The following is a 263994-nucleotide window of genomic DNA, read 5'->3' as shown; positions in this document are numbered from 1 at the left end:
GTGGGTCAAGAAGTTTACATACACTCAATTCGTATTTGGTAGCAATGTTGTTAAATTGTTTAACTAGGGTCAAACGTTGTGGGTAGTCTTCCACAAGCTTCCCACAATAAGTTGGGTGAATTTTGGCCCATTCCTCCTGACAGAGCTAGTGTAACTGAGTCAGGTTCGTAGGCCTCCTCGCTTGAATGCGCTTTTTCAGTTCTGCCCACAAATGTTCTATAGGATTGAGGTCAGGGCTTTGTGATGGCCACTCCAATACCTTGACTTTGTTGTCCTTAAGCCATTTTGCCACAACTTTGGAAGTATGCTTGGGTCCATTTGGAAGACCCATTTTCAACCAAGCTTTAACTGACTGATGTCTTGAGATGTTGCTTCAATATATCCACGTACTTTTCTTTCTCATGAGGCCATCTATTTTGTGAAGTGCACCAGACACTCCTGGAGCAAAGCACCCCCACAACATGATGCTGGCACCCCTGTGCTTCATGGGTGGGATGGTGTTCTTCAGCTTGCAAGCCTCCCCCTTTTCCTGCAAACATAACGATGGTCATTATGGCTAAACAGTTCTATTTTTGTTTCATCAGACCAGAGGACATTTCTCCAAAAAGTATGATCTTTGTCCCCATGTGAAGTTGCACAAGATTAGTCTGGCTATTTTATGGCGGTTTTGGAGCAGTGGCTTCTTCCTTGCTGAGTGGCCTTTCAGGTTATGTCGATATAGGACTCGTTTTACTGTGGATATAGATACTTTGTACCTGTTTCCTCCAGCATCTTCACAATGTCCTTTGCTGCTGTTATGGGATTGATTTGCACTTTTCACACCAAAGTACGTTCATCTCTAGGAGACAGAACGTGTCTCCTTCCTGAGCGGTATGACGGCTACGTGGTCTCATGGTGTTTATACTTGCATACTATTGTTTGTACAGATGAACGTGGTACCTTCAGGCGTTTGGAAATTGCTCTTTATTTTCTGAGGTCTTGGCTGATTTCTTTTGATTTTCCAATGATGTTAAGCAAAGAGGCACTGAGTTTGAAGGTAGGCCTTGAAATACATCCACAGGTACACCTCCAATTGACTCAAAAGATGTCAGTTTGCCTATCAGAAGCTTCTAAAGCCATGACATCATTTTCCAGAATTTTCCAAGCTGTTTAAAAAGGCACAGTCAATTTAGTGTATGTAAACTTCTGACACACTGAAATTGTGATACATTGAATTATATGTAAAATAATCTGTCTGTAAACAATTGTTGGAAAAATGACTTGTGTCATGCACAAAGTAGATGTCCCAACTTGCCAAAACTATAGTTTGTTAACATGAAATTTGTGGAGTGGTTAAAAAATGAGTTTTAATGACTCCAACCTAAGTGTATGTAAACTTCCGACTTCAACTGTACATACACCCTGTTTTTTGGAAAATCTGATTATATATACACTCAAACATCACATAGTTTATCCATCAAAAGATTACCCTACCTCAAAGTAACGAATACGAGAGATGCACAAAAAGATCTCGGATTTGAAAAAGTCGTACAAAACATTTTTTTTTTAAGTACAAAAAACTGAACTGAAATGTAAAGTTGTTGTCATTTACGCACCTCTTTTTTTCCCTTTATTTTCTACTCTCCCCGTTTGCCGCTGTCTGTTTGGAACTAGTCTTTGAGCCGCTCTGTCCTGAATCTCTCTATGGGCACATCTTGGAGCACTTGGTGACCTTCCATGTTAATGTTGTGGGGATGCCACCCAGGGCCCATGGTCTCTGGTGCTGTGGAGAAGGAGGGAGTGGACAGGCTCCTTCTTGCCCCCAGGCTGGCCCTCCGGTGGTGGGTGCAGCAGTGCCCCACGGAGGCTCAGGGCTCCTGTTTGATGTAGTAACTGCAGCCGGAGCCGTTGTTCTCTAGGTCAGAGGCTGTGCCCTGCGGGAAGTTGAACTCGTCCGTCTCCTGAACCTCCTCCTTCAGCGTTACCCCTTAAAAAAAAGAAGGGGAAAAAAAGAGGGCAAGTAGAGAAGTAGGAAAGATGGTGAATTTAAAGTCAGGAAGGAGAGGAAGAATAATAAAACTCAGGAGATAAAGGAGAAAATAAGTTGCCTTATCAAGATGGTTGATGTTGAGATGGGGTAGAGTCCTTGGACAACTACACTTTTCTGTTCCAGCAGCGGACATCCCTACCCAACTACCAGGCTTAACATGGGTTTCTAATTTGAGTTCAGTTGGTAGGGTGGCTTAGGTTACCTGGCTTTCCGTTGGGGCCGAGTTCCTGGGCTGCCGAGGGAGGCTGTGCGTTCCCCGGGGCAGATGCTGGCATGGGAGGAGATGGGTAGTCTGGCGGGGTCATGTTCTCGTCTCCAGATAGGTTCCTCTGGGGCACTCCACTCAATACCACCCCTGACAAACTCACTGGCCGCTTGCCAATGGGGATCTTCCTCTCTAAAAATCAAGACAAAGGTAAAATGGTTTATCAGCTCTGCTGTTACCTTCATGTCTCTTATACCTTTGCTGTTTTTGACGTGTGACTACTTATTAATGATTAATAACATAAGGTAAAATTGAAATATTCAAATCTAGGTAAAAAATGTCTTAGAAATGTAAGTTATTCAGGAAAGCTTGATGTTTATTTATTTTTTTATTTTTTTATTTCACCTTTATTTAACCAGGTAGGCTAGTTGAGAACAAGTTCTCATTTGCAACTGCGACCTGGCCAAGATAAAGCGTAGCAATTTGACACATACAACAACACAGAGTTACACATGGAATAAACAAAACATACAGTCAATAATACGGTAGAACAAAAGAAAACAAAAAGTCTATATACAGTGAGTGCAAATGAGGTAAGTTAAGGAAATAAATAGGCCATGGTGGCGATGTAATTACAATATAGCAATTAAACACTGGAATGGTAGATTGGCAGAAGATGAATGTGCAGGTAGAGATACCGGGGTGCAAAAGAGCAAAATAAATAAATACCAGTATGGGGATGAGGTAGGTAGATAGATGGGCTGTTTACAGATGGGCTATGTACAGGTGCAGTGATCTGTAAGCTGCTCTGACAGCTGGTGCTTAAAGCTAGTGAGGGAGATGTGAGTCTCCAGCTTCAGAGATTTTTGCAATTTGTTCCAGTCATGGGCAGCAGAGAACTGGAAGGAAAGACGACCAAAGGAGGAATTGGCTTTGGGGGTGACCAGTGAGATATATCTGCTGGAGCGCGTGCTACGAGTGGGTGCTGCTATGGTGACCAGTGAGCTGAGATAAGGCGGGGCTTTACCTAGCAGAGACTTGTAGATAACCTGTAGCCAGTGGATTTGGCGACGAGTATGAAGCGAGGGCCAACCAACGAGAGCGTACAGGTCGCAACGGTGGGTAGTGTATGGGGCTTTGGTGACAAAACGGATGGCACTGTGATAGACTGCATGCAGTTTGTTGAGTAGAGTGTTGGAGACTATTTTATAGATGACATCACCGAAGTCGAGGATCGGTAGGATGGTCAGTTTTACGAGGGTATGTTTGGCAGCATGAGTGAAGGATGCTTTGTTGCGATATAGGAAGCCGATTCTAGATTTAATTTTGGATTGGAGATGCTTAATGTGAGTCTGGAAGGAGAATTTACAGTCTAATGTAATGTCTGGCATGACTAACAAAGACTGAAGGAACATAAAAACCAAGCATACTATAAAAAGATCTACACTATGGGCCTATATAATCAAATTATTTGTATTTTATTGCAGTCATTGAAGATTTTTCTTCAGCCTGAGGTAACAGCTTCACACTGGTACGAAAAGTCAATCTGGTGTAGGAGGGTTTTGACTTGGTTTCAATGCTGTTTTGGTGTGAATAGAGATGCAGAGCAACAACCGTGAAGAGCCACGGTGAGTGCAGCTTTGCCCATAAATAGAGAAAGCAAGAGGGAAAGGGGAGGGTGCAGGGGAGGAGGCAGAGGCACGGGGCAAAACAAGGGGACGGATGACCCACTTTTCTTTTGGCCTTTGTACTGCTGGGATTTCTTCTTCTGCTTTGTCACACTCGGAGGGAGCTCTCTAGAGGCTGAAAAAAAAGCACAAACCAGAGAACAACTCATTCATTCATACATTTGTTCAGCACAGCTCATCTCAACTCATTAAAAAAAATGCAATGCTTTAGCTCAATTTTCCTACATTACTAGAATTAGTTTCAGATTAAAGGTTTGCGTAAAAGTCACAGTGTTTTGGTTATCTGAAGGTTTCTGTGTTTTGCTTAAATGAAGTTTGATGTTTTGACTGTCTTGGTGGGTGTTTTTTGTATTTAGCAGTTCTACCTGTATTGGTAGTTCTGGTTATTTGGGAGATTACAGTCAAGGTCATTTGGGGAATGATGCTAATTAAAAATCTGACTTGGTTTTCCAAAAGGTTGTTTTGGGCTAGACTAGAGCTAGTTCAGACCTTGCACTAAGAAAATGTATATCTTTGTCCATCTTTGACTTTGTGTAAAAATGCTGAAAAATCCCAATAAACAGAATATTTAAAAAACTCACCTAGCACAGCTGGTGGCTGTAGTTGGTAGCCAGTCAGCTGACACCAACCCACAGGGTAGAGGTCAGGTGATTCACAATCCACCCACTGATCATACTCGTCCTCCCAGCCGTCAAAATGGATGCGCAGCAGTCTATATACAATACGTGTCACTGTGGCAACACACACCAGCCGGGGTTCCATCAGGTCCACAGCCTCCAGCTTCATGCCAGGGCGGAACCCATGGTTTGGAACCTCCTTTAAAGTCAACAAAGAGAAGGGGACATTCAGCTGGTGGACTCAGGGAATTTGTCATAACACTACAACTACAAGCAAGCAAAGTTGTACATTGGTGGGCTACTAGTCTTAACTTCACTGCACTCAGATGCCATTGGTCTTTCTTATTCAGACTAATATCCTGTAACGACTACACTACTGACAGAAATCAAGCAACTTGAAAAAGCCAAAGTGCATAAACAATCAAACTTCAAATAGATGAAAAATGTAAAGGGTTACTCAGATAGCAAGTAGTTGGTTTTGACAACAAATTCAGTCTAACTAACAGACTGAGAACAAAAGTAAAGAGTCAAAATGACTTAACAGGCAAAATAGCTAGCAGACAAAGCTGAACAAGGTTACCTTGTTAAAGAGCTTCACCGGAGCTGCCACTGAACCCGTTTCCCTGAGGTAGTCAAACCATCTGAATGGGAGTTTTGTGTACCCTGCAGAAAAGACTTACTTATTGAGGCTACAAGTAACAGCAACTGGCTGGCCAATTGAAATAGCCACTGTGAGGTAAGAATCAGTGGTGCGCACTCTCTTGGTACTACAAATAAACTCAAACAGACAATTGTGATTATGCTTTTACCACACAATGTAATGTAATTCAGTATGTACCACGTGGAGGGGTGAGTTCAATTGTGTTGATTTCACAGAATCCAGCAGGAAAGATAGAGGGAGAAGTGGAGTGATAGCAGAACCAGTCAGAGCCATCAGCTGCCTCGGAACCATCAATTCCGATCATGAGGTATCCATCCGCCAAGACCTGGAAGAAGAGAAGGCAGGGAGGGTGAATGTGTACAACTCTGTTACATGTGCAATGTCATTTGTCTTTATTTCCCTCATTTCTCTGTCAGTCATATTTCTCATCACGATTATAGGGCTTACCTTTCTAACAGTAGCAATACAAATAGCTGATAGATTCAGAGGGTCAATAGCCTCCAGCTTCATGCCATCTTTAAACCACTCCCCGCTCTGGTCAACATCCTTCACCTGAGAGAGATTGTGCCACGTATCAAACAAATGTCAGAGACCAGAAAAATATTTGAATCAACTAAGTCAAGTGGCAGATTGAAACATTTATTTGAACTCACCTTCACAAAAAGCTGTCCTGGGGCATCTACTTGGCCATCAAGTTTCTTTGAAACATCTGAAACAAGGAAGAGTATCGGTCATTAATGGACAACAATCAAACCCTAAAAGTCCATATAAATTATACAGAAACAACTAGATTCTTAAAGTGCCTAAGTGTTTCACCCATGTTGAGATTTTCAGGATTCTTAAAACACTAAGCAAATCTTTACCCTTATGTGTAAGACCCTCACGTGTAAGACCCTCACGTGTAAGACCCTCACGTGTAAGACCCTCACGTGTAAGACCCGCGTGCCTAGTCTCGCATGCCCTCCCCACTATGGTCACTGACCCGATCTCTTGAAGCGGTGTCCGATGCCGCGGGACCAGCCGATGCTGTGTATCAGTGGGCTGTACATGTGGCACCAGAAGTCATCCGAGCCGTCCGAGCACTCCTCGTAGACGAGCCGAAGTCGACCGCCGATCACCTGCTCTACCAGGGCCACCCGCGTCCGGCACAGGTGAGTCTTATCCACCACCTCCACACGCATCAGCTTCTTAAAGGGGAACTGCATGCTCTGCTGCACCTGGGGAAGGGCGAGGAGGTGAAGATTCTACAAGGTTACTTGACAATCCAGTTAGGCATTATAGCATATGTCACTATATAATAATACATGCAATGCATGATTCTACTGGTAGTGGCATAAGGTTATTAGCATTGCATCTGTGGAAATAATGCAAGCATATTCATCTTCTCATATTGATATTTGATGCATGTTTGTACTATGAGTGAGGTGTTGGAGTGTCTTGTGATGAAGAGTTGTAGCTCACCTTGGTGGAGAAATCAATAGGTAGAGTCTTTGCTCCTGTTAGGCATTTCACAAGAAACGCTTTCCAGTTGGTGCACTTGTGCTGAATGGCTAAGGTGAAACAGTCAGACAATGTTTGGGAAAGATTAGAAATGATTCTCTCAAACAGGTCAGAAATGATAAATGACTTAACACTTGCCCCACCACTTGTAACAGAGCATATATCCTTATCTTGGCAAAACAAAGTACAGTACTATAATTTGTTCTTATTACCTTTCAGAGAACAGACTACGCATGCCGTGTACATAACAAAATACAGTACCTTGTTTAAAAAGAGTACTGAGCACTGATTTGGTGACCTTGAGCATAATTCAGGAAAGGTGCTTTGCAAAATAAAGGCATTATCATTATTATCCTTATGGCCACAAATATCCTGGCTGTGTTTTCTAAGTGACTCCCTCTGTTACTCTTACACTTGGGAGGAACCAGGGGCTTTCCTCCTGCTGCACACCAGCCCACCGGGTGGATGTCAGGGACACAGATGTTACACCAGAAATCCCTGCCAGAGTCACCATCAAACCCCTCGTACCGTAGCAGTGCCTTAAAGCCTGCGGAGAGAAACACAATGATGTTTTAAGATTAGGAAAACCACTGATTTTCTACAAATGTTGTTCCTGAAATACCCTTAAAAATGAATCATAGGAGTATTGTTGGATGAGAGAAGTATCTATGTTTCCAAGCATTGTGTGTAGGTTACATCTAAGCGCAACATGTCTATGTGTAAACAGAGTTTGATGAAAACAATGCAGAGAAAGTACCCCATCATCTATGAATCCAACCAGGTACATTTCAGAGTGAAGAGGATTCTCTGGGGCTTCTTTGTTACCTGCTAATTTGATAACTCCTGCTATCCAGTACACTTTCATTGGCAGGCCGCTGTCTGTATTGGGCACCTCTACCCTCACCCCTTCTGCAAGGTCACCCCAAGAAGTTCCCATGGGAACCTAAGGCAGAGAAGACAACACACGCTGAACATAGAGAACGACATCACAATACAAATATGTCCGCTCAAAAAGGACTGCTATTAATTTAAAAAAACAAACGCATCATGGCAAGCTAATACTCTTCATTGTCACCTATCCTCACAATTAGTGCAGCTTCAACAATGTAAAAAAAATTATACACACACAGTTGAAGTCAGAAGTTTACATACACCTTAGCCAAATACATTTGAACTCAATTTCACAAATCCTGACATTTAATCCTAGTAAAAATTCCATCTTAGGTTAGTTAGGATCACCACTTTTTTTAAGAATGTGAAATGTCAGAATAATAGTAGAGAGAATAAATGTATTTCTTTCATCACATTCCCAGTGGGTCAGAAGTTTACATACACTCAATTAGTATTTGGTAGCATTGCCTTTCAATTGTTTAACTTGGGTCACACGTTTCAGGTAGACTTCCACAAGCTTCCCACAATGAGTTGGGTGAATTTTGGCCCATTACTCCTGACAGAGCTGGTGTAACTGAGTCAGGTTTGTAGGCCTCCTTGCTGGCACACGCTTTTTCAGTTCTGCCCATAATTTTCTTTATAGGATTGAGGTCAGGGCTTGTGATGGCCACTCCAATACCTTTACTTTGTTGTCCTTAAGCCATTTTGCAACAACTTTGGAAGTTTGCTTGGGGTCATTGTCCATTTGGAAGACCCATTTGCAACCAAGCTTTAACTGACTGATGTCTTGAGATGTTGCTTCAATATATCCACATACTTTTCCTACCTCATGATGCCATCTATTTTGTGAAGTGCACCAATCACTCCTGAAGCAAAGCACCCCCACAAGATGATGCTGCCACCCCTGTGCTTCACGGTTGAGATGGTGTTCTTTGGCTTGCAAGACTCCCCCGTTTCCCTCCAAACATAACAATGGTCATTATGGCCAAACAGTTCTATTTTTGTTTCATCAGACCAGAGGACATTTTTCCAAAAAGTACGATCTTTGTTCCCATGTGCAGTTGCAAACCGTAGTCTGGCCCTTTTATGGTGGTTTTGGAGCGGTGGCTTCTTCCTTTGCTGAGCGGCCTTTCAGGTTGTGTCGATATAGGACTGATTTTACTGTGGATATAGATACTTTTTTTTTTAGCTGTTTCCTCCAGCATCTTCACAAGGTATTTTGCTGTTGTTATGGGATTGATGTGCACTTTTTGTACCACAGTACGTTCATCTCTAGGAGACAGAAGACGTCTCCTTCCTGAGCGGTATGACGGCTGCGTGGTCCCATGGTGTTTATACTTGCATGCTATTGTTTGTACAGATGAATGTGGTACCTTCAGGCGTTTGGAAGGTGCTCCAAAGGATGAACCAGGCTTGTGGAGGTCTACAAAACATTTTATGAGGTCTTGGCTGATTTGTTTTGATTTTCCCGTTTTGTCAAGCAAAGAGGCACTGAGTTTGAAGGTAGGCCATGAAATACATCCACAGGTACACCTCCAATTGACTCAAATGATGTCAATTAGCCTATCAGAAGATTCTAAAACCAGGACATTTTCCGGAATTTTCCAAGCTGTTTCAAGGCACAGTCAACTTTGTGTATGTAAACTTCTGACCCACTGGAATTGTGATACAGTGAATTATAAGTGAAATAATCTGTCTGTAAACAATTGTTGGAAAAATGACTTGTGTCATGCACAAAGTCGATGTCCTAGGCGACTTGCCAAAACTATAGTTTGTTAACAAGACATTTGTGGAGTGGTTGAAAAACAACTTTTAATGGCTCCAACCTAAGTGTATGTAAACTTCCGACTTCAACTGTGTGTGTGTGTGTATTATATATATATACATACATATATATATATACACATACATACATACATACGCACACACACACACACACACACACACACACACACACATACACACACACACAGTCCGGTGTATGTGACAATAAAATATATATATATATATTTATTTATGTTTTATTGTCATATACACCGGAGAGGTGCAGTAAAATGTGTTGTTTCACAGGGTCAGCCATAGTAGTATTGCGCGCCTTGAGCAAATCAGGATTAAGTGCCTTGCTCAAGAACACAGACAGGTTTTTCACCTTGTCGGCTTGGGTATTCGAACCAGTGACCTTTCGGTTACTGGCCCAACGCTCTAACCGCCAGGCTACCTGCCATCCCAGAGTCCCCCCCCAGAGGCAGAATGACACTGTATTTCCAAAACATCCAGATGAGCTATTCATCACACTGTTTGATGGGTCAGTAGGGATGAGGTATATTCTAACATACTTTCTCTGTTGAGTTTTGTTGTAATGGAGCATAAAACATCTTACCAGGTTACAAATCAACACATTCTAATATCTAGAAGAATCTACTTCTTTATAACAACCAAGAAAGGCCCAAGCTGAAATTCAATTACTTCGTATTTATTGTAATATTAGTCCCTTAATAAGTAGTCGTCATGAGAGGCAACCATAGACGCTTGCATCTTTTATCCACTGAGTGTGATCTCTACTTTAAAAGTATAATGTTACTTAAGATATCCCATATTGGCTGTGTCTACATGTTCTGACTTCCACACACTGTCACTTTTCACCAGCAACCATTTGGAGTGTTTGAGCTGAGCATTGCTTACATGTTTGAAACAGCCGACAGGTGCCCCGTTAATGTCGCCGGTGCCTATGTAGCGTCCCCAATCAAAGCCTTTCACAGGAATCACTGCAACCACCACAAGTATCGTCATGAGAGAACACAACTCAATCAACGACCACCTTATTATCATCACCTTCTTTAGTTACAGTGAGAAAGATATCATCTCAATCTAGTCCCTAGTAGAATCATCTTTGAAGACTGTTGCACCTATACTGTAGTCATTTGTAATTGGTAATAAATACATTTCACGTGTCATGGACTTTTACATGGAACTTACCCGTTTTTGATTTGACTTGATTCTGTTGGTTGGCTTGGTACTGTTGGTTGGCTTGGTACTGGGCATAGGCAGCCAACTTCGCCATGAGAGGCTGTTTCTGTAATACTTTAGCCTTTTTCGTTGGTGGTTTACCCTTTGAAAATAATAATAAAGGAACAAATATTGGAGAGAGATAGAAGAAGAATCATACAAGCCAGGCAGGTTTCCTTTGTCCCAGGTTTATTCGACAAAAATAAATCATTGCGACGTGTGTAACGGAAACTGCAGATTATAGGATACATTTTCTGAAGATCAACAACACTTGTATCAGTTCGACTGAGATGGATATATTTTGTCTAACTTTCTTTACTGCGACAAATTATGATGGAAACTGTGTTTTTCGAAAACAGGATCGCAAAATCATTTAGAACGTACGCGGGGCACATGATGTCATCACGTAGCCCTAACAAAAAAATATCTACTCAACATTTAACACTAAATACCTATTGCTGCCTAAATCTATTTTTTCAACTATTAAAATTGTGTTTTGTTTTTTTTGCAGGACAACGATTGTCCTGAATTTCAAGAATGCCTGAACTGCTTCACCTTACGTTTCTGGTTGGCTGGATGCAAGTTTCACCATGACTATGCTAGGTAAAGTCCCGCCTTATCTCTGCTCGCTGGTCACCATAGCTCCACCAACCTGTAGCACGCGTTCCAGCAGGTATATCTCACTTGTCACCCCCAGAGCCAATTCCTCCTTTGGCTGCCTTTCCTTCCAGTTCTCTGCTGCCAATGACTGGAGCGAACTACAAAAATCTCTGAAACTGGAAACACTTATCTCCCTCACTAGCTTTAAGCACCAGCTGTCAGAGCAGCTCACAGATCACTGCACCTGTACATAGCCCATCTGTAAATAGCCCAAACAACTACCACTTCCCCTACTGTATTTATTTATTTTGCTCCTTTGCACCCCAGTATTTCTACTTTGCACACTCATCTACTGTCAAATCTACCATTCCAGTGTTTTAATTGCTATTGCATTTACTTTGCCACCATGGCCTATTTATTGCCTTTACCTCCCTTATCTCACCTCATTTGCTCACATTGTATATAGACTTATTTTTCTACTGTATTATTGACTGTATGTTTGTTTTACTCCATGTGTAACTCTCTGTTTTGTTATATGTGTCAAACTGCTTTGCCTGCCTGGTTCTCAACTTGCCTGCCTGGTTCTCAACTTGCCTGCCTGGTTAAATAAAGGTGAAATAAATAAATAGAACTGACACGGACAGTTGCAATACGTGGGAACATGATTGTTATTAGAATATGACAAATATTAGTAAATTATTGCAGTATATCCATCCTGGCTTTTGCGGGCTACCTGAGACATGAAACACATAGTTGGGAGGGCATCCAGGCTGTCAACAATTTATTAATGCTCAATTTGCCTTAAAGGTTCATGGAAACACTAACTACTTCATTTGTATATATTCTTTGGTGTGACGTCATTACGTCCAGCTGTTTTTATCGACAATATAGTTAAATGGAAACACAATGTAGCAGGCAAATGTTGCATCTATTTTCTATACAAACTTTCCAAATGTCAAAAAAATACAAATAAAAATCATTACTGGACCAGTTAATGGAAACATAGCTACTTATAGATACACAGAGGATGATGCACAGAGGAAGGAATTAAAATGAAATAAATGCAACCTGTTTACACAACTTTTCAATGTCAATTCAACTTAAAAATGGTGGTTATAGAGGAACATACAAGGACAATAGAAGTAGACTTAGTGCAGTTTGCTGTTACCTGCAGTCTGGCCAGTATGCTGGCTTTTTTAGAGTTGGATGAGTAGCTCCTTGAACAGGATACACTGCAGAAGCGCTTGGTTTTGGAGTAGAAAGCATCTCTCACTCCCACCATCCCACACATCTCACAGGTGGCTGTGGAGAGTGAAACACACACACATACGAGGGATAACGAGGTGTGAGTACTGTTCAGTCGAAGAGATGGCCATATAATAGAATGCTAAAATCTCAGTTCAACCCTGTAATAAGTGGTTATTTATTGCCTTTACCTCCCTGTAATAAGTGGTCATCAGTGGTTATGTTCAATATGCAGAGGCAGTCACAGTACTACTAACCCATTCCTGCCTTCCCATCGGGGTAGGTGTAGACCTGGCCGTTGGTCTTGATGATGGGCAGGCTGGCAGGGAGGGAGGGCACCTCTTCATCACTGTCCTCAGAGCTCGAGCTACTGCTAGAATCCTCACTGCAGCTGTCATAGCCATCGAACATCCCAAACGAGTCCCGCCTCTTCCTTTCTGAACGAACAGTCCGTTCAGCCTGTAGGAGAGAGAGGATCGTGTCAGATAGAGATAGCACAGTGCAGTCAATGTAGTCTCACTTACCCGCATGCCACTGCAGGTGGTTGCTTTGCATGATAACCTACTGCTGATTTTTTTTAAATCTGAAAACGGCAAAGCAATAACTGCATCCATAAACCTTTTTAGATAAGCGTTCATATAGAGGTCCAAGAGGATATGTAGCCTATGTGCAATGTTTCCATGCAACACGGACAGAATTCAGATGAAGAGTGAAGGGGATTTTGAAAGTATAACATGTCAATTCAATAGCTACATACCAATTAATTAATCTATGAATAACACTGCATTGAACCAACATGGACATTGCTGAGAGCTCAACATGTTAACCAATTATAACCGTAACACCCACCACCACATATCTGGTGGTAGCTCACCTACCATTTTTACACTAAAACAAGTCTGTTCTCAGTGATCAAAATAGCGACATATTGTGACAACATACAGCAAGTAAGCTACATGCCAAACGTTTTGCACTGCAGTAACCGATAGCTAATGTCATCGGTGGTGCACCGCCCCCTTTCTATTCAGAACCTCTGTTGCCAAAGCACAATATTGAAATGACAGCTGCACGCGCTGGCTCATGACCTGATATCCCAGGAATTAGTCTGCAAGACACCACAATACAGCGTCAAAAATCACTGCAGTGCGGTCTATTTAACATGACGGGCCTGCCTTCTTGCAATGATTTGCTAGCCAGCTAACGTAACGTTAATGGTAGCTGCTGAATCTTGCGCCGTTATACAAGCGGACAAGCTGCCCTAGAAGGTTGGAAGATTGTTGAAGATGCAGCACCACAGCTTGCCATCAACAGCGGCTAGCTTTATTAAACAATTGAAAGGCAGGCAATGCTGGAATAAAGCTGTCCGTTTTATTTTCTGCGGCTACAGTAAGTAGCTGGCACTACTGTTGCCTCGCCTACCTAGCTAAACTAGCTGCTGCAGTCTGACAACCACAACAAAGAAAGGGGAAATAGGATTACACCAGAGATGTAAACAGAACACAATAATAGCGCTCACCAAATCTCTTGCGTTTTCCATCAGCCCTTCATGCAGAGCGTTTTCTGTTTTCTCTTGATACAGTGGCGAGACAGTGAAGAGAGGAAAGTTAATGGTAACCAAACATGCAAAAATAACTCCGCTAGCTAGCTAGCATAGCATATCAACAAAATTATCATATTTCAAACGCGCAGGCGCGGAATACAGCCGCTATTTCCTGATTGGGCAAGAAACTCTTCTTCATCTATATAGCATGCAGGTTAGCCAAGTAAAAGTACTTTACCGCCATCTACTGTACTGTATGCACATACGTACAGTATAATGCATTACAGTAAATACACTACATGACCAAAAGTATATGACACCTGCTCGTCGAACATCTCATTCCAAAATGATGGACATTAATATGGAGTTGGTCCCCCATTTTCTGCTACAGCAGCCTCCACTCTTCTGGGATGGCTTTCCAATAGATGAGGGAACACTGCTGTAGGGACTTGCTTCCAATCAGCCACAAGACCGCTAGTGAGGTTGTGCACTGATTTTGAGCGATTAGGCCTGGCTTGCAGTCGGCATACCAATTCATCCCAAAGGTTTTCTATGGGGTTGAGGTCAGGGCTCTGTACAGGCCAGTCAAGTCCTTCCAAACCTATCTTGACAAACCATTTCTGTATGGACCTTACTTTGTGCATGGGGGCATTGTCATGCTGAAACAGGAATGGGCCTTCCCCAAACTTTTGCCACAAAGTTGGAAGCACAGAACCTTGAAAAACAGCCCCAGACCATTATTCCTCCTCCACCAAACTTTATAGTTGGCACTATGCATTCGGGCGTTCTCCTAGCATCCGCCAAACACATATTCATTAGTCGGACTGACAGATGTTGAAGTGTGATTCATCACCCCAGAAAACATGTTTTCATTGCTCCAGAGTCCAATAGCGGCGAGCTTTACACCAACCACTCCAGCAGAGGCTTGGCATTGCGCATGGTGATCTTAGGCTTGTGTGCGGCTGCTCAGCCATGGAAACCCATTTCATGAAGCTCCCGATGAACAGTTCTTGTGCTGACGTTGCTTTCAGCGGCAGTTTGGAGCTCGGTAGTGAGTGTTGCAACCAAGGACAGACAATTTTTACGTGCTACGCACTTCAGCGGTCCCGTTCTGTGCGCTTGTGTTGCCTTCCACTTAACGGCTGAGCCATTGTTTCTCCTAGACGTTTCCACTTCACAATAACAGCACTTACAGTTGACCGGGGCATGGCCGAAATTTGACAAACTGACTTGTTTTATGACAGTGCCACATTGAAAGTCACTGAACTCTTCAGTATGGGCCATTCTACAGCCAGTGCTTGTCTATGGAGATTGTATGGCTGTGTGCTCGATTTTATACCCGTCAGGAACAGGTGTGGCAGAAATAGCCGAATCAACTAATTTGAAGGGGTGTTCACATACTTTTGTATATATAGTGTATGTCTGTACCAGTATGGAAATGTTGGTCATTATATGAAATGCAATATATTTCTGAATGATTACCCAGTGTACTCTATAAATCAATTAATAAAGAAATAAGGCAGAGATTGGGAGAGGGGTATGAAAAATACTCAAAATATCCCTTTGAGCATGGTCAAGAATTAAGCAGTGGATGGTCTATCATCCTAGACACAGTAGATCAGGCCAGCATCACTGAGGTGCATGGCTCAACACCCAGTGGCCAAAACCTTCCATTGAGTTTGCAACAGAGTAGTGAAGTAATAAAGAAGTGCTTGATGGAGCAAAGAACTGTCAAACCTTTAGGCCTATCTAACCAGCATCAATCAGACAGAAGAAAACCTTACCACTGTAGAGAAGATTACCTTTGACCTTGCTGGATGAATACATCAGCAAATGCCCGAAGCTATACTAAAGATAGAATTTCCCCCCCCAAAATCAAAAAGTATATATTACAGTATTTATCTTGGGAATCTTGGGAATAGACTGTTCGCTCTGCTAGTGCACAGCAAGCGGTACCTATGCACCAAGTCTGGAACCAACAGGACCCTGAACAGCTTCTACCCCCAAGCAATAAAACTACTAAATAGTTAAACAATAGCTATCCGGACTATCTGCATTTACTCTTTTTGCAACTCTCATCACATACGCTGCTGTTACTTTTTATTATCCATCCTGTTGCCTAGTCACGTTATCCCTACCTAAATGTACATATCTACCCCAATTGCCTTGTACCCCTGCACATCTACTCGGTACTGATATCCTGTGTATTAGCAGTCATGGAAAAAGTACCCAATTGTCATACTTGAGTAGGAGTATAGATATCTTAATAGAAAATGACTCAAGTAAAAGTGAAACATACCCAGCAAAATCCTACTTGAGTAAAAGTTCAAAAGTATTTGGTTTTGAATATACTTAAGTATATATCAAAAGGAAATGTAATTGCTAAAAGTATAAATCATTTCAAATTCCTTATATTAAGCAAACCAGATGGCACGATTTTCTTGTTTTTTAAAAATTTACGGATAGCCAGTGCCACACGCCAACACTCAGACATAGATAGCCAGGGCCACACTCCAACATTCAGACGTAATAATTATGTCTGAGTGTTGGAGTGTGGACCTGGCTATCCGTAAATGTAAAAAACAAGAAAATCGTGCCATCTGGTTTACAAACAACAAAGCATGTGTGTTTAGTGTGTCCACCAGATCAGACGCAGTAGGGATGACTAGGGATTTTCTCTTTAAGTGTGTTAATTCAACCATTTTCCTGTCCTGCTAAGCATTCAAAATGTAACGAGTACTTTTGGGTGTCAGGGAAAATGTATGGAGTAAAATATCCCTTTGCATGTTATACCAGTTGCCCAAATTTGCCCATACCATATAGGTCATCATATGAGGTTGCAAATCAAAATAAAACATTCCCAATTATTCAAATGTAAAGCTATACATTTTAGGTAATTGACCCATTATTGTCTGTCCAATAGCCTCTACATTTACAATGAAACTCATGGGTGTGTTTAATGGGATGTGGAGCTTTGTGGTGGGTGCAGGGCATTGGCGTCTTTAGCCCTGGGCTTCCGGGGCCGAAACCTTTTGATGGTCTAAAAACTGCACAATTGCAGGTTGTATGTCTAAAATTAGTTCCATAACGGTGCATCACTTACACACTAAGTAGTATGCCATAGAGAACAGCTTTGTGACTGTCATGGTTTCACCATTACTTTACTGAAAACCGTGTATCCCTAGCCCAAACCGTTCAAAGATATGATACATTTTACTGAAGCTATATTGGATGGGTTTTTTCTGTCGCGAATTTGCGAGATAAACAATGTCCCAGGCCATAATAAAACTAGGCTACTCGCAAACCGCTAATTAGTTTAGGGTGCACTCGGAAAGTATTCAGAACCCTTGACTTTTTCCACAATATGTTACGTTACAGCCTTATTCTAAAAATGGATGCAATACATTTTTCCCTCATCAACCTACACACAATACCCGATAATGACAAAGTGAAAACAGATTTTTAGAATTTTTTGCAAATGTATTAAAAACAAAAAAAACAGAAATACCATATTTATATAAGTTTTTAAACCCTTTGCTATGAGACTCAAAATTGAGCCCAGGTGCATCCTGTTTCCATTGATCATCCTTGAGATGTTTCTATAACTTGATTGGAGTCCACCTGTGTTAAATTCGAGGGATTGGACATTATTTGTAAAGACACACACCTGTCTATATAAGGTCCCACAGTTGACAGTGCATGTCAGAGCAAAAACCAAGCCATGAGGTCGAATGAATTGTCCGTAGAGCTCCGAGACAGGATTGTGTCGAGGCACAGATCTGGGGAAGGGTACCAAAAAATGTCTGCAGCATTGAAGGTCCCCAAGAACACAGTGGCCTCCATCATTCCTAAATGGAATAAGTTTGAACTACCAAGACTCTTCCTAGAGCTGGCTTCCGGCCAAACTGAGCAATCAGGGGAGAAAGGCCTTGGTCAAGGAGGTGACCAAGAACCTGATGGTCACTCTGACAGAGCTCCAGAGTTCCTCTGTGGAGATGGCAGAACCTTCCAAAAGGACAACCATCTCTGCAGCACTCCACCAATCAGGCCTTTGTTGTAGAGTGGCCAGGCAGAAGTAAAAGGCACATGACAGCACGCTTAGAATTAGCCAAAAGGCACCTAAAGACTTTCAGACCGTGAGAAAACAGATTCTCTGGTCTGATGAAACCAAGATTGAACACTTTGACCTGAATGCCAAGTGTCATGTCTTGAGGAAACCTGGCACCATCTCTACGGTGAAGCATGGTGGTGGCAGCATCATGCTGTGGGGATGTTTTTCAGCAGCAGGGACTGGGCGACTAGTCAGGATCGATGCAAAGATGAACAGCGCAAAGTAAAGAGATCCTTGATGAAAACCTGCTCCAGAGTGCTGAAGACCTCAGACTGGGGTGAAGGTTCACTTTCCAACAGGTTAACTACCCTAGGCACACAGCCAAGACACCGCAGGAGTGGCTTGGGGACAAGTCTCTGAATTTCCTTGAGTTGCCGAGCCAGAGCCCGGATGCTCCCCATCCAACCTGACAGAACTTGAGAGGATCTGCTGAGAAGAATGGGATAAACTCCTCAAATACAGGCGTGCCAAGCTTGTAGTGTACACAAGAAGACTCAAGGCTGTAGTCGCTTCAATAGGTTCTTCTGTGTTTTTGGGGACCTTCAATGATGCAGACATATTTTGGTAGCCTTCCCCAGATCTGTGCGTCGACACAATCCTGTCTTGGAGTTCTACGGATAATTCCGCATGGCTTGGTTTTCATTCTGACATTTCAAAACGTGTTTTTGCCTTGTCATTATCGGGTGTGCAGATTTATTTTATTTTACCTTTATTTAACTAGGCATGTCAGTTAAGAACAAATTCTTATTTACAATGACGGCCTACCGGGGAACAGTCGGTTAACTGCCTAGTTCAGGGGCAGAACGACAGATTTTTACCTTGTCAGCTCAGGGATTTGATTAAGCAACCTTTCGGTTACTGGCCCAATGCTCTAACTACTAGGCTACCTTCCACCCCTGATGAGGGATTACATTTTTAAAATTTTTATAACAAAATTTGGAAAAGTCAAGGGGTTTGAATGCTTTCCTCATGCACTGTGTGTGTGTGTATTAATTGCTAGTGAATTTTTACTCATTACAATTATATATACATTTATTTTTTATATATTATTTATTTTATGTAGTGCTCTATCATTCTCCTTCTTGGTTAAATAGCCCTTACACAGCCTGGAGGTGTGTTGAGTCATTGTTCTGTTGAAAAACAAATTATAGTCCCACTAACCATGAATGCCTGATTCACTCTCCTCTGAACAGTTGATGTTGAGATGTGTATGTTACTTGAACTCTGTGTAGCATTTATTTGGGCTGCCATTTCTGAAGCTGGTAACTCTAATGAACTTATCCTCCGCAGCAGAGGTAACTCTGGGTCTTCCTTTCCTATGGCGGTTCTCATGAGAGCCAGTTTCATCATAGTGCTTGATGGTTTATTTGAGCTGTTCTTGCTATAATATGGACTTGGTCTTTTACCAAATAGGGCTATCTTCTGTATACCACCACTACGTTGTCACAACACAACTGATTGGGTCAAAAGCATTCACTTTTAACAAGGCACCTGTTAATTGAAATGCATTCCAGGTGACCCCATGAAGCTGGTTGAGAGAATGCCAAGAGTGTGCAAAGCTGTCATCAAGGCAAATGGTTGCTACTTTGAAGAATCTAACATCTATGTTAGGTACTACTAAGTGTTAGGTACTACATGATTCCATGTGTTATTTCATAGTTTTAGTCTTCACTATTATTCAACAATGTAGAAAATAGTAAAAAATAAAGAAAAACCTTTGAATGAGTAGGGGTGTCCAAACTTTTGGCTGGTACTGTATATAACATAACTGGTTTAGATTATTAAATATCCCTACAATATTCATAATTATAATGATATACAATTATAATAATAATAAAAACAAATTATGATAAATATTTTACTCAAATGCAGTATCCTATAACCAGGCTTATGTGGCTACCTCCAGGCTCCTAGGTAACTATACATTTTCAAAGCAAAAATAGAAATCTCATGGATCAAAGATGAATGTCACTGATTGAACCATCATAAATGACTGCAATTGCTTTGAATGACGGTTAGGAAGGCTACATCTGTGGGCCAACAAATATATATGCCTTAGAAATACTAATAGACTCACTAACACAATGGCATAAAATGTATTCGATGGCTGTGAATTGTAAACTGATACACGTGATTCTATTTTACATGCAATAATGTTGCATGTGAATCACTTCAAACTATATTTGGAACAGGCTAATAAAAAACAGATTAGATCACAGATCACAATGTGAAGCACATTGGACAGCCTGAGAAAATCAACTATAGGTTACCAAGTGTTGCAATCTAATAAACTAAATCATTTTGGAGTATTATACTATCACTCACAAACCATGAAAGAAACGAGTATAGTAATTTACAATATCATATAGACATAGTGACCTCAGATTGTCATTTCCTTCATGATCCACGAAGCAAAGGCTGTTTTCACAGAAATCTATTCTGAGCAGCTCCTGCACCAACTGTGGACGTTTGTCTGATTTTGATTAACAACACGATTGAGGGCGCCGGAGCAAAATGGACAAGTTATAGTTTCTGGAGAGCAAAATACAGTACAGCATGCAACAAAGTAATCTGTTAAAAAAAGATAGGTGTTTGATGCAGACTAAAATGTTATTCTGCGCATGATGACGCGCAAAAGTACGTATGTCTCCGCTTCACACCGCTAGCTAGCAGGAAGTATGTTGAATCCGAGGAGAAAAAAATGACCGAAGAACCAAAGTCGGTTGTTGATCTGAAAAAAATAACAAGTCTCCTAAATGAGAACGCAAATGCTGCGGTTTTTGGATTCGGCATCATTCTCTCTGGTGCAAAGAACGTCATTAAACGGGTAAGTCGAGTGCGTAAAACGTATTTAAAAAAAAAAAAAAAAAATGTTTTCCATCAATGGGCCAGAGTGTATTTGTCGAGATCTTTGTTGGTTCTAGGCTAGCGCACGTTAGCCAGCAAGCTAACCTTTGCGTGCCACGGTTATTTGGCTTGCTTAGGCATTAATTACCCCTGAAATAATATGGTCTGTGTATGTAACAAGGGAATATACATACATTTATGCAGTGTGCGCATCAATTTCTTTGAGCTTGCAAAATGTAGAGTTAACGACTTCCGTTTTCCTTGTATTTTTTTTTTAGCATCGTGGGGGGGTGTAACGTTACTTAGCTAGGCGGCCGCGCTAGCTATTTTGTTAGGTCGGTGCAGATTATTACATTAGTTTGATAGTTGGCCAGTTTAAATGCCCCTTAAGGCGAAGTAATGTCTCACATTTAGCTACACTTGTATAAAAATAATACTATGCATTTATATGATCCGAAGTAATGTATTTTCACGACTTGACCCAGCTAACAGGCTAATGTTTGCACAGCTAACTAAAATGCGGCTAGTGTACTAGCTAGTTGCAAATAGCTTCTAAGAAAGCAATTTATGGAAATTGAGTCGTTTTTGTTATTTTGGGGCAACGCGTATAAACGTTATATTTTAACATTGAATAACTCGATGTTTCAGTTAACTATGCATTTATGATTAAAATGTCTTATAGTTTATGCTTTCTCGGTCCTCCGGCCTTGACGTTGCCTAATTTGGGGAGTCGTTCGATGGAAAAGAGCACGGAATGTCTCGCGGATCGGCGGTAAAGATGCCCTGCTTTTGTCCTGAAAAATTTACACTGTGTGAACTCAGTGGAAAGACAAGCCAAGGTCAGGGAGCACGTTAGAATCGCCTCCCACCACGAAGTCAGATTATACTTTATTTAAAAAAAATCAAATTACAGGCTCTTGGGCCTCCCTATTATGAAAGAAAAACGTTATTTGTTGAAATGTGCTCCAGACCCCGAGCTTTCAATCAAAACAATGCAGGTGTAAACATCGAGTCACACAGAAAGTAATTGTAAAGATATTAACCTAGCTGAACGGTGTATGTACAGCTATCTGAAATATGTTTATTCATATTCTTTCTTTTTTTTCTTTGTGGTTCCTTGCCCTCAGGCTGTTTACAGTATCCTGCAAACGGTTTTTGCACGGTAAAGGTGTTTGTGATTTCACTGTTTAAAATAGTTTGATTTCCTAATGCTATCAAATTAGTTCAGCTTGTTTGCTAGGCTAACTACTTTTGTGCACACTAGTTAGTTAATTATATTTTACAGTTAGACAGTGTAAATATATATTTTTCTGTTTGCATTTAGTTGCAAATGGGAATTAGCCAGTGAAGGTAAAATTCTTCCAAACTTGTTTATGCTTCACCTCCCCATTTCTGTCTCTTATGTATTAATAATTATTCTACTTGCATCATTTACACCACATTTGATAATGGCCAATCGAGCTTAAGTGTGAACATTCACATTACATTTTCCTCCCCAGAGAGAACCAGAAACCCTGGCTTCTACAGGCCAGAGATGTATGAATTCACTTTTTACACCATGGGCCCATTGTTGATGTTTGTTGTTGTTGCATCCCATAAGTTAAGCAATCAAGGTTTTAATTTTCATGCCTTGCTCGCTGGATGTTTCTATATAAATCTAGATCCCACCCTGCTATCATTTGAATAGACATATGCATTTATTCCAACCTGGGCCCAGCTCAGCAATGAATATATAAACTCAGCAAAAAAAGAAACGTCCCTTTTTCAGGACCCTGTCTTTCAAAGATAATTCATAAATTCACGGTCATTTAGACACTAACAGCTTACAGACGATAGGCAATTAAGATTACATTTCTGAAAACTTAGGACACAGAAGAGGCCTTTCTACTGACTCTGAATAACACCAAAAGAAAGATGCCCAATGTCCCCGCTCATCTGTGTGAATGTGCCTTAGGCATGCTGCAAGGAGGCATGAGGACTACAGATGTAGCCACGGCAATATTGCAATGTCTGTACTGTGAGACGCCTAAGATGGCACTCCAGGGAGACAGGACGAACAGCTGATCATCCTCGCAGTGGCAGACAACGTGTAACGACGCCTGCACAGGATCGGTACATCCGAACATCACACCTGCGGGACAGGTACAGGATGGCAATAACAACTGCCCGAGTTACACCAGGAATACACAATCCCGTCATCAGTGCTCAGACTGTCCGCAATAGGCTGAAAGAGGTTGGACTGGGGGCTTGTAGGCCTGTTGTAAGGCAAGTCTTCACCAGACATCACTGGCAACAACGTCGCCTATGGGCACAAAACCACCGTCGCTGGACCACACAGGACTGGCAAAAAGTTCTCTTCACTGACGAGTTGCGGTTTTGTCTCACCAGGGGTGATGGTCGGAATCGCGTTTCTTGTTGACGGAATGAGCGTTACACCGAGGCCTGTACTCTGGACCGGGATCGATTTGGAGGTGGCGGGGCCGTCATGGTCTGGGGCGGTGTGTCACAGCATCATCGGGCTGAACTTGTTGTCATTGCAGGCAATCTCAATGCTGTGCGTTACAGGGAAGACATCCTCCTCCCTCATGTGGTACCCTTCCTGCAGGTTCATCCTGACATGACCTTCCAGCATGCCACCAGCCATACTGCTTGTTCTTTGCATGATTTCCTGCAAGACAGGAATGTCAGTGTTCTGCCATGGCCAGCGACGAGCCCGGATCTCAATCCTATTGAGCACGTCTGGGACTTGTTGGATCGGGGGGTGAGGGCCAGGGAACTTGCAGGAGCCTTGGTGGAAGAGTGGGGTAACATCTCACAGCAAGTACTGGCAAATCTGGTGCAGTCCATGAGAAGGATATGCACTGCAGTACTTAGTATCTGGTGTGGCCACCAGCTGCATTGACTGTTACTTTTGATTTTGACGCCCCCCTTTGTTCATGGACACATTATTCCATTTCTGTTAGTCACATCTGTGGAACTTGTTCAGTTTGTCTTGTTGAATCTTGTTTTGTTCGTACAAATATTTACACATGCTAGGTTTGCCGAAAATGAACACAGTTGACAGTGAGAGGACATTTTATTCTTTTGCTGAGTCTATATGCTTCAAAGTGTAAACAACAGATGACCGACAACCCAAACTGTAGAGGAAGTGCTTTTTGTGACGTTAGACCCACCTGGTATTTCGCTATACAGATCTTGGTGAACCTAGCACACCCAGATGGCCTGGCATCAGAGCCCCTTGGTCAGGGTACCTTCCCAGAGGTTATGAGGCTTTCACTTTAACATTAGAGCTGTAAGACTAACCCATGCAGGTATAAAGTATATTCTGTTGAGGTCACTTGACTACAGGAACAAATACTGGTAGGCCTATGTCAATAAGCCATTCTGGAATAGGATGCCTTATTCAAATATAGGTTGGGGGGGAATGGTGGAAGGCTCTAGAATAGTGGATTGAGCCTATATTAGACTACCAGGCATATGTTACTGAAAATGACCAAGGTGACATTTGACCCATTTAAAAAATATATATATATATATTTGAATGTTGTGTGCAACTGCAATATCAATCTTGCATTAGCTTATTTTAGGGCCAACTTCTCAAATTTGGATGATATCACAGAGCTTTCATTGATTTTTCGCAATGTGAAATTATGAAATGGAAGTATTCCACAAACCTTTATATTGTCTTTTGTGCTGTAAATGTAAAAACTATAGGTGTGTGGTTCTCAAGATTCTGCAGGAAGAACTTGACACATTGGACAGCCTGGAAGCGAACACAAGCTGCCAACGTGCCACATCTAATAAAACTAAAGCCATGTCTAAAAGTTGTCACAACACACGCCTTTTTTTAGCACATATGCCTAAATACTAAGACTTTGAATCCGCACTGACAATTGGCAGTAGATGATAAATCATATGTATGCATAAAATATAGGTTAATTTTAACAAATGTATTATTCATCAAACATTGGCAAAACATAAAGCAATACATTCTATAAATGTAAGACAACATATTTTTAGGTTTTGAACTGATCATGTATTTTACCCCACAAAGCGTAAGTGTTGAATGTTAAAAGGGTAGTGCAGTTGAAGATGAGATTTTCCTTCTTTTTTTTCATTTATATTTCCACGCAGGTCAAAATAACACAGAAATTGTGATAATGCCCCTTTTGTTTAAGAGCTGTTTATAAAAAAGCCTGGAATTTCAGCCTGTTCAGGTGGGATGGAACTTTTGGCCCACAACATGATGTCACAATGTGATTTGAGTATAATAGACCAATGACTGTTCATCTGATGTGGGTGGGTGGGCTCTAGACCATCCTATCAGCCTTTCAGGGCTGTGTATGTAAAAGTCGTCCAATTTGTTTCCCAACGCCTACATGATCAGACTGATGATTTCGAGACATACAGTGGTGGATTTAAAAATACAATTCCAAAGACTACATTAGGGCTTTAAGAATAATGATTGACTTCCTGGTAGAATTTAAATCTCTAAAGCCCTGTAAGAGATACTCTATACAATGATGAGTCTTGTTTCCGCCCTAACAATGGCAGTTGTTGTCAGAAAGGTGGGTGAAGGGGGAGATCAGGTGGGACCGTTCTAGCCAATGAGAGGGCAAATATGTGTGATCAAAACAAACAACTAGATACAATTTCATTCAGTTATCACTACATTCGTAACAACCTAAACATTCTGAAACTTCTTTTCAATCAAATAAGCCTCACTTAGCAAATTAGCAATCACATTTTTTTTGTTGACCAAATCCACACACTCTCATAGGTCTTGATACAAAAACTCCCCACTTTGTCTGCTTATCACTGTAGTGATGGGAGTGGAGCCTCTCACTTTGCCTGTTCTTCCTATCAGGGGTAGGCAACTAGATTCAGCTGGAGTGTTTTTGGAAGAGCAGATTGTCGGGGTGACGGATCATAATGATTTTCAATGCAAATTGAACACAACTTAGCCCCCCCATTGGCCCGCGGGCCACCTGTTTTCGACCCCTATCCTGGACACGTGATCTGAGAGGATTGAACAGGTGGAGGAAATAAGGCAATCTCTTGGTAGATATTGTCTCTTAGATCTGTGTCTAGGGCAGTGATATAAAAAAAAGTAACTTTGAGGTCAGGACTACTGCTGGTTTTCTGTTCGACCTGATAATTCATTGCATACACATGGTGTACCAAGTCTAAATCAGTCCCTGATTAGAAGGGAATAATTTACAAAAGCAGCAGTACTGGGTCTAGGGACCTCAAACTAGGCTCTGGACCTCCTGTTTCCCTCTAATAAGGGACTGATTTTGACCTGGGACACTGTGTGTAATTATCAGGTAGGAAATAACCAGCAGCCTCTGGACCCTGTAGGCGTGTGGCCCTGGTCTAGGGGAAATGGGGCTAGGGGTTGGCCCAATCCCAATGCACTTGTGGAGATCTGAGAAGATTTGTTTGGCATAAGAAATATGGGGAAACTTCCCCCTGGTCTATCAGGCCAAAGTGGAGCTATTGCCATGTTACTTACAGTACACCTATCAAATCAGATCTCCACAAGTGTATAGGGGCCAATTTGGGATTGGGCCATTGTTTCTGGACAAAACCTAAATTTCAGGACCATTAAGCATGAAAGAAAAGAAAAAGAAGAAAAGAAGAATCAAACTGCCGATAGGTAGGTACCACAGTGAGAGGCGGTTCCTTCTCTTGCTAGAACAAAAGCGGTACCTGCTGCATGCTGACCCGGTAGCGACGGACCTGCCGTTTCTACTTGTAGAATCTCAATGCTCGTCAGTGGCCAACAACTTTAAAACCTACCCCAACCAGGAACCGTGGCTAGATGGCAGCATTTGCACAACACTGAAAGCACGAACCACCGCATTTAACTATGGCAAGGTGATTGGGAATATGGCAGAACACAAACAGTAGTCATTCCCACTGTAAGGGAATCAAACAGACAACACTTCAGTATAGAAACAAAGTGGAGTCACAATTCAACGGCTCAGACAGGAGATGCATGTGGCAGGGTCTACAGACAATCAAGGACGACAAAAGGAAAACAAGCCACGTCGCGGATACTGACGTCTTGCTTCCGGACAAGCTAAACACGTTCTTTGCCCACTTTGAGGATAACACAGCGCCACTGACGCAGCCCGCTACTGGGGGCTCTCCTCCGTGGCTGACGTGAGTAAGACATTAACCCTCGCAAGGCTGCCAGCCCAGATGTCATCCCAAGCTGCATCCTCAGAGCATGCGCAGACCAGCTAGCTGGTGTGTTTATGGACATATTCAATCTCCCTATCCCAGTCTGCTGTCCCCACATGCTTCAAGATGGTCACCATTGTTCCTGTACCCAAGAATGCAAAGGTAACTGAACTAAATGACTCGCCCCATTGCACTCACTTCTGTCGTCATGAACTGCTTTGAGAGACTAGTCAAGGATCATATCACCTCCACCTTACCTATCACCCTAGACCCACTTCAATTTGCCTACCGCCCCCATAGGTCCATAGACGATGCAATCGCCATCACACTGCCCTATCCCATCCGGACAAGAGGAATAGCTATATAAGAATGCTGTTCATTTACTACAGCTCAGCATTCAACACCATAACACCCAAGCTCGAGGCCCTGGGTCTGAACCCCACCTTGTGCATTTGGGTCCTGGACTTCCTGACGGGCTGCCCCCCAGGTGGTGAAGGTAGGAAACAACACTTCCACTTTGCTGGTTCGCAACACTGGGGCCCCGCAAGGGTACATACTCATCCCCCTCCTGTACTCTGTTCACCCATGACTGCGTGGCCAAGCACACCTCCAATTCAATCATCAAGTTTGCAGACGACACAACAGTAGTATGCTTGATTACCAACAACGACGAGACAACCTACAGGGGGGAGGTGAGGGCACTCGGAGTGTGGTGCCAGGAAAAGAACCTCTCACTCAACGTAAACAAAACAAAGGATATGATTGTGGACTTCAGGAAACAGATGATCGAGCACCCCCTAGTGGAGAAAGTGGAACGTTTTTAAGTTCCTCGGCATACACCTCACGGACACTGAAATGGCAGAAGAGGCATTGAAGTGCCTCTTCAACCACAGGAGGTCAGTACAGGTGAATCGAAGCTGGGACCGAGCGACTGGGAAAAACAGCTTCTATCTTTATTTTTATTTTTTTTCACCTTTATTTAACCAGGTAGGCAAGTTGAGAACAAGTTCTCATTTACAATTGCGACCTCGCCAAGATAAAGCAAAGCAGTTCGACACATACAACGACACAGAGTTACACATGGAGTAAAACAAACATACAGTAGAAACAAGTCTATATACGATGTGAGCAAATGAGGTGAGATAAGGGATGTAAAGGCAAAAAAAGGCCATGGTGGCAAAGTAAATGCAATATAGCAAGTATAACACTGGAATGGTTGATTTGCAGTGGAAGAATGTGCAAAGTAGAAATAAAAAATAATGGGGTGCAAAGGAGCAAAATAAATAAAAAGCTAAATAAATACAGTAGGGAAAGAGGTAGTTGTTTGGGCTAAATTATAGATGGGCTATGTACAGGTGCAGTAATCTGTGAGATGCTCTGACAGCTGGTGCTTAAAGCTAGTGAGGGAGATAAGTGTTTCCAGTTTCAGAGATTTTTGTAGTTCGTTCCAGTCATTGCCAGCAGAGAACTGGAAGGAGAGGCGGCCAAATGAAGAATTGGTTTTGGGGCTGACCAGAGAGATATACCTGCTGGAGCGCGTTCTACGGGTGGGTGATCCTATGGTGACCAGCAAGCTGAGATAAAGGGAGACTTTACCTGGCAGGGTCTTGTAGATGACATGGAGCCAGTGGGTTTGGCGACGAGTATGAAGCGAGGGCCAGCCAACGAGAGAGTACAGGTCGCAATGGTGGGTAGTATATGGGGCTTTGGTGACAAAACAGATGGCACTGTGATAGACTGCATCCAATCTGTTGAGTAGGGTATTGGAGGCTATTTTGTAAATAACATCGCCGAAGTCGAGGATTGGTACGATGGTCAGTTTTACAAGGGTATGTTTGGCAGCATGAGTGAAGGATGCTTTGTTGCGAAATAGGAAGCCATTTCGAGATTTAACTTTGGATTGGAGATGTTTGATGTGGGTCTGGAAGGAGAGTTTACAGTCTAACCAGACACCTAGGTATTTGTAGTTGTCCACATATTCTAAGTCAGAGCCGTCCAGAGTAGTGATGCCATCAGACTGTTAAATAGCCATCACTAACACACAAAGGCTGCTGCCTATATACAGACTTGAAGTCATTGGTCACTTTAATAATTGGAACCCTAGTCACTTTAATGTCACTTTAATCATTTTTACACATCTTGCATTACTCATCTCATGTATATACTGTATTCTATTATACTGTATCTTAGTCTATGCTGCTCTGACTGCTCGTCCATATATTCATATTGTCTTAATTCCATTCCTTTACTTTTTTATTTATTTCACCTTTATTTAACCAGGTAGGCAAGTTGAGAACAAGTTCTCATTTACAATTGCGACCTGGCCAAGATAAAGCAAAGCAGTTCGACACATACGACACAGAGTTACACATGGAGTAAAACAAACATACAGTCAATAATACAGTATAAACAAGTCTATATACGATGTGAGCAAATGAGGTGAGATAAGGGAGGTAAAGGCAAAAAAAGGCCATGGTGGCAAAGTAAATACAATATAGCAAGTAAAACACTGGAATGGTAGATTTGTAATGGAAGAATGTGCAAAGTAGAAATAAAAAAATAATGGGGTGCAAAGGAGCAAAATAAATAAATTAAATACAGTAGGGAAAGAGGTAGTTGTTTGGGCTAAATTATAGGTGGGCTATGTGCAGTAATCTGTGAGCTGCTCTGACAGTTGGTGCTTAAAGCTAGTGAGGGAGATAAGTGTTTCCAGTTTCAGATATTTTTGTAGTTTGTTCCAGTCATTGTCAGCAGAGAACTGGAAGGAGAGGCGGCCAAAGAAAGCATTGGTTTTGGGGGTGACTAGAGAGATATACCTGCTGGAGCATGTGCTACAGGTGGGAGATGCTGTGGTGACCAGCGAGCTGAGATAAGGGGAGACTTTACCTAGCAGGGTCTTGTAGATGACATGGAGCCAGTGGGTTTGTCGACGAGTATGAAGCGAGGGCCAGCCAACGAGAGCGTACAGGTCGCAATGGTGGGTAGTATATGGGGCTTTGGTGACAAAACGGATTGCACTGTGATAGACTGCATCCAATTTGTTGAGTAGGGTATTGGGGGCTATTTTGTAAATGACATCGCCAAAGTCGAGGATTGGTAGGATGTTCAGTTTTACAAGGGTATGTTTGGCAGCATGAGTGAAGGATGCTTTGTTGCGAAATAGGAAGCCGATTCTAGATTTAACTTTGGATTGGAGATGTTTGATATGGGTCTGGAAGGAGAGTTTACAGTCTAACCAGACACCTAGGTATTTGTAGTTGTCCACATATTCTAAGTCAGAGCTGTCCAGAGTAGTGATGTTGGACAGGCGGGCAGGTGCAGGTAGCGATCGGTTGAAGAGCATGCATTTAGTTGTACTTGTATTTAAGAGCAATTGGAGGCCACGGAAGGAGAGTTGTATGGCATTGAAGCTTGCCTGGAGGGTTGTTAACACAGTGTCCAAAGAAGGGCCAGAAGTATACAGAATGGTGTCGTCTGCGTAGAGGTGGATCAGAGACTCACCAGCAGCAAGAGCGACCTCATTGATGTATACAGAGAAGAGAGTCGGTCCAAGAATTGAACCCTGTGGCACCCCCATAGAGACTGCCAGAGGTCCGGACAGCAGACCCTCCGATTTGACACACTGAACTCTATCAGAGAAGTAGTTGGTGAACCAGGCGAGGCAATCATTTGAGAAACCAAGGCTGTCGAGTCTGCCGATGAGGATGTGGTGATTGACAGAGTCGAAAGCCTTGGCCAGATCAATGAATACGGCTGCACAGTAATGTTTTATCGATGGCGGTTAAGATATCGTTTAGGACCTTGAGCGTGGCTGAGGTGCACCCATGACCAGCTCTGAAACCAGATTGCATAGCAGAGAAGGTATGGTGAGATTCGAAATGGTCGGTAATCTGTTTGTTGACTTGGCTTTCGAAGACCTTAGAAAGGCACGGTAGGATAGATATAGGTCTTTGAAGAGGGGGATGACCGCAGCTGCTTTCCAATCTTTGGGAATCTCAGACGACACGAAAGAGAGGTTGAACAGGCTAGTAATAGGGGTGGCAACAATTTCGGCAGATAATTTTAGAAAGGGTCCAGATTGTCTAGCCCGGCTGATTTGTAGGGGTCCAGATTTTGCAGCTCTTTCAGAACATCAGCTGAATGGATTTGGGAGAAGGAGAAATGGGGAAGGCTTGGGCGAGTTGCTGTTGGGGGTGCAGTGCTGTTGACCGGGGTAGGAGTAGCCAGGTGGAAAGCATGGCCAGCCGTAGAAAAATGCTTATTGAAATGCTCAATTATGGTGGATTTATCAGTGGTGACAGTGTTTCCTATCTTCAGTGCAGTGGGCAGCTGGGAGGAGGTGTTCTTATTCTCCATGGACTTTACAGTGTCCCAGAACTTTTTTGAGTTAGTGTTGCAGGAAGCAAATTTCTGCTTGAAAAAGCTAGCCTTGGCTTTTCTAACTGCCTGTGTATAATGGTTTCTAGCTTCCCTGGACAGCTGCATATCACGGGGGCTGTTCGATGCTAATGCAGAACGCCATAGGATGTTTTTGTGTTGGTTAAGGGCAGTCAGGTCTGGGGAGAACCAAGGGCTATATCTGTTCCTGGTTCTAAATTTCTTGAATGGAGCATGTTTATTTAAGATAGTTAGGAAGGCATTTAAAAATATATTTAGACATCCTCTACTGACGGGATGAGATCAATATCCTTCCAGGATACCACGGCCAGGTCGATTAAAAAGGCCTGCTTGCTGAAGTGTTTCAGGGAGCGTTTTACAGTGATGAGTGGAGGTCGTTTGACCGCTGACCCATTACGGATAGATTTGTGTGTATTGGGTATATGTTGTGAATTACTTGTTAGATATTGCTGCGCTGTCGGAACTAGAAGCACAAGCATTTCGCTAGACCCGCAATAACATCTGCTAATCACTTGTATGTGACCAATAAAATTTGACTTGATTTTGAGCCAATCAGAGAGCACGTACCCCCACATGTGGGAGTCAACAGGAGTGATAACAAAAAGGGCAAAAAATTGCAATTTCTCTGTACATCCATGGATGAGCCAGTCACACTTCATTTGCAATGTAGGCTATGGGATGGTAGCTAGTTAAGTACACAGATGCAATGCACACAACACTAAATACTTCCCCCAAGCTAGCTAACCAGTATAGCTAGTATTGATATTCTAATTTAATCACAATGGATTCTTTTCCATGAAACAGCTTCCTGTGTTAGCTGCCGGGTTAATACCGTGTCCTGAGCTAGCTAGCTATGTTGCGCTGGTTAGCTAAACATTTGGCTATGGGCTGGCACTGGCCGTATGGGATTATGGAGAGTTAATTTAATTGTTTCATATTGTTAGGTAGTTATCTAGCTGTGGCCATCTGGCTAATATCAACAAGGGCATTCTACAAAATAGCAACATCAGCGCAGCTAGCTAGCTAACATTGGAATCTAGTCCATAAACTAAACTAAGCAACACACAGACATGCATTGCCAAACAACGCTACTGCCTTCTTCTGGTTTGTAGTATTTTAAGGCTTTGTGGCTGATGACTTCGAGGTTTTTGCTCTGTGTACACAGAGATTGTCTGCCGACACTGATAAGAAGTGCAAATTACTCTCGGCTGGCGAACGGTAAAAAATCCTGTGTGTGCTCCTGCTCTTACATGTAGGTGTGCGAGATTTACCCTGCCCAGCACCCTTGAAAGGTAGAGTTTCAATGTTGGGAACAATTCATTGGTCTGAATGTCTGATGTGGGGGATTTGTAGCCTGTGTTTGCTTTTGCCAGACCATTATTATTCCAATGAAGGTGTTCTTTGTCATATTACTTGCAGTATAGAATTGATAACCTTTCCACATTGACTGTGCAAATGGCTAGATGTACAGTATGTCTAGTTGTTTCTGGTTTGAGTCTCTTCTAAATGATTAAATGCCCTCTTTTTTTAATGTTTTTCCTATTTCAACAGTGCTCTTCCATTGCCTGCTCCGTGTTCAGATCCTTCCGGTGCTGCCCTGACAAGGTGGCAATGAATGGCTGAAAGAAGACTTTCTTCAGCTCCGGGAAGAAAATGGCTGACACCACAGAATCCAAGAGCTAAGACTCTCTCTTTTCCCCTTGTCTGCTTTGTTGATTATCTTGAGACTTGATTTCCCCTTCCTTAAATGTATACGCCTACTATGGCAATGCATGATATGAGCCGTGTCAAGGGTTTCCCCTGTAAAGAGTGTGATATGGTTTGCCCCAGTACCCCTAGTCTGTTAGAACACATGAAGGCTCACTACCAGCAAGAAGAGAATGGCAGGTTTGAGTGTGAGCAATGTGGCCGCATCTATAAGCATGCTGGCAGCCTGGCCAACCATAAGAAATCCCATGAAGTGGGTTCCTTTCAGTGCCCAGTCTGCACCAGAACCCTGCCCAATGCTGTGGCTCTGAAGAATCACCTCCGTATCCACACACTATCCCCAAGCAGTGCCCAGGCAGAGGAAGACGGCGGTGACGAAGGCGCTGAAGACGGACATGATGAGAGGAACTATGGTCTTGCACAGGACCTGTCTGATGGCTTTGCCCGCAGTCACCTGAACAACAGTGGAATGGGTCATGGTGTGATGTCACATGACCCAGATGATCACAAGAAGTCACCTGTAACTGATGATGCCTGGGATCGCCCATTCAAATGCGATCAGTGTGATAGGACCTACCGCCACCATGGCAGCCTGGTTAATCACAAGAAATGTCACCAGGAGGGGGCGTTCAAGTGCACCGTCTGTTACAAGCAGTTCAACAACCTGGCTGCTCTCAACGGCCATGAGCGAACCCACTCAAAGTTTAAGACTCCTGGAGCATCGATGGTTAACAACAACATACATGATTCTGTGACTGATCAGCGTCCGTCTGCTCCCCAAACCGATGATGCGTCTAACTGCTTCTGCCACCTGTGCCAGGTAGCTTTGCCCAACAAGAGTGACTTCCAGGAACACATCCTATTGCATAATGCAGCCTCCTCTTCACTGGGTCTTGCCCGTAGTTTCCCTGGGATAATGCCGCACAATCTCAGCGCTGTCCGCTCCCCAGCATACACACCTGCCCTGGGTGACCCTCTGCCGCTTCCTCATTTGCCAAATGATAAACGTGGACCCTTTGACCCAATGCTTGGCCCTCCTGTCAATAACCCCATTTACACTTGTGCATACTGTGGGGCTGGGCATCCTGATCTGGAGAGTCTCAAAGTTCATTACCTCACCCATGACCCCCACCCAGGCTCCCATGGTCAGGATGGTATCCTGAACACTGATGGGATTGGCTCTAACTCTAACCCATCTCCATCTGGAGAGAGAGCGCAATCTTCTTCTGATGATGGTGAACGTCGTTTCAAGTGTCAGGATTGTGGGAAAAGCTACCGCCATGCTGGAAGCCTGGTCAACCACAAGCGCTCCCACCAGACTGGCCTCTACCAGTGCACCATCTGCTGCAAGCAGTATCCGCATTTGGCTGCCTTGCATAGCCACCTCCGCAGCCATAAGGGAAGAACATCCAACCAATCATCCCTCAACACTGAAGGCGACTGGCTTTCCTCGGAACCCCTGACACTTGACTCTCAGAATAGTTATGTACAGGAGGGGAGCGGCGCAACCACACCTATCTCCCTCCCTGGAAATCTTGGTGACGCTGCTCACTTTGTACCTGATGGTGGCCACAGCAGTGGTTTGGATTCACTGGAGTTCCATGATCGATTTGATGGCTCCCTTGCCCAGAGCAACTCTGGGCACTCCCCTCTTCCCCAGAACCATCGCCAGGCTGATAGACATATGTGCACTGACTGTGGAGAAATGTATGGGGACATCTCTGGCATCAAGTCTCACATGTGCCCCCAACGGCGACAGAACCAGGGGATGTCCAATGGATTCATGGGAAACATGAATAGCTACAACAGTCCTGGAGGCGCTGCTCTCCCTTCAGGTGGAGGAAATGTGAAAGAGAGCAATGGACAGCGCTCTCAGTATGGTTCTCAGTCCCATGCCCAAGGAGTGGGGAAAAGGATGAATAAAGAAGATGAAGATGATGGTGAAGTGTACCAGTGCTCGGTGTGTGGGAACCATTATGCCAGCCTCAGGGCCCTGAGGAGCCATCTGCGCAGCCATGCTAACAATCCCACAGGGCCTGGGACTTCAGCGCTTTCTCCTAACGGGGAGGCAGATTGGAGGATTATCTGCAGCACCTGTGGCCAGAGCTTCTCCAGAAAGCAAGACCTGTTAAACCACCAACTGATTCATGGGCCACAAAGGTCCGATGCAGCAGCGCAGAGCATGGGAGCCGATCCTACAAATACTAATGGCAAAATGGATGGTGATGGGAGGAATCACATTTGCGTTGACTGTGGCATGTTCTTTGCTGATCGCCATCACCTGATCACTCACCTGTGTCCTGGAAAGGGAAGAGGAGGAGTGCTGAGCAAAGAAGGTTTGAATGGAGCTAAAGGGATGACTGGCGGAGATGGAGTTAGTGGCGGCGGAGTTGGAGGACCTGGGGGCAGTCGTGATATGGGAGGACAGGACCGTAGACAACAGATGCCAGATTCGGAGGATCGACCCCACAAATGTGACCAGTGTGGAAGGGGCTACAGGCACCCTTGCTCCCTGCTCAACCACAAGAAATCTCACAAGACCGGAGTCTTCAGATGCCTTGTCTGCCAGAAGCGCTACTACAACCTGCTGGCCCTTAAGAACCACCAGAGGACCCACTTTGATTTAAAAAGGTAAGCTTTTGTTTGATGCTTTTCCCCATTGAGACTTGTTTGTCTTTGTGGGCCTATTATTAATAACATAAGATCTGTTTGCATTGCTTGAATTTGGTCCAAGTTTCAAATTGACATCAATAGGACATTTTACACTAAAATCAGGATTGTACAGTACCTTCATGGATTGGTCTTTATTTTCTCTGAAATAATGAGATGCATTATTTTTTATTGTAATAATACTAGATATGAGTAAGAATAATCAATTTTCCTATCGGGGCCTCCGCATCGATGTAAAAAAATAGGCATTCGATTTTGTTGAAGAAAACACACCGCTTTTCCCTCACTGTACAGCGGCACAGCTGGAAAACGAACAACATTGTCATTGAATGTAAGAGTCTACTCTGTGCTACAGTCCAATCTGTAAAGCTAATTAAAAACAAAACACCCCTTAAGCAACCCTGAGGAACCCAAGAAATGGCCAGGCCATGACATCTTTGAATCCATTCTAAACGTAAAATGTATTTCTGACTGGTGATTTCCCTTTATTGGCTTGCTACAGCAAGGCTGCCGCTGGCACAGGGAGAAGCGGTCCCCAAGTGGCACCCGATTCCGAAACGATGGCTTTACTTGAATGGTAAATAACCTTACCCAAATGTGCTTTTATCATCATTACTAAACGTAGCTAGTGCCCGTTCAGCCAGTAGGCTGTCCATTCATGATGTCAGGAGCGAGTTGAATGGCTGGCAGATCGTGGAATAGGCGTAAGGAGTGTTTACCAGTTCCTAACCCATCTTTTAATTTGGTCCTCACTTTCTTTTACAGGCACAAGTGTGAGGAGTGTGGGAAGGCCTTCAAGATCCAGAAGCAGCTGGAAAACCACCTTCGGCTCCATGAAGAACACAGAGCAAAGGCTCACGCCCAGCTCGCAAAACTAGGCAATGGGAGGTATCAAGGAGGACCCTCTGGCATGCAGGCCATGAGAGGAGAATCGTCCAAATCCCAGAACCCTGGCATGGGGGAAGTCAAGTATGGACAACAACAACAAGGCTTCAAGCAACCCTACTCAGAGGCTGGTACTTCAAGGGCTCAGAATTTTGATCTACAAGAAGGGGGACGAAGACCCTTCGCCTGTGATGAGTGCGGACGGAGCTATCGTCATGCAGGCAGCTTGGCCAATCACAAGAATCTTCACAAAATTGGCGAGTATCACTGCAATGTCTGCAACTCCACTTACCCCAACCGCCTGGCCATGAAAAACCATCTGCGTCTTCATTTTGCCCTCAAGAAGCACACTTGCCAGGAATGTGGCAAAGGATTCCGTACCCAAAAACAGCTGACCACCCACCACTCTGCACAGCTCTGCAAGGGGGCTGCAGGAGCTGTTGCTCAAATGGATTACGAGTGTGATGGGTGCTGCGAGGGTTTCGCTACTGCAGACGAGCTGGCTGCACATGACTGCCCTGCTCAGCAGCTCCCTTCGTCCTCGGCCTCCCTCAACAGCTCAAGCCTCAGCATCGATGGGGCTGACCTTGTGCCAGATGAACGCCCTTACAGCTGTGACATCTGCAACTGCTCTTACAAACATGCCAGCAGCCTGCTGAACCACAAGCACACACACAAGACGGGCACTTTTACATGCACCTACTGCGACAAGCCGTACTCTAACTACATGGCGCTGCGCAACCACATGCGCATCCACACGCAGAAGAAGAGGCACATCTGCCACCACTGCGGGAAAGCGTTCCGGCTAGCCAGATTCCTCCGCAATCACCAGAAGGTCCATGAGGAGGGCCACACACGCTTTGGCTGCACCAGCTGCGGGAAGAGCTTCCAGGGGAGGTCAGGCCTGGCGAGGCACCGCTGCGGGGAGAACCAGGTAGGCAAGGAGGGCAGGAGGATGGCCACTGCAAGCACGACAGGGGGAGAAGAGTGCCGGTACACGTGAGTTTTCGTCTGTTTGTGATTCTTGAAGTGAAAATAGTGAAGATCATAGGTTTCTACATGTCTATTACAGGTATATGATCTCCAATCCGGCTTCCTTGGGACCATACGTGCACCGGAATTCGGCTATTTCTGAAGTTTGGACAGATTGATTAGTGGAGACCAGATAAGTCCCCCCTTTTGCTTTCAGTTAGATATACATTCGTTTTGTAGACTACTATACATCAGAATTGATTTGATTGTTCAGTTGGATGTTTTATTTTCTGCTTTTACAAAGAATACTGACATTAATTGATACCAATTCAAAGTAGCTGACGTAGTATACTAAGTAAGATTTATGATTTGTGTGTTCCTTGTACTTGTTTGAATTGTAGTGCTCCTTTGTTTGTGCTTCCCTGTCTCTTTTTATAGGTACATTGTACATTTTTAGGTTGTTGATAGTGTAAACCTAGTTTAGTGGGCTTCTTTGTTTGACAAAGTCATGGCACAAAAGCTGGTTAAAATGGTAAAAGACCATAGAAGTTGAAAGGTTCTTGTTAGTTTTTTTGCTGATATTACAGTGAAGACTACATTGATACAGGGCATGGGCCTATCCTTAGACTTAGATCCACAGTAAGTATTTGGAGCTTGCTACACTGCACATGCTTTGTTGTAAATGAGTTATTTTGGGCGGGGGGTAATCTGCACCAAGCCAACATATTTCACCACAGTTGGTGAAAGCCAGAATAAGTTCAATAACTATGAAAAGTGTGATGGAATTGTTGTATCCAAATGTGCAGGGAGCCACACATACCTTCCAAGACTCTAATTAGTTTTCAATTATTTGATTAAGGACAGTCCATATTTTTTCCCCTTGTTTCCACCAAAATGTGTTCCCCTTATATTATGTGTATAAATTGACTATTTCTTCTTGCAGGACATGGTAAACCACTTTTAGTCATCTCCAAAGCTTTAAGCCGGATTCCAGATCATATACCTGTACAAATTATTTTTAGATGGATATATAAATATATTAAAGTTGTATCTAATGGAAAAGTGGTAACCAGCCAATTAGATTAGTGAAAAAGGACCGCAAGCAGTTACTAATTTCTTCTTCTCTTCTGTCTCTCCACAGATGTGACCAGTGTGGCCGCTCCTACGCCCATGCCAGCTCCCTTCTCAACCACAAAAACACCCACACCGTCGGCATTTACCACTGTGCCGTGTGCCTCAAGACCTATTCCAACCTCCTGGCCCTCAAGAACCACCGGCGCATTCATTCAGAGATACGGCGTCACCGCTGCCCAGAATGCGGCAAGGCTTTCCGTGTCTCCTCCCAGCTCAACAGCCACCGTCGCGTCCACCTAAAGGAGAGGGAGCTCACTTGTGGCCCCTGCCAGCGCAGCTTCCCCAGCCAGGCCAGCTTCCGGCTCCACCAGGAGATCTCCCACGGCCAAGCCCCCAGGCCCCCCCAGCAGACACAGGCCAGGGCTGGGGGAGCCTCTGGGGGCACATCCGGGGGCGGGAGCTCAGGCCTTAGCTGGGGCTCCGGCCTGGATCTCACGTTGTTGCAGGCCCAAGGACTGGACCCCAATGGACTACCCAAAATGAACTCCCTGTCCTTCCAAGGCCCCAGTGGCAGCAGGAGCCGTGGTGCGACGGGGACCAAGTCGCACATCTGCAACCAGTGCGGCCGCACCTACCTCCACGCCAGCTCCCTCCTTAACCACAAAAACAGTCACAAAACAGGCGCCTACTTCTGTAACTCCTGTCAGAAAGAGTTTCCCAACCTGATGTCCCTCAAGAACCACCGGCGCATTCACACTGAGCCCAAACGTTTCCAGTGCCCTGACTGTGGAAAGTCCTTCCGTGTGTCCACCCAGCTCATCTGCCACAGGCGCATCCACACCAAGGAAAAGCCCTTTTCCTGCCAGCAGTGCGACAAGCGCTTCTCCAGCAAGTCCAACCTGCGCCACCACCAGAAGGTGCACTGGAGCAGCTCAGCGCCCCCTACCATGGCCATGGGCGCTGCCAGCTTCTTGGGTATGCCCTCGGGCCCATTTCTATAAGTATGGGGGGAGGGGGAAGGGGGGGTGCTCGTGTGAGATGCATTGAAATGCCAAGGTTTTAGAGGTGCCAAAACTTAGTCCCCATCTCATTCACCACCATCTCCCTCTTGTTGTAGAGTGTGAGGTTTATGTCTTTAGATTTCCACAGAGCAGGTTATGTGTTTTAGACACACAGGCCCTGCATGCAACCATAGACAGGGGAGGGGGAGAGGACTGACTTGGCATGGACGATCTCTACACTGGTTAAGACAGTCTGGTTGCAAAAGCGTCCCCAATCCGCTTCATCCCAACCAGCATGGCTACTCTTGCTTGCATTCACTCGATGGCCTTTGATAGGGGACAAGAACCCATTCACCTGTAATGGTACACATGGATTACTGCTCACTCGGTGTAGGATGTGTGCTAGACTTCTCTGTTCGGGCCTTTAGAAACCTTAATGATATACTGTTGTCATAGCTCCCCTTTGCATGTTACACAGTAGACGATTCTAGATTTCTCCGTGTTTTATTGACCGTTAAGCCCAGTGTCAATGAAGTCATAACAAACGGGTCACAATAGGAACAACATCCTGATGCCATGCCAAGAGTGTGGCGTGACGCTCACCAAGTCAACCACATTGATGAATTTGACCAATGTTAAGGTTTTTTTGTGTGGCATCTTTGCAGTTTGAATGCATTGCACATCATGACATCCCATTCCGTATCTGTTGATTTTTGGATAAAGCCTTTGCATGCGGCCTTTGTCATGTTATACAAAACATCTTAACCAGTAAGAACATGTATTTCAAACAGTATCTCTGAAGTGAGCAATATGTTGGAACAAATAGTTGAGATGTACTTTAACATTGTAAAAATGTAGTTTTAATGGTGAATGTAGTGGTTGGAGATGTCACATTTCTGTAATATAGAACTGACCTGAGGGTGTATTGCTCTCTTGTGAGGTTCTAATCGTTTTCTAACTTGTGTGTTTCTTGCAGCACGAAGATGAGCTTCAAACCTTATTTTTCTGCAGATGACAGCAATGCTCTTTATCGGTTGCTTCTTTCTGGCATCACATTTGTGTTTTCCTCTTTTTAAAAAAAATATAATGTTTCTGGGCACCCATATTTTCAACACTGCGCCTAACGAGTTAACATGTATAGACAATAAGTTGTGTGTTTTTTTTTTTTAAAGAAGAAGAAAAATGAATATTGTTAGGCCCATGCCGGCATTTAGATTTTATCCTGTATCGTAATCGTACTTTGACTGTATTATTTACAGTTCAACTTTTATAAAACAGATCATTGTAGAATGCATTTATTTATATTAACACTTTAGGAGCTTTGTTGTTACCACCCCTTGTCCTTACACTTACCCCTGACTACTCATCCTGTATGTATAATTGGCATGGAGTCGAGTATGAAGGACTCCCAAAGAACACTTGTGACAAGTACTCCTCCATGTTGTCTCAATTTGTTATGGTTTAAAAAAAAAAAATAATAATAATAATCAGTCCCTTGTACAATAAACAGGGAACTTGTATAATGTGTGTTTTGATTGCAGTATGAAGACGAAGGAAATATTTCTGAAATGTTTGCCTTTTACAAGTGATGTTGTGACCGTCTCCCCTCAAGTCAGACTGGACTTCCTTCTGTTTCACAAAAAACTCACACTCAAAGGGGACAACTTTGAATTGTTTGTGCATTCAGACCTCATTCTCAAGATTTTGTTATACCTTATCGTAACCCTTGTATTTATTAGTATTTCTTTTTATTTAATTGCGTTTGGACTATTCAAAGCTCTGTGTGAACACCTTTTACTGGGAGAGCTGGTGCTAGTAAGTGAAATATAAAGTGACAGTGAAGTGATTTTTAAGAGCAATGTGATAACTAGAACACGGGACAACTAACTATATTTTAATGGAACTCTTCCGTTTTCTCCAGAATTGGTTAAAAGTGGACACTTCCAACCATCATTACGGATAGATTAGAAAGGATTGGTTTGAACAACTATAATGAATAATTTTCAGTTCTAACTTTTTGTTTCATACATATGTAATGCTTACTATACAGTTTTATAAGCTGTTTTGATAATTAATTTCTTAACAAAACCTGTCCATATTATAACCCCTAATGCTGAGTATTTGAAAATAAATAGCTGGAAAACTAGTGAAGAACATTGTTGTGAATCCATTGTCCTTTCACTCCTCACTTTTAATGTACTTTTGAAAGTGTTAAGTGTTTTAATAATCAACACGTTTTCACACAGGCAATTTTTAATCTGTGATGAAGGCGAAATCAACTTCGTTAACTCAACCTTGTTAAAGACTTGGCTTGAACATTTTCACTTCAGTGAATTGGTCAAATTAATGTGTCTAGTTGAGGGGCCAAATAATTGACCTGTTGGAATTTAAGGAAGGGGGGTATACAATTGCAGATCTTTAAGCAAATGATGCAGACTGAGGATGAAGTTTGATAATGTGATTTACCTTGTTGCCTCTAGAAAGGCGGGTGCCCTCATATCATACACCTAAACTGTGTACACACAGGCAGCCCAATGCTGATATTTTTTTTGACTAATTGTTCTTTTGACCAATCACATCAGATCTTATTCAGAGCTGATCTAATTAGTGAACAAAAAGATCACAATAATGCTGCCTGTATAAACACAGCCCTAGAGGATTAGACCTCTGAAAATGTAATTTGCTCATGTTAGTCCAAACAATACATTTAAAAAATGGACACTAATGCATCTATATGTCATCTTTAAGGTGCAATGTTTGAATGAATTCCATTATCTTGATGCTAGAATATTGAGTTTTATGCAACACATACAAATCACTAAATGATATCAAGTTTACAATGTGGTTGTTGAAAATGTACCTTTTATTTTATAACCAGCCAAATAGGTTTGGAGTTCTTTCATCCTTGGAGGAAGAAGAATATTCCTCCCAAAACTGATTTCTTTAGTTTTTCCAGTGATATTTAGACCAACTTCATTGTTCCACGTAGCTTTTTTGGTTGTTTTTTTTTGTCAACCCAGACACGTTTGAGAGTGCTTATTTGCTGCTAGTTAGCTTAGCACGCTAACGCCAGTGTCCATATGGAATCTGAGCTGATGCCAACGTCTAGCAACCACAGAAGCATTTCTGTTTATAATACATTGTTCAAGAGTGATATGGTCACTATACACGTTGGAATGGAGTTTCTGCATGGTGGTTAAGTGTGTTTTTGGACGTTCAATTGATTCCTGTGGACTCTTGGATTAGCATGCTAAACTAACAAGTGGCTGCTCCAAATAACTAAATAAATCAAATATTTTTGTTTGGGAACACTCAAGTACTGGGAGAAACCAAAGAAAATTAGTTTTTTGAGTAAATTGTCCTAAGGGCTGTAGAATCATCAACATTGCAATATGACTCTCCCAATTTGTGTGTATTTGTCACCATGAAGATGAAACTAACCCAGATATTGAAGATACAAATCTCTCACCCTTAATCCTACACATGTAACTCTGACTTATGCCATATTTGTTTTGTTTTCATGTACATTTCGTCTTTTATATATGCATGATAGTTTGTGCTTAATAAAGGTCCATCCGTGTTGAATATAATTAACTGTAGCTATACATTTGTTACCAAATTGAGGCATCAGTTTCTTCTACCAAATTCAAGGTACAGTTAAACTATGTAAACGACCATATTAAATACTGGTAGCTAGTGGAAATGCATAATAAACCCATATATACCTACAGTGGGAAAGTGACATTCACAACACATGTAGCCTCATCATTTGACTCAAGGCTCAGTACACCATCAGCGTAGGGAAGGCCCATTTGATTTGCCCAATGGTTTGATTGACATATTGAAAAGGCTCCGGTGAATTGCCCGAAATAAACAATTTGTTAAATGTGCCGTTTTTAACATTTCAGTAATATTTTGACTCCCTCTCTGATTTTGAAGAATATTATTAAGTCCAAAATATTATTTTGTAGAGACAATATTTCAACTTCAGAAAACTACATCCAATATTGAATCAAGAAGACGCATTTTGTATACACTGAGGGTGGCCAGGACGTGCCACTCTGTGACAGTTATTTTTATTTTTGTCTTGATTAATAGTATTAATTTATTACTACCATGACATATCAAGATCTATGTCCATGTGGAAATGTTACGGAATGCACTTTCAATTGTTGAAGAATGACTTTTTCCCCCCCATATGGCTGAAGCTGTTTCTAATGCAACGTTTACATGCTGTCACAGTTATCAGAAGCTTTTAGTTTCACTTGAAGGACTGTCAATGTCGGAATTACAAGAAGGAAACTCAGAGACATTTTTGCTCCCAAGTTGTGACGTTTCACCACTGACCCTTTACCTTTGACAGCAAATCTGTTTTTGACAATTACAATTTTATCAGTATGTATAATGTAGCTAGTCCGACCATATTGTTGATGTTAAGTAAGCTAGTTTACTTCATTAAGAATTGTTCCAATTTCAATAGCACTTGAACACAACCATGTCGAGCATATGACTTCCCAGTTTCCCCATTTCCTACGAGCATGTGAAGCCAGCATTAATGTGTATACAAACGAAATATCAGAATTATGGCATGACACAATTCCTACATTTTACATTTTCAGGTCATCCACCAATTGGCGCAGGGAGACCACCCAAGTCGCATGTCTGCGACCAGTGCGGCCGTGGTTACCGCCATGCCGGATCCCTCCAGAACCACAAGAACATCCACAAGACAGGCGCCTATTTCTGCAGCTCTTGTCAGAAGGAGTTCTCCAACCTGATGGCTCTCAAGACCCATCGGCGCATCCACACTGAGGTCAAACGCCACCGGTGCTCAGATTGTGGAAAGGCCTTCCGTGCGCCTAGCCAACTCATCGTCCACCGGCGCATTCACACCCAGGAGAAGCCCTTCTCCTGCCAGCAATGCACCAAACGCTTCTCTAGCAAGTCCAACCTACGTCACCACATGAAGTTGCATTGGAGCGGCTCAGCGCCTTCCAGTTTCCTGGGTATGCGCTCAGGCCCATTTCTATAGGTGGGGGAAGGGAAAGTGCTGCTGTGATTTACATTGAAAAGCCAAAAGGTTTCTGGAGGTTTGGTTTAATACAAGTTCAACGTTTACATTTTCAGGTAAACCGGTAATTGGTGGGGGGGCCAAATCGCACGTCTGTGACCAGTGTGGCCGTGCCTACCGCCACGCCAGCTCCCTCCTCAACCACAAGACCATCCACAAGACTGGCGCTTATTTCTGCACCTCCTGTCAAAAGGAGTTTCACAATCTGAACGCCCTCAAGAACCACCAGCGCATCCATACGGAGACCAAGCGCTACGAGTGCCCGGAGTGCGGAAAGTCCTTCCGTGTGTCCACCCAGCTCATAATCCACCGGCGCATCCACACCAAGGAGAAACCCTTCTCCTGCCAGCAGTGTGACAAGCGCTTCTCCAGCAAGTCCAACCTGCGCCACCACATGAAGTTGCATTGGGGCAGCTCAGCGCGCCCTGTGCGCACCAATGTGTCTGTGGCTGCTACCAGTGCCACCCTCTTGGCTCTGCCTCAGACCCATATCTCTACAAAGTATGGGTGGGGTTGGGGAAAGGGGAAGCATTGAAATGCCAAGGTTCTGGAGGTGCCAAAACTTCTCTTCACCCTCATCTCCCTCTTGTTATAGACTGTGATTTTCATAGAGCAGGTTACGTGGTCTAGACACTCAAGGCCCTGCATGCAACCCCAGACAAGGGGAAAAAGTGGACTTGACATGGACGATATTTACACTGGTTAGGACACGGGTTGCAAAATCCTCACCCATCTGCCTTCATCCCACCCAATTAGTTAGCTGTGCTTGCTGCATTCACTCGGTAGCCTTTGCTAGGGGACAACAACCCTTCCGCCTGCAATGGTACACCAGGATTACTGGTTTTAAAAAAACGTCAATATTAAGGTTTTGGGATTGTTCCTTTTTGACTGCTGCACATCATAACATCCCATCTGTTAATCTTCAATGAAGCCTTTGCTTGCATATAAGAATTTGTGCTTAACTGACTTGCCTAGATACATTTAAAAAAAAACATGTGCGGCTTTTGTTGTGTCATACAGTATTGAAGAGTAAATAATGGATTTTAAATGTATCCGCAATATGTTGGATTAAAGAGTAGATGTACTTTGACATTTGACATTGTAAAAATTGTAGTTTTAATGGTGAATGTAGTGGTTGGAGATGTCACATTTCTGTAATATAGAACTGACCTGAGGGTGTATTGCTCTCTTGTGAGGTTCTAATTGTTTTCTAACTTGTGTGTTTCTTGCAGCACAAAGATGAGCTCCAAACCTTTATTGTTCTGCAGATGACGACAATGCTCTTAATGGGTTGCTACTTTCTGGCATTTCTGTATTCATCCCATTATTTCAAAATGGCTCTTGGCACCAATATTTTAAACACTACGCCTAAACCAACAAGCGCGTATAGATGTTTTTTTTTTACGGATAAAAGTAAAGAAATGTATATTGTTAGGCCGCTGTCGGCATTTGGTTTTTATCATGTATCGTAATTATGACTGTATTATTAACATTGCAGCTTTTATAAATCATTATAGTATGCTTATTTGTAGCAGCATTTGTAACAGAAATGCTAGTTTTAGGATCTCTCAGTTTAGGAGAAGTGTTGTAACCACCCCTTGTTCTTACACATACCCCTGACTCTTCATCATGTATGTATAATTGACATGGAGTCAAGGATAAAGGACTCTGACACATTAAATTGACGGTACTTCCTTAAGTTTCCTTTGTACAACAAAAAGGGAGCTGCTATGTGTGTTTTGATTGCCGTATGACGTTTAAGGAAGATTAAGGATTATTGTTGACATGTTTGCCTTTTGAGTGATGCCACTGTCTTCCATCAACTCAGACTGGACACTTCTGTTTCACACACACACACACACACACACAAAGAAAAGAAACCACACTTACAAACATAACTCATAAAAGTTTAGAGCATTTATTATGTTCAGTTTGTTACTCTTGTATTGTAACCTTTGTATTCATTCATTAGTGAGTATTTCCTTATACACTTGTGTTATATTCAACTATTCAAAGCTCTGTGTACATATTTTACTGGGAGAACTGCTAGTAAGTGAAATAAAGTCACAGTGAATTGATTTAGTAGTGATAAAACTAGACATTTATATTTGAGTTAAACCTATAAAAAAAATATATATACAAAATGGACACTTTTGAACCTAGTTTAGAAAGAATTGCTTTGAACAAGTATTCATTTCAAGTTCTTACTTTTTGTTTCAAGTATATATGTAATGGTTACTATACACTTTTATAAACTATGTTTTGATAATTAATTTCTTAACAAAACCTGTCCATATTATTATCCCTAAATGCTGAGTACTGAAAATAAATAGCTGGAAAAATGTGTTGTGAATCACAATTGTCCTTCAGCTCCTCACACTTTTTATGTATTTAAGTTTTTAATAACAGTCACAATTTCTTTGAAGGTTGCTTCAATATTTCCAAAAGTCCTATAGTATTTAATTTCTATTAAAAAGCAGGTTTAAAGTAAGCCTGTTTTGGGGGCTCTTTTCTATGACAGTGCATTCCCTTCAGTCAGGAAGGTCTGTCATAGAAAATAGAACACATATATTCACCTTCATGATCCCTAAGGCTTTGTTCGTTTGTGCTCTATCAGTCAGTTTACCTGAGCAGTCTGCAGTGAATCCCACATCCGTTTCCCAATGTACATGGCCTTTCGGAATGATGGATGTGACCCAAGTCCCATGTACCATGTGAGAGCAGAGGAGTCTAGCATCAAGGCAAGTCCTCCTGGGGAACAAGGACTGTGACTGTCCTGAGAGTCCAGTCAGAGGAAGCCATTCATCACTGTCTAGGGCCTTGTGTCCCTGGTGTTTTGTTGATGCCATGAGGGGGGCACTACAGATTCCCAAATGGCACCCTACTCCCTACAGTGCACAACTTTCGACGAGGGTCCATCCCACTGGGCACAGACATCAGTTCAACATCCAGTTTTAATTTACATTTGGTTTAGTTGTCAACTAACGTGAATTCAATGATGTGGAAACAACATTGATTCAACCAGATTTTGCCCAGTGTGTAGGGAATAGGGTGCCATTTGGGATATAGACAGAGTCTGGGTGTACAGCCATGAGGGAGTAGTGGGGGAGTACAGCATGTGGATGTGGAGGTTAACAGACTATTGAATCCCTGCACAAAATGGAGTACTGTATTTATTTAGGTGTTTTTTCAGTAATGTTCAAATTGGTTGTTGCCATTTTCCTTTGTTGATTGGTGGAGCTAGATTAGTGTGGCTGACACAGATGGCAATGGTTTAGTTAATCAAAAACAGGCCTTTTTGTTTGCATTTCCTTTTATCCCCATCTTGAATTTCCTACTTCTCCAGATTCCCCATTCAGCTCATTTCATTGTGGTTTTGTGTCAGTCTTTCACCAAAACCTTGTGTAAAGTATTGTACATTCAAATGTTAAAGTATGTGCTGTGTCATTTAACAGATGCCCATACTAACTCATTAGAATCAGCACATAGCAGAGGACAGATGAACAGCAGCGTACTGTACATTACATTCATCCCACCTCAATGGTAAGTAGCCATAATGAGGTGATGGGGATAGAATTTGCACCAGGGTGAGTGATCAAAGTGGGGATGTCTTGCATGCCTTAATGATGAGGTCATAATGTGTAGACTGGACCGTGAGTCATGGATTTCCTAATGGTCCTTTTGGGAGGCTGGGAACCAGATGGGCAGAGTGCTGGAGGAGCTAACCCACACACCATGGCTGAGCAGCTGTTCAAAGTCCTTTGTTCAAAGGGTCTGAGCAGGAGTGCTGATATCGGATCAGTTTTGTCTATTGTATATTAATGAATAATATATGGACAGGGACGGATCATAGATCCGCACTGCTGCTCTGAGATGCTTCTTCAATATGGCCTAGTCTACCTTTAAAAACACTGGATGGCAGTGGGGCCTTTCAAGGAAAAACACTGACATAATGCAATAATGATGGATGACATTTATATTGTGCATTTCACTAGGTGTCAAAATATGTTAAATTGTAAGGAGTGAACTCAGTCACCTCACCCACTACCAATTTGCAACACTTGACTTACCGGAGTGACGCACAGCAGCCATTTTTGTGTCCGAATGCTTGCCAAGTCTTGCATATCACAGTGACGAGTTGTCTGAGATGTTGCTAACCCAGTGGAGGGCGATCAGGGTCTACAGAGATACTCACTGTGACTTCATCCAAAAACCCAGTGAATAGGCCCCAAGGACTTCAGACCCACTTAATGCTTCATGACAAGGTGTTGATAGGATAACATGAGGATGCTTAACACAAACGAATATCCCATATTCCTAAATCAAAATAACATTACATTGCCAAATGTTTGGTAGATTATGATCTAAGAACATAATTAGCAAATAATACAATTGAATTTGAGCCATTGTGTACTATAGCGATGGAGACTGACAACAGTAATGAAGACCAACCACTGCGAGGGTACACTGAACAATCCTTTTCTTTATTCATTTTTTTATTATCATTTCAATATGTCTGTCGGGTTAGTTTTTTTTAAATCGTTTTTATTTTAAATTAAAATTTGACACACTTATAAAAGACAGCATCTGCATAGAGTTGTCATCTTAAAGATCCATGGAGAAAGGGGAGCGAGAGGAGGGGAGATAGCGAAGGGTGGGGAGGGGAAATACTGGCACGTCACACTAACTAAACAGAACAGCAAACAGCAGTACAAGAGAGGGAGATAGAGGGACAGATAGTTTTTTACATTACGGTAGGCACACATACACACACACACACACAAAAAAAAAACGGGACACAAGTTGCATTTCCAGTCAAAGTTGCAGCAAACGATCCAACTGTCCTCTTTTTTTCAGCCTCTCTCAGTATCATTCTTGTTTCACTCTGTTCTCGCACACCCTGACAACCCCCTCTAACTGACTTTCACTGAACAAGATGGAGTTGTTCTCTTCTGTCTGTGTTGTTACAGATTTCAAATCACTTCCACCAACTGTGGCTTTCGATCTGCAACCAAAACTGTGTTGTGGTCGATCGAGGTTTGAAATAATTTATTCTCACTTCTTTAGAGAAAGCCCTTTTTCTTTTGTATTGCACATAAAAGTGGGTTTCTATATTGTCACAGGCCTTTCAGTACGATCCACAACTTTCCCTTTGAGGATCAGACCTCCTTGGGTTGCCTCACAATTGGGACAAATCCTCTCAAACTCCTAAGAAAGGTGATTCAGTTGTTCGCATCTGATGCGCTAAGATTTCAATACAAAAGAGGACAAAACTCAACGCAGAGCCTAACTAATTTCAAAAATTGAAATTCTTCTTACAATTTTGACAATGGAAATCATTTTCTCTCCTATGCACATGAACATGGGAGAGTTGCAACACTTGCCAGACACTAAATATCACACAAATGAGTACTTAATGACTCTAAATGTCATGACCACTACGTAATGGCGGGTTCAATTAAGAGAAGGACTTATTTTTTCACCACAGTATACTTTCCACAGCGATGAGAGACCCTGGGCCCATGAGAAGAAGCCCAAAGCCAAGTGACAAGGTTGACATTGTCATTATACAAGACAATACCAATCATAATGACAGGGCTGTTTTTGGCTGACTACCGGCTAATAATTGGAGACAAAGAGAGTGTTTGAATTCATATTTGGCCTGGAAGCAGGAAACCGAGACAAAATGGCAATATGTACATTGCCACTCCCTTCTTACTACGGATGGAGGGAAGCACTATTCATCAGAGACGGATGCCTCTGAACGAAATCAAACTGGTTGGTTTTTGACTGATATGGTTGGTCACACAAATGATTCTATCGTTTGTCCAAACACTCTCCAAACACGCATTAAAACTGAAAGAACATATATGTACAGACAGTCAGTCCAAAAGAGGGGGGGACAGTGGGGATAGGGCAGAGATCGAACCACTTCACAACTTTGACAGGAACACGTTTCTCAGTAGTTTTATACATGGACATGCAAGTCATTTTTTTTCTCTCTTTGAAGTATTTACAATAATTACAAGACACAAAGATCCAGTTCAGTTTGACAAAATTGCGAGCATTTCAATATAACTATTATTATTTTTGTTAACATATCTCCTTTATTTCTTTAAATCATTGCTATAATAGAATCACTCACTTTTTTTAGTTTAGCATTTGATCCTTTTTGCCATTCTATCTCCCTCAGTTTGCAAATGTTACCGCATTTGCATCTCATTATAATCATCATTTTAACATCTATTCAGTTTTCTGTTAACCTACTGTTTTGACCATTCAAGATAATAATCAACTTTCCGAAGTCACAGTTTCGGGGGAACCATTCCTACACCGCCAACCCCCCTCCCAATTAGAACACTGATACAAAGGAATACTGTTGTGAGATATGGTGAGTATGTTCCAGAATAGGACCATAGAGCAAAGAAAACAACAAACGGTTTCATTGTGGCAAATAACAGTAGCACATTAGTAAGCCACAATCGAAAGTAGCATCTCTGAAGAGGGTTTCGTTGGTTGTTGAAATGATTTCATTCCAAGAACAACCTCTTCTGTGAAAGCAGTTTGAATATTGACATAACGGTGAGGATAAAGCCAGTGGCCATTGCATAGGGCCTTGAATTTCTTGTGGCTACAACAAGCAAATAGGTAAGGGTGCCCATATATAGGAAGGGAAACCCCAAATATGAACCATGATATTATAAAACAGATATTTCCTTTTGAAAGATCTAACTGGTTATATTTGCAGTTCAAGACCATATTCAAACCCTTTCCAGAAGAGGTTTTCCTTTCCATTGGTTGCACTGATAAGGCTTTGCACTGACAGAAGCTGGACAGCCAGGCCATTACCGTCATTCATTCTCCACTCATTTACAGAATGCTTCCTCTATGCTCACTACGTCTTTTCATTTCAAAACAATACAGGAATAAAAACAGAATACTTTCAGTGCCCTTATATTCACCAAAGTGGATCTGGTGAACGCTCAGTTCAGGCGTGTTGCCAGCACAGAGAAAGCAAAGCAAGTGAGTGTTGAAATGGGTGTTAAAAGAGGCCATAACAAAAAAAACATGTAGATATTGTGTGCATAAAGACAGGTGTATAGACTACACAGACATTTGGATAGGGATATGTATCTCACCAAATAATAATCGCCACTGTTGTCTCCTTTGGACTCGCGTGTAAGAGGACTCCGTGTACATCACATGACTATGCATCTCTTCTCACTATTACAACCACAAAGACTACAAACTACAGATGATTAAAGGACAACTTGTGAAGTCTTTTCAACAAGTCAACTCAGAAGTTTGAATCAAGTAGCTGACAGAACAACATACAATGATTTGAAGGGGGGATAATCTGGATGATAACTATAGATTACTATTATTATATTATAAGCATTTTTTTTTGTAAACTTGACTTTCTTTGTGCTCTTTGATCAGGTGACTGAGAACACGTGGGGCAAAATGCTTTGGTTTGAATTTGGTAACATATATAAATAGTGTATTTTTGTTGTTGTTGTTGTTTTCAACATAAAACTGGAACTCAACAGCTACAACCCATGGACCTGCTAAACCCGAACAGCCCTTACACCTAGACGCGTGCTCAGAGTGGTCTGCGTCGATCGCAGACGTGCACACACATACTGTACACAAACAAACGTTCATGCTCACACACAAACACACACACGCACCATCTTTTTTTGTTGTTGCCAGGGATGAAGGGCATGCACATAAGGCCTAGGAGCTCACAAGTTGCAGTCGCAGTTTAAAGACTCACGATTAACATTTCCTCACAAAGGACGCATACGCCACCATAGAAGCACATGAAGCACAGTGGGATTGATGCTATGGGAGAGAAAGAGGGGTACAGGATGGAATGTATCAGAATTACTACTAGGGGTTCTGCCATGGTGGGGGAAAACCGCACACTACAGTACTCTGGAGGAAGGGAGGGACGACATTTTGCACCAAACAGTACCCGGACGTTTACACACACTCGTACATACGTAGATTACCCCTCTGGACGTACCACTGTCAATATGGTGTCTCTGTAGACTTGCGATAAAACAGACACCAGCAGCGATATAACTACAACCCCTCACCCCGTCCCCAGTGAGTAAATATAAATAAACCGTGAACGTGATAGACAGTGTTTTCTTAAGAGTGTAAAGTGCGCACATGATCGAGAGCAGAAATCACCATGCAAACTCACAAAGCCGATAGTTGCATGCCTTAATAAGAATAAGGGTTCCCTAGCCATATTCCTTTTAAAAAAACAACAACGACATTAATATAACCCCATTTTAACTGTACATGTAAGTTTTTGGACACAATTAAATACACAGAAGCTTTAAAAATAACATGCTGGCCAGTCCTGGAATGACTTGAGGACTTTAGTCAGATTCCCTCCTGGATCTGTGGGTGGAGATGTTAGTCGAACGAACCTAGATTTCCCGTTCGCCATTCCTATGCCCTCAATATCTCTTGCTGCAGTGAGACATTCTTGCCATGGAAAGATACACATTGGACTTGAGGCTCACCAAAGTAATATAAGAGAGCCTTTAAGTCATGGTGGGACTGAAATATCACGTCTCGTGGTGATCGAGATTGTACAGAACTCAAAAGTGGTTACCGGTATGCACGTAGAAAACAGTGACATGGGTTAGTCCTGAAGTTAAATCATGTTTAAATAGAGGCAATTTTTTGTTGTTTCTTGCTCACTGTGTTCCAAGGTGTAAGTCAGTGCCAATCTCCCAAAGTTATGTGGTTGTTCATGAAAAAAGTCAGCAACGCAAACTCCCATTCTGTAAGGACAGCCCACTATCAAAGGCCACTGTTTCACACTCAGAACCAAAGAGCCGTTTGCATGGATATGTGAAATGACTGAACATTTCATTTAAGGTTTCAGCTTCCTATTTATTGCGAGTATTGTCCGTATGATGATATGGCAGGCTTTAGCACAAAGCATCAGCTAACTACTACCTAGCACTTGAAAGGGCCATGATTTGGTTGGCCACCGAGCTGAAAGTGGACCATAACTTTAATGTAGTTACTATAGTGTAAAGTTTGGACAACAACAGAGGCAGTTCAATGACAGTCAGTCAGGGATGACCACCACTTGACTTAGAAATTCACCAAGAAACCAGTGACTTAGAAAATGATGTTCCTTGCTGATGACAATGACAGGGGAATGACCATGTGACTGTAAAAGGGTGGGTAGGTGTGTATTGATTTTGCAGCAGCCAATAGGTAAGATGAATTAGGTATGCTAACTCTGAAATATCCTATCCAATGTCCTGTGAGATTTGCATTAATAGACAATTCTGTGTCAGAAGGTTAATCTAACGTGATTCTCTGTGTTGGGGCACTCATGAAGTAAAATCATGCGCCTTTGGTTTATACACTGAACAGAGTCACTTTTGGCATTTGGAAATGTTGAATTTAGCTACATTTCCATCTTAAAATCCAAGTTCAGGAAACTGAGAGCTGGCTCCTCCCTTTGAATATACAATATTAAGGACATTTTCAACACAAAATTAGGATTTTCCCGAAAACATTTGACAACATTGTTTTTTCCTTACAATTATTACATATACAGTCAAAGTATCAATTACAAGAAAAAACAGGTTCATGTTGCGGTAACTAGCATAGTCTGTCTGGGCACACATTTAACAGACACTCTTATCCAGATCGTAGTACAGGTGCGTTAGGGTTAAGTGCCATGCTCAAGGGCACATAAACAGATTGTTCGCCTCGTCAGCTCAGGTATTCGAACCAGCAACCCTTTCAGTCACTGGCCCAACGCTCTTAACCGCTGGGCCACAACTTATATCCTATGACGTTCCTACATATAGGAAGCTAACGTCAAAGGATAATTGGGTTCATCTTTAAATGGATTATGTTCAAATCAAATCAATACCCCAGCAACAAAGTTGTTGCTTTTCAAACATCTATTGATCGTAGAAGAGTATATTCTCCATTCGGATTAGGTCCATGTCCAATCTAGATCACAGGGGGTAAGGCCTTGTCATATGAATTACACCGGGACACTCTTCCATGAAGGTGACCCCAAACAGTCGGAACGATTTAGTTCATCCAGTCGGGGGCCAACACCGTCAACGCAAGCCAGGGAATTGGGACTTTGAGGGCAAGGCTCACGAGTCATGATTTTGATTCAGTTACTCCCGCGATTGGATCTTAATCTGCGACATTACAGTGCTGGCTTCAACAGAGTCACTGTGACATCCGTGTCACGTTGCCATGCATATTTCCTTGGCAAGGTGGAGCTGTCTCTTTCAGATAAATGTAGCAGCATTCATATCTGTTCTTAGCCTGAATTCAAATGGCATTCATTTGTAGAATGTGCAATCATAGAGCACAGTATTCTCTCCTAACCTTGCTATTCTGAACTGGTAATAGTTCAGCACCATCAATGGGCTATTAAGAGGGAAACGCCCATCTTCATGAAATAGCACCCAAACAACTCAAGCAGAGGGTGGAATAGGTTCCCTAAAAACTCAACATGACCGACCGATTGCTAAGTTATTAATACCTAACATGTTTTATGAATAGATTCTATAGTTGCGTGTTTTTTAAGATTATATCTTTGCTTAGTAAAAAATACAATTTCACAAGAGGGGCACACAAACGTGTTCCATTCACAGTACCCATTTGCTTATATGTTTTTGTATCTTTGAAAATAAAGTAAAGCAAACGGCAAAATGCTAAATATAGCTGAAGGTCCATAAAGGAAATATGAGGCCAGACTATTTGTCACAGGACACGTCACACACTACACGACCACAGTAGAACTAACCACTTCCAAAGCAAGACATGAGACTCGACACCAGGGCTCGCCAGCATTTCAAGTTTTGAGATTCCGTTGTTCAATTTTTATATTAACTTTTTTATAATGCGTTCCTAATCTGTAGAACAGGCATGACGGCTACAGGTCTCTCTTTCTTTCACCTCCCTCTCTGGTGTATCTTGCAACCTTTTCTAATATCAATACCCCCCCCTTAACATATTAACATCCTTGGGAAAACTCGAACTGGTCGTCTTTCTTTGTCAAAACTGCATAGTTCGGCCGTCGGGTTTACCCCCCCCCCGTCTTACCTCTCTAATCTCTCTCTGAATTTGGTTTCTGCCGCAGGCATATGGAATTAGCTGAGGGCCCGGAGACGTTCCTCTCTCCAAGCTCCTACTGTATGGATAAGAGCAGAGAAGGGCCTAGATGGAGCACCTTCAAACTGACAGTTGTTTTTCAAACCTGCTACTACAGTGCCACGCCCTAAAGGACACGCCTCCATCTGTCTGTCAGCCAGGGCCTTTCATCTGCTGTTGTAACAGCTCCATGGGTTTAAGCTCTTGTCCCTATTGGTCGAAGTAACGACATTGTTGCCTATCTAGGAGATCTGGTTAGCCTATCGCCGGGTTACTCAAGTTGACTACACTAATTTGTCTGGCTGATTGACGTGATTGACAGGAATAATCAACCCATGAGAAGTCTCTTAAAAGTCACGGTTCAAGCAAAACCAAAGTCAGTCTCTCCCAACGAAACGTGATTATTGTATCTATGAAATAAGGAACACCGATCATCCTAATCCGTCTCCAGTTTTGTGCATTATGTTCTAAAATCGCATCCAAGTAAACTACCTTTGCTGGAACAACACACAATTTAGCAGTCATTGGCACTGTCCTGGAGACCCCCCCCCCAAAAAGGAAAGAAATGTAAAAAAAGAAAATGTTTTACGTCATATTTCTTTCCAGGTAGCTAACCCATGTGCTGTTTCTTATGTTCAATACATTTACATGTACATTGCAAATTGTTTGTTTATTTGTACCCTCTTTTTTTGTATATGTTATGTTTTTAGTCAGCTATAATGTCGGTTTAGTTTTTTTGTCTTTGTTTTTTCAACCCCACCCCTTTTAGAACATTTTCCTTATCTGATATTGTATATGATATTTTTCTCTCTGTGTGTTTTTTTTTCCTCTTGTGGCCGCCTTTCGTCGTTGTCGTCATTAAAAGCCCAGGTATCCGCCGATAGTGGATGCCAAGACGACTCCCAAAATAGTACAGCAGACGATGATCATGAGCTTCTTCTGCATGGGGGGACGACAAGGCGGTGATGGTGTTAGCAAGACACAGGGAGACTTGTGATTGTATACATGCTACGGGACAGTTTTATGGTAAGGGACAATATCATTTATCTATACAACACATTAGTATGTACATTGTTCCCCAACCTATCATGTGTCTGTGGAGGTTGGTCGCTTGGTAATCACTGAGGTACTGTGTGAGTGAGGGTGGAATGTGCTGTACATGAAGAGGTGGTTTATATTATTATTATTTGAGTGTGTGTGTGTGAGAGTGTGTGTGTGTATACTCTTTAATAATATAGTTATGAGGGGGTGGTGGGCATGAACCTTTTATGATATGACTGACTGTAGGAGGATGCTGTGCCTATTTTAGTATGCGTGTCTGTGTTTATATGATGACATAGGTATAGTATGTATATTAGAATGTACAGTATGTATACATCCTCATGTAGGTGGGGGATGTGGGTTACAGCAACGTAACAGTGATAAAACATGTGGAAGACTATATGCGTATACACAATATATGCGTTAGCCCGGTTATATGGAGAGCCTGTGACTTACCTTGCGAGCCTGGCTCTGGTATTTGACAGCCTTCTTGGTGTCAGATACCGCCCGCTCCACAAAGTCCACGGAGTGTTCCACGTTGTACTCAATTCTGTCAATCATCTCTCCCTGTAAACAGCAAAAAGCACCATCATCAAAATGCAAGCAGAGGGGAATACCTTGTCTATTACCACTTTAAGTTAGCCTCAACCACCACATTGTATGCATATGTTTCCGCCCCATATTCTTTTTTAAGGCTCAAGTGTGGTATCGTATTTCTGTTCTTTCGAATCCAAACAAAGTTTCTAGCACAAATATCAGCTGTTTTCTATTCATTTTTATTCTAGTTACAAAGTACTGTAAGTGATATTGAGGAAGCCACTTATCATCTACATGTTGTCTTCCATCTAAAGGATGGATTTTTAACATTGTGTGCTGCATAATGTTGCCAGAGGAAACAACAGTATTGATATATAAATGAGATGAGCGTAGCTAAGTACCTATGTTTATTCATCATACACAATTGCATATTGTCCATGAGGAAAATCCCCCAGAGAAAGAGAAGAATTGTCACTCAAAAACGTTTTTCCTCCCTATTGTAGTTTGGATGAAATAATCCAACTCACAAACGGTTTACAGTGCGTGAGCTAAACTTAGAAACCATATTTCCCTGTTACCCAGAAGCAATTTTCTAATTTAGGTCGTCCTGATGAGATTCATAGGCTCTTAGTGGAAGTCAACGGTCATTTCTTCACAGTGAGAATCAAAATTGGCAACATAATATTCTCATATTGTATCTCACATATCGAGATTCTATGTAATATTAACAAATGTTCTGTAAATGTGAAAATATTTGAAAATGTAACTTAATTAAGTTGTCATCATTTTGGGAATAAACTGTAGCATGTTACCAACACATTTAAGACAAAACAAGAATTCATGTGAGGTATTTTGTAATGCATTTTTAAAGTGCAAGTCTTTGCTGTACCATTTCAACTTAAGTGCAACCGCTGCGTACAGCCACAACCCTGAACATACTGTAAGAACCCATTAATTAAGATAACTGAACACTAGCAGCAGAGAGCTGGCTACACTGATGAAACCAGTATGTAAAAAGGCTACAGTTGTAGCCTGAGCTTATCTGAATGGCTACACAGCATTGCTCATTGGTGTGGAACTAGTCTAGGCAACAGTGTGTTTACTCCCAGTCTCAATCTAAACATATAATAATAACGGCACTGCATGCAACACTTCTCGAGTCTCAAAGCACAATTACTCAAATATGCCTGTGAACCCACACGCCTGAGGCTAAATGTCATATGTTCAACTCTCAGCTCCAAATATCTGCCCCGTTCTCAGTCAATCGTGGCAAAAACCAAATCACAGTTGGACGGATTTCATTATGAAAGATGTAAGACTCAGTTTGAAGATACACAGATTGCTTCAATGTTTTCATTTTAACATCACAAAAATGACTCCGATTCAAGGCCGATTCAAATCTATTCTGTGCTCAACGTAAGGCTAATGGCATAAAACTGGGCTTTTATTGATTCATTCGTCTTTTAAAAACATTTCAAATAAAAACAAAACTTTACCTGGCTCTCGACCAGCATGGCCATGTCCACAAACATGTCGTGCAGCTCACGGATGCTGTTCTCCAGCTTGATGATCTCAGTGTGTCGGGTCTCAATCTCATTCAGAGCCTGCTTGTCTATCTGAGAGTCCATCTTGATCTAAGGACCCAAAACAGAGGGTTGAGAAGGAGACCGAGGATGAGGAGAGAAGAGGATTCGATGTGTTCTTTTACCACCTGTAATAATCAACATTCTTCTTCTGTTAAAAATCATATCAGGACTAATAATAGTCAACATAGCAGTAGTTTATTGAATGCAAACGTGACAGATGTAGCGAGTTAGCTATGACTAGCCACACAGCTTATTAGTATCTGTGGTCCCCATGCCTTCACTGTGGATATATGTCTGCCATGGGGAATGGCCTGGCTCAGGTGTTGTACTCACATCATCGGTGAAAATGGCAAGCTTGCCACTCTCCAGCATATCCTCCAGCTCCTCGTTGGTGGTTGTTCTCCCAGCTGCCGAGCACACACACACACACACACACACACACACACACACACACACACACACACACACACAATGAAATATATTGCCAACAAATTATCATAATGCTTTGCCTGATGCACTTACAGTTTAGTTATTTAAATCAACACATTTCCACTGTTTTAGTGCCAATTTGAAGCACAGCACAGATTCTGGGCAGTAATTAAAAAAGAGCATGTATCTCTAACCAGATGTCTAGAATAATCTAGATCAATTTAAAGCTCTAAGGTATCCTAAAAATATTATTCAAAATGAAATAATATGAAAGGAAATACAGCTTTTAAATCAAATGTGCGAGCTGAATTACAATGAAGGGAAGTCTTCTGTTTTTTTCTTCTGACTATACAAATTATCATTGGCTAATATGTGGCCAATCAAATCCCTTGTCTACCAAGTATCGTCTCAATAAACTTCAAATGGATATATTCTGTTAAGTCTGTCCCAGTCTTTTGAAAAATACTGTGTCTGTGCATAATATTGGTTGATGTCTGGATCTCAGATGTCACTATGGCTGTGAGTTGTGTATGAAACACTTGCCAGTGTTTGTATCTGTGTACTTCAGTATTAAAAGGATACTCACTGTCTGTGAATTCCAGTCTGTCTCATATGAAGGTCAGTGGGGCTGCCTTGAAAATATCCTTACGTCTGCAAAGCCCATTTTTGTGTCTGCGCTGTTGGGTACCAGTGTATATTTAGTAAGAACTCTGGCTATTTCTTGTGTAAGATACTAACGTACCTCCTTGTCAGTCGGTGTTACCCTGTCTGCTGTCAGCATGTGTGTGTATGGCATTAGTCTTGTTGATTTATTACCAATCACTAAATCAATCAACCAATCAATTGTGTTGTATTTGTGCAGCCATTTTAACAAAGTAATTGACAAAGAATGCTAAACTAAATCTAGGCCTAACCCACCCTAAAAGAGAGAATCTATGTTGATAATGTCAATATACTGTAATGTCTGTGTATGGTTCTATTCACTATGAACTGTACTTGTATAGTATCTCCATACATAGATACTATAAAGAGCAGGGTTCCCCAACTGGCGGCCCACGGACCGAATTTGGCCCGCGGGTGGAATCATTTGGCCCCCCAATTTTTCTGCCCTCCTCCCCACCCCCCCAAAAAGTTGACATAAAAATAAAAAAAATTGTTGGATATAAAAGACTGTAAAAACACCAGGAAATCAGCTCCAATTCATTTTAATTGAAGAAATCTCTTCCCAAATATAATAGCATAATAGAGAGACACGTGATTGTATATTGATTGCATAATAGAGAGACACGTGATTGTATACAAGTGTAAGCAAGGCTTGAAATGATCTGTTTGGGCTTCAGGAGATCAATCTGCAGTCCCACAAATGATTTGTAATTATGCTCCGGCCCCCCGACCATCCGCTCAACAGAAAATCATCCCGTGGCTGAATCTCGTTGATGATCCCTGATATAGAGTATAGTATCTAATGTCAGTGGTGTATTAACTGTGCCCTATGATGGTGGTGGGCTACAGATACTCACTGATCTCCAGCTGTCTCTGGATACGGTCCTTGCAGCGGTCCCTGTATTTGGACTGCGTGGTGTTGTACTCGGTCATCACCTCTACAAACTTGCGTGACAGCGTCGAGTGCTAATGGACAGACACGGGGAGAACAGATGGGAGGGGGGGTTAGGGAGTGGCCACTGGAGAAAATAAAACCCCAAATAAGGTCGATCAACACCATCTGATACTGTGATGATGCCTAATTGGCCATTTGCAGTGCACATCAATCTTAGCCTTGATGAAAATGGCAGAAACGCCTTCATATGTATGCACACATGCACCTCCATTCAAATAATGGCTGCTGCGTTAGAGATTTTGCTGATGCTGCAAAGTCAATGACAGTGGCAGTTGAACGTTCCGACCACCAGAGGGGATCCTTGAGTATCACTGAGCCTTGTGCGTTGAATTACTGCTGAAAATAATACAGGCAGGGGTCAAAGCAAGGATGGCTCAATTCTGTGTGCTGGAGGGAAGGCCTGAGATTCAGCCCAGCAGTGTCTCCTTCTCCGCGTGCCTGAATAACCCACTAACAATGCAAGGCAGAGAATAAGGGCAAGGTACACTCTTAGAAAAAAGGTGCTATCTAGAACCTAGACGGGTTATTTCGGCTGCCCCCATAGTAGAACTCTCTGAAGAACCCTTTTTGGTTTCAGGTAGAACCCTTTACACAGATGGTTCTACAAGGAACCCAAAATAGTTCTACCTGGAACAAAAAAGGGTTCTACCTCAAACCAAAAAGGGCTATCCTAATGGGACAGCCGAAGAACCCTTTTGGAACCCGTTTTTTCTAAGTGTAGCTATGGTGAGGATGAAAGAGGGGCTGGATTAGTGGCAGTGAGTCAGAGGATCAGGTGGTTGAGAGAGTCAAGAGCCTACAATGACAGATGTCCTTTCTGGCCACCTCTGAAGAACATTGGTTCACAGTGAGATGATCTGAATTTCAAATGAATAAACATTTGGGTGGTTTAAAAGAAAGTGGTGTTGTTTTGAAAAAGGCACAATTCAGTGCACAGCTTGATTGAACGTTTAGGTTGGCTATACTGAGTATCTAGAGTTGTTCTTGTGATCTGATATGGGAAATGTCACCTTTGCCATTGTACTTGTATTGGCATACTGGGGGGTCTGAAATGATTGACACTCCTTGATAATAATTCAAATACTGAACTATGTTATATGCTCAAAAATAGGGGGGATTATATTATTTTATACTAATCCAATTGCTCAGAGAAAGAGATGACTTTGTTTAACAAGTAACATTATTTTTTTCTCAAAAAGATAGGGGTCCAAACTATTGACACGCCTAAAGATTCTTATAAATACTGCAGTCAAAATGTATTATATGGTCCCATATTCCTAGCACACAACGACTACATTATGGATAATCCTGAATGAATCGTGAATTAATGATGTCACAGAGGGTCAAGAATCTTATACTCCTCTGCTATTGGTATGATTTTTGACCTTCTGTGACTTTCTCGCTCATCAATTATTCCCAATTCATCCAGGATTATCCATAATCATGGTAGCATACACATTAATGAAGAAGTGTTTAGAAACATATTCTATTCTTATTTATAATAAAAGTGAGTCCAAAATGACACAATACATTATTTCCATTCATTTCTATCGGGCACAAAATGATCTGAAACACAACCAAATGGAACTACAAATGCATCCAACAAGTTTGATGTAGAAATTGCGTGCTAAAGAATATTGGACCAAATACTAAACTTTTGATGACTTTATTTATAAGAATCTTTAGGGGGTGTCAATAATTTTAACCCTTACCTTTTAGAGCAATTGTATTAGTATAAAATAACATATTCTCCAAATGTTTTGACCACACAGTACAGCTTAGTATTTGAATGATTTATTTCATACAGTCATTATTGCTCATCTTTATCAAGGGTGTCAATCATTTCAGACCCCACTGTATGTGAATAATGTTGGGTAGTGTTGCTGTGTCGCTCCTTGTTATACCACCTCCTTTTCACACTGCAGGGCAGTGGTGTGGCTTATTCAAAGGTCCCACAGCCCTTTCCAGCAGTCAAATGACTAGTGGCCTCGTGGGTGAAATGTTAACACTATTTTTCATTCATTCATCATTCCTAAACATTTTTGTTTTGTTTTACCTGCTGAAAATCTGGTGTTTCTATGTCAAACAGTTTTGTTATAGTTCAGTCTTCTGTGATGTTCACGGAGCAAAAATATAAACGCAACATGCAAAGTGTTGGTCCCATGTTTCATGAGCTGAAATAAAAGATCCTCGAAATGTTCAATACGCAACAACAAGTTTATTTCTCTAAAATGTTTGTTTACACCCCTGTTAGTGAGCATTGTAGCATTTAATCTATCCACCTGACAGGTGTGACATATCAAGAAGCTGATTCAACAGCATTGTCGTTACACAGGTGCACATTGTGCTGGAGAATAATAATAAAAGGCCACTCTAAAATGTGCAGTTTTGTCACACAACACAATGCCACAGATATCTCAAGTTTTGAGGGAGCGTGCAATTGTCATGATGACTGCAGGAATGTCCACCAGAGCTGTTGCTAGAGAATTCAATGTTCATTGCTCTACCACGTCCTTTTAGAGAATTGGGCAGTATGTCTAACAGGTCTCAACTGCAGACCACATGTAATCATGTCAGCCCAGGACCTCCACATTTGGGTCCTACACAAGCGGGATCATCTGAGGGGAGGGGCATGGGAACTGAGGAGTATTCCTGTCTGTGATAAAGCCCTTTTATGGGGAAAAATTAATTCTGATTGGCTGGGTCTGGCTCCCCATTGGGTGGGCCTGGCTCCCAAGCGGGTGGAATTGGCTCCCCATTGGGTGGGCCTGGCTCCCAAGCGGGTGGAATTGGCTCCCCATTGGGTGGGCCTGGCTCCCAAGCGGGTGGCCCCTGCCCAGTCATGTGAAATCCATAGATTAGGGCATATTGAATTTATTTCAATTGACCGATGTCCTTATATGAACTGTAACTCAGCAAAATCTTTGAAATTGTTCCATGTTGCCTTTATATTTTTTGTTCAGTATATAAAATGTGTCATTTTAGGGTGCAAACTCAAAATTGAATACATTTCAACTCTATATCTGACAGGGTACAGGTGTCTTCTTTTTTAAAGCCCATAACATGTGTGTGTGAGGTGTATAATTTGGTTTCAAGGTAGATTTGTTTAAACTACCAAGAAACACTCTGTGTGACCCTGATTTAGCCCACCACAGTAAAAGGTAAAAAAGGACTCTCCCTCCTGCCACAACTGATAAGTGTTTGTCATTGAGCAGTCTGACAATCTTTCACATTTCCATTCAGAGAATGTGGGGCCATCATAATTTCACTTCATATTCAAAGAATATACCTTTGGTTTTTGTGTCACTCTAAACAAAGGCTTTTAAATGTGTTTCTATGTGAAAGATAATTAGTCCTCATACAGACGTCAAAACCTAATGAATCTTTATCTGAGAATGAAGCTTCATTCACCATCACCGGTTAATTCGAGAACAGGTTACAACCTAAGCGGGAGGACCTACCCCAAGCCAGCAGAACATTTATCCTAATCTTTAATCATTACATTCTGTAATCAATCACATTTCGACTCTAAAACACTTGATATATGCCAAGTTGTTTAATCTTAAAAGTGCATTTGAATATATCTTTCATAGGGCCTTTCTTATGTGCTACATAATCACTTAGTTCATCAGTCATTGAAATGACATGATCAATTTAACATCTTTTCTATCATGTCAAAAGATAAAGGGATGTCAATGAGCGTTTACATTCAGTGGTGCATGACAGTCCATGGTCATGAAGGCCTTAGGAACTCCCGCTTCATAGAGGTATCCCTTAAGTCTCCTACTATATGAAGATTTATACTCTAGGCCTAAGTAGTGGTGTTATGGGTAGGCATCAGGCCACATGGTACAATAACAATATGGCTTTAAATCCAGACTTGTATTCAAACAGTATTTGTTTTCGTTTCTTTTTCAAAGCCAGGTCTGCAAAGTGTAGTTGGCAGAAGGCTAAAGTTGTGGTGAAGCCATGTATTCTCTGTCTTTATGATACACCAGCAGCTTTATGTTTGATCAACACATTTTTGGTACTTGGCATCTCCTCAGTGGATGTGTAGAAGATACGAGCGAGTGACTCACCTGTGTCTTACGAATTCGCAGGTCTGCAGATGATCTGTTCAGCCCCTCCTCCTGCTCAATGCTCTGCTCGATTGCTGGGAAAGAGGCAAGAAATTGTGAGGAATAAACAATGGAACTGCCAAACGGAAAGGAGATTGCCCATCTTCCACTGAACTTCAGTCAATTACTTCCCCATCACAGTCAGGTAATATAGCTAGCGTGCTAATATGCTAACATTTCGCCATCTTGGGTGGAGCAATTAGTATGTCATGGGCAATGTGCTAAAGCTACAATTACAAATAGACCCAGGCCTAATGATAAAAGTATGCTGTTTTACAGAGAGGTATTTTACTTAATGTGTCATTATACAGTACCAAACCTGATAGAGGGAATTCAGACCCGAGTTATGGCGTAAATGGAACTTAATTCCCTTTTTATGTACTTTTCCCTCTAAGCGTATATTCTGACCTTGAACTTAAACCAGCTGTTCGTTTGGGGGGAGATCATAGAACTGGAGGTGTGGCAGAGGTGTGTTTACCGATACGCTGTATTCTGACCTTGACTTAATTCCCTTATAATTCTGCCACCTTTATGTGCAAGGAAATCATTAATAAGGTCGAGCAACCTGTCGGTTCCAACTGGAAAAATATGTACTTTACGATAGAAATAACACCAATCTCCATGCACTGTAATTCATAAATTGATAAGGGCTATTGATAAGACCTAGGTAAATGAATAATCAGTTTGGATAAAGGGATTATAAATATACAGTACCTTCAGAAAGTATTCACACCCCTTGAGTTATTCCACATTTTGTTGTGTTACAGCCTGAATTCACTATGGATTGTGGGTTTATTTTACACCCAATACCCATAATGACAAAGTAAAAACATGTTTTTAGACATTTTTGCTAATTTATTGAAAATTAAATAATGTAATATCTCATTTACATAAGTATTCCCACTGCTGAGTCAATACTTTGTAGAACCACCTTTGGCAGCGATTACAGCTGTGAGTCTTTCTGGGTAAGTCTCTAAGAGCTTTGCACAGCTGGATTGTGCAACATTTGCACATTATTATTTTCAAAATTCTTCAAGCTCTGTCAAATTGGTTGTTGATCATTGCTAGAAAACCATTTTCAAGTCTAGCCATAGATATTCAAGCCGATTTAAGGCAAAACTGTAACTGTGCAACTGAGGAACATTCAATGCCGTCCTTACAGAAAAAAACACATGATTTCACATGTGGAAAATCACATGATTTCATATAAAATGTCAAAAATAAAACCTGTGTTCATGGAACACTTCACCTGTGATCACGTTTTCACGTGTAGTTTCATGTTATCACAGGTTGCTTTACGTGTCGTCACGTTATCATATTAACTTCACATATGATCACATGAAAACCTTTTTTTGTAGCACTTCACTTTATGTGGTTAGGGCCTCTTGGTAAGCAACTCCAGTGTGTATTTGGCCTTATGTTTTAGGTTATTATCCCGCTGAAAGGTGCATTTATCTCCCAGTGTCTGTTGGAAAGCAGACTGAACTAGGTTTCCTCAATGATTTTGCATGTGCTTAGCTCTATTCTGTTTCTTTTTATCCCCCAAAAAATCCTTAGTCCTTGCAGATGGCAAGCATACCCATAACGTGAAGCAGCCACCACCATTCTTGTAAATAAGTAGAGTGGTACTCAGATTTGCCCTAAACATAACACTTTGTATTGAGGACAAAAAGTTCATTTCTTTGCCACATTTTTTGCAGTATTACTTTAGTGCCTTTTTGCCTTTTTGTTTTGGAACATGTTTTCCTTCTTTTCACTGAGCGCTTTCCTCCACCTCCGGAAAATGATTTAGGAAGGGCGCCTGTATCTTTGTAGTGAGTGGGTATATTGAAATCCCATCCAAAGTGTAATTAATAACTGCACCATGCTCAAAGGGATATTCAATGTCTTCTTTTTTTTTACCCATCTACCAATAGCTGCCCTTCTTTGAGAACCATAGGAAAATCTCCCTGGTCTTTGTGGTTGAATCTGTGCTTGGAATTCACTACTCGACTTAGGGCCCTCACAAATAATTGTATATATGGGGTACAGAGATGGGGTAGTCATTTAAAAATCATGTTATATGCCTTGTTAAGCACATTTTTAGTCCTGAACTTATTTAGGCTTGCCATAACAAAAGGATTGAATGCTTATTGACTCAAGACATTTCAACTTAAAATGTTATTCATTTGTAAACATTTCTAAAAACATTATTCCACTTTGACATTATGGGTATTGTGTGTAGATCAGTGACACAAAATCTGAATGTAGTCCATTTCAAATTCAGATTGTAACACAACAAAATGTGGAACAATTCAAGGGGTGTGAATACTTTCTGAAGACACTGTAGGCCATTTTCAACACGAGAAGTTGCTTTTTAGGGGCAGTTGCACTTTAAATCAAAATGCGTCAAAAAGGAATAGATTTCCTAAGTGTGAATCGGGCCCATAGTGTTGCTGACCACAAACCAAACATTATTTTCCAGTTTTGTTCTAAATGTGATGTAACTGTGTAAAATGCCCTTGATGCATTCAATTTGGATCAGCAAAACAGAGAAATAGCAGGATTTTGGGATGTCAAACTGTCAGTTTATGACATATCATCTCCTTTTGAACAAATACAATGTTCCCAAAACTATAAAATATTGATCCCAAATAACACATTCGGGGGATTCTGACAAGACCATTTTAAATAGAGGCAGTGTCCTTAAAAAGCTTTTGAAAAAAAAGGTAATTCCTGTTACATATTTATGGACAAATGTTGGGTTTCTCACAACTACGAGATAATGTGATTCCCAATATAATCTATTGTGTACTGTATGTGATTATTCAAACATCTTTTGTGCACCATCGTTTAACATGGGGTTTCTCTCTCTCTCTGTGTGACCTTCCCCAAGAGCATTTTCAAAAACAATAAAGAGAAAATGGAGAAATAAAAGAATGTCAAACGAAAGCACCAGATTATGGGACCTATTATATCACCCATAGTATAACATTTGCATTTGTGAATCATCTATGTAGGATTTGTAAAGGCTTCATTAAGCTTCATAAGATTGTCAATATAACTGTACAACCCACCTCACAATATCTCCACCTCTTAACCTCTTTTAGGCTCCCGAGTTGCGCAGCGGTCTAAGGCAAAGCAACTCAGTGCTAGAGGTGTCACTACAGACCCTAGTTCGATCCCGGTATCAGCCATGATCAGGAGTCCCATAGGGTGGCACACATTTGTCCCAGCATCATCCGGGTTAGGGGAGGGTTAGAGGTAGGCCATCATGGTAAAATAAGAATTTGTTCTTAACTGACTTGCCTGGTTAAATAAATAAAATTAAAATAAATAACATAGAGTTATATTCCAGATTAATTGCCTCACCATATGGCGCATACTCTTCCTATAAGCTAGGCCAACTTTGAACCCACCTTAGATCAATAACAAATGAGATTTCCATATTGCTGATTGGATGCTTTGTTGCTACTGCATGGTGCCCAGATGCCAACGTCCCATCACCGTTCATTACATTTGATAGAGGAAGCTCTCTCTCAGCATCAAAGTATTTTGTGATGCAATTTAGAAGAAACAACCCAGATGAGTGGGAGTCTTCTAGATTATTGGACCAAAATAAAGAACGAAGCTAGAGGAATGCGACTCAGCACCTTTGATTGATCGGTTTCCTATCTGTCTTCAGAGGGAGCTTATACGTCAAATGAGATTAGTCTAAAACTCCTACCGGTATTTGAAGTCAAGTCCCAAAATCAGACCTCTTGTGCACGTTTGTATAGTATCTTAGTAGTGGTCTATCAGCAGCGAGTGGGTTGTACACTGAGACGTTTGAGATGTGCCTCGTGGTGCTTCAGGTATATTGGTATCAACTACATATAATAAGTATGATTTGTTTTAGTTTGTGTCTCTGAAATGATCCATTTTATGTTACGTATTCTTGACCTATCTTTAGTCGTGTATCTTGTGTAGTGCACGTGTGGTAATGTGGATAACGCAGGGCATCTATAGAGTACTTACCCACAGCATCTATGAGGTCATACAGTATCTCTCTACGATGGTTTCCCTATCATTGCATAACATCCTGACCAATCCAGAGAAGCTACAGTATAGTTGAGCATCTATCTTTAGTGGTGGATCTACGGTTGGTCAGCTACCTAGCTACAGTACAGCAGCGCTCCCCGGTGAGGCACTTCCTCTGGCTTGCTGCCTTTTCATTTTCCACTGTGTCATGACTCAGCTGATTTGCATAATAATGCCAAGGGGGGGAGGGGGGTCTCCTTAATGTGGTCTTTAAACAAGGGGTTTACTTGTCTTTCAGTAAATATCAACACTCTACTTGGCTGGTTGAAAGGTCATTTGATCATTGTTGTTCTGCTGGTTAAACACTTTGTCTGGCTGGATGACACAGGAGCTGCTTCTCTCTCCTGGACTGCAAAGCTACCGCATTACATACTCTACAAGGAAGCAGAGTAGTAGCATAGTGTAGAGGTCGCCTGTCAACCTAAGTTGATCTTTCACACGAGGTCTGATGGAAAATGGTGCATTTTTGGAGCGCAGTGTATAATGCAGCTTGGCATTCAATTCATCTGAATGTTATTACTTTTGCTGTACTGATGGTGGTTGAATGCACCATTCAGTGTATTGGGAGTCTAAAGAGGTTGCTTCTTCATTTACAAACTAGACTGGTGAGCAACTATAAATGGTAGTTCTTACATTTGTAAAAAAGCATTTTCAATACAATTTTATGAGGCACAGGACAGCATTCCTAAGAAGGCGAAAATATAAATTGCTACACCATCAAGACCTATTACAGTTTTTAAAGGACATTGGTCAATTCTCACTTTATTAGTTATTAAGAAATGTTGAGCAAAGCAACATATCGCTCCTAGAACCCGGTGTCAACTGATATGCGACCTGACATGCTGGCAGTCTGAGGGCAGAGGCTGGAGGCAGAAGGCGTTCGGATGACAAGAGTGATGTCTGCTCCATTGCGACTTTGCTTTTTACAATATCCCCCTTGGGGGAAGAGAGATCACCAGACAACCTATTTTCTACAGCAAAACCCCTGAAGTATATTCTCTGTTCTCTACTGTATGTATAACTAGGCAGCTGACGAGCTGATTTAATTGCCAAATGATTTGCATATATTCACGTGTTCACAGTGGGTAGGGTTGAAAAGTACAGTAATGATACTTAAAAAAATAGATCATTTGACAAATTCTGCATTTTTATTCTGTATAGCGTCAAATCAAAGAGTGTCCAAGATTTTTGTATGCTCTCTGTTGTGACCTTTACTTCCTACTCACTTATATTATAAATCTACCACATGAGAGAGGCTATTGTACTTACAAACGATGTCGCGGCTAAGGTTCAAACAAACACACACTTGCAAGACGGCAGAATGTTCTGTACACTCAACATATTGCAAATATTTGTCTGTGCGTTCGAGATACATATGGAAAACTAAAACATGAAAAGCAGATCCATGTTTGTTGAAGGACAAAAACAGAAAGACATTGTGGGGATTGCAATTATAGACCGATATGCACCATGAAAGCAGTTTTCAGTGTGCATGTGCGAGCGTGAATGGGATGTGTGTTGGGGCGAATGGTTGGTTGGAACTCCCAGATAGATGAATTCACTGCTCGACCGCCACACATTAATGCAGGAATGTCCTTGAACTGTTAACTCTCAATGCAGTTAACATTTAGCCGTCTCAGCTTTGCTCTTAGCTATAATTCTCCCCTCATTAAAAATACAATTGTTGGAAATGATACACTGACCCCAGTTGACTCTTGTCCTTAACAAAAGTCCCCGAGACGCTCATTTGACGTTATTGCAGGGGGCCACTAGATGTAACAAATATCTTTCTTTTTGTCCATTGTAACCATTTTGTTTTAGTATGTTGGGCCTGAAATCATGGGGACTCCCTTGAGGCCAAACACACTCTGATTTAAGGGGCTGATAAAGACTAAACATTGTCTTGTGTTTTTATTTGCGCTATAGAAATCGGCTGTTGCCATTACATAAATGGCTTTATCTGTCCATCAGTGTTCTAGTCAGGTAATCTAGTGAAGCAAGTGTTCTGGCTCTGAGCAAGTGTTTTAGTACCGAGTTCAGATTGAAAATGGAAAAAATATATAGGGTCGGGTTGACATCATTTCCTTCATAGCCAAGAGGTTCTAATCTTGTGTTCAACATCTAGCTGAGGCGTGGACAACTTAACACCGTGTGGTATTGGTTGACATGGTGTTTTTCAGATGCAATGTTTTCCAGTGTTTCACACAACATTTTCCATTTTCATTATATACTTACCTTTTAATTTTGAGCGAACTTTATTGGCTGTCTTCTTGATGTCAGCTGTGAGGTCCTCCAACTCCTGCTTGGTCTCTGAGATACAGAAAGAGAGACAGAATTATGCAACGCTCAACATTGTGTTCCATGTCGTAACATTATGGCAACGATATTCAGATATCGCAATTCACAACCTGTGTCAATTACAGTACCACTTGTAAAACAACTTAGATTGTCAGTAAATGAATGTACCATATGTGAGTGATATTGCAAATACTCTCATGTATGTAACAGTATGCAAACATACAAGTGGGCGAATTGAGAAGAGATATTGTATGTGTATAATCGGTTTATTCATCAGTTTTATTATCTTGACTAAGAATATGGGATTGTGTAGGTTGGAGTGGATGAGTGTGTGTGACAGTGTTTTAAAGTCAGTGTGTTAATAAGCCTGTGTGTGGGACTCAGCTGCAGTGTTTGGGCTGATTTATTACCGCTGCAGTGCCATTCATTCAGTCACTGGAAACCAGCTCAGCCCTTTCTGTCTCTCCTCTCTTCCTCTCCTCCTCCCTCCCTCCCTCCCTCCCTCCCTCCCTCCCTCCCTCCCTCCCTCCCTCCCTCCCTCCCTCCCTCCCTCCCTCCCTCCCTCCCTCCCTCCCTCCCTCCTCTCCCTCCCTCCCTCCCTCCCTCCCTCCCTCCCTCCCTCCCTCCCTCCTCCCTCCCCCTCCCTCCCTCCCTCCCTCCCTCCCTCCCTCCCTCCCTCCCTCCCTCCCTCCCTCCCTCCCTCCCTCCCCTCCCTCCCTCCCTCCCTCCCCCTCCCCCCCACCCACCCACTTCACTTCCTACAGTACCTCATCCTCTCCTTCCTTCGCACCCGTAATTCCCTCAATCACTCCCTTCTCTATCGCCCCACCTCCGCAAACACCCCAACACTCTCGTCTAGTCTAGTGCAAAAGTCTGTTTTCCAGAACACTCCACCAACAAGAAGACTATCTCCTAACACATCATTAACTGGTAATAGAAACTCATATGCATAATTTGTTGATCTACAATAAATGTATAACGTCTACCCATGATTATACATAACTAATGAGTTAATTGCCGGCATGTTTCTCTCGTGTTGTAATTTGGCTGTTGGCTCAATAAGATAGTTTGCGCTTTACCTCAGATAAGAGTTTTCACAAGAGTGCAGCACCTAAATCCTCTGGTTAATCTTAAAACATGGGCCTTGTAGCCTCGTACCTCATGAACCATGAATAAACAACATATCTAATTATGTGAAGCCAGGAAGTACACTCTTAGAAAAAAAGGTGCTATCTTAGAATCTAAAAGGGTTCTTCGGCTGTCCCCATAGGAGAACCCTTTGAGGAACCCTTTTTGGTTCCATGTAGAGGGCTCTTCATGGAACCCAAAAGTGTAACCAAAAAGTCAGAAATTAGTCGGAAATTGGAAATGTTTACAATGAATCATTCAACACGCGAAAATAATATAATTTAAAATCACATTTTTGTGGTAGAAAAGGATATTCATCATATAGACAACAGTAGGCTGCTACAGTCATACAGTATTCTAACACTGCTCTCTAGCATTATTATGTGCATTGAAATGTAGGGACTGTTCTGTCCATCACAAGTAAATCAATGAGATATTTACAGTAAAATTAAGATAACCAGTCATTTGTATACAGAAAACACAGATAAGAGAATTACCTTTCAATGTACTGTATCAGCAAGGAAAGCCATTGTAGTTTTGTGATATTTGATTGGGGTATATTTAGAGTTAGTTAGTGCCAATTAGCCTGTAATTACTGGGCAATGTTTAGGTGCTATCAACAAACCAATCAGATGCTAACAAGCGCCTGTCTGGTACTTCATGCAGTAGGTAAACACTGGAAGCATTGCTTGCTGGGTTGTGTTTTGTTTTGAATCCTGTGCTGTTTTTGAACTAAATGTTTGTGTATTACATGTCCTGTAGCTACTCTATGCCTCTGCACTTTACCTGTCTATCGATTGTCCCAAAAGCAAAAAGTGTCCTATGTTACTGAACTGGCAACTCATATTTGCACACAACGACACCTCCTTGTGGGTCAATACTGTTGTCTGGGACTAGCATCCGTGATTTATATTTCAAAACACATGAGCTAGCTACAACACAAAGCCATTTCAGTTGAAAGATTTAGCTTTTGCCCTCTAAGAAAAAACCCTGAACCCTAACCTATAAGGCATTTTATGTGTGTACGTGTAACTGGATGTAGACTACAACTAAAAAGCTTACTAAATATTTTGGCTGCTGTGTATTGCCTTCCGTTGACAGGTCCGCCCTGTCCTTGTGTACACCCTGTGTGTAACGTGATAAGTGAATTCAGTGCTCAACTCAAATGGAGGGATTCCTCGGGAGTTCACTATACATTATGGAGATGCCCTTCGGCCATGATTGGAGAGAGGCATGAGATTTAAACATGTCCCCGTTGCCAAGTCCACAGTGCATTCTGAATAACTACAGGCTACAGCGTTGGGTTTCCAACTAATGATAAATGAAGATGGTTTCTCTCCACGGATTTCTTCAGTAAGCAACTACACTTCCCAGCATGCATTATTCAAGGGAGTACATTGGAATGCATTTTGTATCGTCCACTGACTGCCAAACATTATTTGGAATGGCTTGGCATAGGGATTGGCCAAATTTAAGCTTTTGGTTCATTTTGAGGACATCCATGTAATATTAAGCTAGAACACATGAATATTATAAAAAAAACATAACAGAAACAGAAATATGCCAGCAATTCTGTAGAGACAACATACTTACTGTCTGAGTTGGAATATTTAATATAATCAATAATTACAGCGAATCTAAAGATATTATGTTTCTGTGAATACACTATAGTTTTGGCAAGTCGGTTAGGACAACTTCTTTGTGCATGACACAATGAATTTTTCCAACAATTGTTAACAGGCAGATTATTTCACTTATAATTCACTGTATCACAATTCCAGTGGGTTAGAAGTTGACATACAAGAAGTTGACTGTGCAGCTTGGGAAACTCCACAAATCAAGCTTCTAATAGGCTAATTGACATAATTTGAGTCTATTGGAGGTGTACCTGTGGATGTATTTCAAGGCCTACCTTCAAACTCAGTGCCTCTTTGCTTGACATCATGCGAAAATCAAAAGAAATCAGCCAAGACCTCAGAAAAACTTTGTAGACCTCCACAAGTCAGATTCATCCTTGGGAGCAATTTCCAAACGCCTGAAGGTACCACGTTCATCTTTACAAACAATAGTATGCAAGTATAAACACCATGGGACCACGCAGCCGTCATACCGCTCAGGAAGGAGATGCGTTCTGCCTCCTAGAGATGAAAGTACTTTGGTGTGAAAAGTACAAATCAATCCCAGAACAACAGCAAAGGACTTTGTGAAGATGCTGGAGGAAATGGGTAAAAAAAAGTATCTATATCCACAGTAAAACGAGTCCTATATCGACATAACCTGAAAGGCCACTCAGCAAGAAAGAAGCCACTGCTCTAAAACCGCGATTAAAAAGCCAGACTACGGTTTGCACATGGGGACAAAGATCGTACTTTTTGGAGAAATGTCCTCTGGTCTGATGAAACAAAAATAGAACTGTTTGGCGATAATGACCATCGTTATGTTTGGAGGAAAAAGGGGTATGCTTGCAAGCCCGAAGAACACCATCCCAACTGTGAAGCACGGGGGTGGCAGCATCATGTTGTGGGGGTGCTTTGCTGCAGGAGGGACTGGTGCACTTCACAAAATAGATAGAATCATGAGGCAGGAAAATTATGTGGATATATTGAAGCAACATCTCAAGTCATCAGGAAGTTAAAGCTTGGTTGCAAATGGGTCTTCCAAATGGACAATGACCCCAAGCATACTTTCAAAGTTGTTGCAAAATGGCTTAAGGACAACAAAGTCAAGGTATTGAAGTGGCCATCACAAAGCCCTTACCTTAATCCTATAGAAAATTTGTGGGCAGAACTGAAAAAGTGTGTGCGAGCTAGGAGGCCTACAAACCTGATTCAGTTACACCAACTATGTCAGGAGGACTGGGCCAAAATTCACCCAACTTATTGTGGGAAGCTTGTGGAAGTCTACCTGAAACGTTTGACCCAAGTAAAAAATTTTTTTAAAGGCAATGCTACCAAATACTAATTGAGTGTACGTAAACTTCTTGACCCACAGGGAATGTGATCAAAGAAATAAAAGCTGAAATAAAATCATTCTCTTTAAAGTTATTCTGACATTTCACATTCATAAAATAAAGTGACGATCCTAACTGACCTAAAACAGGGAATTGTTACTAGGATTTAATGTCAGAAATGGTGAAAAACTGAGTTTAAATGTATTTGCTGTACGTAAACATCTGACTTCAACTGTATATGTAAGCAAATATCTTCCTACTCAGACACTTTAGTTACAAAGAAATGTTCCAAATGGCCAGATTCACCACGTTTATCAAATAAAGAAATCCGACAACACACACACACATAGCACAGCAACCACGTACTTACTAGTTAAACCACCTGGGTAGATAACTAGTAACCAGCTAGCTCACTCACAAAAACTGAACTCCGACAACTAGTCCCCTGGAGCAAGTCCTTCATGAAGCATGCATGACAAGAAAAAAAAGGAAGGGAAAGGGGGAGGGGGGGGAGGAACAAAAGACAGACAGAAAAAGACAGAAACAGTCCAACAACATTACATAAGATAAAACATGCATGTGTAGAAATTCAAATCAAATATTGAAATCATAAGGCAGAAGAAAAAAAAATGGTGCACAAAAACACATTGAAGAGCCACAATAAAAGTGATTGGGCAATAAAAGGGACGTGAACGTGTGAGAAAAGGAAGTGAGATCTGAAGGATTCCGTGATGAGGCTACAGGAGGTATTGTGCCACTGCCTGCCCTGAGACTCTGGGTTAACACAGACTAGAGGTTGTCTGACAAGGCCTAATATTAGCAATGAAACATTCATTCACTCCAGTTGAGTCACTAGCAGCCTGGGTCACTGTGAACTCGGAAGAACATACTACACTCATCTCCTAACAACCGCACGGCCCTACAGCAGCACGGCAACAATGAAGGGGCCATTTTCTGAAGCATCTTCCACTGTACGTTTTTTGACTGATTGATTGTGGCATATTTTGGGCCCTATTGAGGTTTTGACAAAATGCCAGACAGTCATCAGGGCCTAAAAGCAGTGGTTGAAGGTTAACAAGATTGGATATCAATCAAATTATTGGAGAAAATACAATATTATTTAAATATTTATACACATCTTCATGTCTGTTTTATTGTACACGTATAAGTGCTATGCAAGGTAATACCTTAGTGCTCTTCTTTTTTTGAAAGCCTGCCTAAAAACAACTTCATTTCATATTAGGGCAAATTTAAGTGCTGTCTTCATTGACCGTAAGTTTAAAATATGTTATAATAGTGATAATATTGTCACAATAAACACAAAATACAAAAAAACTTTTCCTTGCGTATTCAATGAGTGTGGTGGTGAACCCTCGTCAACCAGTGGGTGGAGTCCCACCCTTGCAAATGAATTTGTTGAGTCGTGTGTGTTGGCCGGGTGTGTGTGCGTGGGCCGGGTGTGACTCAGTAAGAGATGCGTGGGTGGGGTCACATTCACTGGGTGCGTGGGTGGAGTGCCTCCCACAGGTATATCGCCAGGGTCACACACACACTTAAACCAATCTGTCTCCGCTATCCTCAGGCCCTTCCTGACTCCCCCTCACACAGACCTGAAAGGATTTGATACAGATAGTAAACAGGAAAGCAATATTGAATTTTCTGGCATATCACTTCTACCTATCCAGTCCTGTCAGTGCTGCAAGGTGGAGTCCATAAGGACTGAGGGAAAGTAGTATGGAACTGGTATGGAATTGGCCCCCATCTTAAAAGTATCCATTCGGGCTCATGGATGTGGCGAGACTTACTTTCGTCAGGGTTGGGCGCTGCCAGGATGGCGCTATGCTGCTTCTTGACCTGCTCCACATCTTCTGACAGCTTATCTATACAGACTCGGATCTCTTCCACCTGCACAGGGAGTGAGAAGGAGGGGGCAGAGGCAACATACACGAGGGCTTAATTCCTGTACCCTTTAAATGAGTGTACTGTCAAATGGCCGTGGTCGAAGGAGCTTTTCCGTTCTAGTTAATTATATTTCTATGGAATCGACCAACCGCAGCCACCCACGGAGAGCATGTGTGTACAGATTGGGAGAGCTGAGAGCCTCTGAACCTCATCATGGACAGGACTACCTCACATACTCAATCATCGACTGACATGACGACCCAATGGAAGCACTTTCTGATGGGTGGGAGAGCAGGGGAATCTCCATAAGAAAACATAAGTCAATTACTGACTGATAATTATCATCTCTGCTGCCTTAGGGTTTGGAGGCTTGATTCTTAGCCATCGTTGGGAGAACTGCATGTTATAAATGGTTTTCACACTGAGACATCACAGCGAGACCTGTTTACATACATACACCCGCAATAACATCTGCTAAACACGTGCATGTGACAAGTAACATTTGATTTGATTGTTAATACCTTATTACAGTATTAGCTATATATCGTCACTCGTTGTGGACCAATATCTCTATCTAACATTTGTATGATACAAGATGGCCGCTGTTTTAAAGGTGGGTGTTCAAACTCCTCCAACCCCACAGAATGTGCAGAGGCGCCTGCAGATAATACATTTACAAGAACTTCTGACTATCCCCTGAAAGCCTGTGCAAAGTCAGACTCAGCAGCCTAACCACACATTCTGCATTCATTCCACTTCTCCATCTGAATGTGTTATGTAATCCAATTCCCAATACAGACGTGTTTTGGCACTGTTTGTGGATATGCGGATACTTTTGCATTGACTGTATGGATATGAGCATGTATGTGCTCTGCATTCCTATTCCTTCTCTACTCAATTATTACAAGCTCTTCCTATTTTTCTTTCTAGGGGACAGAGAGTTCAATGTCAATGGCTTGTGAGCTACTTCCTCAACGAAGCTAAGGCATACCGAATCAACTCATTCTTTATAGTGAATCATTGTTTAGCCCAGATTGAGCCAATTCCCCTTCCCCTATAGTGTTCACTTAATAGTTTTAGAGGAGAGCGTTGTAAAGCAGACAGATTCGTCTCCGCTAGGACGGAGGAGTTGAGCCGCGGCTCATAAGATAGTGAGGAGCACAGCTAAGCCAGGCTCAATAACTGCACCCTGCCTGCAGCAGCAGCAGAGCTCTTCAAAGGCAGGTGTCCTCAATCCCAGCTAGCCCCTCAGGGCCCCACTAACAGTGTCTACTGCTTCTTGATGGGCCAGAGAGTCTGCTTACCTGGTCTTCCAGGCTTGATAAGATGCTGATCAAAAGACAAGGACCAGAGTTGTGGATTTGGTTTGCGATTCCTGGTGCTGTATTGCAGATAACTGTGTATCTGTTCCAAGGTTTTTGCTTTAACAGACTTTTCAAAGAGAGAAAACAATTCCTCTGTGTAAAGAAATGGAGGCCGCGTTCTGAGCGTCTTGCACAAAACAAAATCAACTACTGGACATTTTAGCCACAGATTGTCTGTACTCCCATAAATGCTGGGGCACTCTGTAGCCATATTGTCAGACGTCCAGGGTGTTAATGTCTTCGTTAAGACTTAACACTCAGCGATAAAGAGTTCTGGCAGCATCTCCAACATATAAAATATACCACTGATAGAGTTGATTGATTCACTGCAGTCTTATTATGGTAGGAAGAAGAGTAAGGTCACCCAATTTTGGCATGTTAGCCTAAATAAATCACAGGAAACCCAGGGGGAGGGAAATAAAAGCTGTTACATCCTCCACACCTTGGTCTTTAATTAGCTTTCCCCCGCCATTGGATCATCAATTAGTATGCAAGTCATTCTCATTTCTTGTGTTTGAACACACCAAGCATAATGTTGCTCTACTTGCATATCCTGCCCCTCCTCCTTTTCCTCTCAAAGCATGTTCCTGGTTGCATAGGATGAATGTTGAAAGAAATGATTCTTAATCACTTTCAATTTTGAAAGATAAAGCTGAAGGGAACATGACCTGGGGATAATGTAGCCAGTAGGCCTATTTTCTTTTCTTGTTGTTACATTATGTGGCCTGATTTCACCCTTAATGATATGGCATTAATATGTACTGCACTTGGAAACACTATTAAATGGGGAACACATTAAACTGTAACACCTTAACTTGAGATACATGGCACTTATAAGGCATTTACTACCAGTTAATCAGCAATTATGACACTATGCATAGACCTTAATTAGCCCTTTGCCCCCTTTTACTAAACATGACCCGTAGATGTGTGGATACAGGAACTACCAGGTTAAGTTTGTAATAATGGTAATTAGGATATTTCTTATACCATTCAATGGCATGTATTACAGTTGTTTTGTTGCACTGACCTGTTCGAAGAACTCATCCATGAAGTGATCCCGGTCAACCTGGACAACTTCTTCATCATCATCGCTGTCCTTAGCCTGAAACAGAAGAGGTGAAACACAAAATCAGTCCCCCATGCACTGCACTGGCATATTGCTATTTATTGCTGATTGCGTATTTGTGACCTGTGCAAACCGCAGATAACACAGTACCACACTTGGCTATAGATCTCTCCTAACTGTTGGAAGGGTAATGAGTAAGGATGGAAGGGTAAGGAGTAAGAATGGAAGGGTAAGGAGTAAGGATGGAAGGGGGTAAGGGGTAGAGAATAAAAAGGAAAACCCTTGTATCCATACTGCTTGGTGACATGCATGGCAACCATTTTAGATAAAGCCACAAAAAAAGGCTTTGAAATATGTATTATATTAGCGCTGTTACTTCAAACAGTTCATGATATGAAGGGAGTGACTCTCAGGGGCTCCAGAGTTGTGCAGCGGTCTAAGTACCTGGTTCGAATCCAAGCTGTATCACATGCCGTGATTGGGAGTCCCATAGGGCGGCGCACAATTGGCCCAGCGTCATCAGGGTTTGGCCGGGGTAGGCCGTCATTGTAAATAAGAATTTGTTCTTAACTGACTTTCTTAGTTAAATAAAGGTTAAATTATAAATTATATATATTTAAATAACACAAACCCTTACAAAAATCCTCTTCGACTTAGAGTGATGCGAGCTGTGTGAACCGACCTCAAAGGGGTCAAGGACTAAGAGACAGTGAGAAAGAGAAGAAGCTGTATACGAAGCTGTTGAAAATGGCAGGAGAATTGATGGAACACCTTACATTTGCGCTAAAATAATAAAGATGTGTCCTCGGCTTCTTGTCGCGCTAAGCGTTGATGAATTGCCAGAGGCCCATGGAGAGGGCCTGAGGTGTGCAGTGTTGGCAAAGTGGAGCGTGGGCCGTCTGCCATAGGGCAGCACACAGCTCATTCTGTTGCTGATACAGTATTATGGGCACTACAAATTATACACCCAACGAAAAAGGTGACACCAGGCAATAGATAGGGATAGATCACCCCATGTGTATGCTGTATGGTCAAATTGATGAACTGTTTAGGCAATAGCTTGATGGGTATTTTTCCTATTTGCGTCAGAGAAGGGCATAGTATTCATGTTCAATTAACAGACAACCAACAGTTAGATCTAGGGCTCTATTTAATCCGTAGCGCTGAAGAGCTGCACTATAGCGCGATAGACATTTAAAGGCAATGTTCCCGCGTTAGCTAGGACTGCATTCACAGAAAACGCTACATATGTCGGCTCAATCTGAAATTACCTTTACATTTCAATCGCGCTATAACGCTAAACCTCAACGATACGGATTAAATCGAGCCCCTAGAGTGTTTTGTGACCTAATGGCAGTCATGTTGAATCACATTGTGAGGGGGAGAGAGGTTGACAAATCCATTTCACCTGGAGAAAAACAACAAATCGACAAGACCTCTACAATGTTGTCTACTAAGTCCACACTACAAGAACAGTCATTGCTGAACAGCTTAGTCATAAACACAGCTAGTGGACACCTATCTATAACTGTTGGCAAACAGAGAAATGTACAAAATGGCAGCCATCTACTTGGGCACACTCTAGTCAACATATTCCCTTCACTCTTCATTGCTTCCTGTTTGCCTTTTGGCCAGAAGAATACAGGAGAGTTAAGTCATCTAAATCGCATCTCATGCCAAAAGATACAGCAGCAGACAAGTGTGTCAGGGAGACAATGTTTTTTCATAAGGGCATAACGGGAGGGGAAAATAGCTCCAAGGAAGAGGCTGGATGCGTTGGGAGGCCTAGTCAAGTTGCTAGGTTTTTAACTAACGGACAGTTAACTATGTCTCCAGCGGTTGGGGCTGGCTTTGCCTTGGTTAGGGTTTAAAACATTTCCCTCCAGTGCCCACTTCTAACTAGCTAGCTCCGCATCGAGGATGTGCAGTTCATGTTCCTGCCCTCTGTGCCCTCGGATGAGAGTCCCCCACTCTGCCTTGTATGGTATGATGAGAGACGGTTCCTGGTTGGATCCCTCACTGTCCAATGTAATGTGATGCTAGTGTATATGGAGTGTGTGACAAAGGATTAATATAACTTCAGTGCACGGAGCTTTGATATTGATACACGCTGCAGTTATTGGAGGACACAGCGCCATTTAGCCACTTTTTGTTTTGTTTTTTCTCTCACCCCATTGTATAGATTTTTTGTCATTTAAATACTTTTCTGAAAAACATTCAATGACAAATGGACCTTTTGTAAATTTTTTGCTCCATTTAAGCACATATTAGAGACTGTAATGTGTTGAGTTTCACAGTAGCTTTCAGGCTAATGAGCGGTGACTCACATTTGTGCTAACATTCACACAGGCAATATCAATGACCTACCATATTCGTATCAATTTCTCGCAATTATTTTCTGAAGCTTTTAGTACCAGCTCAATTTAAATGGCCATTGCGATGCAGAAAAAAATTGCTGCAGTTATTTGATTGAATGAGATGTTGCTCAAATTTGGGTTAATGAGTCATTGGTTTCACATCTCCATATGATCATCGAAGAGAAAGACATATAGAATGTTCAATCAGAATAAACAACCGTCAGGCTTCCACAGAGAACCACGATTCTGACAGACTCGCCTGAATCAGTTTAGATTCCCCTTGGTTTTTATCAAAGGCTACAGATCTGGAACTGTGGTTCATCTGTCTGGTCCGTTTCATTCAGAAGGCCTTGGACTGGAGCATGTTGGAGTTAGATATGAACACGACTGATTGTGTGCAGTCGTGGCTGTGGCTGTGGTCATACGTGCATTGTGTCGTCCTCCAAGCTTTTTCATTGTGAAAGGGTATGGTTTCAACATACAGTCAATCAAAGTATTGATTATAATAGGACTAGAGATACCACCAATCTGGATAATGCGGTAGATGTTTTTATACGTGTAAAGTAGCAAGTAAAAACCATATAGCAGACATAGTAATATACTATGCTTGCGATATAACTGCAGTGTTGCAATTAAATAATTCATTTGATAAGAGATAGTGGCCTATTCCTAGATCATTTCCAATTAAGATAGCTGATGCAGATTTAACATTATAATCCATGTTGAAACTACCAAAAACTCGACCATTTCTTTCAGGGATCCCCCAATGGTTTGTTCACGATCAACTGCTCAGATTTCCTCCTTCCCAGAGCTGAAATATTCTGTCCATTTTCTATGTATTATTCATGGAATGATGGAGCAGCTTCTGCTGCATATTGCCCAGCCCACCATCTTCATGGCTGCCTGACTGTTACACTGCACAGATGCACACAATCTTAGCTGGGCTTATTTTATATAGATCATGATGTTGTAAGAGGTATCAATGTGTGTTAAATCCTAAGCATATAGCCTACACCTACGTATTGCACAAAAAGTGAATGTTTTTAAACTCATCAATCTACACACAATACCCCATAATGTCAAAGAAAAAAAAACAGTTTTCTTGAAATGTTGCACATTTTTGCAAAAAAACTGAAATATCACATTTACATAAGTATTCAGACGCTTTACTCACTACTTTATTGAAGCACCTTTGGCAGCGATTACAGCTTTGAGTCTTCTTGGGTATGACACTACAAGGTTGGTACACCTGTATTTGGGGAGTTTCTCCCATTCTTCTCTGCAGATCCTCTCATGCTCTGACAGGTTGGATGGGCTTCAAAGGCATTTTCAGGTCTCTTTAGAGCTGGGTTCAAATCCGGGCTCTGGCTGGGCCCCTCAAGGACATTCGGAGACTCGTCCCGAAGCCACTCCTGCATTGTCTTGGCTGTGTGCTTAGGATCATTGTCCTGTTGGAAGGTGAACCTTTGCCCCAGTCTGAGGTCCTGTGTGCTCTGGAGCAGGTTATCATCAAGGATCTCTCTGTACTTTGCTCCATTCATCTTTCCCTCAATCCTGACTAGTCTCCCAGTCCTTGCCGCCGAAAAACATCCCCACAGCATGATGCTGCCACCACCAGGCTTCACCGTATGGATAGTGCCAGGTTTCCTCCATACGTAACGCTTGGCATTCAGGTCAAAGAGTTCAATCATCTTGGTTTCATCAGACTAAATAATCTTGTTTCTCATGGTCTGAGAGTCCTTTAGGTGCCTTTTGGCAAACACCAAGTGGGCTAACATGTGCCTTTTACTTAGGAGTGGCTTCCTTCTGGCCACTCTACTAGAAAAACTTGATTGGTGGAGTGCTGCAGAGATGGTTGTCCTTCTGGAAGGTTCTCCCATCTCTAGAGCTCTGTCAGAGTGACCATCGGGTACTTGGTCACCTCCCTGACCAAGGCTCTTCTCCACCGATTTCTCCGTTTGGTCAGCTCTAGAAAGAGCCTTGGTGGTTCCGAACTCTTCAATTTTAGAATGAGACCACTGTGTTCTTGGGGTCCTTCAATGCTGCATAAATGTTTTGGTACCCTTCCCCAGATCTGTGCCTCGACACAATCCTGTCTCAGACCTGTACGGACAATTCCTTCAACCTCATGGCTTGGTTTTTTCTCTGACATGTACTGTCAACTGTAAGACCTTATATAGACAGGTGTGTGCCTTACCAAATCATGTCCACTCAATTGAATTTACCACAGGTGGACTCTAATCAAGTTGTAGAACATCTCAAGCATGATCAATGGAAGCAGGATGCAAAAGAGCTCAATTCCGAGTCTCATAGCAAAGGGTCTGAATACTTAAATAAGGTATTTCTGATTTTTATTTTAGCAACCACAATTTCTAAAAACCTGTTTTTACTTTGTCACTATGGGTTATTGTGTGTAGATTGACGAGGAAAATGTTTATTTAGTCAAATTTAGAATAAGGCTGTAACAAAACAAAATGTGGAAAAAAGGAAGGGGTCTGAATACTTTCCGAATGCACTATATGGTAAGCCACACAAATATGTACAGTGCCTTGCGAAAGTATTTGGCCCCCTTGAACTTTGTGACCTTTTGCCACATTTCAGGCTTCAAACATAAAGATATAAAACTGTATTTTTTGTGAAGAATCAACAACAAGTGGGACACAATCATGAAGTGGAACGACATTTATTGGATATTTCAAACTTTTTTAACAAATCAAAAACTGAAAAATTGGGCGTGCAAAATTATTCAGCCCCCTTAAGTTAATACTTTGTAGTGCCACCTTTTGCTGCGATTACAGCTGTAAGTCGCTTGGGGTATGTCTCTATCAGTTTTGCACATCGAGAGACTGAAATTTTTCCCATTCCTCCTTGCAAAACAGCTCGAGCTCAGTGAGGTTGGATGGAGAGCATTTGTGAACAGCAGTTTTCAGTTCTTTCCGCAGATTCTCGATTGGATTCAGGTCTGGACTTTGACTTGGCCATTCTAACACCTGGATATGTTTATTTTTGAACCATTCCATTGTAGATTTTGCTTTATGTTTTGGATCATTGTCTTGTTGGAAGACAAATCTCCGTCCCAGTCTCAGGTCTTTTGCAGACTCCATCAGGTTTTCTTCCAGAATGGTCATGTATTTGGCTCCATCCATCTTCCCATCAATTTTATGTTTGACAGTGGGGATGGTGTGTTCAGGGTGATGACCTGTGTTGCTTTTACGCCAAACATAACGTTTTGCATTGTTGTCAAAAAGTTCAATTTTGGTTTCATCTGACCAGAGCACCTTCTTCCACATGTTTGGTGTGTCTCCCAGGTGGCTTGTGGCAAACTTTAAACAACAATTTTTATGGATATCTTTAAGAAATGGCTTTCTTCTTGCCACTCTTCCATAAAGGCCAGATTTGTACAATATACGACTGATTGTTGTCCTATGGACAGAGTCTCCCACCTCAGCTGTAGATCTCTGCAGTTCATCCAGAGTGATCATGGGCCTCTTGGCTGCATCTCTGATCAGTCTTCTCCTTGTATGAGCTGAAAGTTTAGAGGGACGGCCAGGTCTTGGTAGATTTGCAGTGGTCTGATACTCCTTCCATTTCAATATTATCGCTTGCACAGTGCTCCTTGGGATGTTTAAAGCTTGGGAAATCTTTTTGTATCCAAATCCGGCTTTAAACTTCTTCACAACAGTATCTCGGACCTGCCTGGTGTGTTCCTTGTTCTTCATGTTGCTCTCTGCGCTTTTAACGGACCTCCGAGACTATCACAGTGCAGGTTCATTTATACGGAGACTTGATTACACACAGGTGGATTGTATTTATCATCATTAGTCATTTAGGTCAACATTGGATCATTCAGAGATCCTCACTGAACTTCTGGAGAGAGTTTGCTGCACTGAAAGTAAAGGGGCTGAATAATTTTGCACGCCCAATTTTTCAGTTTTTGATTTGTTAAAAAAGTTTGAAATATCCAATAAATGTCATTCCACTTCATGATTGTGTCCCACTTGTTGTTGATTCTTCACAAAAAAATACAGTTTTATATCTTTATGTTTGAAGCCTGAAATGTGGCAAAAGGTCGCAAAGTTCAAGGGGGCCGAATACCTTCGCAAGGCACTGTATATGGTAAGCCACACAAATATGTATATGGTAAGCCACACAAATATGTATATGGTAAGCCACACAAATATGTATATGGTAAGCCACACAAATATGTATATGGTAAGCCACACAAATATGTATATGGTAAGCCACACAAATATGCAAACGCTAACACACTTGCAGCATCACACAAAAGCATGATGGCTTTATTTGAAAAGGCAAACATAAATGGATAAAGGCACCTTAATCCTGATATGTGCCAGAGATTAAGTGAGAAATATATATTTCCGGACTTGTTTATATGTTTATATGACAAGTAGCTTTGATTGTAAAGGAGTCAGGTAACAACAAAGATATTCAGAATGTCCAAGATAGCTGACCTCTTCAGAGAGGCAATATCTTCTCATATTCCACAATGTCAGTGTTGTATTACAACTTGGAGTCTTTTCACCATCTCTTATCACATTAGCATCTTACCTACACACTAACACAGACCCCTGCTAAATCAATACAGCCATAAATAGCTGCACTTGAATAGCTGCATTTGTTTGCTAGCGATCACCCTACAACACTGTGCATTGTTTACGTATGTGTGTGCATACATGCTGGCTTTGAACTATGTGTTTAGCCAAGAAAAGAGAAGGATACCAATCATGCTTTTCACCCAGGGGTGTAGAACAGTCCTCTAGGACAGCAGTGCTGCAGGTTTTCCATTTCGCCCTTGCCCCTAATTGATCAGTTAATGTCACTGATTTCCCGGAGAGTCCACACACCTAGTAACACAGGCCTAAATCTGCCACTGATTTAAAAAAGCAAGAAGGAAAACCAGCAGCCCTTCATGACTCGAGGTCAGGCAGCACCTCTGTTTGACCCCGTAACAATTATTAATTAAATATGGCAAATGTTATGCAGAAGTATTATGTTACGATGTGAGTAGCATATGTACCTCATTCACCCACTGGTGTCACTACAAGGTAGATATAATCTGCAATCAATACTCCTGGCGTCGACCTAAAGTAAGACAGGAAGCACCCAACTTGTGTATTAAAATGTGTATTAAAATGTGTAGTGAAATGTGTATTCAAATGTGTAGTGAAATGCGTATTAAAATGTGTAGTGAAACGAGCAGCAGGGCTAATGCTAACTCGTCGCTAGCTCTGTTGCCAGATGCTTCTGAGGGGATCCTCATCACAAGCTGCAGCTATGTCGGCTAGGCTACAGCTATCTCATCTCGAACTGGTCAGCATTTTTACATTTCCACGTTTGTGTGTGTGTTGTCTACTCAATGTAGCTATATTTGGCTGTTTTCTTCCTTTACTCCTCCCAGGCTCTCCCAGCACTCCACCTGCATCCGGTTTCACCCGACGGGGGGGGGGGTGGCAGCCTCTCTAGCCCTTGCTTGCCAATGGGCAGATAAGCTAGTTCACAGCTCATATCTTCCATATGAGAGGTATGCGCATACCAATGATAAGTGGCCAAGGGGCAAAACATTCCACGACAACAGATATTCGTGAGGAGAGAGAGCACGTAGGTAGGTATGGTATGAATAGTTGCATATATGAGCAGGTAAATCTGCTCGGACTATGTTTAATGGAATGGAGTTAAGATGGAATTCAACTGACGATAGGAATGTGACTACAATAGTGCATAACATGTCTGGGCTGCAGAGATAAGGTTTGAGAGAGGTTTTGCTGCAGTAACATCAGCAACAGGATCTATATAAAGAATGAATATATTTAGATTGTGTTACAGCTGGTACTAGATTGATCAATCTAGTATTAAAATTCACATGGACAACAATGGTACAACATAGACACTGGTTTGTTTGAAGGGTTTTTGAGGAAATTAAATGCTAATTATTTAGCAGAGAATAGACATCAAAAGATGCTGTGAGGTAAGATATGGTTGAATACGGTTAGACATGGTTGGTGGAATCAGATGGGGTTCCAGAACGATCCACAGAAGTGTACCGCTCACTTGCTTGTGGCAATGGATTGTTGTAACAGCTGGACTAAACAAACCATCACGCTAGGATTCAGGTTACACTGGACAGGCTAAATGCCTAGACTGGCTAATCAAGGGCTTGAACCAAATCATATTTAATCTAATGTTAAGTAGGGCCTATAACTAATGTAGACCCTTTAGCTGAAGCTAACCCCAGACAACCTCATCTTCACTGTACACATTATTCTGAGTTACAACAGGCAGCAGAAAGGATTTGATAGCAATGTAATGGATGCACAGTACTTCCACCACTGTCCTCCCTTCAGATTTACCAGAACATTCAAAAACACATTCATTGCTAGGTGTGAATGCAACCTCATAGTGTTCAGAGCAGTACATAAAGCATTGCACATCTGGGAGATAGGCCTCTTGAGGGCACCACATAGAAATGCTGTCGCTCTGAGCAATGTAGGGCATGCCTAATACACCTGCCATGTGAGTCTCAGTTAGTCTGGCTATAGAATATAGAACTGTACACGGTTCTAAACTGTTTATGGATCTATAAAGTTGCCCTAGTTAAAACTGTGTGTACTCTGCGTGTGATCCAACAACGTACACAATCGCATTTCAACTGGGTAACCCACACAAGGAAATAGCCAGCCGCGTCCAGATGCATGCCAGCGACTCGTGACACAATGAAACTTTTAGCGACCCCAAAGCTAGCCGTGGGGGTTATCTGTATCGCAGACTGTAACACGCCTTTTCAAGTAGTTCATTCATTATATTCATGGAGATACAATGCGAGGCAGGAAGCATGAATTTGAATGTTGTATCACTGGATGTCATGTATAAAAGAAAAAGCTAGCCTTCAATGGAGATGTAGTAATCCTTCAATAGGCCTATCCCTCACACCAGAGAAATGACTATGCACTGTACAGTATGTTGTACTACAGGCAATGTTACCCTTATGGAGTGATACATAAAGGCAAATCATCTAAAATGTATACTAAAACATTTTAAACAGTACAATTAATTACCTCCAATACGTCTTGTGTAATAAATGATCCCCGCCTCATTAGAACACCACTACACATTTTGGTCGAATGTAAACGCTGAAAAATGTACACCATATCACTCGCCATTACATAGGCAAATATTGAATTTATCGCTTATTCATCAAGCCGTTGACAGCCTAACCAGCTGTTTTGGATCTAGTGGCAGGGGAGCTTCCCTCTACGGATATTGTTTTATTGGTGGAGGAGAAGAGAAGTTACAATGCCGTTGTCCATGGGATCACACGAAGCTATGACATTTTGGCCCTGCAGTAAAAATGTCTACATATAATATAACATGCAATATCACTCTCTGCTTTGCTTTTGTGAGTGGATGGATGAGTGGATGGATGAGTGGATGGATGGAAAAGTGGATGGATGAGTGGATGGATATGTGGATGGATGAGTGGGTGGATGAGTGGGTGGATGAGTGGATGGATTGGGGAAGAGAGTATGGATGCATAGAATGTGAGTATTATGTATGTGTGTATATGTGTACCTTTGATGTGTATGTACGTGTGTATGTGTAGCATTGTACGTGTGTATTTATGTGGATGTGTATTTGTCTGAAGTGTTATTCACAAAACTCCGGTCTGGATCTCTGAGAATGCATAAACACACAAGTATTGATTATCTCCTAAAAACACACCCTAGAAAACAGCCCAAGCACATTTGAAATGCAGAATTATATTCTTGCAACGTTCTTGAAAACCATTTAAAACTGAAGGCTCGCAAAACGATCATATTGAGTAAATCATATTTAGCAGCTCAAAAAACAACAACTGAGACTTTTATGGGAGATATTGCAGCAACCATCATCCGTGATCGCCTGATAGCCTGCGGACAGCATAGGATCCACCAGGAATAATGTGAGTAGCATCCGGACAGCTACCAAACAGAGGCAGTGAGTGTATCAGTTCAACCACAGAGGAAGGATGCATACTGCTGCGATCCCTGCTGCTGATGCTATAACAAACGGGCTGCTGGGAGGATGGATGGATTGATAGGGCCCATGTATGTGCAAATGTTTGGTCATACAGCTTATAAACCTATTTGTGCAAATATGTACACATATGTGTATATGAGTGTGTTTATGTGCATATTAATTGGATTAATTTGACTGACTGCACTTTGACAGCTAAAGCCCTGCGGCAAAGATGGAGCTATGGTGAGTGTGGATGAGGAGGATGAGGAGCAGAGGGGATGGGATGAGAAAGATAGAGTGAGGCAGAATGTGAGAGAGAGATCGAGAGAAAGGGTCAAGAGAAAAGAGAGAGCGGCTGTGGGGGAGGGGACAGAGGAGAGAGAGAGAGAGAGAGAGAGAGAGAGTGGGGGATGGGAGGAAGAGGGAGGGAGAGATCCAGGGAGAGAGAAGGAGAGGGAGATGGAAAGAGGGAGGGAGAGAAATTGGAAAAGGGGGGAGGGGAAGAGAGGAGAGAGTCTGTAGCTAGCTAACACACATGATGCAGGTTAAACAGCATCTGTTACCTACAAAAAAATCTCATTGCTCCCAGCACAGGGGATCAAACATCCGTTGTGACCCTACCAGGGGTCGCCCATTTCATACGTCCTCCCACCCCCAACGCCATCCTTCTGCATCCACGACACACAACTCCCTGTCAGGGAGAATTACATAAGCCTGGGTGACCTCAGGTGTCGGGGTGAATACAAATGCCATGAGCACCTTGCCCAACCCTTAGTCCATCTGTACTGGGAGAGGAAGAAGCCATTGTAGAGAGAGAGAGAGACGCCCCCTGTCCGCCGTTACTGCCCATGTCTTTTGGGCCTGGTAACAACATTAACTAATGTCCCAATGCAGTACACAGGGGTTAGGGTTAGACTTGGGGGGTTGAGTGGTGGCAGGAGAGGTAGAGGGCATGGAGAGGAGAGAGATGAAATAAAGAGCCCTGATGTATATACACGTCAACCCTCATCCACTTCATGTCCATCTTTTGTCAATCCATGTTTGCTTTTCCACTTCCAGGGCTATAAAAAGCATAGATTGTCCATGTTCCTTTATCAACCGTCATTCTGATGCTTTGAGGGGGCCAAGGGAGAAAATGGAAGCGAGCTGTCTTTTTTTATGGCTCATAATGGAGGGGGGAAGGATGGAGGATGGAGGAGGGGATGTTTAGATAGAAATAGATGCTGTGGCTTCCAGACTGACTCAGCGAAAACTCAGGGGAGTGTCTTAAGTGAAGTAACAAACAAGGTCAGGATGTGATGAGCGAGCTGCACTGGCTGCCAAACCTGGGCTACAGGCAGCACCCACAGGCTCACAGAGAGAGAGGGAGGCTCCAGTAGAGGGACACAGGTTCTGTCCCCATTCTCCACCCTTCTCCCAAAGTGTGCACTTCACACACACCACGGTAGAAACTCCCGCCAGTCTACGTTTACACCACTCCAATGCTTTTAAGTCCATGACAGGAAGTGCACACTTTGGGAGGAGTGTGGAGAATCGGGACGCACATCACTAAATCCATCAATACTAATGCACAGTCATATCAACCGCTCTTCCCAGAGTATTTTGCACTGTAAGATCCACTGTACTGCGCATCCCCCCAGAACCCTGAAATATAACTAGTGACAAATGGTAAAGTATTCATCTTATATTTAAGCAATAAGGCTCGAGGGGGTGTGGTATATGGCCAATATATCATGGCTAAGGGCTGTTCTTATGCACGACGCAATATGGAGTGCCTGGGTATACCCCTTAGCCATGGTATATTGGCAATACACACTATAAAAACAAAAGTATGTGGACAACCCATCAAATTAGGGGATTGGGCTATTTCAGCCACACCAGTGTATAAAATCTTGCACACAGACATGCATTCTCCATATACAAACATTGACAGTAGAATGGCCTTACTGAAGAGCTCAGTGACTTTCAACAAGTCAGTTCATCAAATTTCTGTGGCCGAGCAGCCGCACACAAGCCTAAGAATCACCATGCACAATGCAAAGCGCTGGCTGGAGTGGTATATCAAGCTTCACCATCTGGCTGTCTGACCGACAAATCTGGGTTTGGCGGATTCCAGGAGAACGCTACCTGCCCCTAGACATAGTGGTTCTGGTCAGGCCCCTTAGTTCCAGTGAAGGGAAATCTTTACGCTGTGGAAACAGTTTGAGAAGCCGCTTTCCTGTTACACCATGAAAATGCCACAGTGCACAAAGCAAGGTCCATACAGAAATGTTTTTTGTTGAGATCGGTGTGGAATAACTTGACTGGCCTGCACAGAGTCCTGACCTCAACCCCATCAAACACCTTTGGGATGAATTGGAATGCCGACTGCAAGCCAGGCCTAATCGCCCAACATCAGTAACCAACCTCACTAATGCTCTTGTGACTGAATGGAATCAAGTCCCTGCTGCAATGTTCAAACATCTAGTGGAAAGCCTTCCCAGAAGAGTGGAGGCTAGTGTAGCAGCAATGTGGGGACCAACTCTATTTAATGCCCATTATTTTGGAATGAAATGTTCGACGAGCATGTGTCCACATACCTTTGGTCATGTAGTGTACCACAAACCCCAAAGGTGCCTTATTGCCAGTATAAACTGGTTACCAACGTAATTAGAGCAGTAAAAATAAATGTTTTGTCATAGCCGTGGTAAACGGTCTGATATACCACGGCTGTCAGCCAATCAGCATTCAGGGCTCGAACCACCCAGTTTATTATTTACTTTGTGGAACGGGTTAGGGGTTAAAGTAACTAATGAAAAAGGGCTAATCGAAAGGTTGAGTGTCGGCTGAGCCATATCTCTACAACCCTAACACAAAATGACAATCTTCTAATTCCCCTTTAAATTAATTTATAAAACCTTAATGACTATCACTATCAGTTTTTATCTGACGTTTGTGTGTTATCAACAAGTATGATAAGAGGAGTAGAAATATTGCCAGAGGTGTTTTTGGAAACATGTGGCACGGTGCTAAGTTCAAACTCAATTTAGACCTTCTCTGAACTGCACGCAAAGCCCCCAAAATACATTTAGACTTACTTGAATTCACTTCATCACCATTTAACCAAGTCTGTGGTCTCCCTCAGGGAATCACAGCTGAGAAATGGAAACAGGTTCGTGAGGCTGCCAGGATGTTTTTGGGGCATTGTACATGACCAATTCCCAGAATTCAATGAGCCATGTAATCAATATATAAAACGGTGAATGATGGGAGGATTTAACAAATCTGTGATTGCGTGTTTTAAATGATCTTGCATCACGTAGCCTAGGAACTAGTGTCTACCGAGATTATACTTCATCCTGTTGTCATATGCTCTAATGTCAACTGTTAATAACAACTGCTTGACCACCTCTGTCATATGTCATTACATACTTCATAAGAGTCTACATACCAGATGATATTACAGGGTGTTATGTCATTTACTAACCTCTGTGTCACATTGTTACATTGAATGGAATGATGGGCATCATAACCGTGTCGTATGCCGTTATAGAGTGTTCACAGACACCTTAAGTAAAGTGAGCTTCATTCGAGGTGTTATAAAACAGTTTTGCATGTGGCTGCTCCACAGGATAAATTGAGAATCACCAAGCGTTACCATTCAAAGGACCTCCAAGAAACTATGGCAAATGGGAGCACAGATGTATTTAGGATTATACATTTTTGTTATATATAGAAATTTTAAAAAGAAACATAATACTAACAACTTGCCAAAACACAAGAATGTTCTAATAAAACGGAAGCACATAGAATTTTACAACATCAAGGTTGCTGGAGCACACCAGGATTTGTGACAGCTGTGATAAAAAGGAAGATGTGCAGGCTACAGTAACAATGGCTAGTTAGGCAGGTATCTAGCTAGCTAATTAGTTGATGTTGCAACTGCAACATTTCGTTGACCCTCCCATGGCTTAGATAGCTTACTATCTAGCAATCTGTCCGCACTAGCAAGTTAACTTCACTAGCTACTGGTGGAAATAAAAAAACATACTCTGTAGCACATTGCACGTTAACATCCTCTTTCACAATTTAAACGCAATAACGTTTTCATCTTAATACACATTATTTTACACAATCTAATTCATGTCATTAGCTATTAACCATGTTATGTGCTGTGGCTAGATTAGGGTTAGTGATATCAAGTATCCTTGGGACATCCCTACCCTAAACCCTAACCTTAACCCCTACCCTTACCTGTAACCTAACCTTAACCCCTACCCTTACCTCTAACCTAACCTTAACCTTAACCCCTACCCTTACCTCTAACCTAACCTTAACCCCTACCCTTACCTCTAACCTAACCTTAACCTTAACCCCTACCCTTACCTCTAACCTAACCTTAACCCCTACCCTTACCTCTAACCTAACCTTAACCTTAACCCCTACCCTTACCTCTAACCTAACCTTAACCTTAACCCTTACCGTAACCGTTTAAAATGTATATTTCAATGGGGTGACATCAGATTTAGGACATCCCAAGGATTCCATTTAGACTTTCCTGATAGATTTGCGCGTTCTTCACCACAATGTCTGATGTCTGGTTGGACCATTTCAGTTTGTCCGTGATGTGTACGCCGAGGAACTTAACTTTCCACCTTCTCCACTACTGTCCCGTCGATGTGGATAGGGGGCTGCTCCCTATCCTAGCATTATAATGGAGATGGTCCCCACTCTTATAGGACGGCTTTCCACTAGATGTTGGAACATTGCTGCAGGGACTTGCTTCCATTCAGCCACAAGAGCATTAGTGAGGTTGGGCACTGATGTTGAGTGACTAAGCCTGGCTCGCAGTCAGTGTTCCAACTCATCCCAAAGGTGTTAGATGGGGTTGAGGTCAGGGCTCTGTGCAAGCCAGTCAAGTTCTTCCACACTGATCTCAACAAACCATTTCTGTATGGACCTCGCTTTGTGCATGAGGGCATTGTCATGCTGAAACAGGAAAGGGCCTTCCCCTAACTGTTACCACAGAATCATCTAGAATGTCGTTGTACGGTGTAGTGTTAAGATTTCCCTTCACTGGAACTAAGGGGCCTAGCCCAAACCATGAATAACAGCCATAGACCATTATTCCACCTCCACCAAACTTTACAGTTGGCACTATGCGTTGGGGCAGGTAGAGTTCACCTGGCATCCGCCAAACCCAGATTCGTCCGTCAGATAGCCAGATGGTGAAGCGTGATTCATTACTCCAGAGAACACGTTTCCACTGCCCCAGAGTCAAATGGCGGCAAACATTACTCCACTCCAGCTGACGCTTGGCATTGCGCATGGTGATCTTAGGCTTGTGTGCGGCTGCTCGGCCATGGAAACCCATTTCATGAAGCTCCTGACGAGCAGTTTGGAATTCGGTAGTGTTGCAACGAAGGACAGATGATGTTTATGCGTTACGCGCTTCAGTACTCGGCGGTCCCGTTCTGTGAGCTTGTGTGGTCTACCACTTGTTGCTCCTAAATGTTTCCACTTCACAATAACAGCACTTACAGTTGCTGTTATTGTATTTTTATTGCTATAGCCCCACGACAACTACCTTGGAACCTGAGACCATCCTTCAGGCTTTCCTACCGCAAGGGCTCCCGTTGGACCCTGGCTTTTCCGTGACAACGTTTTTGGTGGCCTACCATGGTTACTGATGTCTCCACATTTGTCGCCGTTTGCCCGGTCTGTGCACAGAACAAGACTACTCTGCAAGTTCCGGCTGGTCTCCGTCTACCTCTGCCGGTCCCTCACTGTCCCTGGTCTCACATCTCCCTGGACTTTGTCACAGGTCTCCCCCCGTCGGATGGCAAAACCGCCATCCTGACCGTTGTGGACTGGTTTTCCAAAGCCGCTCACTTCATTCCTCTCCCCAAGCTACCCTCTGCCAAAGAGATGGCCCAGCTCATGGTGCAGCACGTCTTCCGGATCCATGGACTGCCAGTTGACATGGTCTCCGACCGGTGTCCTCAGTTCTCATCCTGGTTTTGGAAGGCATTCTGCACCCTCATTGGGTTGTCGGCCAGCCTGTCCTCCCGGGTTCCACCCCCAGTCCAGCGGCCAGCCCGTTTCCCATCTCCTAAGTCATTAGCCCCTCTGCTGTTCGTCTTCTGTTGCCCCGTACCCTTCGTATACATCCCACCATTCATATGTTCAGAGATAATCCATGTCTCACAGCCCTTTGTCTCCTGTTGCCAGTTCGTTTTGTTTGTGAAATCTACCGGCATTTGTTCCCCTGCTCCTGCCTGTTTCTTGCTCTTGTTTTCTAGTCCTTCCCTGTTTTGACCGTTCTGCCTGCCCTGACCCTGAGCCGGCCTGCCGGTCACTACCTTGCCCCACCTAACTGGATTATTGACCCCTGCCTGCCCTGACCCCGAGACTACCTGTCATTCTGGACCCTTTGCACCCTCTATGGATTATTGACCCCTGCCTGCCTTGACCTGTCATTTGCCTGCCCCTGTATTAGAAATAAACTTTTGTTTCTACGACACTGTCTGCATTTAGGTCAAACCTGAAATGTGACAGTATCAGGTTGGGTGAAGAAGGAGTTGGGTTCTGTAAATTCGGTCAAAGTATCCAGAAGTGGACATGTGTTGATTGTTTGTGTGTTTTCTTCCTAAAGGAGTGATCTCCCTGAGTGTTCAAGTAGATCCACTGAAGTTGAGGATCCCCCGTGTCTGCGATGCACGCCGTTTGGCACAACACAGACTCAGTGGCGAGCACGAGACTGAGGAGACTGTCTGTTTAGATGCAGAGTGTTTTCCAGATAAAGTCATGCTAGGGTATATAAGTTATCCCATGAGAGCTTTTGTTCTGAACACACCACAGTGTTTCGGTGCCAAGTTTATGGTCATGATGCAGCAGTATGTAGGAGGGAGATTCCGAGGTGTGAGAAGTGTGCAGGTGGACATGAGACAAAGTGGAGTGCTTCAATTGTGGGGGGTGGCCATGTAGCTGGGGATTAGAAATGTCCTGTGCGAGTGAGACCTTTTTTAGTTTCCAGGGTGAGGGTAGTGCAGAAAGTGTTATATGCTGAGGCAGTGAGGAAAGTAGAGGATTGTGGGTAAAGGGTGAGGGAGCCTGAGAGTATTAGGTAGTAGGCCAGTACAGAGTGACCCAAACAGTTTGCGCTTTATTAAAGTTGGCTTCTTGGCATTTATTGCAATGGTCATTAATTGTACCGCACAGATGGAAAAGGAATCCCAGAAGATTGAATTGGTAGTAGCAGCAGCAGAGTTTTTGGGTGTCATAGATTTAATGCAGAAGAACCACAGGGGGTTTTGAGAGAAGGGGTTTCAGCCTCCCAGGCCGACGGCCTGGTGTATGATCTGTTAGGGCAATTGTAGTGGAAAGGTGTGGTGGGAATAGTGGTATGTATGTAGGGTTAGATGGTGGTGCAATTTCCTTTTTTCCCCATTTCCTTTTAATTTTTTTTGTGAACAAATGGTCAATGCACTTTCTGAACTGTGAAAAGCAGCAATTGACAACAAAGCGTCTAGTCTACCGGAAAACCACACGAAGACTGAAATCGGAAGACTTAAAAACAGAACAACAACACATGAGAAACGATGAAATTAAAAAGTAATTGTTTAAAGTGTACTGAAAGAGAATGTCGTGTGATGTGCTGCAAAATTTGCTTCATAATTTGAAATTCCTCCGGTAGCTAGCAAGCTAGCTAGCTAACTATCTAGCTATGCATAGATAGGGCACAGTGGGGCTGCTTGTTCTCATGTCGTGGCCCTACGTCTGCGGCTAGCTAGCTACAGAAAATATTTGGATTGTGAGAAGCATGGCTCTCCAACTCTGTTCCTGGAGAGAGCTTGTTGCATGTTGCAATTGCACCATCAACTACTTAGTTAGCTAGCTGGCAACCTGACTAATTACCAATCTCCTTTATAATATAGCTGTCATTTGTATTATAGCCTGCTCATCTTCCTTTTTTCACAGCTGTCACAAATCCTGTTGTGCCCCAGAAACCTTGATTTTGTTGTAACATTTTTTAGCTTCTGTTTCATTTTTTTTTTTTTTTTTGGGGGGGCAAGTTGTTGGTATTATAATGTGTCCTTTTTTATATGTGGACTTGGTCCAACTTGTACAACTTAGCAGTTTATTGTTTCATCCAAATAAAAAAATCCTAAGTACATCTGTGCTCCCAATTTGCCCATGTTTTTTAAAATCATTTGAATGGAACAATGTTGTGATACTCTCAACTCATCCTGTGGTATAATCACATTCATAACTGTTTTATAAGACCTCAAATGAATGTCACGTTACTTAAGGTGTCTGTGCCCACTCTATAACGGCAAATGACATGGTTATGACGCCCATCATTCCATTCAATGTAATAATGTGGCACAGAGGTTGGTAAATGAAATAACACCCTGTAATATCATCTGGTATGTCGACTCTTGTGTAGCATGTAATAACATATGACATAAGTTGTCATGCAGACTGTATAATAGCAGTTATTAACATTGACATGAGCGCATATGACAACAGGATGAACAGTCAACCATATAACGCCCATTATACCTAGTTTTATCTTATTCGTTGCTCATAACTATTTAAAACTACTTGTAACAGCTTATGACAAATGCTATAATGTGTTATATAGTTGTTATAAAGGCTTTATGAATGTATACATAAGGACACCTACAGTAAAGTGTCACCAATTTTTCCCTTGTGTTAAAAGCAAATACCCAATTAGGAAGATTAAGCTGTATTGACTAATTGATTGATTGGTTTTCTGTTGCCTTGCCAAATCCCCTTGCAGAAGACGTTATAGGGAGGAGTGAGCTGCATATTTCCTCACCTCCCCTTCCTCCTTCCATCCCTCGCCTCATGAATGAAACAGGAAGTGGGTGATCAATTACATATTCGACTTACACATAAAAGAACAGTCTGAACTATATGTAAATGAGCTTACCCACTTAAGTATAGCATCTGAAGGCTGTTTCATTGTAATTTACGTAGTTATGTCCAGACTAAAATTCAATGGCTACAACTTATTATGTAATGTGGGAGATTCAAAGCGTACTGCTACTACCACCATACCAATGTGAGATCAGCAATACTTGTAAACTAGGTCATTTAAGGATGCGAGGGGCATTGTGCTGATAGAACCAGTGATGCCACCTTTTAGAAAAATAAACACACAAATGAGGATGGATATTTGGAATGAAAGTGACAGTATGGGACAAATACATTCAAAGCTGTTTCTCATATCAGTATTTGATTGTACAGTTATAATCGTACTATCAACCCTGGATTTCCTCCCTAAATGCAGGATTCAATTGTTGTTTGTTAATTTTATTGTCAGCAATTACAATGTTGTTATAGTATGGTTTCTAAGTAAAAGGGTAGTATGAGGGCTTTACATCAGCCATAAGTAGTTTTTCACCCATCAAAATGCTTTAAGTGCTTAACTTATTCATGTACTGTAGTCTGTAGCTTTATCGATAGTTAGGCTACCTGCAGGCATGGGTTCTTGAGGATGTCAAATACACAGTACATCAATCTAAATCGATCATATAAACGTTTTGTCCTTCTGTTGTAAAACTATTTTACTCACTTTAGTGGGTGGATTGATATATCTGGGGGCACCTTTTAAATGTGTTTGTTATCAGGGTGTATGATTGCTCCACAGTGTAGTAAATAGATCTGACATTTACCCTTCACAATCCAAACCGACGTTGTATCTCCTCGCCCCCAAAAATGGCAAAACTCTGACCTCTAAAAGATCATACAACACAATCAGACCATCTGACATTCCTAGATTGTTTCCAAGACAAATTCCCCCGAGCAATAATATTCTGCACTGATAACATGGTGATCATGCAAACTGAGAGAGCAGGTGATAATCAAACTTCAATAACATCTCCCCAACATAGTGGTCCTTAAGGGGCATATTGCTGCTGAACTCTTGTCCTTCCTTTGTCCTACCATTGTGCTGAGTCATTTAAAGATGTTAGATTAAAACCATATCACGTGATGTAGTCCTTTACAATCACACTCAGGATTGAAAATGGCAGATTTGGGCACTAATAAGCTCCTAAATTGAAACAAAGTAGCTGTACAGTAACATGCTATAAATTACATCGGAGCTCTCGCTCTAAGCTTCACAGCGCTGTATGGGTTTTGACTGACAGCCGTTCTGAACTTCCCCCATCTCTCCCGCTAGTGGAAACTTTTGCAGATGTTTTGTTGTCTGAGTAAGGGAAATGCTTTAAATTAAGAGGACTCTGTGTATTTTGAAAGATGAGACATTGAGGATTATAATGAATACTGTTTTGATGTCATACAAGCAAGCCAAACACCTGTGAGTCCAAATGTGCACTTCACATTTCCATAATCACAAAACTCATGTCACATACAGTGTCAACGTTTTTGATCACTATGTTTGATGTACAGTTACAAGATGACATGATGTTATACCCCGTGTTGTTCTGAACAGAATGAGCCTATGTTTGTCTATTTTGAAGAAAATTTAAGGCGGAACACACACCTGAATGCACTCACGACTCCTTTCTACACTCAAAGAAAAAAAGGTTCCAAAAGTTTTTTTGGGCTGTCCCCATAGGAGAACCCTTTTTGGTTCCAGGTAGAACCCTTTTTGGTTCTATGCAGAACTATTTTGTGTTCCATGTAGAACCCTCTGGGGAAAGGATTATACATGGAACCCAATAGGGTTCTACCTGGAACCAAAAGGGTTCTTCAAAGGGTCTCCTATTGGGACAACCGATGAACCCTTTTTATTCAAGAGCATATGCGCACCAAAGTTACAGTCTGTTTCGCTGAATTTCCTTATGAAAGCCCTACACGGTAAGATAGTATTTTATAACGTATCTAGTCTAGCTTGGCAATAGAACAAGCTTTCAAATGATGTCCACCTGACCCAGATTGTGATTTACAATGGGATGTTTTTGGATTGTGTAAACAACAGTAATTGTTTGATGGCGAGGATGCAGGGTTGTTTTCCAATCAGAACAACTACAATTGTACTTGCTCTAGTTCCTCAACGGCACAGCTAGGAGAGCTCAAAAAAGCACTTTATAGTTGACAACTCTTCTTTGAGTCATTGAAGTGCATTGAATTGACTTAGTAACTGTGCACACTTTGGAGAGGAGTGTGGCCACTTGAATACACAAGTTAGTCCGCTCACTCGAACCCTTGTAATCTTATGTTGCACCTACCCCACATTCTCCAGGAACATTCTTATCATGATACTGAATGTATTCAGAGTATTTTCTGATGTTGTTATCAACAAACGCGGCAAAAATGACAGTAAATGTAAAATGTACATAAAATCAATAGTGTAATGTTTGGATTCAGTCTTATGTAAGGTGAACTGTTGTGTCCTAAGCTTTGGTCTAATAATTTCCCCATAATTACATTTTGCAAACCCTTTCAATGGCGGCCATGCTTATACATATGCTTTTCATATTTCTTCCGTAAGAAACATTTCAATACATCCCTATCCATATAGGTCCATTTTCACAAGTGTAAAATGTTCAATTAAAGTCTGCATTTGTGGCAAAGAGTTGGCATACACAACACTTTGGATTCCGTGTTTCAAAACGTACAAAAAACGGACTTGAATGATCATGGGCATTCAATATACAAAGAGATCTACATTCTACAGAGCTTGAACGATAGAATGATAGTCCTTGGAACGTCTTATTACTTAAAGGAGTGTGAGTCACAATACATTCCAACTGTACGGCATTGTACGCTTCCGGAGACGGCTTCATGTGGTTGGTGGTGATCTCACTTCCACCTGTGTTTAGCTTTAGATTGTGAGGTAGGCTATGAACAGAATTCCGCTAGACAGCCACATGAGCTCATCTGACTGATCAACCCGCTACTCTCTGACTTGTATGGGCACAGTCGGACACAGAATTCTCACAAAAGTAGGACGGATGCCAGAGCGAAAGTAATTATTCAGCGTGTTAATTTAGTGGCTAAAATTGTTGACGGGAGTAAGTGGTCTGGCCTGGAATGGCCAGTCAGCATGTCTTTCTTTAACCTACGTTGACATTTTAAAAATGCAAGCTATTCTTTATATAGCACATAGTAAAAACAATTGAGTAAAAGTGGAGTAGGAATTATCAGACGGTTTTTGGACTTTCTGGAACTCATTTGAAGTTATAACACCTGGGAGAAATGACTAGCTGTACTGAGGTAAACTTAACTATATCACAAAAAGGCGGGGCAGACATCCAGGTAGTTTCTATATAATAGATAAACAACATGTGACAGATTCACCAGTGTGAGATGAGTAAGACTCAAAGACAGAGACCGAGGCTGTTCCTGAGTACCCTAAGCCTACTAGACTAGGGTTAGCCTTTAACCATACCCCCAAACCCAATCCACACAAAATACATACTACACTCGGAGCAAAGGCTATTTGTTGTCCACCTCAAGTGATTTCTCCCTCCATTGTCCAGTTCATTGCCATTGAGAGGAATTTAGATGCTAAAACATGCCTCGGAGGGGTATTTGTACTGTCTAATGTGTCCACCACGTCAAGGGCACATGTACCAGTCTGTAAGTACCAGTTGGCAAACCGATCCCTCAGTCAGATGAAAGACGTCTAGCTGGAAGAAATCCGTCACATTCCCTCCTGCTATTTAATCCTGATTAGCATTTTTTTTACTACATTGTTGAACTTTTGTGTCTCTATGACTACAATTTCAGGCTTAATTACTTTTTGGGTTGACAGAGTGCAAATAAGATCCCTCTGCTTAAATGACTTTTGGAGGACTCAAAACACACATAACTCATTCAGCTTGGGTCTGCGCAACCTTGTTTATTAGGGAATAAATACAATTTAGGACCTATCTACCGGTAGTTCTAGGTTTGTGTTTGTATTGTGTGTACCACTGAAAAGCACTGTGGTTTTAAATATAGTGGCTGTCTCTGCCCTTGGTTGCATATGACCTCTCAGAACACTGCGCCCGTCCCACATCATCCCCCACTCTACCACAGACGAGCTAGACTTTAGGCTAAACCAGGAAACTCTGGCTTTTCCTGGGTCATTAATTTCCAACATGGCTGCCGTTATGACTCACCGTTTGATACAAACACATCTTTAGAATAGATAATGCACATCCTTGACCTCTCCTGGAATCTACTCTCCATCCACAAAGCATCATGCCTTAAGGAAAATACTCAACACGGAGCGACCAGTATTCTCTGGTGCAATCCGCTATTACATTGATGTGGCATGTAGTCAGGGGTGGTGCTCATACATAATGTATTACTAGCTGCGGTAATCACTCATGGGGAGTGACTATTGGATGGCCATCAAATGGAGATGCTCTGCGAAACATTTTGTGACCACATTCCTTTTGAAAACAATCCACTTAAGGATAAGAATCATTTCAAACAATGTGTTGGGGGGGTAATGATAGCCTATACATCTACTAACTGCATCAAATGCAAATTGCCACTGAGGTCTCTGATATCATTTGTTTAGCAGTGAGCATGTTGACATTTTAGGGTCAGTTAGGATTACTGTCTCCTAGAAACTTTATAGAAATGTCCTAATATGGAATTGTGTAACATAAAAGATGCATACTTCAAATAAAAGACAACATTAAAAGTAGAGGAACATTTTAACTTCAAATGTGCCAATAAAATCCTTTACAAAAGCCGCTACAAATAGATGCAAATATGTAAAATGCATTCAGTACAGCAGAACTGCTAGGCCATGGCTTTGAGACAGAACTTCCCTCACATAGATTTTAACATGCCGTTATTTACCTAAATATGATCATTTCTGAAGTACATCCAACAGAATTCAGTCATACACTTTGACCAAACCTCATTCAGCGTGTATAATACGCTAGTGTCTCTGTCCACTCCCCTGTACACAGTTCTGCTCTGCGTTTTTAAGTGGTGGTTTGTGCCATGCCCTTGTGCCATGCCCTTGACTCAATGACAGCTTAAGGCACAATAGAGGCAAGATATATCGCAAATTTCATGTGGCATAATCTTTATTACAGCTGGCAAATTGTGCTTTGCTATCATTTGTATTCTACTATCATTACACCACGTTAGCCCTATTAGCTTTAGTATAATTTTGTGCTGAGGGAGCCTTAATTAACCCTTGTTGTCAAAGGTCAAAAGGTTATAGAAGGTTCACTCGTTCATCAGCTGCTATCTGTGTTTGCTTGTATCCATTTCGATGATTGATTGTCAATAAACATAGGCTTTTGATTCAGAATAGATGGCTATAAATGTCTCCTCTTCCAGCCTAATTCTCAACAGCCTTGTACAAACACAAATACAAACAATGTCATCTTAAAGTTGTTTCATTGTTATATCACTGCAATAACAATGTTTTGCAACATTTAAGTATGGTACTGTATAATCTGAGCTAAACGTGTTGCTAACGTAGACGTGTGGGACATGTTTGTACAGGTGAATGTTTCAATATACAGTTCCTTCAAAAAGTATTCACACCCACTTTGACTTTTTCCATAGTTTGTTGTGTTAGAAAGTGGAATTAAAATGTTTGGTCGGCGATCTACACAAAATACTCTGTAATGTCAAAGTGGAAGAAAGATTCTAGCATTTATGAAAAATGTATGAAAAATAAAACACTAATATATCTGAATTAGATAAGTATTCATCCCCCTGAGACAATACATGTTAGAACCCCCTTTGACAGTGTGAGTCCTTCTGGGTAAGTCTCTAAGAGCTTTGCACACCTGGGTTGTACAATATTTGCACATTATAATTTTTTTAATTCTTCAAGCTCTGTCAAGTTGGTTGTTGATCATTGCTAGAAAGCCATTTTCAAGTCTTGCCATAGATTTTCAAGCCCGATTTAAGTCAACATTGTAAATAGGCCACTAAGGAACATTCGATGTCATCTTGGTAAGCAACTCCAGCGTAGATTTGGCCTTGTGTTTTAGGTAATTGTCCTACTGAAAGGTGGATTCGTCTCCCATTGTCTGTTGGAAAGAAGACTGAACCAGATTTTCCTCTAAGATTTTGCCTGTGCTTAGCGATATTCAATTTATTTTTATTCTAAAAAACTCTGTAGTGCTTGCCGATGACAAGCATACCCATAACATGATGCTGCCACCACCATGCTTGAAAATATGAAGAATGGTACTCAGTGATGTGTTGTGTTGAATTTGCACCAGACATTGAATTCAGGACAAAAACCTAATTTCTTTGCCACATTTTTTGCAGTATTACTTAAGTACCTTGTTGTAAACGATGCATGTTTTGAAATATTTGTATTCTATACAGGCTTCCTTCTTTTCACTCTGTCATTTAAGTTAGTATTGTGGAGTACAGTAACAACAATGTTGTTGATCCATCCTCATTTTTCTCATATCATAACCATTAAACACTGTAGCTGTTTTAAAATCCCCATTGGCCTCATGGTGAAATCCCTGAGCAGTTTCATTCCTCTCCGGCAACTGAGTTAGGAAGGACGCCTGTATCTTTGTAGTGACTGGGTGTATTGATACACCATCCAAAGCCTAATAAATGACTTCACCTCAAGGGGATATTCAGCTCAGATGTTTTTTTTTTTACACTACCATTCGGTGCCCTTCTTTGCGAGGCATTGGAAATCTGTGCTTGAAATTCACTCCTCGATTGAAGGACCTTACAGATGTGTGAATACTTATTGACTCCAGACATTTTTTTTTTTTTTACACATTTCTAAAATGTTCTACAAACAAAATTCCACTTTGACATTATGGGGTATTGTGTGTAGATCAGTGACACAAAATCTAAATGTAATCCATTTTAAATGTAGGCTGTAAAACAACTAAATGTGGAAAAAGTAAAGGGATGTGAATGCTTTCTGATGGCACTTTATATACATTACCACAGAACTCTACAGGAAAAAGCCTGTCAATGCAAATAAAGGTGTGCTGTCTAGGCCGGAGATGGAAGTCAAACAGTCCTTTCCTCTGGCGCAATCAGGGAGTTCCAGCTTGTGTCTTACTAGAATCCCTGTTTATCTGGGGTACATTGCATGGTAGGGAGGTGAATGCTGTTTTTCTCACTCTTAAACTTCCGTCATGGCATACATGTGGTGAATATGAACGCTAAATACATGTGGTGAATATGAACGCTAAATACATGTGGTGAATATGAACGCTAAATACATGTGGTGAATATGAACGCTAAATACATGTGGTGAATATGAACGCTAAATACATGTGGTGAATATGAACGCTAAATACATGTGGTGAATATGAACGCTAAATACCTGTGGTGAATATGAACGCTAAATACCTGTGGTGAATATGAACGCTAAATACCTGTGGTGAATATGAACGCTAAATACATGTGAGGCTAAATAAAGCAACACAGGGAATCGAGGCACACAAAGCTTTAAGCAAAACGACACAAAATATACAGTAACTGGAATAACAGAATGTTTTGCTAATTCTGCATTGGACACCATTATGTCACTGATATGTTATAAGCCTGTTATAAATAAGCTTACCCAGTAGGTACAAATTGGATGCATGTATTGAATGTATGGCTCTGCCAGTCAAGGCCATAAGTAAATGTTACTGATATTCAAGACAGTATAAATGACATAATGCTCTATAGACTACCAATATGAGAGCGGTTGGCAATGCTATAGGCCTATACATAAAACAGTCCAGAAGAGTATCCACTTTGCAACTAAAATGACACTTTGGCTGCATTAAGAAAGGCAGCCCAATTATGATATTTCACTAATTAGTCGTTTGACTAATCAGATCAGCTCTGAGAAAGATCTGACATGAAAAGATATGATGTAATTGGTCAGAAGACCAATAAGTGGTAAAAAAAAACAACAATATATCAGAATTGGGGTGCCTGTCGAAATGCAGCCATATAACCAATAAAAATAAAAATGCACACACACAATTTTGCACTGAATAAATGTATTGTGTCATCATGCAGAAATATTAAGGACATTGGGTGAGTGATATATTTTGGTATTGGGAGAACAAATCAATAAGGTGTGTGTGTGTCAATGACAGAAAGCAATATTAATTTTATGACATCTGTAGCCTATAATGCGTAGAAATATGTTTTAGAATAAGAAAACTATGCCTGTGCCTTTTCAACCCCCAGAATTTGGCTCAAGGTTTCAGTTTCATTTTAGGTATATGATACATAGTGCGATTGAGCTTCGATTATGTCCCTTCTTAGCAACCCCTACCCGTAATACCCAGTTTATAATCAATACAATTGGTACAGATATTGTGCAGCAACGCACGAGCGCACCCTCAAACGAAGGTCTATCAGCCGTCTCTTTGGATTACACCGGAATAGTCGGTATAGACATGGTAAATATAGCCGGCCAATCTTTTGCTCACTCACACATGTAGCACATTCGGTAAAACCCGTGCAGACACGGCTTGCTCAGAGTAGGACGATGTAGCGCGCAACGTATACGTCACTGTGATGTTGACGATTACATAAAATGTAATTATTACCCAATCATATAACATCTGTTGCCAGAATTACGTGATATTCGATCATTACAATATAACATCAACAATATTATTTTCATAGAACTTAGACTGACGGTGGTGATTATTTATCCATTTCACTTCAGATGGCATCCATTATTTCGGGTACGTGGGGTGGGGTGGGGGTGGGGGGGGGTACAAAACCATAAATTACAGGTAAAGAAATAACGAAAATCCGTCTCAGAGAGAAAGGTAATCTACAAAATGAACACGTCTAATAAACGCTCTTATGGTTCGTTTGGACATGTAAGCATCATAGCCGAGAGATTTCTGTAGCCTAGTCTCGTTGAATCTACAGTGGGCAGTGAGGCAAGTGCCTAGTGTCTGACTGAGTATGGGTCTAGCTGTGTTCAGCGTTTCAGTGGGAAGGCACAGGAGGGGGCACAGAATTCATGCAAGGTGAATCCGCTGACCATGGGCTATCTCAGGAACAGTGGCACAATCACAATCATGTGCTATAATGTTCACATCAGTATAGCCTGTATTGGCTCTACATTTGGGTATAACAATCACACACAGGCACACACACACACACGCACACGCACACACACGCTTTAGATATACGTGCAGAGCGGCAGTGAGTCCAGGCGTTTCCTCTGATATTTTATTGATCTCCAGCGGTTGTAGGTTGGGCTACGCCAAAAATGCCATGCATGCTTCGGGGCCTCATATCGATTTTATTGCCTTGTTTTTCAATTAAACCTAGACAGACAAATTGCACAAACATATGACAGTGGCTATCCTCATGGCATATATCTAGTCACCGAATGTGTTGTAAACCGGTATGAATGTGGTTTTCCAATGCAGGAAAAAAATGAAACCCTGGTGCAGATCCTGCCATAGCATGGTGTCGCCAAAGCAAACCCAATTGAACCTTACAGACGCATAGTTGGGAGAGAGCTACAATTCTGTCCTCCTTGGTTGAATTTGAGTCTAATACAAGGAATAGTGTAAACTATACCCCATTGTAGAGGCCAGTTATAACAAAATGTACAATCTCATATGACCCCCCACCCCCACTTTATTCGACCCCGTCCTACTCCTATAAAACGCTCTCTCCATCAACTATCTAGAAAAAGGTAAATCCGATCGGCTGAGGTAATTCTGAACAAATATTTCGTTCTACCAAGGGTTGAAGAACAATCGTTAACGGTGTTTGCAGGGATTGCTTGGCTAGGAGGACTATGGGCTATGATAGCTTTCATCCACTGTATTTTACCACTGTTAAGGGTAGCTGTCCATCCATATTAGCCAGCAATAAGAATTCATAAGCTTATATTGATTTGGGTGATTTCTAGCAGGAGACTATCTATGGTAGATGTGTTTGCTTTATATTATTGCCTGTCTGCCTGCCTGTAATGCTAATAGCCCTATACTATTTTCTCAAATCACTGCATTTTAACGGACCATTAATAGAGAAGTCATATTTTATCCTGCTCATATTACGTGTATGATCATCAGTGCACGCATGCGGGCACCACTAGGCTATTGACACTGATGGGAAGACACATTCGAATGCGTAAAATATAAATGAATAGCCTAAAGATATCCGCCTCTGTATTTTTGGTAAGAACCGAAACCTCACATATTTGTTATGTTTGCGGTGAAGTAGCGCTCAGCAAGGAGATGTCAGACGCTGACGCCCGATTGCGCTGAGGATTCGGAAGGGAGGAGAGTGTGGAACCAAGGGAAGAGGGCAGGAATAGTATAAATATATAAGCTTACACTTCGTAGTTCTTGTGTACGATCCTTCATTGTTTCCCCGCCGTGCTGGCTAAAATATAATCGCCTGGTTTTTTCCGCCTCGTCTTCTTATGTCCAAAGGTCCGACAATTTTATATTTTCTTCTAGTATTCAAATGAGGGGATAGCTTATGAGTCTCCCCTGTTAGCTACCTTCTCTGCCTTTTTTCCTTTTCTCTAGTCCCCCCTCTACCGTGCTTGTGCGTCCTCCTTGGCGGTGCAGTGTCGCCCCGCAGCGCGCTCCGACTCCAGCAAACGAATGCGATACGAGCGCGGTACTGATGCTGCAAAAAAAAAAAGGATGAAAAAAGAAGCGATGCGGAGGGATGGAACTCTGTGCGCACGCGCGGTCTCCCTCTCTCCATCTCTAACACTTTACCTGCTATCCCTCCCCCTCCGCCCTTTTCCCTTCGGTGTCTATCCGCAGCGCGTAATCGGTCGGCGCTCCAAGCCAACCAGTGAACTGTAGTTTGTTTTAGGTGAATTAAAATCATTTGGTGGAATTCAACCCACGCGCATGGAGACTGGGTAGGGCAACGGAAACCCCAGCCCCCCTTCCCAAAGGAGCGGTTTCCTCAAGGGGCTCAGGGTGGTCTATAGTGGCAGGCAGAAGGAAGTGAGATAATCAGAGGATGAGGTGATGTTACCCCCATTAAACACGTTTTTTCTATTTATCGGAAGCCACACACTTCAATGCACAAGAGCTCTATTTATGAGCTGTCCACCACAAACCGGCAAACGCCATCATAATGACTGGAATAGAAGTCAGCTGTAGACTAAAAGACAATGTAGCCTAATGATTTAGAGAATTCAATATCAGACTTTACTTTCTGTTTTAATATTAGGCTAATGCAGACTATTTTACTGATAGGCCTAGATTTTGAAAACCTTAACAAAATTGTATAAGGTAAAAAAAAATGTAAAAGTTATTCGATTGTTATACATCTAGACCTGCGTTCTAATAGCCTATAACCTGAGGCAAATGACATCAAAGTTGTTTCAACATTTCTTTGTTTAATTCAATTAGAATAGGCTACCATGTTAGATTTCTTTATGAGTCTACATCTTGTGTCAAAGTTATCTTATTGTATACCGTATTCAGTGGCCTTTCCCCCCAAACCAACAGAAGGAGTCATATTACTAAACATAACATGAATATTGTCTTCAACCTCGTGTTACAATTCCATTTCCTCACATGTTGACTCAATTGATCAGAGTTGTGCACTCACATTCCACATTGACAGTATCCCTGAATGGCCCCTGACTGTTTGAGCATAGCCCACAGCCAAGAAGAATCAATAAGAGCTCCTAACATTATTCAATGCCTGTATTCAAGGCAATGTATGGACTTCATGTCCTAATAATGCAATGTCCTCATTCAGTGGAATCCTTCGTCTAGCCCAGATAACCCAACCTGTGGCTTGGCATGGTCCAGTACTATCTGAAATACTTCTCAGTTTTAATTACAGTAACAGGTACTGAGGTTAGACCGAAGTTGTTAGGCTACCAATATTTACACGTGAGAAATTCAAAGGATAAACATATACTATCTACCAATGAATCAGTACCTATGTTATGCAGTGACGTCTTATATCCAGTAAGATAGTTAATAAATTGGGCCAAGGTGCAGATTCATTTCAAATAAGAATTTTATGATTGTGATGAACTCACGCTCTACTCTCATTTCCTTGGAAGTGGCAGCATGCCCAGTGACGAATTGTCTTGTACTGTATAACCCACCTTGATGTCTTCCATTTAGCTGGCATAGAGTAGAAAGAAGAAAGCAGAGATGAGGCAGGTTTAAAACATAGCTGATAGAGTGGGGGTCCATCTCACTAAAAAGGGGTTATATCCTGAAGGAGACCCCGATAGTCATTACATGTCACATATGCCTGATACACACTATAGGGGCGACCTGAACTATACCCCGCTGGCTCGGATCATTTCTTTTCACATTGTCCTGCAGAGTTAAAGTAACTATGGTGGATGTGTAACCAGTTCAGCCCAGTACAGTTTGGCTTGGCTCGGCACAGTTTGACTCAGCTCAGTTTGTCTGAGTAGGCTGAAATAGATACAGTAATGAAATCCACAGTGCACATTGCTCTGTTTTAACTGGGTAACTGGGTAACCTGTTCTTTTCCTTTCTAACAAGTTCCCAGCTGTCCTCACAAAACCAGGCCTGCTGAAAAGGACTTGGAGTTAAGGCCTACAACTGAAATAAAAAAAACATGATCTGGAGGAAGTTAAGTCAGAGATTATACCTGTCGTATACACCTCAAATATCTCTGGCAGTTTAAGTGCTCCCTTCAAGAAGTCGTAAAAACATTTCACTCCAGGAATTCATCTTTAGGATTGATTATCCTTTTCCAAATAATCATCCGTTATAATTAGAATTCTAAACTGTCATCACCAAACCCTTATGGAAAAACAACATGAATTTCATGTGAACACATGATCTTATGTGAAGTTGATGTGATAACATGTGACAATATGTAAAGCAACGTGATATCATGAAACTACACATGTGAAAACCTGATCACATGTGAAGTGTTCCAAAAACATGTTTTCGCATGATTTCACGTGAAATTTCAGGCAAAATCATGTGATTTTCCACGTGAAATATTTGAGATTTTCTGTAAAGGAATACAGGGCCAAATCCTACTGTGACTTGGTATCCATGAATAACTTGAATTCTCATGGCTACCGAAAGGAACGTTTTATATACAGTGCCTTGCGAAAGTATTCGGCCCCCTTGAACTTTGCAACCTTTTGCCACATTTCAGGCTTCAAACATAAAGATATAAAACTGTATTTTTTTGTGAAGAATCAACAACAAGTGGGACACAATCATGAAGTGGAACGACATTTATTGGATATTTCAAACTTTTTTAACAAATCAAAAACTGAAAAATTGGGCGTGCAAAATTATTCAGCCCCCTTAAGTTAATACTTTGTAGTGCCACATTTCGCTGCGATTACAGCTGTAAGTCGCTTGGGGTATGTCTCTATCAGTTTTGCACATCGAGAGACTGAAATTTTTTCCCATTCCTCCTTGCAAAACAGCTCGAGCTCAGTGAGGTTGGATGGAGAGCATTTGTGAACAGCAGTTTTCAGTTCTTTCCACAGATTCTCGATTGGATTCAGGTCTGGACTTTGACTTGGCCATTCTAACATCTGGATATGTTTATTTTTGAACCATTCCATTGTAGATTTTGCTTTATGTTTTGGATCATTGTCTTGTTGGAAGACAAATCTCCGTCCCAGTCTCAGGTCTTTTGCAGACTCCATCAGGTTTTCTTCCAGAATGGTCCTGTATTTGGCTCCATCCATCTTCCCATCAATTTTAACCATCTTCCCTGTCCCTGCTGAAGAAAAGCAGGCCCAAACCATTATGCTGCCACCACCATGTTTGACAGTGGGGATGGTGTGTTCAGGGTGATGACCTGTGTTGCTTTTACACCAAACATAACGTTTTGCATTGTTGCCAAAAAGTTCAATTTTGGTTTCATCTGACCAGAGCACCTTCTTCCACATGTTTGGTGTGTCTCCCAGGTGGCTTGTGGCAAACTTTAAACGACACTTTTTATGGATATCTTTAAGAAATGGCTTTCTTCTTGCCACTCTTCCATAAAGGCCAGATTTGTGCAATATACGACTGATTGTTGTCCTATGGACAGAGTCTCCCACCTCAGCTGTAGATCTCTGCAGTTCATCCATAGTGATCATGGGCCTCTTGGCTGCATCTCTGATCAGTCTTCTCCTTGTATGAGCTGAAAGTTTAGAGGGACGGCCAGGTCTTGGTAGATTTGCAGTGGTCTGATACTCCTTCCATTTCAATATTATCGCTTGCACAGTGCTCCTTGGGATGTTTAAAGCTTGGGAAATCTTTTTGTATCCAAATCCGGCTTTAAACTTCTTCACAACAGTATCTCGGACCTGCCTGGTGTGTTCCTTGTTCTTCATGATGCTCTCTGCGCTTTTAACGGACCTCTGAGACTATCACAGTGCAGGTGCATTTATACGGAGACTTGATTACACACAGGTGGATTGTATTTATCATCATTAGTCATTTAGATCAACATTGGATCATTCAGAGATCCTCACTGAACTTCTGGAGAGAGTTTGCTGCACTGAAAGTAAAGGGGCTGAATAATTTTGCACGCCCAATTTTTCAGTTATTGATTTGTTAAAAAAGTTTGAAATATCCAATAAATGTTGTTCCACTTCATGATTGTGTCCCACTTGTTGTTGATTCTTCACAAAAAAATACAGTTTTATATCTTTATGTTTGAAGCCTGAAATGTGGCAAAAGGTCGCAAAGTTCAAGGGGGCCGAATACTTTCGCAAGGCACTGTATATATAATTAAATGATAATTCTTCTTCTGGGGTTCTCTGCACTCACTGTGCATTGCATAAAGAGTGAAAAAAAGAAAGAAAGAAAGAAAATCAATACATATTAGTAAATAAGGTTATCCAAACAATAACTACTTCCCTAGAGCAGTAAAATAATATACAAACATATATACAGTGGGAAGAAAAAGTATGTGAATCCTTTAGAATTGCCTGGATTTCTGCATGAATTGGTCATAAAATGTTATCTGATCTTCATCTAAGTCACAACAATAGACACACACAGTCTGCTTGAACTAATAACACACAAACAATTATAATGTTTCATGTCTTTATTGAACACACTGTGTAAACATTCACAGTGCAGGTCGGGAAAAGTATGTGAACCCTTGGATTTAATAACAGGTTGACCCTCCTTTGGGAGCAATAACTTCAACCAAACGTTTTCAGTAGATACGAATCAGACCCACACAACTATCAGGAGGAATTTTGGACCATTCCTCTTTACAAAACTTTTTCAGTTCCACAATATTCTTGGGATATCTGGTGTGATATCTCTCTTGATAGTTGTCTTAAGGTCATGCCACAACATCTCAAATAAGGTTGAGGTCATGACTGACTGGGCCACTCCAGAAGGTCAGGACTGACTGGGCCACTCCAGAAGGTCAGGACTCTGACTGGGCCACTCCAGAAGGTCAGGACTGACTGGGCCACTCCAGAAGGTCAGGACTGACTGGGCCACTCCAGAAGGTCAGGACTGACTGGGCCACTCCAGAAGGTCAGGACTGACTGGGCCACTCCAGAAGGTCAGGACTGACTGGGCCACTCCAGAAGGTCAGGACTGACTGGGCCACTCCAGAAGGTCAGGACTGACTGGGCCACTCCAGAAGGTCAGGACTGACTGGGCCACTCCAGAAGGTCAGGACTGACTGGGCCACTCCAGAAGGTCATGACTGACTGGGCCACTCCAGAAGGTCAGGACTGACTGGGCCACTCCAGAAGGTCAGGACTGACTGGGCCACTCCAGAAGGTCAGGACTGACTGGGCCACTCCAGAAGGTCAGGACTGACTGGGCCACTCCAGAAGGTCATGACTGACTGGGCCACTCCAGAAGGTCAGGACTGACTGGGCCACTCCAGAAGGTCAGGACTGACTGGGCCACCCCAGAAGGTCAGGACTGACTGGGCCACTCCAGAAGGAGTATTTTCTTCTGTTCAAGCCATTCTGTTGTTGATTTACTTCTGTCTTTTGGGTTGTTGTCCTGTTGTATCACTTAACTTCTATTGAGCTTCAATTGGTGGACAGATAGCCTTACATTCTCCTGCAAAATGTCTTGATAAACTTGGGAATACATTTTTCTGTCGATGATAGTAAGCTGTCCAAGCCCTGAGACAGCAAAGCAGCCCCAAACCATGATGCTCCCTCGACCATAGTTTACAGTTCGGATGAAGTTGGTGTGCTGATGTTTTGATGTTGGTGTGCTGTGCCTTCTTTTCTCCACACATAGTGTTGTGTGTTCCTTCCAAACAACACAACTTTAATTTCATCTGTCCACAGAATATTTTGCCAGTAGCGCTGTGGAACATCCAGGTGCTCTTTTGCAAACTTCAGACGTGCAGCAATGCTTTTTTTGGACAGCAGTGGCTTCTTCCATGGTGTCCTCCCATGAACACCATTATTGTTTAGTGTTTTACGTATTGTAGACTCGTCAACAGAGATGTTAGCATCTTCCAGAGATTTCTGTAAGTCTTTAGCTGACACTCTAGGATTCTTCTTAACCTCAATGAGCATTCTGCGCTGAGCTCCAGCAGTCATCTTTGAAGGACGGCCACTCCTAAGGAGAATAGCAACAGGGCTGCACTTTCTCCATTTATAGACAGTTTGTCTTACCGTGGACTGACTTTCAGAGATACTTTTGTTACCCTTTCCAGCTTTATGCAAGGCAACAATTCTTAATCTTAGGTCTTCTGACATCTCTTTTGTTCAAGCCATGGCTCACATCAGGCAATGCTTCTTGTGAATAGAAAACTCGATCTTTGTGAGTGTTTTTTAATGGGGCAGGGTGGCTCTAACCAAAATCTCCAATTTCGTCTCATTGATTCTTCTCCAGGTTAGTTGACTCCTGACTCCAATTAGATTTTGGAGTCATAACCTAGGGGTTTGCATACTTTTCCCAGCCTACACAATGAACGTTTAAATTATGTATTCAATATAGACAAGACAAGAAAAATACAATAATTTGTGTGTTATTAGTTTAAGCACACTGTGTTTGTCTATTGTTGTGACTATTGTTGTGAATTTTATGTAAAATTTATGCAAAAATCCAGGTAATTCCAAAGGGTTCACATACTTTATACAGTATACATACACACACACACACACACACACACACACACACACACACACACACACACATACATACATACATACATACATACATACATACATACATACATACATACATACATACATACATACACACACACACACACACATACATACACACACACACATACACACACACACACACACACACACACACACACACACACACACACACACACACACACACACACACACACACACACACACACACACACACACACACACACACACACACACACACACACACACACACACACACACACACACACACACACACACACACACACACACACACACACACACACACACACACACACACACACACATACATACATACATACATACATACATACATACATACATACATACATACATACATACATACATACACATCTACCATTGACCCCAATACATGGTTTACATGAAAGTATGGGTTAACACGTGTAAATTGAGCCCACAGGTATCAAATTATTGAGTAGTTAAATAATCACTGGCACCACGATAGGTCTACTCAGTTTATTGAATGACAGTACAAGCAGAAAATAGAAAATGCAAACAAATGTGAAAGGAAAGGAACATAAACAATCAAAAAATATATAAACCCTATTCCCTATATAGTGCATTACATTTGACCAGAGCCCTATGGGCCCTGGTCAAAGGAATGCACTAGAAGTGGAATAGGATGCCATTTGCGACACATCCAGAGTCAGTGGTCTCACCCACTTCACCTGGGTGGTAATGAATCAGCAAAAGCACTTGGGTAATGTTCCTCTTCAAGCAGGCCTCAAGTAGACCTAAAATCCCTCCTTTCACATTACTTTCAATAAGTTTTTTTGTGTCACAGTTATACGAGTAATACTGAAACCCCAACTATTTGGATGTATCAGACATTACATAGAATTGTGCAACAAAAAATACACAAAAAAAGGTCAATATTGAGAAATAATTTAGTTTTGTGACAGAAAGAAAAAATATATGAATGTAGAGGCAACCCTGAAGCAATTCATCATTTTATCGCCTTGGAAAGGAAAGACCGAGCTTGTCAACGCAAGCTAATTGGTTGACCTATCGATTTAATGCATTTAAAAAAAACTGATTTACCATTAGCCTCATGCCACAAAGGGGAAGCAGAGAGAAAACGGCAAAGGACCGTCTGGCATGGCATGTGTTGTTGCGGCCTTATGCTCCACAGAGAGTGAAGAGGAGAAAATAGTCCTATGAGGCTCAGCTGGTAAGAGCATTGGTTAGAGGTTGTCGTTTTGATTCCCGCTTGGGGTCACATATTAGAAAAATATATGCACCGTACTGTAAGTCCTTTTGGATAAAAGCATCTACCAAATGGCATATGTTATTATATTATTATAATTAAGTAAGTCAATTAACATGAGGGGCACCGTTCACAGGAAGGTCCTGTGAGAACCCTGGAAGAGGGTGGGTAACGTCTCTGTCGCTCTGTCCCAGTCATGGACGTAACTCAGCCTACCCTGGGACCCAGGTGAGGGGGCGTACTGATCACAGAAAGCTCCTTTAAGGCTGGGGCCGCAAACCACAGACAGGGAGACATAAAACGTGCCGTGTTTCAACTTGAAACTTTGGTTGACGTTCATGCCCCTTTGAGGGGTTATGGAGCCCTTTCCTAGCAGGTCATCGTTCCATCTGTTGTCGCGGTCCCACACCTCAAAGCGCAAGGTTCTGTTAGGGAACACAGAGAGTGGGTGAATGAGATAGAGCACTCTAAGTAAGAGCAGTGGTAATACACAAAATATTCACAATGCTGGCTAAATGTAATTGTTTTTCAAAAAAACATTTTTTTTACTCTTACAAGGTTTTATAGAATAGGGAGCATAATTAGCAAACTGGAAACTACCCTGGAGATCCCACCGACAAAGACACAGAGAGGCCAAAACACCCTTATCATATGTCTTGTTGCTCCACTTATTCCTTTGCACAGGATGCCTATACATAGTAACCCTCAAGAGACTATTTAACATAAAATTAAAAATAAAAAAAACTCACTGTTTACTTTTCAAATCCACTGTTCCATACTGAATCCTATAGTTCCAGTAGGGGAAGTCACTGTTCCAGATCACAGGAGTGGAATCGCCTTGCTTTCCGTAGAGGACCTTGACATAGCCATCTGTCTTAGAGAAGTAGTCGCCCCAGAGCCCCGTAGCTCGGACCACCGTCACATTCATCCTGGCCACGCCCGGTTTACTGGGGCAGCAGTTGGAGTCCACATTCCTGTGACCGCTACAGATACAGGCGCAGCCTTTGTTGCGTCTCCCTGTCTTGCAAGCAGAAGGGCAGGAGGTGGACACAGAGTTATTTTGGATGTACTCTCTGATGGCATTGCGCAGGTTGGCCTTAAGGATGTGGTTGTCTCTGGCCAGGAAATGCAGGGAGCTGAGCTGGTAGGAGACCACACCAGGGACCTTTTTCAGGGTCTTCAGCCAGGTTTTATAGCCAGACTTCTTGTCAGGGTTGAAGAGGATGTCCTCAACCTCGACGTTGCCGCCCTGCACTTCGGTGACGCGGTCCGAGAAGGTGGCTCCGAAGCTTACGCCTGTCTTCAGTTTATTGCTCAGGGACTTGCAGTACTTGGTCTCGGCACTGATCGTGACACCTTTGATGGTGCCACTGGCTTCCACCCCCAGACAGTTGCTGACAGAATGGAGGGAGAGGCCGCTCATGGCCATCTTACAGGTGCGTATGGCTGTGGTGGAGTGCACCCGGCCCCCCAGGTGCACGTTGCGGATGTAGTGGGTGCCATAGATGGAGATGAACTGGCTGTAGGCAGGGTTGGTCTTGTGAGTGTACGTGCTGGGCAGGTTTTTTAGGGAGTCATGAAACTCCTGGCTCAGAGGGGGTTGGGTTCGGATGCGAAAGCTAAGGACAGAGAGAGAGGTATGATGAATAAAAACAACTTCAACAACATGGAGAACACTGTTTTTTTCCCAGTACACAATTTATATAAATAGCTCTCAGCTTTTTTTTGTTGCTTTAACCCGCCTTAATTTACATCCTGTAGCACTAAAATCAACATTTCGACTCACGTGTAATATTTGCATTTGAATTCATGGCTGGTAAAAGAGAACTTGTCATTGGTGGAGTGGCCTCTGGCGAACATGGCAGTTTTGGAGTGTGTGCCTCCAACAGCAACCCCAGCAATGCCCTTGATTCCCAGGCCAACCTTCCAGCTGATGCTGGCAGCGTTAGTGGTCTCCTTTAGAACGGAGATGCTCGACTCGTACATCTGGCTGCTGAGGCTCCGACGACACTTCACCTTTGTGCGCCAGTCCAGTACGGAGAGCGGTAACTTCTGGACCTGGCCGGCCATCAGAGTGTTGGTGCACAAGGTGCAGTTACCGTCGTGCCCACCCACCATGAACTTCCGCACATCCACCACAAAGGCGCCGGTGGTCTGCATCTTGACGATGTTGAAACCCTCTCCGGCCAGGTTGTGGCCGGGGACGAACGGAGCCTTCTGGCAGTCGGTGAAGGAGCCAGTGTGGCAGCCGTGACACACAGGGAGGAAGAGGAGGAAGAGTAGAAGGTTGACAGGCATGGCAGGTGCTGGGAAGAGAGACATTTGGCAAAAGTGGTGTGACAAAGGCAGGGGATAGACATAGAAAGAATATCATGAGGGATTTTAGAAATAAAGTTATAAGATTTTGCAATTGCCATCCCACTGGGCAAAGACGTCACATCAACATCACAAAAACGGGTGTATTTACTACATTTGGGTGTATTAATAAAGGACAAAATCTATAAAACGTCTCAGGTCACTGTGAAAACCACACGGAAGTTCAGGCATTCCAAGATTTGTATTTCCCACATTGCCTTTAAAAGGTCACTAAAGTTAATGAATTGGAAAACAATATAACATAAATCATACATTGGATATAAGAGGAGTTACTGATGCAAACATCTTGGATTCAGATCTAAAGCCACGCAAAGGTTGACATTTAATGGGAAGAGTTTGCTGTACATACTGTATGAGAGAATCATTTTGATCAAGTATATCTTCAAATCAGTTTCGAAGTGAATATAAGTTATTTTAGAACTCATATTACTTTGAGGAGCAATTGGATTGTTATTTGATTTACTGATTTGCCATCATATCCTAAACAGGACTTTCTAGTAATAAATAAATACACGATTTAGTACTAACATTGTTTCTCTATCTCTCAATTTCTCCGTACTGTGCAACAATGATTACAGTATTCATACTCTTCACTGACTGAATGGCGCTTTCATTTGAACAGTCTTTGATCATCCAAATACTTAAACCTATATTAGGCAGTATGGTCTTTTGGACAATCAAGCTCTTTTAATTCTTTGGATTGTGATTATTTCTCTTATTAACTGTTGGAAATAGTCAAGTGAGTTAACAATAGTTCAAGGGTTCACAATAGTGACTATATGACCATCATGTAGATGATGAAAATAGAACTGAAATTCAGAATAATGTTACTTAATTTGGAATACTTTATATCAAGTGTGATGATTCATAGTGCATATAGTGCATTTTCTACAAGAGGAATGCAATCAAATTATTTGGACTCACCTTACACAGAGATGTTGGTATTTTGAGGTGAAATATATTGGACAGTAAACCTACTTATATCTTTATATACCAACATTCAGATTGGTGAATGGGGAGTGGCTAACAGAGATATACCCATTTATGGAGTAGCCTGTGACAAACCAAACCACCAACTAAGCACACACACACACACACTTTCTCACAACCTCTAACACCCAAATATACCCATACACACAACGCAAATACAAGGGGACAGGCATACTTAGTTTTTTTTCAATTGTTTTAGCACAATTTTGAAAACAGGGCCTGGCTTGTCAAACCACGACACACAATTAGCACAACCCTACACCAAAGTAGCACAACACTTCAGATCATTTGCAAAATGGAACACTTTTGTCAAAACTATACACGACTTCATAAAAAAAAAATATTTTGTTACCACGAAACACGCACATTTCATATTCAATCTTTTTGAACCAGTTACACACTGCTGTTGCTAACCTAAAACAATTTCAGCAAGTCTAATTGTCAGTGATTAGAGTACTGTAAATGAAGTACACAGAGAAAGTGCAACTATACAAACACTACACAAGACCAATGCTGCAGACTGAGGAAAATGTAATTTATTTCTCTCCATATACCCAAATCAGTCAACATGTCAACGTGGAGAATCACAACAAAACATGTCCCAGTTTTCATGCTACTACAGTAGTGTGCATAACACTAAGCTCAGCAAACAGACAAACGTAAAATACTGTATCCAGTGCAGGTTACAATTACAGTAAATAACAACAACAACAAACAAAAAATAATCTGAAAAAAAACGGACAATTATTGTACAGAAAATACTACAGTAAACATACTATACATTATCTCTTCGCCTAGCTGGATCTGGCCAGAGAATTTCATCAACATCACAAGCAATATCGTCATTAGCAAGACAACGCGGGAAGAACCGTCTTGAATGTCGAATCCATCCTTGCACAGCTGCGGCGTCGACTTGGTCACAGGCGTCCTCCATGGCCTGAATGAGGGGTACCTGAGCCTGGGGCTGGAGATCGTAAACCTTCCACCGCCATGCAGAGAAAAACTCTTAGATAGGGTTTAGAAACGGAGAGTATGGTGGAAGGTATAGTACTGTCATCTGTGGATGGTGTTGAAACCAGTTCTGGACCAAAGCAGAGTGGTGGAATGACACATTGTCCCAGATGACCGTGGATTGCATCTGGTGCATTTCATTACCTGCTGTGACGATGTGGTGCAATCGGTCCAAAAATGTGGGAATGTGAGGTGTGTTGTAAGGGCCCATTTTGGCATGACGGAGGACAACCCCATGCTGTGAAATGGCAGCACAAAGGGCGATGTCACCCCCACGTTGCCCTGGGACATTGATTATATCCCTGTGGCCAATTATATTTCTGCCTCTCCTTCTTGCTTTTGTGAGGTTGAACCCTGCCTCATCAATATATATGAATTCATGCAGGATTTCCTCAGCATCCATCTGCAAAACTCCCTGAAATACAGTGAAATACAAGATTGTGTAGTTCAGGATAGGTCTAGTATACAGTCAATGTAAAAAAAAAGTTATGTGTGCAGTATGCAACATCACAGTGCTAAAGTGAACAATACAAACCTCCACATACTCATGCCGCAGCCGTTTGACCCTCTCTGAATTCCGCTCAAAAGGCACTCGATAAAGTTGTATCATTTGAACCTGATGTCTTTTCAGGATGTGTGCCAGTGTTGACTGAGACCTGATGGACATTATTGAAAATGGCATGGTCACCGATAATGTTGGCTTGTAGTTCTCTGAGCCTGATGGCATTATTGGCCAAAGCCGTGTTTATTATCTCTCTCTCTTGTTCTTCCGTGAATATGGGCCCCCTTCCTCCTTGTTGTTCCCGACCCTCAATCCTATGTAGAGAATAATACATGTAACTTACTGTACAATGTCACAGGAAGGGGTATCACAAGTGCTGATATGGTGCAGACAATAAGCTGCTGATTACTGTAACTGTTGACAGATTTTCTTTTACCTGTTTTCCTGTCGAAACGTCCTTATGACAGATGCCACTGTATATCTGCTAAGATCTGGCTGAACTCTCAGTCCAGCCTCCCTCAGCGTCAATCCGTGGTTCACAACATGGTCCACTAGTGTTGCAGGAATGTCATTTGATAAGTTTGGTCCTCTTCTTCTTTGTGCACGTTCTCCTCCTGCTTCAGGTCTTCTTTGACCTCTGGCTCGGCCTCTGCTTCTGCCTCTTCCTCTAACTCCTTATCCTCCTCTGTGTACTCCTCCTCTCACCCTCACTCTTCTTCTGATTCCTTCCATTTTGGTTGAAGGCAGGTGAACCTACCTGCTGCATTTTTATAGTGCTTAAACCTGATAGGGGTGTCTACAATTTAGCAATCATGTGTTTGTGCGCCTGATGGCTGTGTTTAACAGATTGGCTCATAGGTGTGGTAATTTGATAGTCAGTGCTTTGGAATTGCAAAGAAGTGACATCATGATATAGTTCTGTGTCTGATGTATAGAAGTCTGTTTAGTGTTTTGCAAATCACTGTGTGTAATGTTTTGCAAATAGTGTGAAGCTGACAATGTGCTTACAGTTGTGCATATCTAGCCTTGTGTTTTGCTCCTTGAGTGTAAGGTTTTGCTAATTGGGGGAAAAGTTCAATTTTAGTGTGTAAACAATCGTAAAAAACTGTAATAAAAAAACATATCACTTCACTTTATTTAGCCTTATTTAGTTTGACGATTTCCCATTGACAGACCAGTAAAATTGTTCTGACACACACTCTTTCTTGTTCCCTCCAACTGCATATCTTATGACAGTCCCAGCCCTGAACATTCGATCAGGCCCTCGGTTTTTTTATCTGATGAAAAATTAATGCTCAGGAGTATAAAACCAGATGTGCCAAATTTACATTAATGTTGCATCCTTCAAGATACCCTTTGGAGTGTGCACATCAGTAACTGTTGTTTTCCAATCCATTGCACTTTGTGCTTTCGCTCCACCATTTCCTGGTTGCTAAACCTCTAATAGTTCACCTAATTTCAGTTTATGTGACAAAATAAGCCTGGTATAGGGTAGAGAATCATTGTACCATCTAAAATATATTTTCCGTAACCAAAAATATTGTTATTTCTGCTGTTTGAAGCTGATGTGCAAAACAAGTAACAAAAACCAAACTTAAGAACAGGAAGCATAGAAATAGTGCACATAGAACAGATCCGCTGTTTCTTAGACTTGCTTTCAAGTAGAATGATAGATCTATCATATCATAGCTATCATATCTATGTGAATTTGGTTTGGTCAACCAAAAAGTTGCATGTGGCACTTTAATGTTGTGTCTGCAGTGAACTTGGGTAAATACTGTAGACATTTTAGACAGATTGTCCTGTATGTGTGACAAATGGAATCCAGCACATTGTTTAGTATGCACACACAAACATGTAATACGACTTTGTATTAAAATGTGTTACTATTATAAATGTGTTACATGAATTACGCAACTAATATAGAGAAAATGAATTGAATATGGCTCTCAACAGTGATTTCAGACACAGGGTTTGTTGAGCATCAGATACTGTATGTCCTTGAGCCATTTTCACTCATGGTGCATTTCCCCAGTGTTTTACCCAAAAGGCTCAGACTTCTCTGGTTCCGTCTACGCGTGATGTCACCCGTGTCTCACCGGGTCATGGCTCCAGCGGACCTGCTCTATCTAGGAGCCAAGGCAAGGCCCTGGTTAATTTTCAGCTGGCTCCCGAGTGGCGCAGCTGTCTAAGGCACTGCATCTCAGTGCTATTGGGGTCACTAAAGACCCTGGTTCAATTCCAGGTTGTATCACAACTGGCTGTGATTGGGAGTCCCATAGGGCGGCGCACAATTGGCCCAGTGTCGTTAGGGTTTGGCCGGGGTCGGCCGTCATTGTAAATAAAATAAAATTCTTAACTGACTTGCCTAGTTAAAAAAAGGTTAAATACAAAATAAAAAAATGACATAACAATGGCTAACTGTGAATGTTAACACCTCAGAAAGCAACAGTCTTGCATGATGCAGTTGCTGATTCTGCTCGATCACACTCCCGATGGAACCAAAATAACACTAGAGCTTACATTAACACGAAACACTGGCGGCCCACTGGTGTGGCGGTAAGTTTCAATGGAAAAGCACCATTAGTGATGGGGTACAACTTGTTTCCATTGGCTCATTACAGCAGCTGTGATGCTGGTACAGTAGAGATAGGAGTTTTATTGTTAGGTTCCAAAATGGTTGTTTCATTTATTTAGTAGGCCTAGTAGTGTAGTAGTAGTGGTAGTATTAGTTGTACTAGTAGTGTAGTAGTAGAAGTAGTATTGGTAGTATTAGTTGTACTAGTAGTAGAAATGACTACAGTCGACACATTGCTTGGGTATGCTTTGTGAGAGTGTAAATGTGTGTGAGAATGTGCATGTGTGTGTGTGTACAGAACAGCCTCAGATGTGTTGAAAGGGAAGAAGACAAATACATGACTCAGCAGAAAAGTTGGGAAAAGTCACACCTCTCAAATAACACCTCTCTTATAACAGAAAGAGGAACTTAGTTCCCTTTTTTTTATGGCAAGTCAGTCAAAATTAGCTTCATCTGCTTGTCTTTACTTCTCACTTCACCCCAAGTGGCCTCAGGGTTGTCGGCCAACGGACAAATTGCCTGCCAGCATGGTTTCTGCTGAGCATGCTGTAATACCTGTTGCGTATTGCTGTCTGCATGGCCTGGTTTGAACGAGGGTGTGGGTTTCCATGTTTCCATGTCCGTCTACTGTAGTCTGTCTGTTGCAGTAGTGGTTATTGATATGTAGCCTAGTAAAATGGGTTGTTCAATCCTTTTGTGGGGGGAGAAGCTTGTCACGTTCTATGATGATACAAGACTGATGATTGAAGACCTCAAAGACTTCCGAATGTACAGTATATAAGCTCAATTCAAATTCAGACCACAATGTTGTAAGCAATTTCAAATATGAACTACATATGCACCGCAGCCCTTGTCATGGAACTAATTAACGCAACAGTTTTAGCACAGGAGAATCCTCTAACCATCTGAGCAGCCCAGGAAATCCCAGATGCTTACATGGCCTGAGACATGACCTCAGCAGATTTACAATAAATGTGTCTATTTATAAACGTACATATTTTTGTTAAATGTGCCGCAATTAAAGGTAAACTATGTTTGATGTGAGGAATTGTACTTGGTTACAGATTAAACCGAGATTCGAATCTGACACATAAGCACTCAGGTCCTCTGAGAGATCAAATTATGTTCAGTCTAACCGGCAGGATGCAGAGGCGTAAGGGTACTGATGACGGACATATAAATTTACTGTTTCAGTTTCAGGTGGAAGCCAAAGCCATCAAACAATGTCACAGAATGCCAAAATAAAGGCCAGGGCCTGGTGCCCACTGCAGTACTTTACTGACACCTCAGCACTCTGCGCAAGACGCTGCCAGGACAAGGAAACAAACCAGGAAGTGAATGGAAAAATCCAGAATGAGACTTATATTCTTAATTCTTCAACATGCGTTCAGATAAATCTCTGATACTGCTATGATGATGTACTATTTGACATAGTCATTGGCAGAAATGGGAGGCTATAAAAAAGCCTTAGTCTCATTGGATTTATTCCAAAACGTCTTGAGAAAGGGAGAATTCTAAATGTAATTTGTGACAGTGCAAGATGGAACAGTGCCTTGAAAATAATACTTGTCATGCAAAAGAATGAGCAGAAATTAAGGATATATATATTTTTAAGCCCTCCCAATCTAAATCCGAATAACAATTAGTGATTGTAAACACCAAATTAGGGCTATGTCAACATACTTGTCTAATCCCTTATCACCTCTCCACAGTGTAGTCACAGGCCAGCTGGACCCACAATGCACTGCAACACTTTACGCTTAACTGACCAACAGGCCAATTGTATGTGTGGGTGAAATGGTGTTATATTGTCCCATTACAGCTCCCTGGCATGCCTCCTTGGTCACAGTCATTCTTTCCATCCCTCTGCTCCTCTGGCCCTTCAACTCAAAAGTCCACTGAATCATGCTGCTGCAGGCCCTGCTCCACCTAGAGGCTAAAGACGGCAAAGACACGCTCTGCCATGTGCTAAAAATGTAGATTTTCACCTTGGGTTTGAAGGTTTAAGGTCAGGCGATAGCTTTAGATGGAAATTGTGGTGTCCATCTCATGTTTGATTAGCAAGGGCATTTTATCAGGGTTTTTCTTTTTGGCAACTCACAGAAACAGACATTCTTGCTGCCTTATTAGCTATTAACAACAAGAAGTCATTAGAGGCTGACAATTTGGATCCGTCTTTACTTACGTATGCAGCACCCCCCTATTGCTGGCTCAGTAACACACGTTTTTCATTTAACTTGAGTATCAGGAAATATTCCAAAAGTGTGGAAAGCAGCTTTTGTATTGCAACTCCACTCCATAAGGGCGGGGATAGTAGTGATCTCGATTATTATCGAGCCATTTCCAATCTCCCTTGTCATGCGGAAATCCTAGAATCATTTGTCAACAAACAGCTACATTATTATCCATCTGTAAATGGTGTTCTTAATGTTAATCAATCCGGATTCAGACCTAAACATAGTACCACTACGGCTACCGTGCTTGTTGTCCGGGCTGGGGAGTAACGGATTACATGTAAGGGATACAACAAAAAAACGGCAATTGTAATCTGTTACGTTACCAACAAAAATATTGTAATCAGATACTTTGGAAAAACTAGATGATTACTTCTTGGATTACTTTGAAATTCAGAAAGGATGTTTGTGGGAAGAAAAAAAAATCTTCTCTGTTTTCTCAATGACATTCAAATCAGCATTGAAAAAAGGCGGAACTTGTTAAAAAGGAACTTGTTATCAGTATAAAAGACACCTGTCCACAACCTCAAACAGTCACACTCCAAACTCCAATATGGCCAAGACCAAAGAGCTGTCAAAGGACACCAGAAACAAAATTGTAGACCTGCACCAGGCTGGGAAGACTGAATCTGCAGTAGGTAAGCAGCTTGGTTTGAAGAAATCAACTGTGGGAGCAATTATTAGGAAATGGAAGACATACAAGACCACTGATAATCTCCCTCGATCTGGGGCTCCATGCAAGATCTCACCCCGTGGGGTCAAAATGATCAAAAGAACGGTGAGCAAAATTCCGAGAACCACACGGGGGGACCTAGTGAATGACCTGCAGAGAGCTGGGACCAAAGTAACAAAGCCTACCATTAGTAACACACTACGCCGCCAGGGACTCAAATCCTGCAGTGCCAGACGTGTCCCCCTGCTTAAGCCAGTACATGTCCAGGCGCGTCTGAAGATTGCTAGAGAGCATTTGGATGATCCAGAAGAAGATTGGGAGAATGTCATATGGTCAGATGAAACCAAAATATAACTTTTTGGTAAAAACTCAACTCGTCGTGTTTGGAGGACAAAGAATGCTGAGTTGCATCCAAAGAACACCATACCTACTGTGAAGCATGGGGGTGGAAACATCATGCTTTGGGGCTGTTTTTCTACAAAGGGACCAGGACGACTGATCCGTGTAAAGGAAAGAATGAATGGGGCCATGTATCGTGAGATTTTGAGTGAAAACCTCCTTTCATCAGCAAGGGCATTGAAGATGAAACGTGGCTGGGTCTTTCAGCATGACAATGATCCCAAACACACCACCCGGGCAACGAAGGAGTGGCTTCGTAAGAAGCATGTCAAGGTCCTGGAGTGGCCTAGCCAGTCTCCAGATCTCAACCCCATAGAAAATCTTTGGAGGGAGTTGAAAGTCTGTGTTGCCCAGCAACAACCCCAAAACTTCACTGCTGTAGAGGAGATCTGCATGGAGGAATGGGTCACAATACCAGCAACAGTGTGTAAAAACCTTGTGAAGACTTACAGAAAACGTTTGACCTCTGTCATTGCCAACAAAAGGTATATAACAAAGTATTGAGATAAACTTTTGTTATTGACCAAATACTTATTTTCCACCATAATTTGCAAATAAATTCATTAAAAATCCTACAATGTGATTTTCTGGATTTGTTTTTCTCATTTTGTCTGTCATAGTTGAAGTGTACCTATGATGAAAATTACAGGCCTCTCTCATCTTTTTAAGTGGGAGAACTTGCACAATTGGTGGCTGACTAAATACCTTTTTGCCCCACTGTATATATATATATATATATATATATATATATATATATATATATATAATGAAGCTGGTGAGAGAATGCCGAGAGTGTGCAAAGCTGTCAGCAAGGCAAAGGGTGGCTATTTGAAGAATCTCAAATATAAAATATATTTTGATTTGTTTAACACTTTTTTGGTTACTACATGATTCCATATGTGTTATTTCATAGTTTTGATGTCTTCACTATTATTATACAAAATATAAAATAGTAAAAATAAACAAAAACCCTTGAATGAGTAGGTGTTCTAAAACTTTTGACCGGTAGTGTATATATTCATTGATTATTGAAGAACATATCTTGTAAATGCCTCATGAGCTTAGTTCAATTGTCACACTCCACGAGAACCCAAAATATAAGCTTGTTTTTCTCCAATGTTTGTAAACACTGTTAATGTAAACAAATGCTGTATAGCCTCATATCATGGCTAAAACAATAATTTTGATATCATGGATGGTCAGTCCTGGCATCCATAGCTCTGTCTATTAATCTGAGAGTGGTTTAATTTCTAAGAGTGGTTACATTTCACCAGGCCCTCAGCTTTTTACCAAAACAGAGGAGGGGCGACCATTTTCTCATTGTTTGGAGAAGGGTCTTGGTCAGGGAGGTGACCAAAAACCAGATGGTCACTCTGACAGAGCTCCAGAGTTCCTCTGTGGAGATGGGAGAACCCTCCAGAAGGACTACCATCTCTGCAGCACTCCACCAATCAGGCCTTTATGGTAGAGTGGCCAGACAGAAGCCACTCCTCAGTAAAAGGCAAATGACAATCCGCTTGGAGTTTGCCAAAAGGCAAAAGGACTCTCAGACCATGAGAAAAAAATGATCTGGTCTGAATGCCAAGCATCACGTCTGGAGGAAACCTGGCACCATCCCTACGGTGAAGCATGGTGGTGGCAGCATCATACTGTGGGGATGTTTTTCAGGGGCTAGAACTGGGAGACTAGTCAGGATTGAGAGGAAATATGAACGGAGCGAAGTACGGAGAGATCCTTGATGAAAACATGCTCCAGAGCACTCATGACCTTAACCTGGGACGAAGGTTCACCTTCCAACAGGACAACAACCCTTAGCACACAGCCAAGACAACGCAGGAGTGGCTTTGGGACAAGTTTCTGAATGTCCTTGAGTGGCCCAACCAGAGCCTGGACTTGAACCCGATCAAACATCTCTGGAGAGACCTGAAAATAGCTGTGCAGCAACGCTCCCCATTCAACCTAACAGAGCTTCAGAGAATCTGCAGGGAAGAATGGGAGAAACTCCCCAAATACAGGTGTGCCAAGCTTGTAGCGTCATACCCAAGAAGACAAGGCTGTAATTGCTGCCAAAGGTGTTTCAACAAAGTACTGAGTAAAAGGTCTGAATACTTATGTCAATTTGATATTTTAATTTTAATATATTTGCAAAAATATCTACAAACTTGTTTTTGCTTTGTCATATTGGGGTATTGTGTGTATATTGACGAGGGAAAATAACAATTTAATCAACTTTAGAATAAGTCTGTAACGTAACAAAAGGTGGAAAAAGTCAAGGGGTCTGAATACTCTCCGAATGCACTGTATATACAGTATGTTTGATATATTTATACAGGGTTCATCTGAAAAATAGACCTTAGTCTCAGTATGACTTCTCTGTCAAAATAAAGGTTTAATAATAATAATAATATCTACAAGTGGTATGGTTTTAAAAGGTGAATCTTTCCAAAACCGCGGATATGTGGAGGATCTTAGATTGCCGCGATGACCCTGTCTCTCCCTGTTGAAGATTAACTGATGCCAGCCAGGAGATACCAGTGCTACATTTAGCAGAATGATCCAGCATATTTGAGATAACGAAAAAGAAGAAAGAAAAAAAAACACTCACAGTCTCAGGCTGTGTCCTTTTCTGTATGCTCTAACCAAAACAGAGGCAGAGGCTTGGTAATGTACTGTAGGTAGGCGATGTTCTTTCACTCACACAGAGAGTGGGCCTATTTAGAAAAACACTGATACAGTGATGCTATTGCTTGTGTATCAATCACTGCACTTAATCCCCCTATCATACATTACATACATAACTGTAAGTACACATTGGCTTACGGTGTGTTTGTAGGTAACAGAGATAAATAGTTACATTGGGATGCGAGGGAGGCCATCCTACAGAGTTTTTGTAACTGTGAGGCCTGAAGCTAATCATAGTACAGTATATGACAGGAACAGCTAAATCAATTCCTTGAGGGCTACAGTATGTGTAGGCTGGTTTGGCAGGAGGAAGCCTTTCTCCGCTCTAAACAAGATAGTTAGCTCTATCACTTGGTCAAGATGTTTTTTTTTTGTGAGTTTTACATGTCGGAAATAATTATAAATAATCAAGTTTAGCCTATATTTGGCTTTAAAATAGGGAAATCAACAGAATGGCCTCACAGTCTTGCAAAAACAAATCAGCCTAAAGGTAGAACTTCAAAGAAGGCTCTGTAACACCCTTGACAGGACAACTGTGTAGATAATATTATGTAAATGTTTAAATATGTAAAGTAACCTCTATGCATGACAAAGAGTCAAATGTAATTATTTGACCTTGTGGTCACGCATCCATGTCCATTTTCTAAGGATTCAGGAACATATGTAAAGCAACTTGCCTCTGCCGGTAAGGGGATGATAGCTACCAAAGTAATGTTTTATTTTATTTTCATATATTACAAGTACGCTAAATATACTTCAAATACGAGATATACTTTTGTAGTACATACAATTGACATTAAATGCACTAAGTGTATTTAAATTGTTCCAATTTAGATCATTTTAAATATACTTAAGTATATTTATCACACACCTACTTAAATATATTCAAATATATTAATTAAGTTTGATTTAAGTATACTTAAATAGATTTATTTTTTTGCTTGGGTTAATCAGATGGGAGCTCTTAAAACTGTTCAATTGTCAGTTATTAAAGAGCTCAGGTTTATAAAGTAGGTTTCCAAGGGTAGACGGTATACAATACAATTCCAATAGTGTTGCAATGTGTTGCTTCTTATACAATTGAATCCTTATTCAACTCTATTTGGGGAGGCATTATGTTTGTGTCTGATGAAGGTGACCTGAGGCTCAGACAGACATGTTTGGGAGATCCCTGTCATTAAGTGCGCATGTCCCCTCCGGCTCTCTGCAGGTACAGCAACAGACCCAGTGTACAGTAAGGGAGCTTGCTAAGGCCAATGACGTCATTGTCTGTCCCCCTGGATCAATGAAGATGTTCGATCAGGCTCTTGAGGAAGAGGCCTGGTCTTTACCTTGAAACATCACTCCTGTCTTCCAGCATTTCTGTGACATCTGAAAGACAGGAAGAGAGACGACCGGCTGCCAGACAGCGCCAGACAGTGTGTGATGTGTGTGTGTGTGTGTGTGTGTTTGTGTTTGTGCAAGCGTGTGTGTCAGCTCCTTATTAACTAAGGAATTCCTGTGGCAGCTGTGTGAGAGGACAAACTTTCCCTAAGAAAACTTACCAAACGCCCTGTAACTTTTTAGCTCTAAAACTGAGTACGAAGCTCAATTTCAATGAGCTTTGTATGCAGGATGCATACAATATTAACTTTCCACAATACAATTCCTCCAAACGGCACCACCTTCTGGTCGAATGTGTATCACAGTATCACTTGGCTGAATAGAGGTAATATAGCAACAACAACAAAAAATGACAAGATCATCTTCAAAATAAATATATTATTGTTTATGTCTGACAATAGATTATTATTCTACATTTGATTTTACGTTTTTATTTACTGAATTTACAGATTTTGGGGGGCTTTTCAGTATAATTAAACTGTTATTTCCTATAGATATCAGATTTTTTAATTGTGTCAACATATATTTGATGTTAGTTATTTTTGGGAATGGCGATACAAGGATTAATGATGGAAGCCACATCATATCAATGTGCAGTGCAGTGCTCTCTCCAAACCCCCAGCCCTCAATGCATTCTAAACTGTCAAGATAGCACTGCAATTGGGATGACAAATTGGGTGAGAAATGAGAACATGTTGTATTTTGGGACTTGTAAAGGTGAGTGTGGTAGAAAGAGTAATCCCTGCAGCCTTTCAACATTCCTAATATACTTACACCAAGTTATCTTTGCCCTGTTATCTTCGAGTTTGCAATCGAAAAATAAGTCTTAGTACTTGATTTACCTTTATGACAACATTGCAGCAAAGTATATGCTGTAACATAAAACTAATATCTGTGCAGTGTGTGACTATCACACACTTAGTTCTTCCTTATTTATTGCCTTATTTATTGCCATAACCCTAACAATGGTGTAAAGTAATTAAGTAAAAATACTATAAAGTACTACTTAAGTAGTTTTTTGGGGTACCTGTACTTTACTTGACAATTTATATTTTTTACTACTTTTACTTTTACTCCACTACATTCCTAAAGAAAATATACTTTTTACTATTTACATTTTCCCTGACACCCAAAGTATATTTTGAATGCTTAGCAGGACAGGAAAATTGTCTAATTCACGCACTTATCAAGAGAACATCCCTGGTCATCGCTACTGTCTCTGATCTGGCAGACTCACTAAACACAAAATGCTTTGTTTGTAAATTATGTCTGTGTGTTGAACTGTGCCCTGGCTATCTGTAAATAAAAAATAAAAAAATGGTGTCATCTGGTTTGGTTAGCACATGGAATTTTTTGTGATTTATACTTTTACTTTTGATACTTAAGTAAATTTAATACTTTTAGACTTTTACTCAAGTAGTATTTTACTGGGTGACTTGAACTTTTACTTGAGTCATTTTCTTTGTATGTTACATCTGCTCCTGCCATGCCCTCTACTGCTCATCTTGTGACTCCTTGACCTGCCGCCACTCCCCCAGTGCCCTCTCCCTCTGTGTGTGTGATTGTGTGAGCAGAGACAGGTGTGCTGGAGTCAGAGCAGATCCCCACCAGCTGCAACCTGTTCCATAAGCAAGACCTCTACAAATACTCAGTCCTGCCACTTCCACACTGCCAGATTGTAATCTCTGCTCAGTCAGGTTACAGTTCTAGCCGTTTGTTACTATTTAGAGCCTGTTGTGCCGGTTTTCCTTGCCTGACACAGTTTCCCTCTCCGCTACAGTTCTAGCAGGATAAAAAATACATATATAGTTAACAATTTAGCAGCAGCATAAGTGGTGGGAGGGTGGTGGTGGTGAGTCCCTTTTGAAAGTATTCACACTTTTTACACATTTTGTTGTGTTACAAAGTGGGATTAAAATGCATTTAATTGTCTTTTTTTCTTGGCAACGATCTACACAAAATACTCATGTCAAAGTGGAAGACTAATTCTAAATTTGGTAGTGTGTACAGATGTGAGTCTAAGAGCTTTGCGCACCTGGATTATACAATATTTGCACATTCTTTTAAAAATTCAAGCTTTATAAAATTTGTGATCATTGCTAGACAACCATGTTCAAGTCTTGCTAGCGATTTTAAAGACAATTTATTTTGTCAAAACTGTAACTAGGCCACTCAGGAACATTCAATGTCATCTTGGTAAGCAACTCCAGTGTACAGTTTATTTGACTTTGGGTTATTGTCCTGCAGAAAGGTGAATTTGTCTCCTAGTGTCTGTTGGAAAGCAGACTGAACCAGGTTTTCCTCTAGGATGTTGCCTGTGCTTAGCTTTATCCCATTCATTTTTATCATAAAAAAACTCCCTGGTCCTTGCCAAGCATACCCATAATATGATTTAGCCACCACTATGCTTGAAAGTATGAAGAGTAGTACTCAGTGATGTGTTGGATTTGCCACAAACATAACACTTTGTATTAATTACTTTGTCACACTATTTGCAGTTTTACTTTAGTTCCTTATGGCAAACAGGATGGACATTTTTAGATATTTTTATCCTGTTGATCCATCCTCAGTTTTCCTATTACCGACATTAAACTCTAAAACTTTGTAGTGACTGAGTGTATTGATACACTAACCAAAGTGTAATAAATAACTTCACCATTCTCAAAAGGATGTTCAATGTCTGCTTTAATTTGAAGTTTTACCCATCTACCAACAGTTGCCATTTTCTGCAAGGCATTGGAAAACCTACCTGGTGTTAATAGTTGAATCTGTGTTTGAAATGTGTGGGGTACAGAGATGAAGTTGTCATTCAAAAAAACATGTTTCAACAGTATCATTGCACACAAAAAGTGAGTCGATGCAACTTATTATGTGACTGGTTAAGCATATTATTTACTCCTGAACTTATTTAGCTGGCCCTAACAAACGGGTTGAATACCGACTCAATACATTAAAGCTTTTAATGACTTATTTATTTGTTAAAATTTCAAAAATATAATTCCAAATTGAGATTATGGGGTATTGTGTGTAGGTAATTTACAAAAAGCTAAATGTAATCAATTTTCAATTCAGGCTGTAACACAACAAAATGTGTAAACAGTCAAGGTGTGTGAATACTTTCTGAAGGCACATGAGTGTATGTGAGTGGGTGAGTCTGTGTGTGTGTGCAAGAGTGTCAGTTTAGGTGTGTGTGGGTGGAGACCTGTATATAGTCCTTGGTGGGGGTGGGCATCTATTGTCTGATTAAAATTCTCATTGCTTGGGGGTAGAAGCTGTCTCGGAGCCTGTTGGTCCGAGACCTGATACTTTGGTTCCGCCTACCGGACGAAAGGAGAGAGAACAGTCCATGGCAGGGGTGACTGGAGTTGTTGGACATTTTTCAGGCCTTCATCAGACACTGCTTGGTGTGTATGTCCTGAATGAGTGGGAGCTCGATGTGCTGGGTCATCCGCACCACTCTCTAGGGCCTTGCGGACGAGGGCGGTGCAGTTGCCATACCAGGAAGTGATGCAGCCAGTCAAGATACTCTCAATGGTGTATCTGTTGAAGATCTGAGGGGCCTTGCCAAATCTCTTTAGCCTCCTGAGTGTGAAAAGGCGGTGTCGCGCCTTCTTCCTGACTGTGCCGGTGTGAGAGGACCATGTTAAGTTATCAGTGATGGGGACACAGAGGAACTTATAGCGCTTGACCCTCTCCTTTCCATTCCACCCTGTCAGCGTGGATGGGGGTGCCCCCTTTTCACAATCAGCTCCTTGGTCTTGATTGACATTAAGATGGAGATTTTTTTCCATGGCACCACACTGTCAGGTCTCTGACCACCTCTCTGTAGGCTGACTCATCACTGTCGGTGATCAGGTCCACTACCGCCGTGTCATCAGCAAACTTGATGATGGAGTTGGCCACCCAGTCATGGGTGAACAGGGAGTACAGGAGGGGACTAAGAACACTAAGTACACAACTAAGTGTTGTTGGTCAGCGTGGCGCAGGTGTTGTTACCTACCCTCACCAGCTGGGGGCATCCCATCAGCAAGTCCAGGATCCAGTTGCAGAGGGAGGTGTTCAGTCCCAGGGTCCCAATCTTGGTAATGAGTTTGGAGGGGACTATAGTGTTTAACACTGAGCTGTAGTCAATGAGCAGCATTTTCACATAGGTATTTCCCCTCTTGTCTTGGTGGGTGAGCGCAGTGTGGATTGCAATTTAAACTGAACAAAAATATAAAACGTAAAGTGATGATCCCATGTTTCATGTGCTGAAATAAAAGATCCCAGAAATGTTCCATATGCACAAAATTTTGCGCAAAGGGGTGTTTACATCCATGGTAGTGAGCATTTCTCCCTTGCCAAGATAATCCATCCACCTGACAGGTGTGGAATATCAAGAATCTGATTTAACAACAAGATCATTACACAGGTGCACCTTGTGCTGGGGACAATAAAAGGCCTCTCTAAAATGTTTTTTTCACACAACACAATGCCACAGATGTCTTAAGTTTTGAGGGAGCGTGGAATTGGCATGCTGACCGCAGGAATGTCCACCAGAGCTGTTGTGAGAGAATTGAACGTTAATTTCTCTACCATAACCCGCCTCCGTCATTTTAGAGAATTTGGTAGTACATCCAACCGGCCTCACAACCGCAGACCACGTGTATGGTGTCATGAGGGAGAGCGGTTTGCTGATGTCAATGTTGTGAACAGAGTGCCCCATGGTGGCAGTAGGGTTTTGGTAAGGGCAGGCAGGCATAAGCTAAGGACAACAAACACAATTGCATTTTATTGATGGCAATTTGAATGCACAGAGATACTGTGATACGATCCCGAGGCCCATTGTTGTGCCATTTTGCCGTTGCCATCACCTCGTAGGACTTTACCTTATTCCTTTAGTCTTTTTTCACTTACTTTACATAAGTGTAGCAAAGCACTCTTTACCGGTTCAAACAGCCCCAATCAGCCTTCTTAGTAAACTTTTGAAATTCTCTTTGACCAGATACAATGTTATTTCACTGTATATAGATTAACATACTTTCAGCATGCTTATAGTGATGGGTACTCAATATGTACGGCACTGACAAACATAACTGATGATTGGCTGAAAGAAATTGATAAGAAGATTGTGGGAGCTGTATTGTTAGACTTTTTATATTTTCAATCATAATCTGTTGCTAAATTTTTTTATATGTTATAGATTTACATCCTCTGCCATATTAATAATGATTGAGAGCTACCCATCTAATAGAATACAGAGGGGTTTATTTAATGGAAGCCTCTCTAACGTAAACCAGGTAGAGTGTGGTATACCTCAAGGCAGCTGCCTTGGCCCGCTACTGTTTAGATTTTTTTTTTTTTACTAATGACCTACCACTAGCCTGGAATAAAGCCTGTGTGTCTATGTATGCTGATGCCTCAACATTGTACACAACAACTACCCAGCAAGTGAAATCCCTGCAATCCTTAACAAAGAGCTGCAGTCAGTTTTGGAATAGGTGGCTAGTAATATGCTAGACCTAAATATATCAAAAACATTGTGTTTGGGACAAATCAATCGCTAAACCCTAAACCTCATCTAAATCTAGTCATGAATAATGTGGTGATTGAGAAAGTTGAGACTAAACTGCTTGGTGTAACCCTAGATTGTAAGCTGACATGGTTAAAACATATAGATTCAACGGTTGCTAAAATGGGGAGAGGTCTATCCGTGACAAAGCTCTGTTCTGCTTTCTTGACATTACAATCAGCAAAACAAGTCCTGCGGTTTGTGGTTTTATCAAACCTGGACTACTGCCCAGTATGTATGGTCAAGTGTGGCAAAAAAGGACAGGCAAATTACAGTCAGTCTAGAACAGAGTAGGTCTAGCCCTTAAATGTACTCAGAGGGATAATATCAACAGCATGCATATTAATCTCTTGGCTCAAAGTAGAGGAGATATTGACTGCATCACTACTGGTCTTTGTGAGAGGTATTGACGTGTTTAAGGTACCAAACTGTCATACATACCCCCTAAGACATTCCACCAAAGGTCTCTTTACAGTCCCCAAATCCAGAACAGAGGCTAGGAAACACACAGTACTATAGAGAGCCACGACTACATGGAGCTCTCTTCCACCTCAGGTAACTCAAGCTAGCAGTAAAATCTGATTTAATTGAAAAAACAGATAAAACTGCACAACGCAGACTGTGAAGAGACACTTACACACACACACAATAAAACACACCCAAACATTATTCTTAGTAATGTAGTGTTGTAATATTATAATTGAGCAATGTAAATTTGTATAATGCACATTGCTTTGTTTGATTAAATGTTTTTATCTCCGTTTGGACCCCAGGAAGAGTAGCTGGTGCCATGGCAACAGCTAATGTGTATCCTCATAAAATAATAAAAACTAAGTGGGTAAAGTCTTCTGGTGGGGGAAAAAAACATAACAATCACATTAAAAGACATGATGAAAAAAAGTAACTGTTTGAATTGGGTTTTTTCAAGGAAACTTTATGATAACCACATATTTACATTTGATTGGAAGAAACCTGACTCTATTAATAGGTCTTCCTCATCTGACCTCCACTGAATCACAGATTGTTCTTTAGCAGTCACTCCACTGCTCTCACTGAGCTTACTGAGAGACTATTTAAATGCCAAATGCCATCTGTCCACCAGAGACAAAAGATAACAGATTGGGAATGGGTATATTGCATGACGGGCTGTAATACCCTATTAATCAAAAGAGGAAACACTCCTCAAGCCTAATTGAAAAGAAATATGCTATTAAATCAAAATCTAGTTGACCATTTGAATATTTATAGGATCTACATTAGATGTGACTCCTAATTTCCTAAATGACAGATTTGATCAAATTAAATGACAAATGTATAAAGTTGTAGGCTACTCTATTGAGACAAATGTGAGCTAAACACTACTGCAGGTCGTAGTATTCAGACCTCTTGACTTTTTCCACATTTTGTTGCGTTACAACCTTATTCTAAAATGGATAAAATATTACTTTTTTCTCAGCAATCTACACAAAATACCCCACAATGACAAAGTGAACAGGTTTTTAGAAATGTTTGCAAATCTATATAAAAACTTAAAGAAATAACTTATTTACTTAAGTATACAGATCCTTTGCTATGAGACTTGAAATTGAGCTCAGGTGCATCCTGTTTCCATTGATCATCCTTGAGATGTTTCTACAACTTGATTGGAGTCCACCTGTGGTATATTCAATTGATTGGACATGATTTGGAAAGGAACACACCTGTCTATATAAGGTCCCACAGTTGACAGTGCATGTCAGAGCAAAAATCAAGCCATGAGGTTGGTGAGATGGGAGATCCTTCCAGAAGGACAACCATCTACGCAGCACTCCACCAATCAGGCCTTTATGGTAGTGGCCAGATGGAAGCCACTATTCAGTAAAAGGAACATGACAGCCGGCTTGGAGTTTGACAAAAGGCACCTAAAGACTCTCAGACCATGGCCTGAATGCCAAGCATCATGTCTGGAGGAAACCTGGCACCATCCCTACAGTGAAGCATGGGGGTGGCAGCATCATGCTGTGGGGATGTTTTTCAGTGGCAGTGACTGGTAGACTAGCCAGGATCTAGGCAAAGATGAACGGGGCAAAGTACAGAGAAATTATTGATGACAACCTGCTCCAGAGGAGCATTCAGGACCTCCGTTTGGGATGAAGGTACACCTTCCAACTGGACAACGACCCTAAACAGACAACCCAGACAACACAGGAGTGGCTTCGGGACAAGTCTCTGAATGTCCTTCAGGGCCCCAGCCAGAGCCTGGACTTGAACCCATTTCTGGAGAGACCTGAAAATACCTGTGCAGCAACACACCCCATCCAACCTAACAGAGCTTGAGAGGGTCTGCAGAGAATGGGCGACTCGATGCAGTAATCACTGTCAAAGGTGCTTCAACAAAGTACTGAGTAAAGAGTCTGCATACTTATGAAAATGTGATATTTCTGTTATTCTTATTTTATAAAATAGAAACATTTCTAAACATTGTTTTTGCATTGCCATTCCAGGGTATTGTGTGTAGAGGAAGGGAGGGGGGGAGGAACATTTTAGAATATGGCTGTAACAAAATGTGGAGAAAGTCAAGGGGTCTGAATACTTTCATTCTAGTTAATGGTACACACAGTAAAGGGGGGCAGGAAAAGGGGCTGAGCTGGACCCAAGGAAAGAAACAAATATAAAAAACTAAGCTAGACTAGCCTACGTCAATACAGCTAACTAACCAAAAATACAGTGGTGGTCCGCCCAGTTCTAACTAGTGTTCTTAGACAAAAAAATTAACTCCTACGGGTAGTGTATGCCCATGGGCGACTGGTCTTGGTACCCCCTTTTCCCACCGTCAAACACCATAACAAAAACAATACTCACAGGGTAATGGACAAAGTGCCATGTAGTTGCTAAACCAAACAAGAGCTCTACAGAGATTGCATGACAGGGAGATTAAGCTCCAGAGAAAACAACTATGGGTTTTTAAACCAAGGGAAATGGGATGTGATTGGGTAATGGAAACAGGACAGTGCTCTGTGATCTCACGCTGTATTGTATATATCTGACTGCCGGCATTTTTAACATGATTCTACATGTAAAATCGGTGCACACTCGGTTTGCAAATTACATTCAGAGGTGCCAAGTACTCGAGGCCATCAAATCCTATTGGCGTGTCTGAGCCCTTATAGCGGTCACTCGATTATAATAGATCACAATAGATAATAGATCATCTTTGTTTACTCTCCTCTGCCACGTATCCATTTCCAGGGGCCTGTTGCACAAAAGTAGAATTAAGACATCCGGGATAAATGACTCAGCTGAGCTCAATGAAGCCAAAACATGTGCGTCCAGGCTTAATTGGTTGCACAAAGACCAAGCCAGGATGAGCAGACATTCATTCATTAAGCCAGGTGAAACCAATCCTGGATAGGTGCGCGCTCACGGCTCACTCAAATAGACCCCGCCACAGATCACAGATTAACTGATTTACCATGGCAACTAGAGCCGCGTACTTTTCCCCGTCGGAAGCACAAATCCTCATGGAGGCATACGAGGAGGTAAAAGATATAATTAAGAAGAAAGGCAACACCGCCACAGTGATAAAGCAAAGAGAAAAAGCGTGGCAAAGTATTGCAGACCGCCTGAATGCGTAAGTAGTGCACAATTACACACTCACCGCTCCGCTGAAACATCACAATTACAATTCAAATATTTAATTCACATCTCCAAAAATGCAGTTGTACTGTAATTATGAAACGGTTAAATTTTTTATTGAAATGCACTGCAGATATGAGTGAAATTGTGTAAAGTAACTCCATCACACTGTATAAAGCTATGATAAATTTTTTGATATTTTTACTGAAAACAAGACAAAAATACCAAGTAATTTTTTGCAGTGTGACTCCATTAAATGTGTGTGTGTGTGTGTGTGTGTAGATTAAACATGAACGGGCCAAAACGGACATGGCAGCAGGTCAAAATCAAATACAAGAACATTCTGCAGAATGGTATGGTCCCTGACTAATATTTAACAAAGCACAAGCATATATTGTACCCAGAAGGTGCCTGCTCACACATTGTCTGTACTGTTTTAGCAGTGAAAAAGAATACCCACAGACAAGGCACGGGTGGTGGGTCACCAAAGGCTGACCTTACCCCAGCAGCAGAGGACATGGCCTTGGAGCTAAATAAAGGCAGGCCCGTCTTAGAGGGGATCCCTGGGGGAAAGAGACGAGCATAGGTTCCTCCCAAGATGCCACCCGCTTCATTCAAGGTATGTCCTTCCATCTCTACATGGGATACAACCACATTCATATTGAATCAATTTGGACTGTCTGACTTTGGTTTACCTATTGCCTTGCAGTGTCTGGCAGCACTGTGTTCCTGTTAGAGCCACCAGCACAAGCACCAGACGATGCTGATCCAGTGAGTACTCCATCAAAGGCATACTGTAGGCCTGGCATGTCTTGTCTACTAGCTTCAATATGAATCCGATTAAATGTGATAGGGTGAAGGCCCCAGTGCAGCAGCAACAGCACATGATGGAGACGATGATGAGGAGGAGACCATCTCTCTGGATTCCAGAAGGCATGAGGTATCATGTTAAGACTGTGAAAGTACTATTTACTCTACAGTGGTGAGGAGTCTTCATCAAAATCAAAAAATCTAATTTCTTTTACAGGACCCAGATGCTATACAGTGGGAAAACCAGCCTGGCAACATAGTGCGTATTAATAAAAGGACACCACATCCTGCCAAATTCCAGCTGCGCTAATTGTATTGTGTTCACAGAGCTCACAAGCTATCAGAAAGTTGTATGGCAACCACCTCCGGCGCCAAATAGAACTGGCAGACATAGACATTCAGTACAAGAAGAAAAAGATGGAAAATCTTGCACTGGAGTTCGAAATAAAAAAGAGGACAATTAGGAAACTGGACCTTGAAATAAAAAAACTTGAGAGGGAGGTGAGATATGCCTTCAATGTACACTGTATGCTAACTGTAACACAAATGTATTAATCATTATTTTTCTTTCCTCCCCCAGCTCCAAGAAGATGACACAGCTCAAAATAAAAATTAGGTATATTCTCATAAAGTCAAGTGAGCCATGACATATGAGCTCTTATTGTGAGCACACAGGACGGTGGCATCTTTCTAAGGTTTTTTATTTTCCCAGCAATCAGTACAACCAAGTCATCGTTATAAGGCATCGCCCTCTTTTGCCCACCCCCCAGCACCAGGTGTGGCCACTAGCCTATATGAAGGCCCAAAATTGTGTGTTCCTTTCTGCTCTGACAATGGCATGCCCATTCGTGCGAGATGTGGTGGATGAAGAAGCACTTGTGCTGAGGAGAGCCTTCAGGCGAGAAAGGGTCTTCAGGGACCGGTTGGACCCACTGGCCTTCCCTGATGACCATCTATATGAAAGATACAGGTTTTCTGCAGATGGCATCAGGTATCTATGCAGACTACTGGGTCCCAGGATTAAGCACCGCACTGCACGGAGCCATGCACTGAGTGTGGAGCAAATGGTTTGTGTGGCCTTGCGCTTTTTTGCTAGTGGAGCCTTCCTGTACTCAGTGGGGGATGCAGAACAGCTGAACAAGGCCACAATTTGCCGCACAATAAGGAGTGTGTGTCTGGCTATCAAAGCATTAGCAGATGTCTTCATCTCCTTCCCTGGCCACAGAAGACTCTGTGACATCAAAGAGGAGTTCTATAGGATTGCAGGTAAGAGGATCTACAAATTACAGGACAACTGTTAACACATAGTAGGATACTCATTACTTTGTGTGACAGGTTTCCCCAATGTCATTGGTGCAGTGGACTGCACACACATAAGGATAAAAGCCCCTCAGGTGCCCATGAGGCCGATTTTGTGAATAGGAAATCCTTTCACAGCATTAATGTTCAGGTGAACATAACTTTTTGATATTGTCCATTGACGAACACTCTGCATTGCCAGTGATGTGCATTGATTGGTGTAATATTCCTCATCTTATGATTTCAGATGGTCTGCAATGCTGACTGTGTGATCAGCAATGTTGTGGCAAAATGGCCTGGCTCAGTCCATGACTCCAGAATCTTTCGGGCCTCTGAAATCTATCAGTGCCTATCACAAGGTAAGCCACACAACCCCTATTTATAACCATCATGGCTGTGTCAAGAATATCACTGTGTTTATGAGGTAGTAATGATGAGATTTTGTGTTGACAGGTGAATTCTCTGGTGTGTTGCTGGGAGACAGGGGGTATGGCTGCCAGCCTTTTCTCCTGACACCTTTCAGACCCCCAGGAAGCACAGCAGGCCTACAACCATGCCCATGCCAGGACCAGGGCCAGAGTTGAAATGACCTTTGGCCTCCTGAAGGCACGCTTTCACTACCTTCACAAATTAAGGGTCAGCCCTGTTAGGGCATGTGATATTACTGTGGCTTGTGCTGTCCTCCACAATGTGGCCTGCCTGAGGAAGGAGAGGGCCCCCAGAGTGCCACCAGCCATGGACTGGGACAATCCGGCAATCTTCCCTGATGACGACAGTGGTCGGCTGCTGAGGGACCAATATGTGTTGAATTATTTTAGTTAGTATGTGTGCTTTCAATTTTGGTTAAATATGTCCTGCGGTGGCAGAGGAATTTGGGTTTTTTTGGGTTCGTTTTTTGACGAATTTGGCCTCTTATGATGTTTGTGCGGTATACTGTGTGTAATACAAGGCTGCAGGGAGGCTACTGCATCCATTCATTTGTCTGTTCAGTTGATGTGTATGGATTTGTCCTGCATTTATTTTAGTGTGCAGACATGCAGGGTGTGTTATATACAGACCTTTGAATGTGTATGTATCATTTTGTATAATATGCTTGGATTCTGTGCTTTCCATCTTGTAGAGTCACTGTGACTTCAGTTTCGAAAGGAGCTGATGGTTTACCTGCTTTGTTTTGTCCTTATTCAATAAAGGAACATAATGTTACACATTGTGTTTTTAGATTCATATGGAATGTGTATTTGTTAATATGACAGAGTACTAGGGCCACACTGAAGAAAAAGGATAAAGTCATAAATTTATGAGGCTGGTTCTTTCTGCAGAAAAGCTACATATTGTTTTTACAGTTTTGATACTTATGACAATGTGATACTTAATATTCTGGCACATCAGCATGTCTTTGTTTATGAAAGCATACTGAAGTACAATTTCACGAAATGCCCCACATCTGTCATTTTAACAACTGTCCTCCTTTAAAACAACTGGTTACAATATTATGACTTGTGTTTTTTCCCCCTCTGTGGCCCTAATATTCTATCATTTTATATATAGCCTTATAGTCTATGGGAAACTGTAAATTATCTAATGATAGCAACATCATCTAAAAATCATTTTTTATCCAAAATCATTGAAATTAATGATCACAAACGTTTAAATAACAGTGGGTCTAGTTATATGTGATAACAATGTATAGTGAGCAGTGAAATAACTATTGGTTTCCATTTGTGGTGACTGCTGACTGACATTAGGGATGAGATTAAATAGATCCTGGAATTTAGCCTGGTCTGGAGCAGGCTAGCTCCACAGAATAAATCTCCATGGTAATTTATACCATAACATATCCTCCTGCCCCCTATCCATCTTTAGTGCAACCGGATTACGGATCAATTGAGCCAGGATCACCAAAATATCCTGGCTTAATCCCTTATCCTAGTTTTGTGCAACAGGCCCCAGGTCATGGACGAGAGCATACAGTTACTACTACACACATTTACAAGCATTTCGCTACACCTGCAATAACATCTGCTAAACACGTATGTGACCAACACAATTTGAAATGGAAAAAATTGTGAACACACCCTTTTAAAACTCAAATAAAATCATTCAACATCAAGTGAGATGCCTACTTTTTGCAAGAACCAAGATTTTGTTAAGACTAGCATGAACATTCTCCTCTACTGGCCCCTCCTTCTTCGGACGGATTTGATTCAGGAAGGGTGATTTGTTATTTTGTCATACTACCACACACAAATTGAGCTCCGTACTGCATCGCCATGCGCCTCCCAAATTGTATAACAATGCGGAGTGCTCCATATAGCTCGTATAGCTTCGCATTGACATGATTGGTTGACGGCAGGAGGTCCTGTATAAACACACACACTTCCTTGACAACAGCTCTGCGCTGCTCAAGAAAGTACAAGAAGTATGAATGCCCTGACTTCTGCAGCGGCCATATCACCATAAATGCTGGTCGGATTGACCATGCAGCGGCTTTAAAGTGGAAGCATCCAGCTGCAGTATGCGCTGAGGCTGTGTGGTCTACAATACGCATGCGTCTCAAACGGTATGTGCGCACGCAACATGTAAATCTTTTGGTTTCCTGTATCGAGTGAGTCTAGCTTTGTTCCAAGGCGTTAGTGTGCTATGCACATAACGGTCGACGCATTTGCTCTGGTCCAAAGCGTTATGTTATCCACTGTTAATTGTGCAGCGCTATTACTCTAGTTTCTAATTATGAATGTAATTTCACCACAGAAGATATCTGCTGGAGCCAGATCCTATTGAAACCAAGACGAGGGAGTGTAATGATCTACCAAGATCCTAGCCCTGTTTTCCGGTTGTGTTGTGAATGGTCGTTTATTTTTTTGTACGGTAGCGTAGAGAGAAGAGCGCGATAAATTCTAGTTGCAAGTAGCGCGCACTTATGTAACGCAGTCACGTATCGTTTAATTGTTTTAAATGTTTTCATTTAATCTTTATTTAACTAAGCAAGTAAGTTGAGAACAAATTATTATTTACAATGATGGCTTACCCCGGCCAAATCCGGACGACGCTGGGCCAGTTGTGCGCCGCCCTATGGGACTACCAATCACGACCGGATGTGATACAGCCTGGATTTGAACCAGGGACTGTAGTGTAGTAGACTAATTACAAAATTCCCATAGTTTAGCACATTAAATGCCATGTAACTTTTAAGGGCAACGAGGAACCTAGAATTCAAATAAGAAAAAGGGAATCATTTAAGTGCAGACATTAAATAATAATAATATACTGTGATATAATTATGATAGAAACATAGGCTATAGGCCTATATCTTCTTCACTGACTTAAAGCATTATTGAGTTATTGTGTTAGACATAGGAACAGGGAAATAAGTTAAAGGTGATCTATCATAGCATCTATGTAAAAACATATAAATGAAGTTCCTTGAGAGAAAAACATTTTACATTATTTGAAGCTGGAAAGTCGCTTGTTTACTTACAGACTGTCCGGACCAGCTTACTTTGTGACAATAGGCCTATACAAAAACCAGTCTTCTAGATTTGGCTTTTTACCAAATTATCATACAACAGACCACATATTCACCCTGCACAACCTAATTGACAAACAAACAAACCAAAACAAAGGCCTTGGGGTGAAACAGGGATGCAGCTTAAGCCCCAACCTCTTCAACATATATGTCAATGAATTGGCGAGGGCACTAGAACAGTCTGCAGCACCCGGCCTCACCCTACTAGAATTTGAAGTCAAATGTCTACTGTTTGCTGATGATCTGGTGCTTCAGTCCCCAACCAAGGAGGGCTTAGAGCAGTACCTAGATCTTCTGCACAGATTCTGCCAGACCTGGGCCCTGACAGTAAATCTCAGTAAGACCAAAATAATGGTGCTCCAAAAAGGTCCAGTCGCCAGGACCACAAATACAAATTCCATCTAGACACCGTTGCCCTAGAGCACACAAAGAACTATACATACCCTGGCCTGAACATCAGCGCCACAGGTAACTTCCACAAAGCTGTGAACGATCTGGTAGACAAGGCTAGAAGGGCATTCTATGCCATCAAAGGGAACATAACATTTGACATACCAATTAGGATCTGGCTAAAAATACTTGAATCAGTTATGGTTATGCCCTTCATGGTTGTGAGGTCTGGGTTCCGCTCACCAACCAAGAATTCACAAAATGGGATTTTACAAAAATATCCTCTGTGTACAATGTAAAACACCAAATAATGCATGCAGAGCAGAATTAGGCCGAAACCCGCTAATTATACAAATCCAGTAAAGTGCCGTTAAATTCTACAACCACCTAAAAGGAAGCGATTCGCAAACCTTCCTTAACAAAGCCATCACCTTCAGAGAGATGAACCTGGAGAATAGTCCCCTAAGCAAGCTGGTCTTGGGTCTCTGTTCACAAACACAAACAGACCCCACAGAGCCCCAGGACAGCAACACAATTACACCCAATCAAATCATGAGAAAACAAAAAGATAATTACTTGACACATTGGAAAGAATTAACAAAAAAACAGAGCAAACTAGAATGCTATTTGGCCCTAAACAGAGAGTACACAGTGGCAGAATACCTGACCACTGTGACTGACACAAACTTAAGGAAAGCTTTGACTATGTACAGACTCAGTGAGCATAGCTTTGCTGTTGAGAAAGGCAGCCGTAGGCAGATCTGGCTCTCAAGAGAAGGCAGGCTATGTGCAGACTGCCCACAGAAGGAGGTGGAAACTGAGCTGCACTTCCTAACCTCCTGACAAATGTATGACCACATTAGAGAAACATATTTCCCTCAGATTACACAGATTCACAAAGAATTTGAAAACGAACCCAATTTTGATAAACTCCCATATGTACTGGGTGAAATACCACAGTGTGCCATCACAGCAGCAAATTTGTGACCTGTTGCCACAAGAAACGGGCAACCAAGTGAAGAACAAACACCATTGTAAATACAACCCATATTTATGTTTATTTATTTTCCCTTTTGTACTTTAACCATTTGCACATCGTTACAACACTGTATATACATGATGCCATTTGTAATGTCTTTATTATTTTGGAACTTCTGTGAGTGTAATGTTTACTTTTCATTTTATTGTTTATTTCACCTTTGTATATTATCTACTTCACTTGCTTTGGCAATGTTAACCTGTTTCTCATGTCAATAAAGCCCCTTGAATTGAATTGTGAGGTCCAACTCGGCGGAAAATCTGTCTCCCTCCAGCAGGTGGCATTTTTTCGTTGTTTCGCCAATCAAGCAAAGAGTTTTTGTATGGACGTCAATGAGAGTGTGGAATTAGGTCAACATATACATTAATGGCTTATTTGCTACGTGAGGTTTATTTGATCGAATAAAGTTTCGTAATGCTTCAGGTTTCACTAGTGTACTTATATAAGTAGGACACGTGACATCCCGTCAGCTTTGAGAAGAAAATAACACAATATCGGAATTGTCTCGCGATGGCTATGACTATTTGGTTCACGTCAGTCAGTAGTTCTGACGAACCATTCTAGTTTATAAAACATAAGAATAATATTTGTGGCTAGAAACTCTAGAGATAATGTTTAACTTGTCAGCCGAAGTTGGAACTTGGGAGTGTTCCGAATCATTCATTTAATATCAGATGTTTTTTTTTCTAAACAAAAATGTAACATTAGACGTTAATCCCACAGATGTATATTTTTTCGGTGAAAACAACAATAAATGAGGTTCAGCCGTCAACCTGGCCTGATATTGCGTACACTATCTATTTCCTTCTCCTTACTGCGGGAGTGAAGGACACTGTGCCCGGTGTAGTTGTGTTGTCTGTTGGCTTGCAGAGCAAACTCTTCCATTTGAGCAGTGTAGACTGTATGACGGTGGCATCCAAATGGTTACGACCAATATTACAAGTTCTTTGTTGTGGAGGCTGCTATCTTACTACTCGAAATAAAATCATGTGGGATAGACCAAATTGGAGATGGTGACATGTCTATATGCTATTTATCCTTGCCCATCGAAATAAACATCACTTTATTTTAGTTTCTCAACAATACTGAACAAAAATATAAACGCAACATGCAACAATTTGAACGATTTTACTGAGTTACAGCTCATATAAGGAAATCAGTCAATTGAAATAAATTCATTAGACCCTAATGGCACTGGGTTTCACATGACTGAGCAGGGTCACAGCCGTGGGTGGGCATAGGCCCACTCACTTGGGTGCCAGGCCCACCCACTGGGGGAGCCAGGCTCAGCCGATCAGAATACTTTTTCCCCACAAAGGGGCTTTATTACAGATAGAAATACTCCTCAGTTTCATCAGCTGTCCGGTTGGCTGGTCTCAGACGATCTCGCAGGTGAAGAAGCCGGATATGGAGGTCCTGGGCTGGCATGGTTACACGCTGTCTGAGGTTATGAGGCTGGTTGAACGTACTGTCAACTTCTCTAAAATAACATTGGCGGCGGCTTATGGTAGAGAAATTGACATTAAATTATCTGGCAACAGCTCTGGTGGACCTTCCTGCAGTCATCATGCCAATTGCATACTCCCTCAAAACTTGACATCTGTGGCATTGTGTTGTGTGACAAAACTGCACATTTTAGTGGCCTTTTATTGTCCCCAGCACAAGGTGCAGCTGTTTAATGATCATGCTGTTTAATCAGCTTCTTGATATGCCACACCTGTCAGGTGGATGGATTATCTTGGCAAATGAGAAATGCTCACTAACAGGTATGTAAACATTTATGCACAACATTTGAGAGAAATACGTTTTTTGTGCATATGAAACATTTCTGGGATATTTTATTTCAGCTCATGAAATATGAGACTAACACTTGTTGCGTTTATATTTTTGTTCAGTATCGCTGCATGCTGCAGTTGCCAGCTAGCCTGCATAAACTAGTTGGAAAAAGGTTTATCAGGGCGACTGACTGAACCGAATCGTCTCCACACTGCACTCTCACGCACACGACATAGCCTATGTCATAAATGTGGGCACCAGGCGTGTCCCTATACCCTCTCCTGACTGGAAACACAATTGGCGTTAATGAGATGGGGGAACGTCATTGCGTTTGCACTCGTGATACTACGGTAGCATCCAAGGGGCGTACACACGATGTGTCGATAGAGGTATCTACTTCTCGTGTAAATCAGTTGTGTGCTGACTTCTATTTTATATTTTTGGGGCGTTGGGGGAAGAATGAAAAAGGTCTTCCACCAAAACGGACGAAATCATGAACGGCGCCGTATACATTTCGTTTTTTCAAGGTCAGCTGGAATCTGCACTAGAGGAAGTAGTGCAAGTCGCAGTACAGGAAATAACCAAGACTGTTGGGTCAAGCTTGACTTCTATGTTAATGAAAACGGCCGTCAAAGAACAAGAAAACCAACGACTTAAGTTAGAGCTTCAGTCACTGAAGTTTGAATGTAATGGGGTAGAAAATGGAGCCGAATTCAACGGTGGCAGGGAAGACAACGCGGCCACGGATCGAACAAAGCCCGAGACACACACCCCCAGCCACAGCGCAGAGCGCGGCGTGTACGCAAACACTCTAAGACTGGATCAAAAATGTCGAGTAGTGGGTAAGGTTACTAGCTAGGCAAGGTTACTACCATGGCACCTAGAGGTTTCATCTTATACGTTTGAAACACAAGACAATAACACCATTATGTTGCCCTACAGTCTGTTTGATCGTAGACCTTTTGTTTATGTTTCTGTGGCACAACGTATCCACACACTCCGTTTACATAGGGTTGAAGTCAACAACAAAAAGGACAAAGCACCAGTATCTTGGTATGGGTTTCCGCATAGAGCAGAAAGTCTTGATGATGATAATAAGCAGAGTTGATATGTTAAGATGACGTGCAGTAGTAGCCTGTAGCACACTGAGAATCAATGACCTGTGGTCAAATCTTCAAGATATGAAAAACGGTCGTTTTCATTTTGGTTCTATTACCTTGGTGTTCTGTTTGACTCAGGCATGTGTCCTTGTGAACAATGGTCTCTTGTCTCAAGAGGTGTACACTTGACAAAATTGGCCTCCTGACGCTTAATTATTGGCATCTGTGGTGACATTGTTGCCATTGAGATTGTTACAATGTACAGTTGTGGAATGACAACCAGTGACATCACCAACCTTGTCACTGGAGGTGTCGAGCAAACGGTTCACTGAAAGGCAGCACATCCATCCTCAATCATTTTTCCTATCAGTGAAAATGATAGGCCTACTTATTGACTACCCCTTAAAACATTATTCTCTGTAATTGAAGATTGGTTGTGATGAGAGGACTATCAGTGACATTGTTGTTGAGCCTCAGCGCTGGCAGCAAAGGAACGGATGCCCCCCTCCCAATAATTCTCCAATGAAAGTCACAAGTGCAAACCACACCCACTCAGTTCTTAGAGAGGATACATTTAGGGAGAGGAGGGGTGTGAGATATAAAAGGGGGCAGGAGGAGACACTGGGCAAGCTGTGTGTCATTGTGCCCCAAAATGCTGAGGCCATTGGCAGGCCTTCAACTCATTTTGGACAAAGCTGAGGCTGGAGCTGTACCTCGCCACTTAGCATATAGCCATGGCTCTTATTTAGATTGCGATGGCCAGGGAGGCCATTTTGATGTAAGTAAATGAATCCTGGCAGCAACATTCATACTTCAGACACCCACACAGGTAGCTCCTCATACAGTGCATGATGTCACACGTACACAATGCAACACAACAATTAGGCTAGTAGGCTTCTTCTTTGACTCTGATCAATTACTATTTATATCCTGTGGTTTTAACAAAATGGGCACTTAAAGAGACCATGCTGCTCACGGTTTTCACTATTGATTTCCAACTTGATTTGTTTTCTTCCTCAGGGATTTGGACATGTAATCCATTCTCTTTTCTGGGTTATGTAAGTTATATATATATTTTTTTAATTTAAACTTTAACTAGGCAAGTCAGTTAAGAACAAATTCTTATTATTATCAATCCCTGTTTGTTTGTAAAACAGACCAGGTGTGTGTGTGTGTAAAACCCTGTTTGCTTTGTCAAAATGACATTGTAGATCTAAGGTTGCCAGAAACCTACTAGGCCTATGCTGTCATTGTCTGCTGCTCACCACAGCTTTCAAGCAGTTGCCATCCCACTCCTACTTTTTAGTTAAATCGCATCAATGAGTACGTTTTACATGCACACTACTTTTTTATATTAAACTGATTTATAGCAGAAGGCCGAGTGTGGCATCAATCATGTAAACACCTTACTTTGCTTATCTTAATCGGTGTATGGTCATAATCGAAGTAAGCATGCGTTGATTAAAACACCCGGTTTTCTGAGCAATCGGAATATTTAGGACATGTAATCGGTGTTCCAGCAGTGTATTTGGTCTACACATTTGCCAGCACCAGTAGCGCAAGCCTCCTTTTTTATGCGCAAGTGAATTGAGTTTGGAAGGACTGAAAGTATGCATCTTAGAAATTGTTTTCACATACAAACTTCATGTCCAAACATGAAACATGGAAAAGTAACATGGTCACTGTGGCATAACTTTTATTTTGATTGCTGGTTTTTGTTGTTGTTGTATATATCAAAAGTCCCATGTGAAGCCTGATTTCAGATGTCATGTAAATAACATTTATTAGTGAAATTGTTCTTTATGTAAACATTTTATAGCTGCAAAATTTAACTTCTTGTGCATCCTGACCAAATTCACATAGAAAAGTGAGCTACTTATCTGTCATTCATATTGAAAGCCTAAAAAAAGCGGTAGATCTGTTCCGTGTGCATTATTTCTATGCTTCCCATTCTTAATTAAGTTTTGTTTTTGCGTCTTTTGGTTTTGTACACCAGCTTCAAAAAGCTGAAAATACAATATTTTTGGGTTATGGAAAATATCTTTCACAGCGGTTTGGATGATACAATTTATTCTCTACACTACGGTTGCTTGTTTTGTCACAAACTGAAATTAGGCAAACTATTAGATTTTTTTTATTTTTTTTTAGCACCCAGGAAATGGCAGAGGGATTTCTGCATAGTGCATCTTTAAACAATCTATTCTATTAATCTGACTATCCACAATCTTATTATTGTGTGCATGAAACTGTGATCAATGACTAAAGTAGTTTATTCTCAGCTTTATCTGTAAGTAAGGCCTAACACCATCTATGTGCGGCGATAGATATGTCAAATGTTTTCTCACCACGTTTTGCACAACTTGTTTCACATTTAGAACTTGTGGTTAAGAACGGGATGAGAGTCATCGTGTGTGTGTGTGTGTGTGTGTGTGTGTGTGTGTGTATGTGTGTGTAGGCCATTGTGTGACTCAGTATGCTGCCTAGGCTTTCTACTACACAGGTGTTAATTCTTAGAGTAGCCTGGCTCATTTGTCAGATATCATCATGGAGATATTTGTATGATTGGAGGTGTTTGAAAATATCAAGTGTGGTAATTGATTTAGCTTCAAAACCATTATGGGATCGGTGAGAACTTGCTTGACTATTTCGGGGGAAATGTTTACCACTCCCAAATTATACCTATTGCAAAGGGGGATGTGACCTGAGCTATCTGAGCAATAAAGCCTTCTCGTGGTATTATAAATCATTCCTTTCAATATTTTACTGCTCTATGTAAGCAGATTTAATTATAGTAATGCACTCATATTGAATATAACTAATTTATTGTCATTGCCCCCATGGATGAAATGCACAATAAAACCCGCCTCACATTTTAAACAGTTTTGATTGGTTGCTGTTACAAATATACACCAATCCCAAACTGAGAAATTGGCATTTATAAGGAAAGCTCAAATCTGTCCCCTAGACACACACATTTTTTGGGTCTCATATGGTTGTTATCAATCAAGTGATTTTCAGTCTGGCAGTGCTACAACAATTCAATCAAGAGCCATGGCTGAGATCTGTAACTTTAGACTCGTTGTATTGCGTAGGCAAAAATTAATGCCCATTGCTGGTTGCTAAAAAATGGTTCATCTCAAAGGATGCCGAGTAAAATTCATTATGGGATGACAATGTTTTTCTTAGTGTTTTGGGCCCCCCAAAAAAGGGGCACTGTGTGTGTGTGTAACATATGTAGGCTAGAGAAATGCTTATGATAACAATGCTGTACAACCAAGGGCTCTCAGGGATAATTTGTGTAAAGCAGGCATGGACATTCAAAAGGATTCAATGGCTGTTGTTTTTCCAATTCTAATGGCTGAGCCTAAAATAGACCTTAACATTTTAAATGGATGAGGCACCATTTTATCCAAACCAAATTTGGTAATAGTGTGGTTTGTAAATTCATTGCACAATGCACTTTTGTGTTATTTGATTAAAACCGCGACACAAATAATTGCAGCCTTAGTCATTTGCATAGCAAAAAGAGTCGTTTGGAGAGACGTTTCCTTGTAAGGATACGGGGTTGTTTTTGCCTACTGTGTTCAACAAATATCCTAGAATGACAGCATTGAGCGCAACGCATTTATTTTTTTAACCTTGATCAGTGGCAGCTTTCAAATGTGTCACTATTTATCTACAAACATACCAGCCATTGATCGATGCCTCATTATTTCCTCTTTACACACAACAGGTTTTTATTTCTACTTTCCTGTCCATTATTTACATAAGGAAATACTTATCGTTAAAGACAGTAGACTAATTCTGATGACTATTTTGTGTCCATGTCCTTCTCTGCAGGTCAGCTCAAGATGGTCATGGAGCATGTGCTGGAGTTTGCTGTGTGCGAGCTGACCAAAATTGTGGAGGCCAGTTTCGATGACCTGCTCCTGGAGCTGACCAGGAAAGAGCGGGAGCACATCGCTCTAGAGGAGCAGTTGCGCCACTTGACGCACCAGGAGAACAGGAAGGGCGGGGTGTCGAGGAGGAGTGGGTCGGAAAACAACACAGCGTTCCCCAGCGGCTCAGAGGACACCCGGCAGGAATCCAGAAACGTCACAGTCAAAATTGTCCGAGAACAAAGAGAGCAAACTGAGACAACAAATGGTCTGTGTTTGAACCTTAACATGATGTTCTACTCAACATGATAATCAACTCCAGGCTTTATTTACAGTCCCAAATGTAACACACACAGAATCTGGGGATGCTTGCTATGATACCAATCAAATCCCACAGCACTGGAGGTTATGCTTTCTTATGGAAAATATAGGGATGGAAAGTGCCAAGACTCGGCATCTCCTCTGCCTATACATTCAATTACTTGTGAGAGGCCAGTAACTTCCTGTTCATGTTTTCAAGTTGCAACTCAATGCCACAGGGTAAATCCATTTGAATTCTATCACTTTTTGATAGCACCCCTTTTGATTTGAATGAAACCTTCCATACATATTTGCCCATTGTAGATGTGCTAAGAAAATACCATGAGGCATCCATGTCTTCATTACTGGAAAAGATCAACTGCTGAGTTTCATTTAAAAGCTTACAAACAGGGTTGTCAATCAATTTGATAATTCCCTGGGGGAAAAAGTTTTATATATATAATATGTTAACTTTAAAAGGTATTCCTTTTTTCTTCAAATTCTCATGTTGTGTCTTAGACCATATTTTACATAATCTGAAGTTGTTGTAGTGTGCCCGTCATCGGTTGAGACACATGTTCTTGAATACAGCATGGGTGTCATGTTTTAGCTGATAAATGTACAGAAACTGGAATAAAATTGACATTTCTAACGTGCAAATGGTACCACAAAGATGGAGGTCCACACATCAGAGAATGTTGACTTGAATGGCAATATCTGTTTTACATTGTACTGTCAATCCTTCATAGGAAACCTATTGAAATCAGGTAGATAATAGACATAACCATTTAAGTTGACAGTGGATGGACCGACGGCAGTCTTTCTGGTACTAATTAGAAGTAAAACATTCAATGTAAATGTCAATGGTGTAGCAGCTAAATTGCAGTGATCTGAAGGGACATGTCCATTCTGATTTCTACGATCGAAATTACACCCAACCTGTATTTAAGAGCATGTTGTGTCTCAACTGATGGCGGGCACAACATAACCTCAGATAATGTAAAGTCGGCTCTAAGTTACAACATGCTAATATGAAGGAAAAAAATTGCCACGTGCTTTTATATAATTGACGTTAAAGGTACGTTTTAAAAACTTTTTTTTGGTTGACATTTATCGAGAAACTGTAAAATAGTTTGACAACCCTTTTTTGTAAGCTTTTAAATGATATCAAACTCAACCATTTATCTTTTCTAGTGATGAAGAAATGGATGTCTCATGGTTTGCAAAATGGGTCAACTTTGAGCACCTTTATCTCATGAATGTTTTGGCATTCATGTCTGAAAAGTTACTTTCTGACCACTTCATCCTTGGGCAAACATGTATGGAAAGTTTTTATTTAAATTAAAAGGGATGCTGTCAAAAAGTGATTGAATTCAAGTGGATTTACACAACATAGTAAAATGAATACAAGGGTATTGTTAATCTCGGGCACACTTCATTTTAAATATCAGTTTAAACGCATCAAGTGTTACCTTCATTTCTGGTGCTGAAAATAAGCCTCTGTAAGTAGTCAGACTAGGGGAAAAAACAGGAATAAGAGTCAATATGGACTAACCAGAGCACCGAGGCACCATTTTTTTATAAATAAAAATGTTCGTGTTTCATAACCATGTTTTAAGCCATGACTTTCACACACCAGTCCTCTGAATCAGTTGAACTGGTCAATTGACCTATTTAGTAGCTGTCAAAATGGGAGCTGAAGCTCCCCTGTTATAGTTAACTATTAACAGTGTCAGTGCCAAATAGTTGCTCCAGTTAAACCCCTGCAGTCTGTTACATATATTTGGCGCCATGTTAGGTATGCCATGTACAGTAGATATAGGTTTCCCACTACTCTTAGGAGTCCAGTCTTATACTTGTGCTGGTAATACTGCTTAGAAATTATTAAGCCGGTTCACTATAAGCAAACACTTCCTATGTGTATATTGCCTTAGGTCTCTTAATGTAAGCATTTTTGTAAAAATGGATCAATATTAAAATGTACTGCATTAGAAATAACTGCTATAATGATGAAAATAATCACTGAATGTGTTAACTGCTTCTTCAGGTGCAATGATGTATGAACACAAACATGCACGTGTGCTGTTTTTATAAATATTTGTCAGTGTTTGTATCCACATCATGGATAGGTTTTGCACTTTTATTCCAGTTCAGTTGTCTTTGTTCTTTGTCAGTTGTTTTTGTTCCTCTCACTGTGCAGACGGTGACAAGAAATCTGTCTTGACCACAGCCCGTGTGAATTGTACTTGTTTTCCAGTTCAGGTTTGTCTTCTCAGATTTGTTGCTCTCTCTCCCTCTCTCTGTGTGTAGACAGTGACAAGCAGGCTGTCCTGACCGTAGCCCAGGACTGGGTCCCCATCCTGGACAAGGTGTTTGGGCAGAAGTGGTGCAGCGACCTGTGGCAGATCAAAGAGCTGGCTTCAGGGAAGGGGGGTGAGGAGAGGACTGGGGGATCTGGGCTGGGGATTGTGGGCTCCTTCCCCAGTCTGAATGCCCTGATCCGTGAGAACCTGGAGCCCGCCCCCACTAGCCCCCTGCAGGACCCCCAGTGGATGCCTCTGGAGGACATGGAGGTCCTCTCCTCGACCTTGGACACTCCGCAAGACCCTCCTGCTACCATAAGCGCTAAAGGTGCTCATGGGAACTACTGAACTGATGCCCCTACGTGACATCGCCAGTTGCGCGCACGCTTACTCTTAAGTCCTATGACTCTTTATGCTTAATTTTGTGTTATATTTAGATGTGTTTTCCTTAATGTGTATTCTCTTAGTCTAGTACAAAAGCAGACCGCTGTAGCTTTCTTGTCACATCCTCCTGGACCAATTGTCTTTCCTTCCCTATTATTAAAAACTCTGCCAGCCTTTGTTGCCTTTAATCTTCATTTCACTTGCTCTCTTTTATTTCTATCCCTCCGTCTGTGTTTCAGTTGAGGAGTCCCTCAGGTCTCCGTCGATGCTTCACCGGCTCCTCACACTCCCCGCTCAGCTCCTAGACGAGGACGAGAACGCCATGGACACCATTCCGCTGCTCGCCGATGCTTCCCCTGGCAGAGCAGCTGAGCGACGGCAAAACACAGAATCGCCTAACCAGAGCTGCCCATCTCCTCCCAAGAAAAAGGTTGCTGTTTCACTGGAGGAGGAGGAAGAGAAGGAAGACAAAGGGACGACGACGCTGGACTCAAAGGTGAAGACCGTGCCTGTCAAAGGCAGGAAGGCTCACGAGTGTAAAGAATGCGGCAAGAAGTTCAGCCGGGCGCCGCTCCTGAAAGCTCACCAGCAGAATCATATCACCACAGCAATGGCGATGACGCCAGCAATTTGCTGCTCAAAGTGCGGGAAACGCTTCTCCAAGGCATCCCGGCTACAGGCGCACCTACGAACTCACACTGTGAAAAAGTCCTGAGAAGGGAATTGGAAGATTGAAGAAGAAAAAAAAAGTCGCTCTTCAGTCCATATCTCACAAATAGCCATAGTAGCAGGATGGTCACCGGTATTCGAGTTCATACATTTGAGTTCACTTTAAGTACCTTACAAGTCGGGAATCGGAGGCATTTTTTTCATGTTGCTGATTTGAAGGTACAGTTTTTGCTGACTGCTGTATGTTTCTTAATTGTTACCACCATTTTGATTCCTTACATGTGGTGACAAGGTAAATACTTTGTAATCATTTGGGATTGGATCTGGCTGGTAGTTGTGGTTAGTATCACCATTTTACATTATGTATAGCATGGGACAGTGGCGCTCACAACAAGCAATGAAGTGACCTTTTTAAGTGCTCTTTTTAGTTTTCTCAGTATACTTTTCTACATTTTTTCTGGAATATCAAACTGGTCTCTTTGTGCTTTATTATTTCACATCAAGGTTATTTGCTATACCAGAGGCCATGATCTTGGCTTTTGTGGACTGCAATTTCAATAAACAGTACACTGATTTGTGAGAATTGTATCTTTCAGTTGCAGACGCGTTGTCTCAAGTCGAATGTGAAACGCTACTCGTCTTTTTTCCGGTGCTACAAGCAGTGACTCACTTTCAAAGGAGGGGAGAGCGATGGACTGCTGGAGTCAATAGCAGATGTCATACCTTTGTTTTGCTTACCTCTGAATGTGAATCTCTGTACAGATGGAAATAACCTGGTATTTCTCTTAACCTTCTTCATGCAATTCACTATTTACAGTCCTCACTTGACAGTATTTTTTTTTTCACTCAACATAAATACCTCCTTAAAAACACTCAAATGTTTGATAAAGGTATTGTTACGTTGGTAGCCCTTTTTGTTTTTTTTATAAAGAACCACAGATTCAGAGTCTGCAGACCTCTAGTTGATGGCTAGCACGAGCTGTGTGACATATCACAATGGTCCATCTTGGGCTTTTCTATATCCTGTCTGCCCTGGAAGGACCATTCCTGACACAAGTCTAAGACGATAGTGAGGTAAAGAACGGAATCTTGCCCTCGTGCTGATTGCGGAAGGCTGAGTTCTCAAGTGTCATGGGATGTAGAGAAATACCACATTGATGAGAAACACTTTTTGGTTTGCTTTGTCTTGTTTGACCTCCGGATGAGTCAAATGGATGTGGAGCATCTGATTGGACATCGGGAATATTGTTTCTGCTCATATGGCAATGCCTAACAGAATACTTTGTTGGGAACATAAAATATTGAAGGGATGGGTCATTCAAATAAGGGATGTGGGGGGTTGAGGGGCAGGGTTGTATAGACTTTGGAGACTTACAGGTGTTTGCAGGACTGCTCTTGGCCTCCGAAAAGATATCTGTAGAAAGGCAAACACTGTTTAAGCCCCTCTGCCAGATTCCTTAAGTATCGTAGCGTCTTCCCATTTTGATTGTGCTTTGTATCTTGTAGATGCGTCTGCAGTTTGTAGTGCTGAGTGATTTGTGCTTTTTGAGGACGGTTTCGGTTCAATTATGAAAAAATAATCACGGTTTTAAGTTGGAAAAAAATAACATGCATTATGTAGGTTGATTGCTGTAACACAGAATAAAATAATTAAGGTCCCATGATGGTAGCGACTGCCCATTTATCACTTAATTCACATAATTTATTCACATTACTTTAATAAAATATTTCAGTTGTGTATATTACATGTTTTATTTGATGGCTTTATTATTTAATTCCAAGTCATCTCAAATCTCTATGGAGCTGCTGTCTGACAAAATTACTATTTTAGTAGTTCTTCAAAGTAAGGTAGAATTTTATGACTGCTAAATACCAACTATCAATCACTTAAGATCATGTATTTTCAGGTAGAGATACCTCGCGTAGCAACTGCTCTCTCCCTCTTGATTGCGCATTCTCTCTGTCTGCCCCACACTAACCTGACGTAGCAGGCGTAAAATAAACACACAGGTGGGACAAGTAGACACGCAATGTATTTTGGTCATGGTAGTTAATTACCACATTTTCTGCACCTAAACAATGTAGAATATTGGCATGTTTGAAACTGCAACTCCCTACTATATCGCACAGTTTAGGCTTGATCTGATTTATCTGTAGAGAAACGTTGTAATGTGCACATTGAGCTCACAGAAGAAGAAAACATGGAATTCAAATCATTTTGCCATCGGTCAATTTTACCATCGGTCAAAATAACTGAAATGATAGTTAATCGCTCTGCACAAAGCATTAATGTAATAGCAAGCAATACTGTGTACCATTGACAACATGGTAATGTTACCTATTTGTGGCAAAGCCAGTAACCTATTGTTGAAGATGTACCTGTACTTCAAACAACAATCGATGCAAAGAAATCCTCAAATCGGCTCTGTAATCCACAGGATGTTTTTTGTCTTCCTCAGGGAAGGTTGTTTCTGTGGCTCTGTTTCCAAGAGATCAGGTCACACTTCTACACTAGAGGGGGAAACCCATGGCAACATCCCAATCCATTGTAAAAAATAAAATGTATATATTTTTTTTTAAGTGCCCTCTTGCCCACTGACTTTTTCTGTTAAAGTAGTCGTACTTACGCTGTTTTGAAATGTTCCTCCTGTGCTATCTTTTTGTGTTTTGGTTAATTGTAGCCACAGATTACATCTTAGTTTACACTCCCTTGTGCTTTGCCTCATGTAAGTCCTTGACACAAGTGTAGATAGTTTAATTACTATGTATCAGGACCATGTGTTTCTATCAGAATCTGAGAAGACAATGGATTCCAAAAGATTTGGGTCTTTTATTCAGGTCAAACCAGCATTAACGTTTACATGGGTACAATTTAAAAAATGGTTTGGTACACAACCTCTCATCTTCAACTGTAACCAATTTAAAGAAATTGCATGCAATGTCTTCACATTTTTATAGGGCAAAATGTATGAAAATATATGGAGAGAGAGAATTTCCCTCTGTGTCTTCAGGGTTGTAACCAATGTGCAAATTTAGGATTTTTAAGTGTTTTAAGGACTTGTCTCTCAGGCTGCGTTTACACAGGCAGCCCAATTCTGATCTTTTCCCCAATTATTGGCAAAAGAGCTGAACTGATTATTGGACAAATATAATTGGCCTGCCTGTGTAAACACAGCCTAAGACTGAAACATTGTAGAAACCCTCAAAGGCTTTAAGTGGTAGGAAATGTATGTTGCTGATTGTATTGGCAGCCAGTGCTGCACACTTGCAATTAATGTATTGTTATTGATTATTAGCCTATGCTTTGTCCTAGTATCTAGAACTCACATAGTGCACTTCATTCCCACTAAAAGCAGTGTCTTGTAAAGTCACATCACCACTCAAAACATGTTTGTGCTCCGCAGTAAGCTAACCTTGAACAATGCTGAATCTGTTTATTGCTTTTCTATGTTAGCCATAACCCACTCCTGTCTTTTTCCTATCTAGCACTTCCCTCTCGTATTCAGCTGTTTTGTCTCCTAATGCCCGCTAAGTGCAATCCACCTCTTGAAACAGTTGTGATGACTGTGTTCAACAGGTAACTCATTTAGTAGTTTTTGCTTTTGCTAATGAATCACCCAGCCACTTTTTTTTTCAAATGCCTACTGACATGTTATCTTTCCGTTACTTTTTCAAGACCTCTGTACCTCGTGTTGAATATCAGAAAAGAGTAAACACAGCAAATTGGTTATTTGAAACATTACCTCAACATTATCACAAATATTAATAGTTTTCTGCATGACAGAATAGTGTTTGACTGGCGTTAACTGGCACAACCTTAAGGATTCCTACCAAAACAGTTCACTATTTAGCATATTCTCTTGCCTTGTCACATGGACATACAGGTAACTGCCACAATAATGGAAACACTTGAGTAAATGAGGAATACAAAGTATAGTGAAAGCAGGTAATTAACAACCCATCGAGCTTAGGTTAATGCATAAAAATCCTGGGCAGGCCATTATTTTGGCTACCATGGTAATGCCCCAATAGGATGACAATGTCCCCATCCACAGGCAAGAATGGTCACTGAATGGTTTGAAGAGCATGAAAATAAACCATATGCCATGGCTGACTTAGTCACCAGATCACAACCCAATTGGACAATTTATTTCTCATGGAAGAATGGTGTCTCATCCCTCCGATAGAGTTCCCAACACTTGTAGAAACTATGCCAACGTGCATTGAAGCTAGTTCTGGGTTGTGGTGACACAAGACCCTATTGAGACGCTTTATGTTGGTGTTTCCTTTATTTTGGCAGTTACCTCTTTGTAAGGTTGCAAACATTGATGGGACCACAGAATAAATGTTATTTAGTTACCTGACAAGAAATATAGGACATTTAATTCCATACACATTTGTCACAGAGACAACTATTTGTTACAGTTGCACAACTGTACAATTACAATATGATAAGATGTGCAGAAAGATGGTAGCCTTATATGTTTAGTCAGATAGTGTTCTATCCGTATGCATGTAATAGAGGGATATAGTTATAGCCTACTAAGAGCATGCACACAGAGTTTGGTCGTCATTAAGAAGTGCATTCACTCGAGCATTGCATTATGGTAAAGAAATCTTGTGTGTCTTGCTTCTAGACATATTTTTTTCAGGTTATTTCCTGAAAAGTGGTTGAGTGATTACCTTTTTAAAAGTAATATGAACTGAGTAAAAGCCTCCTCATCCTGATTTGAACCAAACGTGAAGGAGGAGGCGCAAAATGATTAAAGAAGGGACTTCAAATGAATTGTGGTGCTACATTTGAAAGAGGTAATTAAAGGGAGTAGACATATTTTATGTGTTTTTCAAATTTGTGGTTTTGGTTGTGTATGTTTTATTTCTTAGAAGTATTAGAATGATGTTTGTAAATCTAGGGAACGTGCAGATTTCAAATTGACATCCAAATTCTAAAATGATTTCAGATAAGGATTTTATTTATTTTATGTTCCATTCGTGACATTGTTAAATTGTTTTAGGTCTTCACTCAATTCTATTCTGATAAGATGTGATCAATTGTAGGACATACAGATGTAGGATATTAATTTGAGCCAGTTTGCTACAGCAGGAAAATAATCCTGCAGCAACAGGAAATTTGAATTATGTGGATTATAATTAATGGACATTTTTGTAGGGGTTGATACATTTTTCATGAGGGAAAATCAGGTCGGAAATTTCAAAGTGGAAATGACAAATTTCAGATGTCTTTTTACACCTCAAATTATCGACACGTTTTAAGTGTCCTGCATTGCAACAAAGTTATCCTGCAACAGGGTGATCAAATGAAGATCCTATATCTGTATTTCTTTTATAATTTGGCATGCTGAAGCTAGATTTTGCCAAATTGTAAAGTAGTTTGGTTTCTGGATTTCTTCAAAACAAGAGAGCACTTCTGAAATGCTATTCATGCCAAGTCAACTCTGCCAAGATAATGTAATTATGTAGGCAATGTGACGTTGTGTTATACCCATTAGAAATTAACTGGGTACTTAGTGTAAGAAAAATAAATGTTAACAATCAACCTTTTTTGTTTCTTATTGTTTATCCTTAATATTTAGGTCAAGGATTAGCAACTTTGATGAGGGTGGAGGCCACAAAACATCTGAACTCATGAGGGACTGCAGTGGCTTGCCAGTCTGTATATCCACGTCCATATCCACATGTACAGTCAGAACTGGCCCTAGCTTTTGAGGGGAATTCTTTTGGGGCCCCCTCAACCTTGCCAGCAAAATATTTAAATGGCCCCTCTGACAGCGGAGAGAAAATGTTGCTTTTTTACAGCAAGTTTGCGGCAATTCCTCACATTTTTGCCATTGCTATTGGGCGGAGAGAAGATTTTGCAATTGTATGACTAATTTCATACAATTCTATTAATTTTGCCATGGGGCACTAAGGTATTCCCAAAAGATAATTGAAACAACAACCACCCGAGCCACTGCCTGTTCACCCGCTACCATCCAGAAGGCAAGGTCATTACAGGTGCATCGAAGCTGGGACCGAGAGACTGAAAAACAGTTTCTATCTCAAGGCCATCAGACTGTTAAACAGCCATCACTAGCCCAGAGAGGCTGCTACCTATATACAATCTTGAAGTCATTTGCCCCTCTAATAAATGGAACACTAGTCACTTTAATAATGTTTACATATCTTGCATTACTCATCTCATAGGTACAGTTGAAGTCAAAGTTTACATACACTTTAGCCACATACATTTAAACTCAGTTTTTCACAATTCCTGACATTTAATCCTAGTAAAAATCCCTGCCTTAGATCAGTTAGGATCACCACTATTTTAAGAATGTGAAATGTCAATAACAGAGAATTATTAATTTCAGATTTGATTTCTTTCATCACATTCCCAGTGGGTCAGAAGTTTACATACACACAATTAAGTATTTGGTAGCATTGCCTTTAAATTGTTTAACTTGAGTCAAACGTTTTGGGTAGCCTTCCACAACTTCCCACAATAAGTTTGGTGAATTTTGGCCCATTCCTCCTGACAGAGCTGGTGTAACAGTCAGGTTTGTAGGCCTCCTTGCTCGCACATGCTTTTTGAATTCTGCCCACATATTTTCTATAGGATTGAGGTCAGGGCTTTGTGATGACCACTCCAATACCTTGACTTTGTTGTCCTTAAGCCATTTTGCCACAACTTTGGAAGTATGCTTGGAGTCGTCATCCATTTGGAAGACCCATTTGCGACCAAGCTTTAACTTCCGGACTGATGTCTTGAGATGTTGCTTCAATATATCCACATAATTTTCCATCCTCATGATGCCAGCTACATTGTGAAGTGCACCAGTCCCTCCTGCAGCAAAGCAGCCCCACAACATGATGCTGCCACCCCGTGCTTCACAGTTGGGTTGGTGTTCTTCGGCTTGCAAGCCTCCCCCTTTTTCCTCCAAACATAAAGATGGTCATTATGGCCAAGTAGTTAAATTTTTGTTTCATCAGACCAGAGGACATTTCTCCAAAAAGTACGATCTTTGTCCCCATGTGCAGTTGCAAACCGTAGTCTGGCTTTTTTATGGCGGTTTTGGAGCAGTAGCTTCTTCCTTGCTGAGCAGCCTTTCAGGTTATGTTGATATAGGACTCGTTTTACTGTGGATATAGATACTTTTGTACCTGTTTCTTTCAGCATCTTCACAAGGTCCTTTGCTGTTGTTCTGGGATTGATTTGTACTTTTCGCACCAAAGTACGTTTCATCTCTCGGAGACCGAACGCGTCTCCTTCCTGAGCGGTATGACGGCTGCGTGGTCCCATGGTATTTATACTTGCGTACTATTGTTTGTACAGATGACCGTAGTACCTTCAGGCATTTGGAAATTGCTCCCAAGGATGAACCAGACTTGTGGAGGTCTCCTTTTTTTTCTGAGGTCTTGGCTGATTTCTTTTGATTTTCCCATGATGTCAAGCAAAGAGGCACTGAGTTTGAAGGTAGGCCTTGAAATACATCCACAGATACACCTCCAATTGACTCAAATGATTACAATTAGCCTATCAGAAGCATCTAAAGCCATGACATCATTTTCTGGATTTTTCCAAGCTGTTTAAAGGCACAGTCAATTTAGCGTATGTAAACTTCTGCCCCACTGGAATTGTGATATAGGGAATTATAAGTGAAATGATCTGTCTGGTAACAATTGTTGGAAAGATTACTTGTGTCATGCACAAAGTAGATGTCCCAACCGACTTGCCAAAACTATAGTTTGTTAACAAGAAATTTGTGGAGTGGTTGAAAAACAAGTGTTAATGTCACCGACCTAAGTGTATGTAAACTTCCAACTTCAACTGTATGTACTGTATTCTATACTATCTATCTATTGAATCTTAGCCTATGCCGCTCTGTCGTTCTTGTATAAAGAACATTCCGTTACTTAGATTTGTGTGTATTAGGTATTTGTTGTGGAATTGTTATATTACTTGTTAGATATTGCTGCACTGTCTGAACTAGAAGCACAAGCATTTTGCTACACTTGCAATAACATCTGCTAACCATGTGTATGTGACCAATAACATTTGATTTAATTTGAAACTTGGATGTAATCCAATGAGATGTATTTAATTTTCTCGTGTTATTCAAAATAATTTCCAAGTCATTTGGTGAGCAATTACTATCTAAATGTGGGATGGGAGGCCATTCTCCTCATACATCTTAAGGTAAACCTGAAAATAAAGTAATATTCTGGTATTGTGTTTAGACAGGGTTTAGCATTCATTTATAATGCCGGTGGGCGGAATTATTTCCATGCGGAGCCGTCGACGGTGCTCGTGCACGTGAAAGCCACTCAGCGGAGGCGGAGAAAATAAGAATCTGCTGTATTTGGGCGAACTCCACTCCGTCCCATCGCTTCCAGTCTGAAAATCCCTTAAGTGTTGTTAATAAAAAACGGCCAATAAATGCTCTGGGACATTACTGATTGGTGGTGTACACACATGGTTATGATGAACCCAGGTATGTGACATGTATGTACAAAAACTGTCTTGGTGAATCAATAATAGCCAAGGCAAGTGGGAAATCATGTTATTGTTGTATTTTGAGTAGACTATCACTTCAAATCAGTGGTTCTCATCCAGCTTGTCTCAATATTCACATTGAGAAAAATAATTGCCAAAATACAATCTGGAAAACTATTTTTGATGCTATATTGATAGTAAATGTAGCAATTATATGACAAGGGAACAACATTCCCACCTCTTTCATTGTCAATAATTAAATCACTGGTTTGAGAGCACAAAATCAACCAAAATAGCGCTGCTAATAGCTCTATATTTAAAATACTGTGATAGAAGAAAACATTTTCAGAGATTAAATAATTTAAAAAAAATGCAAGTTCATTATAATTTCTTCACACTTTCTACCTGGTGTAAGTCGTTTATGTTCAGACTGGTATGTTTTTTATTTATTTTTTAAATACATATGTTTTTGGACTCAGAGACCCAAGACCCATTCGAAACCTCCTGTGACCCAAATTTGGGTCGGGACCCACCAGTTGTGAATCGCTGCTTTAAATCATACCATGAAAAAATAATGATACAATACTTTATTGAACATTTATATTTTGTTAAAGTGATAGTTTCTCCCATACTGCCTTCTCTCATGGCAGCAGGCTATTTTATTGTAGGCTATATCAAGTGTTGCTATATGTCAGGTCAGGATACAGAGAAACATTATTTAAATGGTTTTAAATTACAAGTGCACAACTATAATCATCGAAGGCCACAGTCCTGCTGGTCCTTCTTTTCTCCCTGGCACTTACAATAATTGATCAGATAGTGTAATTGGTTGGTTGTGCACCCTATATTACCAATATAAACCAAGCAGGTAAAACTCGTGAAAAGTGTCTCATGTCTGAGTCTCGTGATTTTAGGTAGCTGGCGTCAGTGGGGGTCTTTGTGCTTGTCTTCTCAGCAGGGATTTGTGCAGACATTTAAGGCTGGTCCAGGTGATCAAAAAAAAAGAAGCTGCATCAGATACTGACTCAAGTCAGGGACCCAGTTATTAGTACCAACTCTAATGTCTATGTAATGTAAACATGTGGTCATGTGTTGCTTTTATTTACCATGGGTATATATACACACCTGGAGAGTGAAAATGTCATTTGAACAATAAATAGTGGAGAGAAGTAGAAATAGAGAGAAGTACTGCAACACAAAGTGCAAGTTAGACACTATTGAACTACTGCTATAATTTGAGTTTATGTCAAGTTACATGAATAGTTCAAATATGTTATACATACGTTATTGGAAAAAAATAAAATCAAAGACGTTCAGTTACTGTCTATATGTCTGTAATTATGTTTTTGCAAGCACTAGCCTGGCCTATGATGTAGCCTGGACGTTTTACAAGAGTGGACTCTGACAGGGCTGGTCTTTGACAATACTCTGATTGATTTACAACTGCGTTTACGAGCCGAATCCATAGATCAGTGGAGAGAATGATACAATGTTGCGAGTCCCACCGATTGATAGCAATATATGAAGCGAGATGAACGCATGCTGCGCGCGCATTTCCATCAGACGACGGAAGTGCACAGCAGAAACATCGGGGAAAGCGTCAAGGGAGTGAAAACGAAGCAGAATTAGTCAATGAGAGAGAGAGGGGAGAGGGAGGAGAGGAGAGAGGGAGTAAGGAAAAGAAAGGAGAAAGCAATACGGAGGCTGCAGAGTTGCTTGGTCGAGGTGGACGTGGCGGGTCCGGTTCAGTTTGAAGCCAAGCAACTGTGGCGACAGCGAGCCGAAGGCTAAAAAAGCCATGAATCGGAGAAACCGCAGGTAGCTATTGCTAGCTTTTTTTTTTAAATACTGATTTCCTTCTTTTTCCACCACTTTCTCATATGCCAGTGTGTGAATGTGCATGGCCCAACACAGGTTTCGTAATTCGACACAATTCATTTAGTTTAGCGACACTTACCTAGTACTACCTGCAAGGGTTCAGGATGCACGCTCAAAGTGAATTAAAAAAGTAGCTAGTAACAGTACAGGATAGCCGTCTCACTTTCCTTCCTAGCTACATGTCATCGAGCTAGTTAGACGCATCTGTAAAGCTAGCTAGCAGCATCGACGTTAGCGATAAACAAGATGGCCACTGGCTAGCTAGTTAGCTAGAAATGGCATCTTGCCCTGTCTTTGTACGATGGTAGTCAGCTGGTAAACTGAAATATGCCTTTTAAAAATTATGCAAAGAGTTGGCTGGTGAAAAAAATCCCCTCTCCGAAAAGTTTGTGCTGGTTGTAAAAGCACTTCATATGTCACCCAATAGCTTGCATATTGCCATCCTCAACCAACTGGGTGAGAGAAAAAAATCACCGCCAGATTCTTGCAGCCAACTAGTGCATGATGTGCGTGGCTGGTTTGTCATTCTACCTAGTTGGTCAGAACATGCAGGTATTGCATGAACACTCATGTTGAAGTTTACATTAAAGTCCTTCATTTTGGTAGCATGTGATATTTAGATTTCAAGGCGAGTTATTGTATAGTCATCGAATTGACGAGCATGAATGTTGTGAAGTTAGAAGTAGCCAAAACTATTTCAGGACGTTTGGCTGCCAACTTCTCACCAGCCGTCATTAAAACTTTTCGAGATACAAAATACAAACCGTTCTCGAAGTTTGCACATCTCTATTGTCATTGCACATCTGTGTGTGTTTTCTCATACATATAGCTTGCTTGTCACTAGTTATTGTGAGTCTGTGTAGTTATCTTTTTAGTATTCTGTGTGCTTGTTTTATTTGTAATAATAAGCCAATGTTATTATGAGTTGACAGACCTGTTATTTTTGTATTACTTTCCCTACTAGGCCTATCAGTTACATTACCCCTGCTATATTCTAATTGAAGTGAGCCCGTAGAAGACAATGGGTTATATTTTTTAACTGAATTATTTCATATCCCTTGTCTTCTTTCATTCCAGGGGCTTCAAAGATAGGTTTTGCTCCTAACCCAAGGAAGAAGGCTTGGCGTCAGAACAAGCTGTACTGTCAGAGGGACACTCAAGTGGACCAAGGCTCTTTAAAGGGCAAAGTAGTACTATTCTCTGATCCATTACTGGACTAACTGGAGACGGGTGCATAAGGACTCTGCAGCCATGGCAGAGTTAGAGACGGAGTGCATTACGCTAGGACTTGACACGCTGCATGCATCAGAGTGTGGCTCGCCACCGCTGGATCCACTTCGGCCTGAGTGCACTTCGCCAACCCTCCACCTGCTCTCGTCCGACTGCAGTACGCCCACACTCGGCACGCTAGCGGCAGAGATCGCAGAGCCCATGATCATGCTGCCCTGCGTGAAGACTGAGCCCGCAGACGACCTGGACCCCATTCACACCGTGGACCTGTCAGAGATCCAGCCACTGAGCACGGCGGAGTTGGGCCACGAACAGATCAAGATGGAGATCAGTGGGTTGGACTACATCAAGTCTGAGCACCACGTCCACGACCTCCACTGCTTCCACAGCTCTGAGTACGAGAGCGACTCATATTCTATGAAGTCTCACTACGAGCCCAGCTTGGTGTTCGACTACATCACCCACGTGTCCGACAGCCTGGACTACATCAGGTCGGAGCAGCACGCTGACCTGCAGTGTTATTACACCACCGAGCTCGGGGCCATCAAGACTGAGTACGAGCCCAATCTGATGTCCAGCCACATCAAGACCGAAATGAGCCTAGAGTCTATCCACATGGCCGAGCTCCGGACCGAGCTAAACAAGCTCAGCCATGACGGGGTCATGGAAGGCCATAGGCTGGACAACGAGTTCCCTGGCGCAGGAGGCCTCTACGAGCTGCAGTCTACCCATGCTGGCAAAGGCCCAGGGCACACAAGCACGAAAGGGCATAGCACAACCCCACGCAAACCTCGTAACCTCAGTGGGGAGAAGCCTTTCTCTTGCACCCAGTGTGGGAAGAATTTCAGCACTCTGGGGAACCTCAAAACACACCAGCGCATTCACACAGGAGAGCGGCCGTATACCTGCTCGCAGTGCGGCAAGAGCTTCGGCCAGGCAGGGAACCTGAAGAGGCACCAGCTCATTCACACGGGTCAGAAACCCTACATCTGTGCCCACTGCCCCAAGGGCTTCACCAAAGCAGATGACCTCCGCTCACACCAGCGGCTACACACCGGCGAGAAGCCCTTCTGTTGCCTTCAGTGTGGGAAGAGCTTTGGGCAGTCCAAGGAGCTCAAAGCCCACCAGCTAAGCCACACCGGAGAGAGGCCTTTCTGCTGCCAACACTGTGGGAAGAGCTTCACCAAGGAAATGAGCTACCACAACCACCTGCAGATTCACACCGGTGAGAAACCGTACTGCTGCTCTCAGTGCGGGAAGACATTCAGCAACTCGGGGGTCCTCAAAACACATGAGAAGATACATTCCGGGGTGAGGCCATTCGGCTGCACACAGTGTGGTAAGAGCTTTGGCCGTTTGGGACATCTTAAAGCACACCAGCAAATCCACACTGGGGAGAGACCTTTCGCCTGCCTCCAGTGTGGGAAGAACTTCAGCCAGTCAGGCCATCTCAAAGCACACGAGCAAATTCACAAAAGAGAGAGATCAGACATGAGCAGCAGCAGCTCCAGCAGCAGCAGCAGCAGCAGTGGTGGCAGCAGCAGCCGCAGTACTGATAGTAGCTAAATACCTTTAACCTCTTAAGTATTATTCCTTTTTTTATATAAATACTATATATATATATGTTTTTCCTTACACTTTTCTTACGTTTTTCATACCTTTTGTGCTTTTTGAGTTATGTTCTTTGGGGGTCAACTTGACTGATTTGCTATTATGCAAATGTCTCTATGTTGGGATCAGTGAAGTTACTGAGGGACTTATAGAAAACTTTGTATCTCGTCTGATCTGTGTTGTAGTGAGTGCCATTCCAGTTTCTTTCCTCCAGAAAAATCACTTATTGATAACATGTAATTCCTAAAACCATGTACTGGAATTCATTATTAAAGAAACTAATGCAACACCAAATCTCTCCTTTCTTTTGTCTCATCCTGTATTATGATCCTGAATTATGATATTGTCTACCGGAGTGGCAAATTAATCTCTTTACTAGAATTTTGGTAACAGGTCAAGACTGAATGTTGCACCCTGAATGTTGTACCGCAATTGCACACTACTGTATCGCCACTATACTCATTAGAAATAAAGTGTACAGAGCTGAGAAGGTAGTATAGATACTGGTAGCACTGTAGTAAAATGGGTGCTGTAGTATTTTGATTGTAGAAAAGATGACTCCCACACACTCCCATATGTTGTTTGTGATCACCATCACCTCCCTGCTAGCAGGGTGGGAAAAAGTACCCAATTTTCATACTTGAGTAAAAGTAAAGATTATCTTGGTAGAAAATGACTCAAGTGAACGTCGCCCAGTAAAATACTACTTGAGTAAAAGTTTTGGGTTTTAAATATACTAAAGTATCGAAAGTATATATTATTTCAAATTGCTCATTTTAAGCAAACCAGATGGCACAATTTTTGTTATCTTTTATATTTATGGATATTTAGAGGCACGCTCCTACACTGACATAATTTACAAACAAACCATGTGTGCTTCATGAGTCCGCAAGATCAGAAGCAGTAGGGATGATCAGGGATGTTCTCTTGATAAGTGTGAATTGGATCATTTTCCAGTCCTGCTAAGCATTCAAAATCAAATGAGTGTTTTTGGGTGTCAGGGAAAATGTATGGAGTAAAAAGTACCTTATTTTCTTTAGGAATGTGAAGTAAAAGCTGTCTAAAATATAAATAGAGAAGTACAGAACACAAAAAATGACTTTGGTACTTTACACAACTGCCTGTTAGGTATGTGATTTCATGGTCGTTTTTACAATTCTTAGTTATAACATACTTTATTGCACACTCTAGTACTATGGCACTATAGACATGTTTGCTCTGAGATAAAGAATGAAGATACCAGTAACCACAGACAAGGTCATTTGATCATTTTAATCCTTCAACCACCAGCAGCACTGTTAGGTTCACAATATCATTGGAAGAATTTGAATGGACTTTTACGCACATACAGTGGGGCAAAAAAGTATGTAGTCAGCCACTAATTGTGCAAGTTCTCCCACGTAAAAAGATGTGAGATGCCTGTAATTTTCATCATAGGTACACTTCAACTATGACAGACAAAATGAGAAACAAAAATCCAGAAAATCACATTGTAGGATTTTTAATGAATTTATTTGCAAAATATGGTGGAAAATAAGTATTTGGTCAATAACAAAAGTTTATCTCAATCATTGTTATATACCCTTTGTTGGCAATGACAGAGGTCAAACGTTTTCTGTAAGTCTTCACAAGGTTTTCACACACTGCCACTCCAGGACCTTGAAATGCTTCTTACGAAGCCACTCCTTTGTTGCCTGGGCGGTGTGTTTCGGATCATTGTCATGCTGAAAGACCCAGCCACGTTTTATCTTCAATGCCCTTGCTGATGGTAGGCTTTGTTACTTTGGTCCCAGCTCTCTGCAGGTCATTCACTAGGTCCCCCCGTGTGGTTCTGGGATTTTTACTCACCGTTCTTCTGATCATTTAGACCCCACGTGGTGAGATCTTGCGTGGAGCCCCAGATCGAGGGAGATTATCAGTGGTCTTGTATGTCTTCCATTTCCTAATAATTGCTCCCACAGTTGATTTCTTCAAACCAAGCGGCTTACCTATTGCAGATTCAGTCTTCCCAGCCTGGTGCAGGTCTACAATTTTGTTTCTGGTGTCCTTTGACAGCTCTTTGGTCTTGGCCATAGTGGAGTTTGGAGTGTGACTGTTTGAGGTTGTGGACAGGTGTCTTTTATACTGATAACAAGTTCAAACAGGTGCCATTAATACAGGTAACGAGTGGAGGACAGAGGAGCCTCTTAAAGAAGAAGTTACAGGTCTGTGAGAGCCAGAAATCTTGCTTGTTTGTAGGTGACCAAATACTTATTTTCCACCATAATTTGCAAATAAATTCATTAAAAATCCTACAATGTGATTTCCTGGATTTTTTTTCTCATTTTGTCTGTCATAGTTGAAGTGTACCTATGATGGCCTCTCTCATCTTTTTAAGTGGGAGAACTTGCACAATTGGTGGCTGACTAAATACTTTTTTGCCCCACTGTATATCACGCTTCCTGAGTATTATACCTTTATAATAGATTCACTAGAACTCACACTTATGTTTAAGATGTAACAGGTTTACCTTGAAAATGAATGGAATTCAGTTTTGTAGAGATAAAGAATAGCTTGATTAGTTAATTTAGTTGGGTTGACCCTTGCCATGACTAGAACCTAATTCGGTGTGTGACTAGGTATGGCGTGAGAACACCTCGCCATATCCTTTATCACAGATACCACTGTGGAGCTGCTACTGCTGCAACATAAACAGGAGAGAAGGTGAGTCACAAACCTATATCTTGTATTTTTCACGTTTAAAAATGGTTTCATTAACTATTTCATTTAAAATATTTTCCCACCACATCGATTCTCCTCTATCTATCATGGTCACTGTCTTGGTTGTTGTGGAGGAACTTCCACCGATGTTACTGCAAGACAAATAAGATTGCACCGCTACAGGACCTACAGCATTTCATCAATTTTAAGTCCACAAACAGTTTTCCCACTTCAGGTCCAGACTAGCCTCTCCATCCTCCATCGTAGTGATCACAGTTGTGGTTCTGGTGGAGGATGACGACATTCTGCTGTTACTGCAAAACATATAAGAGCAAAGTAAGTAAATTAAAGTACCACAGGGCTTCAAAACCTTCATTGCTGTAATGTTGCACCAGGTCAGCCCGGAGATTTCCCAACTGTTCCTCCAAGCTGGTGACCTGCATCTGATAACTAGACATAGTAGAGTAATGTCTCTGTCTCAAAGAGGTTACCTTCCAGGGATGCTTTTTCTGTGACCAAAGGGAAAGGCAATGAGTTTAAAGCATATGGTATGGATACATCATGTGATTTCAGGTGGCAAGATATGTGAATGCAAAAAAAGTGTTATTTCTGTAATTTCTTGAGTGTTGCTGTATCACTCCACTCTAAAGTAATTTGATATATATATATATATATATATATATATATATATATATATATATATATATATATATGATTAAATATTTTGTTAATCAAATTATTTTATAAAAATGAATCATGTTAAAATATATTACATTACACAGAATGCATTTTAAACTTCATGCAATGTATTACTTTTGTATGACTCAATAACAAATATATATTGATAGGAGCGGAAAAAAGTGATGGTAATTGTGTTTTGATAAGCACGCCAAATCAATTCCCATGATTAAAGTGGCTGGAGTAGAGTCAGTGTCACAATGTTAGTGGTGGCAAAGACAGCATTAATGATCTTTATGGCCTTCCTGTAGCATCGGGTGGTGTACACCAAAGACAGCATTAACGATAGAATACATATCTAGTTTTTCAAGCAATGGTCTTTTAATCCTTTTGAGTCATCACAAAAATCAGCCTTCTCACGAAAACATTTGTAGTATCTGACCTATTATGAGCTATTATGACCCCTCTATGGAAAAGGGAGACTCTCGCGAACATAATGTTTTCTCTATTTTGCTCTACGACGGTAACCCATACAAATTAATAGAAGTATGGAGGTAGTTTTGTGCCAACAAAAATGAGGGGTTAAATACGTGTAAAAAAGACACAAATGTTTCCTGAACTTTCTTATATCTCTTAAATATAGGACAGACACTTCAGAACCTTATTCCTTCTGATTTAATTTTTAACATGTATTAATGTGTTATTCAATGTGTTTCTATGGGCTGTAGTGGTAAAGGGCAAATTCTATATTTTTTCAAAGAATTGTTAAATATATTTTTTTAATACCTAAAGCGGGCCTGAAATCCAAAGAGCTAAATGATCCATGGTATGACCATCTTAAAACAATTCCCCCCAATGGCTTAGACGTTTAGTTAAGGGAGTATGCGAGGCACAGATGTTCGCTTCACCTAGCCAAGTTCTGCTACGAGCAAACCAAACGTAGTATGCAGGCGTCTTTAGACACTGGCCGTGTCCAAAGTCTGACTTACCTATTACTTACTTAAACTGCATAATGTGTAGTTATTGTACTGAATACTATTTAGAACATACTGTTTAGTAAAAAACAAATGCAGTTAACAACAAATATCAGCATACTAGGCTCATCCTACTGCAACGCGTCATCTAATGCGCAATTACGTTGATTCTCGCCATTCCTTCATTTTGGTACAGTTGGTCCCCTCAGCTGATTAACAGCTGTTGTCAAACACACCTGGGTTTCAAAAGGCAATTATCTTCCTCTATAGTATGCAGCGAATTCTACTAAATGAAAAGCCGAAATGAGTATGACTTCCTGGAATTTAATTCATACATTTTTGATATTTCACATGCAATAAAATGTCCTTTTTTTGCATACTCCAAATGCCTACTATTTAAATTGCAGGTACGGGTATACAGCCATGGCCACATTGTTGGTGTTACCTTTATTTCGGTAGTTACCTGTATATACAGTGCATTCGGAAAGTACTCAGACACCTTCCATTTTTCTACATTTTGTTACGTTTACAGCCTTATTCTAAAATGGAATAAAAAAAATGTCCTCAACAATCTATACACTATAGCCCATAATGACAAAGTGAAAACAGGTTTTTAGACATTTTTGCAAATTTATTTAAAAAAATAATACTGAAATACCTCATTTACATATGTATTCAGACCCTTTGTATGAAACTCAAAATTAAGCTCAGGTGCATCCTGTTTCCATGGTGTTACGTTCTGGCCATAGTTCTTTTGTGTTTTCTTTGTTTTAGTGTTGGTCAGGACGTGAGCTGAGTGGGCATTCTATGTTGTGTGTCTAGTTTTCCCATTTCTATGTTTGGCCTGATATGGTTCTCAATCAGAGGCAGGTGTTAGTCATTGTCTCTGATTGGGAACCATATTTAGGTAGTCTGTTTTGTGTTGGGTTTTGTGGGTGGTTGTCTCCTGTCTTTGTGTCTATGCACCAGATAGGACTGTTTCGGTTTTTCACATTTGTTGTTTTGTATTTTGTAGTGTTCACGTTTATTGTGTTTATGAAACATGTTGAAGACTAACCACGCTGCGCTTTGGTCCGATCCTTCGTCCACAGAAGAAAGCCGTTACACATGGATCATCCTTGAGATGTTTCGACTACTTGATTGGAGTCCACCTGTGGTAAATTCAATTGATTGGACATGATTTGGAAAGGCACACCCCTGCCTATATAAGGTCCCACAGTTGACAATACATGTCAGAGAAAAAACCAAGCCATGAGGTTGAAGGAATTGTCCATAGAGCTTCAAGACAGGATTGTGTTGAGGCACAGATCTGGGTAAGAGTACCAAAAAATGTCTTCAGCGTAGAAGGTCCCCAAGAACACAGTGGCCTCCATCATTCTTAAATGGAAGAAGCTTGGAACCACGAAGACTCGTCCTAGAGCTGGCTGCCTGGCCGAACTGAGAAATCGGGGGAGAAGGGCCTTGGTCAGGGAGGTGACCAAGTACCCGATGGTCACTCTGACAGAGCGTCAGAATTCCTCTGTGGAGATGGGAGAACCTTCCAGAATGACAACCATCTGTGCAGCACTCCACCAATCAGGCCTTTTTGGTAGAGTGGCCAGACGGAAGCCATTCCTCAGTTAAAGGCACATGACAACCCACTTGGAATTTGCCAAAAGGCACCTAAAAGGCTGTCAGACTATGAGAAACAAGAATCTCTGTTCGGATGAAACCAAGATTGAACTCTTTGTCCTGAATGACAAGTGTCACGTTTGGAGGAAACCTGACACCATCCCTATGGCGAAGCATGATTGTGGCAGTGACAGGCTGTGGGGATGTTTTGCAGCGGGAGACTGGGATTGGGAGACTAGTCCGGATCGAGGGAAAGATGAACGGAGCAAAGTACAGAGAGATCCTTGATGAAACACCTGCTCAGGAACTCAGACTGGGGCGAAGGTTCACCTTCCAACAACACAATGACCCTAAGCGCTCTGCCAAGACAATGCAGGAGTTGCTTCGGGAAAAGTCTCTGACTGTCTTTGAGTGGCCCAGCCAGAGCCCGGACTTGAACCGAAACGAACATTTGAAGAGACCTGAAAATAGCTGTGCTACCATACAACTTGACAGAGCTTGAGAGGATCTGCAAAGAGGAATGGGAGAAACTCCCCAAATACAGGTGTGCCAAGCTTGTAGTGTCATACCCAAGAAGTCTTGAGGCTGTAATCACTGCCAAAGGTGCTCCAACAAGAAAATACTGAGTAAAGGGTCTGAATCAAATCAAATCAAGATCAAATCAAATTTATTTATATAGCCCTTCGTACATCAGCTGATATCTCAAAGTGCTGTACAGAAACCCAGCCTAAAACCCCAAACAGCAAGCAATGCAGGTGTAGAAGCACGGTGGCTAGGAAAAACTCCCTAGAAAGGCCAAAACCTAGGAAGAAACCTAGAATGGAACCAGGCTATGTGGGGTGGCCAGTCCTCTTTTGGCTGTGCCGGGTGGAGATTATAACAGAACATGGCCAAGATGTTCAAATGTTCATAAATTACCAGCATGGTCAAATAATAATAATCACAGGCAGAACAGTTGAAACTGGAGCAGCAGCACGGCCAGGTGGAATGGGGACAGCAAGGAGTCATCATGTCAGGTAGTCCTGAGGCATGATCCGAGGGCTCAGGTCCTCCGAGAGAGAGAAAGAAAGAGAGAAAGAGAACATTAGAGAGAGCATACTCAAATTCACACAGGACACCGGATAGGACAGGAGAAGTACTCCACATATAACAAACTGACCCTAGCCCCCCGACACATAAACTACTGCAGCATAAATACTGGAGGCTGAGACAGGAGGGGTCAGGAGACACTGTGGCCCCATCCGATGACACCCCCGGACAGGGCCAAACAGGAAGGATATAACCCCACTCACTTTGCCAAAGCACAGCCCCCACACCACTAGAGGGATATCCTCAACCACCAACTTACCATCCTGAGACAAGGCCGAATATAGCCCACAAAGATCTCCGCCACGGCACAACCCAAGAGGGGGCGCCAACCCAGACAGGAAGATCACATCAGAATACATCAGAATACTTCTGTAATACATTTTTAAAATAAATTTGCAAAAATGTCTAAACTTGTTATTGCTTTGTCAGTATGGGGTATTGTATGTAGATTGATGAGAGAGAAAAAAATACTTAATCAATATTCGAATAAGGCACTGTATATGACAAGATCTTATACTTGAGAAACTGGGACTGGAGTTGATCTAGTGTCTGAACGTTCCTACTGTGGAGCCTGAGCCAGCAGAGGGAGTGCTACTCCCCCTTACTGCATACAACTCATCAAATCGAATTGAGCTTTATTAGCATGTACATAGCACTTCAATAGATTTTAAGATGTACGATAAAAGTCAACAAAATCATATGAGATCTACTGCATGTCATATTTTTCAGGGTCCTCTTCATCTTTTCAGAAGCCATGGTTGTGATTATTATCAATAACCATAGATATAATATACCATCCAAAACATAACATCATGCACATCATCATATGCATATGATTTTATTAAAAGTGTTCAATGTCATGATAATAGGAGGTTTATTGAGATTTGTCCATAGTTTATATTTTATTAATACCCGCATGCGTTTACATGAATGTCCTGATGACATATGATCACAATGGGCGACATATTGTTTGAAAACCTCCTTCTCCCTGAAGTCATCATGGGACCGTCCTGTGTTGTTGATGCACAGAAGAATAGTTCCTTTTAGATGGATGGCAGCCAGGAAATAAAAAGGTCATCGTCATGACTATACAAGCAATAAGGCCTAAGGGGGCATGGTGGTATTTTGTGAACATTCTTAAGTGGTGTTGCTTGGCATGACCTACGCCTCAGTCTGAACAACAACTTTAATTACCAACACCCATATTCAAGATACATCAATACTTTCAACAGATTTTCTGCTCTTTTGAAATATTCCTCATCATCATCAACTCTGGGTTTGTTGGGCCTGAAGGCATTTTCAGCTGTCTAGTCAAATCTTTGTAACATGGCCCGTCTCTGCCATGACAGACCCAAAAGTTAAATCAGCAACAACTCAGTGCACATAACCCTAACCCAACAACTCAGTGCACATAACCCTAACCCAACAACACAGTGTACATAACCCTAACCCAACAACACAGTGTACATAACCCTAATCCAACAACACAGTGTACATAACCCTAACCCAACAACACAGTGTACATTGAACACAATACTGCTATACCACACAAAAAAAGGTTGAGCTGATATACCTTTGCTTGGAGGTCAAAAATGTTAGCATAGAAAGCAGTCAGAGCCTTACTCTCCAGAAACAGGTAGATTTTCATTTCCAAATCAGTGTTGGCTTTCTCCAGGGTGGCCACCTTGCTCAGGTAGGTGGCTAAACATTTTTTTCTGGTTCTGCATGGCGATCTTCCCGCTGACACTGTTGTCCGCTGCTTTAGACATGGCCATGCCTCCTCCACCAAAGCCTCCTCCTTCAACTCCACCGAAGCCAAATTCACCACCACCACCACCAGCAGAGAAGGACCTGGACGCACCCCAGAGCCACCTGCACCTCCGTACTCACTGCCAGCCCTCATGCCACTGATGCAGCTGCCATCTTCCGTGCTGCCAAATCCAGACATGGAGAGGAGCTGATAGATGCTCTCCTCATGGATCCACCAGAGGACACGAAGCTGCTGCTGGAGGTCATGGTGATGGTGGCTGCAGCTGTCTTACTGTCTGTAAAGAGGAGTGAGTATATTCGAGGGAGGTACCATTGTTCCTTTTATACAGCTTCTTACACATAGGGAGGGATGAGACAGATCTGAGGAAACAGGGGAACACTAAATTCAAAAAAGTTGCCTTTGGCCTTTTGACACTAGCATCAAGGCATTCCTATATTAGTGCTTGCTTTGCACATTTGCCCATGAGTTAATAAAACTTTAAATGTGCTTTGGCAATGTGGAATGTGACTGTTAGTACAAGCTGTGCCAATTATTGCAATATGAATACTTAATCTTTGCTACAGACAAGATGAAACCAAGACATCTCTAAAAAACATGCCCTGGACTGACATATTGACATATTGTATGTCTTAAATCACCTCTTAAATCACATTCTTGAACATCTACAAATTCACAACCATTATGTAATCTTGGCTGACACAGCTATTTCATACTGTAACGTAATAATAGTTAGTTCATTTACATGAACTAAAATGTGAAAGTGAACAAAGTTCCCAGCTTATATGGGCATTTCCTGAAAAATATACAAGTCATTGCTGAAACATACAAGTCATTGCTTCAGTTTGGGCATTTACAGTATACCAAATATGAAACATCAAAGTCATTGCTGGAACTTACAAGTCAGTTTGGTTAAAGATACTTTTTAAAATCCTAAAACCTGTTTGCTTTTTCATGAGGTGAAGTTAGAGTGCGAGAACAGTGTGTGTGTGCATGTACAGTTGGAGTGTGAGAACAGTGTGGGTGTGCATGTACAGTTGGAGTGCGAGAAGAGTGTGTGTGTGTGTGCATGTACAGAGTCCCTGGCGGCGTAGTGTGTTACTGATGGTAGGCTTTGTTACTTTGGTCCCAGCTCTCTGCAGGTCATTCACTAGGTCCCCCCGTGTGGTGCTGGGATTTTTGCTCACCGTTCTTGTGATCATTTTGACCCCACGGGGTAAGATCTTGCGTGGAGCCCCAGATTGAGGGAAATTATCAGTGGTCTTGTATGTCTTCCATTTCCTAATAATTGCTCCCACAGTTGATTTCTTTAAGCCAAGCGGCTTACCTATTGCAGATTCAGTCTTCCCAGCCTAGTGCAGGTCTACAATTTTGTTTCTGGTGTCCTTTGACAGCTCTTTGGTCTTGGCCATAGTGGAGTTTGGAGTGTGACTGTTTGAGGTTGTGGACAGGTGTCTTTTATACTGATAACAAGTTCAAACAGGTGCCATTAATACAGGTAACGAGTGGAGGACAGAGAAGCCTCTTAAAGAAGGATCAGGTCTGTGAGAGCCAGAAATCTTGCTTGTTTGTAGGTGACCAAATACTTATTTTCCACCATAATTTGCAAATAAATTCATAATTTATTTTGAAATAAATTCATTCAAAATCATACAATGTGATTTTCTGAATTTTTTTTCTCATTTTGTCTGTCATAGTTGAAGTGTACCTTTGATGAAAATTACAGGCCTCTCTCATCTTTTTAAGTGGGATAACTTGCACAATTGGTGGCTGACTAAATACTTTTTTGCCCCACTGTGTGTGTAGGTTTGCTTAACATCTACTTGCATCCCTAAACCCAACACTAGGTGGCACCCGTACTTAGTAATCAGGCTAACACCAAGTTCCACCTTACCACTCACAACTGAAACTATTTCATGAAGTTGAATTAAATAGGCACAAATGAAATCATTCATGAAACTAAAGCAGACATTTTGTGAAAAAACAATAGTAACATTTTAGCCTGTTATGAAGACAAAGTAATTGAACAAACAAAGGATTTCAGATGTATTATTTTTTATTGCTGTTGCCTTCCAGATATGCACTGGATGTTTAGTGAGTCAGATAATCAGTTGTTGTATTTCCCTCAGTACACTCATGTACTGCATCAGCGGCGTGCATAGGAAGAAGCTGAGGATTGGGTGGAGGAGACCACTTTCCCATCCACCACCTCTTCTACCACTGTGATGACCTTCCTGGTGCTGGTAGAGGAGGAGGAGACACTGTGGACCAAACAGAAAACACCAATGAGCACATAATCGACTGTACCCAACACAATATGGCAAGGTCTTACCTTGCAAGGTTTTGACATGATTCTACTGGTAGTGTACAAACTGGTGGGGCCACTGTTTTGCTTCTAAGAAAGTAAGTGAGTCTAGCCTGGAACCTGCTCAAAGTTTAGAATCAAAACACCCTTGATAGCCTAAGAATAACATTTGATGGACTAATAGAATAGGCTTGTTTGGCTCACCTTCTGGCCTCTCCGTCCAGCAGTCTCCTGTACTCAGCGATTTCCATCTCCAGCCTGGTCTTGATGTCCAGCAACATCTTGTATTCCTGGCCCTGGCGTTGCAAGTCAGCCCTGAGATTTACCAACTGTTCCTCCAAGCTAGTCACCTGCATCTGATAACCCGACAGCTGCATGGAGAAACGGTTCTTTGTCTCTGCGAGGGTATTTTCCATGGATGATTTCTATTGGAGAGAAATGAAGAGTTAAACACAACATCAGGAAGTAGTTGTGCAAATTCATTGATGGGTGGCAGACATTGAAACATTCTTGAACAGTCTTACCATGCTTATTTGTGATTGCAGTTCGATTTCAAGACTCTGCAGTGTGCGTTTGACTTCTGAGATTTCAGATCTGGACGTTTGGATAACTTCTGTGCTGATTGCAACCTCCTTGTTCAGCGCCTCAGTCTGTGGAAAACACCATCCAAATAATGATTTTACATGAACAATTAAATTGATGGGACATTTGACATCGTGAACCTAAATTATGGATTCATTTTTACAATGACAAAAAGTATTACCTTGGCGTGGAACCAGCCCTCCAGTTCTCTGTTGTTCTTGGCAGCGACAGCCTCGTAGTGTTCGCGAATCTCAGCCATGACTTTGCTGAGGTCTTCCTGTGGTGCAGCGTCAACCTCCACATGGACCTGGCCGCTCATCTGGGCACGCATGGACAACAGCTCCTGCAGAAGTACAATGAAACAGATTTAGGTCTGTAGGTCATCATCATGGTTCAGAAAGTGGTTCTAGATTTATTCAAATGTTTCTGGATTTAAATACATAGATTATGATGTATTACTTGCTCACAAAAATGTTGTACAGTAATGCCTGGCTGGATCTGTTATTTTAAGACCCGACACTATAGATAGGCTAGTATGGGAATCAGAACCCGACCTCCTCGTGGTTTCTCTTGAGGTAGACCAACTCCTCTCTCAGCCCCTCAATCTGCATGCTCAGGTCCTTCTTGGACATATTCAGCTCTTCCAGAACACACCTCAGCCCAGCGATGTCTGCTTCCACTGACTGACGCATGGACAGCTCGGTCTCATACCTACATAATAAAACATACAATGATTTACAGTGTACCAGTGTGTCTCAACTTGCTCTGTAATCATTGAACCTGAGCTATTTCACGGTGTGAGCTTTTTTACATGACAGACGGCATCAATATTTTTATTTGTACACTAGACCGGAATCAGTCGGTCACTTTTCTGGTATTGAGTCAGTACTGGTATTCTGGTATTGAGACAATATTTGTCTGAGTGAGTGGACAAAAGATTTGCCAATTTGGTGAGTGAACTCACTTCATTCTGAAGTCTTCAGTGGCAAGCCTGGCATTGTCAATGCTTAGATGGACAGCACCATTCACACGGATGGCTTCCTGCATCTGAAAATAAAATGGATACTTTTGTTTTAAATTCTAAATAAAATACATAGTGCAAGTTTTTCAATATGTGGCATGAAATAAAAGTGTAACAGTACTGGCATACAAAAGCTTACCTTGGATCGGAGGTCTCTGATGATGACATGGGATGAACCATAGTCGCGAGCACTGGGGGAGGCCTTGGCCTCGAGGAACTGGCGGATCTTCAGCTCCAGCTCAGCGTTGGCCTTCTCCAAGGTGTGAACTTTCGCCAGGTAGGTGGCCAGACGGTCGTTCAGGTTCTGCATGCAGAACTTCTCGTTGCCGATGACATGGCTGTCACTTCCTCCACCAGACATACTGAAGCTGGAGCCTCCACCGAAGCCAGCACCACCACCGAAACTGCCACCACCAGCAGAGAAGGACCTGGAGGCTCTGGCACTGGAGATGCGCACCCCAGAGCCACCTGCACCCCCATACACGCTGCCGGCCCTAATGCCACTGATGTGGCTGCCTCCACCAGACATGGACATGGACATGCCACCACCACCAGACATGGACATACGCGAGGAACCCATAGATGAGCCCTTCATGGAGCTGCTTGAGGAGGATCTGAAGCTGCTGCTGGAGAAGGACATGTTGATGGAGTCTGCTGAGGTCTTACTGCTCTAGCTGGAGAGAAGTGAGTGCAGAGTAGTGGGTCTAAGCTCCTTTTATGCTGTGAGAGGAGAGGAGGACACAGACGACACTTGAACTCAATACAGTAATTACATACTTTAAAAGGGCACGCCAGGCATGCCAAAGTTGTTAGGATTCAAACCTGTTGAGCCTACAAAAGCAAATTGTTGATTTTACACAGTTCTTTCCATTGAATGTCACCAATGCAAAGTCATAGAATTATAATTTTTGACTGTTGAGAGACAGATGACATTTGAAAGTAATCCCTAACTGTAGAACTGGTAGTTAGGATGACCTGACAGCCTTGAGGCCTAACTTGATCTTTAGACTAATACTAGGGTGAGACAAGGATGACACAGTTACTGTATGTGAGAACTCCACCTACATTAACAATCAATCATGTATTATTTCCAAATCATATCTATTGTACTGAACATGACACATTCAAAGTTTCTGTGAAGATTCTAGAGTAGAGTACAGAATGGGATGACTTGTTTAACATTGCTTTACACTGTAAAGGAGTGTAAAGTAGACAGGATTTCAAAACCACTTATACATATATATATATTTTAAATGTGAAAACTGTTTTGTGATATTCAATTGGTAGTTACAGTCTTGTTTCATTGCTGCAACTCCCGTAAGGGAGGAAAAGATCGAGAACCACACGTCCTCCGAAACATGGCCCTGCCAAGAGAGTAGGCGTGACATGCAGTACGATGCAGTACGATGCTTCTTCTTACATGTCACACCTACTCCTGCTCCCTCTTTCTGGCGCTCAACGTCACCGGTCTACTAACCACTGGTCCTGGCAACCCAAATTGTGCTCACCTGGCAACCATCATTGCAGACACCTGCTCCCCATCATTAAGCACACCTGGACTTCATCACCAACCTGATTTCTCTCCCTTCATATAGCCCTCAGTAATCCTGAATCACCAGGTAGTATTTTTTTCTCTCTCATGTTTATTCTTTCATCTTTTCATTATTAAACTCCCCTTCTACACCTGTTTAACTTCGGTCAGATGTTTTGAGTAGCCTTCCACAAGCTTCCCACAATAAGTTGGGTGAATTCTGGCCAATTCCTCCTGACAAAGCTGGTGTAACTGAGTCAGGTTTGTAGGCTTCCTTGCTCGCACACACTTTTCAGTTCTGCATACACATTTTCTATGTGGTTGAGGTCAGGGCTTTGTGATGTCCACTCCAATACCTTGACTTTGTTGTCCTTAAGCCATTTTGCCACAACTTAGCAAGCATGCTTAGGGTCATTGTCCATTTGGAAGACCCATTTGTGACCAAGCTTTAACTTCCTAAATGATGTCTTGAGATATTGCTTCAATATATCCACAATTTTTCTGCCTCATGATGCCATCTATTTTGTGAAGTGCACCAGTCCCTCCTGCAGCAAAGCACCCCCACAACATGATGCTGCCACCTCCGTGCTTCACAGTTGGGATGGTGTTCTTCGGCTTGCAAGTCTCACCCTTTTTCCTCCAAACATAATGGTCATTATGGCCAAACAGTTCTATTTTTGTTACATCAGACCAGAGGACATTTCTCCAAAAAGTACGCTCTTTGTCCCCATGTGCAGTTGCAAACCGTAGTCTGGCTTTTTCATGGCAGTTTTGGAGCAGTGACTTCTTCCTTGCTGAGCAGCCTTTCAGGTTATGTTGATATAGGGCTCATTTTACTGTGGATATAGATACTTTTGTACCTGTTTCCTCTAGCATCTTCACAAGGTCCTTTGCTGTTGTTCTGGGATTAATTGCACTTTTCGCACCAAAGTACGTTCATCTCTAGGAGACATAACGCCTCTCCTTCCTAAGCGGTATGACGGCTGCGTGGTCCCATGGTGTTTATACTTGTGTACTATTGTTTGTACAGATGAATGTGGTACCTTCAGGCATTTGGAAATTGCTCACAAGGATGAACAAGGTCTGCAATTTTTGTTCTGAGGTCTGGGCTGATTTCTTTTGATTTTCCCATGATGTCAAGCAAAGATGCACTGAGTTTGAAGGTAGGCCTTTAAATACATCCATAGGCAAACCTCCAATTGACTTAAATGATGTCAATTAGCCTATCAGAAGCTTCTAAAGCCATGACATAATTTTTGTGAATTTTCCAAGCTGTTTAAAGGCACAGTCAACTTAGTGTATGTAAACTTCTGACCTACTGGAGTTGTGATACAGTGAAATAATCTGTCTGTAAACAATTGTTGGAAAAATTACTTGTCATGCACAAAGTAGATGTCCTAACCGACTTGCCAAAACTATAGTTTGTTAACAAGAAATTTGTGGATTGGTTCAAAAGCGAGTTTTAATGACTCCAACCTAAGTGTATGTAACCTTCTGACTTCAACTGTAAGTAAGATAAGTAGTTTATTGATCTAAGCTGACATATGGAATTGTTAACATGGATCATTTAGCTATTTGTAATTTTATGACCCTTTTATCTATCAAGAAATAATATGTATATTTTTTGATAAAATCTTGAATTTGGCCTTTCCTGCTACAGTATAGCCTATAGAAAAATAGATAGTCCAAAAATGTATTATATGAAATAAGGTTTTGAAGTGTCTGACCTATACCTAGGAGATATAAGAAAGCCCAGGAAATAAATATATATATATTTTTTACACATATTTAAACCTTTATTTTTGTTGGCACAAAACTACCTCCATACTTCCATTAATTTGTATGGGTTACCTTTAGTCGAGACCCGGGACACTTGTGGGGGTCGTAGAGCAAAACGTAGATCACCATTGTTTTTGTGAGAATCTCCCCGTTCTACATTAGTGTCATAACTGAATGGGGAAGGATAGGGGGATCCATCAAGAATATGCTCATAGGACTACTCAGGTACACTTGAGAAAAACAAGTCAGGAGTAAACATTGGCCTGTGATATAGGAAAGATACAATACGCTCCGGTCTATTTCAATCCAACATGTTAACTGAAGGGTATTGAAGTTGAGAACCGTAAAGTGGGGCTTTAGAATCACCTCTGGTCAACATGGCCGACAAGACAGAGGGGCAGAGTTGAGTTGTGTGTGTGTGTGATGAAGTCTCACCCTAGTGTGCGGCTCTCAGAGTACTCCATCCTGCGGGCAGTAATGGAGGCAGCCAGGTTAATAAAGCTGCGGGAGGGTGTGGTCCGGAGGAGGGGCGAGGACAGGGGCAGGGTGGCACGCCCCGTGCTGACAGGACCCCACAGCTGCCCAGGGAGGAGGAGGGAGAGGGAGATCTGTGGTATGCTCAGATAGGTTTAGCCTGCTGTGGCACAAAATGTTTGGTTTGGAAGTTTTCAATCTTTTCAAACACCAGCAGAAAATAACTGTTTTACAGTATAACAAAAACGATCTACATTATTTTGTCCCAGTTTGGTGAAATTCTCTGATAGTGTGTTTAAATGCCAGACTTAAAACAATGAGATCAGACCAAACCCTTTCAAAAGCTCAATAACTTCCACTATGTAGTAGGCCTATCTAAAATGGCTACTAAACTCAAAAGACAAAGCTAAGACACCGGAGGGTTATGATCAGAGCACGTTGACTGCACATGTATGAGCCTAGAAGACCTGCTAGAGGGACCTCCTTCCTCTCTCAGTCCCGTGAATCAACTGACTTAACATTCCAATGCAACATCTTGCCATACAAAATATATAGCTGAGTTGATAGCCTTCCCTACATAGTCAGCTAGGCCAGTGGTCCTGAACCTTTTCACTCATGCCCCCCTTTTATCACATGGGAACATCTCATGCACCTCCATGCTCCACGCCTGCCCCAATTGAATTAACTGCTACTATTGTTAGAAAACAATATAACAAAATTATACAAATTAACTCCTTAAAATTAGCCTTTTAATCAACATGAAACAGAACAAACAAATACCATTACTCATTCCATATTGAAATCAAGAAGAAAAAGAAGAATAAACCTTCTTTCTCCAGTGCAATGTCACATTCCTATAACTAGTGGGCCAATTTTTATTGTGGATTTTTTCAATTTGAAATAAAAATTACATTGTTTCTGGAAGTATTTTAAGGGTGACTAATAGGTTGCATAAACATGATTAGTGCCCCCCCACACACACAATTTAGGCCTACAAATATATTTTCTGATCATAATACAGAGGAGGATAGATTTTTACTGCTAGTCAGAGTCTGGGAGACAGGCAGGCTGCCTCTGACTGGGGGGAGAAACAGGCTTGCTTGTAGTATTCCGTTATATCTATACTATACCGTTTGGATGCTGCAGACGTTTTTGTGAGAAGACCAATTTTCGGGATGTCTCCTGGTCTGACACACAGCGCTGTCGATCCGCCACTTTCCACTGCAGATGCGGAAGGGTGACGGAAGGGCGGATGTGGTGGGTTGAGACGCAGCCCATGCAAGCCCAAGCAACAGATATCTGCAGCTTAAACTGATGGGGTTTGATGGTGATTTTTTATTTTTATAATGTTACTTAGATTGAAACACCGGTGCGTCAATAGGGGGTTAGGTCCTACCCATTCATACTTGATTTTCTATATTCCTGTTCTCTTGGGTGGTTCCACCCTGGAGTAACTTGTTCTTCTGATAATCCTGACACAAAGTGGAGATTAGGAATGGTTGTCAAACTTTTTACTTTTACCTGAATTGTATCATATTACATTTCACAATAAATGAGTGCTGGAAATAACATGTTTCATGCAAATATGTTTCATGTAAATAGGTTAGATCATCGTGCTGGGACATGTCCAGTGGAGCAAAAATGTATTTAGTCAACCACCAATTGTGCAAGTTCTCCCACTTAAAAAGATGAGAGGCCATCATAGGTACACTTCAACTATGACAGACAAAATGAGAAAAAAAAATCCAGAAAATCACATTGTAGGATTTTTTATGAATTTATTTGCAAATTATGGTGGAAAATAAGTATTTGGTCAATAACAAAAGTTTATCTCAATACTTTTTTATATACCCTTTGTTGGGAATGACTGAGGTCAAACGTTTTCTGTAAGTCTTCACAAGGTTTTCACACACTGTTGCTGGTATTTTGGCCCATTCCTCCATGCAGATCTCCTCTAGAGCAGTGATGTTTTGAGGCTGTTGCTGGGCAACACGGACTTTCAACTCCCTCCAAAGATTTTCTATGGGGTTGAGATCTGGAGACTGGGCCACTCCAGGACCTTGAAATGCTTCTTACGAAGCCACTCCTTCGTTGCCCGGGCGGTGTGTTTGGGATCATTGTCATGCTGAAAGACCCAGCCCCGTTTCATCTTCAATGCCCTTGCTGATGGAAGGAGGCTTTCACTCAAAATCTCACGATACATGGCCCCATTCATTCTTTCCTTTACAGGGATCAGTCGTCCTGGTCCCTTTGCAGAAAAACAGCCCCAAAGCATGATGTTTCCACCCCCATGCTTCACAGTAGGTATGGTGTTCTTTGGATGCAACTCAGCATTCTTTGTCCTCCAAACACGACGAGTTGAGTTTTTACCAAAAAGTGTTATTTTGGTTTCATCTGACAATATGACATTCTCCCAATCTTCTTCTGGATCATCCAAATAATCTCTAGCAAACTTCAGACGGGCCTGGACATGTACTGGCTTAAGCAGGGGGACACGTCTGGCACTGCAGGATTTGAGTCCCTGGCGGCGTAGTGTGTTACTGATGGTAGGCTTTGTTACTTTGGTCCCAGCTCTCTGCAGGTCATTCACTAGGTCCCCCCCCATGTGGTTCTGGGATTTTGACCCCACGGGGTGAGATCTTGTGAGGGAGATTATCAGTGGTCTTGTATGTCTTCCATTTCCTAATAATTGCTCCCACAGTTGATTTCTTCAAACCAAGTGGCTTACCTATTGCAGATTCAGTCTTCCCAGCCTGGTGCAGGTCTACAATTTTGTTTCTGGTGTCCTTTGACAGCTCTTTGGTCTTGGCCATAGTGGAGTTTGGAGTGTGACTGTTTGAGGTTGTGGACAGGTATCTTTTATACTGATAAGTTCAAACAGGTGCCATGTAATACAGGTAACGAGTGGAGGACAGAGGAGCCTCTTAAAGAAGAAGTTACAGGTCTGTGAGAGCCAGACATCTTACTTGTTTGTAGGTGACCAAATACTTATTTTCCACCATAATTTGCAAATAAATTCATTAAAAAATCCTACAATGTGATTTTCTGGATTTCTTTTCTCATTTTGTCTGTCATAGTTGAAGTGTACCTTTGATGAAAATTACAGGCCTCTCTCATCTTTTTAAGTGGGAGAACTTGCACAATTGGTGGCTGACTAAATACTTTTTTGCCCCACTGTGTATGTATGTTTGCTTAACATCTACTTGCATCCCTAAACCCAACACTAGGTGACACCCGTACTTAGTAATCAGGCTAACACCAAGTTCCACCTTACCACTCACAACTGAAACTATTTAATGAAGTTGAATTAAATAGGCACAAATGAAATCATTCATGAAACCAAAGCAGACATTTGTGAAAAAACAATAGTATAATTTTAGCCTGTTATGAAGACAAAGTAATTGAACAAACAAAGGATTTCAGATGTATTAGTTTTTATTGGTGTTGCCTTCCAGATATGCACTGGATGTTTAGTGAGTCAGATAATCAGTTGTTATATTTCCTTCAGTACACTCATGTACTGCATCAGCGGCGTGCATAGGAAGAAGCTGAGGATTGGGTGGAGGAGACCACTTTCCCATCCACCACCTCTTCTACCACTGTGATGACCTTCCTGGTGCTGGTAGAGGAGGAGGAGACACTGTGGACCAAACAGAAAACACCAATGAGCACATAATTGACTGTACCCAACACAATATGGCAAGGTCTTACCTTGCAAGGTTTTGACATGATTCTACTGGTAGTGTACAAACTGGTGGGGCCACTGTTTTGCTTCTAAGAAAGTAAGTGAGTCTAGCCTGGAACCTGCTCAAAGTTTAGAATCAAAACACCCTTGATAGCCTAAGAATAACATTTGATGGACTAATAGAATAGGCTTGTTTGGCTCACCTTCTGGCCTCTCCGTCCAGCAGTCTCCTGTACTCAGCGATTTCCATCTCCAGCCTGGTCTTGATGTCCAGCAACATCTTGTATTCCTGGCCCTGGCGTTGCAAGTCAGCCCTGAGATTTACCAACTGTTCCTCCAAGCTAGTCACCTGCATCTGATAACCCGACAGCTGCATGGAGAAACGGTTCTTTGTCTCTGCGAGGGTATTTTCCATGGATGATTTCTATTGGAGAGAAATGAAGAGTTAAACAAAACATCAGGAAGTAGTTGTGCAAATTCATTGATGGGTGGCAGACATTGAAACATTCTTGAACAGTCTTACCATGCTTATTTGTGATTGCAGTTCGATTTCAAGACTCTGCAGTGTGCGTTTGACTTCTGAGATTTCAGATCTGGACGTTTGGATAACTTCTGTGCTGATTGCAACCTCCTTGTTCAGCGCCTCGGTCTGTGGAAAACACCATCCAAATAATGATTTTACATGAACAATTAAATTGATGGGACATTTGACATTGTGAACCTAAATTATGGATTCATTTTTATAATGACAAAAAGTATTACCTTGGCGTGGAACCAGCCCTCCAGTTCTCTGTTGTTCTTGGCAGCGACAGCCTCGTAGTGTTCGCGAATCTCAGCCATGACTTTGCTGAGGTCTTCCTGTGGTGCAGCGTCAACCTCCACATGGACCTGGCCGCTCATCTGGGCACGCATGGACAACAGCTCCTGCAGAAGGACAATGAAACAGATTTAGATCTGTAGGTCATCATCATGGTTCAGAAAGTGGTTCTAGATTTATTCAAATGTTTCTGGATTTAAATACATAGATTATGATGTATTACTTGCTCACAAAAATGTTGTACAGTAATGCCTGGCTGGATCTGTTATTTTAAGACCCGACACTATAGATAGGCTAGTATGGGAATCAGAACCCGACCTCCTCGTGGTTTCTCTTGAGGTAGACCAACTCCTCTCTCAGCCCCTCAATCTGCATGCTCAGGTCCTTCTTGGACATATTCAGCTCTTCCAGAACACACCTCAGCCCAGCGATGTCTGCTTCCACTGACTGACGCATGGACAGCTCGGTCTCATACCTACATAATAAAACATACAATGATTTACAGTGTACCAGTGTGTCTCAACTTGCTCTGTAATCATTGAACCTGAGCTATTTCACGGTGTGAGCTTTTTACATGACAGACGGCATCAATATTTTTATTTGTACACTAGACCGGAATCAGTCGGTCACTTTTCTGGTATTGAGTCAGTACTGGTATTCTGGTATTGAGACAATATTTGTCTGAGTGAGTGGACAAAAGATTTGCCAATTTGGTGAGTGAACTCACTTCATTCTGAAGTCTTCAGTGGCAAGCCTGGCATTGTCAATGCTTAGATGGACAGCACCATTCACACGGATGGCTTCCTGCATCTGAAAATAAAATGGATACTTTTGTTTTAAATTCTAAATAAAATACATAGTGCAAGTTTTTCAATATGTGGCATGAAATAAAAGTGTAACAGTACCAGCATACAAAAGCTTACCTTGGATTGGAGGTCTCTGATGATGACATGGGATGAACCATAGTCGCGAGCACTGGGGAGGCCTTGGCCTCGAGGAACTGGCGGATCTTCAGCTCCAGCTCAGCGTTGGCCTTCTCCAAGGTGTGAACTTTCGCCAGGTAGGTGGCCAGACGGTCGTTCAGGTTCTGCATGCAGAACTTCTCGTTGCCGATGACATGGCTGTCACTTCCTCCACCAGACATACTGAAGCTGGAGCCTCCACCGAAGCCAGCACCACCACCGAAACTGCCACCACCAGCAGAGAAGGACCTGGAGGCTCTGGCACTGGAGATGCGCACCCCAGAGCCACCTGCACCCCCATACACGCTGCCGGCCCTAATGCCACTGATGCGGCTGCCTCCACCAGACATGGACATGGACATGCCACCACCACCAGACATGGACATACGCGAGGAACCCATAGATGAGCCCTTCATGGAGCTGCTTGAGGAGGATCTGAAGCTGCTGCTGGAGAAGGACATGTTGATGGAGTCTGCTGAGGTCTTACTGCTCTAGCTGGAGAGAAGTGAGTGCAGAGCAGTGGGTCTAAGCTCCTTTTATGCTGTGAGAGGAGAGGAGGACACAGACGACACTTGAACTCAATACAGTAATTACATACTTTAAAAGGGCACGCCAGGCATGCCAAAGTTGTTAGGATTCAAATCTGTTGAGCCTACAAAAGCAATTGTTGATTTTAGGCAGTTCTTTCCATTGAATGTCACCAATGCAAAGTCATAGAATTATAATTTTTGACTGTTGAGAAACAGATGACATTTGAAAGTAATCACTAACTGTAGAACTGGTAGTTAGGATGACCTGACAGCCTTGAGGCCTAACTTGATCTTTAGACTACTACTAGGGTGAGACAAGGATGACACAGTTACTGTATGTGAGAACTCCACCTACATTAACAATCAATCATGTATTATTTCCAAATCATATCTATTGTACTGAACATGACACAACTTTTCTGTGAAGATTCAAGAGTAGAGTACAGAATTGGTTGACTTGTTTAACATTGTTTTACACTGTAAAGGAGTGTAAAGTAGACAGGATTTCAAAACCACTTATATATATATATTTTTTTTTTAATGTAAAAACTGTTTTGTGATATTCAATTGGTAGTTACAGTCTTGTTCCATTGCTGCAACTCCCGTACGGGCTCGGGAGAGGAAAAGGTCGAGAACCACACGTCTTCCGAAACACGGCCCTGCCAAGTCGTACTGCTTCTTCTTACATGTCACTCCTGCTCCCTCTTTCCGGCGCGCAACGTCACCGGTCTACTAACCACTGGTCCTGGCAACCATCATTGCAGAAACCTGCTTCCCATCATTAAGCACACCTGGACTTCATCACCACCCTGATTTCTCTCCTTTCATATAGCCCTTAGTACTCATGAATCATCAGGTAGTATTTTATTTCTCTCAAGTTCAGTATGCGGCTCATTTTTATTCTTTCATCATTTCATTATTAAACTCCCCTTCTACACCTGTTCTACTGGGTACGACCATGAAGGAGGTCCTCTGCATTCTCCACCGCCTCGTCACCACTAGCGAGGTTCTCCAAACCTCTGATGGAGGTCCTCCTACTACGGGTCGTCACAGTGACCTAGTCCCACAGCCTACCCAGCAGTCCGGCCAGGTCAGAGATACCTACTGTCCCTTCCGGAGAAGTATGACGGCACTCCATCGAAATGCCGTGGCTTCCTACTCTAATGCTCCCTCTATTTCGCCTATCAGATGGGAGCCCCCACCAGCGAGAGGTCCATAGTTGCCACGGTCATTTCCCTGCAGAACGGAAGGGCGTTGGAGTGGGTTATAGCCATCTGGGAGAGAGGAACTGCGTTCCTATGAGAGATTCATGGCTCTGTTCAGGGCGGTCTTAAACCATCCTCCAAAGGGCAGAGAGGAAGGTGAGGGACTTTTCCAACTCCAGCAGGATGCCCAGACCGCTGTGGAGTACGTCCTAATCCTTTGGACTGTGGCAACCTTGCCTCCTCCCTGAACTTAACTTCTTACCTGCACTCCTCTCCTTTTCCGGTCCAAGCCCTGGATATGCACAATTACGCACATCACAGCACCACTCACCCTCACCGTGGGACCCAAGCACCAGGAAAGCCTTTCCTTCCTCATCATCACTGCACCCGTAGACAAAGTCATCCTTGGCCTCCCGTGGCTCCAACTCCATAACCCCACCATCTTCTCGTCAAAGATGAGAATCACCACCTGGTGACCAGAATGCTGGAGGACCTACTTTCCCCCACCCTGTGATTCCACGTTGATGGAGAACCCTGTGAGTGTCCTCCTGCCCATGAATTGATCCTCCTGTATTGTTGGCCCAGTGTTTTGGGACGTAGATGTGGACATCTGCCAGACTCTAGAGAGGGAACCCGCTCCTGCCCTCCAGAGCACATCTACATCCCAACAGGGGTAAGAGATCAGCTGTTGACCTGGGCACACACATCTCTTGCCGCTGGACACCCAGGTATCACCTGCACCATCTAATCCCTTTCCGATAAATACTGGTGGCCTACTTTGGTGAAGGACGTCGCTCACTATGTCAACTGATGTTCGGTATCTACTCAATCCAAATCTCCCCGGCACGCTCCAGCAGGGACATTACTTCCCATGCCTCAGCAGCTTTGGTCACATCTGTCCATAGACTTTGTACGAATCCCCCCTTTCTGATGGTTTTACTATTATTCTGGTTGTTGACAGATTCTCTAAATCTTGCCGTTTTATCCCTCTCTCTGGTCTACCTTCTGGCACTATGGCCTTTTGGAGGACATCGTTTCCGACAGTGGTCCCCAATTCACGTTGCAGGTCTGGAAAGCCTTTATGGAGAAGCTGCGGGCCACGGTCAGCCTCACATCCGGGTACCGGCCTCAGTCGGTGGAGAGGACCAACCAGGAGCAGGGGAGGTTCTTAAGGAGTCACTGCCAGGACTGGCAGGCAGAGTGGGACTGGTTCCTTTCCTGGGTAGAATATGCCCAGAACTCACCTCGCCACTCCTCCACTGGGCTGACTCCCTTCCAGTGTGTCCTGGGATATCAGCCGGCCCTGGCTCCATGGACTCTGAGCCAGACCAAGGCCCCTGCAGGGGACAAGTGATTCTGGCACACAGAGGAGGTGTGGAACTCCACCCTCGTGAGGCTCCAGCGTGCCGTCTACCGTCAGAAGGATCAGGCGGACCACCACCGCAGCGAGGCTAACGTGTTCCATCCTTGTGATCGCTTCTGGCTCTCCACCAGGAACCTTCCCCGAGATGGTCGACCCTACAACAGTTTTAGTGGCATTGTCCCTTTTTATATATGTTCTTTTTAAAACACAGTAGAGGTCAACACTTTCAGTAGGATTATTAAAACAGAATAAGAGACCTGCCCTGCCGGAAGCTGAGCACCCGGGTTGGGGGGCCCTCAAGGTCCTCCGGAGGGTCAATCATTTTGACTTCTAAAGTCGTGGGGGTCGGCTCCAGTATCTGGTGGACTGTACGGTCCTGAGGAGTGCTCTGAGGAGTACCCAACATCATCCGGGATTTCCATCTCAGCCGTCCGGAACGGCCCACTCCTTGTGGCCAGATTTTTCCTATGGCTGGAGCCGCGCATCAGGGGTGGTACTGTCACGCCTACTCCTGCTCCCTCCCTTGATGTTGCCAGTTCACTAACCAATGGTCCTGGCAACCATTGCACAAAACTGGCAACCATTGCACACATCTGCTCCCCATTAAGCACACCTGGACTTCATCACCACCCTGATTACTCTCCCTTTTTATTTTACCTTTATTTAACTAGGCAAGTCAGTTAAGAACAAATTCTTATTTTCAATGACTGCCTAGTAACATTAACTGGGTTAACTGCCTGTTCAGGGGCAGAACGACAGATTTGTACCTTGTCAGCTCAGGGGTTGTCAGCTCGGGGGTTGTCAGCTCGGGGGTTTGAACTTACAACCTACCAGTTCCTAGTCCAACGTTCTAACCACTAGGCTACCCTACCGCCCCATTAGGCAGTATTGTTTTCTCTCACATTCAGTACACTTCTCATGTTTGTTCTTTTGTATCGTTTCATTATTAAACTCACCTTCTGCTCCTGCTTCCTGACTCCCTACGTATACGTTACATTACAGCAAGTCCTTATTAAAGTTTACTGTGATTTAAAAAAATATATATTATTATGTTTAGAACGGTTTTGTAAGGTTGGCCAAATATAATATTTTTTTAAGCACATTTCCTTACATTTCTGGAGTCGCGTGAGAACTCTGCCTTTTTAATTGAAATGCTCAAGTTAAGTAAGATTGTTTCTACCATATGCAATACCTAAACTACACTAAGAACCATATCTGATAAAATCGTAGTTTTCCACCAACAAGTGAAACTTCATGGGTTTGTTCCAATGAAAAAGAGGGTGACGCTAACTTGAAGCCAAAAACATCACACACCCTTTTTAGAGCTTTTGTATCATTCATCAAAGTTGGATATACTGTACCTGTTGTACAGGCTACACCTGAAGGAAAGCAACACAAGCATGACCTGTCTAATTCAAAGTATGCAAGGCAAGCTGAACTCGTAACAGTGTATAATACTAATGATGCTACAGAGAAAACATCCCTATTCATGAGAAATCATGTTGACAGAGGTGACAAACCAGTTTCTACACCTTCGTAACTAAGTTTTACAACCTCCAACAGAGAAAATGATTGTACACCAGAACACTAACATATGGTATCTCAGTGCCCTGCCGAGTTCAATGACATCAAACTGACAACATTTGGAAACAAAATTTGTCAAAAAAGCAGTAATTTTTGAAACATACGTGTAACGTTTTTTATTATTGCAATCTATATATAATTTTGACTATCTGCAAATCCTTAAATGGTGATTAGCATAATGTTTTATCTCAATGTATTCAATATCCAAATAAAGAGTATGTCAGTAACCTAATACCCATTAACCATTTCTCTGTAGATCCAAAAGTATCTACATTTGACTGTGGAGCTCAAAAAGGTCATTTATAGATGATTTGGTGTGTGAAAAATGCTCATATCAGTACCATAACTTGAATGGGATTATTGACACAAATGCTAAAATGTTAGCATTTGGAAACGGTGCCAGGGAAATTGCAGTGGCTTGTGAAAGTATTCACCCCCTTTGGCATTTTTCCTATTTTGTTGCCTTACAACCCTGGAATTATAATAGATTTTGGGGGGGGTTTGTATCATTTTATTTATACAACATGCCTACCACCTTGAAGATGCAAAATATTTTTTATTGTGAAACAAACAAGAAATTAGACAAAACAAAACAGAAAACTTGAGCGTGCATAATTCACCCCCCAAAGTCAATACTTTGTAGAGCCACCTTTTGCAGCAATTACAGCTACAAGTCTCTTAAGGTATGTCTCTATAACCTTGCCACATCTAGCCACTGTGATTTTTGCACATTCTTCAAGGCAAAACTGCTCCATCTCCTTCAAGTTGGAGGGGTTACGCTGGTGTACAGCAATCTTTAAGTCATACCACAGATTCTCAATTAGATTGAGATCCGGGCTTTGACTAGGCCATTCCAAGACATTTAAATGTTTCCCCTTCAACCACTCGAGCGTTGCTTTAGCAGTATGCTTAGGGTCATTGTCCTGCTGGAAGGTGAACCTCCATCCCAATCTCAAATCTCTGGAAGACTGAAACAGGTTTCCCTCAAGAATTTCCCTGTATTTAGCGCCATCCATCACTCCTTCAATTCTGACCAGTTTCCCAGTCCCTGCCGATGAAAAACATACCCAGAGCATGATGCTGCCACCACCAATGCTTCACTGTGGGGAAGTGTTCTCGGGGTGATGAGAAGCGCTGGGTTTGCACCAGACATAGCATTTTCCTTGATGGCCAAAAAACTAAATTTTAGTCTCACCTGACCAGAGTACCTTCTTCCATATGTTTGGGGAGTCTCTCACATGCTTTTTGGCAAATACCAAACATGTTTGCTTATTTTTTTCTTTGAGCAATTACTTTTTTTCTGGCCACTAATCTGTAAAACCCAGCTCCGTGGAGTGTACAGCTTAAAGTGGTCCATGGGCAGATACTCCAATCTCTGCTGTGGAGCTTTGCAGCTCCTTCAGGGTTATCTTTGGTCTCTTTGTTGCCTCTGTTGCCTCTCTGATTAATGCCCTCCTTGCCTGGTTCTTCATGGTCTTCATGGTGCCGCTTGCTTGGGGGTGCCCTTTGCTTAGCGGTGTTGCAGACTCTGGGGCCTTTCAGAACAGGTGTATATATATACTGAGATCATGTGACAGATATTTTTTTCTTTTCACTTTGTGTATGTCCATTACATGAAATCGAAATAAAAATCCATTTAAATTACAGGTTGTAATGCAACAAAATAGGAAAAATGCCAAGGGTGGTGTACTTTTGCAAGGCACTGTAAACCAAAGCATGTATTGTTGTCATACCTTGTCCATAGACTGCTTACAGAGTAAAGAAACCAATATGCAATTTTGTATTTTGGGTTAACTATCCCTTTATCCCAGGGGCCAGGGCCCAACCTGGAGTTAGCCGACAAGCCAAACTCTAATGTGCTTACTTGAATCTGTGACCACTGCGAGTTCAATTCAAACATCATGACAGTTGAAGGGCACCATGCTAAAAATGGCAGTTTAGTGAAAGCTAAAGTTAGCTAATTTAGGTAGATAGGTAGTTAACTGTAGTCATATTACTTGCTTTGCCATGTTTTATGGTCCTTTCATACAAGCTACCGTCATCTTGTTCTGAAAAACATTTAATAAATTAAGCCATTAAGCTTTGTTGAATCAAGCTGGCTAGCTTTGTAATGTTAGCTTAATAAGCTAAGTTAGACCCATACTCGAGGAGAAAATATATGTGACGTAGAGCAAACCTAAAGAATAAAAACTCAATGTCAATTTTTCTAAAAGTAAAGCCATCAAACTGAGTGAACTCAAATAATTGTTCAATCTCTTTGACTGAGTATTGGAAAGGGGCTAGCTAGCTAGCTAGCTTACTGTAGGCCAACAAACCTACAGCAGGCTTATAGCCCTGCTCATCAATTTCTAGTTGAATGCATGCACCAAATGTGTCTGTGGTAAGCCAACACAAATACAGGCTTCAAGTTTTACTAGATAGCCATTGATATTCTTCTCATTGTTGTAATTAGAGACCTCCTTACTTTGGTAATTTGTTATATACCACAGATGATTGTTTCTGTCAGTGGCCTCCCCTGGAGCCTAGATCGCACATTAAAGTAAATATAAAGAAATCCACCTCAAACAGACATTTAAAAAATGCTTGCTATTTCCTCATAGAGTAGCTGGCCAATCAGCAGTCTACTCGCATGACTATTTTTAATGACCGGTATAAGCCCACACCATTCTCTTGCTGGGTTACGACCACACGCTTCCTACACAGAAAAGATGCTTTTTAATATACTTAATACAAAAAATTGGAAAGAAAACTATTTCACTAATGAATTATATTATATTTCATAGAAATCTGGAAACACTGGACAGTTACTCTAAAGGTGACTGTCACAGTTTCACAGAGTTTCAGAATCTCTTGAAGTTTACCAGACCAGAGCAGTAAAGCTCTTCAACTCAGTAGGCTAGAAAGGCCTAAAATAATACAACACAACTTCATTGTCCGTAGTGACAGCAAACAACAGGAATTTGAATTCTGCTCTCTGCATTTCTCAACCCTCCACACACATCATACAGACACACAGTTGAGAGGAGCACAGGGTCAAGCTGCAGTGCAGCACCCCTGGATGGTGAGCATGTTGTGGGGTGAAGGTACGGTAGAGGATTATTGTTAGGATATGAACCCAGCAGCCCTCCAGTTGCTGGGTTAATTCAGTTTATTCCAGCGCCCGGCCTTGGATTTGAACTGTTGGGCTACTTACAACCCAACAAAATGTTTTGCTCCAAGTTACACTATCCATGCCAGAAAAATAAAACTGAATCACATTCATATCCTACGAGGCAGATGGTTTTCTATTTGAAGCCCTCTGCCATAGAAATGATGGAACTGCATTACTATGTCATGGCAGAAGAGGGCAGCATTGCCTCTGATTAAACAGTATGACACCACATACAATAGGGAGCAAAAAAATTGCAGTTTAAAAAAAAAATGCAATGTTGGGCCAGAGAATGCTGGTGGAAGGAGCATTAGAAGGTCAGGTTCATTGTAATGGCTGGAATGGAATACATGGAATGGAGTCAAACATGTGGTTTCTATGAATTTTATGTGTTTAATACGGTTCTGTTTATTCCATTCCAGCCATTACAATGAACCCATCCTCCTATAGGTCATCCCACCAGCCTCCTCTGGTGTAGACCTTTGCCATTTTTCAGTGAAATCGACTTGATCAATTATGTTCGTGCATATTATGTTAGGATCTAGGCTCATCTGTTTGGCATAGCCTAACTCTAAAGAGTATGCTATACTGTATAAAAAATAACAATTTGTCAATAGAGATCATGATACAGCCTACTCAACTATTCAAAACAGCAATAGAATCAATCTTGGCCTAATTGCCTCAACTATGTTGTCGATAGCTTTAATTTTATAAAATGATTCAGTCAAATCAAAACAAAAATGAAACAAAAGTTTTAGGGCTTAGTTTTAATGACAAATCTCTCTGAAGGTATCAGAGGACATATATAAATCCCAAGATACAAGTTTACACAACCCAATTGAATCACAGCTTCTGAGAAAGGTTGACAGTAGGAATCAGCGGGATCGTGTTCTGTTCTGTGAATTCCCCGTTTTAAGATGTCTCACTTGGTCTTGGTCTCACTGATCACCTTGCCGTCAACACTTTCCAAGATGATAGTCACCACCTTGTGTGTTTTGGTGGCTGTCGAGACACTGCAAGGTCAGAGACAGCATTGTCAGGTACACTTACTTTGGCTCAATTTTTTTTTTGCCATACAATCTTTACTTCAATTGAATGTAATACTTTGGAAGATTTGTGCGGGATGAGGTGTAGAAGCACAGGCTCACCTGCTTGTCATTTCTCCGTCCAGCAGTCTCCTGTACTCAGTGATCTCCATCTCCAGCCTGGTTTTGATGTCCAGCAGAATCTGATATTCCTGTCCCTGGCGCTCCAAGTCACCACGTATCTGACCAAGATGGCCCTCTAAGCTGGTCACCTGCATCTGATAACTCAATAGCATATTGGCATAGCGGTTCTGTGTGTCAGCCAGGGTGCCCTCCAGGGAAGCTTTCTATTTGATAAGAATAGGGAAAAGAGAAATTAATAGGTGCTGCGACATACTGTAGAAGATTGGTGGTTAATAAACCTAAAAAATACAAATTCAACTTGGTGTTTCTTTAGTTCATCTCACCATGCTGAGTTCAGATTGGAATTTGATTTCTAGACTTTGCATTATGCGTTTAACTTCAGTGATTTTAGATTGGGATGATTGGACGGTCTCTGTGCTGCAGGCGACAGTTTTCTGGATTTCTTCTGTCTGTAAAGGACAGAAAGGGCATAGTAAGCTATCAAACTCACTGAAGAAACATTTGAAACAATTAGTTAACAAATGTATCATATCATTGGTCAAAATGAAAAGATCTGGTATTGTACCTTTGCATTGAACCAGCTCTCCAGTTCTTTTTGGTTCTTGGCAGTAACAGCATTGTAGTGCTCACGGATCTCAGCCATGACTTTGGTGAGGTCTTCCTGTGGGGCAGCATCAACCTCCACGTTGACCGTCTGATTAACCACCTGCGCCCGAAGGGCCTTGACCTCCTGAAGAAGAAATAACAGAAGACTAAGTGTCAACCTCCCCTCCCCAGCTTAGAAGCTTTGATGACTTGGTACTTAGTACAATCATTCAGGCACACCTCCTTGTGGTTCTTCTTGAGGTGGACCAACTCCTCCTTCAGCTCCTCAACCGCCATCTCCAGGTTGGATCCTCCAATGGTCAGCTCATCCCTCACCCGCCTCAGCCCAGCAATATCAGCCTCCACACATTGCGTCATAGCCAGCTCATTCTCATACCTGTGCAACATCAAAACACCAACAGGTTGCCTTTTTGTTTGGCAACATCTGTACTATACTTCATGTACCACACCTTTTTCCCCATTTTCATAGAGGTTGCATTAATGGATAGTTGCTGATGTATTTTACAACTATACCACAGTCATTCTCACACTCACTTGACTTGAAAGTCATCTGCTGCCAACTTAGCATTGTTAATAGCCAGGTAGAATCCTCCATTCATATGAGTGGCATCAAAGATCTGAAAGGGGGCACAGAGGAATGTCACTGTCACAATGGTATAGAAAGAAGATGGGTACAATGCCAATCACAAATGTTGGGATAAATGTAAAGAATAATTGGCAAGAAATTTAATCTGGATCACAACTGTACAGAGATTTACAAAAACCTACTGTAAAATAAACAGAAACTATTCTGAAATCTGCTAATATGGGTTGCATGGGATGCAAAAAAGAGAGAACACCTTCAATTTGACATGAAACAGGCTCAGGTAGCCTGTCTTCACGCTTGTTTTACAGTGCCTGGTGTTATTTGGATAATTTTCAAAAGTTTAACAACACAGAATGAGAACCAGTTATATGTTACCCCCTAAGGCATGGCCAATTTTATTTCTTGAGCGGATGGTCAGAGGGCTGGAACCTAATTATAAATCTTTTATACTCTGCAAATTGACGTAAGAAGCCAGAACAGACAAAACATAACCATTTCAAACCTTGATTACATTGGTACATGATCACATACTGTATACCTCTCTGTTTATGAGTGGAAATTCTTGGGAATAGCTTTCCTAAATAAAAAATGTAGGTGAATTCCTAGAGATTTTTAAGTATTTTATGTCCAAAAATGAAGAAAAGAAAGTATCCCTTACCAAATAAACCCTTTTTTAATATGTCTATAGGCCTCAGGGAAACTCAGTTTGGATCACAGGAGGCTGGAGGCTCATAATAATGGCATTGGAAAACCTTGGGTTTGATGTATTCGATACCATTCCACTCCAGTAACATGAGTCTGTTCTTCCCAATTAAGGTGCCACCAACCTCCTGTGGTTTAGATGAGGCGCAGAGTGAGTGGAAACAGAAAAAAAAATGGCTTTAAATTTATCCATTGATGTCAATGAACACTATTCAAATTGATTAAAACAAAATGGATGTATCCAAGCAACAGTCTTTTCTGAATGCTTATTATTTTGTATCTAAAGGGAGCACAGAGGGCATGACGACACTCCCACCATTATACTGACACTAAAGCCCCATTTTCTAAACCTCTTCCACATTCCCTCTACCATTCCCTTCACAACAGTCTGACTCTGTTCAATAGAAGCTACCTGTTTAGCAGAGGATTGTTTGGGGGCCTTACCTGGTTTTGGAGTTTGCTGATGACGACTTTGAAGGCAGTGCAGTCATGAGTCTCAGGTGTGGCTTTTTTCTCCAGGGTCTGGTGGATCTTCACCTCCAGATCAGCGTTGGCCTTCTCTAGGGAGCGGACCTTGTCCAGGTAGGAGGCTAGGCGATCATTCAGATTCTGCATGGTGGCCTTCTTATTTCCGTTCAGGTAGACAGCGTCGGCTAGGTTGGAGCTGCCACCAGACTCACTGTCAGCAGAGAAGGTGCTGGAGGCACTGGAGATGCGCACCCCGGACCCACCTGCACCCCCGTACACGCTGCCGCCCCTCATGGCGCTGATGTGTCTACCTCCACTAGACATGGACATGTGGCGAAAGGAGCCCATAGATGCAGAGGACATGAAGCTGTTGCTGGAGAAGGAGGTCATGGTGGCAGAAGTTGCTGTCTGGTCTGAGTAGAGAAGAGTGAGTGAAGAGTCATTGGACACAGGCCTTTTTATGCTACGAAATGAGGGAGAGGCGAGGGGGCTCTACCCAGATGACATATGGTGAAATCACTCCAACCTTAGCCAAAAGCTAATGAAAACAAATCAAATTAACAGGCTCACTAATCAGGTATGGGCAGGAGAGCCAACACAAAATCTGTGGAATCTAACCTGTTTCATGATAAAATCATGACTTTCTTAGGACTTGCATCTTTGGCCAAACAGGTACTATTGTTTGGTGCAGGTAGTAGGCTACTTATCTTAAGGGCTTGGGGGGATGTCCTGTATCTGGGTGAGTCTGGGCATCTTTTTCTTGATAGACAGGTTAAGCGACAATGTGAGTTGATACCAGTCCACCTTTTGTGCCCTTTAGTGCCTCCAATGTCCCCCAAAGGTCAATTCACAATAATCCTCCAGCTCTGTGCAATACTCCCTTGAGTGATCTAGATCATTTTTGTAAGAAATATTGATGTTACTGAACATTGTTCAAGACAAAATCAGAAAGAAGAATGAAGCTTGAATGTGTTCTTAAAAACAGTATGATTAATGTCTTCTGCTTATTTAACAGACATTCCAGTGCACATCATTGATCAAATATTTTTCAATTGACGGCGCAGCACTTAATCCAAATTATAAAAAATTATATTGTGGACATTTTCTTCGACAAAAGTAACACAGAAGTCGTACTTTGAGGTATACTGTCAACTAACAGTCAACACACACAGGATTCTAAATGAACATTTTTCATTAATGTTTGCTTACTACTGGTAAAGTTGGCAGTTTGTTAGCTAGCTATCTAGCTAATGATATAACATGATGACAACAAGGTTATTTACAAGTAGTTTCAGAACGACTGTGACATGATTTATATACTGGATGTAAAATGCAGTCCGGTCAATCCACGACAGAAAGAAAAAAACATTGTGTCGGTAATACAGTCATAAAGTTTTAACGGTATGGGCTAGAAACAAGGCGTTTTCTTTAAGTAATGGTACAATGGTGGTTACGAATATATCCTCAGTGTTTTGTCTATGGCACTCAGAGGCTACCGTACAGAGAAGCATAATCATTAATCAATCTGCCATCCAGGACTTCTATACCAGGCGCTGTCAGAGGAAGGCCCAAAAAATTGCCAAAGACTCCAGCCACCCTAGTCACAGACTGATCTCTCTGCTACCGCACTGCTCCGTTACCGGAGCGCCAAGTCTAGGTCCAAAAGGCTTCTTAACAGCTTCTAGCCCCAAGAGATAAGACTCCTGAACAGCTAATCAAATGGCTACCCAGTCTATTTGCCTTGTCCCCTCCCCCACCCCATTTTATGCTGCTACTCTCTGTTTATTACCCATGAATAGTCAGCATACCTCCACCTAAATGTAAATATTACCTCAATTACTTCGACCAACCGGTGCCCCCGCACATTGACTCTGTACCGGTACCCCTGTATATAGTCTCGCTACTGTTATTTTATTGTTGCTCCTTAATTATTTGTTATTTTTCACATTTATATTTTATTTTTTATTTTTTTAAACTTTTATTTATTCATTTTTGACTTCAGTTTATTTTATGAAATACTTTCTTAATACCTTTTTTTCTTAAAACTGCAATCCCCCCCCAAATTTCACCCAACCTCAACTCAATTGAGATGGTTTGGGAAGAGTTGGACCACAGACTGAAGGAAAAGCAGCCAACGAGTGCTCAGCATATGTGGGAACTCCTTCAAGACTGTTGGAAAAGCATTCCAGGTGACTACCTCATGAAGCTGGTTGAGAGAATGCCAAGAGTCATCAAGGCAAAGGGTGGCTACTTTGATGAATCTAACATGTAAAATACATTTTGATATTTTTAACCCTTTTTTGTTTTCTACATGATTCCATATGTGATATTTCATAGTTTTGAACTCTTCAGTAGTATTCTACAATGTAGAAAAACCCTTGAATGCGTAGGTGTGTCCAAACTTTGGACTGGTTCTGTAAGAACAGACAGTACGTATTTGCACTCTTTTGCACTTGTTTTACCAGTCTCAACATATCGCCCTAGGCCTAATGTATATATCAAGATGTTCAATCAATGATATTTACAGTGTTGGAAAAAGTACCCAATCGTCATACTTGAGTAAAATTAAAGATACCTTAATAGAAAATGGGTCATCCAGTAAAATCCTACTTGAATAAAAGTGTAAAAGTATTTGGTTTAAAATATACTTAAGTAACAAAAGTAAATTTAATTGCAAAAATATACTTAAGTATCAAAAGTAAAAGTATAAATCATTTCAAATTCCTTCTGTTAAGAGAACCAGATGGCACGATTTTCCTGTTGTGTTTTACAGATAGCCAGAGGCACATCATTTACAAACAAACCATTTGTGTTTAGTGAGTCAGCCAAATTAGAGGCAGTAGGGATGACCAGAGATGTTCTATTGATAAGTGTGTGAATTGGGCAATTTTCCTGTCCTGCTAAGTACTTTTGAGTGTCAGGGAAATATATGGAGTAAAAAGTACATTCTTTTCTTCAGGAATGTGGTAGAGTAAAAGTCAAAGTTGATAGAAATATAAGTTGTAAAGTGAAGTACCGGTACCTCAAAAAAATACTTATGTGGTACTTCAAAGTATTTTTACTTAAGTATTTTTACACAACTGGATATTTACCAAATAACATGTTGAAGAAAGCCTGAAAATTCAAGAATCTAGTAGAGAAACTAGACTATCAATTTAGAATGTTCTTGACCAGTCCACTGTAACACTCTCCAGATTATATTTGCTGTCAGTTGACTGTTACACCTCCCAACAATCAATCATTTCTTTTGGACATTGTAACAGGAGAGGTTTCTATTTATTAAAATCCCTATGCTAGTCTTATGAATATTTTAATGTGGTAATTTCAGTGCTGTTTTTGCTGACAGAAAATGTATCCCTTCATGAAAAGAGATTTCACGGAAATGAATTTATTGGTTTATGGCATAATTTACAAAATATTTTAATTTATGTATATAATTATAACTTTTGTTGGAACTGCATGTTTGTCAAATAAAGCAAAATGTGTAATTGTGAACTGAACTATTGATTTAAAAAAATATATGTTTTAAATTCCAAATCGGTTGTCTGCAGCATGCAGTACAGGAAGTCTGTGGCATGTGCCAAACTCACTTACAGGACCATACATATTTTCTGACTAAACTGAAGACTTACTTGTTACCTTACTTATTCTGGGTGCCTGGCAGCTGAGATTGCATTCAAGGCCCAATGCAGCCGTTTTTATATCACTATCAAATAATTTCTGGTTAACAATTAAGTACCTCACTGTGATTGTTTTCAATTAAAATTGTCCAAAAGAAACAAACATTTTGCTAGACTGTCTGGGAGTGGTCTGACTGGGGAGGGGAAGACTGAAAATGAAATGTTATTGGCAGAGAGATTTGGAACTCTCTTTCTTATGAATCTAATGACTAATTATTAGTGATGTCACCAGGTCGGCCAAAACTCCTTTCCACTAAAAACAGGCTGACATTTCAGGCGGTCTTTTCAAACAGCTCTTACACTAAAAGGCCATTATAATAATTTTCACAATTTTACAGTATTATTCCAAACTCATAGTGTGGAAATATATATAAAACACTGGAACATCGCATTTTGACTGCAATGGGCCTTTAATAACAGTAAATGATCCAAATTTACCAAGGGCAAGAAACGTGGTGTTTGTGACATTTTAGAATTGGTATTGACCATCTCGATGGCAACCACAGCAGTCAAAATTGTCACTACTTTATAGGAAACAGTTTTGATGTAAACATTTTTTTTTAAATAAAAAAGCGCAAGAGACAAAAATGTACTTTCATCACCTCGGATCACTTTTATTTCTTAATCGCTCTGAGCAAGGTTGACAGCAGACATCAGGGGGGTTGTGTTCTGTTCTGTGTGGCTCCCAATTCAAGATTTATCCTCATCCATGATCTCTTGTACAGCGTCTGAGTTGGTGCTGACCACCTCGCCTTCAACAATCTCCTGCACATAGGTTACCACCTTCTGCAAAAAGGTATTAGTGGTGGTGACGGTTGAGGGACTGTGGAGGCAGAGACAATATAGTTAGAAAGGCCTACCTTGGCTCAATTATTTTTGACACACACATTTCAAGACCATTGTTTTTTAATGATTTATGTAAAGATCCAGGCTCACCTGGAAAACTCTCCTTCTAGCAGTCTCCTGTACTCAGCGATCTCCATCTCCAATCTGGTCTTGATGTCCAGTAGCATTCTGTACTGTTGGCCCTGGCGGTCCAGGTCAGCACGAAGATGACCAAGCTGGTCCTCCAGGCTGGTCACCTGCCTCTGATAGCCAGCTAGCATGTTGGCATAGCGACTCTGTGTTTCAGCCAGGGTGCCTTCCAGAGATGCTTTCTGACAGGAATAAGTAAGTAAGAAAGAAAGAGATACCGACAGACAGACAGACAGACAGACAGACAGACAGACAGACAGACAGACAGACAGACAGACAGACAGACAGACAGACAGACAGATTTTTTTTATCTCACCATGCTGAGTTGGGATTGGAGTTCGATTTCTAGACTTTGCAGTGTGCGGTTAACTTCAGTGATTTCAGATCTGGATGATTGGAGGGTCTCTGTGCTGACTGCCACGACATTGTTGATTTCTTCTGACTGTGAATGAAAGACATTATACCGTAGGGGGTCATTACTGATTACATTCACTGAAGACTATAACTGGAAAGCATAAACATGTTATTGGCCAAAAAGAAAGGATGCAGTATAACCTTGGCATTGAACCAGCCCTCCAGATCTTTACAGTTCTTGTTAGCGACGGCCTCGTAGTGGTCGCGGATTTCAGCCATGACTTTGGTGAGGTCTTCCTGTGGTGCAGCGTCCACCTCCACGTTGACCTGGCCGCTCATCTGATTATGCATGGCCAAGAGGTCCTGGGAACAAAGCATTAACATCTGGTCAGTATTCAATCCTGTGCGTCATCATCACATAGTAGCCTAATGTTGATTCATAGCAACGTTCATCCCATAGCCTCTGCTTGAGGTCTTTGTCAAACCCACCTCCTCGTGGTTCATCTTGAGGTGGGTCAACTCCTCTCTAAGCCCCTCAATCTGCATCTCCAGGTCAGATCTGGCCAATGTCAGCTCGGCCAGCACCCTCCTCAGCCCACTGATGTCGGCCTCCACAGCCTGCCTCATACCTTAGTAACATTAATGCATCAACAAGGTTCTTAGTTCTAACTTTTTCTGTTTGTCTAAATTAGTGATTGATTTCAACGTTATTGTATAATACATTTTGAGAATAATCTATCTAGGCACAACATGAAAGTTATTATTATTCTCAGACTCACTTTGCTTGAAAGTCATCTGTGGCCAGCTTAGCGTTGTCAATGGCCAGGTAGATTCCTCCATTCAAATGAGTGGCATCAACGATCTGAAAGAGGGCACAGAGGTATGTCTCCGATTTTTATGGGTGGATTACTGAGATCAGATTTCACATAGACATTTGTCTGTGGACCAGAAGCATTGTTTGGCAGTGTGTAGTGGGTGTAGTGGTGTGTATCCAACGTCAAGAGAACAGAGCTCTGTAAATACACCACAGTGAAAGCTTCACAATGGAATAGAAGACAGCGGAGGGCAAAATGGCACTTCCAAATAGCTGCGATCATCTGATGGAAAGTTGATCACTATAGGTCAAAAAATAGGAAAAATCTATTGTGAAAGAGGCATTTCTATGTAGGCTTTGTGGTTGCACTGGACAAAAATGTATCTGCTTACATGCAACTGATAATGACAAAATACATTATTTTCTTCTTTTTTTTAAGCATGTTAGCAAAACTAGCTATAATGCACATACTGACAGCTGAACTAAAATATGAAAATCGTACATTTATTCCTCAGGTAAATATTGAGGTCTCCCTTTCTAAATACACCCTCATCCTTAGTGAAAACGTCTTGCCTCTGCGGAGCTCTGTTTGGGTGTGGCTCGAGACACAAGACAAAAAAAACTCCATACGGGAAACTTTGTCTGGAATATCTTTCAGCTGATGCAGCTCATATTTACAGACATTGGGCGTTATTGGGACAAGTAGTCAAAATCTGAGCAACTGCCCATTCCTAAAAAAAAATGACTGCACCCCTCTACAACAACACCCGTAAAAATAAATAAACCATTATGTTGTTCTGCCAACAGAATTTTCTTTTTTAGTTTGTCATTGAAAAAACCCAGTGTGCATTTGCTTTAAACTGACCTCTCATTTTCCTATGGACTTTACACTAATCTGTCTTCCTATGTACAATGTTACTTCTTTGCTATATACTACTTTCTGCCAGATGTTCATTTTATATTATCTAAGCCTGGAATTGGTGGCCTTACCCTGTCTTGGAGTTCATGGATGGTAACCTTGAAGGCAGTCCAGTCATGAAATTCTGTCTTGGTCAAGGCCTCCAGGAACATGCAGATCTTATGCTCCAGATCAGCGTTGGCCTTCTCCAGGGAGCGGACCTTGTCCAGGTAGGAGGACAGACGGTCGTTCAGGTTCTGCATGGTGGCCTTCTTGTTCTCGTTCACATCGACAGAGTCAGACACGTTGAAGCCACCAGCCCCACCACCCATGCCAAAACCACCACCAGCAGAGTAAGTGTTAGAGGCATTGGAGATGCGCACCCCGGAGCCACCCGCATCCCTGTACACGCTGCCGGCCCCCATGGCGCTGATCTGTCCACCTCCCATGCTACCACTGGAATAGCGAGGATAGCCCATTCTCATGGATCCACCAGAGGCCACAAAGCTACGGTTTGAGAAGGAGGTCATGGTGACTGAGGCTGCTGTCGTACTGCTCTGGCTGGAGGGGAATGAGTGCAGAGCGGTTGGACACTTCTCCTTTTATGCCAGACAATGAGGGAGGGAGAGGGGGGTTTGAGGTTTATACACAGGTGAATGTGTGGAAAATTCCATCCATACAGCACAAGACCGGTAACTCAGGGAAAAAAATAAGAAACGTGTCAATAAAGCAGGTAGGTAGGGGCATAGAGATAGTAGTATACCCTAGTCTGGGTAGCAGTCTTTTTAACTAACATTCCACTCCTTGCTACTCCTGTCATTTGCGATGTAATTCTTTTATTTCCCAAATACATTTTTGGCACAACCAAAATTCTAGCTAGTGCAGACTGAGGTACTCTGCAGCAGCTCTGTACAATGTCCTATTCTGTGACAGAGCACTAGTAACAGCAATCCCCAAATCACTGCTGTTTATTTTGTTTATTTTTATTTGTACATCGGCTATTGTTGGGTACTAAGCTTACTGTCTCAAACGTACAGATATTATTTTCAAGGAGACCACCATGGTCCATTGCAGTTTCCCCATTGGTAAAAGTAATGCAGAGCATTGCTGAACAACAACCACTGAACATTGTGAACCGTAAAACACTGGTTGTGTGTCCTGCTGCTTTGTCTTGAAAAATCTTTCCTCAAGCGAGCTGTTTGACACCTGATCCAACTGTGCATAGGGTTTGTCCTTGTTTAGGGAACACGAGCCTTGGTTTTTACTATTTGTCCATACACTGCACCAACAGTTTCAGAAGAATCAAGCATTAGGCCACACTTTTAAGTTGCTATTTCCTTTAGGACTTAACTGATTATTCTGATTATAACCTACACTACTGTTCAAAAGTTTGGGGTCACTTAGAAATGTCCTTGCTTTTGAAAGAAAAGCTACTTATTTCTCCACTAAAATGACATAAATCAGAAATACAGTGTAGACATTGTTAATGTTGCAAATGACTATTGTAGCTGGAAATGGCTGATTGTCATAAGTCTAGGTGATGCTGGTAAGGCGGAGTCAGGCGCAGGACACAGAGATGAGTAATAACCGTAACTTTACTCAAAAACAATATTCCATGAAGGAGACAAAATATTCCAGTTCACAAAATGAGACAACTTTACAATAACAAACACGCACAAAATCAAGGGGGAAACCAGAGGGGTTAAATAGTGAACAATGATTATGGAATGGAAACCAGGTGTGTACAATGAAGACAAAACAAATGGAAAATTAAACGTGGATCAGTGGCGACTAGAAAACCGGTGACGTCGACCGCCGAACGCCGCCCGTACAAGGAGAGGGACCAACTTCGGCGGAAGTCGTGACACTGATTTTTAATGGAATATCTACATAGGCGTACAGAGGCCTGGCCTTCTAGGTAGAGGTGCAAAGAAAAAGCCATATCTCAGACTGGCCAATAAAAAGAAAAGATTAAGATGGGCAATAGGACACAGACACTGGACAGAGGAACTCCAGCCAGCATCCCAGAGTCGCCTCTTCACTGTCGATGTTGAGACTGGTGTTTTGCGGGTACTATGTAATGAAGCTGCCAGTTGAGGACTTGTGAGGTGTCTGTTTCTCAAACTAGACTCTCTAATGTACTTGTCCTCTTGCTCAGTTGTGCACCGGGGCCTCCCACTCCTATTTCTATTCAGTTTGCGCTGTTCTGTGAAGGGAGTAGTACACAGCGTTGTACGAGATCTTCAGTTTCTTGGCAATTTCTCGCATGGAATAGTCTTCATTTCTCAGAACAAGAATAGACTGACGAATTTCAGAAGAAGGTTATTTGTTTCTGGCCATTTTGAGTGAGCCTGTAATCGAACCCACAAATGCTGATGCTCCAGATACTCAACTACTTTAAAGAAGGTCAGTTTTATTGCTTCTTTAATCAGAACACCAGTTTTCAGCTGTGCTAACATAATTGCAAAAGGGTTTTCTAATGATCAATTAGCCTTTTATAATGATAAACTTGGATTAGCTAACATAACATGCCATTGGAACACAGGAGTGATGGTTGCTGACAATGGGCCTCTGTACGCCTATGTAGATATTCCATTAAAAATCAGCCGTTTCCAACTACAATAGTCCTTTACAACATTAACAATGTCGACACTGTATTTCTGATCAATTTGATGTTATTTATTGGCAGGCTCAACAGCCTTGGTTTCTCAAATGATTGCCTCGCCTGGTTCACCAAATACTTCTCTGATAGAGTTCAATGTGTCAAATCGGAGGGCCTGTTGTCCGGACCTCTGGCAGTCTCTATGCGGGTGCCACAGGGTTCAATTCTCGGTCTGACTCTCTTCTCTGTATACATCAATGATGTCCCTCTTGCTGCTGGTGATTCTCTGATCCACCTCTACGCAGACGACACCATTCTGTATACTTCTGACCCTTCTTTGGACACTGTGGTAACTAACCTCCAGACGAGCTTTAATGCCATACAACTCTCCTTCCGTGGCCTCCAACTGCTCTTAAATGCAAGTAAAACTAAATGCATGCTCTTCAACCGATCACTGCCCGCACCCGCCCGCTTGTCCAGCATCCCTACTCTGGACGGCTCCAACTTAGAGTATGTGGATAACTACAAATACCTAGGTGTCTGGTTAGACTGTAAACTCTCCTTCCAGACTCACATTAAGCATCTCCAATCCAATATTAAATCTAGAATCGGCTTCCTATTTCGCAACAAAGCATCCTTCACTCATGCTGCCAAACATACCCTCGTAAAACTGACCATCCTACCGATCCTCGACTTCGGCGATGTAATTTATAAAATAGCCTCCAACACTCTACTCAACAAACTGGATGCAGTCTATCACAGTGCCATCCGTTTTGTCACCAAAGCCCCATATACTACCCACCACTGCGAGCGTACTCTTGATGGCTGGCCCTCATTTCTCACTCGTTGTCAAACCCACTGGCTCCAGGTCTTGCACATTCATCTTTTGCACATCTACCATTCCAGTGTTTAATTGCTATTTTGTAATTTATTCGCCATCATAGTCTATTTATTGCCTTAACTCCCTTATCTTACCTCATTTGCACTCACTGTATATAGACCTTTTGTTTTATTTTTTTCTGCTGTATTATTGACTGTATGTTTTGTTTATTCCATGTGTAACTCTGTGTTGTTGTACATGTCAAACTGCTATGCTTTATCTTGGCCAGGTCGCAGTTGCAAATGAGAACTTGTTCTCTGCCAAGGGATTCCTAGATCACTGGGTTGGCTGAAGTTCCAAAACACTGTTTGTGCTATTAATTGTTTAATCCAACAGTGAAAGAGGAAAAACTGATAACTGGTGATCTTATATCAGTAATTGACACTTGTTGTTGAATGCACACACCATTAAATGGCCAACTGGGTTAAATGGACAAAGGTCATCTTCAATAAGACTGCAATTAGACTTAACAACTGATTACTATGTTTACATTATTCGTTTGACTTTCAATTGGCCAGATATAATCTGTTTATTTAGTGTCCCATGGCTTTATAGTATGTCAACAAAAGGTTATTAATGGAGTAAGCAGACATATTACATTGTTAACTGCAGTGTAGACATCATTATTCTACATTTATGGGGTGAGGCCTTTTATAGGGTACAAAGGGCTTTAATAGCCTATGATAAGGGCTTAGCTTATAATAAATGTATTGTGCGTGCAATTAAAGGTAAAGATAGCGAGATGATGTTGCAACAAACAGCACCGTAGATAATGAGATGAGCGTGATGCAATACTTTGCTCTTACACAGTCACACAGAGTATCTGCGCATGTCCACGGGTGAACTTCACGCTGCTACAAAGTGGTAGCTACGGTACCAAAGCAGCTGAGAAGTTTAGCCTTGCGCTTCAACACTCTTAGTTGTTGCGGACGTTGACCCACTATGTATTTACTTTGTACATGCAACATCCTCTTGCTGAGTTTCCCCTATTTGGTCAAACATTTGTCAAGTTTATGTTATTTTGCAAGGGAAAGAGTGTATTTTTTTTCCATACAGCCTAATTAACTGTCAGTGTTAAACATGACATCAAAAGGAAAGGCTACCAGAGTTAGATTAACAGGTAATGCTCAGGAAATGTGTATTGAGTTGATGTGAAGTAGAAAATGCCAAGACACGAAAAGTCAGTTTCAACACTTCAGAGTACGTTTATTTCTTAATCTCTCTGAGAAAGTTTGACAGTAGTCATCAGAGATATGGTGTTCTTTGTTGTGACATTTCTGGTTCAAGATGTTTCTCACGGGGACACAACCAGTGTCCCGGCAGAGGAACTGGTAGAGCTGACCACCTTGCCGTCCACCATTTCCTCCACAATAGTCACCACCTTGCGTGTTGTTGTGGACGAGGATGAGGATGACATGCTGAAAGAGCAAAAAAACTATGTTGTTAGGTTCCATCATTCTGAGGCCAATTTTTGACTGTATGTCTATGCCATCTGAAACACGAGGCATGAGACTCAAAGCTTACCTGCTAGCCTCTCCATCCAGCAGTCTCCTGTACTCGGCGATCTCCATCTCCAGTCTGGTCTTGATGTCCAGCAGCATCCGGTATTCGTGTCCTTGTCGTTCCAGCTCAGCCCTGAGATTCACCAACTGTTCCTCCAAGCTAGTCACCTGCATCTGATAACCCGACAGCTGCATGGAGTAACGGTTCTTTGTCTCTGCGAGGTTATTTTCCATGGATGATTTCTATTGGAGAGAAATGAAGAGCAAAACAAAACATCAGGAAGTAGTTGAGCAAATTCATTGATGGGTGGCAGACATTGAAACATTCTTGAACAGTCTTACCATGCTTATTTGTGATTGCAGTTCGATTTCAAGACTCTGCAGTGTGCGTTTGACTTCTGAGATTTCAGATCTGGACGTTTGGATAACTTCTGTGCTGATTGCAACCTCCTTGTTCAGCGCCTCGGTCTGTGGAAAACACCATCCAAAATAATGTTTTTACATGAACAATTAAATTGATGGGACATTTTGGACATCATGGACCTAAATTATGGATTCATTTTTATAACGAGAAACAGTATTACCTTGGCGTGGAACCAGACCTCCAGTTCTCTGTTGTTCTTGGCAGCGACAGCCTCGTAGTGTTCGCGAATCTCAGCCATGACTCTGCTGAGGTCTTCCTGCGGTGGAGCCTCAACCTCCACATGGACCTGGCCGCTCATCTGGGCACGCATGGACAACAGCTCCTAAAGGAATCATGGATAGTCTGGGTCAACCTCAGTCATGCATTACTCATTATGCATGACATTGATGTCCCCCCCAATCAACTGATGACAAATCTTCATGAAGCTTGGCAATTACTTCTGTATGACTAAATCTAAAGTCACTCAGACTCACCTCCTCATGGTTCTTCTTGAGGAAGATCAACTCCTCTCTCAGCCCCTCAATCTGCATCTCCAGGTCAGATCTGGCCATGGTCAGGTCATCCAGCACCCTCCTCAGGCCACTGATGTCGGCCTCCACAGACTGCCTCATGGACAGCTCGTTCTCATACCTAAGCAAAATCAAAACAGCTTTGTTTACTGGACTAAAGTTATACTCTATCTACTGAAGACAGTATGGATTGATGCATATTTATTGTGATCATTCATGATGTCACCCACTTGACCCTGAAGTCATCTGCTGCCAGCTTGGCGTTGTCAATGCTGAGGTAGATTCCACTGTTGATGCGTGTGGCATCCTGGATCTGAAAGAGAAAATTAAGTTTTGGAATTTAACAGTTTTGTCTGGAGTGATTAAATGAATGGCGCTATAAACTTGATCTGATTTTGAGGCCGTTTTGGGTGTGTTAGTGTGTCTGACATTGGACCAGAGATCAATGACCCTGGGGATACATACACTGCATTCACAGTGCACAATGGTGTTAATGATAAAGCTACATTTAAGAACATCAACACGGTAATGGCCATTAACTAGATTTATGATATTTTCCTTGATATTATCGGGTCACTGGTGAAGGCTTACTAAATAGTGGTGTTTATTTTGTGCCTTGGAGTAACTGGCACTCCCCTTCCTCTTCCACAATAGTAAGGTAACAGCTATCAGTGGCCGTAAAACCCAGCCTTTATTAAACAAGTGGTAAAAGTAGTCATACTGCAGTTGTAAACGAGTTGACTGACATACCTTGCCTTGGAGTTCGGTGATAGAGAGATGGAAGTCACTGTAGTCACGACCAGTGGGGGAGGTCTTGGCCTCCAGGAACATGTGGATCTTGTGCTCCAGATCAGCGTTGGCCGTCTCCAGGGAGCGGACCTTGTCCAGGTAAGTGGCCAGACGGTCGTTCAGGTTCTGCATGGTGGCCTTCTCGTTGGCAGACACGTGCAGGTCCAGGCCATCAGACAGGTTGAAGCCACCTCCACCACCACCCATGCCAAAACCACCACCAGCAGAGAAGGACCTGGATGCACTGGAACTGGAGATCCGGACCCCGGAGCCACCTGCACCCCCGTACACGCTGCCGGCCCTCATGCCGCTGATGCGGCTGCCACCTCCCATGCTGCCACCTCCAGACATGGAGAGGCGAGAGAAGCCCATAGGTGCTCCCCTCATGGATCCACCAGAGGACATGAAGCTGCTGCTGGAGAAGGACATGTTGATTGAGTCTGCGGTCTTACTGCTCTAGCTGGAGCGGACTTAGTGAAGAGTGGAGGAGAAGGGCTAGTTGTTTTATACAACTTCACAGGGGGGGCGGGGGGGTAGAGGTGGGAGGGAAAAGATAATGAAAGGCGTGGGAGAAACACCTCCCCAAAGTCTCCTATTCAAGTCATAAAAAGCAAATGCGCGCACACAGGCATGACAGACTCAATCTGTCAATTGCTTGTGGGTGTGGCACAGGGCAGCGTTTTCTGAGATGTCATTTCTTATCAATCGTCATGTATTTCTGCTCGTCATAGAGTATCAGTCTGCAGAGCACATGTTTAATAATGTACTGTCAGGATTAAAACACACTATACCATTGAAAGTTAATCTTTAATACAATTTGACTTAAAACACAATTTAGAACAAACAAAAGTGTAGTGGAGATTGCGCCTTGGTTAAAGAGTAACTTTCCCCCTGATTACACACGGCACCCTAGCTGTGCCAGTAAGACACTAAGGGTGAGAAGTGTGTGTGGACTGGCTAAAGATAACGCATTGAGTCAAGGCCATCTCCATGCAAACTTTTAACAACTGCTTACAACTCAGTCTTTCATGAAGGAATGTGGTGCCCTGGATTCACTGGCAGCAGCTTTGCATTGTGCACACCGGGATTACGACATAAACCAGTTCTTTGGTCAACAACACACACTATTCATTGCCTGCAGAATCACACTTCAGCGCTGTATAATCTTGAATCAACAATGATAACAGTGCATGGATTTAATTGAATTGGTGATTTTCCCTAATAAACAAATGAATCAAAAGCCGATCCAGTCTAAGATAGCATGAGTTTTTGTTACACTCGCTTAATAATCAATCTATAAGTTATTAAGAATTTGGAATGAAATTAAGCCACACTATTGGGTCTTATTAATGCCATTTATACGTTTGATTTGTTGTTTGTAACCTGTGGCTGTCTGAATAGGAAAACATACCACAGCTCAAGCCTTGAGCTACTAAGCTACCTTTCACCCTCTTTAGAGTTAGAATTCTACCAATGCATGTGTGGTTATAAGCTAACGATATTGCGTTGCTAACAGCCTCAAGTGCACCTGAAATCCTTAGCGAGGGAGGAGCAACGCCACAACTTGATGTGAAGCATTAGATAAAGCCCTTACACCTAAAAAAATGTAAGACACGATGATACTTGCCTGTTTTCATCATCAGCTGCTGAATCTCTGTGTAAGGGGATGACATGGATCTTAAAAAAATGTTAATTCATCGATGATACGGGCATGTAAATATGTTATTTACCGGTACGTGCCATCCTCTACCTGTCTTGCCATCTTGAATGTTTCCATTGTGCCCTGCTTTTGAACAAGCTACAGTAACACTTTAGGAATCCATTAAGTTGCTATCATTGATTTTTTTAAAACATCAAAATATGTTTGTCACCGCAAGATAATTATTCTTTAGTCTCTTTGATTACAGGGTTTGTATATAATTGTCGTAACACTTGTATAATTCTATGTACACTGATTGAACCCATATCTCATCCACGGTTTCATCTGATTAGTTTGTTTGTGGACCGCTGCAGGTTTCTGCTTGTACAAAAACCTGTCTAACCTGTGGCCCCGCAAGATTGGCCCCCAGCCCCATACAGGCCTCTTCATTTATCATCCACAATAGAGGTCATTTAAACAAACCCTCTCTAGATGTTATGTGTAAATAAAGTCTCTTTTGCGATTCGTCCAGCAGGATCCCTCTCAGCCAAAGAATTGCCACTTCGTCCTGCTGAAACAATCTTTTCTCTGTCTTCTCTCTCTAAGCCTCATCTGCAGCTGCATCTTGTGGCTTTACCATGGCTAACATTTAATGAGTCTGATGGTAAAACAGTGCAAACACCAAAATCACATTTCCCCCACTAACTGCAACTGACCTATAAACTCCATACTCTGTCATACCATAAATGTATTCAGTATGTTACATTATTCACAAACATGTTTTTACTTAGTCCTTCATTGTTTTGGTTGTGTATTGTATTGTGTATGTGTATGTGTCACAGCAATGCATCTCTCCTGTCACCGGGCTGGGTCTCTGCATGTTAAAATGCACTTAGTGTTTCAGGCCAAGCGAGAAAACACTTGGGACTGAGAGAAAGGTGAATGAGGGTGAAGGTTATTGTCTTTTAACAACCAGTGGTGTAATAAATGCCTCTTCCAGGCATGAAGGTTGCAAACGCCTGTATTAAGCTGTCTACGGACAGCCAGGGGCACATTCCAACAGTCAGACATAATTTACAAACACAGTGTTTGAGTTTAGTGAGTGTGCCAGATCAGAGGCAGTAGGGATGACAAGACATTATATTGATAGGTGCATGAATTGTACCATATTGCTGTCCTGCCTGAAAATTCAAAATGTAACAAGTACTTTTGGGTGTCAAGGAAAGTGTATGGGAGTAAAAAGTACATATTTTCTTTAGGAATGTAGTGGAGTAAATAGTAAAGTACATATACCCCAAAAAACTACTTAAGTAGTACCGCAAAGCATTTTTACTTAGTTACTTTACACCACTGTCAGCAACACATGAAAACCTCTAAAACATCCCATATTGCAGTCTTTATGGCCAGTAATTGAAAAGGGTGCTGTAATGGCTGTTGGAAGGAGAGGACCAAGGTGCAGCGTGGTATGTGCCCATATTATATTAATGAACACAGCAATAACAAAGAGCACAACCGAAACAGTTCTGGCTGGTGCAGACACACAACAGAAAACAACTACCCACACCCATAGTGGGAAAACAGGCTGCCTAAGTATGGTTCTCAATCAGAGACAACGATAACCAGCTGCCTCTGATTGGGAACCATACCAGGCCTAAACATAGAAACGCAACACCTAGACATACAACATAGAATGCCCACCCACATCACACCCTGACCAAACGAAAAATAGAAACATACAAAGCAATCTACGGTCAGGGCGTGACAGGTGCCTTTTGTTTGATCCTTTCATCTCCTCACATAGAGCCATGACATACAGTGGCTGTACTTATAGGTAAGGTATAGCCTACAACTATTTTAAAGCTCTCATGATCCTTTATATAAGCTATGGGGATGGGAACAATTAAAGCATGTGCTAAGGAATTTATACATTACGAATGCAGTGTGACTGAGTGAAAGGCAACATACAGTGAGAGAAAAAGTATTTGATCCCCTGCTGATTTTGTATGTATGTCCACTGACAAAGAAATGATCAGTCTATAATTTTAATGGTAGGTTTATTTGAACAGTGAGAGACAGAATAACAACTAAAAAAATCCATTTGCATTTTAATGAGAGAAATATGTATTTGACCCCCTCTCAATTAGAAAGATTTCTGGCTCCCAGGTGTCTTTTATACAGGTAACGAGCTGATATTAGGGGCACACTCTTAAAGGGAGTGCTCCTAATCTCAGCTTGTTACCTGTATAAAAGACACCTGTCCACAGAAGCAATCAATCAGATTCCAATCTCTCCACCCTGGCCAAGACCAAAGAGCTCTCCAAAGATGTCAGGGACAAGATTGTAGACCTACACAAGGTTGGAATGGGCTACAAGACCATCGCCAAGCATCTTGGTGAGAAGGTGACAACAGTTGATCATTTCTTTGTCAGTGGGCAAACGTACAAAATCAGCAGGGGATCAAATACGTTTTTTCCCTCACTGTACCTAACAGGTTAATGGTGGGCCTGCTAGATCTGGCTTGTGAGGTGTGTCACTATAAGAGGGACTACAGTGCTTACATTTGTTTACAGTGTTTTTGACTTGTGGAAGATTAGAAAAAATCAACAAGGGTGCACACTGCAATGTGTGGTGTATATAGCACTTGACAATCATAATACAAAAAGTAAGATAAAACTAAATGTAACAGTAGTTGTTACCAAGAAATCACTTCTGTAGTCACTATCAGTCACTCCTAGTGTCCTAGTAACACAAATAAGCCTTTATAACCTTTACATCTTGTGGGTTAAACATTGACATGCCACACCTATGTGTCAACACCCGTCCCTCAGAGAATGGAAAAATCTATCGGTTGAAATGACTAACCAATCGCAAGTCTTCGTTCGTTCTTACTTGAACCTATCTCAACATTAAAACACTATATACAAACAGTGCAAGGCACCTGGCCCCATCTCTAACATTCGCTGACATGGCTGATTTAAAGAACCAGCCTATATGCTCGGAACATGCAATCTGGAGTTATTTGCCTTACAGGGTTTGAAAAGGAATATTTAAAAGGAAGGAGTCTGAGCACACTCAGGGTTTTACCACTGATCTCTTGAGTGACAGCTAGGTCAACCAAGATGCCTAAGCTTCCTCAGCTCTGTCATAGTAATCCTTAGTTGAAGGGTAAAGAGCTGCAGGCAGTAAGTCTGGAGCCATAGCTATCTTGCAGCGAAGGGTAAAGTAGGCCTCTGAACCCACGAGTTAATTTTCACTCGTTGACAGACATTTTGTGCAGCAAAAAGCTGGCCTCCCTTAGGTTACATAAACTGATGCCCGAAAGCAGTGTAAAATCCCTCTCTGGAGCTTTTTAGAATAAAGTAGAATAATAGTATTGATTAATTTCCATTATTATTGCTTTAAATTAGTGTCCATAAGTAAATGTTCCTTGCAATCGGTATAGAAAACATGCCAAACATAACGATATAGAAAAACACATTACAAGGTACAGTACAATGTTCAGTCCAATGTACTAATAAGTACATTAAATGGCTAGTTTCTCCACAGCAGATTGACCCAGTCCCAAAGATAGAAAATGTAACTTTCTGACCCTTTCAAGACATGTTGCCTACACAGTAACCTTTGCCCTTCTCAACCTTCTCTGCCACACCCATCCCCACTCCCATCTAGACTAAGAATGGACACGAACAACCGAAGTGCTATTACATCAGTGACAGGGAAACTCTGTGCATGGGTCCTCAAGCAAACTGCTGTCAGGCTAAACTAGTCCAGATAGAAGGACACAATACTAAAGGTCTAATCACACAAAGGGACTTTCACAATATCAATACTTATACATTTATTGAATAGCTACAACTGTGCGTTTTAGAGTAATTCCCTAATTACGGAATTCCATTTGAAACAATGTAGATAAACATCGCTGAAATGATTTCATGCAAATGTACCCAATAAGCTGTTGTTGGAATCCACATCGCTCTGTCTTGTAATAAGACCAAGTGTAGAGCCATAAAACTACAGAGGATGCACAAACGTGTTGGTGTTCCAAAAACTGGTGCGAATTAATGACTTCAGAGCTAACAATCAGTGTTGATCCCCACTACAAATTGACTACAACTCTTGAACACATCCTAATTACAGAGTAGAGTGTTCATCAAACCCAGATTGGATTATATTTCATCATGTTAACATCAGTGCAGATAATCCAAGCATTTTGAAACGCTCCGCCTCAGTGACAATGCTGGTTTGTATGAAGAAAGAGGCGTTTCTGTCATAAATCATTGCACGGTGGCTCTGGTTAGATAAGCAGTCTGGAGCCTCTCTCTTTGACACATTAACCAATCTGTAATGCATGCATTTCCCTTTATGGTTCCACAGAGAAAGAACGAGAGAGCTAGCTTTTCCCCCCCCGACTCATGCCACCGATTAAAAACTATGACGCACTCTATTTTCAAGTCAAATTGGATCCCTATTTGCAAAGCCACCACATGCCTATTTGCCTATGCAGCCATTTGTTTTCCACAAGCCTTTCTCTGATTCCACCCCATCAATTCATACCATCCCAGCAGGCACAATGGTGTCACCGTTTGCCAGTTTAAGGGCCTTGCTACTTGACTGCACTATTGAATGCAGTATTATAATTTTTGTATTTGTATTTATTAGGGATCCCTGGCAGCAGCTTCTCTTCCTGGGGTCCAAACATATTAAAGCACTTACATTACATATAAAAACAAAACATGAAACAGAACATCATATAACATTATTACCCCACTACACATCTACAAAACAAAACGTACTATACCACCATACAACTATTACAACAAATATTACAATGTATGCGTGTGTCTGTACCATTTGTGTGTCTCTTCACAGTCCCCGATGTTCCAAAAAGTGTATTTTTACCTGTTTTTTAAAAATCTGATTCCACTGCTTGCATCAGTTACCTGATGTGGAATAGGGTTCCATGTAGTCATGGCTTTATGTAGTACTGTGCACCTCCCATAGTCTGTTCTGGACTTGGCGATTGTGAAGAGACCTCTGGTGGCATGTCTTGTGGGGTATGCATGGGTGTCCGAGCTGTGTGCTAGTAGTTTAAACAGACAGCTCTGTAGATTCAGCTTGTCAACACTTCTTACAAAAACAAGTTGTGATGACGTCAATCTCTCTTCCACTTTGAGCCATGAGAGATTGACATGCATGTCATTAATGTTAGCTCTCCGTGTACTTTTAAGGGCCAGCAGTGCTGCACTGTTCTGAGCCAACTGAAATGTTCCTAAGTCCCTCTTTGTGTCACCTGACCACAATACTGAACAGTTGTCTAGGTGTGACAAAACCAGGGTCTGTAGGACCTGCCTTGTTGACAGTATTGTTAAGGCAGAGCAGCATTTTATTATGGACAGACTTCTCCCCATCTTAGCTACCGTTGTATCAATATGTTTGGTTTGTAAAGACAGGATGCTTGAGATATTTACTTTTTCCCTACATTTCCCCTATATACTCTCACAAGCCCATTACTCTGTTGGAACTAATTATGCCAACTTCTAGGTCACTTCACTTCAGTCACATGGATTACACTGAGTGTACAAAGCATTAGGAAAACCTGCTCTTTCCATCACATAGACTGACCAGGTGAATCCAGGTGAAAGCTATGATCCCTTATTGATGTCACTTGTTAAATCTACTTCAATCAGTGGAGATGAAGGGGAGGAGACAGGATAAGCCTGGAGACAATTGAGACATGGATTGTGTATGTGTGCCATTCAGAGGGTGAATGGGCAAGACAAAATATTAAAGTGCCTTTGAACGGGGTATGTTAGTAGGTGCCAGGCACACTGGTCAAGTGTGTCAAGAACTGCAACGCTGCTGGGTTTTTCACGCTCAACAGTTTCCCGTGTGTAAAAATAATGGTTTTACCACCCAAAGGACATCCAGCCAACTTGACACAACTGTGGAAAATATTAGTCAACATGGGCCAGGATCCCTGTGGACGCTTTCAACACCTTGTAGAGTCCATGCACTGATGAATTGAGGCTGTTTTGAATGCAAAAGGGGCTGCAAATCAACGTGAGGAATGTTCCTCATGTTTTGTACACTCAGTGTATATTCTGTAACTAAATAGTTCAGCCGGAGCATATTAATACTCTGTAACCATAGTGATAGTTTATGGTAACTTTTTTTTTTTAAAGAGTTAATCTCAAGGGTTACATTTAGAAATATCAAACCTAAACCCTGTGGAGTAAACTGGTTAAGGCTGTTCTATCTTGTCTCATTCATTTGCAAGATGTTCATCAGGTGTGGGCTTTCTCTGTGAGCTCCTTGCAGTTTAGGAAAGGGGGATTTGTACCATATAAGGAAATGTTATGCATGATCCCCTTATCACTTCCATCTAAGTAACTAAAGTGTAGAATTAACTTGACACTTTTACCTTGGAACGAACAATACGATTTTGACACTAATGGTACAGTGGAAACTGGTCTAAAAGGAGTGAACAAATAGAAACGCGATTGAGATGTTGTGAAAGATGAATACATGCAGTGTGATGCCAACAGTCCCATTTGATTAAGCCCAGTCTTTCCCCCATCTTGGATTCAGCAATATTCCATGTAACAAAGGTCCCAGCAAGTGAAGCAATCAAGCCCAACCTTCCACCGAAAAGAAGCTGCAGCACTTGATCCCATAGCAAGGAGTTGAGTTGTTTGATGAACCACTGAATTATTAGACGATTTGTCTGTTAACTGCTTCTACATCATTTTACAGCTGTGTGTAATGAAAGGAATTACAGCCATGCACAGTTATTGCCCTATGCCACAAATCAGAACAACATGTACGCACATGTTTCGCAAGATACCAATTTGGTAAGATAGTCTTAAGAATAAATGACGTTGGGAGTGACTAGTGGGAGGTATGGGTCGGCAGACTGAGTGGGAGGGAGGGTTGGGTCTTACTGAGATAAGAGAAGTGGTTGTTAACCTGTGATTCACAGTAGTCTGAATGTCGACTCTATGGCTGCATCCCAACCCTTATCACATACTGGTGCACATTCATGAAAACCTGTAAACCACTTCCTGTCCAAGCCTTCCCTACTTATGACCAACCTGTATATCTTATATCGATTAATGAGAACAGGTGAAGCAGTGTAAAATGTGATTAACCCCGCGTTTCTCAAAAGCCAAGTGATACTATTTGATGTCTATTGAATTCAATATGATCATGCCAGAACAAGCCTTAACCTTTTAAAGTAGGCGCTTGTCTTTATTTTGATTTCTGGCAGTAATCCAAACAAAACTTTACACTACTTCCTCTTGCCTCAGGCTTAACTGGGTGGCATTTAGCATTTGCATGCTTAGAGCCTTGCAAGCTTTGGCAACGTGCCTCTAGATGAAGTAAAACAACTTTTGAAGTCTGGAAGGGACAAGAACTGGTGACACACAGTCAATGGAGCATTGTAACTGACACGGTCAGTTTAATGAAGGAATGTATGCAATACCTGACCTTTCCACGCTCTACAGCAGATCTTCGCTGCTTTTTATTTGTGCATGCATGGTGAATTCCTCCACCCACAGCGTTGTGCAAGCAATCAAAGCGAGAGCCAGATGCTTTTCACCCCGCAGATAAGAAAAACAGATGGGTGAGCTTTAAGGACAAGCTATCTCTTCCCACAGAAGGCACAGCTAGGGATCCTACAAAAACAGATCAGCTAACCCTGAACGTGCTTCTACACCTGCATTGCTTGCTGTTTGGGGTTTTAGGCTGGGTTTCTGTACAGCACTTTGAGATATCAGCTGATGTACGAAGGGCTATATAAATAAATTTGATTTGATTTGGTCTACATCTAATCTAAAAATGAACACAGAAAACAGCATGTACACAATGGTACACCCATACACAAGGGTTGGTTCACACACACATACAAAGAGAGAGAGAGAGAGAGAGAGAGAGAGAGAGTTTGTGTGTGTATGAGGGGGAGGGGACATTTTTTGCTGGTCCATGGCAACTTGGATTGCTGATAAGATTTACTACAGCAATGATAAAGAAGACCATCTCTGGTCTTTTATGATTTGAACAATTACAGTATCCTGATTGAGTAGGCTATTTGGCATCTGGTATCAAAATGTCCCCAGTCCATTGTCCTCAGTCCATGTGCAACTTTGGGATAATAGTTAAAACAGTAGTGAACCTCTCTCTCCGGGATTTACCTACATCATGTTTGCCTTTTTGAGAATTAAGCCTGAGAAGTTTGGTTTAACATACCAAACCTTAACCACGGATTGCAAATGTTAAAAGTGAATTTAGCAGGCCCCAATACAGAGCCTTGAGGATCACCAATTATCATGTCTGTCCATGATGTCTAATTATTTTCAATAAAATCACTTCTGTGCTGGCACAGCTTAAACACACTGAAGCGGGAAGCCGCAGCAGTCTGCAGAACTAATTCACAAGTTGTAATAAAGAACATTTATTGGACAAAAGAATAGCTCTAACCCTACAGACATCCTTACCATTAGTGTGTGAGTTTGCGATAGCTCATGTTCAGTACCAGTCAAAAGTTTGGACACACCTACTCATTCAAGGGGTTTTCTTCATTTTTACAATTTTCTACATTATAGAATAATAGTGAAGACATCAAAACAATGAAATAATACATGGACTCATGAAGTAACCAAAGAAGTGTTAAACATATAAAAATAGATTTGAGATTTGAGATGCTTCAAAGTAGCCACCCTTTGCCTTGATGACAGCTTTGCACACTCTTGGTATTCTCTCAACCAGCTTCATGAATTAGTCACCTGGAATGCATTTCAATTAAAAGGTGTGCCTTGTTAAAAGTTAATTTGTGGAATTTATTTTCCTTCTTAATGCATTTGAGCCATTCAGTTGTGTTGTGACAAAGTAGGGTTGGTAGACAGAAGAATGCCCTATTTGGTAAAAGACCAAGTCCATATTATGGTAAGAACAGCTCAAATAAGCGAAGAGAAATGACAGTCCATCAGTACTTGAAGAAACTTTAAAGTGCAGTTGCCAAAACCATCAAGCGCTATGAAGAAACTGGCTCTCATGAGGACAGCCACAGGACAGGAAGACCCAGAGTTACCTCTGCTGCAGAGGATAAGTTCATTATAGTTAACTGCACCTTAGATTGCAGCACAAATAAATGATACCTCACAGAGTTCAAGTAACAGACACATCTCAACATCAACTGTTCAGAGGAGACTGCGTGAATCAGGCCTTCATGGTCAAATTGCTTTAAAGAAACCACTACTAAAGGACACCAATAAGATGATGAGACTTGCTTGGGTCAAGAAACATGAGCAATGGACATTAGACCGGTGGAGATCTGTCCATTGGTCTGATGAGTCCAAATTGTAGATTTTTTGGTTCCAACTGCTGTGTCTTGTGAGACGCAGAGTAGGTGAACGGATGATCTCCGCATGTGTGGTTCCAACCGTGAAGCATGGAGGATGAGGTGTGATGGTGTGAGGGTGCTTTCTGGTGACACTGTCTGTGATTTATTTACAATTCAAAGCATACTTAACCAGCATGACTACCACATAATTCTGCAGTGATACGACCATCCCATCTGGTTTTCGCTTCGTGGGACTATAATTTGTTTTTCAACAGGACAATGACCCAACACACCTCCAGGCTGTGTAAGGACTATTTGACCAAGAAGGAGAGTGATGGAGTGCTGCATCAGATGACCTGGCCTGCACAATCACCCTACCTCAACCCAATTGAGATGGTTTGGGTTGAGTTGGACCGCAGAGTGAAGGAAAAGCAGCCAACAAGTGCTCATATGTGGGAATTCATTCAAGACAGTTGGAAAATCATTCCTCATGAAGCTGGTTGAGAGAATGCCAAGATTGCGCAAAGCTGCCATCAAGGCAAAGGGTGGCTGCTTTGAAGAATCTCAAATATAAAATAGACTTTGATTTGTTTAACACTTTTTTTGGTTACTACATGATTCCATACGTGTTATCCATATGTTGTTTTGATGTATTCACTGTTATTCTACAATGGAGAACATTTTTAAAATAAAGAAAAACCTTTAAATGAGTAGGTGTGTCCAAACTTTTGACTGGTACTGTAGATCTCCTTGAAAGTCACCCAATTGTGCTACCAAGCAAACTGCAGTAGTGAAACATCATCCCCAGTTCATTGGTCCTCCTTTGACAATGGAGTGGCTATGAAACCACAGGCATGATTGAGGTTTATACAGGCGCAGAGAGAGAAACCTTCCACCACAGAGATTCTGAACAGACAGGTTTTATCTTTAACTTCTGTCTGTCATTGACTAATTTGCATTTGACACTGGTGTCACTTCAAACGAAGCCGCTTGATGTGAAGCGTCATTCCCATGCTATATTCCTCTCAATCACAAAGACTTGTACTGTCATCAAGTTCAGCTTGATCTTTTTTTTGTGTGTCAATATAGCGTCAGGCAAGGTCACGCAACTGTTTCAAATTCTCATTTGAACGGTCATGTTGAACAATAGCATTATTTAACAGTAATAAGGAGCAGCCTCCAATGCACATTAAATCGCATTAACCCGCACAGAACTCCGCTACCTCCTTGTATGTTGTTTGAGTGTGGGGCTGAAAGAATGGCATGTGATAAATGGCATGTAATTAACACACACCGGCTGCTTTTGTGCCTATGTTCTTTTGAGCTGTGTGTAAGGGGTGTGTTCATATTTGTTAATCCTGCCTTTTACATACCGAAAGTCAACTCCATACAAAGTCATGGACATTTTGATGAGCCACCTCCAGGTGCTTACAATCCCTCCCATTCATCTACTCCCATTCTGGCCTTGCCTCATGTCATCCCGGCCCTTTGATGAATGAACGAGTTGCTCAAGTCACTGCTCAATCATTCTATGCAACTCCTACTTCCTTACATCACTATGGTTTTAATTGCCTGAAATCGTATGTATCTAACCTTGAAAAAAAATGGATCTACACATACAGAACTCAGTTATTATCTTGTAGGTGGACATATCAGCATACGATAGAATTCTGAGTGTAGAGCGCATGATGTTAAAAGCTCCAGTGTGGTAGAGAGAAATGACAGAAGTGTGTCGCAGTGACGCATGGTGGCAGTGTGGAGTGTGTGGATAGCTCTGCAGTGTGCAGATGACAGTGTTACAGAAGGGAAGTGGAGATGGCAGAAGTATATCTACAGCAGTGTTACAGGTCCTTTTCTGCATTCAAATGGAGCAGGAATGAATGAGAACTGCCAGTTTTTTAATAAATGTTTTATTGTTGGACAAAAACTGGAAAACATAAATCTAGCCATTTTTCAGTTCTCGTTTTTGCATATAAACTAAAAAACAAGTAGAAATGTAGATTTTCACATATGGGTGGGATTAAATGTGGAATGCCTGTCATTGGCCAAATGCACAGCCAACACTCCCCCAAGCAAAAAAATATATATATATTATATTTGAATACATTGAACAAAAATATAAACGCAACATGGTAAGTGTTGGTCCCATGTTTCATGGGACCCAGACATTGAGGTAAAGATGCCTTAATAATGAATCAACCGTGTCGTGCTAGGGGGAAACCCTGCATTATCGTATGAGTAGGCATATGCTACGGACAGTTGCATTTTATTGATGGCAATTTTAATGCGCAGGGATACCGTGAATAGGTCCCGGAGGCCCATTGTCGTGCCATTCATCTGACGCCATCACCTCATGTTTCAGCATGATAATGCACGGCCACATGTCGCAAGGTCCTATACACAATTCCTGGATGCTGACATTTCCCAGTTCTTCCATGGCCTGCCTACTCACCAGACATGTCACCCATGTATGACAGCGTGATCCAGTTCTCGCCAATATCCATTAACTTGAAGAGGAGTGGGGAGTGGGACAACATTCCACAGTCCACAATCAACAGGCTGATCAACTCTATGCGAAGGAGATGTATCGTGCTGTATGAGGGAAATGTTGGTCACACCACATACTGACTGGTTTTCTGATCCACGCCCCTACCTTATTTTTTTAAAGGTATCTGTGACCAACAGATGCATATCTGTGTTCCCAGTCATGTGAAATCCATAGATAAGGGTCTAATGAATTTATTTTAATTGACTGATTTCCTTATATGAACTGCAGTATCTCAGTAAAATCTTTTGAAATTGTTGCATGTCACGTTTATATATCTTTTCAGTGTATATTTTCAGAGTAGCTTCCCCAACACTGTTCATTCATGGCCTGAGCTCTGTAGTGTAGACAGTGCCTTACTACCTCACTAAACATGTTTTTTTCTGTCAGCTGTTTAGAATGTGTCATTGGAATTAAATAGCATGAGCCAACTAAGGGTGCGTTCGTAAATTCACTCAGAGTGCGCTCTGGGCGTTCCTAAATTCAGAGCATTTTCAGGAGCAGTTCAGAGCGCACACAGGACGCTCTGGCGGAGGAGTAGAGTTGATCAGAGCGTTCTGACCTCACAACTGCAGTCAAGCACTCAAGCTAACTGGCTAAAGTTGGCTAGCTTGCTAGCTACTTCCAGACACAAATGAGAGAACACCTCACTCTGACCATTTCACTCAACTGTAGCAGAGCTGGTTAAGCTGTTTTCATGTTATCTAGAGCGTTGGTGACTGTAACTATGCTGCTGGAAACCATTTAAATATGTTTGTTTTTTTGCAGATGTTTACACTCAGACGAGAGTGCTCTGAAATCGGAGTAGATAGCCAGAGTGAATTTACAAACACACCCAAAGCCAGTTTGTTTCATGTTTGAATTAAGTAAAACTTTATTATAACTTTATTATAAGAACACTTTCAAATACACATTTGAAATGTATCACAATAAAACGAAATAAGATGAGAATAATATTTCAGAACAATTGTATTCATAAGTGTGAAGTAATAACAGTAAAATATTTTATTCATCATTAAAAACAATATAAAGTAATAAGTCATCAGAAGCTTTATTTAAGCTTTGATACATTGACTTCAAACTACTAAAATAAAATCTACAAGTTATACTAACTTGCGTAAATGTGTCAAATGAGATGACTAGCTGACTCGTCTCCACAACTGATCACCTAAATGCATATACTGACATCTTCTGGATAAATGTAAGTGTAAGCGCTTTACAAGGAAACCGAATCCAATAAGATCAAATTGTTTGGCGTAGAACAAATTGCATCACCCCTGCGTCCCTATAACTATGTCAGAGTATATTTCAGAACTTTATAGATTTCTGTTCAAACAGAAAACTCAGTGCATTACTTATTCACAGCAATGATGAAAGGCACAGTAAACAGGAATTATTGCAGACAGAGATCCTGTGAAAACACGTTTTCTAACATGAAGGTGCATTGTGATACTGGTCATTTAAAGGTATTAACGCTCCTTTGATGGAATGCAATGTAATAGATATGTATTAACTATAAGTAGTGTGACTATTTTGTCATTATGCCTTGCTCCTCTGTCCACTCAGAATGGCACACTGTCGTCATCAGTTTTACTCTTGTCCAGTTTCTTCTACCGATGTTCTCACCCACCGCTGGACCCGAGGACTGGTGGCTGGGGAATGCAAAGTGAGAGAGGTAGCGAAGGAAAGAAAAAGACAGGGTGAACTGAGAGGTTGAGACAGGGAGAGAATGCACTGGGAAGAACACCCATGTGCTTTATCGATCACAATCATTCATCTTATATTGAATGCGACTTTACAAGAACAGTCGAGCTGAAAACGTGTCTCTGTTTTAACCCACTTTGAAAACTGGGGTTCTCACCTGACACCCGTTTTGTGTAGGATTCCCGACTGACCTCCTGGGCCTTTTCTCTTTCTTTCACGGCAGCTGATATGGAGAGGGCAGCCATTTTACAGACGCTGATCCGCTCTCTGCCTCCACCGCCTCCGCTTCCTGTGTTCCTGATGGTCACTCTGCTGGGGCTGCTGGCTGGACCACCACTGCTGGTAATCACTCGACTACCCCCACTGCTGATCCTGACACCACCCTCTGTACTACTAATTCTCTGTCCACTAGTACCTGCACTACTGATCATATGTCCACTACCTCCACTTCCTGTGCTACTGCTACTCAGTCTACCTCCACTTCCTGCACTACTGATCATATGTCCACTACCTGCACTACTTAGTCCACCTCCACTTCCTGTGCTTCTGCTTCTCAGTCTACCTCCACTTCCAGCACTGCTGATCATATGTCCACTTCCAGCACTGCTGATCATGTGTCCACTTCCAGCACTGCTGATTCTTCCCCCACTTCCTGCCTTACTGATCTGTCCATTACTTCTACTATAAACCTTCCATTCTCCACTTCCTGCACTGCTAAGTCTACCAGTCCTTTCATTGCTCGTGTTTCTGTTAAACTGAGAGACACTTTCAGAATTCACATGGGTCCAGACTCCACTGCCGTTACTATTACCTGGACCACTGAGTCTGCCTCCACTACCTGGGCCACTGAGTCTGCCTCCACTACCTGGGCCACTGAGTCTGCCTCCACTACCTGGGCCACTGAGTCTGCCTCCACTACCTGGGCCACTGAGTCTGCCTCCACTACCTGGGCCACTGAGTCTGCCTCCACTACCTGGGCCACTGAGTCTGCCTCCACTACCTGGGCCACTGAGTCTGCCTCCACTACCTGGACCACTGAGTCTGTCTCCACTACCTGGACCACTGAGTCTGCCTCCACTACCTGGACCACTGAGTCTGCCTGTACCTCCACCATAAACCAACCATTCTCCACTTCCTCCACTACTTGCACTAGTTAACATGTGTCCACTTCCTGCACTAGTTAACATGTGTCCACTTCCTGCACTAGTTAACATGTGTCCACTTCCTGCACTAGTTATCATGTGTCCACTTCCTGCACTAGTTATCATCTGTCCACTTCCTGCACTAGTTATCATCTGTCCACTTCCTGCACTAGTTAATATCTGTCCACTTCCTGCACTAGTTATCATGTGTCCACTTCCTGCACTAGTTACCATGTGTCTACTCCCTGCATTAGATATCATCTGTCCACTTACCATATTATTCATCATATAGCCACTTTCTGTCCTGCTGATCAAACCACCACTGCCTACACTAGTCATACCTCCAGTACTTATCATACTTCCACTTCTCATATCACTGATGATCTCCACTGCACTTGCCATTGTGCTAGCTGGCACTTTTACCGCTACACCTGTGGCACTGCTGATCGTATTGTCACTTGCAGCGCTGCTAATCTGTACAACATTGGTGATCAGACCCCGATGTTCTGCACTGCTGATTGGAACTGGACCTTCCACTTTCTTCACCTGGATCACAGTTTCCTTAGCCTCGCATCCCATGCTGTTAGCATTATCGCTGTCAGTTGTCTGAGACACGGATGGGAACGAGACTACTACAGTTTCCACAGTGCTTATGTCACCTGTAGAGACGTGGTCAATCATTTGAACATCTCTGCTAATCATACCTTCACTCTCCATCAAGGGGGTTTGAGCTCTGTACTCCCTGTGGACAATTGGAACCTCAAATTCCACAGGGCTGGATGCCATTGATATTTCTGTGCTGATAATCTCAACCACACTTCTTGTCAGGTCATCAGCCTCATCAGCACTCTTCATTTCAACCACACTTGTTGTTATGATTGTGCTCGTCAGGTCACCACCCTGAGCAATGTTTATCTGACCTCTACTCTCCTCACAGTTTGTTTGACCTTCGTCGTCGGCATCACCAACTACTGCTGTGACTTCCAGCTCATCAACCGGTCCTACGCTTTCAACCCTGCTGCTCTCCACAGTGTCACTCTTACTGGATATACAGCTTGTCTCCTCAATGATAGTTTCCTCTATAATAACATGCTCTCCATGTTCAGCATTTATCATCTCAAATCTGTCTTCCGATTGGGTGATATTTACTTCTGTTGGCTGACTGCTTGGCTGAACCTCATTTTCTGTGATGTTTATCTCCAAGGAGCAGAGCTGTGCTCCAGTTTCAACACAGCTGATCTGACTGCCATTTCCTACACGGGTTATCTGAGCAACACTTTCCGAAACACTCAGAACTCCACTGATCTGAGTTTCAATTTGACAGCTATTCATCTGACTCCTAACCTCCATGCTGTCAATCTGAGTCTCCTCACTTCTGAATTGGTTTTCTTCCTCTGCGGAGATCATTCGAGCATCATGCACAGTACTAACAATCTGATTTTCACTGCCAATGTTAGTCTCACTTTCCACACTTCTCTCCTGGATCTCAGTTTCCCTACATTTTATCTGACCTGTGCTTTTTACATCACTGACACCAACCACCACTACGGCCTCCACACTGCTAACTTGTACTGTGTCATCGGCAATGCTTATCTCTTCTTCATTCACCTTGCTAGCAGTCTTTCCTCCACAGTTAACATTGGTAACATCAACATCACTACTAGTGATCTGAACAACTTCTGTGTCTTTAATCTGAGATGCATCTTCGCTAATCTGAGCTGTTGAGATAATCACACTGCTATTATCAAGTGGTCTGTCATTGACTCTACTGACAGTGGTGGTTTTATTCTCAACGCTACTCACAACGTGAGCTCCATGTTGTGCAGAGCTGGTGTTAGCGCTAGCTCCATGTTGTGCAGAGCTGGTGTTACCGCTAGCTCCATGTTGTGCAGAGCTGGTTTTAGCGCTAGCTCCATGCTGTGCAGAGCTGGTGTTAGCGCTAGCTCTATGTTGTGCAGAGCTAGTGTTAGTGCTAGCTCCATGTTGTGCAGAGCTGGTGTTAGCGCTAGATCCATGTTGTGCAAAGCTGGTGTTAGCGCTAGCTCCATGTTGTGCAGAGCTGGTGTTAGCGCTAGCTCCATGTTGTGCAGAGCTGGTGTTAGTGCTAGCTCCATGTTGTGCAGAGCTGGTGATAGCGCTAGCTCCATGTTGTGCAGAGCTGGTGTTAGCGCTAGCTACATGTTGTGCAGAGCTGGTGTTAGCGCTAGCTCCATGTTGTGCAGAGCTGGTGTTAGCGCTAGATCCATGTTGTGCAGAGCTGGTGTTAGCGCTAGCTCCATGTTGTGCAGAGCTGGTGTTAGTGCTAGCTCCATGTTGTGCAGAGCTGGTGTTAGAGCTAGCTCCATGTTGTGCAGAGCTGGTGTTAGCGCTAGCTCCATGTTGTGCAGAGCTGGTGTTAGCGCTAGCTCCATGTTGTGCAGAGCTGGTGTTAGCGCTAGCTCCATGTTGTGCAGAGCTGGTGTTAGTGCTAGCTCCATGTTGTGCAGAGCTGGTGTTAGCGCTAGCATCATGTTGTGCAGAGCTGGTGTTAGCGCTAGATCCATGTTGTGCAAAGGTGGTGTTAGCGCTGCTCTCTGAATATCCAACCCGATGCCCACTTTCTAAACACTTGCTTTGGACTTCTTTTACAGTGCTAACCTGATTGGAAGTTTGTACACTCTGCACTGTTTTATCGGAGGCATTATACAGAAACACTTTCTGCACACAGGTAACCTGCTCCCCAATGGCTGCACCTACCACTTGTCCTCCGTTTTCTAAATTGCTTGAGGTCTCTCTTGAGGTCTCACTAATACTTGACACGCTTGCTCTTGGTACACAAATTATTGGTACACTTGCTCTTGGTACACTAATGGAGGAACTCTGAATTGGCATGAAGACGTGTTGGAAGGCAGTTCCATTGCTCATTGCACAGTGAGACGTGACACTAGCCATGGCGTTGGGGCTTGATTTCCTGCTGAAGACATATCTGTCAGACCTCAGACATGAATTTAGCTTCTGTCAAAACACCCGTTGCTCCCTTTTCTTGGATAATCACTAGTGACAACCCTTTTCTTGGCCTTACCTGGCTCCCCCTCCATCCAGCAGTCTCCTGTACTCAGCAATCTCCCTCTCCAGCCTGGTCTTGATGTCCAGTAGCATCAGGTACTGGACAGCCTGCTGCTCTGTGGCTGTACATAGCTGCAGCAGCTCCACCTCCAGGCTGTCTAAGTGCTGCTGAAGCCGACTGAGGTGAATACTGTATCGCTCATTCACTTCCATCTCGTCCCTCTCCATTGACAGATTCTGTAAGCGAGTGAGTAAACTGAAAGAGCAGCCATTTTAAACCTGTAACTCTCTGATTCTGTCTCCAGAGTTTCAGTGCAACAAAAAAAGACTGCAAACTTCATTGTGTACATTTTTTTGGCGTATGTTACCTGGGTCTCCAATAGCTGCAACTCCAGAGTTAGGTCCTGGACTTTTCTCTTTAGGTCATCTATCTCTGTCTGCCTAACCTCGGACCCATCGGAACAGACGGTCACCTGGGTCTTCATGCTGTCCACCTGAAGGGTCAAAACAAACGTGGAGAATATCTTCATCATATATTCTGTATCTATAACATCTTCAGGACTCAGTGTTTGTGTTGACAGTGGCCCACCTTGCTCCGAAACCAGCTCTCAGCCTCTGTTTTGTTCTTCAGGACCATCGACCCACACTGCTCCCTTAGGCGACTGAGACTCTCATTCAGGTCCACTGAGTGAGCACAGTCCATCTCCACGTTAACCAACCCAGACATCTGGGCCATCACTCCCTGCACTCCCTATACAGACACAGGAAATACAAACGTGGATGTCATTGTTGTTTCCAAAAGCTCTGAAACAACATTGACAATAGAAAGTCAATGCAAACAGTATGTGCCGTAATGGTACTAAACCTATGGAACCATACGATATAAAAAAATGTCATTGAAACAGTAACAGTATAAAGACCCCACCTCCTCATGGTTGCTCTTGAGGAGGTCCATTTCCTCCAGGTTTCCATCCAGTTGGATGTACAGATCTCCTTCCCTATCGATGAACTCATGCTGAATACTCTGCAGGTGGCTCAGCTCTGCCTCCGCTGCCAAGAGACGCCTCTCCTCCTGTTCACACCTATACCAGACAGAAGATGAACTTTAGAGTGTGTGTGTGTGTGTGTGTGTGTGTGTGTGTGTGTGTGTGTGTGTGTGTGTGTGTGTGTGTGTGTGTGTGTGTGTGTGTGTGTGTGTGTGTGTGTGTGTGTGTGTGTGTGTGTGTGTGTGTGTGAATTTCATTCTTGCCCATACACGTGTGACCTTTCAAAGATCACATGAGCAAGGAAAATAATGCAATTTACTTGTGACCAAAGTTCATGCCCTTGTTTGCATAATCATTCTTGGTGAACCCACAGGACACAGTGGTTCCACACATATACACTATAAACAAACTAACTTGTATTTATAGCCATAGACTTCCAGTTGAGCATTGGCGACCTGCAGCCTGAGTTGGGCATGGGTTGTGTACCATTCAGAAATCTATAGGAGAAACACAGATAGGCAGAAGATAACATATTTCATTAGCATGTTTACTATCAGTCTTTGTCATTGCAAGTCAGTGATGCAGTTAAACTGTTCCAATGAAATTAGAAATCTAACATTTTATTTTAAGAGCACATGCAATCAAGTCAAAACCTGACATAAAAGGACTGTGCGAAGACCTTAGCCTTTTTAAATGTTTTCCCCATGAGATGTTGGCTGTATCCCACAACTCTGTTACACCTTCCTTCCCACTGGGCACACACTGGCTGAATCAATGTTGTTCAGCGTAATATCAATGAAATTACATTGAACCAATGTGGAATAGATGTTGAATTGACATTTGTGCCCAGTGGGTTCCTTCCTTCGCTTATTTTCTTTCCCTTCTTCCCACTACTGTTTGTTTGAAAGGATGGGATAGAATTCTATATCTGGCAAGTATTTTCCAAATCAGAGATTACAGGTCACAAAGGAACAGGAGAATGAGTCTGGTCACAAGATGATGCTTAAGAGGAGAAGGTGAACTTGGGAAGGTGTTCAGTGATAGGTCCCCATGTAGACATACCTGGTTCCGAAGGTTATCGATTATCCCCAAGTGTCCATCCATGTCTTTACGGTCACCAAGGAAGCTTCTCTCCAGATGTTCCTTGATCTGTAGCTCAAGCTGAGCGTTGGCTGCCTCTAGTTGGTGTACCTGAGCCACACAGACATCAACATAGAGCCTCACACATTCATACAACACACATCCTAGGTAGGCTTCTCACTGTTTTAGCCACTAAGAGGGGAATCACACCAGAGCAACTGACGGCCGAGTGTACTTAAAAGCAGTGGGTGGCCGTCGTATCTGTCCAGAATATCGTCCTTCGATTTCAGTTAATTCCTCAACGAATATACAGCTAACTTTCTCCTAACATCACCAAAAAGAAAACCCTACATTTGTTAAAGGAAATTATTTCAGCTGAGCCGTTTGAAACAAATATTAAGTGAAAATGTATCTCATTTACCTTTTCCAGGTAGGAGGCGAAGCGATCGTTAAGATCTTGCATATTCTCCCTCTCATTGAGACACAGGGAGTTTGAGACATTGGTGACGCTCACAGGGACACTTGATGCATATTCCATTGAGATGCGGGTTCCATATCCTCCTGCACCACTGCAAACGCTGTTCCAGCGTCCCCCTCTGTGGTCATGGGAGAGCCGGTTAGCGCCACTGGCAAGGTACACCTGCCAGGGTGCCATCTCCTGTGCAGATGCTGCCATGACTACTGTCAACACAACTCCAACCTGGGATCTGATGTGATGCTATGAAGGGCTTTTGTTAAATGTGCAAACTGCAAAGAGCTTACATATTTGTATCTATTGAAAGCAATTGTAGGTGTGATGAAACCCTGCCCACTATAGGCCTACAGATCTACAAAAAAACATTTGTGGGCATGTCTAGGGTGGAATTATGTTTTCTTCTGTCTTTCCTGGAGGCAGGATCACAGTCAAAAAGGTCAATACTGCGACAGAGTCCCTTGTAAAACCAGTTTTCTTTTGGGAAGTGGACCAATAAATTGGATTAAGTTTCCTACAGTGAAAAATACCCATTGGGCACACACTTCAATGAAATTACGTTGATTCGCAGGCCTCCCGAGTGGCGCAGCAGTCTAAGCCACTGCATCGCAGTGTTAGAGGTGTCAATGGAGACCCGGGTTCGATCCCGGGCTGTATCACAACCGGCTGTGATTGGGAGTCCCATAGTGCGGTGCACAATTGGTACAGCATCTTCCAGGTTAGGGGAGGGTTTGGCCTGGGGGGCTTTTCTTGGCTCATCGCGCTCTAGCGACTCCTTGTGGCGGGCCAGGCACCTGCAGGCTGACCTCGGTCATCAGGTGAACAGTGTTTCCTCTGACACATTGGTGCGGCTGGCTTCCAGGTTGAGCGGGCGGGTGTTAAGTAGCGCGGTTTGGTGGGTCATGTTCCAGAGGACGCATGACTCGACCACGCTTCCCGTGGCAATGAGACAAGATCAACATTGGGGAGTAAAAGGGGGTACAAAAATATATATATATGTGGAATAGACATTGAATGGACGTCTGTTCGCAGTACCTGTTAAGTGAAATATACATAATGCAACATCAAAGTCACATTTGAAGTGGTAAATTTAATAAAACATTACGCTCTTTATTCAATATTAGGACACTGTCCCAAAGTCACCCCAAAAATATTCCTGCCAAAAACATAGACCCATTGCTCAAAGCTTTGTTGTTGAAAGGTTATCATAGGAGCTCCCGAGTGGCGCAGCGGTCTAAGGCACTGCATCTCAGTGCTTGAAGTGTCACTACAGACACCCTGGTTTGATTCCAGGCTGTATCACACCTGGCCGTGATTGGGAGTCCCATAGGGTGGTGCACAACTGGCTCAGTGTCATCCGGGTTTTGCCAGTGTAGGCCGTCATTGTAAATAAGAATTTGTTCTTAACTGACTTGCCTAGTTAAATAAAGGTTAAAAAATTCCACACAAAATGACAGGTATTTTTTTTACCCTGTTATCAGTGGCGTAGCGCAATTTTGCACCTTTTTGCAATAAGGTTGAGAGAAAATATTGCTGTTTTAGAGCTCGGGGATTCTTGAAAGAAATTACCATCTAAAATATTTGTTTTAATAATATAAATATAATAATGAAATACATTTTGATTGATCCGAGTATTAACTATCACACCATGTAAATGAACAACCAATCATTTTTTTTGTTGATAAATTGCAACTAACTGGATTTATGTCAACTCTATCAGTCACCATAAAAGTAATTTCATTTTTACCATGGTCCAACAACTGTTTAAAGGCCTTAACTGTTATATTCTAACATTGGATTATTCAAATATGTAAAACAAATCTCCACATTTATTTTAGTTTAGTTTAATAGCACCACTAAATGCTCCAGGGCTAATTTCTTTAGCATTTAGGCATGTTTAAAAAGATTTAGAACATAAAATAACATGTATAAAACATGTCATCCCTTAGGTCTAGCACAGCAAATACTTATAATACAAATAATTGTTTTAGCATAAGTTGATTACAACAAAATAATCATAATCATAATATTGACAAAAACAAGGGGGTTAGCCATCAGTGAAGGAGTTGACAAGCCACTGACGGAGTTACATTTGTAAAATATAGAAAATTATTAATTTGAAAATCACCAATAAAAACACAACCATTCTATCAAATCTTTCCGCACTCTGACGGAGTTGACGTTAGACAAAAATCTATTTTTATATTTTATATTTTATGGAGATGACAAAGATTGCATTTGTCCTCTTCATTCAAGTGGTATACACAGTAACAATGTGTTTTTTCTTCAGATGATTTATGACTCTAAAACCTAATTAGATGTAACATATTTGAACCAAAATGCATATTGCATATTTTAATCTATAAGGAAGACGGAGTTGACAGTTTCTGGTTGTGACCATGCTGATTCCAGTATTGTTTGTTTAAATCTATCAAAAGTAGAGAACTTTACAGACCATGAGTGGTCTTGTTGCACTACATGTACTGAGGACATGAATAAGGGGTCCTTATGGTATAGCTGACCCTGCCCATTCCTGATTCATTTAGGATTTTAGACAAATCTGACGGAGTAAACAAAATCTCCACATTTTTTAGGAATCTAAGTTTTGAGAAATATTATTTAAAGTCACAGAGGGCTATAGCAAGAAACTATACTGAACAAAAAATATAATGAGCTGTTTAATGAGCATTTCTACTTTGCCAAGATAATCCACCCACCTGACAGGAAAAGGCTACTCTAAAATGTGCAGTTTTGTGATACAACACAATGCCACAGATGTCTCATTTTTTGATTGGCATGCTAACTGCAAGAATATCCACCAGAGCTGTTCATTTCTCTACCATTAGCCTCCTCCAACGTACGTTTTAGAGAATTTGGCAGTACATCCAACCGGCCTCACACCCGGACAGCTGATGAAACTGCGGGTTTTTCACAACCGAAGAAACCATCTCAAGGAAGCTCATCTGCATGCTTGTCATCCTCACCAGGGTCTTGAGCTGACTGCAGTTCGGCATCGTAATCGACTTCAGTGGTCAAATGCTCACCTTTGATGGCCACTGGCACGCTGGAGAAATGTGCTCTTTATGGATGAACCCCAGTTTCAATTGTACCGGGCAGGTGGCAGACAGCGTGTATGGCGTGGTGGGGGCGAGCGGTTTGCTGATGTCAATGTTGTGAACAGAATGTCCCATGGTGGCGGTGTGGTTATGGTATGAGCAGGAATAAGCTACGGGCAATGAATACAATTGCCTTTTATCGATGGCAATTTGAATGCAAAGAGATACTGTGACGAGATCCTGAAGCCCGATGTCATGCAATTCACCCACACCATCACCTCATGTTTCAGCATGATAATCCCAAAGTGACGGTGTGGTTATGGTACGGGCAGGAATAAGCTACGGACAATGAATACAATTGCCTTTTATCGATGGCAATTTGAGTGCAAAGAGATACTGTGACGAGATCCTGAAGCCCAATGTCATGCAATTCACCCACACCATCACCTCATGTTTCAGCATGATAATGCATGTCGCAAGGATCTGTGCACAATTCCTGTGACCAAAAGACGCATATTTGTGTTCCCAGTCATGTGAAATCCATAGATTGGGGCCTAATTTATTTATTTCAATTGACTGATTTCCTTGCAAACTAAGTCAATAAAATCTTTGAAATTGTTGCATGTTAGGTTTATATTTTTGTACCATCATTTTTCCGTTAATATACATTTTTGCCAATTTTAAACACTTTTTTGGAGAGTATGAAATTGGGATCCTTCGCTTCGGACACGGGCATTTATAGGCAAAGAGCCGGCATGAAAATGAATAATATTGAAAGTATTTTGAAAATTCCCTAAACAAATCTTTCCGTTATAAAATTCCCTAAACAAATCTTTCCGTTATAAAATTCCCTAAACAAATCTTTCCGTTATAAAATTCCCTAAACAAATCTTTCCGTTATAAAATTCCCTAAACAAATCTTTCCGTTATAAAATTCCCTAAACAAATCTTTCCGTTATAAAATTCCCTAAATGTACATTTGAAGCATAAATAATGCAACAAAATACATTTCTTTAAACTATTCAAAAAATATATGTTTTCTTACCGGGCAAGGACTGTCCTGACTTTCAATATTTTTTATATTTTGGGGGGAGTTGGGGGCCCCCAAAGCTTGAGGGCAACCCCGTTTTGCTGGGGTGTGTGTGGTACACTAGTGCCTGTAATTTCTGACAAAGACAATTCTAGCTATCAACAGCATATAATCTTTAAGTTCAAAAGATCACTTTCTGCTTTTCTTCCAAGAGTAATTTACACTGCCACAGAAAGATGAATGACTTGTTTATTCTGTGGGGAAATGCTCTCCGACCAGCTTGACATTATTTATATGTGAAGATATGAAAAGTGACAAAGAAGATAAAAGCCACTGATGCCATTCTGTCTCTACACCAGTTTTTCCCAAATGGTGTGTCAGGGTTTGGGACCAATTGATGGGTTGAGGACAGTTCCTAATAGGTCAAGGGCCCTAACCAAAGAGTGAGTAGAAGTGGGGGTCACAAGACACAAACAACAGTGGCTAACTGCAAGACCATTGTGTGCCAATGGGTGTGTTGTTTCCAAACAAGTCCTAATTTTAAGACTTAAAAACCTCAAACCGTACATCAGCGAGTTGAAACCAGTTGAAGCTAATTACCGGAATAATTAGTCTAAGTCGGAGAACACACACAAGAGACACCCACATCAAACCACACCCCGAAACCAACTCATGTTTGAATTCAGTTATGTCTGCTAGCATTTCTTAATGAACCAAATCTAAAACGAGGCCAAATCAGGTAAGCAGAAAGACTTGTTGTTTGGAAAGGTCAAAATAACATTAAGAGGAGTTATGCCTGCATGGGGCTGGTCTAGCGGCCAAGTACTGTCACCGGCAGGACATAACATTAACATGTGAGCTTGGGAACAAAACCTGGTCTGTCTGTCTGTCTCTCTCTCCATTACAAGTCTTATTACTGTTTAGGGCTAGGAAATAGAGTATTATTATTGCCGTTAGCAGCATCTGAATGCTTTTAAATTCACCCATTATGTTCAATTTCATAAAGAAAGTAGACAAGTCTTGTCAAGTCAGGTGATGGAGTTCATCGTCTCATGCAGCCTCCTAACAGAGATGAGTTTTCCTTTCCTGTGCATGTTAGTTACAGTATGTTTACCAATTAATTCTGCTACCGGAATAATGATATCAGAGGAAAGTAAATACCTAACACTCCTAAAGTAATCTGTCAATCTTTAACGTTGAGAGGCAAGTTGATGCAGAGGACAGAAAGGTTCATCTACGGCTTTTCACATCAAATGTCAAATATCCCACTAATTTCCAAAAAACAGCCAAAAGGTTAGAGTTGTGACATGTTGGGTTGTGGTTTTTACTGTCCTTTTTTTGTCACTGTCGTAAGATGACCTTAAAGGGAGAGGTTAGCAGCAAGGCCTGATTTCCTGTTGTTTTGAAAGGGCTACGTAGTTTTCAGTTTTCCCCTCCCCACTCAGATCACTTCCAGACAGTCCTAGCTAAATTGCTACCCAGAAGTGATGTCATATTGAGATACAAATGGCAGCATTGGAAGTTTAAGAGGAGTTGTGCCTGTATGGGGCTGATCTAGTGGCCAGGTAGTGTTACCTGCAGCACATAAACATTACACTGTGAGCGGCGAACAAAACCTGATAGTGTTGTATTATTACAGTCAGCAGCATCTGTATGCTTTTAGATTCAACCATCAGGTTCAACTTTATAAAGAATGTAGTCAAGTCAGGTGATGGATTTCATAACAGAGAGGAGTTTGACTTTTCTGTGCATGTTAGTTAGTGTGTTTGCCAATTGTTCTACTGGCATAATCGGATCATAGTAAAGTACAGTAGATACCTAACACTCCCAAAGTGATCTGTAAATCTTTAACGTTTGAACACACATGCGATGAAGATTCTGCTTTAATTATATGTAAATCTACTCAGTTCAGAAACAATCAAGGTATGAAAGAAAGCCACCTGGCAAGAGAGAGACAAGTTGATGCACAGGATCAGGGTTAAATGTTTATAACCACCTCGAGCAGAAAGGTTAATCTATGACTTTTCGCATCAAATGTCACGTCCCACTATTTCCAAAATACAGCCAAAAGGTTAGGTTGAGTTGTAACATGTTGTGGTTTTTACTGTTCTGACAAGGTGCTACATTGAGGACAATTCAAAAGGTGCGGCTTGTAGAGTTCACTTAGGGTCAGGCAGCCATACCACCAGTGAATTTACACAAGGCTTAGGCCTGGCTGCAATATCAATCCTACCTACAGGACTGTGTGAACTATACAAAAGGTCCTTGAGGTCATCCCAGCTGATGATAACACTGTCTCAAACTCTGTACCAGGCGGTGTATCGTAGTTGGTATTTGTTTACCCATGTCAGCAACGTCTGAGCAGCAGCTAAAATCTTTGGGTGTGCACGTTTTACACAGCCGGGAGCGGTGAATGTCGTAACTAAATGAAACAACAGAAGAGAAAGATGATCACACAGATCAAAAAGACAACAGCAGGACATTGTTCCATTAGCCTCTGATGCAAATGGCTGTTGAAATTTTTGTTAATCAATGATTAGAAGTTCATTTGTATCCACCACATGCATTTCCTTGTTGTTGTTTTTCTCACTCTTTTTCTTGAGCGGGGCATTTAGCATTCAATTGCAAATCAAGTGCTAACTCCTACCACCCGGGCAACAGCTGGGGGACCAGGTCATGCAAAACTATTAGGAGATGGGTTGGGGCATCGTATCTGCTTTAGTTTTCGTGATGGTCGGTCTCTGGCGAGTAAGAGCTGGTTTTTAAATATTGTGTGTGTTTATTTATTGTAAACAAAAGTTTATTTGTTGCCAATGTCAATTTTAGCAAATGTTTTCAACATACTTTTATGTTCTCTAGCTAGACAGGCAAATGCTGCCAAGTACTAAATAGTAAAGCAATAACAAATGGTGTACTATCCAGCAGGTGTGTACTGCTGCCGGAGCGAAGAGGAGCGGCGCTCCCTCACTTTTTTTCAATTTGACAATGCACAGAGCTGGTCAAACATTTTATGGAAAATTTGTTCTGATAAATTTCTAAATAAATCATATTTAATTACTACCAAAATTCAATGAAAAACGCTAGAATGACAACCCAAATAAATATGTTTGGCAGTGCAGAAGTATGTAAATGGTGTTTTTTTTCCCCTGGCGGTGGCGAAGATGATGAAGAACTATAGGCTACGTGTGTGTGCACGACGGAAGCCCATCTGAGGCTTGACCACTTTAGCCAATCAGAACAAAATTCACTGTGTGTCTGCCTTGATGTTCATAAAACTCTACAGACCCCTCTTGTGCTGTAGAACCCAGAACAATATGTGACCACTTACTTACAGCGACACCGTTCTGACGAGGACACCCAAACCACAAATCTAAAGGTGCCTGATTCTCTCTGGAAGTTGCTGTATCTCTGCTTGGGATATTTAGCCTACATAGGCTATTGTTTGAGACACAGGGCCCATTCTAGCTTGGTATGTCAGGGTGGGCAATTGGAAATGTGAATTGGGCCAAGTTAGAGGTCAATAATGCATTTAGATTACAGTTTATTGCGATGCATGAATACACAACACCGAAAGCTTGATTATTATGGCTGTTTTAAAATGAATTTCCTGCATTTCAGGTTAAACACCAGGGAAAGACTGGTGACCGACGGAGTCTACATCACGTGGCGGTGGCTCCCTCTGCTGGATGTGCCAGGTCTTGACGGACTCTCAGACCAGGACTAATTGGGGCTGATTGTGGTTGGTGTGTAATCAAGGGGCTGATTGCTCACCAGTTGGACTAGTCTCATAAAGCTGCCAGAGTGGTTACTTCTGTATCGATGTGCACAGTGCCCGAGAAAACGGAGGGAGCTGTTTCGGTGTTGTAAAGCTAATAGTCATCTAGGCAGGACTCACTGACTTCATTCATGCTGACAAATAATACATTGCCCATTATCCCCACTAATTGGAGTTAGCTAAAGATTGTTACACCGGGTGAGAGCATAGCACAAAATGTTATCGACTAAAGTGAACCATAAAATTAGGTTCCTTGCTAGAACCTCCAAATATCTGGACAAGAATGCAATGGGGACATTGGCAGGGGCTCCTGTTCAGTGTCACTTTGACTATGCATGCTCTTCCTGGTACAATAGTGCCCCCAAGATAATAAAAAAAATGAATTGCAGACATCTCAGAACAAATTAGTCAGGATTATTCTTAAACTTCCAGTACTTACGCATCTGGACTATTCCCACTTTGAAACCCTTAGATGGATTAAAGTGGAGGAGAGAGTCGCTCAGATACAATTGTGTCTTATACATAAGATTGTCCACAGTATGGTCCCCAGATACTTATGCAACTATTTTAACTTAATAAGGGATAACCATAACTATTCAACTAGAAGGAGTGAAACTGACATTGTTCCTTTTAGATTTAAAAGTGGTATGGAGAAAGATTGTTTTTTTGCTGCCATTCTTTGGAATAATCTTCAGAAAAATGTGAAACTTATAACCTCCATAGGTAGTTTCAAGTTCTCACTGACAAAACTTGCTAAATAGTAGTATGTCTCAAAAGTGATTAAGATTCATTAGATTAAAGTAAGATTAGTAAAATGAGTAAGATTAAAGTAGGTGGCGAAGAGGGAAATGCATATGGTCTCACAAGTCCTCAACTGGCAGCTTCATTAAATAGTACCCGCAAAACACCAGTCTCAATGTCAATAGTGAAGAGGCAACTCCGGGATGCTGGCCTATGCAGGGCGTTTCTAGCTCAGTGTGCCCTCATTTTCGAGCTTCAGCCCTCCTTCTTCCCCTCAGATCGCCCCAAGATACGCTGCTATCCGGGAGGGCTCTCACCTGGGCTACTGCTGTATGGGAACAGCAGCCGGCCATATGCGTTAGTCTGGAGGGGTTCGTGGGAGAAGTGAATGAGGTTTTTTATGCCCCGTTCTCAGGGAGAGAAACTGCACCTTCGACAAGACTCCTGCAGTGTGGCTGACTACGCTGTGGATTTCCGCACGTTGGCAGCGGAGAGTGCTTGGAACCAGGAACAGTGGCAGCGGAGAGTGCTTGGAACCAGGAACAGTGGCAGCGGAGAGTGCTTGGAACCAGGAACAGTGGCAGCGGAGAGTGTTTGGAACCAGGAACAGTGGCAGCGGAGAGTGTTTGGAACCAGGAACAGTGGCAGCGGAGAGTGTTTGGAACCAGGAACAGTGGCAGCGGAGAGTGTTTGGAACCAGGAACAGTGGCAGCGGAGAGTGTTTGGAACCAGGAACAGTGGCAGCGGAGAGTGCTTGGAACCAGGAAGCACTGTTCGATATGTTCCTGCACGGCGTCTCAGAGGAGGTCAAGGACGTGCTTGCTGCTCAGGAGTTACCTACGGATCTCGATTCCCCCATCACTTTGACCATCTGAATCGATGGGTGACAGTCCCCCCCACCCTTCCCGTCAGTTCGTGGTGGAGGCCAATGCGTCGGATGTAGGAGTGGGGGCGGCGGTCCTGTCCCAGCGTTCTACCCTGGACCTGAAGCTACATCCCTGCGCCTTCTTCTCCCATCGCCTCAACGCCACGGAGACAAGCGACGATGTGGAAATTGTCAGTTCTCGCAGTGAAGTTGGCTTTGGAGGAATGGAGGCACTGGCTGGAAGGGGCGGAACATCCGTTCATCGTATGGACCGACCACAAAAATCGGGAGTATCTCCGCACTGCCAAATGCTTCAACTCCATGCAAAGCTAGCTGGGCCCTGCTGTTCACATGGTTCAACTTCTCCCTCTGATATTGGCCTGGATCCAAGAATGTCAAGCCGGATGCACTGTCTCGCCATTATAGCCCCACGGCTATTACTGTGGGGCTATAATGAGCCAGAGACCATCCTTCCCACCTCGTGCCTGGCAGCGGCACTCAGCTGGGGTATAGGGAAACAGTTCCAGGAGGCACAGCGTTCCTAGCCGAATCCTGGGCCAGTATCCCGGAGTCACCTCTTCAGGGTTGACGTTGAGACTGGTGTTTTGCGGGTACTATTTAATGAAGCTGCCAGTTGAGGATTTGTGAGGTGTCTGTTTCTCAAACTAGATACTCTAATGTACTTGTCCTCTTGCCCAGTTGTGCACCGGGGCTTCCCACTCCTCTTTCTATTCTGGTTAGAGTCAGTTTGCGCAGTTCTGTGAAGGGAGTAGTAGACAGCAAAAGATCCTTGTTTCTGGCCATTTTGAGCCTGTAATCGAAGCCACAAATGCTGATGCTCCAGATACTCAACTAGTTTAGAGAAGGCCAGTTTTATTGCTTCTTTAAATCAGAACAACGGTTACCAGCTGTGCTACATAATTGCAAAAGGGTTTTCTAATGATCAATTAGCCTTTTAAAATTATAAACTTGGATTAGCTAACACAATGTGCCATTGGAACACAGGAGTGATGGTTGCTGATAATGGGCCTCTGTACGCCTTTGTAGATATTCCATTACAAATCAGCCGTTTCCAGCTACATTAGTCTTTACAACATTAACCATTTCTATACTGTATTTCCGATCAATTTGATGTTATTTTGATGGACAAAAAATAGCTTTTTCTTTCAAAAACAAGGGCATTTCTATTTGACCCCAAACTTTTGAATGGTAGTGTACATCCCACCTTTCATGTGTCTAGAGTAAAACCCATTTCTCACAGCCCTTTGTCTCCTGTTTCCAGTCTGCATCTGGGTCTTACCTTCAAACCTGATAAACAGAGCATTTTTCTACATTCAAACAGACACCCTGCAACTCTATACAGACTTTTTATAAGACTCCTGTTTCCATGAATTGAGGACACAAACAGTATCACCAAGCTAAGGTTTGTCCAAAAAAGTCTCTGTGCTACACCAAACATTACCTTTCCTGTAACTCCCAGTAATGGATACCAAAAATCTTTGGTTAAATCACATTATCTGGTGTAACAATCTGTACCTAAGTTGGAATAGGATGCAAATTACCCTGACTCTGTCCTTATCCTAGTAGCCTAGTAGTTGCAACATGTCAGGATGTCCATTTCTAGCATAAACTACCCACTGGGCACATCACATAATTTCAACGTGGATAATTGGTTAATATTTAGTTGAGACGTTGATCAATGAGATTACAACCTATAATCACCCACTCGAAAAAACAGACAAAAGTTGAATTTCCAATATGTTATCACTATGCTTTCAAACATCTAAAAGCACAACCAAATTCAAATGGAAAAACAATGTCTGATTTTTGGTTTAGTTGTCACCCAAATGTCTATCACTGTGCATTCAACCATTTAAAAGCAACAGCAAAGTTCAAATGGGAATACAATGTCAGATATTTTGTTTATGTGTACAACAGATTGTGTCATCACTGTGCTTCAACTCACAGCAGAACCAAATGACTTGGATTACATTTAAGGTACATGTTTCAAGTGATTAATGCCATTCTAGATTCTGTGCAGATTATTACAACAGTTGTGAAGATCTCCACAGACCTGCGACAACCTATGCATGCTATCTTGAACATGCACACTTTATATGATTACATATTAAAAAGACATTTACAGTTACAGTAACCTCAATGTGTCCATGGATGTGTGTTACTCATTTTAAGGTTGAATGATACATTAGTTTGAAATCCTTAACTTTAGGCTATTTACTGTATTAGAACATTCATATTGACCCACGGGGGTTTGTGATATTTAAGTGATAATTCCTGAGAAGCCTGTGTTTGGAGGATATATTGGCACGGTTTGCCGGCACTCGACTTTGTCTGGGGCCTAATAACACCCGAACACAGGCTTCTCGGGCATTATCACTTAAATATCACAAACCCTGAGGTGCCTTATTGCTATTATAAACTGGTTACCAATGTAATTAGAGCAGTAAAAATAAATGTTTTGTCATACCTCTGGTATAAGGTCTGATATACCAAAGCTGTCAGCCAATCAGCATTCAGGGCTCAAATCACTCGGTTTATAACACTAAATGTCATTACATTGGAATTCAACCAGAGCATGAAACCCTTGGCCTATTGTATTGTCTATTTTTAGTCGACTTCTGGGTTGAATTGAAACAATAGCTGTTGATGACTTTGCAAATGCGATGTAGCACTAAATAGCATCATTGATGATGCGGGATAAAGTATGATCACATTTCATTTGCTATGTTAAACCTACCCTTTGGAATGACTTCTATAGCAACAGTGAATCTATTTCATGTTTAATGTGCAGTTGCAAACTACGGTTTGCAACTGCACATGGGGACAAATATCGTACTTTTTGGAGAAATTTCCTCTGGTCTAATGAAATAAAAATAGAACTGTTTGGCCATAATGACCATTGTTATGTTTGGAGGAAAAAGGGGCAAGCCGAAGAACACCATCCCAACCGTGAAGCACGGGGGGTGGCAGCATCATGTTGTGCAGGTGCTTTGCTGCAGGAGGGACTGGTGCACTTCACAAAATAGATGGCATCATGAGGATGGAAAATTATGCGGCTATACTGAAGCAACATCACAAGACATCAGTCAGGAAGTTAAAGCTTGGTCGCAAATGCGTCTTCCAAATGAACAATGACCCCAAGCATACTTCCAAAGTTGTGGCAAAAGGTATTGGAGTGGCCATCACAAAGCACTGACCTCAAAATTTGTGGGCAGAACTGAAAAAGTGTGTGCGAGCAAGGAGGCCTACAAACCTGACTCAGTTACACCAGCTCTGTCAAGAGGAATGGGCCAAAATTCACCCAACTTATTGTGGGAAGCTTGTGGAAGGCTACCTGAAACGTCTGATCCAAGTTAAACAATTTAAAGGCAATGCTACCAAATACTAATTGAGTGTATGTAAACTTCTGTCCCACTGAGAATGTGATGAAATAAAGAAAAGCTGAAATAAATAATTCTCTCTACTAATTTTCTGACATTTCACATTCTTAAAATAAAGTGATCCTAACTGGCCTAAGACAGGGAATTTTTACTCTAATTAAATGTCAGGATTTGTGAAAAACTGAGTTTAAATGTATTTGGCTAAGGTGTATGTAAACTTCCGACTTCATCTGTAGATACTTTATATACTGCCTGAGACACCTTTGCTATTTTGCATATTATGGACAATATGCCTAACACTCTGTCATAGTAGTAGAATAATGGATTGGCAAGAATTTGGCACTGTCAACTTTTAGGTTAGTTGGAAAGTTAGGCTAATCATTTAAACACACTAAATATATTCACAACATTCATTTCCCAAATGCTTTTTCTGTAATCCTGCAGACCCTTTATCATTCTCCATACCTTAAATGATAATGCATCCAACATTATGTGTGCCGACCATGGTATTGGGCAACTGCTGACATTTGAGAACTCATCCGGTTTAGAATCAAATCCCGGTCATCATATTGCAGAGCACATTGTAAGCTATACATTTGCTTAGCTGTTTTTAGAGAAGATTGTATTGCAAGTTATGCTATATGTGTAGGATATGCTGTGTTGGCTAATATGCATATGCAGTAGAGGTCTTCACAGATCCACCTGTACCCGAATACCCGAGACCCGATTCAGGAAATAATGTCACGGGTCTGGGTCAGATCTGATATGATTGTCACGGGTTTCGGGTATGTGTAATTTTAACTGACTTGTCTGGAAGGGCCTGTACAGATCCGAACACTACCGCTGCAGTAGAGCGAAAGAGAGACATTTTATAATATATGCTGCTGCTCTTGCTTTTCACAAGAGTGGAGTGTGGCGCATGTAGCTTGTTGTTGGCCAATCATAAGTAATCAAAGTGGCATAAGGCTACCATCACAGATCCTCCGTGTGTGGCAAATGTTAGGAGATATCTAATTAATGGAAGATGGAATTAAAATGATGGAATTAAAGTTGAATTATAAGGATAGGCTATAACGACCAAGAGCCAACAGGTAGGCTTCTACTTAATATTCTGAATGGAATTGTTGTTATTTGTAACTGTACGATGAGAAAGCAGATGCACTGAACCCTCAATTAGCCTAGCTAGCTAACTTAACGAGCTTCTCCTGGTTTGATGCAGTCAAGACAGGTACTACTTAATCATATTTGATGATAAATAACCTAACTATGGCAGCTATTAGTCTAAAATAGCGTGAGTCGGCTTGGTTGTTTGCTGTATCTCATCTCTCCCTCCCTGCTCCCCGTATCACTGGCTGACAGGATGCCCCATCCCCTGCCTGAGGGAGGCACCTCTCTCTTCCTCCTCTCGCGATTTATCAGCTCTGGTTAATAAAGTAGCTTAAAAAATGCATTTTCTGCTGCTTCCCTCACTCGAATGGGATTGGGTCTGTATCTAACCAGGTCTATATGGAACAGGTCTTGTTGTCCATAGGTCCATTTGGAACGGGTCTCTATATTTACATTTTTGATTTATGCATATCGGGTCCTGGTTGGAAAGCCTCAGGTCCATATCAGAACTTGGACCTGTGAAGACCTCTAATATGCAGCTGTCGTTTTTAAACCTCCATTCTAGCAAGGATGACACACAGTTGGCGACGGGCGTAAAGTGCAAAAAGAGGGATACGTGCTCCAGTAGTTCAGAGATGGAACCTGACGAAGGTGAGGATAAAGTACCTGCGGTGAGGATCGCCGAGTTCGTGCCTTGTCCCAATGATGAAAAGGATGATTCTGGCCCAGTGGGAGTGAAATTTGTGGAGAGAATGGATCCTTGTATTCTGGTTGATCCAGAAGGTTGGGTACTGTTGAGTTGGTGAAAGTAACGCGAAATGGACTCCTGATGATTTATTGTATTTCTTCTGTCCAGAGGGAGCGGGCTCTCCGGACCACACGACTATGGGCTAGAACTGTGAGCAGGGCGCCGTTGAAAAGAGTGATAACAGGGGGGGCATTAAATGTTGAGGAGGATCAACTGAAATTGAAAATTCGCGGTGTCTGTGACACCCGCCGTTTGATGTGACACAGACCCGGTGGAGAGCGTGGTGAAACGGAGAAGACATTGGCTGTCCTGCTGAGTTTTGATGCAGAGTCTTTGCCCGAAAAGGTCAAGGTAGGATGTGTTAGGTGTTTTAGGTGCCAAGCGTATGGTCATGTTGCAGTAGTGTATAGGATAGCGGTTCCTAGATGTAGAAGTGTGCAGGAGGGTATGAGATGAAGGAATGTGTAGTATCGGTGGAGAAAGTTGTGTGTGCAAACTGTGGGGGTGCCCATGGGGCTGGAGATCGGAGGTATCTGGTGAGAGAAAAGCAGGTTGAGGTTGCCAGGGTTACAGTAGTACAGAAAGTGTTGTATGCCGAAGCGGTGAAGAGAGTGGTAGAGGAAGATGGTTACAGGGTGAGGGATACTAAGAGGATTCCTGTGAGTAGGCAGAGACCAATAGAGAGGGATGGGAATAATATGTGCTTCAGTAAGGTGGGTTTCTTAGCATTCATAGCCATGGTTGTCAACTGTACTGCAGAAATGGAACGTAAATCACTGAAAATAGAGGTTGTGGTGGCAGCTGCAGAGAAGTTCTTGGGAAGGCATTTTACTGCAGAAGATTTGCAGGGGGTGTTGAGTGGTATTTTACTGTCCTCTTAGACCGTTAGTCAGGAGTAGGATTAGACAGGGTTAAATACTGTAATGGGGTGGGGGGTTTTCTAGAGAGCGCTAGTTGTTGGCAGGGTCATTTTCCTTTTTCCCAAATTTGTATTACCGGAATTTAGTGTAGACAGGCTGTGAATGACCTCACACTCCAGTACAGTAGGTGGCAGTGTATGCACCTAAAAGTTGGATGCGCTCCGCCAACCCAATCTCAAAGAAGAACATGACACACACACACACACACACACACACACACACACACACACACACACACACACACACACACATCTTTCTATACAGTATCGACATGCTTTTATTTGGGTTTCTATGCAAAGTATATGATTGAATGTTTCTTTAAGCCTGCAGCTAATTGCTTGAAATTAGACATATAGTGGGGTTTCATGGACAGAGTTTAATTTGGGACTAGGCTAATTCTACTTAAATTAACCCAGATAAAATAAATGGCTTTCTGAGATGTTGCTTAACTTCAGTTTAATTAGTTCAACACTAGGGAGTCCCAGACTAAGGTAAGTAAGGACTAACCAGGTCATCTTTGTGAAGTCTGATTAGATTAACAATGTGTACTTGGTGCTGACCTGAGGATGATTTTTTTAAAACAGGGATGGGACACTAATACATAAGCATTGTGTGGAATTGGAACAGGTCACCTAAACCAAACAATAGACAGAGGTAAAAGAAAACGTTCAAAGGATTTCAGTGACTTGAAAAAAAATCCTCTTGAAGCGAATTGTGTCAAACCACCCAATTATCGAGAACAAACAGCATGATTCATCAACAGAAAACAAAAATAATACCTCGACTACCATTTGTAATGAATTCAACTCAAATGAAAAAGTAAACAAAAAGGACAATATAACAACTTCATGTAAAATACTGTATTGTTGGCCCATTTTACAAATCAGTGTCACTTTGAAATGTTAGTTTTCTTGTGTAACACAACAGTGAGGCCTAAATGTTCTGTAAATGTTCTGTGTGACAGAAATCTAACACAACCATATCATACATACTTACTAAAATAATTTCTACACTGAACAATAATATAAACGCAACATATATTGTGTTGGTCCCATGTTCCATGAGCTGAAATAAAATATCCCCCCCCCCCCTTGTTTACATCCGTTAGTGAGCATTTCTCCTTTCCCAAGACAATCCATCCACCTGACAGGTGAGGCATATCAAGAAGCTGATTAACCAGAATGATCATTACACAGGTGCACCTTGTGCTGTGGACAATAAAAGGCCACTTTTTGCTTCTGAATATAAAATGCACTCTAAAATGTGCACTTTTGTCACACAACACCATGCCACATATGCCTCAAGATTTAAAGGAACTCGCAAATTGGCATGCTGACTGCAGGAATGTTCACCAGATCTGTTGCCAGAGAATTTAATGTTATTTTCTCTACCATAAGCCACCTCCAACATCATTGAATTTGGCATTAAGAGAATTTGGCATTAAGTCCAACCGGCCTAACAACCGCAGACCACGTGTAACCACGCCAGCCCAGGACTTCCACATCTGGCTTCTTCGCATGCGGAATCGTCTGAGACCAGCCACCCAGATAGCTGATGAAACTGAGGAGTATTTCTGTCAGTAATAAAGCCATTTTGTGGTGAAAAAGTCATTTTAATTTGCTGGGCCTGGTTGGCTCCCAAGTGGGTGGCCCTATGCACTCCCAGGCCCACTCATGGCTTCGCCCCTGCCCAGTCATGGGAAATCCATAGATTAGGGCCTATGGAATTTATTTTAATTGACTGATATCCTGATATGAACTGTCACTCAGTAAAATCATTGAAATTATTGCATGTTGCGTTTTATATTTGTGTTAAGTATATATTGTTTTGTCTTTCTAAGGTCCTGTGGAAAAACATAAAAACCTATTTAAAGAAGACAAAAGCTGTTGATTGTATGGAGGGTTTTCAAGGCTGGAAATACCAGAGACAGATTGGTCAAAAGACCAATTAGTGGAAAAAATATCATAATTGCTTGTCTAAACTCAGCCGTTGACAGTTCAGATGGGGGACCATTCAAATCCTCATTTGGTAGGATATTCATTCAACAAGTGTCATCATTGGACTTGGAATATGCAATTTTGTCAGTCATCTCTTGCACTCAGCTCACTACATCTGCAGCAGCCAGGGTGGAAGATTGTGTCACTAACATGGGCAGCAGGACAAAGACAAATAGGCTGTGATCATGCATGAGAAACTGGTGCTAAATACAATAGTTTCATGAGCGAAAAACAAATGTATTTAAAAGAAGAGCATGATATGAAGATGCACACCCTTCATGTTGAGTTGTCTATGAAGGAGGAGAGAAAAATTAAGCAGCAGCAGTACCAATGTTCCTCTCAAACCAGCACCAGTTTGGGGTCCCGATATTTCCATTTCTGAATCCATGGCTATTGTTTGCTTCAATCACTTGAGCTATCTTTGTTGTGAGAAGTGCTGCATTGCAAAAGCATCTCTGCAGGCTAGTCCAGTTGTGTTGTTGTCTGCCTCAACCATGGGAACATCTATCTGGGTCATCCTCATCTTCAATATGAGGATCTAGGAAGCCATTCTGTTTGAGGTAATTATGAAGCACTGCTGTTGAAATTATGACAATGCAGCATCTTCTTGGTTGAAAGCGCTAGTGTCAGTCTGTTATATCTGGAGTATTTCTCCTGTCTTATCCGGTGTTCTGTGCGAATTTAAGTATGCTCTCTCTAATTCTCTCTCTTTCTCTGAGGAGCTGAGCCCTAGGACCATGCCTCAGGGCTACCTGGCCTGATGACTCCTTGCTGTCCACAGTCCACCTGGTCGTGCTGCTGCTCCAATTTCAACAATTCTGCCTGCGGCTATGGAACCCTGACCTGTTCACCGGACGTGCTACCTTGTCCCAGACCTGCAGTTTTCAACTCTCCAGAGACAACAGGAGCGGTAGAGATACTCTGAATGATCGGCTATGAAAAGCCAACTGACATTTACTCCTGAGGTGCTGACCTGTTGCACCCTCTACAACCACTGTGATTATTATTACTTGACCTTGCTGGTCTATGAACATTTCAACATCCTGGCCATGTTCTGTTATAATCTCCACCTGGCACAGCCAGAAGAGGACTGGCCACCCCTCATAGCCTGGTTCCTCTCTACATTTCTTCCTGGGTTCTGGCCTTTCTAGGGAGTTTTCCTAGCCACCGTGCTTCTACACCTGCATTGCTTGCTGTTTGGGGTTTTAGGCTGGGTTTCTGTACAGCACTTTGTGACATCAACTGATGTAAGAAGTGCTTTATAAAATACATTTCATTGATTGATTGATGGGAATATGACATCCATCTATACTAAGGTGACCAGATTTCTGAAATGAAAAAATATCCAATGTTATTATCTATGAAATAAAAAAGGGGGACAATTTCAGTTTCAGGTATTTAGTCTAATAGGCACATTGTGATAGGCAGAGAAAACAACTATACTACAGAAACACTAACACTAACACTAACACTTCTTGCTCCTGTCCATAGATCATTCATTTGGGAGAACACTCTCTCGACTGGTGCATTACCTCCAGGTAAGCACATGACAACAGATGCTAATCTAGCCAGGTTAGTGTGTGGGATGTCATTCTCTTTGAAGTGGGTAACCACCGTGCTCCATCTCTGACTAAGTGGTGCCTCAGATGTTTTCCATTCTTCAAGCGATTCCCCCTTTAGGAACTCTTGCTGGCCAGTAACCTCGTCACACAATGCATTGTCATTGATGGTCACATTGGGGCATTTTTTCCTGCAGTGTGACTGCTGCCTTCTGGATCTCTTTACACAGAGGTTGCAGAGAATGTTTTCCAGGTTACATTTTTGGATGACCACCAAGACCTCAGCTGCAATTTCCTCTGCTGTTTTTCCATTCAATTCAACAACATCAGGCAGTTTTGTTTCCACAGATGTGTTGCCACCATATATCTTACAATATCTGACTACTATTGACAGCAACTTTACATGTCCATGATTGGACACATCAATGGACAGGGACACAAATTCAACCTGGTCTAGGTCCTGTGTTACCAAAGTAGTTGCCCATGTTGCTAACACGTTACTCACTATGGCGTCACATTTTGTCCTAGCACATGTAAACTTTGGCTCACAAAGCTTCTGTGTCAGTTGTGCTGTTGCAGTCCATAGATCTGTAACTATGATTGTGTTGCATAGTGTGGTATGCAAAGACACCCTCCTGCACAGCTAAACCATATTCTTCTTGGGAAGGCTCTACCTTCTTGAAGAATGTGGTGACAGAGGACATACCAACACGGCCAATCAGAGAGGCTTTATGCTTTTTCATCTGCTGATGTTCTACCACTGCCGTTCTTCTCCGGCTGACAATTGAAAGAGAGGAATTACAAAGGGTGCAGTGAACCATTCTATCGTCTTGACCTGAGCGTATAAATGGAAATTCTCTCATGTTTTTCATAAAAAGTGCATTTCCATTTCTTGGAAAGAGTCATTGTATCTCCTCTGTCTGTTCTTCTTCACTCTCCATGTGTCACTCTTCTAACTCTCTTAACTTTTTCTTCTCCTCCTCTTTTCTTCACTCGTCTTCCTTTCCTTCTCTTCACCTTTCCACCTCACTCTTCTACACTCTCCTTGCTTCACTCTTTTTACTCCCTGTTAGAAATTAGATATGTAGACGGGCGAGTCGGTCAAGGATCGATTCAGACAAGGTGGTAAATTGTATGACAAGCGACAGTTTATTCAGAGTGAAGATATCTAGAACAGCGTAATTACGGCTCCTCCGCTGGTTCGTACGGAACTGCAGGCAAAGAGACCGTTACAATCAATACACCACTTATATATAGAACAGAAAGTAGGTTGATTCTGGAAGATCGGATCTTTGGATTGGTTCAGCTGGGGTGTAGTCTGTAGTCTTCCGCCATTGGCTCAGTTGTCTGTCCGTCATCGTAGAATCCTCTTCGGGCACACAATGTTCAGCTACAAAGGAGATTATGTGTGTGTGCGCTGGTTTTGGCAATTAGTGTAATGCGGGAGCTATCCTGTAGGGGACCCCATAGGCTTTACTTTGAGTTGTAGCCCTGTATTAACAATAGTTTGGTCACCTGTATAAGAAATAGCATTTCTCTACAAAACCCTCTCTTCACGTCTCACCAGAGACGTGACACAACTTAACTAGATTCAGACACAAAGAGAAACTTCTCCCAAGGGGACTATGAAATAAGGCACGGTATTAAACAGAAATAGATATATATGTATTACCATCATGTTCTCCATTACATCCCACTATGTACTAAGTTGGCTACCAGCCACCTAGGAACTTACAACCCTCATTTAACAGAGCGGAGAACAGCTCAAAATAAAAGTAAAATGCTTGTCTACATAAGCCAACTTTTTCCCGCAGGAAAAAGTTGTGATTCCCTCTCTTCACATCTCCAAAGAGATGTGAATTAAACTAGGCAAGTCAGGCGGAATGATCCACTTGCATAACACATACATACATCCCCATAAGGCAACAGCAGATATATGTAAACCTAATAGGCACTCTCCTCCTCATCCTCGAATTCAAGTAGGTCTTTATCCAGCAGAGGAAACATCTGGGAAGGGGAGGAAGGGTCAATGGCTCTAGAGATAACCCTAGTGGTAAGGGAACGGATGCATGGAATGCAACAGCATCCACAGAGAACTAAAATGGCAGCGAACACCGAAATGGATACCAAAATGGAGGACACCAGGGTTTTATATTTACCAAACGCACTCATCCAGGAGTCCCACATCGAGGTATCAATCCCTGAATGAGATTTCATTTTACCATTAAGCGTCCGCAGACCTTCCAGAGCTATGGTCAAGCTACCATCCGAGGCTGTGTTATTAGGGATGAAAGTACAACACTGGTCACCAAACATAGAGCAAACTCCGCCCTTCTCAGAGAGTAACATATCAATGGCAATACGATTCTGGAATGTCATAAGAGAAGTTGCAGCCAGGCTCTCATGCTCCATACCGTTATCTCGCACCTGGCTCCTGTTATCTAACAAAAGACCGCTTGTTCTCGCAACCCCACGCTCTGAATGTGCCCTCCCTTCTGTATTTTTTTTTTTTTTTTTTTCAGCATGAGAAAGTCCCCTGGCCCTGACACTCTTAACAATGTTTCAAGTCAGCTATGTTGCATACCACTTACATACATCAACACAAGCCAACAGCAGATAATATTCAATCATATATATGGTAATGGCTATAATGTAAAACACAGGATCCAATAATCCCTCTTTTTCACACCCCCAAGGGTGTGAACAAAAATTCAGCAATGAATCATATAACAGTCACAAAGTTTAAAATACCTTCATGTCAAAAGAGAACAGCTCATTCAAAAACAGAACAAAAGAAAATGGTGTGAAATTTAAGTCCCCCTTTTGACACCCACAAGGGTGTCACTTAGCAAAAACAGGATAACACTTTGTTTATTGACATGTAAGATACAGGATAAAACTTTGGTCATGGAAAACAGAGTAAAGCAGAGCAAAGCATTATTATAAACCATCTGGTCCTCATCTACTACTATCCTGCACCAGTTGGGCTTCATGCCACCCAGGGACTCGAAACCTTCACAACAGGGAGAACAAACATACTGGAAAGAAAACCTATCATAAAAATGTATAACAAGGAACTGTGGTGGTGTAAGATTTATTCTACTACCTCACCCACAGCATACCATGGGTCATCCTCAGTCAGTCTCATCCTCCCCTGAAAGCATGCTTCAGTATCAGCATCTCCAACTGGAGCATCAAGCAAAGGCATCATCATGCCTGAAGCCTTCACCACATCTGTAACAGACTTCTTGAAACACGGTATGATGCAAGCATCACAACACATCAATAACAAAAATACAAGAATTAGGGTCAGAAATCCAGTAACCACCGTACTAGTGTACTTACCAAAACAGGCTCCCACCCAAGAGAACAGTCCAGACTCCTCCACCCCCGCCATGGTCCTCATCTCAGCAGATAATGCATCAAGTGCATCAAGCCCACTAAGGGCCTTAGATATACTACCATCTGGACTGGTGTTACGTGCAACATTGTTCACCGAACATCTTGCAGACGCCCCCCTGACTGGCAAGAAGCATATCCAAAGCAAGTCTATTCTGTCTGGCAACCCTAGATGTGGCCTCAAACTGTTCAGACATAC

The 263994-nt window shown here is 41.9% G+C and overlaps 11 protein-coding genes, 1 long non-coding RNA gene and 1 pseudogene across 18 annotated transcripts in view; 3 read left to right on the top strand and 10 right to left on the bottom strand.

Moving 5' to 3' along the window:
* Window positions 1-488: 488 nt before the first annotated feature.
* Window positions 489-14130, bottom strand: LOC112258576 (MBT domain-containing protein 1). Of its 2 annotated transcripts, XR_002954766.1 has the most exons (18): window positions 13959-14130; window positions 12700-12901; window positions 12366-12499; window positions 10568-10700; window positions 10274-10356; window positions 7526-7643; window positions 7113-7247; window positions 6662-6750; window positions 6183-6417; window positions 5854-5909; window positions 5648-5752; window positions 5378-5525; window positions 5120-5202; window positions 4504-4738; window positions 3966-4037; window positions 2232-2426; window positions 1596-1966; window positions 489-529 (listed from the first exon to the last, which is right to left on the bottom strand). XR_002954766.1 is itself a non-coding variant. In XM_024433020.2 (17 exons), the coding sequence occupies exons 1-17, from the start codon at window positions 13977-13979 to the stop codon at window positions 1848-1850; spliced, it is 2163 nt and encodes a 720-aa protein (XP_024288788.1). In that variant the 5' UTR covers window positions 13980-14130; the 3' UTR covers window positions 1298-1847. The 2 variants fall into 2 exon arrangements, 1 of the variants encoding a protein (XP_024288788.1); XM_024433020.2 differs by lacking the exon at window positions 489-529 and having other exon boundaries at window positions 1298-1966.
* A 6419-nt stretch (window positions 14131-20549) lies between these two features.
* LOC112258572 (zinc finger protein 91) lies at window positions 20550-47252 on the top strand. Of its 4 annotated transcripts, none has more exons than XM_024433011.2 (7): window positions 20550-20920; window positions 33079-35865; window positions 36407-36481; window positions 36670-37788; window positions 38903-39810; window positions 44456-44842; window positions 44964-47252. In XM_024433011.2, exons 2-7 carry the CDS (start codon window positions 33275-33277, stop codon window positions 45440-45442), a joined length of 5559 nt encoding a protein of 1852 aa, XP_024288779.1. In that variant the 5' UTR covers window positions 20550-20920; window positions 33079-33274; the 3' UTR covers window positions 45443-47252. The 4 variants fall into 4 exon arrangements, with proteins under 4 accessions (XP_024288779.1, XP_024288780.1, XP_024288781.1 ...); XM_024433013.2 differs by having other exon boundaries at window positions 20551-20920; window positions 44456-44868; window positions 44964-45103; XM_024433012.2 differs by lacking the exon at window positions 36407-36481.
* Window positions 47253-56852: 9600 nt separating this feature from the next.
* Window positions 56853-110080, bottom strand: LOC112259180 (syntaxin-1B). Its single transcript, XM_042327344.1, has 10 exons — window positions 109781-110080; window positions 80131-80205; window positions 77640-77739; window positions 71694-71768; window positions 65361-65434; window positions 61184-61292; window positions 59568-59641; window positions 59145-59282; window positions 57568-57678; window positions 56853-57009 (listed from the first exon to the last, which is right to left on the bottom strand). The coding sequence occupies exons 1-10, from the start codon at window positions 109808-109810 to the stop codon at window positions 56929-56931; spliced, it is 867 nt and encodes a 288-aa protein (XP_042183278.1). The 5' UTR covers window positions 109811-110080; the 3' UTR covers window positions 56853-56928.
* Window positions 110081-117033: 6953 nt separating this feature from the next.
* Window positions 117034-121174, bottom strand: prf1.3 (perforin 1.3). Of its 2 annotated transcripts, none has more exons than XM_024433015.1 (4): window positions 121100-121174; window positions 119586-120105; window positions 118549-119418; window positions 117034-118224 (listed from the first exon to the last, which is right to left on the bottom strand). In XM_024433015.1, the coding sequence occupies exons 2-4, from the start codon at window positions 120095-120097 to the stop codon at window positions 117930-117932; spliced, it is 1677 nt and encodes a 558-aa protein (XP_024288783.1). In that variant the 5' UTR covers window positions 120098-120105; window positions 121100-121174; the 3' UTR covers window positions 117034-117929. The 2 variants fall into 2 exon arrangements, with proteins under 2 accessions (XP_024288783.1, XP_024288784.1); XM_024433016.2 differs by having other exon boundaries at window positions 118039-118224; window positions 118556-119418.
* Window positions 121175-150898: 29724 nt separating this feature from the next.
* On the top strand, window positions 150899-164824 carry LOC112258575 (zinc finger protein SNAI1). 2 transcript variants are annotated; one of them, XM_024433018.2, is made up of 4 exons: window positions 150899-151475; window positions 155574-155879; window positions 158222-158542; window positions 158838-164824. In XM_024433018.2, the coding sequence occupies exons 1-4, from the start codon at window positions 151127-151129 to the stop codon at window positions 159311-159313; spliced, it is 1452 nt and encodes a 483-aa protein (XP_024288786.1). In that variant the 5' UTR covers window positions 150899-151126; the 3' UTR covers window positions 159314-164824. The 2 variants fall into 2 exon arrangements, with proteins under 2 accessions (XP_024288786.1, XP_024288787.1); XM_024433019.2 differs by lacking the exon at window positions 150899-151475 and adding an exon at window positions 152077-152511.
* Window positions 164825-169300: 4476 nt separating this feature from the next.
* Window positions 169301-172767, top strand: LOC112258574 (gastrula zinc finger protein XlCGF57.1). The gene is made up of 2 exons (XM_024433017.2): window positions 169301-169579; window positions 170717-172767. Exon 2 carries the CDS (start codon window positions 170891-170893, stop codon window positions 172433-172435), a length of 1545 nt encoding a protein of 514 aa, XP_024288785.1. The 5' UTR covers window positions 169301-169579; window positions 170717-170890; the 3' UTR covers window positions 172436-172767.
* A 10571-nt stretch (window positions 172768-183338) lies between these two features.
* On the bottom strand, window positions 183339-185903 carry LOC112259179 (keratin, type I cytoskeletal 13-like). Its single transcript, XM_042327343.1, has 7 exons — window positions 185348-185903; window positions 185152-185234; window positions 184742-184898; window positions 184369-184530; window positions 184130-184255; window positions 183810-184030; window positions 183339-183561 (listed from the first exon to the last, which is right to left on the bottom strand). Exons 1-7 carry the CDS (start codon window positions 185846-185848, stop codon window positions 183447-183449), a joined length of 1365 nt encoding a protein of 454 aa, XP_042183277.1. The 5' UTR covers window positions 185849-185903; the 3' UTR covers window positions 183339-183446.
* A 6506-nt stretch (window positions 185904-192409) lies between these two features.
* LOC112258568 (keratin, type I cytoskeletal 13) lies at window positions 192410-194973 on the bottom strand. Its single transcript, XM_024433009.2, is given in 8 exon segments — window positions 192410-192632; window positions 192881-193101; window positions 193201-193326; window positions 193440-193601; window positions 193813-193969; window positions 194222-194304; window positions 194418-194474; window positions 194477-194973. Coding segments are annotated over 8 exon segments (1362 nt in total). The 5' UTR covers window positions 194918-194973; the 3' UTR covers window positions 192410-192517.
* Window positions 194974-203051: 8078 nt separating this feature from the next.
* On the bottom strand, window positions 203052-206207 carry LOC112258570 (keratin, type I cytoskeletal 50 kDa-like). Its single transcript, XM_024433010.2, has 7 exons — window positions 205794-206207; window positions 204596-204678; window positions 204281-204437; window positions 204021-204185; window positions 203779-203904; window positions 203435-203658; window positions 203052-203299 (listed from the first exon to the last, which is right to left on the bottom strand). The coding sequence occupies exons 1-7, from the start codon at window positions 206205-206207 to the stop codon at window positions 203209-203211; spliced, it is 1260 nt and encodes a 419-aa protein (XP_024288778.1). The 3' UTR covers window positions 203052-203208.
* Window positions 206208-206593: 386 nt separating this feature from the next.
* On the bottom strand, window positions 206594-213132 carry LOC112258571 (annotated as a pseudogene).
* A 4069-nt stretch (window positions 213133-217201) lies between these two features.
* On the bottom strand, window positions 217202-219736 carry LOC112258569 (keratin, type I cytoskeletal 13-like). The gene is made up of 7 exons (XM_042327341.1): window positions 219206-219736; window positions 218686-218768; window positions 218420-218576; window positions 218107-218268; window positions 217865-217990; window positions 217545-217765; window positions 217202-217438 (listed from the first exon to the last, which is right to left on the bottom strand). The coding sequence occupies exons 1-7, from the start codon at window positions 219671-219673 to the stop codon at window positions 217315-217317; spliced, it is 1341 nt and encodes a 446-aa protein (XP_042183275.1). The 5' UTR covers window positions 219674-219736; the 3' UTR covers window positions 217202-217314.
* Window positions 219737-233746: 14010 nt separating this feature from the next.
* LOC112259178 lies at window positions 233747-241452 on the bottom strand. Its single transcript, XM_024433923.2, has 9 exons — window positions 241147-241452; window positions 240708-240836; window positions 240060-240142; window positions 239585-239741; window positions 239249-239410; window positions 239028-239153; window positions 238676-238896; window positions 234630-238564; window positions 233747-234420 (listed from the first exon to the last, which is right to left on the bottom strand). The coding sequence occupies exons 1-9, from the start codon at window positions 241399-241401 to the stop codon at window positions 234359-234361; spliced, it is 5130 nt and encodes a 1709-aa protein (XP_024289691.2). The 5' UTR covers window positions 241402-241452; the 3' UTR covers window positions 233747-234358.
* Window positions 241453-263200: 21748 nt separating this feature from the next.
* The window catches only part of LOC121847212, a 6394-nt gene continuing 5600 nt past the window's right edge, over window positions 263201-263994 (bottom strand). The window contains exon 2 of the long non-coding RNA XR_006084150.1: window positions 263201-263994. This exon is cut by the window's right edge and continues 3718 nt beyond it. This is a non-coding gene — a long non-coding RNA (uncharacterized LOC121847212).

This window comes from Oncorhynchus tshawytscha, linkage group LG09, assembly GCF_018296145.1.
Source record: "Oncorhynchus tshawytscha isolate Ot180627B linkage group LG09, Otsh_v2.0, whole genome shotgun sequence".
NCBI lineage: Eukaryota > Metazoa > Chordata > Actinopteri > Salmoniformes > Salmonidae > Oncorhynchus > Oncorhynchus tshawytscha.
The sequence above is the reverse complement of the archived record's forward strand: the minus strand, read 5'-3'. Positions and strand labels throughout refer to the sequence as shown.

Coding starts and splice junctions, on each gene's coding strand:
- LOC112258576 (XM_024433020.2), bottom strand. CDS start 13,979: ATGGAAAACGCAAGAGATTTG. Junction 7,644..10,273: donor CTGTCGGCTGTTTCAAACAT/GTAAGCAATGCT, acceptor TCTCTGCCTTAG/GTTCCCATGGGAACTTCTTG. Junction 6,418..6,661: donor CTATTGATTTCTCCACCAAG/GTGAGCTACAAC, acceptor GCCCTTCCCCAG/GTGCAGCAGAGCATGCAGTT.
- LOC112258572 (XM_024433011.2), top strand. CDS start 33,275: ATGTATACGCCTACTATGGCAATGCATGATATGAGCCGTGTCAAGGGT. Junction 35,866..36,406: donor ACCCACTTTGATTTAAAAAG/GTAAGCTTTTGT, acceptor GGCTTGCTACAG/CAAGGCTGCCGCTGGCACAG. Junction 37,789..38,902: donor GGAGAAGAGTGCCGGTACAC/GTGAGTTTTCGT, acceptor GTCTCTCCACAG/ATGTGACCAGTGTGGCCGCT.
- LOC112259180 (XM_042327344.1), bottom strand. CDS start 109,810: ATGAAGGATCGTACACAAGAACTACGAAGT. Junction 71,769..77,639: donor AGCGCCCAACCCTGACGAAA/GTAAGTCTCGCC, acceptor TCTGTATCTCAG/AGACCAAGCAGGAGTTGGAG. Junction 59,642..61,183: donor CCAGAGACAGCTGGAGATCA/GTGAGTATCTGT, acceptor TGTGCTCGGCAG/CTGGGAGAACAACCACCAAC.
- prf1.3 (XM_024433015.1), bottom strand. CDS start 120,097: ATGCCTGTCAACCTTCTACTCTTCCTCCTCTTCCTCCCTGTGTGTCAC. Junction 119,419..119,585: donor TTCAAATGCAAATATTACAC/GTGAGTCGAAAT, acceptor CTCTGTCCTTAG/CTTTCGCATCCGAACCCAAC. Junction 118,225..118,548: donor GTGGATTTGAAAAGTAAACA/GTGAGTTTTTTT, acceptor GTTCCCTAACAG/AACCTTGCGCTTTGAGGTGT.
- LOC112258575 (XM_024433018.2), top strand. CDS start 151,127: ATGAACGGCGCCGTATACATTTCGTTTTTTCAAGGTCAGCTGGAATCT. Junction 155,880..158,221: donor GCAAACTGAGACAACAAATG/GTCTGTGTTTGA, acceptor CTCTGTGTGTAG/ACAGTGACAAGCAGGCTGTC. Junction 158,543..158,837: donor TGCTACCATAAGCGCTAAAG/GTGCTCATGGGA, acceptor TCTGTGTTTCAG/TTGAGGAGTCCCTCAGGTCT.
- LOC112258574 (XM_024433017.2), top strand. CDS start 170,891: ATGGCAGAGTTAGAGACGGAGTGCATTACGCTAGGACTTGACACGCTG.
- LOC112259179 (XM_042327343.1), bottom strand. CDS start 185,848: ATGTCCTTCTCCAGCAGCAGCTTCAGATCCTCCTCAAGCAGCTCCATG. Junction 185,235..185,347: donor TCAGAGACCTCCGATCCAAG/GTAAGCTTTTGT, acceptor TTTTATTTTCAG/ATGCAGGAAGCCATCCGTGT. Junction 184,256..184,368: donor AGGGCTGGTTCCACGCCAAG/GTAATACTTTTT, acceptor TGTTTTCCACAG/ACTGAGGCGCTGAACAAGGA.
- LOC112258570 (XM_024433010.2), bottom strand. CDS start 206,207: ATGACCTCCTTCTCCAGCAACAGCTTCATGTCCTCTGCATCTATGGGC. Junction 204,438..204,595: donor GCAGATGACTTTCAAGTCAA/GTGAGTGTGAGA, acceptor GATGTTGCACAG/GTATGAGAATGAGCTGGCTA. Junction 203,659..203,778: donor TCCAATCTGAACTCAGCATG/GTGAGATGAACT, acceptor CTTATCAAATAG/AAAGCTTCCCTGGAGGGCAC.
- LOC112258569 (XM_042327341.1), bottom strand. CDS start 219,673: ATGTCCTTCTCCAGCAGCAGCTTCATGTCCTCTGGTGGATCCATGAGG. Junction 218,269..218,419: donor TCAAGAAGAACCATGAGGAG/GTGAGTCTGAGT, acceptor TGATTCCTTTAG/GAGCTGTTGTCCATGCGTGC. Junction 217,766..217,864: donor TGCAATCACAAATAAGCATG/GTAAGACTGTTC, acceptor TCTCTCCAATAG/AAATCATCCATGGAAAATAA.
- LOC112259178 (XM_024433923.2), bottom strand. CDS start 241,401: ATGGCAGCATCTGCACAGGAGATGGCACCCTGGCAGGTGTACCTTGCC. Junction 239,411..239,584: donor TCAAGAGCAACCATGAGGAG/GTGGGGTCTTTA, acceptor GTGTCTGTATAG/GGAGTGCAGGGAGTGATGGC. Junction 239,154..239,248: donor AGAGCTGGTTTCGGAGCAAG/GTGGGCCACTGT, acceptor TTGACCCTTCAG/GTGGACAGCATGAAGACCCA.